Raw genomic sequence first — 288,358 nt, 5'->3', positions numbered from 1 at the left:
TACTGAAACTGCACTGAATCTGCAACTGGGCCATTCACCGTTCTCGGCCCAGCCACTCTCCCCTGCACTGCCTCCACGGCAACCCCTGCACTACGGAACTGTGTCTGTATCCATACAGCCCCCCTTCCCAGCACTTGTCTGCACTTACCTCGCACTTGCCACCAGCTGACCCTTGTTATTTATCCTGTATGCTGTATGCTAATAACCCTGTACTGCACTTTCCCCTCTCCCTTTCCCCCATGCACTTTTCCCTTCCCCTCTACCCTTGCACTTGCGCGATCTGAATGACACCTGGCCTAGTAAGATCGTTGTCTGTCTCCCCTTGTCCCCCCCCCCCGCCTCGTCACGCCTTGAAACACTTGTGTATAGGCGCGTTACAAATGCCTTATCATATCATATCATATCATATCATATCATATCATCTACTCAAATGAATTAAATGTGAAATGAATGTAAATAACCTGTATCTGTAACAGCGCCTCAATGCCTCCTGGCTGCTTGCAGGGGAGTTGCTAGGTCTGGAAAGGACCCTGGGCTACGCTGATGTCGGAACTGTCGGGACTGGGGGCTAGCTAGTCTTTTGGCTGTAGCTCGAGATTCTATCCGGGGCTACAACCAAAAGATCAGGGGCTATAGCCCCCTTGCCCCCCTCACCCCCAGAAACGCCCCTGGCTGATGGTGTGCTTTATAAATGAAAAAATATTGGCGAAGGGGCGTCGGAAGACTGGCCCTGCCAACTCTCAATATTGCGCTAACAGCATAGACATGCTTTACATTGAGGAGAGGAGGAGATTCATCGGGTCCTCCTCATTGTGGCGCAGGAGCATGTCTACGGTGCATGTGGGTACGCGTTTTTTTTTTTAAATGTAATGATTATGTTTGTGTGTATGTTGGTATTTGTTTTTTAAGAATGCATGCAAGGAGTTGTATGAATGATGTGTGAATGTGTGGGTGAAAGTGTTTGAGTGCATATGTGTTGTGTGTGTCATCCCCAACCCCTACATTTAGGGGTGGTAGCTTCTGGGGGCATGCCATACATTTTTGCTTTATCCTTGGTGTACTGAACCATGCATCCAGGGTAAAACAAAAATGGTAAATTAAGTATTATTAGGTGGCTAGACTGGAGGAGAGGGGTTGGCAACGTCTAGCGAGTCAGGTGGCGCGAGGGGCGACGTGATGGCCTAAGTGTTGAGGTGTCATTACCTGGCTAGACTGGCCTACACTGAATGTAGGTCAGTCTAGTCCGGTAATAACGCTTACTGTGTTTGCTTCGCCCTTGATGCCAAGAAATAAAATGTCATGCCACATAAAAAAAGGAAATGCAGACTGGCACTAATAAAGTAGGTCAATCTAGCCACGTTGTAACATGTATGTCTGCTTTTCCCTTGACGTCAAGCAAAACATGCCATGCCACATTACAAAAGTATATGCAGACTGCCAGTGTATTCCGGTATTAACATTAACATTCGCCAATATTCTGTCCTATGCAGAATTGGAGAAGGAACAGAATAGGCTAAAGCTTTTCAGATCAGTCAATATGATTGGTTAAATTAGATTCTGAATCAACCAATACATTTTCTTCGAGGCTCAGGCATGCATAATGTGGCCTCTGATGTCAGTATTCAGTACAACTTTGGTTATCTATTTAGATCAATATATGCTACAAAAAAGGTGAAAACGCTACCCAAGATAGGCTACAGTGAATAAGAAACCGTTTGTACAGTGAACACAGAACACATTACAGGAATAATTGATGACTTCAGACTTTTATCATAATGGACCTTAACTGTCACCAATAGCCAGGCTGCCCGATTAGTGCCAGAAGTAGACTATACACTATCATGACATGTGTTATTTATGTCTTGAAAAAATGGCGTGGGCGGTTGCAGTTCATGGTCAGTGTTGTAGGCCACAGGAGACGCCAGAGATGACAAGAGTTTTCAGAGAGAGGTAGAACGCTGAAATGGGATCAGGGTAAGGGTAGTAAGTTGAGTGATTGGTGAAAGTGTTTATTTTTGTAATTATTAGAAAGGAGGGATATCCAGTCGTCACCTTGGATGACATTCACATGGATGACATTTCTTGCGAGCGACTAAACCCCTAGACTTGTTTGAAGCAGGGCAAGAGATTAAAGTGTACACATGTGCCATCTTCTTATGTTTACTGGTACCACGGGGTGAGAGGCATGTCTTGTCAATAGCCAATAGGGAAGGGAACATTCCAGAATTATTTGGAGGCAGGCCGGAGATTGCAAACAGTGCTTGAAACTGAACGTGCCATCATTTTGTGCAATAATATCTTAAAGGAGGACAAAGGAAGCTTGTGACGCGGGCAACAACCACATTTTTTCAAGACATAAATAACACATGTCATGATAGTGTATAGTCTACTTCTGGCACTAATCGGGCAGCCTGGCTATTGGTGACAGTTAAGGTCCATTATGATAAAAGTCTGAAGTCATCAATTATTCCTGTAATGTGTTCTGTGTTCACTGTACAAACGGTTTCTTATTCACTGTAGCCTATCTTGGGTAGCGTTTTCACCTTTTTTGTAGAATATATTGATCTAAATAGATAACCAAAGTTGTACTGAATATTGATAGGTCAGGGTGCCACAATGGCTCAGAAGAAAGCTCAGTGTGTTAAGTGCTTGTAGCAAAGACATAGGATCATATGTCAGATCACTGTACCAGATCCTGGGCATGCAGACTCAGCCTTTTCCTTTCTTTGAGGTTGATGGTAGGAACACCTACTGTGTTGTAGAACAATGACCAGCATACCTGCTCCGGAAAGTGCTAGTTATAAATATGAACAGCATCAAGATAGTTAATGTTTAGAGCTCGGTTGTAAAGATTTAACATTCACCCGCCAAAGAAAAACATAATGCATTTGTGAAATGAATGATTAGTAGCCAAATTCTTCATAGTGGAACCAAAGTGTTGAGATACATATTCTGGCTTGGCCACCACACAACATAGCAATCCATTATATTATCTCACTTTATACTTCTGTCTTCGCTAACAATATTTGCCTTCTCACAATCTAGTGGCATTGTTTAGCCCATTGCCTTTTCTTTATTTTATTACGGGCTATTTAAATGGAAGGGTCCCCAGATAGGAGGCAAATGACCAAATTTCACTGGCCTAGGGAAAGCTTATTTTCAGGTTTGCTTATTTGTCCCAGAAAACAGACTGCTTTTTCTTCCATTTCAAATTATCTTCCTGACCTCACGAATAACAAACTACAAGTCTGTGTCAAATAATGTTGAAACTTAGTTGACCTTATCACACAGTTTTTTTGGGTGTTTTTAAATCTTTAAAATACAGTAGTAAACTTAGCTTCCTCATGACCTCTTATCTCATAACTCAAAAGGAATGGTTTGCATATGTACCTTCATTCTAATGTTTAATGTGAGCCGTGTATCTATGCTTAGATATGTGTACCTTTTTTAAATGGCTGCTGATAAGTTCCCTCCATCTATACTACTGTGCTCTAGCACCTGGAAGCGTCTCTTGTGCTAGATGGAATTACCAATACAGATCTCAGACCAAATAACCGGACATACTCAAGGAATATGGTGGGTATATAAAGCAGGGTACACTGACAACCATCAGGCAGATGTTTGTATCCTCGCACATACACTTGATTTCACAGGGGTCTTATACCCCAATGTGCGTCATCTATGATGTCATCCTCTGTGGCAAACCATAACATTTATTAGTGTGAGGGATTGGATTAGGGGAACATATACACTTATAGAATGCATATGGGTTAGTACTTCATTGGCTGTCTCTTATCTGGAAAACAACCCTCAAACTACCTCTAAATACATATAAACAAAATGTCAGTGGGTTGATCTATGCAACATTGTTTAGCAAATTGCCCCATAGACCCACTGATTAGTTGTTATTCTGACCCAACCTTGGACTTTCGACTAGGCTAGCAGCACGTAAGCAAAACGAAACCCAGATGTTTGGATTACGTTAGATTACCACAACGACTTCTGATTGTCTGGTCATTGCTGCTGCTTTGCACACAACCAATCCTTCAGCCTATCCTTCGGGAGTAAGCACTGTTCCTTTAATTTGTAGTTGAGCTCTTTCCCAGCATTCTCGTATTTCCTTCCCTTTCTTGTCCTTGCATTGTAGCCTCTTGTTTTCTTCAATCTTGATTCCTGCTCGATTTATTCCGGGCTGTTCGTATTTTATTTTCTGATGCAATGTTTCTGGCTTTTCTCTTGACTTTATATCTTGTACATAGTTGTCTTCTCTCTTAAATGTCACTTTTATCACCCACACTATGGATGATGTTCTGCCTTGGCACTGTCCTCTCTTTAGGCAAAGTGCAGGATGTGTCAGGCAATGTGCCTTCTTCACAGAAACATCTGTTGTTATGAATATTTTAGAAGTTCCCAAAGCATAAGGTATAAGGGAACACATGGAGCAGCTTTCATCTGACATTCTCCAACCCACCTTTTTAATGTACTGATACATAGATTATTCTTTAAATGAGCCGAATTGTCAAGGTACATATCTATACCTTCATGGTTTTCCCCAACTTCCCTTCTAAATTGAAATAAATGCCTAGTAAGATTATAAAAAAAACTGTTTGTGATTTTATCAGCGGCAACAGTAAATGTTTCATTGTCATCTACCATCTCTGTATTATTTCTTATAACTTGTCTGAATGTCATAATAATCAAGAGAAAAACACAGATCATAATGCAGAATGACACCAAAATTAGTTTTTCATGGAAACTCATCGATTTTTCTTGATGGTAATGAGCCTCTTATATTCTTAAACCTTCTCATGTATGCTCAAACTTTTTAATGTGTGACTCTGTAAGACTTTATGAATCAGACCTTTATATAAAAAAAATGCAACATAAATGCCACAATTATCATAAAAATAATATAGTTCTTGGGATTTCCACAAAACGTTACGACATTTACATATCTGCTTATTAGAGCTGGGGAAGACTGTAACATGTAGGAAAAAACAGCATACAAGAATGTGTGTAATATTACTGCACTAAGTAATATAAAGATGAAGTGTGCCTCTCTTCTTTCAGTTCCTTTACTTTAATGCATATTTCCTTCAGCTCATCTTTAAACAAAGTTCCAAGATAACTGCAAGTCTGTTTACTCCTTGTCAAATTTTAAAAGTTATCAGCCTTTAGTTCGCAGTGTTGCTGTAATCTTCACTTCCCTTGTCTTTACAGTTGGCCATAGAACAAGTCTGCATATACAGAACTTCCTCTCTTGCTTCACTGCGGCTAGCTGCAGGAGGGGTTGAGGTTTCTCCTTTACATGGCTTGATGTCATGCAAATGAAACCAGGATCTTCATCCTTTTAGCTTAGCTTCTGTAGGTGTGACTTCCCCCACCTCAAATGGGCCTTCAAAATGAGGAGTGCGCCAAGTGTGAACAAATTCTAGTACCAACACCTGGTCTCCTGGGTATAAGCTTGGCTGTTTTACCAAATCCTCTGCTTTAATGGGTTGATTGTCTTTGTCGCTTCTCTTTGACCCCTCCCTTTGATTCTTGACCTATTGAAACATGGAGGAAATACTTGCAGTCATTGTTGTTAGGTAATCATGCATCTCATCACCTAATGTCCTGCTACACTATGGGCATTTGTTTTTAAACTAGTTGGAGGTGCAAAGGGGGTTCTCATTCAGTGTCCAGTCACCAACTCATGAGGAGTTAGATGGTGATCTGACAGGGCTAATCTCTTAAAGCGTATAAGGCTAGGCGTAGGCAATGTAGCCATCCCTTCTTCAAAGTGATCTTTATATTTGTTATTCTTTCCTTCAATACTCCATTTACTCACTCACAGATGCCATTCAGCTGTGGGTGATAAGTGGAAGAAAACTTGTGCTTAATACCTAATAGAAGAACTATTTTTTTAAAACAGCACATTCACAAAATGCGGTCCATTATCAGACCGCAGAACCTCACACACAACCCATCTTGGGAACACTTTATACACAAGGAACTTGGCAGTGCACGTGGCATCAGGGTGTGTGCATGAACCTGCCTCGATCCATCTAGAAAAGGGACCTACCACAATCAGGACTTCAGTTACATTGTCACTCTTAAGTATTTTCATATCGTTTCAGCATAACTTTGTATATCTTCCTTATGACATCCTTTTGCCCACTTTAGATTTCACTCAGATTTCCATGATGTCCAATTGTGTGTGCTGCCATCCTTCCATACAGCATCCTTACACACTTTCAGTGCAAGAGTATATTTGGTATGGCTGTCTAAGTGCATATCTTCCCTCACACACTCGATGTGGTATAGGCATAACACATGGAGTCCCACATATAGCCCTTTTCCTACTGTTCTAGTATGATGGTGGTGAGGGGGCGGGAGCTAAGGAAAATGAGTCCACTGGCTCCTCTACACCATATCCCGTCGACCTTCCTTGTGTGTTCTGTATCCAGGGCTCAAGTCAAGGATACAACGTCCTCCAGGCTAGTTTAGAGGCCTTGTGTAAAGCCAGACACTTGGACTGTCTTTTCCAAAATTATGATTTTGAGCACTACCTGGGGATTCACAATGTGGTCAGGCATGTCACCACTCCACCATATAACCTGGGGAAAAATAACAAACAACTTAAGCTGATATGTCATGTTTCAAGACTATGCCTCCAGGGAAAACATTGGCATTGATTCTTTGGGTTTAAAACATGCACACGTGTTCAGACCCTACTAGAAGAAAATATGCTCTCTTGGTTTTTTTGTGTATGTATTTGCCCTGTACAATGTGTATGGTTATGCAAAGACAACTGAATGAAATGTGCATTTTTCACCTTGATTTACTAATTTCTGTTGATGTTACATCCCATTGCATATGTTAATGATTCCCCTCACTTTTTTATTTTAGGACTTGTCCCCTGCCTGTACCTATGCTAGAGCACAAACACTTTCACTATGGGCTGCTGATGTTGCACTTGAAACATCACTTGTTTATTATTCTTTTTCCGGCAAAGATGAAAAGGGTATGGGGACTTCATTCATAAATTACAGCCAGCGCAATATGTCAATCTATGGGTTGTCATTGCAACACAATGGAGGTGACAACCGATTATTGGATCCCTTCATGTTTTGATTTAGATGGGGGCTCTTTCACCTACCCTTTCACCAACTCATTCACTTCTTTATATATATGGCTTTCACAGATTGCACACTAGCAAGCATTTCTTCATTACACTATTGTATGGATATCTTCATATTACAGCCTAGTGTAACTATACCTATAAAACACTTTGGGTGCAATGTAACTTTCACTTACAAAATGCTGTACTGTCAGCATTGGGAAGTGTTCCCTATTCTATACAGTGGACACAGCAGAGTAAAAATAAACATGTATGTATTTATTTCACTGTAGTCTCCCTAAGCTTTAATTCAATGACAAATAAATGTAACTCACACTAGCAACTACAACATCCTATTATTTTCCTTGAATGATGATCCATCTGCCTCTGTTCTCTGTGTGCCGAAATGCAATGTATTCTCAATGTATTCTACAGTCAAATCTCCCTTATCATTGGATACAATGACAAGATGCTGTTGCATTTCACACAAAATATTAAGATATTCTATTTGTGGGAAGAAATTCTGTTCCCTAGTGGAAATGATGTCCGAATTGCCTTGCACCCCAGGGAAAAATAAGGACAATAACTCTAGAAGGGTTCATCAAATTATATTTGGGGAGTTTTGATACACACTTTGAAAAGTTCTTTTATGGCAATGTGTTTAAATGGACCCTCATAAGTTTTCAGTGAAGAACTGCCAGTGTGGCTCTCTTGCCTCCTAGAAAGGAAATCTGCTTCAGGAAATCCTTTCCTTAGGGATAAAGCCCAATTCTGCAGTCTATGTCCATGTTCTGAACTCATCTATTTGGAACAGGTGTTTTCCTTCCATGCAGCTTTTAATTCCAGAGTCTGAATTCCTTTCGCTGTCCATTTCTATTCTCATGCTTATGTCACACTATTTGATTGGTCAAACCTGTCCATTGATTTGCCTCAGTCAGATACTCCTCTAGAAGACACACCCCATCATTCTCATAGGTTGATTTTAATGTATTTAGAAAAGAAAAGAAAAGAAAAGAAAAGAAAAGAAAAGAAAAGAAAAGAAAAGAAAAGAAAAGAAATGAAAAGAAAAGGGTAGGGGCTCAATCTGTTTTTCATATTTTTTAATGCAAAATCATTTGTATTCCATAGTTCATGGTAGCAACCTGCCACTGCAATGAAAAATGGATTACTGTAGTCCTCTGGTCTAGCCACATTCCTGTATATGCAAGAAAATTATTTGTCATATTTATTCATAGCATTTTGAATATTTATCATTTTAATAATTCTAATTCTTAATTAACATAGAACATTCAAAGTATTACCAACTAGAAGAATGTGAATATCATGAGGATAGCCTACTCCTAAATCATAAGGCTTCAAAGTTATATGCCTGTTATAAATAAAAGATATTTGGAGTGAGCAAGTAAGTTACATAAGATTGTATTTAGTCTCTTTAATAATCAGATGACATTATGACATAGGCTCAATAGGAGCTATAGTAGAGCCCACTGGCTCCCAACACCCAAGCGACATAATTTCAACTGCCTGGACTGGAACCAACACTCACACCAACATTCTAGACACCCACTCAACATTCTCTCTATGACATCACTCAGTCAATGCATGCAAGAAGACGGGACATAACACATCTTCCTTCAATCACAAAGACAACACACGCATACCACAAGCAGTTACATTCACACAACCATGCACAATACTTCTACTGCAAACCACCACAAACAACCATCAGTGGCAAAGAGGGATCTCATACCTTTGAAGCGCAAATAACCAACCAGCAGAAGCACCCACACCAACATTCTACATTCACAGCCATCCGACCAAACACATATCACCTGATACCGAGGCTGCAAACTTTGGGTCTTAGGCCTGCCGCTCCTAAGCATAAACCAGCCCATTCGTGGGCCCACAACCTACATTCTGAACCAACTGTGAAAACCTAAAACTCTTTTGTTATCCACCAGTGCAACCTATGGATCCTAGGCCTGACACGCCTAAGCACTCACTGCCCCTCATTTTGGGCTGGCACGCACCCCTACTGCACAAACCAATGCGTACAAGCAACTGAAAAAACAATCACATGCTGGAAAGACATCAGTTTCCGAGCATCATCAGCACACGGCCACACATAAAACAAACACACAACACCTCAGAACACAGACACAGACCCCATTAACAGAAAAAGGTGGTACTTACTGCACAACATTGATTACCTACTGTGTTCTCCCTGGGAAGCAAAACTATACATTACATTGTTCCTAGCTTGTTGGCCAGACAGGCTAGAAATTCAATCAAGACAACACTCCAACCCAATAATGCAATTTGCAGAATCGCGGTTGTTGCCATGACAACACTTTGATGTTCTGTCAGCAGCCACCATTAGTATTTGTTATATTGCACAGTGGTGCTGTGGCACACAGTGGTGCTGAATGTAAACATATACATTTGTAATCATACTGGTTGGGCAGGGCTCCACCGCAAAACCAGTTGGTCTACACAGCACACATTTTCACTTCTTAAAACCAATGAGTCCCACCGATACCAAAGCACCAATAAATACTCCAGAAAGCAACTATGACTTTTCCCAATGATCATCTCTACATCAATCATGCCTAGAAATGAGCTACACCTAGCAAGCAACATTGCCTTTTACCACTGGATCAGCCTCTACATGTGCACCCAGCAAGGGCCAATGCCTTTTACCCTTGGGCTAACCTCTGCATCTAAACCCAGCAAGCAACAATGCCCTTTTACCACTGAATCATTCTCACAGAATTCCGAACTTTGCAGTCATCACCACACCAATCATAACAACAATATACACTTGCACTGCACTGCATCACTCTGCAATCGAGCACTAGCAATATGTAAACTCTTTACATACTTCTAAATGTTATCTCAACTAGTGTGCTCAATTTACATGCAATTGCACACACTACTCTTACATGTTAATGCACATTTTCATCACATGTCATGAACAAATTCATCCTAAAAGTCCATGTTGCGTCTCACAACTTAATCCTGAAAATCCCTGAATGCATTAAAACTAACATTCTTAACAAAAAGTCACTCATTCAAACCATCACAGCATTCACATAAACACAACATTTAGTTAACATGTACCTATTGCCTCAAAAGTCCAATCCACATAGCAGCACGTTTCCTAAGATCCTAAAATTCCTCACAATGTTAAACTAGCATATTGTACTTGAAAAATGTAACGAGGAGTCCATGCTGCATTGTAGCTATGAACGTACAAATCCACAATTAGTAAAAAGGAACAGGTTAACTTATTTATTCACCATCCATGTTAGATCCTCCAGAATAACATTGTAGTGTATAGATTCAACATAAAGTATGCCATTTAATCTCAAATAGAATCTCACCAGACACATAACCTATAACCTAACAATAATCACACAAGATAAAGGCAGCTCACAAGCACACCAATCTTTACAGCAACATGAAGGATAAAAGAAACAGTGCATTTAACACCACAATTCATTCTTACTCAGTTCACCATGAAGTGCCAGAACTTAACGACCTGACAATGCTCAACTTGGAGCATAGTTGGGAACTACAACGGCTCTCAGTACAATGATGTCTTCACTGTCGTCCACCATTCCACCACTGAAGCAGACATCTGGTACTAGTCTCATCATAGCTGTGGCTTCGTATCCTCTGGGCACTCTACATCTGACTGGATCACTCTTCCAGTTACATAAGCTTTTATTCAGTTTCTTCAGTAATCAAATGACATCAGGACATATGCTCAATGGGAGCTAGAGCAGAACCCACTGGCTCCCACCACCCGCTACATACATCTACCTGCCTGGGCTGGAACCAACACTCACACCACCATTACAGATACCCTCTCACCATTCTCTCAGACAATGCAAGCAAGAAGATGGAACAAAGCAAAGCCACATTCTTTTATTCATGTAAAACTATAATTGCAAATCATAGATGCATTTAAACTGTAAACAAGGTATGGTGCTTTCCATGATGACGTATGCAATTACTCTTCACAGACCTCTCTACAAAGCCATTAGTCAATGATTAGGTGGGCAGTATGGCAGGTCTCTTTATTCTCCTTTTGTTAGAAGTGGACCACATTTCTGCATTAATGGAAGTAAAGTTCAAAAGGTGTTACATTAATGCAAGGTTTTTCTTTTAAGGCTAGGATATACATGCAACCAGCTGGTCAATCCAGATTTTAATTTCTGTGAGGACCACATGTTACATTTTCTTGTTATTTTAGTTTGTATGTTGCAAGAATATCCTCCCCTCTCCCTGGATGGACTCACAACAGTTGGGGCTGCTTATTAACTTGGAAGGCCTTTTCAAAGGTCTTTATGAACTGATGATTTCATGGGTTTCTTTTTGGATGTAATGGATGAGCCCTCCTCTAGGGTAAAATGTCAGATGACAATCAGGTTTACATTAAACCTTAGGCTATTGTAGAGCCTTACCTGGCTGTTGTGTGTAGTAAGCTCCATCCAGGGGACCCAGGAAGAGATGAGATGTTTATTGGTACTCACAAAGCTGTACCCGACCCTTCTAGGGAGCTGCACCCATGCAACGATAAATGTGTGGGGGCAGCCCCCCCCAAGAAGCAGAGTTATATGTACTTTCTCCAACCTTTTCTGGCCTAGGCTTCTATTCGATCTGAGGACCCTGTGATGGCACAAATGAGTAATTAGCTTCCAACTTGAGATAGAACCACTCCTCCAAGTGCTACCCAAGACTGTCTGACTCTTCCCCTGTTATTCCCTTATGAACCCCACTCTGGGCATCAAAGGGAGCTCCAAGCAGCTAGGGTGCCAGGTTTTACTTCACTCTTGGCGTTCCAGAAATAAGTTGTAGGTGGTATGCAAGTCTTGGGGAAGGTATAGTTCCAAGCGGCCAGGCATTTGGGATTTGTAAGAAAGATTAATGCACTCGTAAGCCTATTCTTTGAGAGCCTGCATGGTTTCTTTAATTACTTTTTTCTGTTGTTTTCTTCCACAGACACGCAGGAGTGGCAAGTCACAGGCATGCAGGGGCAGCAGTTAGGGGGGACCATAAAGCGTATGGAACAACCCCCAGGGAAGCAGGTTTGTAGTAAGGTTCATACAAGAGAAAGCGGGTGGTGGCACTGTACACTCAAAGTTCCTTTTGTTCTTTCTTTTCCTTTGGACGCCAGGAGACGTGTCCAAGCCATGGAAGTCTTCGCCATAGTGCTGCTGTGGGGTGGCTGGTATGTTTTGCCATGCAGCCACGCCAAGCATGGGTGGGAGGTGGTTATGGCATTTATAGTATTGGTCCTAAAGATGGCCCTCAAGTTTTGCTGCTTCTCACATGATTCATTGGCTGGACATCAGGGGTTGCTGGGAGTTATAGTTTGCAACCTCTGCTGGTCCTTATTCTGGAACAGCCCTGGAATTGGTCCGTGGTGGTATATAGCGAAACCTGTTTGGGCCCATACAGAACGCTTGGAACTTCCGTTCATGCATATCAGACCTCTGTTTCTATGGACCTTGTCATTCCGTGTCATGCATGACATGTGTTTGTGCACCTTTGTTACCAGTGTCGCAGGTAAGTGGATCTCTTTGCCCTGCATATGTTAGCAAAGCCTGATATTTACTGGAAGTTCAAACCAGATATTTTATCAGTTAAATAAGTATTTAACATTGCCACATTGAACACGCTTGATTCCTCATAGTTTAAATATTAATGTATTACTTAAAGTGCACCACATTGCTATCGGTGTACAGTAATTTGACAGTTTGTTGGAAAGATACATAGAATGTTACATTAAAGAAACTTTGAGCAAAATGGTGGTTCATTTTGTCTTGCATAAATGTGCCATTCACAATACTTGACATGAACTTATCAATTGTCTCTTGTCATTTTAACACAAATATCCCTGTAGCACATGCTGCATCTTCACCATATTTCTGACCCACTTGGGCCTCTTAACATTTCCATGACTTGTAAGGACTTGTAAGGAATGAGCTTTCCGCCTGACCTGCTGTAGATTTAAAGTAATTTGGGTTACTTCACGTGTATGTATGAAACTCGGCACAGCCTTGTCATGGTAGCAAGAGACAGGTGAAAATAATTAATAATGAGATACATTTTTCTGGTGCCTCTCTCATTTAAACTTGAGACAGTTTCCTGTTCTCTTTTTCTCCCTATAATAAACCATCTGCCCCACACTTGAATGAAGCAGGGACATTTCTCAGCCTGCATTATCTTTAGTTTTGGGTTCCATTTATGGTGACAAAAGAGAGATTCATATTGGACCCACTGATGAAGTGGAATGATCAAATTCAAGACTCTCTGTATCACCCACAATGCTTTCTGGGGCTTGGGACCTCATTACATCCAACTATCTCATCCAACTATCTCTGCCTAAATACCTCCCTTCCAGCTCTAACTCTCTGCAAGTCAGACGCTTCTCCAAGCAGTCTGACTTCTCCAAGCAGAGAGTGGAGGTAGAGCCCTCTCTTTGGCAGCAGCCTCCCTCTGGAATGGCCTTCCTGCCCCTCTCCGTCTTGAGCCGGATCTCCTTAAATTCCAGAAGATTCTAAAACCTTCCTTTTCTCCTCCTCCTTCTCCCTCCCCTGCTAGTTTCACCTGCCTCTATCTCTGGTTGCCTCTATCCCTCATGAGTCTTATTGGGGCCAGGCCCTCCTCTGACCGGTCTCCCCCTCACCCACTACCAGCACTTGCCCTTGGACACCCTTCCCTGACTAGCCTACTGCGTGTGGTCCACCCCCCTCCTTTGCACTAGTTGACTCCTACCCCTTTTTCCCTTTGTCCTCTTGGGCCTCCCTTGCACTTGCCAAGCCGCCTGGCCCCCTCTCCCCTGCACTTTTCCCTCTTCCCATCTCCCTGCACTTCCTGTTATTGCACTTGCACAATCGAAATGTCACAAGGCCTAGTAGGCCATTAGTTTTATTTTCTCCTCTGTCCCCACCCCCCTTTGTCTTGTGGTGCCCGGAAACGCTTTTTGATGTAAAGGCACCATGCACATATTCTATAAATAAAATAAACATCAATTCCACATCTGTGATATCTCAGAAAATCCACATGTTGTAATTTAGATAAGGCTTTTACTGAATGTGTTACTGGGAGATATAGTCCTAACAATGAATCATGAACAGAAAGCACTGTTACCTAAAGCAATTATCAAAGCAGCACATGCCCAGACACAGCAAGCATAGTTACAACTACATTAGCAAGGAACAGCTGGTAAGATAGCTCAGTGGGTTGAGCTCTCGCTGCTGTGATCTCTGTGTGATCTGCAGGTTGCAAGTTCAGATCTTGGCAATACCAACTCCACCTTTCAACCTTCCGTGGTCGATAAATGAGTACCAACCTCGGTTGGGATGATGTATGTAAATGTGTTCTAAGTACAGCACTTAGGCGTAAGTGTTATATGACTAAATAAACAAACATAGCTTGCTAACCAATTTACTCTGCATGAGAAATCACTGCAGGGCCCCAAGAGTATACAGGGGGCTTTACATCAGGGAGTACTGTTTTAGGTACTCTGACGACTGAGGAATCAACATACAACTGGCAACCAGTTTGGAGGTTCCCTAATTTCTAAACAAGTGATGGTGTTTACTAACTTGGATCTAGACGACCATAGTCCTTAGTCCTTCCCTCTCTTTCAAGGTCAGAGTCATCACATTGTCTGGCTCAAACAGTCACTCAAAGCCCTGGGGTGTTTATAAAGTCCCTAGTACTTGGTTTGTGTCTTCCTTAGCTGGCAGAGGATTAGTCCGGATGTTGCGTTGGTCCTCCTGTACTCAGCTGCGAGGTATCACCACCCTGGACACCCAAGGTAATCAAACAGGGCTAGGCATCACACACTTTAGGAACAGTTGGTAACAAGAGTCAACTGTTCCCTCCTGTGATGACTCTGAAGAGGATCTTTCCAATGCAGGCAGCATTTAAGGTTGCAGCCCCTTACTTCTTATCACTGTTTGTCTGTTGTCTTTTGTTTGCCCTTTCTCCACCAAATTAGGGCAGTCTTTAGGCCCTTTTCTTAAAGAATTCTCCACTGTACCTCTTCCTCTCCGTGGTCACTTGCTTCTTTTCCATGCTCTGGTCTTTAGTTCTCTTCTTTAGTTCTCTTTCCTCCTCCTCCTCTGTCTCTCTCCCTATCTCTGCTCTCTCCATTCCCTCTCTTCTCGCTCACTCTCTTGTGGTGTTCTTTCTTTCTTCTCTACTTGCTATCTCTCTGTATGTTTCTTTGCCTTCTCCTCCTCTTCATCTTCTTTCTCTAGATTATCCTCCTCCTCCTCTTTCTCTTCCATGCACACCACTCCGTCCTCTCCATACTCTCTCAACTGCGTGTCTCTTTCTTCTTTCCATGTTCGTCAACACTCTCCTAACTCCCACATCCTGCTCTTGTTTAGCTCCTTTTTATAGCCCTTGTAGGAATGTGATTAAGGCTTCTAAGTGGGGGCTCGTGGCAGCTAGGTGATAATCACGAGCAATCCATCTGTTTTTCCAGGACATGAGTGAACTACATTTCCCTCATGTGTAGTCACTTTTGTCACAAACCAGGCAGTTCCTTGCGCGCCGGAGGGATATGGTGGCAGTCCAACATATTGGAGTCAGGTATGCCTTCCTCCATGGCCGCCTGATTCCAGTATGGTGCCACCAATATGTCCTCTTGTTAGGTTTCCACACATACGTACACCATATATGTGGCTCTATGACTTCCCAGGCCTGCCCTAAACTTTCTCAAGGATGCGTGGTGCTGCCTTGAAGTGCATCCTGCTAATGCATCTCTCACCCCTGCTACTCACTGGCAACTTGGATCTGTTGTCGGACATATTCAGCTCACAGAGGCCTGTGAACAAGGGCTTTTAAGACAGGTTTAATGGGCTCCCTATGCCTTGTTGTTATAACTGTATGTCACTGCCTGGGGACCATGAAGGCGCATTCTGGCAGCTCAGAGGAACAGCATATCACGCTAGGCGTGGGATGGGGGTAATCAAGTCTGGGCCAGGGACACGAAGGGGAGGTTCTCCCGATACCCACCCATAACCTCTCTGGTGTGACTTCAGCATAGTTCATAACACTGTTCTCTCTGCCCATGTGAGACATGTACTCAAGTGAACTAGTGATAGGAAACCTCCGCTCCTGGTATGTTTACCTTGAAACAAGTCTTTGTGCATGTCTACTCACAAAACCTCTGTCCCCTTACAGAGGCACAGTTCTTCAAAGTGCATGGAGACATTTTTAAGAACCCACGAGTAGGCGAATGTGCTCTCTGAGAATTCAGTCCATTGACAGGGCCCCCAAAACACACTTTCTGGCCTCAGCATTCAATTCGAAGGACTGACTGAGTAGTCTACACATGAAATGAGTGTCTTGCTTATTCTTAACCACTGTTGTGTAGTTAACTGCATTGTATCTGCTATCCTCACAGCACCTGAATCCAGTGAATGCGATTCTCCTGGAACCACTGGCAGTTCCCATGATCGTTCCACCACTCCAATATCTACTACTTGCGCTGCTGCTGCTGAGTCAACCACCTTCAACGTGAAAACTGCTACAACCACCACTGCCACACTGCTACCTTTGTGACAGGAAGCCTGCAACCACTCCCTCTTCCTCCTCCCCTGCTCCATTGCCACCACCTAAGACCCGGTCCACACTACTGCAGTGTCTGCCACTGCTGGGTGCAAGTGGGTCTGAAACAGGATCCCGTACAGGGGGCCAATTGCAGGAACATCCCCCAGCCTGCTGCTGAGGTGTGGTTGTGCAGGTGGGGAGGCTCGAGAAGAGAGCATCAGATACACATGTGACAGGAGGCACAGCTCTTCGAGGAGATGAAGACACACATGAACTGTGACGTCATTATCTGAAAGATGACCCTTCCACCGGCCCATCTGATGAGGATATTGAGGATCTAGTGAGTGATGCAGGAGGATATTTCATCCCCAATGATACCATCAGACCAATAGGGAATAGGGAAAGGGGACCACTGGTGGTAATGGTGAATTTCCTGGAAATGGGGCCACAGCAGGATGTCCTGGGGAGCACTGTAGAATGCAAATTATAGAGGCAGCTGGCTTCAAAGTTGAATTGACACTTAAACACGTGTCGAAAAAGATAGCTTCTCTGAAGAAAGCATACACAGGTCTATGTTAAATTGTGACTTTATCTGTCAATAGAACTCTAAAGGTGAAGAGGATGGGCACTGTACTCTGGAGGCTGCCTTACTTACAGTTAGACATAGTTGAGCAGCTTAGGAAAAGCATTTAGGAGCAAAGTGGGCAGAACCAAGAAAGGTAACATGTTATCAATTTCAATCAAAATCCTGTAAATGCAGAGGTATGGTGTAAACGTCATGGCCCCAGAACACAAAAACCACACCATCTAGTGATGGGGGCAAAGGGTCACTTGACTCACTTATGTCGCTTTGGGACCCATAAACACAGGGGCCTGGCTGGACTCAGTCCTGGTGCCCTTGGCACCAGGCTCATATAGAGATGTGAGCAGGAACACTTTATTTCAGTGCAGGTGTGTGTTTCCTTTATTTCAGTGCAGGAGCTGAAAGCCTTTATTCCAGAGAAAATGCTCATGTTCTGACTCATGTGTGTGGCTCCCTAGGCCTGGTCTTCATGTGCTGACTCATCGGGTGTGGCAGGGTGTGGCAGGCAGAATGAACCTGGTGGGCGTGGCTTCAGAAGCTCAGTTATATAAACTGCTCAATCCTTAAGGCCGGTGCTTCGCGTTACTGTACATTTGGACTTCACGTTACTGTGCTCGGTAGACATCCAATAGTTCGAAGAGCACGTCATTCATGAAAAATTGGAACGCTGCTGGTGCATTACATAGTCCAAAGGGCATAATCTGATATTCGTAAAGGCCATATTTCGCGCGAAAGGCCGTCTTCCACTCGTCTCCTTTACTCTTACTAGATGTAGGCCCCTCGTAAGAATAGTTTTGTATATATCTGAGCGTTTTTGACTTGATCCAAGAGCTCAGGGATAAGCGGTAACGGGTACCGTTTTTTACTGTGATCTGGTTAAGTGCTCTGTGGCCAATGCAAGTTCTCAGGATCCCCTCCTTTTTAGGCACAAAAAAGAGGGGCGAGGATGCAAGGGACTTGGACGGACAAATGAAACCATTTGCCAGATACTGATCGAGGTAGGTTTTTAGATGCTGGTTTTCCTGTTCTGTTAGGGCATAAATCTGGCTGCAGGGAACTTGAGCTCCAGGTATCATTTCAATTTGGCAGTCATACGGTCTGTGCGGAGGTAAGGTGTTTGCTTGCTCTTTTTGAAAGACATCTTGCTAATCCAGTCTTGGGAAAAGGTCAGAACTTGTTTACGCCAGACAATTCTGGGATTGTGGATCTCCAGCCAGGGCATTTCCAATATCATCTGGAACTGAGGAGCGCCGTTGAGATCGAAGGTGATGTCCTCTTGGTGACGGTCCTGACACAGAAGCGTGACCTTCTGGGTGTAATGCTCACTGGGCCGGATGATAGCTGAGATCCATCAACTGCAGTGACGTTTTCCGAAACCTGCTTCTGTCGGATAGGAAGGCCTATCCGGGTAGCCAGATCTTGGCCCATGTAATTTCCCACAGCCCCACTGTCAATGTATGCCTCGAAGGCATGTATTTTCGACAGTTGCTTGTGGTTTACCAAGAGCACAGGGATGACTAGATGTGAGGTCTGTATAGGTTCCTTTTCACTGCTCGACAAGTGGACCCCTATGCTTGCCAGGTGTAGGAGTTTCCCGAGTCCTGTTCTTCTTCTTCACCCATGTCAGTTGCTCCAACTGCTTTCCTGGGTGGTTTCACTGGACATTCTCTGAGATAGTGACCTGCCTTACTACAATACAAACAAAGCTGCTGCTGTCTCCTTTTCTCCCTTTCTGCCTTGGGGAGTGGACTCCGCAAGCCTCCGATTTGCATTGGCTCAGACTGATCGTGTGATTTGGTTTGATTCTCAAGGGGTCGCACGTAGACTGACTGCCCTTCGGCCTTGGCCCAATCCATCTTCCGATACTGCAATCTGTGATCGAGCTGCACTGTCAGGTCAATGTATTCAGCACATCTTTCCGGAGGATTTACTACTTGGCCTAATACGTCCTTAATTTTCCCTCTCAAGCCTCGGTAAAACAGCATAGTTATTTTCTCCTCTCGCCAGTTAGTTTGTGTTATCAGACGATTGAAGGAAGCGATATATGTTTATAGATCTTGATTACCCGGCTGTAGTGATAACAGTTCATTGTCCAGAGCCCGCCCTTGAGTATGCCGTGTAAATAGTTTCTCCATTTCACAAGGAAAACTCTGAGGTGTCGAAACAAAGGATCATCCTGGTTTACCAAGGGTATTGACCAGTCTGCTGCACTACCTCCCAAATATGAGAGTAAAAATGCCACTCTCGCTTGATCGTTGGGGAATGCCCAAGGTCTGCACAAGAAATGTAGGCAGCATTGATTCATAAAGATGGCATACTTTTTCGGATCGCCTGTGAAGCATTCTGGTGGGGCCAGGGGAACCCCCCCAGGAAGAACCACCTGTACTGGCGTGGGCTGTGGAGTTGTGGCAGGAGGGTCATACCCCGGGAGTGGGACCTGGCCTGCCTTTGGCTGGAGCATTTGCCTTGCTAGTTCATCTGCCCGCTCCCTGTTCACAATTAGATCCCTCCTTAGGGCATTGGTTTCCTGTCTTGAGGCATGAACATCAGCCCGTAACTCTCCCAGTAATTGGGCCACTGGTCCGTTTCAGAAGTTTCCATAATGCCCAGGCAGAGAGTCGAAGAGTCTTTGTGTTCTGTTACACTCACCTGGTCTCTGCACAGGCGTTGGGGGACGGTTGCAGCCCTCCCGGGGGTGAGGTTGCTTGGGTCCGACTTCGCCCTCTGCGCTTATGTTTTGACTGGTGGTAATAGATGATGCTGCTCGGGACTGCTCCTGCATATAGAATGGGGGTGTGAGTTAGCCAGCTTGTACGCCTGATCCCCTTCCAGACCCCTTATCTCAAACTGTGGTACTCATGGGATGCGCTGTCCCTGGAAAGCTCACCTGTTGATAAGTTTTGGCGAGCACTCCGTCTTGCTGTTTCTGGCAGGGGCGCTTGTATGATGTGGACCAAGTTCCTTCACTGGTCCCTTGCACGTGGTAGTCCAGTCCTGCTGTGACTAGGCCACTATACTTCAGGTAAGTGTTCCTGTTTGTCTTTCCTCGTCTGTTTTTGTTGTATTGTAAAGTTTGTTGTCTTGTATTGCTGTCCGTTCCATTTCTGATGTTTGCTCTTTTGCTTTCTTCCCTTGTAGGTGATGGTTGCCAGCCCAGCAGAAGCTGCGGAGCTTGAGGTACAATAGCTGGTAAATTGTTAACTAGGGGGCGCGCAGGGTTCAAATGCGGCACGGCCCTAGGACAGATGTTCTAACCTTGTCTTTCTTCTTCTTCACAGGGTCCGAGTTTGTGGATACGGAGTGCGGTGCTGCGGCGTCGGGATCAAGATCACTGGATGTCAGGAGATGAGTCTTCAGATGAAGCGATGAAGCACCGGTTTCCTGGAGGTGAGTATGCAGGAGAACGCCTTGTTTCAAAGGTAAGTAAACTGGTCCAAGCGGCGGTGAGCGTCACATTGCAGGCGAGTGCACAGTAAGGCGAAGCACCGGCCTTAAGGATGGAGCAGTTTATATAGCTGAGCTTTTGAAGCCACGCCCACAAGGTTCAGCCTGCCTGCCACACCCTGCTACAACTGATGAGTCAGCACATGAAGACCAGGCCTAGGGAGCCACACCCGATGAGTCAGCATATGAGGATGTTCTCTGGAATAAAGGCTTTCAGCTCCTGGAAAGTTCTTGTAAAATAAAAGCACTCCTGCACTGAAATAAAGTAAAAGCACTCCTGCACTGAAATAAAGTGTTCATGCTCACATTTTTATATGAGCCTGGCGCCAAAGGCACCAGGACTGAGTCCAGCCAGGGCCCCTGTGTTTATAGGTCCCAAAGGGACATAAGTGAGTCAAGTGACCCATTGGTTTTTGTTTTCTGGGGCCTGTGGCCATGACAGAAGCAGATAGAAGAAGCAGATGAGAGAAGGAGAATGAACATAAGAAGTAAATAGGAGATAGAGAAGGGGAAGAAGAAAGAAGGAGAAGAAGAAGCATATGGCAATAAGAGAATCAGATAGGAAAAGCAGAATAAGAAGGAGAAGTAGAAGGAGATGGGAGAAGGAGAATGAGCAGAAGCAGATACCTAAACATGTTTAAACCTTCAACACGCAAAGCTGTATACAAATGAAGTGTGTCTCTCAATACCCACTCCATTAAAGCAAACCTGAATCAGTTCATAATACTGCTCCCCAGGATTCCCGGGCTCTCCAGCACTGCGAAGGAAACTTGGTGGTGGAGCAATGTTTTACATGATGGCAAGGACTAATAAAAACTCTTGCATCCTTCTGAACGTGGTGTTGGTAACCCTTTATCCAGTCTGTGCAGATAATGGTGCATCACAGTTTCTTCACTCTTAAATTGTCCTCCACCCCCATATTAGTTAATATTCCAAAACACGTCATACACAATGTCCCCATCTACTGTCAACTTCGGAAATATTGTCATTTCCAGGGAAAATGTATACTCTGTTGCTGGGATGTCTGCTGATTATAACTGTGATAGCTAACCTCAGGAATAAAAGGCCTGAATCCTGGCGTCTGCTCTAGGAAATGTTATATATTCTCTGCATTCCTGGAATGTCCACTCCGAGCTTCTAATCAGAGCATCACAGATCCAAAATGCGAGGGCTCCCATCTGGAGGTCAGCCAAATATGGAACATCAATGTCCATCATTACGCTGATCTACAGCTGACACCATCTCAGAGACGAAGGCACTATTTTGTGTCTCACATAGTCCACGATGCATCTAGATGCTCATATTGCTCTCAGGGCAATGGGACAGAGTGAGATTTCTAACCCTAGGATCATAACAACGGGAGACCATGGGTGCCTGGTGAGACCAACTGCTATGTGATGATGACTATGAGATGGTATATGATGGTTCCCCTAAGTTATCTATGCTCTCCTTGGACTCGGTGCAAAAGTGAAGAAATACGGCCCAGAAGGAATCAAATATACACTTTTATTCACAAGTTCCTGGTTGTGCAGGCTCCTAGACATTAACTGCAGCCCTTGTAACTCTACCCCAACGTGTTTGTTAACTACAGAGTGGACTGTGGAGCAGCACATATGCCAAACCTCAAATACACTGTGGCTCTGGCCACAAACAGACAACATTATAGAGTTCAGAGAGACACACATGGCAGTGATGGGACCAGGTGAGAATCAGGTAGCTTTCATGACAGGGCCTCCTAACTCCACAATGGCACACCAGGCATGTATGCAGTTTGCAGATGGAGCTGTGGATGGGTTAGTTCCTGCTGTCATAAACCTGGTAACACCTGCGCTGGAAGCAGTGTCAACTGACACAGAAAACTCCCAGGACTCAAACTATAGGGCCACACTGGTCTAGATGTAAAGATGGCCAAACAATGGGGTCAGTGTTGGAGTTTGGAGTCAGTTGCTGAGAGGGAGGTTGAGCAGAGAGAGGATCAAGGAGCAGGAAGAGGAACAAATTTGATGAGGGAAAGTCCAGGGGGAAGGAGGAAAACAGAGGTTTGGAGGTGGAAGGCAAGCAAAGGGGAAACATCAAGAGGAGGAAGGAAGGTATGAGCAGTGAATTAGTACAAGGAGGTGGAGAATGGGCGAGAGGAGAAATTGGGAGGAGGAAGGCAAGGAGAAAGGAACCATCAATGGGAAGAGGACGCTATGAGCTGGTTGCTAAATGAATATGAAAAGCAGAAAAAAATAGGACAAAGGTGGGAGTACATCTGGACGGGGTGAGGAGGAGAAGGAGCAGAAAAAGAGAAAGTACAATCAGATGGTAGCAGGGTCCGACTGGCCTATAGGGAAATAGGTCCATGGCCGAACCAAAAACACACAATTCTGGTGTTGGCCAGTTTTTGACGTCAAAGTGGGCCACTATTTTGGCCAATGTGCACCAGTTTGATGAGTTAGTTCACTATGCAGCTAGTAGGTGTGACCAGTGTTGCTGAATACATATTTTAAAAATGCACAATTTGCATCACATTTTATCAAAAAACTCCCCCTTGGGTAATATTCAAACAGTATCAAAAAAGTAATGAATTTCCATTTGAAAGCTGTGGGCCACTTTTTCATTGGTACCCAAGACAATTTTATGGCCCAGTCTGAACCTGGATGGTAGAGAACAGGTGCTGGACAGAGAGTTGCAAAAAAACCTGATTCTGTTTTTTGTCAAGTCAAGAGAGCCAAGTTCTAGAGGCACAGTCAGGCAATGGAAGATGGAGTCTGTGATCCTGAGTTGGAGAATGGGCAGCATACCCGGGCTCAAGAAGCTGAGAGCCTTACTGACCATGAGCAAGCAACAACAGGGCCCAAAACTAAATATACCTAAATGATCATGCAGGAGAGGCATCCTTTTTGCTCTACACCAGACCTGATGAAATTGAAGAATTCATCAATGACACTAAAGAAACCTTGCAGAGGACAAAACCATTGAAATGGAGGTTGACAGAGAGAGTCGAATGCTGGTAGCTGAAGACCAGGTGTAGAGGAGCGAGCAAGTCCACCAATGACATTGAAGAACACTTCCCCAGTAGTCCACCCTCAAGAGCGTTTGGGGGGTGCTAGAAAGATGTTGGCCTAACAGTCCACTGAAGATAGGCAGGGAAATAGACAATCACCAGTGCATGTTCTTCTATGGTCTTAGAGAGTGAACCCTTGCATAAAGTCATACAGAACATATTTTGCTCACATGATCAAGACCCCAAAATGGAGAAAGGCCATGGACTCTTGAACCAAAACCATATGGGACACAAAATACTTTGTTTCATAACATAAGTGGCCATAAAACTGTATGTAAGAAACCACCAGGGACCTGGTTTTCACAAAGAAAAATAAATTGTCTTTAAACTGGCATTGATTTTCATGAACTCTTTTTTCAGGGTAACTTCCCATGACAAAATGCCTCTGAGCATTGTGAATATTGCCTGCATTCATCCTTTTTCTCCACGCAATGTATCTACAGGGATGTGTCCTACCTTGGTGTTAACTTTAGATCCTCGTCGGTCCACTCTCCTTCTCAAGTCTTTGCCCCAGTAACTTCTTCAATAGCCAGTGGCTCACCAGAAAACGTGATACCACCTTCGGTCGCACACCAATAGTGCTCCACTCACTTCTATTGGATTTCACACACTTTATACCTGCATGCCTCCTGCTATCCTTGGTCTTGGCAGTTGTTCACTTCCAGGACCCATTCACATGGCACACCTCGATGCACACCTCAAAGCTTGGGATTGCTCTGGTTATTTTAATGGGATAGTGCACAATCTGCTCTACACCTATAAGGTACCTCTTGATCTCTGTCTTAACAGTTGCATATCTCCTGGTCCTATGTGCACCTCACATAGCTGTTGTTGAACCTGCCACACCTCAGAGCTTGTAAAATATCAACTTGTAAGACTGCACACATGCGCGCATTGCCTGTGTGCCTGTAAAACTCCACTCGGACACTCCTCCTCACAAAGCTTTTCGATACTTAATAAAAAAGAGACCATGAAATCCAGATAAACTTTAGGGTGAACTTTATTGGAAAGATCATCCCTGCATTCTGCTTATTTGAGGTGTGACCTCCAACTGCCACAGGGGTTTTGAAAACCCACCATCCACCAGCTGATTATTATAAATAATTAGATGATTGGTCGCCTAATTTATAGATCACTGTAAAGCAGAGTCCATCATAAAGGTTCACCATAGCTGATGATAAAATAACATTCACATCCACCACTAAGATATGAGGTTTCATATAAAGTGATGGTGCCAAATTAAATAAAATACTTGCCTATCTTAGAAGAACTTTGAAGTCATGGAACTGTAGGGTGGTTGAATAATGATACAACCAAAATCAAAGGTGGAATTAACTGTTATACATATTTTTACGCTGGGGTTGGACATAGGAAAATTATCTAGAACAAATAGGTAGTGACTCTGTAGAACAGTATCAAGCATGGGAAAACACAAAATAGGGTTTGCAACATAGAATAGTGAACTAAGTTTGCATGTCTCTGTCACTTCACAGACTCCCTACTCCGTTAACCAAAGTCCAAAAAGGATAGCCAACATAAAAGTTCTAACTTATTCTTAAGTAATTCCTTTAGACTCCTGGATAATCCTATGCTATAAAAAAATCATTTTTCTAAAAGTTGGTGTTAGGCAAGATTGGATGCAGTACCCTGTGGGAGACTGCACCATCCTTGTCCTCTTGGCAATAGTTAACCCGACCTTTGGTATAAACATGTACTACATAAGTTGGTAAAGTGCCTGAGCAGCCATGCTTATCTTAAGAGGGGTCAATGTGAGCTGCAGGGTTACTAAACAGAGATTCACAGTGACAAGTATCCCAATAAACACTTACACTCAAGGTTTCTTGATTAAACAATATGTATTCATTTAACAGTCAGTTGAATAAGCCTTCCTAGAAGGGAGCAAAATATGTAACACAATCATATACTTCAGAAATACACACTCTCAGTTTCAATAAATCAGCAGATACCTATTTGGGATGGCCTCAGATACTTCCTACATCCTGAGGTGACGTAAATAAATAGGACACTGTGGACATTGATATATCACTGGCACATTTAGAGCAATACTGTAGTTAGTATCAAAAGGAAATGATGAGGGAATAAAACAATGGTTATTCACAAATATTTTTAAGCAGGTAAGTACTTTTTGACCCCTCCAACGCAAAGTAAATTAACCCTTTCCTGGATGGAAATGTAAAGCACAAAGTCAGAGGTATGAAGAGCCTTTTAGGGAGCCAGGACAGCCAATGTTAATTGAACAAAAGTCTAGGTGAGTTGAAGCATTTCTTGTAGGTAAGTAAAAAAGTCTTGCACAATGTTTCAGAAGTCTTTGTAGAAGATGAAATCACTGTAGGGCCACAAGCTGGGAGGCATGTGAGGGGCAAAGCTGCAAGCAACTCTGCCAAGGCAACCAAGACAAGTCTCAACTGAGAGCTAGCAAGGCTAAACAACAAGAGGTAAGCAACCCCTTAGTTTTACTATACCTTTGGTTAGAAGAAACTGGTCCCAGCTGGCTTCTGTTCCTGTGTAGGTCTTCAGATCCTGGTGTTCCTGGGCCTCAGTCGTGGGGACAAGAGGGAGGACGTCTGTGAACTCCTGCTCTAGGAATTGTAGGTCAGCGGCAGCAATGGGCAAACTTCAGATCAGCTGCACTTCACGGTTTCAGCTTCTCACACCTCTTGCAAATAGATCCACGTGGTTCTCGGATACCTTGATGGACTTTCCTTGCATGTGTGGTCGAGCACTATGTTGAGGTGGCTAAGGCTTGGTCAGACCTTCGTGGGAATGCAGAGGATCTTCCTGGAGCTCGGGTTCTACTTAAAACCGACACTATCGATTCTGCCGTTCCTCTCCCTGGCAATCAGTTCCTGCAGTAGCAGTGGAAGTACAGCCAGCTCAGAGAGGTTGTCCAGACGAGTTCGCTTTGGTGTTGATTGGTCTCACCAACCCCAGAGGAGAAGTCGTCTGTTGCAGGGCTTCTCTAGTCCAGGAGAATTCGGAGTTTCAGCAATGCAGAAGGGCTTCACCGAGTGACCAACCAATGGTCCAGGAGTTGCAGCAAGTGTCTCTTCCAAGTTGTTCTTTGGATTTCTTTGTCCAGTGGTCGGCTCTGCCTTCCAAGCAAAAAGCCTTGCCTTTTATGCAGGTTTCTCCCATTCATTCCCAGCCTAGCTGTTAACCACACAGCAGATTGGTTGCCCCCAAAGACAGCCAGCCTGCCAATCACCTTTGGGTGGATTCCTGTAACCAAGGGAATTAAGCACAGGGAGTTTCAGGCACCTCCCTACTTCCTGCCCTGCCAGAAAAGCTGGAGCCAGAGGCAGGCTTCACCCGTGAATTCTGCCAAAGACAAAATGAACACAGGGACCAAACCTGGTTCGGTGCGCAGAGTAAATCTCAAGAAGGACCTTTCCAACAAGAAATGGCAAAAAGAGAAGACCAGGGCCATTTTGACAAAATGGGCACCCATGGGTGCTTTACTGCAGCTGCAAATGCAGCCCACTGTAGAAACACACAATGGTAGGAAAAAGTAAACCACTGCCACCAACCATTAATTATAGAAAGGGTAACATATAAATGTTACATGAGAAACTAGACAATGGGGATACTAGGTAACCCCTCCAGCACCCTATTGTAAGATAGTGTGTGCTGGATCTAGTAAGTCACAAAATGTAAGTAAAGTCAATTTCACTTCACTGCTCTTGGAAACAGTAGTTTCACCAAAGGAAGGTATTTAAACCTTGGGGAAATCTAGAAGACTTCCCTGTGCCACTGCACTAATGGTGCTGTGTAACACAATGTAAAAAGATGATGCCTATCGAGTTTGTCAGACGCCAAAAACAAACACAGAAATCACATAGAATTAAAAGTCCTGAAGTCCCAAAGTTCAGCAAAAGAGCTGGGGGTCTTTAAGGTGGGAGGAATTTAGCACTAAACTGAATATTCTCCCTAACAGTTGGCCAACAAAAGAGTTCACAAACCCAAGTTGTCAACAGTACTCTGTAAACAAATAAACACAAGACGCTTTGTTGGGAAACCTCCTCCAGGGGATACTCACGATTCAGAAAACCCCAGCACTTCTCCTTTTTCTTCTTAGTTCCTTATTCTTTCAATTCTCTCCATGGCCTCTTGTTCACAGTCCACACATCTGTTAGATCTCCCCACTGTCTCTCCTGCACAGAAGTAGTTTTCTCATGCCTTCCTATGTCCTCTGTTTCTCAACACACAATTCTCTTCCTTCTCTTAGGCCTCTCCACGTCCTCATCTTTCTCAGTATATTTCTGTTATTTCTCATAGGTCTCACCATGTCCTCTGGATCACAACATTCAATTCTTAAAGGCCTGACCTTTGCCCCTGGTTCACTTTACTGCAATGAGTATCTGCCCCTATCTAACAAAAGACAAAGGGAGGGTTGCACTACTAGTCTAGATGAAACAGTACTTCAAATTAAATTATAGACCAAATATTCATTCCACTTAAGGTGCTCTGGAGTTAAATCTCGGACTCAGAGATTCTATATATGAAATAGAAACAAACTCATGAAATCCTAATGAGGAAACCAGGCACTCAAACCAGGAACACCCTACTGTTCTTTCACATTCAGTGTATGCATCTATGTCAAATTGTACATTCCTATATTGAAAATTGTATTTCACTCTTCACTTATTGTAATAAAGTACATTGAACAACTATATATACATATTTTTCAACACCCTTAGCATGTCTTCCCATGCGCAATGAATTTGTGCAAAGTACATTTGTATCATAAAAAATAAAATACAAATCCTGTGTTGCACGTGGTAACTCAACATGTGTAAAATTATAAGTAAGAGCCCGTTTCTTGCTTTAATGTAAGATAATTATATAATTTGTTGTATTTTACTGTATGGGTGTCTCAACTCGGTTTCTGTAACTGTTTTTGGGCCTCATCAGAAGTTGGGCGGCATTCCGACACTAAATCCGCCGGGATATCGCCCAACACAAATGGCGTTACTGCAACTCGGCCCGGTGCTATTAGCGCCGGATCCCAAGTTGTGGTAAGGCAGTTAGTGCCAATTTTTTAAGAGGCCATAGGACTCTATGGGGTATGTTGGGCGCTATTAACGCCTACACTAATAGCACCACAAATAGGCAGAAAGTAGCAAGATTTACCTCCAGCTGGAGGTAAATCTGCAACTTCCCCCCATACTCAGGATCGGGTGGAGCGGTAATGTGGCAGTAATAGCGTTACTGCCACACTTTTACCGCTCCGCCCAAACCGTAATGAGGCCCTTCGACTTTTATGGCACTTTGTGGCTTAAATAAATATTTTTTTTAAAAAAGTGAGAACCAGTTAATGGCTAGAAGGCAATTTGCTGTGTCCACTTATATTTTCACTGCATGTTTTGGGTATGTATCCATCATCAGGTGCTTGTGGTCTGTTTCCATACAAAAATAATTTGAAATAGAAAATAACTAAAGAATCGACAATAGGACTCACTACATTCAAGAAGATGCGATGTAACCAACCTGAAAACTCCTTTTCCTCATTATAACGATGCCAACTTAGACCCGGGTAGCTCTGTAAGCCGATTAGAGCCAGGTTTAATGATTTACCAAGAATCCATCACTTACTAGCATGTTCCTAGCATAAATAACAAACATGATGCAAGAGAAGATCACTCGACCTATATCCATATGTGTAAGCATAGGACTCCTACCATCAGAGCCCTGCTGACTGAATGAAAAAAAACATCTGAAATGTCAAACAAAAGGCTCTAAATGTCCATTCTATTCGTGTCCCACACAACTTGAGTTGTGAAGATTTGAAGAGGGCCTACGTTTACACCAAAATAATATAGCCTTATAGACTGATTGAAGAGTCGTCATCCTAAGTTTGATAGTTTATTTATATGTAGCGCCTATACGCAATGTGTTTCAAAGCGCTTCAAGGCAAGGGAGGGAACAAGGGAAAATACAATTCTTATAGCCCGTGAACAGTAAGGATGTGAAATTAACTATCGTACTTAGCCTGAAGACATTTCAGATAGTGCAAGAGCTAAGACATAGATAAGGAAGGGAGGGGGAGAGCAGGAAAGAAATGGAAACAGACAGGCGACTACCATACTAGGCCTGATGGCATTTCTGGTAGAGCCGGTGAAAAACAGAAGGTGAAGGAGAGGTGTGCAGAAAGAGAGGAGAGGAACAAAACAAGCGACTATCGTACTAGGCATGACGACATTTCAGATAGTGCTGAAAGGCGGGCGGGGGGAACAAGTAAGAGAAGGGGGGAGGAGACAGACGAGGTTGCTATCATACTAGGTTCAGGGACAATGCTGATAGAGTAAGTGCATAGAACAAAAGTAAGGGGAGGAGAGGAGGAGATAGGAAAAGGGAGAAAGGGAGAGGAGGAGAGAACAGAGAGCAAGCAGCCAGAAAGATTTTAGAAGCAAAAGGGGAGAGTGAATACAATTGCAGAAGTCAGTGGCCCTCATTACAACTCAGGCGTTAAGGGTTAACGCCACCGTTAACCCTTAACGCCTGATTCCCACCTTAACGCCTGCTTTTTGCAGGCGTTAAGTTCCATGGTGCTAAGGCACCTTGGTGCTAATTACGGCACCGTAATTTACGGTGCTGTAATTAGCGCCTTCCCCACTCCCATTATGCCCTATGGGGCAAAAATGGGAATGGGGAAGGGAAAATGGGAAATGGGGATTTACCGCCCCACTCACCTTGTAATGGGGCGGTAAATCTGCCATCCACCATGGTGTAAACGTAGTTTACACCATGGTGGTAAAGTTGGTGCACTTAGCACCTCAGTTGTAATGAGGGCCAGTAGTAACACATTGGGCCTCATTACAACCTTGGTGCTAAGTGCACCAACTTTACCACCATGGTGTAAACTCTGTTTACACCATGGTGGATGGCGGATTTACCGCCCCATTCCAAGGTGAGTGGGGCGGTAAATCCCCATTTCCCGTTTTCCCTTCCCCATTCCCATTTTTGCCCCATAGGGCATAATGGGAGTGGGGAAGGCGCTAATTACGCCGCCGTAAATTACGGCGCCGTAATTAGCACCATGGCAGGTTAGCGCCATGGATTTTAACGCCTGCTAAAAGCAGGCGTTAAAATCAGAATCAGGCGTTAAGGGTTAACGGTGGCGTTAACCCTTAACGCCTGAGTTGTAATGAGGCCCATAATGTTGCAAGCCAGGATACAAGATGAAGATGGGAACAGCATGATTCAGGGCCACCATGAGTACAAGATGCAAAGGAAGTCCTGCATGAGATTTGAGAAAGGGTGACGCACCGTGAATCAATGAAGTTCATAAATGTCAAATCCAGCATTGGCCACAAGACAGTGATGGTGAAACCAGAATGTATCAGGACAGGCTCCTGCAGAAGTAGGCTGGAGGGGGCAAGGGGAGCAGAGTAGAAGAATCAAGCCGAGCCACCACCAAGTTATGGCCTGAGCCAAAGCTGAGGGCCATCATTTGGGGAAGAGTCATTTTCCCTGGTGAGATTATTTCATTCTTCAACGTCCTTGCTGCATCGGACGAGGTCTGCACTGGGAGCCCTCATCCTCAGCCCCCGCTCCACCACGTGGCTGCTGGAACATCCCTGAGGTACTGCATAGTAACCAAGCCCACTTGGGCTTTTAGACTTATGTTTATGTATCACTGAAGGCCTGATGCATGAAAAGCATTTCATTATTTGCAGCTTATTTGTGCTAGTGGCATTGTGTGAGTGATTCATCTCTTTTGAGGCTGTGTGTTCTTGCCTCCTTCTACTTGAGCCTGTACCACTCCAAAATGGTGGACCACATATTTTCATCAGAGTGCCTTGGTCCCTCTAGCCTGGTCATGTGATTGATTGGCTGGAGCCTCCTATAAGGAGCCAATCACATAGCGGGCAGGCAAACACCGGCCCACAGCCCAAAGTCCCACTGCTACGGCCCCTGTCTGAGCATGTCCGGGCCGAGGAGCGTCTGGAGGTCCTTCTCCTGCATGCCCAAGCTCCTCAAACTATGATTTAGCCTCTAGATCTTCTGCCACCAATTGTACTTGGATACATGGCCCTCTACTTTGCCATAGAATCTACCAGTGAGTGATGGCTGAACTCTCCCACTGCCTCCTCAACTATCTGATCCTTTCACCTGATATGTTCTCTTCCTTCCTTCCCTCATCTTTCCTACCTCTCCTTCCTCTGCATTTTACAACTATTTTTGAAAATCACATTTAGGTGTGTGTGCCTTTACATCTGTGCACCTAATTTGCTCTGCATTGTACCACTATTTTTGAAAATCGAATTTAGGTGTGTGTGCCTTTACATCTGTGCAATTTATTTGCTCTGCATTGTACCATCTTGTTTCTTAAATTCAATTTACCCTTTTGATTAGTGTGTGCCTTTGTGACCACTAGACCACCTATTGAGTTAGCTAAGAACTGTGCTGTGCAGCCACTCCTCTATCGTTCCTCTACTCCAACGCTCCATGGCACTCTCCATTTCACCCATCTTCTCTAACTGCTACACCATCACCTATCCCCCGCTCTCACGAAGTCCGGAAGAAAGAAACACAAAAAAGAAATCCTTAGTGCAAACCCTGGCCTTCCCATCTCAGACACCTACTTCGGCGCTTCTTCCAAAGAGGTCTTCACTGATATCCTCCTTTCTGTCTCCTCTCCAGACCTATGGACCCCTATCTCATCTCTACTCTCTCTCCTTCAATATCCTCTCCCATTAACGGTGGAACCAAGTGGGAAGTCCTCTTCGCCGGCTTCTCTTCTTCACATTGCTTCATTAATGTCAATCACACAGCACCATCCAGTTCCAGGATTCTCAACCCAATCTCCTTCTCTTCGACCGGATCCTGCTTTCTCTCATTAACTTCCTTCACCTGCATCCCCCCCTACTACTCTCTCTCTCTCTCCCTCCTCTGACTGGTGTACCACACCCCTGTGCCCCATGGCATAAAACCTTCAAAGGCAGAGACCTCCTCCACCTTGTGACTCTTAACGCCCCCTCACCCAGAAAACACTGCCGGCATTTGCCTCCTTCTTGAAGACATTGACCTTGACATTATCGCTCTTACAGAGACATGGTTTAATGCCAGCTCAGTCACTGTCTTTGACTCCCTCCACCCCTATGGCTTCAAGATCTTATCCAAGCCTCGACTTCACCGTGCTGGTTGGTGGGCTTGCCTTAATCTTCCCTGAGTGGGTACCTTCTTCCATCTTAGCCACCCACTCCTACTCTTCCTTTGAGAGCCTGGTGTGCATGTTGGTCATCTCTCCCTCCTCCACCATGACCATTGCCACCATCTAATGGGCTCCAGTTTCTACCATCCTGTTCCTTTCTGAAAGTGCAGATTTCTGTTGTTCCTTACTTTCATCCACCTCCAATCTCCTCCTCTTGGGTGACTTCAACATTCAATTGGACTCCTCTGCCACAGCTTCCACTCTCTTCATTGACCTCTGTACCTCTCTATCCCTCTCCATTCTCCCCTCTGGTCCAACCCTCTCGGCTGGTCGCACTCCTGACGCCCTCATCCACTCTGACCTCCCTGTCTCTTCCCCACTGGTCACCCCTCTATCCTGGTCAGACCATTGTCTCCTTTCCTCCTACCTGTGCCCCAAGGGCATTCTGACTGCGCCCTAAAGCCCTGCCAACCTCATTCAGCAACATCTGCCGAATGAAACGAGTGTCAGTGGTTGCCCTCACCTCCACCTTCACCCGACTGCCCTCCCACCTCAGATTCTTCCACTGATTCTGCTCTCAACAACCTCCATGTGGCCCTCACCAATGCCCTCAACACCCTTGCCTCAGTCATGAGAATCCACCTGAAACCTGCCTCTAAGCGTAACACCTGGTATGACTCTGATCTAGCAGCCCTAAAACAAAAGTGCAGATTGGCAGAATGGAAGAGGCAAACCTTAGGCTCATCCTCTGACAACTGGCCTACCACCTGCTCCAAAGACAATACAGACTCTCCATCCGTGCCAAGAAAAGAAGAAAAGAACCCACATACAGGCACGGGTCTCGAGTGCATTCAAAAACACGAATTGCAGAGAACTAGACAACCTTTCTGCGACCTCCTCCTCCCCGTCTCCCCCCCAGTCCTTCTGTAACGCACTGGCCACACACTTTGCCACAAAAACTCAGGACCTCCTAAACTCCCTTGTCACTCACCTTCCCAACCCTTCCCACACCCCCATGCCTCCCTTGGCCCCTCACTCCTCCTTCGCCCATCTCCTCCTTCTCCCCCATCACTCCAGAAGATGTTACCAGAGTTGTCCACTCCATGAAGGTCTCTTCTAACAGGTTTCCCCTTGCTCATCCAGAACCATCAAGAACAACATTGGCTCTCTTGCCCCCTCATGCCCTGACTTCTGCAATCACTCTTTTGCCACTGTATGGTTCCCCTGCCCCCTCAAGCACTCCCTTGTGCGTCCCCTCCTGAAAAAACCTTCAGCCTACCCTACATGTCCTGACAATATTGCCCTATTTCCATCACCCCCTTCCTGGGGAAACTGCTGGAGAATATGGTCCTGCCCCAACTCAACTCTCTCACCAAACTTGTTGGGGGTCTCTACGACCGTCAATCTGGATTCTGAGCATCCAGAGGTAAAGTAACTGCTCTTCTGAACACCTGTGAAGAACTGCTTGCATCTGTAGACTCAAACTTCCCATCTGTCCTCATCCTACTCGATCTCTCCTCTGCATTTGACACTGTCAACCATTCCATCCTCATAAAAAGACTCCATGATACGCTTCGTATCGGGCACTGGACTGGCTGACATCCTATCTGAACGCTCATCTTAAGTCATCCTGGGCACCTTCTCCTCTCCAACTTCCTTATCCACCTGTGGCATGCCCCAAGGTTCTATACTCTCCCCTTGGCTTTTTAACATCTACCTTGTTCTGCTGGCACGCCTCATCTCCTCAATTTCCCCCAATTTCCAGTCTTATGCTGAAAAACACTCAACTCTTTCTAAACTTCTTGCTGACCCACTTGCACCTTCCATCATCCCTGACTGCCCATCAGCCATTCAGTCCTGGTGCAACTCTAAAGATTTCTGCCTCAACACCTGTAAAACTGAGATCCGTCCCATCTGGACCACTGCTCCCGCTTTCTTCCCTTCACTCTGGCCTTCTTCCATGGGCTCCCCCTACTCCTTCCTCTGGAGCCAGAAAGCTTGGATTCATCTTTGACTCCTCTCTCTCCTTCCTACCTCACACTCGGGACATTGCCAAGAAGTCCCACTTTCAGCTATACTTTCTCAAAGGAATTTTCCCTTATCTCACTTTTCCACAGAGGCTCTATGTTACCCATGCCCCAGTTCTTTCTAAGGTTGACTTTTGTAATGGCCTATTCCTGAATCTACCTTCTTCAACTCTGCGGCCTCTCCAACTAATCCAGAATATGGCAGCAAGACTTATTCTTGGCCTTAAACCCAGGGACAGCATCTCTCCTGCCCTAAAAAGTCTTTACTGGCTCCCGGTTGCTGCTTGGATTAAATTTAAATCCCTCTGCATCATCCACAAGGCTGTCTGGGCCCAGGAACCTCACTATCTTCATCTCTATCTCACTAAATACTCTCCCTCCAGACATCTGCGTTCCTCTGGCATCAACTCTTTGTGTGTAAAGCGATTTGCTAAACAGAGGGCAGGAGGTTGATCGCTTTCTCCAGCTGGCTCCCTACTTTGGAACAGACTCTGCCTCGCTCTGCGCCTTCAGCAGGACTTCCTCAAATTCCAAAAGCTCCTCAAGACTTTCCTCTTTACCTCCTCCTTCCCATCTTCTCTCCTCTGCTAATCTCACAGTAGCTGCATTGGTGCCTGGTCCCTTTTTCATCCAAAGGGCCCCTGATCTACCACACCCAATCGCACAGCTTCTGTCTACCCTCAGTACTTGCTTGGACACTCCCTCTGCCTTGGAGTCTCACACTTACACCAAACACGGCCCCAGGCCATGTAGCACTTACAACTCCATGCACTTCATCTGTTGCTCATTCACTGGCACGGACACTAAAACACCTTCCCCCTCTGCCCTCTTCCTTGTACTCAAAAGGCATAGTAGGTTTGTACTTTTTTCTCCTTTCCTCTACTCTGTTGTGTATTCAATTTGATCACTCCCTTGTTCCCTCCCTTGCCCTGTGGGCACTTTGAAACAGTATGCACTTGCTGTATAAGCGCCTAGCAAGCAAACAATAATAAGGATCACTCCTCGTGTCTATAAGTATATTACCACATGGTGATAGAGCAATACATGTTTTTGAGATGTATTGCTGAAATAAAAAATAGTGCTTTAAGAGTTAGTAAACAGACAAACTTAGTAAACTAAGGAGGTCATTACAACCCCGGCGTTAAGGGTTAACGACGGCGTTAACCCTTAACGCCGGATTCCCACTTTAACGCCTGCTTTTGGCAGGCGTTAAAGTCCATGGCGCTAACCCGCCATGGTGCTAATTACGCCGCCGTAATTTACGGCGGCGTAATTAGCGCCTTCCCCACTCCCATTATGCCCTATGGGGCAAAAATGGGAATGGGGAAGGGAAAATGGGAAATGGGGATTTACCGCCCCACTCACCTTGGAATGGGGCAGTAAATCCGCCATCCACCATGGTGTAAACATAGTTTACACCATGGTGGTAAAGTTGGTGCACTTAGCACCAAGGTTGTAATGACCTCCTAAGTGTGTTTTATGTTCAGTTATTTAAACAGCATGGTTGTCTTGAAATGAACCTTTTTACTAGCAACTTGGTTGAATGAGCCTGCATGAGGTGTCATGTAAAAATAAATGGTTTATTTAAAAAAAGTTTCAATATTTTCCAACGTTTTTCTCTTTATCGTGTATTAATTAGCATGTTTCAGCAACAGAAAAGGTCCTCCCAGAGAGGAAGTGTCTTGTTGAAGCAAAATCTTCCCTAGAAATTGCATTGTTGTTTCACTGTGGGCTTCTGAAAACAAACCAAATGTTCAGAATGCAGTCAATACCAGTAGTTATTGACTGCACTCTCAGCATTCTGATTGATTGAGATGGAGGTCGACAACTATTTCAATGAGCTAATATACTGTTGTTGGCATAATTAGAGTCACGGCTTGACAAAGAGATATGAGTTGATTAGTCTGCCTGCTTGGGAGATTTACGTTATTTTTGTGTTCAAACAGTAGAGCGCATGGATGATTGCCAACAAAACTGGCTGGGGAACTGGTTGAATGCACTCTGAGCTATTGCAAAATAAATCTAAAAAAAAAAAAATAGATATACAATAAAGGATGGATGAAGGGGATAGTAGGGGGAGACGAAATGACTACCCATAATGTATAATGGCCTTCTTTTAACCATTTGGGCTGTGCTCCAACTTTGAGGTGTGTATCCTTCTGACCTATTGTCTCATGCATAGTGTGGCTATCCTTCTTTTCAATGGGTGTTTTCTCTCTACAGGGGATCAAAGGCCAAGTCCCCATAACTCTTTTTGCATAGCAAATTTGGAGGACAAAAGGCCCATTATAGCAACTGGATCCAGTAAATCTTCCCAGCACCTTGCAATGCATAGTCATGATGGGAGAGTGCTCCCTCTGGTGCAGATATGGCAGGGGGAGATCAGCAAAGTGCAAAAGGGGAAGGAGACAAGTGGCAATTCTTTTCACAGTATCCACTTTGTGGTTGCAGATCTCCCTCCTCCTTCATGATAATCAAATCCATGATTTGGGTCCCTAGGCCAAAGGACATCTTACCCCACCCAAGGGCGAGAGCATTTTGTTTTATTTTGGCAGGTTATACTTGTTGATTACAGATTTTTACAATGTTTTTTCATGCTCACTCGTCTACTATTTTCTGCAATGAAAAGTGCTATAACCAGTTTTGTGATGATGCGCCCATTGGTAAGGTTCGGATCTTTCATATGTTCACAGTACTGTTTCAATTGAAGATGAGAAGCTTGCTATGGCCCTCCTGCGATCCTATTCTGTGTAAAGATGTGTTTTACCGTTTTATTTTTAGTACATCATAGCACACACTCATAGAGAGCCTTTTGTCGGCATGCTTTTCTGTTTTGTGTTGGGAAATTGTCATGCCAGTTAATGGTGTGTCCTGCACAATTGTGCAACTTCCAATGGGACCCATGTTTTAACTTCGCTCTTTGATGTCCTCAATACCGAGTTGAATTGATATTATGAAATAATTTAATGTAGATTGACGAAAAATGAATTTTATGGTTTTTAATATTTCTAGGATATCGATTTCAAGTAGGATTAAGTATTGTATTTTTTATTAGAACTATTATATTAGTGTATAATGTGTTAAAACGGAGTGTAACATGTTATCATTGTGTTTCTATGTGTCGTTATTTGTTATGTATTGTCCATTAACCTCTTTTTGTGTAAGTGTTCATTTCAGGGTAGGACTGGTCCATAACATTGAGACGCAATCATGAGACGCAGCCAGAGGCTTGCCGTCTGCAACATGCCCAGCCACAACCCCACAAACTGCAAAACAGTAAAAAGAGAATAAACACACGCCTGCAATTGTCTTTACAATACACACTACAGTATGGCCTCTTTTAATAAATTGATGTTACTGGCTGCAGGTGATGGGAGTTGTAGTAGCTCTTTGTGCAATTTGGTGTGCCAAATGCTTTGGACTAGAACTCACACAAGCCTTAGCCGGATTAGCCAATGAAAAGGGATCATGGGAATTGTAGACCGAAACATCAAAACATCTGGACAGCTGCAGGCTGAAGATGCCGACCTCATTTGCCTTAGTAGTGAGAGTGATTTCAGCATCACATCCACTAGGGGATCCTTTTGTCTATAGGTTGCCTAGTAGACTCTGAATGTTTATTCATGTCAAGTCACATGATTTGTATTGATTTTCCTCAGGTCTAACCCCTGATACTCGTGCTCACATGAAGACAGAGAGAAGAGACAAAGACAGAGAGAAGAGACAAAGACAGAGAGAAGAGACAGAGACAGAGAAGAGACAAACAGCGAGAGAAGAGGCGCCGGTAGAGCTGCTGGCGCCGTTAACCCTCTACCGTCTCATTACGAGATCTGTTCGCGGGTCCTGCTAAGGACGTATGGTAAAACCCTCCGTCAGTGGATAGGCTGCTGGTGCAGCTGAGATAACCCTGTGTCATCCCCGACTGCCAAATTATAGGAGCACGGGGATGTGTGCGTTGCAGACATTCCTTCATGGAGCCTTGAGGTCAAAGTGAGAAGAGTCAAATAGGACTGTGGTCACTGTGTGATTCTCTATGTCTGTTGTTTATTGAATATTTTCTGTGTATTCTGCGTTTTATCAGTCTCAGGTTTGCACCTGGCATGGCCTTGGTAAATTATGCTGGGCATCCCAGTCACTTTATGTGGATACAGATCTCGGTCCCTCCCCCCTATTGCATCAATGGTATGAAGATGTCGAGGTGAGTGATATTTGGGTGGCGGCTGAACCCCTATCTCCAGGGCCCTCTGCCCTCAAGTTTGTGTGGGGCTTTTGGAGTTGGCTGGCATGCATGCAGCCTGACTGGAAGGTTTGCCTCTGTTCCACCTTCTCTCCCCTGAAGTGGTGGCTTTAATTTACAGAGGTCACAGCTTGAGCTGGATAACATGAGAAAGCCTGTGGAGTTTCTCTTCCGTGCTGTTCGTTTCTGTGCTGTCCGGACTTTGTGAGTTCATTTTTCCACCTGTTACTATGTTCACGCTGCTATGCCAGCAGTTTAACTCAAAGTGATTGGTGAATCAAGAATCTTCCCAGGGAGCTCTGCAGTTTGAATGAAATTCTGGTGTAGGGTGTCCAATACTGTTTTTATGTTGCCTTTTCCTTCTTGTAGAGACCTGTTTTAGCAAAAAAAAAGATTGTCTGTTTCTGGCTTTGAATGTTTACGAAGGAAAAGGTTAATGTGATATGAGGATAAATGCGGAATACAGGTCTTGATTTCAGTTTCAACCGTTTGTACATTTCCCTTGGAAATGGCGGGAAATGTTCATGTACGTCATTATTCAGCATATTTCTTTGGTGGAAGCTCATAGCACAATGCTTGTTATTTTATTGGACTCTTAGCAGCAAGATGGGAATTTAGTTCCCTCAGAAGGATTAATCGTCGAATTGTGAATCTTACGTCTCTAAATTGACACAGCACCAAGAAGGTTGGCAGAGCAGTCTCCTATTGTTGCCCGTGTGCCTTGCTCCTCTGGGGTCACAGGTCTTGCAGTCTAGTTTGGGCAATTAGTGTGGTTCTGGGTCCCCAAATCCCAATGGTGTGGGTGGGTGTTGCTATTGTGCTGTGGTTTGATTTGGGTGAGCCCTGATAGCCCTTTGTGGAGTCCCTTGTACACCTGGCCCTGGGATGCGTGGTGCGTGCACGCCACATGATGCATTCACAGAATGTTGCAGGTATTGAATTCCTAGGTTTGTGTTTTTTCAGCTGTTATCCTGTGTAGGCTCTGGCTGGATTGTTGTCAGGTTACAGATGTGCCTCATTTCATTTTTGGCTGGGGAGCCCATGCAGGTTGGGTTCCAATATTATTATTGTGAGTTTCAGCAAGATGGATGGGGTGGACAGGAGTGCTCCCTGGGGGTTGCCTCCTGCCCTTATCCAGTTCCTGGCAATTGACGTAGGTGAATGAGGTTGTGCTCCCTCCTTCTCTGCTTTGGTGGTGACAGGTTTCAGGGGTACAGGTGGTCTCTTGTCTGGAGCAGATATGGTGTCTTCTGGTTGTAAGTGAAGTAAGCCCATGAGGTGTGATTTTGGCAGCCTTCTGAACTCAGCCCTACCAGCAAGTTGTTTGGTCCTGCCTGGTAGTGGTTCTGAGCAGGGTCACTGTTTCCAGGGCACATCTCTGGCCCTGGTCTTCCTACGTTCTGGGTCATCCTCAGGTTGGTTTATGCTACTCCCAGAGTTTCGGCAATATCTGAGGGCTAGAGCATTCTGCCTGTACCACATCAGCATCAGACCTTTGTGAGTCATGACTCGCTCTCTGACTCTGCTCAGGAGCCATAGAAGTGGCCTTGTCAAGGGGTGCTTAATGTAGAACGGCACTCATGTTGTCTAAGAGGGGTATAGGTGTCTGTGACGTATATAGTGGTGACCTATCGGGTTTGGAAAAGTCCTTGAGGATGAATGGAGCGTGTACAGGTCATCTGTTTGTAGTAGGCCTGTTAAAGATCTGGACATATGGTGTGGTCAGCCGGTTCTGTCCTGGGTAATTTTTTAACTATTATAGAGATCTAGTACTGTAGTAGGTGATGAGGAGGATCTGAGCTGCTTCTCCCCATGGTGAGGTAAAAGGGGTCTGCTGACTCTCTTTGTGTTCCTACTGTCTTCCTGCTGAAGGCATGTGGCCTGTACTTGTAGTGTGCTGGTGCCGTATGTTATGAACTTTTGAACATGGTGTAGTGGCTTCCACATGTCAGTCCACCAACACCATTCTGCTAGATGTTTGTGTGAGGTGCTCTCCCTCTGTGTATACTGAAGGGTTGTGCCCAGCATATTTTAGGTGGTTTAAGGGTGCATGTTCTCAGAATTAACCTATGTCCTTCTTGGCTTCCCACCTCAGATTTTTCAGGTACTGTGGCAGCAAGCAGGATCTGCTTGAGTGACATGGTATATGTTGCTGATAGGGAAATGAATCTGAGTACTTCTGCACCTGGTTCTTCCCGCTTTTTGTGTCTGATTATTCACCCCGCCAGAGATATGGCTTTAGGGGCTGAACACTGGGGGGCAGGATTACTTGTTGGCTATTTTTTAGGTGCCAAACTCAGGGTAGCAGGTCTTCAGTATGGACCCTTCCCTCTCTGGGTATTTTTCTCCCCAATGCACATTGTCCCTTTGACTCTTTAATAAGTGTCTGACCTGGTGCTCAGTTGGCATTCAAGAACCATTGTTGTTCCCTGAGCAGTCCAGCTCTTAGACTACTGCGGGCAAGCCGTCTGTTGGATAATCTCAGATAGGGGGTCCTCTGGAAGGCTGTTCCTGACCATCTGGCTCTGAGAGTAGAGTTGCAGCTGTTGCCCTTTAATGCTGTAGACGGACGGCCCCATCTGGCTCAGTTGATTCCTTGCTGGCTCTTTGACTTGAAAGCTGGCCTGGGTATAACGTCTTCCCTGGTCTTTTGCCTGGGACTTCTGTGATTCTCTGGCAGTCGCTGGGTCGAATTGTCCAGGGCTCTGAGATTCACAGGAGTGGCCCTGTTGAGCAGTCGGGATATGTGTGTATCCTCAGAGCCTGGGTGTTTTTCACCCCACATAGTTGGTTCCTATTAGGGATGTCCTCCACAATCCCCATTTCTTTCCATCGGGTTTGCCTGTGACCTTCTTTGGGATTCCCACTGCTCCATGTGTGCAGGGGAGGTGGGGGGGGACTCTTTCCTTTTAGGTCCAGGCTTATGCTGGTCCCATTGTGGGATCTTTAGTATACTTCATAGAGTAAGTGATGTCATGTGGAAGAGGGACGTGGGTGTAATGCTCTCATTACTTACATGCAAACTTCATTACCCCTATTCCTACTGTATTTACACCCTCCTCTCTCTCCCCGGTGGTAAGGTCGCCTGGCTCCTTTGGTATAGACAGGAAGATCATGGGGCAGGTCAGGTGCTATTTACCCAGGCTATCAGGAGCAGGGGCTGAAAATCATAATGTGAGGACTGTGACTACGAAGAGTGGGACCAGGAGCAATGAAGAACATATGTAAGTAATCAGAGCAGTAGTGTCCACTGTATACTGAGATAAATACCATTGGTGGTGTGAATATAACCCTGGTTCCCAGCTGTTTGAGAGATTCATGATTCATTGGAAGCAAGATGACACGGAGCAATACAGGTTCGATCCCCGGGTCTGCTCTTAAAATCCTCTGGGTATTAAGCGCGTTATAAATAACCTATCATATAAAATGAAATGCAGGGAAGCTCTCTGGCCCCTTGCCCTCTAACACTATGAGGTATGACCCGTGGCTGAAAGCCAGTATGACAGCAGCGTGCCCTCTTGTGCTATGGCTAGGGTATGCATAGATATGCGCTTGGACCCCTGTGATTGACACAATGACACCTAGGGCTGAAATGGTAGACAGCGTCCGGCAAGGCAGTACCAGCCATGCACAGGAGATACATTGGGGCCAAAATAGTGGCAAGATGTATTGGTGAGGTGGATGAAAAAGAGAGATACATACAGCTATTGCTCTTATACAAATGTCCCTATAAAGTACAGTGCATTCATGAGCTCATCAATGTATTCAGTCATGTAGAGCTTCCTTCCTCCTTGCGTCATTCACGCCTTCCTTCTTTCCTTTCTCCTTTAATTCCTCTATCTGTCATCAGGGTCGGATTGGCCCCTCGGCCTTTGAGCCTGTGGCCGGGCCGAAATCTGCCCTGGGCAGTGGGGGGCCGGTTTCTTGCCATGCCTGGGCCGGTTTGGAGAAAAGAAAATTGATTTTTTTTTTTTAAAATTTTAATTATTTTTATTTATTTTTTCAAAAATCCTTCTTACGTCGATAAATCAGTACCAACATAGGTTAGGTGATATTGTATGTATATTTGTTCTATAAAAAAGAGTGTAAGCGTAAGTGCTATACAATAACATTTTATCATTTGGCCTTGGACGTCTGCTTGGATTCACAGTAATTTAATGTACTTAGGTACAATGCTATTTGATGACACTTCCTGTTTTGTCATGGGGTGAAAGGTCATGTTTCATGCTTCCCGGGATGTCACTTTGGGGTGGGGTCAAATGAGATCACTTCCAGTGATGTCATCAGAGGTCAAGGGTCATGAGGCAAGGGGTGGTCCACCTTTTTTTGGGTGACCGGGCCTATTTCTTGTCCCAGTCCGACCCTGTCTGTCATCCTTCCTGTCAGCCTTGTTCAGGTCTCTACCATGGCGCCTTGAAAGAAAAGAAGCACTCTTGAACAGAGAGGCGTTTTCTGTAAAGTGGGTAGTAGAGAATGTTCGCTTCTGGGATGTGAGACGGTGGGGTGTGTAACCCAACGAGCCATCCTTGACCTGCGAACTAAGGACCACGTCTCCCTTAAACTGCTTTAATGTTGTTCATTTCTGGCATTCGTTCTGCCCCTGAGAGCCTGTCCGGCTGCATTTTCTCCAGCACCTCTGACGTCACTCACCTCTCTAGGCGTGGTGGGAGCACACGGTTCTGGTGAAGAACTGGGGACATTCCCAGACCCCAGTGACCGTGATAGTGCCTTTAGCGTCATGTCCTTTTCTAAGTCTAGGGAACCAGCTGCCCCGCATTCTGCGGGCCAGCAGAAGAATGCCAGGTGTTTAACCTTTTGGCTAAATTATCTTACATGCGAAGACATCATGTCCGGATGCTTCTGATTGGTTTGAAGGTAGTGACAGCCTAATCTGGATGTTAAATGTCATGTTTTGGTATGAATGCAGCACTTTGAAGCCACTTGTTTCCAGGGCTCACACCGGGCGGAGGTAAGTTCTTGTTCAGCATTGCACTTGTGTGCATAGCTTTTGCGTAGCCGCGCGCCTCTTTTAGTTGGAAGCTTGCCTTTTGCCACTTGCACCTGTTGCTAGTAATTAAGCTGTTATAGCGTATTGCTGCTCGGCTGCTTGGTTTATTGCTGATGGGCTGTATCATTTTTCACATTGTGTTTTTGGAATGGTTCTGTGAAAATGTGCATTTTATCAACATATCGTGCAGACAAACTAAAGCTCATGCTGAGGTAATCAATTGTGAATGAGGAGAGAAAGAGAGAGAGGGAGAGAGAGAGAGAGAATATGAATGCACGGTCGGTACGAGTAGATGGCAGATCACCAGGGCCATGGTGAAATGCATCTATAGAGATAGTGAGGTGGACTAGAAGATGGGCAGTGGGTAGCTGGTTACAATGATAGATTACAGTGATCGGCAAAAGATGAAAATAGATGAAAGAGAGATAGACTGAGGTAGTTGATTATGTAGATGGATCATTGGTTGGATGGACGGACCGGTGGTTTGTTGGTTGTGTGGGTGAAAGGGAGAAAGAATGGGTGCCGGAGTGAGCAGTTGGTTGCTAGGGGGTTTGCTTAATAGACTGATGGATAGGTGACAGTATCATAGGCCACAAAGCGTTCTGTATTTGTATTTATTGTTTTATATTTTAATTTAATTTAATTTATTTAACATTTATAAAGCGCTCACACAGCCCACAGGCATCGAGGCGCTGTTACAGGAATTGTTTGTTTTTCTTAGTTGTGTAATTGTGTTGTTTTTTTTTTTGTCTTAGTTACGTATTTATAACGCGCTTAAACTCCCAGAGGTTTCTAAGCGCGGACCCGGGGATCGAACCCGTTGTTGCTTCGTGTCGTCTTGCTTCCAAGACGCGCACGCTGCCGCTGAGCTATCCTCCCGGGACAATATAGCACCTTAATCCAAGGCGCTTTACATTGAACAACAAAATATACATTAAACATGGAACAGTAGAAGCAATAATGGTAAACATGAGTCAAACCAGAAAACCAGCATGTAGAACAATTTACATATGGGGTTTGCCATTATTAAACACTTCTATGAATTAGGCCCACAATTGGTTGTAACAGTGGATGGATGGGAGGTTCTCTGGATGAATGGAAGGATGAGTGGGTGGATGGACGAATAAGCTGGTGGATTAGTAATCGATGGTCTTGGTGAATGGATGGATGGATGGAAAGGCAGCAAGCTTTTAAGCAGACTTTCTGATTTATAACTTGCGGATGCGTGTACATATACAGTACCTTGATAACACAAAGGGGTCCACTCTTCTGTGTGATGTGACCTTTTAGTACATAAAGAGATGGACCAATGGAAAGTTTATTCTAAGGATTGATCAAAGCGCACATGGATCAATCAGTGGATGGTTTAGTTTACTGAGAGGTAGGCAGAATAGAGCTGCTGTGGTGAGAGCAAGATGTATTGTGGCTCTCGCTACTGACTGACCAATGAGCAGCCAGGCCAAACAGTATATCATCGAATGAATATTCGACAATCAGGAGTATACGTGTACACAAAAACTTTATTCAGGCTTTTTTCGTTGAAAGCACATACATTGGCATGTACGTGCAAATTGTCTCTTCAGTGCACATTTCTTTTTTTTTTAACACATTGCGCCTCAGTACGAACTGGGTGGTATTCCGGTGGTAAAGCCGCCGGAATTTTGCCCAACGGAAAGGACTTTTACCTCCACTTGGTCTGGCAGAATTACCGCTGCATTACAAGTGATGGAGTTACTCCCAATTTCTGTAGAGACCATTGGACTCTATAGGACATTTTTGGCAGAATTACCCCTGTGGTCATTTCTGCTGATTTTACTGATTTTTGGCAGAAAAGTGGGAGGATTTACCTCCAGCGTGATGCTGGAGGTAAATCCCCTACGTCAGGGTGATACTCGTAGTTTGGAGGTGTGGGAAAAGTGGCGGTAATTCCATTACCGATAATTTTTTTATGCACCAGCATATTTGTAATGAGGCCCATGGTACGAAACAAACGTGTAAAACAGGTAAAATGCCGGGGCCATGTTCTTTGTGGAGTAGCGTAAAAAGCATGCATAAAATGGAAGCATAAAATATGTACACCTGCCTTTTACTCTTCTGCATATTTTCCCTGATTTTTATGGCTGAGCTGCAGCAAGGAACAGAATCGCTGTTCACATCAACCCTCCCACTCTGCCATACAAATCAGCATGATATCTTCATACTGTTGAAAATCCATTGTAATCTTACGAAGTGCATTTGCTAAAATTGAACCCAAAGGACCTGTTTGCACATAAGTGCAAAAATAACTGGTCCCCTTCGCGGCGGTCGAAGTGTATGAAAAGAAGTAGTGGAACTATGTTCCCTGCTGGCCTGCCGCGCTCCCCACAAACCCCATTGTCACGCCCCCTGCCACACACAATACAAACCCCAAACAAATGCAAAAGGGAACGTTCAGTGCAATGCACTGAAGTGCAAGATTTAACTTATCCCTACCCTTTAATTGTAAAACAAAACCATTCCGGAACTTGTTCATTTTAAAATAAAAGTATAGGAACAGTAAACCTTAATTTAAAAAAAAGTAGGGGAGCACCGCTCGCAACCAAACCCGCCCACTTCGACCACTGCCCCTTTGTACAATTTTTAAAAAAATATGTGTTGGGGAAAATGTGTAAGCGCCTTGCACCATTAACGCTAGTGATAGCCTATTACAATGGATTGGAATGAAATCTGCCCGCTTTTACCATGTGTAAATAATAGTAGGATACCGAGAGAATCCATTGGTTCCTGAAAACACTTCCTCGCAGCAAGCACAACGTTTTTTTACAGGTGGAGCAGTAATTAAGGGGGAGGCATATACTGCTCCATGATGTCTCTCCACATGGAGAAATGAAGTCAATTGCTTGGGTCGGAGAGAAAGGTATTAAGTCAGCAAGTAATGTCTAACACTTGTCTTAAACCGGTTTTCTCTGATCCGGGGGGCTTTTTTAAAGTTGTAGACTGGACACTTGTTTCTGTCCCCCATAAAAGTGCGAAGAGCGGAAGTTTAAGGCAGCAATATATGAGTTGTGTTGGGTGACTGGGTCTTCTACGGGTGGGATGGCATCTAGTAATATGTTATGCATATATTATGATTTTTTTCCTTTGTCTGCATTTACGCTTCCTGAGTTTTGGTCAACATTTAGGCTTTGCATTTTCAAAATGTTTCTTGTAAATGTCCTTGTTAGCAGCTACTAGCGCAGTTGACAATAGTAAGTTGATATTTGTGTTCTCTGCTTTGAGAGATTGATAAAAACGCGGTTTCCAGTTAATATGTCGAATCCATAATGTCAAATGACAAAAATGTGGAAAAAAATTGGGCGAATTTGTTTTCTTCGAATGTAATTTTTTATTTACATGTTTTTTTTAGCTTTCGTGCATTAAACAAAGGGTAAAAAAAAGAGGGAGTGGGGGAACACCCCCGTTTCGAACAGAAAATAAAAAGAAAAAGACATTCAAATGTTTTTTTCGGCCATTTTTTTTCAACATTTTTGCATTCCACATTATGTAATTCGAAAATGTCACTATAAACCTAAAAACGCATTAATGATATTTAAATGTAAGCCACATACAGGGACATGACGCAAAACACATAGGATAGCAGAACATAAAATGCCATATACTGATAAACACAGAGGACATGCTTGATATCAGGGTCTGCCAGCTTACCAGAGAGATTTTTCATCTCGCAGTGGGGTCTGGTATGATAGCGTAACGCACCCACCTTTTGGAAATCAGGCCCGGTGTCGGCACGGAATGCCCCCACACATTTTGCAGTTTCGCAAATCTCTTAACACGTTACTTCTTCAATAGCACCTGACCAAGACTGATCCCAATGGACGCACAAACTGCAACTCACAGTACTGTGCTACTGTTATAAAATGCCAGCCCAAACGTTAGAAACCCACATACGGGTCAGTGCTCTGCTGTTCTGGAGTTATGTCTACACTTTAAACAATAAAAGAAATCAAATAAATTCAGATATTTTAGAAACTGGGGCTTATTTTCCCCAAAGTGGACATTTCATGGAGGGCACCCCTCTTTGTACTAATCATCATTTCTAAGATGCAGTGTTAAAAATGTGTAAAACCGGACAGTAAGTGGTTTTAAAACTTTTTTGACATTTTTTTAGAAAAATAGTAAATGTCTCCCACAATTGATGTTTGCGGGAACCTTTTACGATGGATTGAAATAGAATCCACCAGCTTCTTTGAGGTGGTAAAACAGGTACCTTCTATTCTAATCTATTGCTTTACTGCTAGCATGAATGGCTCATGCTCCCGGTAAAATGGAATGTGTTGGAAGGCGGATTGCAAAAGCTTGTGGACATGTTTAGCAGAAATCCGGCTGCCAAAATTGAAAATCCTGCTGATCAGAAAAAGTGGCAGTCATTGTTTACCGCCAAATTTACCATTGCTTTTTCCAATCCATGGGACCTAGAAAATGCCTGCTTTCAACTCAATAACAGCAGACATGCATGCAATCACACAATTCGCATGCGCATACACACACAATCTCAGAGTAAGGACATTCAAGAAAAAAACAATTGTCAATACTTCATTTGGCATGCCTGAGACCAATTCCTGATTTATAGAATTATTCTGCTCATGAAAGACTATGTAAGAATTTCGGTTTGTTCAACGGGGCTAACCTTTACCCTCCCTTCTGACTGAACTCGGTCCCACTAAAATCTTAATGCTGTAAACTTAAAGAAAGCCTTCAAATATTCTACTTTCATTGCTTGATGAAAATTGTGGCTAGCCAATGAAAATGACAAGCATCCTTGCTATCAGCCTTTAGAATGAGTGTTACTCTCAATGTATGGGGTAGAAACGTATTTAATAATATAATAAAAGGCCAGATGTTTGTTCGTCCGAAGCCATCATATGCCTGCTTTGCCTTTTACGACTGCTAGAGGGAGCTATTACCTTACTCATACAATAAGAAGACTTCAAGTTCATTTTACAGGCTAACAAAATGCGTATTTCCACAGAAATGTGTATTTCAACAAATAAATGTGTATTTCAATGTGTATTCCAACAACACAAATGTGTATTTCAACAGTGATAACATACAATTAGCTGCAAAAAAAGCCCAAGACAGGGATACCACTTTAACAGCATACTTCAAGTTGCATGAAGAGAATAATGCTGCACGTGAATTGTAGTACTCTGACAGCCCTCAACATTATGTATTTGAGTCCAAAACCTGTACGTGGAATTCAAGACAATGATGAGCAGATACAATAATTGGCCTTATATACTATGTTGAACTTTCAATGGATTCTGCAAGATTTTGTTTGAGGTTATTACTCCTCCACGTTAAAGGAGCAAGATCCTTTACAATTTTTGTTTTCTTTCTTTTAAGATAAATTAGGTGAAAATACACTACATAATATATGTACACTCTGAAAATGTCTTCGTTGACACACATTAGCCCGTGTACACTGGCTTTTCCACAGTTTGTATATACATTATTGCAGCACTATTACGTTATGTGTCAGAATAATTACAGCTAGTAGATTGCCTACCCAGTCATTTGTAGTCCGTAGCTACCATAGCTATGTCATTTGAGAGAATTACTCAAACCTTTCAATTTACTGTGTCAACATATCCCGTTGTTGTTTTCTTCTTTACTACAACAGTCGTTCAGCAACGTGTTGGTTCTTATGTGCCAATCATTGCATTACTGCCCAATATATGCCCTTTTCTGGGTGACCATTCTGGAGAAAGTGTTGTACAAATGGTGGTGTGTAGCTCCATTTCCTAATACAACTTGGTGGTCAATTAAATGGTGCATGGTGTTCAAATGCAAAAATGACCATGTCCATATTACAACTTGAGAATGCTGTGTGCTCCCAGATGGTATTCAGTCCAATGTCAACTCAGCTGCTGTGGGTATTAAGGCAGAATTTACCATAATTGCTGCATGGATGGTGGCCTTTATTCTCTGGCATTCGCATGTGGTTGCTGTAAGGGGCTGACACTTCCTACTATTCCAGAGATCTATTCTCACCACCACTTCAATTACTTTTTTTGAAGGTAAAACACATTTGTTTTTCCAGTTGGATTTTCTCACTGTTTTATATATATATATATATATATATATATATATATATATATATATATATATATATGCTTATTAATTTTCAAATTCATTTTCTGCCATACAGTGTGAAAAATTCTAGCAAAAGCCAGTCTCTTGATTTCTTTCTGAGCCCTCTCCCAAAGCTTATAATTTATTGATAGCTCATATTTTTGAATTTTGTATCAATACTTCTGAGTAGCTCCTCTGTGAACACTTCCCAGATTGTTTTGTGGTCTAAAGTTCCTAATCTGTACTTTTGGTAAAATATTGTCGGATGCGAAGGAATTGGCCCAATGTTTAATGTATTTCATACTTTTTGGGTGCCATCAGTCCCATCTCAACAAATCATTTTGATTTCTGGGTTTTGAAAACATGTTTGACTTTAGTAACCCCATTCCATAAAAAAAAATCATAGAACCTACAAAGTTAAGGATCTCTTTATCACTGGTTCAGGTAAGGTTCAAATGATGGTTCTGGGCATTAGTGTACTTGGTGAAATCTGCCACTGATTCATTAATGCCCTGCCAAATGATCGGGTTGCAATCTATAAATCGTTTCCACAGCATCATCTTATCTTTTGTAAGAGTTGAATATGATTGACATATTTATTGACCGCTTGAGGGATCACCATGGTAACAACGATGGTCCCCGTTTTCTGCTGTAACAGATTGACCTTAAATTGAAAAATGTTGTTCATCAAGTCTTTTCTAGGGCACCACAAAACAAAGTCTACTGAAATGAAGGTGGTGTACTCGTCAATTATTAATAGCCGCTACGGTCTCTGCTTGTGGAATCTTGGTGTGGGGAGATTCCATTTCCAATGTAATTAAATAAGATTTGTGTAGGTTTATGTTGCGTGCCTTCCACCATGTTGATGGCATGGATCATGTTCTTAAGGAAGGACTTCATCTAAGATGTCACACCGCAGATGAACACATGTGCATATTTTGACAATACCACAAGATCTGAGTCAATACAAGAGGCAATGGACCATCCTGGAGTCTCTGTTGTATTCTTGTGTACTTTGGGAATAGAATAAAAAATTGATACTCATGGACACTCCCGCTTTGTTAAATACACTACCAATTTGTAAATTCAGGGTTTCACTAGCATCTTGCTCTAATGGGGTATCAATCACAATATCCAATAGTAAATGTTTGAGCTCCTTTACCTAGTTAACACTAGATGCCCCTTGGTTGTTTGCTCTGCATTTTGTACTACACATACAGACTTGTGCCCACTGTGGCTCTAATCCTACAAGTCCTAAATATGCCCACACTGCTATTTTCCTCAACTGTGGTGACTGAGTCCTCGCAGTTGTTTGCTCTTGAATGTCTTCTACTAGTTACACCACTATGAGTTAACAGCATGCTGCCTTTTGCTAAGCATTCAAGCCCACTCCAGGGTGCTCCTCGTGTCTTCCTCACAATGGCCCCGTCCCGGGAAGTGCTACATCCAGGACGTCCGCACGGAGACACCAGTTAAGTTGCTCCAAATACCCATCAGGGTGTCCACGGATTGTTCCTCACAATAACCTGCTTATAGTCTACTGTCCAAATCAAAATATGCACACCTACTAAGTCAACCATATACAGCAATTGAACACCCACTCCCAAATCCCATTAAAACACCAGAATTCAATATATCTCCAACCAATTTCTATAACACAGTACCAAACAACGCATTAACACAAAACTGTGATTTCTATGACATGCAAAGGTTATTCAAACATCAACATTATTCTCACAGAACAGTCGATACCCCAGTATTTCTGCCACCACAAGTCAATTAAAACACTGGATGCAAATGGCCACAACTCTGCAGTGAGCCTACCTTCGGGATACACTAGCTCTTTCCAGAGCCACAGGTTGCACATATAAGGCTAATTCATACCAGTGTTTAATATGGCTTGCCTGTGCTATCTGATTGTAGAGGTCAAAGTCCAGGATAGTCAGACTGCCCTCCTCAAGCAGGAGCATGAGGGTGTCTCCCACCCTCTCTCACCAGCCTGCCATCCCAGATAGATCGAAGGAATATAGAACACAGCCTACTAAATAATGCATTAGGAGGTTTGATCAGGACATTAAGAAATATGTAGAGGATTTTGGGAAGGGCTACCAACCTAATAACAGAGATATGTGCAATGATGGATAACAGAAGTCTACCACATCTCTCTAACTTGATGTCTACCTCATTGATAGTTGCCAAATAGTTATCAGCGAACAGCACACACGTTAGTGGAGATGTATAACCAGATATCTGACCCTTTCTGGGCACCATCTGAACCCCCATTCCATCAGATACTGAGCCGGGGCAGGTGTATGCATGGACATTTCAGACTAGGCCCAATGTATCCTTAGTCCAGAGAAATCCTTGAACAACAGCCCACACAATGGGTGGAATATTGTCTGGAGGGTCAGAGACATAGAGCAGAAGGTCATCCTCATAGAGCGAGATCAAAACTCTCTGGATATAGAAGCCAAGGCCCCTATGAGTGTGTTCTGCACGTAGGACACAGGCCAAGCGCTAAAGAACCAGGGAAACAGCAACAGCAAGAGGGGACAGCCCTTCCATATGCCTCTGTGCAATTTCAACAGGGGGGGGACAACACCATTAATTATCCATTTGCCCGTGGGCTTAGTATACAGCAGCTTGATTGCAGAAAGCATACATGTGCCAATACCCATCCGGTCCAGGACCTCAAAGGGAAAGGATCAGCGGAGGGGGTCAAATACCTTCTCAGCATCAAATAGTGCTGCCACCGCTGCAACGCCTGCATCAATTAGGGAGAGAATCGCAAAAAGCCAACGAAGATTGAACTGGGAAGATTTACCTGATATGACGCCTCATTGGTCCAGAAGTACAAGTTTAGTCATCACAGGGGATAGGTTATTTGCCAGCAGCTTGCCAAGTATCTTGTTGTCTATATTCAGTAGGGACACAGGTCTGTACGATGCACATAATCGATCATCATTACCAGTTTTGGGAATTATAATAAGTGCATCTCTAACTGAGGAGTAACTCCATCTTTGTATTACTTTGGCCAGACAAAGAAAATGGTCTCTTGGGACAAAAAGCATAATTCCTTCTCGAACTGACACAGGACAAACACGCTTTCCTCCAGAACAAAATCTACAAAGAAACATTCACATACTACCTATTAACCTTAGTGTGAGACCTCCTCGATTTTTTCACTTACACAATGAAGTCCCCTCATTGCCACCCCACCATCATCTATTTATGATATTGTGCTCATCTGCTTGATAAATGCTATTTTTCACCTTTGTATACTTGGGATGGATTTTCTTAAACATCAGTCAGATGGAGGAATGGTAACTGCATAGATGGAGACCTGACCATGCCTCTCACCAGAATCAGGTGTCATCTGAAAGAGAGAACTTCATCTTCTTACTGTGACACTGGTTCACTGACAGACTGGGTACAAGGGTTCCCTCCCGCTTTTGGGGTGCGAAGGGGTTAGGGAAGTTAAACATACCATGCAAAGACCATTGTTGTCCATGCCAACAAAAGAAAGGTAGAGCATTCCAAAGCAAAAATCCATCAGGCAGTGTCTTTGTACACCTAGCCACCCTTTCAATAAACAAAGGGGATCAGTGAGTGGTAAAACTACAGGAAGGGATGGCTGCTGCGTTTCATTCCTGCACGATGATCTTTGCGGTTTTTCTCACCAAAAGAACTATACACCACTCACAGGCCCGATCCTAGGGAGTTTGAATAAAAGCAGTGACAACCATTCTTAAAAAAAGCAGGATATCCCTGGCGGCCCGTTCTACTTTCACAATTAGATGTTGAATCAGAAAACCATCTGTGCTGTAGACCAAGCATCACTTCTTGTTGTCTTTGGTGTTCCAATGGTGTCTCTATCATGAGAAGAATCTTCAAGATACAGGACTTCACTTTTTCTCAAAAACTATTCAGGATTTAGTCTGCAAGGCTTTCACCTTTTCATTTTGGTAGAGAACTGAACAGATTAAGACACAGGTGACGTTATTGATTGATTGATTTGCTATTTATTATGCGTCTATACACAGGTGTTTCAAGGGAAAAACAGAGCAAGGGAGGGGGAACAGACGGAGGACAAGACAACAATCTTACTTGATCTAGTGTCATTGAGATTGTGCAAGTGCGCAAACAAGAAGTGCAGGGGAGAGGGTAAAGGGAAAAGTTCTCCCAGAGCAGCAGGGCCCTGGGTTAAGTGCTGGGAGGCTGGGACTTTAAGGGGCAATCCCAGACCAGAAGTGCAAGGTTAGCCAGGAGACAGTGCAAGTAAAGCCAGGCAGCAAGTGCAGGGGGACTGGTCGGGTGGGGCCTGGTGTCCTGTAAGACTCAGAGGACAGCCAAGCAGCCAGTCAGCAGATGGAGCAGGAACAAGGGAATGTTAGCAGGGTAGAGGGAGAGAGAAAGAAGAGGAGAAAATGTAGGTCTTGAGGAGTTTCCAGAACTTAATGAGGTCCAGCTCAAGGCAGAAAGAGACAGGGAGGGCATTCCAGAGGGAGGCACCTGCAGAGAAGAGAGTTCTACCCCCCAATCTCTAGGAGGAAGGTACCTAGGAAGAGAGAATTGAAGGTAGTGAAGGCCACTGCCCCAAAAATCCTTGTTGATGATGCAAAGGGACTTCAACTTGATCCTTGCATCCATCGGGATACAGTGAAGGGATTTCAGGGCCAGAGAGATGCTGTCTCTGGGCTTGAGGCCAAGGGCAAAGTCTTGTAGTCCTGTTCTGGATGAGTTGAAGAGGGCGAAGAGTAGAGGTAGGCAGATTGAGAAAGAGGCTGTTGCAGTAGTCCAGCCTTGAGAGAACCAGAGCTCTGGAGATATGAGTTTCTGGGGGAAAGTGAGAAAAGGGAGAATACCTTTGATGAGGTACAGCTGGAAGTGGGGCTTCTTGGCAAGGTCTGTGATGTGTGGTGAGAAGAGAGTGTGGAGTTGAAGATCACTCCAATGTGTTTTACCTCACCAGAGGGTCAGGGCAGAGGGCCCAAGGAAGGCGACCAGAGTGAGAGAGGGAAAGTGGGAAAGTGGGAGCAGGGGTCCCAATGAGAAGGATCTCTGTATTGCTGCCGTTGAGGCAGAGCTCGTTAGAAGCACACCAAGACTGAAGAGTGAATAGACAGTCAGGGATGAGCGAGGAGGAGGAGGAGCCTGAGTGTAGCCTGAAAGAGAGCTACATGCCATCTGAATAAGACTGAAGGGTAGAGGTGAAGGTAGAGATTAGGAGGGCCGGCCAAAGGGGCCAAATAGATGTTGAACAGCCAGGGGGAGAGGATAGAGCCCTGGGGAACACATGTAGAGAGAGAGGTGGTGGAGAGTTAGGAACCAAGCTGGATCTGGCAGGGTCAGTGAAAGAGGAAGTTTAGCCAAGCGAGAGCCTGATCCGTGATGCCAGGGGTCTTGCAGATACGAGTAATCCGGATCTTTTAGTTGACCATGTCAAAAGCAGAGAAAAGGTTGAGGAGAATGAGAACAGAAGGAGAGCTAGATTCGAGATTTGGGAGCAGATCCTCAGGAGTGCCGTTTCCGTGCCTGTGGCTGCTCTGAGGCCAGACTGATAGTCATGGAGACAACCAACAGATTCAGTGTGGAGGGTTAGCTGGGAGAGAGCTGGGAGATAGTCAACTTCTGCAGGAATTTGCCAGAAAAGGCGTGATAGAGATCGGGCAATAGTTTGCTGGAATGGAGAAGTCGGCAAAAGGCTTTTTAGGAGGGGTGCACAATGGAGTGCTTGAGAAGCGAGGGGAACGTGCCAGTGGGGAAGGCTGGATACTGGAGATTTAAGCAGATTACTGCAGTGAGAGAACCACTGTTGTCCTTGATGGTTCTGGAGGAGCAGGAGGTCACCTGTTTAGATGAGACTTTCATCGCCCGGACTTGTCTGGAAAGATCTTCAGATGTTAACGGAGAGAAGGAGGAGAGAAGGAGAATAGGGGGGTGGCCAAAGCAGGCCCGAGAGGGGTGGAGGGAGAGAGAGAAGTGGTGAAGAGTGCGGACAGGATATCCTGGGTTTTAGTGATGAAATCAGAAGCCAGAGCTGTGGAGGGGACCTGGGTGGGTTTAGGGGAGGAGGACACTGCAGTAGGACTGGCCAGCTACTTGCAGATTTTGAAAAGTTTGGCCATGTTGTTAGAGGCAGCAGAGATGCAGGCTTGACTGTGGACTATCTTCTTGGAGAAGATGGGGAGTCTATATTTCCTTTGGAGCAGGCGACAGGCCAGTTTTTCAGAGGGTGCTCCCAAAGCTCCCCATTACGCACCCAAACTTTAATTTGGATGCTCCTATAGAAGATCCATATTAATATCCAAAAGAGAAGGATACTGTCAGTGATGACTCTGGAGCAAGGCAAAGAAAATAAAGGTAACTCATTCATTCCAGTTACAGCATCAATTTGGACATACACATATTATTAATGAAGAGAACCGCTCACTCTACTGTCGCAGCATGAACACTCATGTAACATTCTATAGACCATCAACATTCTACTGACACCAACACTAGGCAGGATATAACACATTCAGTCTTTACAAGGACAAAGGGAGGATGAAACACACCTCTTGCACACAAAAGAAAGATACACAAACAAATGAAACACAACTAATAAGTAACAAGATCTTGAATTATATTACAGCGCTTTACCTTAAATGACCTTGAAACCACAATGAAAAATCACATAAACCAACCCTGCAGTGAACCACTATGACACTAATGTAGGGCAGTACATCGCAACACACCATGCAAATCATAGCCAGGCATATTTCAGATGCCCTTACCAACCAGCAAAGCAATAAGTGTTATGTGATACACATTCCACTCCTGAGTGCTTTGCAGGGATAGGTTTGCATCCCCTCCTCGCTGCCAGTGTTACCTTTCAAAAGATGGTCTTGCTTGCAATAAAGACTCAAGCCAGGCATCGATAGGGAAATCTCTTCCATCAATGTACAGTATTTGTTTGGAAGTAAAATACTATGTATGCAAACACCCAAGAGGCACTTATGAGTGCTCTGCTGGACACCAAAGGAACCCATAACATACCATGCACCACATATCAATAATTTACTTGCAGGCACACTGGGCAAGACACAGCACTCCAGTTCTTACCAAACCTTTTTTTAAACAGATGCAGATAGATTAATAGGGCAACCGTTTATCCAGGAGAGACACTACGCAAATGGGCGGCGGGGGCAAGAATTCAACATGAGCATTGGAAGCAGGAACCAGAGGACAGCATCTCCCCAGAACAAACATTTGGCATCAGTGGATCAATAATTAATCTAGGGCAAACACAGGATAACAGTAGTACACCAGAGTATCGAGGGAAAACACCTGGTACAGTGGGGTGACAAATTATCTAGTGGAAATACTTGGTAAAGGGTGGAATAACATGCCAAGCCCTTAGTAAACATGGAGGCAACAATTCATCTAGAACAGTGGGGCAACAAATATTTAGTAACAGGGGAGCAACAAGAATTTAGGGCAAAAACCTGGTAAACGGCAAGGTAGAACGTTGGATAACAATTTACCTAGGGAAGATATGTGGTAACAGTGGAGCCACAATTAATGTAGGCAGGCATTTGATAAACGGAGGGACAACAATTCATCTAAAAAAAACTAGGGGGCATACATCGTGGGAACACAGTCACCAGGGCAGTAGTCTACAAGCGTTTGCTCTTCAGATGTTTTGAACAACAACACCCATCAGCCCTAGCCAGCAAAGTCAATGGGGAGGGATCATGGGATATGTAGTCCAAAACATCTGGAGAGCTGCAGGTTGGAGACCCCTGCTCTAGGACAAACCCTTGGTAACAGAAGTGTCATATTCCACAGGTTGAAAAGTTTTAGTAATGTTTGACAATATCTGAACTAAAACCCCTGCTAAAGGAAAGTGTTCTAGCAAACACACGGACCTGTAAAGTGGCAGTCAATGGGTGTCACCACAAGATGGCTACACTTCTCCCTATGTGGCGTCTAATATGTGCAGCTCAGGGCAGATATGAGTGACTCATAGAATAACCCAGAAAGGCTGGCCTGGAACAAATAAACAGAGACATAGGCAAAGACATAGGCAAAGAATTTAGAGGAAAAGTCCCAACTGCAGGGCCTAATATTGCCCATGATGAGACATAGGGCCTCATTATGAGTGTGCCAGTCGCGGGAACAACTGTGCCAGTAAGCTACCGGCACCATTGTTACTGGACTGGCACACTTCGAGTTCTGCGGGCAGATGCTGTCCCACCCGCCAGGTCTGACCTGGTGGGCGAAACGGCACCCACCCGCAGACTTTGACGGATGCAAAGGCACTGCTGCACACCGTGCCGGTGCATCCGCCCTCCCCATGCCCATTGAGTCCTATGGCACTCAAATGGAAATAGGGAGTGACTTCTTCCGATGCCTGGCTCCAGCGACCATCATTCCTTTAGGTTTATTGTCATAGGTATCACAGATGACTCAAGAAACACTCCAAGCCTCACAGTCGTTGGAGGGCTTATATTAATATTTCAATATGTTCTATGGCCGCCTCTCTCATTTAGAAAAGCAGCTTCTCCCTAGCCCAACTTCACCTTAATAAAAACCGATTAATGTCCCCAACTATCTAGGCACAGACTTCGGTTACAGATAAAGGCCTTAAAGGCAGGTTGCCTTTTCTGTCTAAACTGCATCAGGGACTTCCTAGGATGTCCTTGCATTAATCAGTGGTTAGTCATTCTAAAGGGGTATTTGTAAGTGCCTTACAGACACTGTGCCTGTTCCCTTTCTATCACGCCCATGTATTATTCTCTCTCACTATCAAAGATTTTTCTCTCAGTACTCTCCTCCATTCAACTCCACCTTTCATTTGTCACTCTCTGGATTGTTGTCCTTTGCCCTCCAAGGTCTCTCACACCTTTTAAGCATGTCTCCACCCTTTGTTGTTATTAGTCCCTATCTGATATTACTACTCCCTCCTCCACACTACTGCCCCCTCCTCCACACCAAAACTCCCTGCTCCACACTACAACTATCTCTTCTCCACTACACCTCTCTCATCCAAACTATTACTCACTCCTCCATGATGTAGTACCACTTGCAGTCACAAACCAAGGCCTCACCTGCTCCAGAGGTCAGCTCCACAACCCACTCCACTGTCCTGCTGGTCTCTTGGTCTGCCACCATCACCTCCTCTGATCTCACCTGAACAATCCTCCACTCCCTGTTTCTTACAGCTTCTTTAAACCCCCTCCCTTCTTCCTGATTCATCCTGGCCAATCTGACCCTGTGTTCCCAGTCTGGAAATTAGCAGCATTAGAGAATATTTTTAATGAGGGTTAACCCGGGCCTTTTCTCCAAGCGGGACCTCCATGCTGCAGCAAGGCGGTCCCGCTTTGCACAGTATTCATTTATTTTTGGGGACACTGAGGAGTAGTTCCCTGTGAGGTCAGTACATTCTGTTTGAGTGGCCACCACTCTGTCCAAATCCCTGTCGGTCCAGCCATCAACCGTTTTGCTTTGCTATAGTTACCCTGAGTGGGACAGGTATGCCCAGGAATGGGCCCGTGACTGCTGGGCCTACAGACCCAACCTATTCCTGATGATGCCCAACAAGGCCGAAACATGTTTGGGGATGCTTGTGGTCTCATGCAGAAGGGATGTGACTAAGCAGTTTGAGCTGGACTGATTTGAAAATGGTCTTTATCCTTTTTTTGTAATGGCTTGGCAGGTGAAAAACGATGGTCTGGATGGTTTCCTGGAGAAATACCAGAGGTTAAGATTAATTCTAAACCATGCAGCCATCACCCATTTTGTTCTGCTATGGTCTAGGGGTCTTAACCTGCACTCTCCCATGATTCTCTTGGGGCTGGCACTCAGTGCGCTGCTTAGGGGATTGCCATGTAGGCGCTTCACCACCTGTCCTTACTCTTCTTCTTAATATGGCACTGATGTAGTTGCGCCCGTTTTTGTCCGTGGATGTTAAGACCTGATGTCTTTCTCCAGAGGGGTTCTTTCTCCGCCAGAGCCTCCACAAGTCTATGTGTGGAGTGATGATGGTTCTCCTTCTTATGGTGTTCCCCTACCAACTTTTATATGTTTCTGAAACAAGAAAAGAAATCTCTGCCAACATTTTGGGTCGCAAGCCTGGGGTGATGCAATTTGGTACTGCACATGCAAAAGATGGCACGTGGGGAGGGGACACGATTTGGTATTTCTCTGTTAGGCCTACCGACCTAGATCTACTGACCATGTCACATCGGAAAAGTCGAGACAAATGCATGTGCACCGATAGGGTGGAATAAGGGCTGGTGACCCATTTGCTTAAACCTTCCACCCCTTACACACAAACACACATGAATGTCCACATAACACACACAGACGCAAGTCCCTAAATGCTCAATATTTAAACAAATTACAAAACAATACAAATTCTGCATCGGGTTCCTACACCGTAACAGATTGAAAGATGTCCAATGAAAATCAAAGCATTAAGGGAACTCCATTCTAGGTCAGAGAGGTGGGCACCCTGATGCAGGTTATACATTTACTGAAGAAATTAATACAACATCTAATATTCTTTTACTAATGGTGTCTGTCTTCAGCATGAAGCAGCTTAAACAGAAACATGCTGACCCTCTAGTACTTGTAAGAGGATTCAATTCAGCACTACAGCTAAGTTAACGCCTAGTCTAGAATACTGAATGAAAACCCTTATTGATATATCTTTATGTCCAGTTCATGCGTTCTGGATGACTACCCCTATATAACACCCCTCTCTTGGAATCCCCCTGACCCCACTGAGCCAAGAAGTAGTTCTGTTTTGCAAGTTAAAAGGTTTATTTGATAATTTAAAATATATATATATCACACTTTATAATAAATTAATAATTGAATATCACACTTAATCTGATATGATAAAGATTAACAACGGAGAATCTGGCACTAGCACACTTCTTTATAATCACTAATGAGTTGACATGAAATGGATGAGATAGCACACTGGTAAATAGGAACAAAAGAAGAATAATGTGATAGAGAATGCTTTATAGAGTTCAAATGGATGCAAGGTTGAATGAATGAAATGCAGTATAGAAATACTCAATATGATTTCAACAAAACAATGTAATCGCTTTTCTCTGGCAATCCCCTCCCCCCCTTGATGCAAGGCAAGGAAATGGAAGGAAAACACACAGTTCTCAGAAATGCAATCAATGTGATTCAGTTCACCCCAGCAAGCTTAGACTACAGAAGTTTGAAAACACAGGCCCAAATTGCTTTGATATGTGCTGGCAATGAATTAAAAAAATATGCTAAAATGCTTTTAATTCCCTTTCAGAGGTTCAGGGTGAGTGATATCTAGTTAATATTAGCTCAGGCTCACTCTTGCAATGATTCAGGGATAGTTTTTATGAGGCAAACGATTTTCTGGCAAATGGAAGGCAAGCAGCAGCTGATTTTACAAGTGGAGAAATTTGCAAATCGCGGTAAAATTCGCGGATGCGTGTTCCGCGATTGCGGTAAAAATATAGGGGGTAGGAATGCGGTTCTAGGTTCGTAGGAAAGCCACGATTCTAACCTTTCAGATGAAAGTTATTGCAAGTCTCTAGCACAAACGGTTGCGGAGATATGAGCGATTTTGTGAAGGTCGTTTTTCAGATTTGAAATTTTAAAAGCTCAAAATGACACGTGCAGCTTGCAACTAGAAAATGACAAGTGACAGCTTTGCAAATGGCAGGTGACAGTTAGGAGACAGTTCTACTTAGATTAAAATAGGATTGAATTATATTATTTTAACTAGGAGATTGGTTCTGCACAGTTTTCTAGGTACTCACACTATATTCTTGAGTGAAATGGGCCTCATCACGGATCTGGTCAGGGTTTTAGACTCGCCTCTGGTCTCTGCACTTCACAGTGATCTGGGTCTCTCTCTTTCTGGATCTCTGGTCTGGGTCTCTAGTTCTGGATAGATTGAAGTCTCTAGTTTGGCTCTCTGGAGGTTTGATGGAGGTAAAGTATGGATTTTTCCGGCAGAGCTTCCAGCGGCAGATGGATTTGAAGGTCCCTATCTGTCCTGTCTGTCTGCTTTTATGTGTTTAGAATGTGGGTGTGTTCTAGCATCACTGACCCTACCTCTCTCTCAGCTTCTAATTGGTCAAACTTCCATTTATCATTTGATTGGCGAATGAACTGTGAGTCAGAGGGATGTCATTTTATGGCTTGCAGATAGGACACTCCTCTGTCAGATTGCACACATTCTATATTTGATAATAAAAGACATATTTCACAGTTACACAGTTGCTTGAAATTACATATACATGGTGTGGCTGAATTTAGCCATGTCTCTGTCCAAATCTGCTGTTTCTAAGAGCTTGCATTCAGAAATGGCACATAATTGACTTTTTAACTGATTTTTCAATTTCTGACATTGACCCAACTTTACATACATGTGCGCAGGGAGTATGGACATTAACTGATGAAGTTTCAGATTTTTAACATGCATACATTTAGAGTAATATCCACTTTTCCGCTAAAACCCCCCTGAACATACCACCGGTTCTAAAAACCTCTTAAACTGTCGGCAGAAAAATCACAAGAATTATGGTATCATTTATAAAATTTTCACATGTCCGCACCATGAGTTATTCATCTTTTTCTAAACAATATTCTGGCTACAAAGGGGTGTGGTTTCCCAGGTCACATGGTGGAAATACTGGTTTATCCAGTTCTGCCAAGCCAGCTTGCTCTCACAGGCAGTGCTCCTCCCAGCTTCTGCCAAGAGGAAGCTACATTTTACGACTGCTGTAATAAAACCTTTGCCTGAGTCAGGAGAGGCTCATTGTTCAAGAGGAAGCCATTTATGATCCTCTCAATAAACCCTCTGCCTGGGTGAAGGGAGTTGCATTGTTCACTCTCCTGCAGAGCACAGGTAATTCAATTATCAGATAGATGGCATATCCTTAGTGTGAGCAGCAAAAGGGCAGCTAGGCCTGGGAACACAGCTGTGACTCAAGTTTCACTCCTGATGGGGGTAGTTGCCAGGCAGAATTCAGTTCCTTAAACCAGACTTTCAGCTAACTGTCATGTTTTTTGTTGCTTTTTAAATTAACTTGCAATTTTACACATGCAGCTAGAATGCTGATTCTAAGTTTAAACTATGACATTTAAACAATTGCAAAGGCATGTGACACCAAACATAGGTCACTCATTTAATCTAAACATTTTCGATTTTAGTGTCTTTAAATCCTGTGCAACTTAAACTGCTGCAATCCACAGCTCAGCCAGTCTTGTTATAAACCTTCAAGTCACTTCAGAATATCACTTTACATTGTATCCACCTCTCAGTAAGTCTTTCTTTAGCCTGCTTTGGGTTCATTCAGTTTTACACAAAAAAGTAAAATCTGGTGTGGTTTTAAAATGCCGGCTTTTGGATAGTGGTGAGTACTGGTACTGCACCCATTTTTGAGATTTAAGAAATGAATTCCCCACCATTCTAGGTTGCATTTGGCAATCAGCATTGCCATTCCCAATGGTTTCAGACTACTGTGCGGGTAGTCCAATGGTGGTTTTAAAGCGCTTTGAAGCTAACCGGCGCTACTGTTTTTCCTTTGGCAACCCATTTCCCTCATGGCAACCCGGCCTTTCGTTCTCGCACTGGTGGGTGGCAAGTGAGGCAACCATTTCGGTGTGCGCACAAACTGCGCAGCTTTCCTGGATTTCGGCGCACATGTGGGTTTTCCGCCATCTTGAATTTTCTAAGCCCACAGCACCAAATGTTGTGGCATGATAGCTTAAACGTGGGTCAGGACACCCAACATACTGCATTTGAGAGTGACCTTTGGACATATCACTCTTTTTTTTCACCTGAAAGAGCCATTTTACTGACACCTGGGCCCCACATTGGGTGATTTCATAGTGGCATGTGCAGTGGATTTGGGTACTGGGTAGTCATGGAGGGGGTATTGCCAGAAACAGGTAACAATAAACATCTGTCAGCAGTCAATAGCACCAACATACCCTTCTCGGGGTGAATGTACGCTCTACAAATACATCAGTTGTGTTATGTTATGTATAGTGGGTGGCAAAGTTAAGAACATTGTCAATGTGTGAACATAAGTAGAGTAGGAGGCCCACAAAGAGACTGGCATAGTAGTCTGCTTGACTAATTATTAGTGTAATTATATGTGAGGCAGTAGGCCACATTGTTCTTATATAAGAAGGTTAAAACTGGCCACAGAAGAGGTGGAAATGATAAAGTGATGAAGGTTGTAGTTGTAGTCATATAGGACCCCAACGATGGACACCTTCCTGAAGGGGAAAGCAAGTCAGATGGAAAAAAAGGTGGGTGATGGAAGGCAAGAGGGCACATGATGCAGGAAGGTAGATCACTTCACTCTTACAGGAGTTGAGCAGGAGACCACGAAGAGTCATCTTCTGATGACTGCAGAGAGAAAGACAGAAATACACATGGAGAGCTCAAGATTAAAAGAAAGGAACACAAAGAAGATGTGCACTTCCACAAAAAATGGTATGAGAATAAAAGGAGGAGCTCAGTTGATCTAGGGAGAAGATATAGAGTGTGAAAAGTAAAGGGTTAAGGATGGCGCCTTGGGGAATGCCAACAGTTTGGTGTTTGGTGTTTGACTCTGAGGTGGCGATGTTCCAGAAAATGGAGAATGACTGGTGTGAGAATGATGTTAGGCAACCCAGTCTAGAGTGGCATCCTGAATTCCAAAATACAAGGTTGGCCAGCATATAGAGAAGAGTGGGTGCCTCCAGGATTAGGATAGAAGATAGATTTCCATGTTCTACAAAAGTCTGAAAGTTGGAAAGGTGGGGAGGCCAGCTCTGATAGAGTCTCGGCTGTGTAATCCAGATTGTAGAGGGTTAGTCTTCAGGATGGGTGACAGTTCAGGGGGAGAGTTAGGGAGGACTGAGCTGAGGTGTTTGAGATATCTGTATAAGAAGACAACCATAGGAGGTAGAGGAGCGTGGTTAGTATTGGGCAAAGTCATTAGTGGCAAGGGAAGAAGAGATTCCAAGTGGGTCTGGTGAGGCCAACATGGACTGTGTGGAGGAGTGTTTCTGAGGATGAGAGCAGGGATTAGTAATTATACTGAGTTGAGGACCGGATGGAAGGAGAAAAGGGTGTTCTTGTAGGTGAGGAGCAGAGGGCAGGTACGATCCTTGCACCGCTGACGTAGGCGGCAGAGCATGTTTGACTTGATGAGGCCGATTTTCAGGGTGCTCCAAGGTTGGGGTGGGGATGAAAAAATTGGACATGAACAGAGGATAGTGGCGTCCAAAAGGGGCATGGGTCAAGTCCTAAAAAAAAGAAGTGGGGGGACTCATTAACATACCAATTGAATGTGGTGTCACCCGAAATTAGCATATCATGGTGCCCTCTTAAAAAAGTAGGGGACTTCTGAAAACAGTGGGGGACTCCGTCCATCCACGTGTACACTCGACTTGAGCCCTGAAAAGGGGAGTGGAGAGCTATGATTAAAACAGAGACGGCCTGTTTGATGGAATGCGTCTTTGGAGGAGCAAGAGAGAGAATGAATGACCTGATTTAAATATGGGGCCACAGAGTTGGGTATGAGTTTTCACTTAGAGAGGGAGGGACCAGGAGGAAGAGATATGACGGGGACAGTAACACTGAAGTGGAGGTGGTAGTTGGGAGGAAGTCAGAAATTTGCAGCCGGCATGAGGTAAGAGTCTTGCTGAATATTATGCTTACCATCCAACTATTTAGGAAGAGTGTGAGGTATGGGAGGAGGAAGATGACTCAGTGTGCGAGGCGGGAGGCATAACTGTTGGTGATAATCCATGTCTCAGTAATGCCCTCGGCTCTAAGAGGGAGGTTGTGAGAGTCAAAGTGATCAGTAGCAAAGGATTTTTGTACAGATAGATTTTGCATTCCACAGCCCAACTGTGACTGTGGTGGGAGAAGGGAGGCGGTTTCTGTGTTTAAGCCCTTTTTGGTTCCATGTTGTGTACATTGTTTGTTGAAACAGTGTGCTGTCACTTCTTGAGGGAGGCAGTTACTAGTGTGTATTTGCAGTTCTTCGAGGTAGGTGGACTCTGATGTTTTTTATTTCCTCATTGGAAGTTTTTGATCTAATTGGGTGGTTTTGAAATGAGTTGTTCGGGGGCAGTTGCAACCTAAGTCAGGACTTCTGCAGACTTAGTGGAGAGTTGCATGTTCCTGAGTTATGTTGCTTTTCCATGTGCCCAAGTGGATGGAATGTAAGTGGTGTTGTTCCTTGTCATGGATGTGGATGTTATGTCTTTGCATGATAGCCAGAATGGATGTGTAGCAGGGCTGATATCATCCTGGCAGGATTTTTCAGCCCTGTGAAAATGGTGACGGCATAATTTGTAACGGTTGTCACTTCTTATTCGTTTGAGTATTTTTAGTGGTCAGTGTCTGCTCATGTTGGTGCATTGTGGCTTTGAGTTTGTGTAGAATGACCTTCCCAGTAGTCATGTCCTGAGCTTCTACTGTATGGTGCAATCGAAGTGAAGGGATGTATATGAGTGGAGAACAGGTGGGCCCGAGACCCTATTCTGACAGGAACATGTTTCACACGTTGGGTGTCTCCTTACTTTGTCCCTCTTATTCCTTAAGGGCGAGATGTGTTAAAATGTGTAGTACATGTTTACATGGATGGTGCTGTGACATGCTCTTGTGATGTAATTGATGCTGTGCAGATAAGTAGAATGTTGGGAGTATCCAGTATACAAGCAGAGCTGAGAGTTGTAAGAGTGGCATTTCACACTGTCGATCATCCTACATTAATTTCAACTCTGTTGTCGCTTGGTTTTTGTTGTTGTGTCATAAATTGATTTCCTCCCAGCTCTCTAATCGCTCTTTCATGGTTTCTTGGAAGGGCTCTACATCTTATTTATTTCCCCTTTCTTATGGTGTCCCACAGGGACCAGTCTTTGGCCTGTAATATTTACCCTTTATACCTCTTCTCTTGCTTCTTTAATTTCAGGCTATGACTTTCAGGTTCATCTTTATGCCAATGACACCCAGATTCTACTGTCATTTCCCTCTTAATGATTCTATTCATCTTCATCTTTCTTATTTTCTCTCTGTGATTTCAGCTTGGATATCTTCTCACTTTCTTTGTCTTAACTCCAAAAAACTGAAATTGTAATTTTCCCAGCTTCCTCTAAGATTCCTCCTCCTTTTGCTTCTTTACACCACTCCAACTTCCCATTGCTCCCATGCATGAGATCTGGGAGTCATGTTTGACTCCTCTTTTTCATTCCAGACCCGAATTGCAACTGTGGTTCGCTCGTGTCGTTATCATCATTTCAATATTGAGAACATTGATCAGTTGCTTACTTATTCTTCAGCTAAAACTTTACTTCAATCGCTGGTTCTCTCTCATCTCTACTATTGCTGCTGATTGTATGTTGGTCTTCCATATTACAACTTTCTTGACTTATGTTCGATTTTATATTCTGCTGTTATGATTCCGTTCTATCTTCTTCTCATATGTCCTGCTATCTTGCTTGTCTAAATTGAATCCCACTTTCTTTGCTTAGTATTCAAAGGTGATCATTCTCTTGCTACAGCTTAACGTTGCCCTCTGATTTCTTTATACCACCCCACCCGCAATCTACGTCCTGCTTCTCAGTTTCCTGGCTCTGTACTTCATCCTCCTTGTGCTGCTTCTCGTGTTTTCTCCTTTCAACTCCTTGCTCCAAAACTCTGGGACTCTTTACCCTTTGATATCCATTTCTGTATTCTCTTACGCAGTTCAAAAAAATGCTTCAAATCTATTTGTTACAGACCTCTTTCCCTAAATTTGCCACTGGAACTTTGATTTCTATATGTTTTTTTTTTCTTTTTACACATTGTATAGTACTGTTACTTTATTCCTCCATGAAGTGCTTCGGATAAATCCGAAATATAGATCTTGCAAATAAATAAAAAAATAATCAAATTAATGCGTACACATTTGACAGGCAGAACCAGAACAGCAGGCAGTCAGGTAAAGTCTGCGGTGCCCCCCAAGACCACCTGACAAATACCATGGTATTATTTGTTACTGCCAATTTCATCATCATTTTTATCTGTTTGTGGGACACACAAAATAACCCAAAGTCATGTTTGTCAAGAATGTTTGCTGTTGGAATTCCATGGGTTACTTTAGATAGATAAAAATGGACTATGTAAGCGTACGATAAGGATTCTTCATGCCTAGCAGGGGCGTTGCTAGGGGGGTGCTAAGGGGGCTGTAGCCCCTGATCTTTTGGTTGTAGCCCCGGATAGAATCTCAGGAGCTACAGCCAAAAGACTAGCTAGCCCCCAGTCCCAACAGTTACAACATCAGCGTAGCCCCGGATCTTTTCCAGACCTAGCAACCCCCTGATGCCTAGACTAAATTAAATGTGCTTTATTGTTTGGGCCTTCACCGTATCCCCGGGCAGCATAACTTGTCTCACATCCGCATTAGTCACAGTGTGTCTGCTCTGCTAGGAGGGTCTTCCCACCCTCCCCCCACTCATGAAAGGATTGACGCCCAGACATCTATATCATTCTTTAACTGTTATGGGACGATTGTATACAATGGCCCTCATTACGACCCTGGCGGAAAGGGGTTTACGCCGGCGTAAACCATGGCGCCCCTTTCCGCCTGAGTACGAGTTCCCGTAGCGCCATGGTGATTTTTACGCCTGCTTTTTGCAGGCGGAAAAATCCATGGCGCTACGGGACTTGTTGTTAATTACGCCACTGTAATTTACGGTGGCGTAATTAACGCCTTCCCCACTCCCATTATACCCTATGGGGCAAAAATGGGAATGGGGAAGGGTAAATGGGGATTGGGGACTTACCGCCCCGCCAAGGTCGGAATGGGGCGGTAAGTCCGCCAACCACCATGGCGGAGTTGGCAGCTTAGCGCCATGGACCATGGTGCAAATTGCACCATGGTTCTCCGCCAGGGTCGTAATGAGGGCCAATAAGTTGTTTCTCCTCGATCACCAACACAAGTTCTGATTGTGCTGTTCAGAAGAGGGTATGGACAGAACAAGAATGTGTTAATGACTGCATTCTTTCATTCTGTGCTCCAATCCTTCCTGTGAAAAAGCAGACACCTGAGCATCGGAATACATGCTGTTACCCCCCTCAGACTTCTGACGAAGTATCGTCAAGGCACACTGAGCACGTTGCTGTTTAGCCTTGGGCTTTTTTTTCTGCCGCCGTTTCAACACTTCTTGGGCGTTACACGCATGCTTGTACCTCTGCACTTTACAGTGCCTGGGGCACGCTCTAATAACCGGTCTCTTTCTTCACAGTACTTAATGCAAACGACCTTTGTCAAAACAAATGATGTATTATTGTTTGTAACTGACGTGAGAACTTCTGAAAAAAATTCAACTCTCAGCAGTCCGAGGCTCTCAATTTCTTGACGGTATACATTGGACGTACGTGTATTACAGTTCACTGTGTACACCTTCCATTGTTTGGACAAGACAGTATGAAAAGAAGAAATGAAACGCCGGTGGAGTGCGATTAACATAAATATTGTGCACTTTTTAGTCAAAACTAGATGTAATGGAAATTATGAGCACATGTATGCATCAGTTTGTTTGTTTATTCATTTGTAAGGCGCACCAAACTCATAGGTAACTGGGCACAGTGAGTACAAGAATACTTAAAGCTTAGGTTACACAGTGAGATAAGGTTACATGGTGAAGCAGGAGGGCGTTAGAACATATACAATGGAAAAAACAGCAAAATTGTACAGTGGCACAATGCAAATAAGTACCACATATACATCCCGTTGGGGACAGTAGAGATCAGGCCGATTCATGGAATAAATGTGCGCCGGAATTTCCGGCGCAGAGGGGCCAATACGTGCGCTGCGCCGAAAATTAGCGAAAAGCGCAGGGAAACCAGCGCACGTCGATTCATGGAAGTCCGTGCGCAAGAAAAGCAGAGGACGTGCGCTGAAAAAGCGCGCAGCGCAGGCCGGCGCACAGGTCAACCAACGTCGTGCGCCACGGCCACTGCGCTATCACTCCGAGCGCAGCGCACAGCTCTAAAGTAGGCGGAACACAGGGCGGGACACTCGGAATGGGGAATAAAATGGGGCACAACACTCGGAATGGGGAAGAATGTGGGCGGCACGGGGAAAGTATAGGAGGCAAGTGCGCGGAACGCCCACACGCTCGCATACAACACGTATTCATGGAATAGAATAGGGCAAAAAAGCGCACGCTCAAAGCAGCGCACAGGCACAAACAGGCACAAACACGACCGCCACAAGAAAGCAGGCGGTAGCGTCTCTGCGCCTGCAAGAAATGTGCGCTAAAAGGTGCGCCAACAAATAGCACCTATATACAGACATGATCAATGTCCAATACTGTGGCCCTCCAGGACAAATGACGTACAAAGGGGTACCCACAAACACAGACACGCGCTGAGAGAAAAAATAAACGTGTGCGTGCATACCGGGGTGCGCGGGAAGTTGCACACGCGATATGGCCGGGTACGTGGATTACAGGGGTGCGCGGGAAGTTCCACACGCGATTAGTCAGGGTACGTGGATTGCAGGGGTGCGCGGGAAGTTCCACACGCGATATGGCCGGGTACGTGGATTGCAGGGGTGCGCGGGAAGTTCCACACGCGATTAGTCAGGGTACGTGGATTTCAGGGGTGCGCGGGAAGTACCACACGCGATATGGCAGGGTACGTGGATTTCAGGGGTGCGCGGGAAGTCCCACACGTGATATGGCCGGGTACGTTGATTTCAGGGGTGCGCGGGAAGTCCCACACGCGATATGGCCGGGTACGTGGATTTCAGGGGTGCGCGGGAAGTTCCACACGCGATATGGCCGTGTACGTGGATTTCAGGGGTGCGCGGGAAGTTCCACACGCGATATGGCCGGGTACGTGGATTTCAGGGGTGCGCGGGAAGTTCCACACGCGATATGGCCGTGTACGTGGATTTCAGGGGTGCGCGGGAAGTTCCACACGCGATATGGCCGGGTACGTGGATTGCAGGGGTGCGCGGGAAGTTCCACACGCGATTAGTCAGGGTACGTGGATTTCAGGGGTGCGCGGGAAGTACCACACGCGATATGGCCGTGTACGTGGATTTCAGGGGTGCGCGGGAAGTTCCACACGCGATATGGCCGGGTACGTGGATTTCAGGGGTGCGCGGGAAGTTCCACACGCGATATGGCCGTGTACGTGGATTTCAGGGGTGCGCGGGAAGTTCCACACGCGATATGGCCGGGTACGTGGATTGCAGGGGTGCGCGGGAAGTTCCACACGCGATATGGCCGGGTACGTGGATTTCAGGGGTGCGCGGGAAGTTCCACACGCGATATGGCCGGGTACGTGGATTTCAGGGGTGCGCGGGAAGTTCCACACGCGATATGGCCGGGTACGTGGATTGCAGGGGTGCGCGGGAAGTTCCACACGCGATATGGCCGGGTACGTGGATTGCAGGGGTGCGCGGGAAGTTCCACACGCGATTAGTCAGGGTACGTGGATTTCAGGGGTGCGCGGGAAGTACCACACGCGATATGGCCGTGTACGTGGATTTCAGGGGTGCGCGGGAAGTTCCACACGCGATATGGCCGGGTACGTGGATTGCAGGGGTGCGCGGGAAGTTCCACACGCGATATGGCCGGGTACGTGGATTGCAGGGGTGCGCGGGAAGTTCCACACGCGATTAGTCAGGGTACGTGGATTTCAGGGGTGCGCGGGAAGTACCACACGCGATATGGCAGGGTACGTGGATTTCAGGCGTGCGCGGGAAGTCCCACACGCGATATGGCCGGGTACGTTGATTTCAGGGGTGCGCGGGAAGTCCCACACGCGATATGGCCGGGTACGTGGATTTCAGGGGTGCGCGGGAAGTTCCACACGCGATATGGCCGTGTACGTGGATTTCAAGGGGTGCGCGGGAAGTTCCACACGCGATATGGCCGGGTACGTGGATTGCAGGGGTGCGCGGGAAGTTCCACACGCGATTAGTCAGGGTACGTGGATTTCAGGGGTGCGCGGGAAGTACCACACGCGATATGGCCGTGTACGTGGATTTCAGGGGTGCGCGGGAAGTTCCACACGCGATATGGCCGGGTACGTGGATTTCAGGGGTGCGCGGGAAGTTCCACACGCGATATGGCCGTGTACGTGGATTTCAGGGGTGCGCGGGAAGTTCCACACGCGATATGGCTGTGTGCTCCCAGGCATTACCTGTACACCCTCCACGGCCCCTGCAGGCAGCACACACCACAGGGAACTACCCTGCACACCTGCTCATGTCTCCCACCACCCCCCACCCCCCATCCACCAGGGACACCCTCCACCAGGCCCCCACCCATGTCTCCCACCACCCCCACCCCCCATCCACCAGGGACACCCTCCACCAGGCCCCCACCCATGTCTCCCACCACCCCCAGCACTGTGGGGAACCTGCCAGCAGGCCCCCACCCATGTCCAACCCATGTCTCCCACCACCCCCACCCCCCATCCACCAGGGACACCCTCCACCAGGCCCCCACCCATGTCTCCCACCACCCCCAGCACTGTGGGGAACCTGCCAGCAGGCCCCCACCCATGTCCAACCCATGTCTCCCACCACCCCCACCCCCAGCACTGTGGGGAACCTGCCAGCAGGCCCCCACCCATGTCCAACCCATGTCTCCCACCACCCCCACCCCCAGCACTGTGGGGAACCTGCCAGCAGGCCCCCACCCATGTCCAACCCATGTCTCCCACCACCCCCACCCCCAGCACTGTGGGGAACCTGCCAGCAGGCCCCCACCCATGTCCAACCCATGTCTCCCACCACCCCCACCCCCCATCCACCAGGGACACCCTCCACCAGGCCCCCACCCATGTCTCCCACCACCCCCAGCACTGTGGGGAACCTGCCAGCAGGCCCCCACCCATGTCCAACCCATGTCTCCCACCACCCCCACCCCCCATCCACCAGGGACACCCTCCACCAGGCCCCCACCCATGTCTCCCACCACCCCCAGCACTGTGGGGAACCTGCCAGCAGGCCCCCACCCATGTCCCCCTGGCCCCAGGTCCTGACGATACACAATCATGGCAGTAATGGCCAGCATACCCAGCACAAACACCCAGGCAAGGATTGCATGCACCCACATAGTGAATGCAATCACATGACACAACCCCAAAGGCAAGTATGCAAAAGAACACATGTCTGTCACACACACATAGACAATGGGTGCAAGTGAATGTCAAAACCCATATCATGACATGTAAGAAACCAAAGAGAAAATAACACAAGTGTAAGATAATATAAAAATGTATTAAAAACACAAATCAAGTAAACCAATAAAACATACAACTATGTGGCAAAGTAAATAAAAGGTCCATGTCCGAGAACAAAAATGATAAACCAAAAAACAAAGGATTAAAAAATCAATATAATTTGTCCAAAGCAAAACCATGTAGTAGGAAATCAAAGAAAAACCATTACGTCATGGTGTAAACAATAAAAAAATTAAAAAATGTATCTCCCAAAATATAACAATATATACAGGAATGTTCCAGGGTCCATGAGCCCAACAGCACAAATGAAACCTAATACTAACTAATAAAATAAATATGTACAAAAAAGTGGCCATTGTCCGAGCGGTCCAAAATAATAAAAATAAATAAAGGAAACCTAGCACTAACTAACTAAAAAACTATATACAAAGGCAGCGGGCTAGTCCTGCGGCTCACTTGGTGATGCTGGCCAGGGCATCCTCGAACTCCATGTCAATGTCCTGGAGGCGGGACTCTGTCCTGGCCCCGAGGTCTCGCAGGGACAACCCCATGTGCTCACCAAAATCCCTGCGAGCCTCCTCGAGGCACTCAGCCCGCCTCAATGCCCGATGCATGGAGATCTCCGCCCTGGCCATGGCGAGCCGCTCCTCTTCCGCCCGCTGCCGCTCCGCACCTATCCGCTGGCCAAACTCCTCCCACACGGAACACACCGCCATGCCAGGGTTGCCCTGCCCTCCGGCCGATGCCTGCCCCTCTGATCTTGATGGCCCTGAGCCATGATGCCTCCCACGTCGAGCCCGCTGCTGCCTCCGACGCCACTGCCTCTGCCAGCACGACGGCATCCAGGCTGATGGTAACCACCGACGCCGTCGTGCACGTGCCCTGCCCGATGATGCCGGCACATCTTCCATCTGCTGGGGTCCACTTGCTGTGTCGTCCACCCCTGCTGGACCTCCGACTCCCAACTGTGGCAGGGATGGGATCCCCACCGAGCTGGCTGCATTGGTCGGGGCAGGTCCACAGGGGGCCATGGTGGCATCTGGGCCGGAAGACGGCAAGGAGAACGACCGTTGGATAGCCTGCACAGAGGAGGAGAGGGCCGTCAGATTGGCCAACACATGCAGGAACCCCCCGAACATGGCCGATCCCAATTGGGCCACGTCGGCACGGTGCACTTCGTGATGACGTGCGTGCTCCTCCCGGGAAGCACGCACGTCATCACGAATCACAGCCGTGCGCATCGCGACCCCAATCAGGACCTGCTCCACGCGGCCAGGGGTTCCCACGGCCGCAGGTGGAGGGGAGTCAGTTGACATGGACATCCCCACTACCTGCGGACGGGCCTGGGACGGGGCATCCCTGCTGGTGCATGGTGGTGCACTCACAGGGTCAGGGACAGCGACATGCACAGGCACCTCCACGGTGACCTGTGCTGCCTCCTGCCCCTGGCCCTGGACTGCACCACTTGCACCAGCAGGGATGCTCCCACCAGGCCCCATGTGTGCACCAGTGTCGGCCTCCTCCTCCTCTGTGCAAACCACCAACCTGGATGGCTCCTCACCATCTCCCGCCGTAGCAGGCCCCTGTGGGGGCTCACCCACCCCTTCCGCTGCAGCCGTGGGGGCATCCCCGCCGCCTTGCTCCACAGCGCCGTCTCCGCCCTCTTCATCACTAGCCGCTGCGTAGAGGGAGACAAAGGACACAAGCATCAGGCTACTGTAAAATGGTCCCCTAGACAGGAAGCAATAGCAGATGAGCACCCCTGTCAAAGTACACTTCCATCATGTCCCTCCACAACACATGGGTCAGTCCAGGCAAAACACACACAGTAACAGGCATGGTGCATGCCATGCACATTTCCATGCATGTCCAATTGACTCTTGAAACATTCTATGATATGTGACTCACATGCATCATGGCTCATGCATATCACATGCACACACTTCACCTCAGTCACATCCATCTGGCCCCAAACACAACGAACACAGGCGAAACAAGGGTTAGTTGGGTGCGTCACAGAATCTGTGCATTGTCACACACATGTGTCATGCATCCATGGCATGCACAAGTCACAGACACGCAGGTCAGGCACACAGACATGGCTACCATATATGTACCTGGCATCAGCACCCATCCTTCACCCCCATCCATGTCCAGGTACAGAGACTGGCATGCTCTCATGTCCTAAATCTGCATAGGGCTCCCCATGCCACATTTCAACACATGCAACAACCATGTGGGTCACACATCACTGGTCGCACATGCATTACCATGATGTCCCTGCACACATACATGCATACATGGCCCATGGCACACATACAGGCAAGTATCATAGAACCAGCACACCGCAACATGCCCTGTCTCACACAGTAATGCTTGCACACTAACCGCTCAACTCCAGACGGGCCTCCCTCTCAAGGACCTGGGCGTGGAGCGCTGGGCGTTGCCACCCCCTCCGCGTTGATGGCAACCACACAGTCGGCCCAGATCCTCTCCCGTCCTTCCTTGCTGGCGTGGGACGATCCAAAGAGGGCATCATACTGCCCCAGGACATGCTCCACCAGGACACCAACTTCGGTGGCAGTGAAGCTGGTGCCCCTCTGCCCCTCTGGCCTGGGGTTGCCACTGGTGCCAGATGTCGAAGTGCCCGACATGGCAACCCCAGAGGCAGGTGTGGGTGGGCAACTGGGTCCTGGGGCTGGGCTGTGGAGCGATGTAATCCCAGTTGGGAGTCTTCAGTTCCAGCAGGGGTGGACACAGCAACTGGACCCCTGCAGATGGCTGATGTGCAGGCACCAAATGGCAGGGCACGGTGGCAGCAGGCAGGCAGGCAGCAGCAGATAGCACGTGGGAGGCTGCTCAGGGCACTGGGGGGGCAGTAACTCGGCCTTCTGGGCAGGAGCGTGGTGTTCCGTGTGTTTTCGGGTGGCCAGCTTGATACGGAGTGATTTGGCACGTGAAATTCCTGCACGTCAGCGTGAAATCCGAGGAAAGGGCCTTAGCGCGTAAGTGCATCAGCACGCATACGCGATTCTATTGGACCAGAGTCCCTCACCGCGTAAGCGCGTCTGACGTGATCCGCACGGGCGTTCCCCACTCAGCACGTGATGACGGAGCACACGTGGAAATACTGCACGTCCGAGTGTCATCGCGTGTAATTGGCCAAAAGTGCGCGTACACGCCATTGGCCAATGTACGTGTATTACATCGCGTGTAATTGGCCAAAAGTGCGCGTACACGCCATTGGCCTATGTACGTGTATTACAGGGGTGCGCGGGCACTTACACACGCAAGTACGTCAGCGCACCTGTATGCCTGCTGCGTGGGAATTTCCACACGCTATTGGAGTGGGAACTAGATTCCAGGGGTGCGAGGGTCACACGCTCGCCTAGAACACGCGCAAGGCATTAATTTGCGCACTTATCAATAAACAAGCCAGATGCCAGGATGAACATACCGTTCCTAGCAGCAGTGGCAGTGGGCTACCAAAGGAGGAGGAGGAGGAGAGTCAGGGCCAGAATATTCACACCCAGAACCAGCCTATTCGGGATGCCTGATGACCAGGTGTATGGGAGGTACAGGTTTCCAGCACACTTCATACTGGACCTGGTCAGTGAGTGGGAGGATGACCTCACATCACCCACCCTGTGCTCCCAAGCACTCAGCCCCCTGCAGAAGGTCCTGAATGTACTGCACTTCTTGGCCACTGGATCCTTTCAGCGGACAAGTGCCATAGTGGGTGGTGTGTCACAGGTCACGCAGTCACGCTGCCTACACCAGGTCTTGAACATCATCACTGCACGGCCATCAGTCCACAGGCACATATATCTCCCCAGGACTCATGCAGAAAGGCGGACGTGCATCCAGGAATTCTATGGTGTGGCTCAATTCCCCAAAGTGCTTGGTGCAATTGACTGCACACATGTGGCTCTACGTCCACCCAGGGCAACAGAGCACATCTATAGAAACCGCAAGCACTGGCATTCCATCAACGTGCAAGTTGTATGCAATGCCAAGGGATTCATCACATCAGTATATGCCAACTATCCCGGGTCCACCCACGACAGCTTCATCTACAGAATGTCTACACTATGCCGGGACCTGGAGGCTGGCCAGCATGGAGATACATGGCTGCTTGGTGAGCATGAATGCCACTGCACATGCATGCATGTCAGATACTGGGTCATGACACAACACCACTAATGATACCCATCACCACCTCCGCAGGGGACAGTGCCTACCCTATCAGCCCCCACATGATGACCCCAATCCGGAACCCCACCACGCCACCCGAGGTAAGGTACAACACAGCCCACATTGCAACACGGGGCATAGTGGAGCGCACATTCGGAGTGCTGAAGTCACGCTTTCGCTCCCTTGACCGTTCTGGCGGGCAGCTGTTATATGCTCCCCGAATAGTGTGCAGGATCATAGTGGCAGCATGTGTCCTGCACAACGTTGCAACACGCCGGGGCCTGCCCGTGGACATGGTGGTGCCCCCACATCCACAACCACATGCACGCCCGCTGCGCATGGGAGGGGAAAGGGCACGGGGGGTGGCAGCCCGTACGCAACTGGTGGCCAACTTCTTCACCTAGGAATCACAGTGCTGGCTAGTGCACACTGCTCTGGCACATACCATCTGACAATCAATGATGACACTACCTGACAATGTCACAAAATTACTTGACAATAAACTGTCAGATACACATCAGCCTGAGATTGTTAACATGGAAGTGTCACTATGTGTGCACCCCTACCTACACATACACTAGCAATGCATCACAATGAGAAGACACAACTCCATCAATCAAATATGCATTGCCACAGGCGATTCACTACATGACAACATTGCCATGTCACCCATTCCCTTCACAGTCCCGCCACTGAGGACACCATGTCATGGTATGTGAGAGCAAACAAACTGGCCATCACAACATGACACCGGTGTCACAAATAGCAGTGCCCCAAATGGAACATAGCCGCACATGAACAGCTAACCGCGCTGGAGCCACTACTACACACCTGTGTAAGAGTAATTTCAATCAAATTACACACCAACCCACCCTGAAGCCCACCCAAACAAGACACAATGCATGTAATCAATGGTAGTCTCATTACCTGATTCTGCTGGTATGTCCTCACCGTCCAGATGTACAGTGATGGCGCCACGCAAAAGTGTCAGTGCACATCTACCGACATGTAGTCTGACTCCAGAGAGTATGCCCGTGTGAAGAACTGTGTGAAATACCTGCAAAACATGAGCAACATATGTAAGTAGAGGCACATATCAAACCATCATGCATAGTTAGGTGCAACAACAATGTACACTATGAATGTCTACACAGTATTGACTATGGACTGGCCAACAGCTCATGGGAGTCCAATGTCACCGTGTAATTTGCTGTCACTTGGGCACACCCTTTGCAAGCCCATGGAAACGGAAGCAGGAGGGGTGTGGATGTCTGCTACCCAAGCATCTAAACCAAACTCAGGACAAGCCTGCATGTGCCCAGCCACAAAACAGTGTATGCCCAGGTACCCACACAAGGCAACACTCTTGGAAAAGAAAAAAGAAAATTGAGAAAAAATGGCCATGAAAGGGCCGGCGGGGGGGGGGGGGGCACCTATGAGGTCCGAGGACAGGATGCACGCCACAATCCACCTGTGTGGATCATGGGAAACTAAAACACCCCATAGGCTCGTGGCCCACACGGCTACTCTGTTGTGGGAGATGAGTCGCTATCGCTCTGGCCAGACCCTGCAGCTGACTCAGGAGGTGGGGGAGCTGCCTCAGAAGATGGTGTGACAATGGGAGGCAGCCCACGCAAAGCACGAGTTTGCTCTTCCATGGCTGCAAGCAGGCGGGTCTGGTAGTTCTGGTTCTGGGTTATAATCATGCGGAGGTCCCCATGCAGTAACTCCCGGGATGACCTGACCTCCGCACGAGTTGCCTGCATCTCGGCCGAGAGCGTCCGTGTCAGACGCTCCAGCTGCTCCTCTGTCCTTCTATGGGATGAAGCCTCAAGCTCTAACAGGGTCGACCTGAGGTGATGGAATTCTTCCCTCAGGCCTTCCCTGTGGCGCTGGGACTCCATGGAAAGTGATTCCCGCAGAGTCGCCAGTGCCGCCCGCCTGTCCTTGTTGGACGCCAACATATCCTCCCTGTGTGCCTGGCAGATGGACTCTGTAGCCTGCTCCAGTCGCTCCATCAGCCTTTCTGGGGGGACAATGGAAGTGGCCACCCTATCCATGGCCTGTGCAATCATCTCGGATGATGCTGCCTGTTGGTTGGCCATACCGTAGATGGATTGCTCCCAAGCGGTATTGCCAGGTGGCATACGGCCACCACGTTGACGGGCACCACACCTGCCTGGGGCAAGGCGGACTGCGCCTTGCTGTGCCGGCAAGGCCTCAGGCTGCAGGACTGCATTCCCTCTCTGATCTGCAGCCCCAGGAACAGGATCAGAGATTGTGTGGTGTGGCCCTGCATCCGTAACCACCGGAGGCTGAGCTGCCGACACTGACATCCCCATTGAGGGCAATGGCCCGGCTGCAGGTGGGTCGGACAGAGGAGATTCTCTCCCAAGAACACTCACCTGCGACTGCACATAGGTGTCATCCTCCGAGTCTACACCTGAATACTGCTCGGGGGAGGAACCCCCAGAGACACCCCTCGACAGCACGACCTGCAGCACTTGTGGGTTTTCACCCACAAACACACCACGTCCCTCACTTGTGGAAGGTCGGCCCGGGTTGCCCTCCTGGGACGGCTCAACCACCACATCCCCAGCATCAACAAGTGCTTCGTCCCCTGCAAAGACATGAAAGAGAAAAATGGAAACAGGTATTAGCACCATGGCATGCAACAAGGGCTGATGAACAACAGAGGCAGTAGTTCTACGACACATGTCCCACATGACTGGGAGACCTCCTATGCATTCACCATCACTGGGTCTGTAGGGGAGGCTCAGGGCATACAATGTACAGATTGGAGAGCAACGCCTGCTCACCATGCTGCCTAGCACTGCCATCACACATTGGCCGGTGATTGCCATGTCAAAGGCACATGCCATCACACACATGGCATGTGACATAGCCACCAAGTGAAGAGGGAGAGGAGGGCAACTTTTTAGGAATTCTACCACTCTGGTCCTGACATTGCATCATCACATCAATAAGTTGACATGTTGTACATGGATCTGCTAGTCCAAATTGGCCACGATGCACAGTGCCTTGTCTACATCAACTAAATGCAGTAAACAATGAGATTCCACCTCCCCATCACCTGTAAAGGAATCATATAGCATTCGTGAAGCACCGGTCCAGAAATGTATGAAGGTACAGCGGAGCACTGAGGGGTGGTGGGGCAGTAGGGGATGCCAGTCAACAATCCTACTGGTGCTGGTGTCATTCATGTCACGCAAGTGCAGGGGTGGGTGGCACAATGAAGTGCAAGGGGAAGTGGCGGCTGGGAGTGCTGTACAAGGTAAGTAGGACTTAACGTCAAGGGCAGATGGTGTTAGGCGCAGACAAGTGCTGGGGGGGGTGGCCTATAGGGGTACGGAGACAATCATGCAGTGCTGTGGGCTCGGAGGGGACAGGGGAGGTACACACTGCATCTGGCTCGGCAAGGTCCTTGCAGATTTCTATGTGTCCTGCAGAGTTGTCACATGCCGCAGATATGTGCCCTTGGATTGGGGATCTCATCTTGGTGAGAAGGGTGAGGCGCTATTGCCTTTGGAGCATGTGGCAGGCCAGTTTGCCAGAGGATGAGCATGATGCAGGACATTCCCTCTCTGCCACCCGGCACCTGTGGTCTGGGTTCACAAGATCCGAGTCATGCCAGGACTCTGCATTGGCATGGGGCTTCAGACAGGTGGTCATGACCGTGGCAAAGACATCCAGTGTACCTGACATAGAGTGGAGCATGGAGTGGGCCCTGTCAGGATGGGAGTGAGCCTAAGGGGGAGCTGGATGGGGGGGAGATTTTGGCAGCATGAGCCTCGACTGACACACACTTCATGGGTTGGAATACCAAGAAGGTGTGTGACAGTGGTGAGGGTGGCTTTGCCTGTGGTGTGGTGAGGGTGAGCTGGGAGGAGAGGAGAATGTGATCACTCCAGGAGAGAGGAGTGCAGAGATGGACGGAGAGGGGAAAGTCAGATGAGATCAGAGCATCAAGAGTGTGCCCTGCAGAATGAGTAGGGACAGACGGGAGTCTAGAGGGTGAGAGGGAGTTGCTGAGGTCACAGAAAGGTCACGTGGGGGGGTCAACAAGCATGCAGGTGGATGCGTACAGCAACAAGGAAGAGGATTTCTGTGTCTGGGGACATGAGTGAGGAGGAGAGGTGAGGACACTCAGAAAGGAAGTAGTACATTTGACCAGTTTTCCCAGACACAGTACGCACAGTTTGTGAATGTCAAGGTGTGGTAGAGAGAGACGTCACACAAGCCATTCCAGAGTGGAGTAGGTCTAAGTAGGAGTGACAGTGGCAGGAATACCCTCAGGGAAGCCAAGGGCACACCCCCCCTGCACAGTAGTGGCGGGCCAAGGAGAGGGTCTCCTGAACATCAGGTAGGAGTTTGTGAAGGATGCAGACAGAGCTGGCCGTCAGACATGTTTCCATGAGACCAAGGATGTCAAGGTGCATAACCTCATGTAAGTGACAGATATCGGAGGAATGCCTGATGCAGCCGCAGTGAAAGGAGTGTAATTGTGGAGGAGGTTGACAGCCTTGGAGGACTTACGGGGAGTGCTAGAGATCAGAGGTGCAGCATGTGTAGGAGTTGGAGTGGGAGGCGGAGAAGGATCATGGGAGGGTGCAGGGAGGCAGTGCAGGATTGATGAGGAGAGAGGAGGGGGGACAGCAGGAGAGGAAAGGAAGTTGATGAGATGTGGCTAGCATTTCTCAAGGAGAATGAGGTTGGCCTAAGGGCCTTGGACTGAGATGCTCCCATTACCATGCACATCAATTGTGGCCTCTGAGGATTGGAAGGAGGCCAGGAGTACACCCCAATGGGTCCCACCATTGATGGTGGAAGAGGAGCAAGGAGAGAGGACAGGGACCATGTGAAGGGTCTATGGGACAGGCAAAGGCATGTATGAGCAGATGTCAGTGAGAGTTGGCTTTGAGTAGGCTCAGATGCACTTGTCAGCAATAGGGTGGGTCGCATTGGAGGGCAGGGTGCCCTCATTTGACTGTTAGCAAGCAGGTGTCGTGAGTAGGGCACGATGGTCTGAACTGTAGAAGTCAGGGAAGATAGACCATGAAGAGCAGCATGGAGTGTGAGGGAATGGGGCTCAAAACCAGACGGTACCAAAGCACACAGGTAGGAGGTGGATGTCAAGGCAACATCCACAGTATGACAGCATGTTGGTTGGCATTTATATACAGAGGACGCATTAGCATGTGGTATCATTGCATGTCAGGCATGTGAAGATGAAACTTGATTGGCTGGGGGAAAGTATAGGAATGGTATGTAAGACATCAGATGAATAGACAGGGGAGTATGAGCAACAATGTAGTGACAAAATGACAATTCAAGGGCAACTTCCATGGTGTAGGGCCATATGTGCACTGTTGCCAGTTGGGATAGTGCTGTGGGCAGATGGTGTTGCACTGAACATACTGGATGAGGCACATGGGTGCCACTATCTACTCTGCCACACACCCCCTTCACAGGCACCCAACATGAATGCTTCACACACACACCATGCACATGGATAATACACACATGCATGTGCACTCACCGGATGATGCCTCGTAATCAGGGAGATCTCCCACACCTTGGAGTTGTCCCTCGGTGACGTAGGATCCAGCTACGGACTCGTGTGGTGTGAGTTCTATTTCCTGTGCTGGGGACCCACCTCCAGTCACCAAGGTTGCGGCATGACTTGAGGCCAGCTTATCCTTTGCCCTGCGCTTAAGGTCATTCCAGCGCTTCTGGCAATCACTAGCTGTGCGCCTCACTACTCCAAGGGCACTTATTCTGTCAGCAATGGTCTGCCAGTGTGCCTGGCGTCTGGCATGTGTGGTCTTGGACCCTGCAACGATGACCATTTCCCTATCATGATCTGACACATACTGAACAAGTGCATTCAGTTCGGCGTCTGTGAAGCTTGGCTTCCTTGATGGGCCGGACTGTGCAGCCGTGCCTGGGGAATCAGCCTGTGCCGGACGTGCACTCTTCCTCTTGCGCTTGGAAGGGGGTGGGGATCCAGAGTGTCCTACGCCGCTGTGGACACTAGGGGCAGGAGCCGTGGTGGACTCAGTACTGGGTGTGTGGGATTGCACACTCAGCATGGGAGTAGGTGCAGGCATTGGGGGTAGTGGGATGGGGTCAGGCCTGATCTGAGGTGCATGAACTAGGACCGACACAGTCTTGGCAGGGTGTATGAGAGGTGGGGTGGATGGAGCCACACCCTGGCTACGGGGGCCAGCAGATGACCTATCTGGCATAGATGCGCGTGCCCTGATGACACCAATGTGCACCGGTGCACGTGCAGTGGACCTGCTGACCTGGATGTCAGCGATGGGATCACCCTCGGACAGGTCTGCTGCCACAATGGGCTGGTCCAACAAGGGCTGATCAGGGTTGGTATCAGCCACATGACCCTCAACTGGGGGGGGGGGGGCATGGGTGTCCCTGACTGGTCCTCCAGACTGGGGGGGACAGGGGCACCCTGCAAGTCACAACCACGTCCCCTAGCGGATCCTCCACGGCCACCACGTGTGGCTCGGCCACCTTTGCCACCCTTACGGCTTGCACGCCTCCCAACCATGGCACTGATGTTATTGTGCGTATGGGAGTCGGTGTGCACAATTGTCCTGGGCAATTGGGTGTCAAAGGGGTTGGGTACCAGATGGTATTCGTACCCTAGTGCAGTGGCAAGGCTATATGACACCCCTGGGGAAAGATGACGGGTCACGCAACGCACAGGCACCCCAGAAAAGTTAAGGAACGTGCACAATACCCCTCCTAGACCACGTGTGCTGATGGAAAACCCTGCACTACGCTGTGGCATCCAGTAACACAATGAACGTATGCGTGTCACACGCAGCCTAGAATGACCTCTGAAGGGGTAGGCTACACACGGGGCAAGCACAGAAGTTAGATACGTGCGTGACTCACCGTCTGCCAGGTAAAAGAGCGTGAAAAATGAGCGCGTTTGGTTGGCAACACCCCCGCCAAAAGAAGATGTGTACGCTGTCTGAGGAGACAGGACAACAGTAGAAGGGGACACTGCTTGAGGGAACAGGCCCAGGTAAACCAGTACAAGAGGAAAAAGAGAAAAAGCTGTCAGAGGTAACAGGGAGTACGAACTGGAAACGCCGTGAAGTAAATCGCGTGTGAAACGACAAGAAGTACAGAATTCACCCACTCGCTCTCCACGAAAAGCACGTACAAGGAAATGGTGTTCAACACTACCTTATATACAGGCCCACACGTACAGCGTCACTTACGGCGTGTACGTGCTTGGCCCATGTTCACCAATCACACGCTTTGTCACTTCTGCGTGTGGATCCTTTTTCACCAATCACACGCTTTGACACTCCTGCGTGTAGCTCACTTTTCACCAATCACACGCTTTGTCACTCCTGCGTGTAGATCCATTTTCACCAATCACACGCTTTGTCACTCCTGCGTGTAGATCCATTTTCACCAATCACACGCTTTGACACTGCACGTGCAGGTAACTATAGACGCACATATGCTGGTGACGGGTTTTCGCGCGATTCGCTGAGTGTGGGGTTTTCACGTGCAAAATCACTCCCTATCAGGCTGTCCACGCGTTCAAACACGAAAGACCACGCTCCTGGCCAGGAGGCCAAATTACAGTCCCCCAGAGCCCTGAGCACGCTCCCACCTGCCATCTGCTGCTGCCTGACTGCCTGCTGGCCACGTGCCCCACAGTGCTGGTGGGTGGGGGGGGTGGGAGACATGGGTGGGGGCCTGGTGGAGGGTGCCCCTGGTGGATGGGGGGTGGGGGTGGTGGGAGACATGGGTGGGGGCCTGATGGCAGGTGCCCCTGCACTGCTGGGGGGTGGGGGTGGTGGGAGACATGGGTGGGGGCCTGGTGGAGGGTGCCCCTGGTGGATGGGGGTGCAGGGGGACATGATCAGGTGTGCAGGGTAGTCCCCTGTTTTGTGGGCTGCCTGCAGGGGCCGTGGAGGGTGTACAGGGTACACCTGTGAGGGCCCACCCAGCCTAATCGCGTGTGTAACTTCCCACGCACCCCTGTAATACACGTACCAAGCCAATTCGCGTGTGAGAATTCCCACGCACCCCTGAAATACACGTACCCTGCTGAAGTCGCGTGTAAAACTTCCCGCGCACCCCTGTAATACACGCGCCCAGCCTATTCGCGTGTGGAAATTCCCGCGCACCCCTGAAATACACGCGCCCAGGCTATTCGCGTGTGATAATTCCCGCGCACCCCTGAAATACACGCGCCCAGCCTATTCGCGTGTGGAAATCCCGCGCACCCCTGAAATACACGCGCCCAGGCTATTCGCGTGTGGAACTTCCCGCGCACCCCTGAAATACAAGTACCCTGCTGTAATCGCGTGTGGGACTTCCCGCGCACCCCTGAAATACACGCGGACAGGCTATTCGCGTGTGGAACTTCCCGCGCACCCCTGAAATACACGTACCCTGCTGTAATCGCGTGTGGGACTTCCCGCGCACCCCTGAAATACACGCGCCCAGGCTATTCGCGTGTGGGACTTCCCACGCACCCCTGAAATACACGCGGCCAGGCTATTCGCGTGTGGAACTTCCCGCGCACCCCTGAAATACACGTACCCTGCTGTAATCGCGTGTGGGACTTCCCGCGCACCCCTGAAATACACACGGACAGGCTATTCGCGTGTGGAACTTCCCGCGCACCCCTGAAATACAAGTACCCTGCTGTAATCGCGTGTGGGACTTCCCGCGCACCCCTGAAATACACGCGGACAGGCTATTCGCGTGTGGAACTTCCCGCGCACCCCTGAAATACACGTACCCTGCTGTAATCGCGTGTGGGACTTCCCGCGCACCCCTGAAATACACGCGCCCAGGCTATTCGCGTGTGGGACTTCCCGCGCACCCCTGCAATTCCCATAGCCTAGCTTTTCGCGTGTGAAACTTCCCGCGCACCCCTGAAATGGACGTAGCCTGGGATTTGACGTGTGAAACTTCCCGCGCACCCTTGAAAATCGCATGGGCCGCTTGCCGTGATGGTCCAGTGTTAGCGCAGCCCCTTGCGCTGGTTTGTGATTTTTATGAGATTTCCCAGCGCAAGGGGCGTTCCTGGGGGCGTAACTGGCGCTGCAGCGAGTCGCTGCGCCACTGTGCGCCACGGCTGCCTGGGGAAGCTAAAATCCATGAATACGCTGTGCGCCGGATTCGGTTTTGGCGCACGCGGCTGGCGCAGACTATCGCAGGCGCACGCTGTGCGCCAGCCGCGTGCGCTACTTGTGCGCTGGATTCTATGAATTACCCTGCATATGTCGTTGGAGCGCAGCCAGTTCAAGATATTGCGTCTAAAGGTGATTTCACTTATGGAAAACCAGCACTCTTTAGGCAAAAGTGCATTGCCACTAGGCACACCAATATTTTGGCCATTCAGGGGTCCAGAATGTGCCATTTGATCTGATTTGCAGGAATCCTGGACATTTCACCCAGTCAGAGAATGCAAAATATTCCAGCCTTTTGATTGGCCTAAATCAAATGTTCACAGGACCTGCCAAACCTCAGCTTCTCTGATTGGATGGATTCTGTCCAATTAGATACATTTTCAGCACTTTGGGAATTTCATACCACAGGTCGTGCATCTGTAGTTACGGGGAAATGATAATGCACTCAATGTTGAACAGGTGTGATGAAGCTAGACAAAAGGCACAGAGGACTGAGAAAGAGGTTGAAAAAAAGTAACCTGTTGGTTGGCTGGAAGGAGTCTAAGGAGCTGTTTTCCCGCTTAGTTGAGAGGTTGTCTCAGAGATATTATTATTATTATTATTATTATTATTATTGTATTCATTGAGCACAGGCCTAGCTTCGGGAAGCAACATAGAGCTTTAAAAGTCATAGGGGAAGTATGCAGTGAGGGAAGCAGAGAAACAAGTTAACAATGTGGGAGGGTGAGAGATTACATTACTGAAAGATCTTGCAGGTACTGTAGATGACAAAACAGACAAACAGTAAACTCTATGCCCAGCAGCAAAACGTCTCCTCATTCTACACTGAGTGCTACTCTTCTTTTTTTCTTCTTATCCTTGCCCCCAGCTGTCTCCCACTCACTCCTGCTCCTGCACTCAGCTAGTCTCCAGTTTCCTCTTTTTTTATTCATTCTCTGCCAGTTTACATTAGGTCCAATCATTCTGGCTGCACCTATTATGCACACTACTTTTTGGCTTCTGTAACATAAGCACCCACATAGTAGGCGGTAAGGGATTACCGGCACTGGTAAGGGCACCGGTGCCGGTAATCCCTTACCACCCTATTCCGAGGTCCCTTAGCGGGTCCCTTCCTTAATGTCTGGTTTTACCAGGCGTTATGGAAGGGACCCGTTAAGGGACTTCAGAGCTAATAACGGTACCGCAAATTGCTTATAGCGCCATGGCTACCGCCTACCGCGTAGTGAGGCCCATTGTCTTCTCATTCTTCATGAGTCGACATTCTGCAGCCGCCCAAAAATATACACTTAATTGTGATACAGCAATTCAAATGTCCATGCAAGCAAGGAAATTTACCCTGCAGGCGCAGCAGACTAAAGGTTGTGTATGAATCTATTTTACATTCAGACACAACCTTTTGTCTAATGCACCCGTAGGGCCCATTCCCTTGCTTATGTATACCTTTGGCTCTCTGACCTTTATAATACTCGTACTATAGCCTTACAGACCAAGGGTGGGGTCGTAAGTGCGGTGTAATGACCCGCCACCATTCCCATAAATTGGGGAAAAGTCATTATCCCAAGCGATAATGTCTCCTCCGAAGGTCTATAAGGCTATTAGCACATATTGGTAGTATCAATAAATGTTTTCGAGTTTTGTTGATAAAGTAAAAATGTTACTGTAATAGTAAGTACATTAAACAGACAAACTGAATTAAATTAAATGTGGTTTTATTTTGTAGTGTTTAAATGACAAGGTTCTCTTTATAAAATACATAATTTAATTGTGAACCTGGCGAAACTGAGGACGCATTCAGCATCATGTCAAGGAAAACGGTTTATCTATAAGAAAGTGAAAGCACGTTCCCATTTTTTAGCTTTCTTTCGGGTGTGTTAAAAAGAATATTGCAGTGGAAAGAAAAGTCCTCCTAGAGACGAAGTTTTATTTTCCTTCCTGCTTTTAGAGTCAGAATCTACAGGATGCTGTCAATACCTGTAGTTATTGAATCCACTCAGAACATTCTGATTGGTTGAGAGGAGGTCAATAACGATCTCCATGTGATAATACTACTGTAATAAAAATTCAAGTTCTGCGCAGTGAAAAGTTGTGCATGTATCAATTGCGAGGGTAGCTCTGTAAAAGGGGAGGGGACTCCTTTTGTTTGTTACACAAGTCAAGCCCAAAATAAAGGTATCTTACATGTAAAAGAAATGCAGGGGCACTGGTAAGTATAACCAAACTAAGAGGTAGGCTGAAAAGCGGTAAACAGGCCTCATTACACGCCTTTGCAGCAAACGTGTGTTAGCTTTTATTCATCTGCAACAAAGCCGCAATGACTGGTAGCACATTGCAGGTCCCACGAACCCAGGCTGGTATGGTAAGAAGCAAAACAATAGTTGTTTTTTTTTCTAGGTCACAGATGAGAACCCATGGGCCTGTGGACAGACACAGGGAGCATAACCATTTTAATAACTCAAAGTGATTTGCAAAACATGATTTTGAGATGGAGTCAGAAGAGCCACAGCGGTTTCAAAGTGCCCCTTAGTACGTTTCGCCTGGGTTGAAGGTCAAATAGTTCTTAATATGCAATGTTTGTATAGCAGTACATCAGTAGTTCAAGGCTCTGACAGTGTCATGGTAGGGAGCACTTCTCACAAGAACTTACATGAGATGACCTGGACATATAAATACAATTCTGCTGGTCATCTCAAATGCTTTAACGAATTGTCAATATGATGTGGGAAGTGGGGGTTGTGACGTTACATATTTTAACTGTGGGCGGTGTGGGAAGATTCGTGGACCCAATTACAGAACATAATCTATGTTTTTCTATAATATGCGAGCACCTATCAGCTTGGCGTGGGGAGATCTTTTCATGTTGTAAAGTTACTAATGTTATTAGCTCGATTATTATAAAAGTCTTATATGTAGGGGCGTTTCTTTGACAGCGCCTTTTCATGCAGTTCTGTTCTGTGATCTGTTTGAATATAGCTGTCCAAGCTGTGTCTCGGCCCTGAATAAACCTGCGTTACTTCTTACATGTGTACACTGGTTTTTGACTACATTTCTAATTTTCTTTTGGTGGGTCCCAATGCGACCCCCGACACACTACGTAGGAGAGCTTTGGACATGTGCTGCTTTTCAAACTCACTCGTCTCTGTCAGGGGAATTTAACAATTTGTTTTCATAAGGCTAGACCTATTTGGTTTTAATAACGGATTTAGGGCACGATTCATGGAAATCTTTGCTTGGTTCAAAGCGACTTTGCGAAGTCTATGCAAAGTAATTTTGTACTGAAGAAATTACTATGCACTGACTTTGCACAGACTGTGTACTGCAAAGATACACTGCATAGTTTCATGAATGAAGGTTTGTGCCTTGGGGGGATAGCTCAGAGGCAATGCACTCGTTTTGGAAGCAAGACAACAGACCAACACAGGTTCAATCCACAGGTCCTCTGGGTATTAAGCGAATTATAAATAACCAATTATTATAATTATATAAAAGTCACTTTTCCCCAGTTCAAAACCACTTTGAACCGTCCCAAAAATTCCATGGATCGGGCCCTTAAACTTTTACCCCAAATAATTCAGAACTTGGAAAATGTTAAAGTTGTATTCAAAGGTAATGAGTTTCACCTGTCTTTGACGTAAGCACAGATGCTGGTCACCATCACAAGCAAAAGTCTGATTAGGTCAGACTGATGTAAAGAAAACATTTTAATAGTAAACCGTTATATTTAAGGATGACTGGAGGCAGCAGGTAAGTTCGTCCAAGTTCCACTTTATTAAGTTGACATAGGCAGATAACATTGTAGAGGGGCTGGGCCCCAAAGGGGACCAGTTCCGCAGGTGAAAACCTCACTGGCACCCACCACCAAGGCTTATATCTTCAACTGTCAGAGATGGAACTAGTGGAACAGGTTTCACACATACACATTTCAACCACTCTCCAATTCTCTTGATGACCTCACACTCTCAAGCACACAGGGACATAGGATATAACACGTCTCCCTCTCTTACAAATATCAAACAGCTTGCCTCAAGAATGCAGAAGAAGAAATGACCAAATATAAACCACACAACTTACTGCACCAACTGGGAGAACAAAGCGCCTTCTCTCTGATCCTGCCACAATCAGACCTTGGGCCTGCCATGCCCAAGAATTACCCGCCACAGCAATGGGCTACACAACTCACCACAACATTGGGCTAATAAACCAACAAGCTCAACCGTCACAAGAAAACAATACTATTTTACCTGGTCTGCCACCCCAGGTCTCTAGTCTGCCACACCAGAGTACATAACTAGACATCAGGGGGGAAATACTCCGACATAACCAAACATCAGGGAGGGAATAACCTCCTCAATGAGCCATACTGGTATGGCAACAATGAACACAATCTCTACTGGAAAAACAGCATGGTGTGGAACTCATCTGCAAACCACTATCCTCCATGTTACACAAAGCAGATGGTAAAACCATTCACAACCAAGCATACCACTAACATCCACTCACACACACCTCCCCTTAATAATACTATGGAAGATGGGGAGAATCAACAAGTACAGGCGAGATCACTGATAACACAAATACCCAACCATAACCAAACTACACTCTATGCCAAGCCACTGGCCACGAAGCTCAGCCCCACACTGAAAAAGTCTCAAAAATGACTTTATTACAAATCTTCAAAGAAGGATGTGCACACCTTGTACTAATACTCATCCCTTGCTTGTTCACCACAGTGTGAAATTCCCATAGGTTGTCTCCACTCAAGGTTGCACACTAACCTTCTGAATGCCACTGGCAGTCGCCCAAAGCCGCACCAACAAAACTCTGGTCATTGTGGTATATCACAGACAAGGGAGAGTACAAAACAATGATGGGAAAAAACTGGTGGAGCCACACCCAAATACTAGACCATTAGACTACTAAGCTAAACACGGGAAGGTAACACAAACAAGGTTGATAAAAAGCACTTGTTTGGCACCCTTACTGCCTGTAGGCCACTTCACTTATAAGAAATAACTGACCGGAGAGAAGGACGAGAAAACAGGCAAAACACTCCTGTACACCTCATCTACAAAAAAAACACAGACCTAATAAGATGCACATGTCACATACAGTCGCAAACCAGATCCTAGAAAAATGCAGGTGCCAGAAATGTCAACAATAAGTTGCATGGGCAACATGCAAGAGTGCACACTTTATTATTGGCGCCTCATCTAGAGGGAATGTGTAATTTCAGTCAAAGTAGCCTTAAGTGAGTGAGGCTTCCCTAATCTCACTGAAACTAAACTTAACTTAATGGTACCTAAAACTCAACGGGCCTCATTATAACAGTGGCGGTACAGTGATAACGGCACCGGTAGTGCTGCCTGCAAAGTTATCACTGTACCACCACATTACGAGTTCTGCTTGGTCAGACTAGGCGTGCAGAGCGGCACCTGCGAGCAGAACTGGATGGTAGCAACGGTACCGTTATGAACGGTCCCGCTGCTATCATCCTCCCCATTCCCATTGAGCCCTCTGGGGGCTCAAATGGGAATGGGGACGCACCGGCTCCGGGTCCCGAAAAAGGGGATTTACCGGGCCCGCCGAGGTCGGAATGGCCTGGTAATTCCCCTTTCATGGGACCCGGAGCCGGACCCGGGTTTGGGGTTAGCCATGCCGGTAGAAACGGCATGGCTACCTCCAACCTTGTAATGAGGCTCAATGAGTACTTACACCCAGTCCCGCCTACTAACACTTAAGTAAACAATTCAAAAGTAAAAGAACACAAAGCCGCAGAAAAGGCACACATTGTATTCAAGCTGCACATTGAGCTTCCTTTACAGCCCAATTCATGCGTGAACTCTCATCTACTTAGAGCACAAAGCCAGCAATGGACAAATAGTGAGGCAACTCCTAAGTGCTCTAATTACATTGCTAATACACAATAAAATCAAAAGACAAATAAAAGGCCAGTAACATTTGCTTAAGTAGTATTTTAACTCATTATGTAGTTTTAGTCCACGCACCTGCAATTGCCAAAAGAGTTAAAACTGCAGTAAGAAAATTAATGATGCAGTCTTGAAAACACGTCATCTCAACTCATTCAGTCTTGTAATGTCACCAAGCACAAGTGGTGACGTAGATGACCTTTCCAACTACAGGCCGATCTCTGACATCCCCTACCCTGCAAAACATCTAGAAACCTACGTATATATACTTACCCAAGAGCACGTAGAAAAACACCACCTGCTGGACCAAGCTCAAATCGGTTTCAGACCAGCGAGAGGAACGGAAACAGCATTACTATCAATCTGGGACGATCTCAAAACTAATGCAGAATCAAACACTACCTCAGCCCTTATTCTGCTCGACCTCTCCACAGCCTTTGACACAGTTAGCCACGACACCCTGACCAAAAGAGTAGAAGACATAGGCATAACAGACACAGCACTACGCTGGACCAAATCATTCCTAGCAGACAGAACAGAAACCGTATGGATAAAACCTTTCAAATCCACTCCACGAGTTAACGACTGTGGAGTGCCACAAGGATCCTCACTATCTCCACTTTATTTCAAAATCTATCAGACTCCGGTCATCAGAATCTTCAAAAAATACAACATTACATGTTACAACTAAGCAGATGACCCTCAGATCATCTACAAAATCGAAGACACTGATGCCGACCACTCAACCCTAACCGACTTTCTAAAAGAAGTCTTCAACTGGATGGGTGCCAACAACCTGAAAATCAACCCAGGAAAGACAGAAATCATGATCGTATCCAAAGACCAAGAGAACGAAACCACCATCCCATGGACCACGGAAATGGAAAACGCACCAACACCATCGAAGGTAGTAAAAGATCTGGGAGTCCTAATGGACAACACCCTAACCCTGGAACCACAAATAAATACAACAGTGAAGAAATGCTTTTTCTTCCTCCACACGGCAAGAAGAATTCTACCTTTCCTCTCCTTCACGCACAAAACACTCACTATCGTCGCCCTAATCGACTATGCAAACAGCCTCTACCTTGGAATACCAGAATACCTCCTGAAGAAACTTCGGATCCAAAATGCAGCAGCAAGACTACTCCTCAAACTATCCAGAAGAGACCACATCACTCCAGCCCTAAAAACACTACACTGGCTCCCAGTAAAAACATTGCATCACCTTCAAAACAATGTGCATAACGCACAGGGCAATTGGCGGAAAAGTAGCAGAATTCCTACAAAAGAAAAGAACAGTCTACAAACCAACGAGACCCCTCCGATCAAGCAACGAAATCTGCCTGGAACTCAAACCATACCTTAAGAAAAAACTTGGAGGCACCTCCTTCTACCACTTAGCCGCAAAAACCTGGAACAACATCCCAAAAGAAATAAGAAACACTGAAGATCACCTAAAATTCAGGAAATCACTAAAAACCTGGCTCTTCAACACCACAGACTAAATCTGGAAACCAAAACCGGAAAAAGGATGACTAAACCGGAAAGGAGACAGACATCCCCGACCCGAGAGGGTAACTCCCACGGCACCTGGATGGGTGACACCGGATAGACTGGAACACAAGCGGCACGCACGGAGACTGAGTCAACTACCCCAGACAATCCCACCAACACTTTGCCCGCCCTTAGTTACCGCCAGGTACCACAGTGGTATGGAATTGTCGAGATATTGGCAATCAGCACACTACCTGAGAGGTTGACATTGGCAGGTGCACTAGCCACAGGAGTATGAAGGGAGGATAAGGGGAGCTATGAGAGAGCATGTTAGAGGTGGGGGCCAGAGGAGTAAGGAACCTTATATGCCAGTCGGACCCAGATCAGGACAGAGCCGCATCAGGGGAGACCATGCAAGCCGAGCGCCTCAATTCGGGATAGAGACGCAAACTAACCAACCCTACTAACAATTTCCCTTTCTGCATACACCTCTCAAACTCCAAACCAAACACAACCAAACCTACAGCACAACAAACCGCACAAACTTCACTACACTGCAACAACAAAACAAAAACACACATAGTCTTGCACAACAATACACAACGGCTACCGGCCGCAAACACCCCAGGCCCAGCCAACGGACCCATCGGGCTGAGGCCGCCAACAGCACATCACTGCTCTCTTGCACTTTTCCTGCTTCCTCCCACTAACTCAACCTCCCCTCCTCTTTCAGAACCGCCAGAGCGCCAGGGGACCACTCCGGTGGTGATAGTGCGCGGTACAAATGCCCTTTAACATTAACATTTAACATATCACCATGGCTCTGATGAGGCCCAGTGTGTTTTCTGCTTTTGAATTTTGTGCCCTTTATAGGTCATATTTCTCTTCCTGTTTGTTATGTCATCATCTTTGGTGGGATTAAGGCATGTGTCATGTTGTGATTGATCTCTGTCAATGTTGGTATCGTTTCTACACTATTAAGTCCCATACAAAAGTGTAGTGCAGTAAGCACACCTGTGTAATTCAATGCAGCAGACTCTTACAATACTGTATACGTAACCAGATCTTGTTGCATACTACAGAACATACTATCATTGTAAGTGGTACAGATTGTGTGTTTTTACTATTTTGGCAGATGTCACTTGAATTGTACTATGATCGTTTCTACTCTTGCTTGGTTGTCTGTATTCTATGCCTGGTATTCCTAAATTTGCAGAATGTAATATGTGCTTCAAATACCACATTTCAAGTGATCTATTTTTAAATTGGTAGTAAGTATCATTATAAAGTCAAATTCAAAGTCCATTGCCCATGTACTTCTTCATAGAGACTTTCATATTCGCCACGTAATTGGGCACCCTAGTGTTTCAGCCACATGCCATCTTGGCACTGCCTTCTGAGCCTGGGCCAGACTTTCATGTTTCCTTGACTGTGGTTTGGTAGTCTAATTGGATACAAAATTCCTTTGCCCTAACAGAACTTTAGGGAGCTCCATACCAGCAGATCATGTCCAATCAGGTTCGGTGGAGGTTAACACGAAGGCCCTTATTCACAGAGCGTTTTCCAATGGGGTTTGGTCATTATAAAACGCTTCTGCAAATTAGGCCCTTAGTACCTTCCTAGTCGCACATACCCCAAGTCTTCCTGGACTCAAGGAAGCCTCTCTTATCGAATAGAACTGTTACTTCTTACTCGTCGACTGAAGTTGAGCTTTTATTGTGTGCTGGTCTCTCAATTCGAACAACTCTACCTGGGTCTCTTGCCGTCCATCTTCAAAAATCATTGCGTCATTGCAAGCCATTTTGGGATGCCACAGTCATTGCATTTTGTGGCCTGGCCTCTCCAACACATGCACGCATAGAGGAGTGATAGGAAGTGAGGCTTGGCCAGCATTTTTCCATAGTATTAGAAAATGCCTTTACACAAAGAAAATTACTTTACAAACTGTTTAGGGAATAAAAGTGCACTGTTTGCACTCTAGTTCATTAACAAAACTTTATGTTATTAAACATATTATTTTTCTAAATTGTTGCTTTTTCATTAGTCTCTCAATGATACAAACAATCGGGAGCTATAAAAAAAAATACAATAGGGGAACTTTTCAGTTTCATTCTGAAGGGGGAAACAAGTAACTTCTGAATTCAGTTTAGCTGAAAATTACACTTGAACAAGATCAGTTAGTTTCATGCTCTAGGAGAGGTTGATGGCAGGGATGGGGGGGCTATCTTTCATGCAGGTAACACCCCAAATGGGGAACTGAATTCTTCTGTGTCTCTGGGTTGTTTCATTGCTAGACTTATTAAACAAGAGAAAAGTGGTTTATCTCTGTAACTTTTCACCAAACATGTGTTTTTCAGCTTCGTTTGCCACCCCGTCGCCCCGTTGAGAGTCGCGTGGGTGGTGTTTTGCTGAGGGACCGGGAGCCTTCCAATTCAGCGGTTCTTTGTATCTAACACAAGGCATTTACATCCTGCCCTGCTCGCTTCTTGCCATGCACCTGACTGTTCTTCCCGGAGTCGGTCCGTAAAATCTCCACTGCTCTTCCTCAAACACAGTGAGTACTAACTGCTCCAAAAGAAACCCGTGCACATACCCCTTACTAGGCAATTCTGCTTTAGAGTATTGTGTGATATTCCGCTCCAGTGTCAGCACCTTCCATTGAGTACACAAACAGCATCTTCACGTCAATCGAAATGGCTACGCCTAACCCTTTCAGCGCTATATGGAAGTCAAATACACGTCCTCATGGATATCCTTGGTGAATTTTGTCCCTTGGGTGCTTTTTTACTTCCAAACTCTCAAGTAGGGGATGTGATTTTTAATGTTTTATGGCCCTTCCATGCTCGGACTGGCCTATTGGGCAATAGGGAAATGCCGGAATCAAAAACACAAAATGCTAGTGTGGGCCACTTTTTTTTGGTGAAAGTGGGCCACTTTTTTGACCCATGTGGGCCAGTTTGATAAGTTACTTCACCATGTGACTGGTAGTTTTGGTCAATGTTACTGAATAAATATTCTTTAAAATGCACAACTTGCATCACATTTTATCAAAAACCTCGCCCTGGTGTACTACTCAAACAGTCTGTCACAAAAGGAATGAATTGCCATTTGCAACTGTGGCCCACTTTTTCATTGGTGCCCGAGACAATGTTATGCCCAGTCCGACCCTGGCCCCATAATGTAACAAGAATTGTGGCAGGAGTAATAGTCCTTGTTAGGTCCCTGGCACGCGAGCCCGCTTGGACCTGCAGAATTGAGAAGGCATATACTTCTCGAATGAACATTCTCCCTGGGCCAATTGATGAAGGTGAACACAGAAATCACACGTGATCTCAGGGGCCTCCTCCCAAGGTTAAGAACGGACAGGAGAAACAACAGGCCAAACTTTGACAAGTGATCATGTATTTTTCTAAATAGATATTCCATAAAAGGAAAGCTTGATAGCCTTACTATTTACATCCATGTTAGATGGGTAATTTACATATGATGAACACTATCCACTTCACCAAAAGGGAGCAAAAGTTGAAATTACTTATATTTCCCTGAACAACTGTTAGAGGATGGATGGCATGTTGACTGACACCTCAGTTTGGAAAGGGATAGTCAATGTATTTATTTTTTTATTTATTTATTGTCTGCTTGTTAGGTGCTTATACAATAAGAATATACTGTTTCAAAGTGTCCTCAGGGCATGGAGGGAGGGTGGGAAGTACATTACAACACAATATTTAAAAGCAGAGGGGGAAGATGGAGGGGGGTGAACCTAGTATGCCTTGTGAGTATTCAGAACGTGCAAGTGCAGAAAGGAAGAGGCAAGAAAGGGTCAGTGCTGGGGAGTCCGAGCTCGTGGGTGAGCCATGGGCAAAGTGCTAGAATGCTGAGTGCTACACAGACTGGTCCACGGGAGGTGTAAGTGTGAGTCAATTGGGTAGCCACACAGACAGGTGCCTTTCTTTTGAGTTTAGATGGAGTAGAGCATCGCGCACACAGCCCTTGCCATTGCGACATGTAGGTGGCCAGCGATTGTGCAGTGTTTTCACCACAGTTCGCAGGCAATCATGACGCAGCCTGAGCAATGGGGAGCTATTCTCACAAAAGCAGCGGTTTCCAAGAGTGCAGCTTCTTTCTGCAGCGCCACGTTCTCCACCACATGCATCAAAGTGGTACTGTGTAGCAGCTCCGACTAAATGTGTTTGGAAAGGGCTAGTTAATTGCTAAGGGACTTAAGAGCTGTGAAACCGCTACCATAATTATATACAGTAACACAACATTACATAACTGCCCGCTAAAAGCACTGTAACAGCACATGTGCTAACGTTATCAAATCCCCTTAGCTGGCTTCCCTACTCGAGATAGGACATACACAACAGTCTCTTACTGTAAGTGTTTACAAATGAAGGGCCTGATTCGTGCAATGTTTAGCCCACTGTAAAAATACACTTTCCACCACTCTGTAAATTTGTTGGCAGTGCCAAATCACTTTGCACCATGCTAAAAGTTCCATGAATCAGGCCCTTACTCTTTACCATGTTCCTCTTTTGCCTCCTGTCTTGCACACTAGTCAGTCGGGCACACTCTGGGAAAGTGTGTTGTGTGGTTGAAGTTTTTGATATATGCCACCTGTTTGCTGGTGCACAGTTCCGCCACAGAAAACCCCCGAGTCCCAGTGCTCTTACTCCTCAAAACTGAGCGCAAACTCGACATTGTGAAAAAGTGTCACAGTGCCGGAAGCCATGATGCTCCTTCACTGTAAGCATGCAAATGAAAAGTACAAAGCAACCGGCACTGTGCATTACATGTATATCGGTATCTGTTATGTAGTTGTGCCATTCACGCAGCCCCGATAATCTGTTTTCAAAGCAACTGCAATTACAAAACAAGCCCTTGGACAGACAATGCGAGTTTTTTTTCAAATTGCAGAAAACACCTTTATGTCATTGAAAGGCCCAGTGCCCAGATATACTTAAGGGTGACGGTTCAAAGACACGCTGTGTTGCTGTCATTGCAATCAGCAATTTTGTAATTTGAGCAATTTACATTTTTCTGTTACTGAACAGTTTACGGTTTGCACAGGGGTCATTTTGGAAAATTCAGAAATTGCACTGGACGGGACTGTGAACTTTGCAAAATACACCTCCTCCGTGCAATTTTCTTCATTTTCAAAACGGAGTGGCAATGTCAAGAGTAAAACACAATCAAATTCGCCTTTACTCTTCGTTTTTCCGTTCCCCGTTTGGGACAAGTGTAAAGGACTCGTGCAATTCACGATTGCAGGAGGCATTTACGATGAATACCTGTGCAATCCACCTCCTTTGAGGAGGCAGTGAACTCAGGCAGGTTCCAAAGAAATCCATTGCCATACCACCACTGTCAGATTTGCAACGCCTATCCGCAGTGCTCGAAGTGAGAGGAGCAATTGGGAGTGGTGCTCCTCTACTTTTTTAAATTAAGTTTTACTGTTCCTATACTTTTACAGTAAAAAGAAACTGCACTGGTATGATTTTGTTTTAAAATAAAAGTGTAGGAAGAAGTTGAAACTTGCACTTTCAATGCACTGCAATTAACGTTCCCTTAAGCACCAGGCACATGTATTTGGGGTTTGTATTGTGTGTGTTGAGGGGTGGCGATGGGTTTGTATGGGGCAGGGGCAGCCCACTACATAGTTCCACAACTTCCTTTCGTACACTTCGACCACTGCATATCAGTAAAGATGGCGAACATGTTACGACTTCCCTGCCTTACCAATCTGCTCTGCAAATCCACTCCAATCCCCGGCATCAGTGAGTGCCGGTATTAGTGGTGGTAACTGTTAGACAACGTTTGAATGCTGTACCCTCTGGGAACACTACAAACAGTTAGGACTACAGGTATAGTCAACGCAACCTTTGGTATAAGCCTCTACTACACAGTTTTGGTAGCGTTTTGAGCAGCCAGGCTTATCTCAAGAGGGGACATGTGAGTTGTAGTGGAGTTACACAAAGATTCACAGTTACAGGTATTCAAATAAACTCTTACACTCAAGGTTTCTTGCATAAACAATTAATACTTTTTTATCAGTCAGTTATAAAGCCTTCTTTAGAAGGGAGCAATAAAATAGTAACACACAAATATACTGCAGTATTTTACACTCTGAATTTCTGAATCAGACAAGACCGTTTTGGGATGGCCCACAGACACACCTACACCCAAAGGTGACGTCAGTAACAAGGGTGCTGGGGACATTAATATCTTACTGTTGGCATTCAGAATATTCTTAAAAAGTAAGTAAAAGGCAAAAGGTATTAGAATACAAGAATTTACAAATATTCATAGGAAGGGCAAATACTTTCAGATAGCACTTAGAAGAATCATTCAATTCAATAGCTAAGCCAAAGTCAATAGGCCAAAGTCTTTGTATAGGATGCATCACTTCAGGTAAGTAAATGGAAAAGTCTTTTCACAAGTTCTTGGAGTCTTTGAGAAAAAGAAGAACCGCATGTAGGACCAGACGCTGATTAGACTTGTGAGTTGTAGAAGTTACAAGCACTTCCACAGTAAGAGGTACGTTCTCTTAGGCTAGTTTTTACAGTACCTTAGTAAAGAAGAAAAAGATGCAGCTGAAGACCTCTGTTCCTGTGCAGCTCTGCAGATCTCACGGTTCCTGGGCCTCAGTCGTGGGAACAAGAGGGAGGACCTCGGGGGACTCCTGCACTGCACTGGCACTGTCAAATCTGGCAACCGGCAAACTTTACTTTCAGTGGCTGTTTCGCATTTCAGCTCCTTGCGGTACAGCAAATATCAACAAGCGCAGTTCCTGGCTGTCAAGGTGGACTTTCCTCACATCTGAGGTCCCGCACTCAACTGAGGGGTGTTAGGCTTGGTCAGTCCTGCTTCATGGGAGTCCGGAGGATCTTCCAAAAGCTTTAGGCCAGCTTACAAGCAACACACACAATCTGGTGTCCCTCTTCATGGCTCTACGGTTTCCTGCAGCAACTCTGAGGAAATTCAACCAGCTCCGAGATGGGTGTCCAGGTGGCTTACTTGGGAGTTGATTGGTCCCACCATTTCAACGGGAGAAGTAGTCCTTGCAGTGCTTCTCTGTCAATGCGAACTTGGCGATTCGGACCTGCAACAGGGCTTCACCGGGCAAACCAATGGTCTAGGCGTTGCAGCAGCCATCCTCTTCAAGTTCTTCTTCGGTTCCTCCATCCAGAGGTCGACTCTGCCTTCCAAGCCAAGAGACTCGCCTTTTATTCAGTTCTCTCCAATACATTCCAGCCTAGCTGTCACTCACCCAGCAGGGTGGCTGTCCTTGCCGGGCAGTCAGCCAGCCAATCACTACAGAGTGATTTTTGGGTCTCCTAGGAGACTAAGCACAGGGAGATTTGGGTACCTCCCTCATTTCCTGCCTACCGCAGACCCTCTGGAGCCAGAGGTGGGTTTCACTCCTGAAGCCCGCCAAAGGTGAATGAACAAAGAGACCAAACCTGGTTTGGCGCACAGAGAAAAACTCTAGAATGACCTTTCCACAAAGACTTGGCAAAAAAAGAAGACCATTTTAACAAGGATGGCTTGGCATCATTTTTGAAAAGATGGTTCCCTCGGTTAATGTTACTGGGTCCGCACACGGTCACGGTCAATGCAAACCTTGGTAGTTCAAAACAAAACCACTGCCACCAGCCAGTCAATTGAGGAAAGGGTAACATAAAAAATGTTACATGAGCATTTAGACACAGGGGATACTAAGTAACCCCTCCAGCACTCTATTGTAAGATAGGGTGTGCTGGGACTAGCAAGTACAATGCTAAGTAGAGTCAATTTCACTTCTACTGTTCTGGGAACAGTCGTTTAGCTCAGAGAAGGTATCTAAACCTTGGGAAATCTAAAAAACTTCCATGTGCCGATGCAGGGGACTAGAAAAAATGTGGTGCAAAGCCACTTTGCACCACAAAAGTACTCTTTGCACCATGAATTAGGCCCATTTAGCGAGGTGCAAACAGTAAATTTGCAGTGCAAAGGGACTTTGCACTGAAAAAATACACTTTGCATCGCTCTGTTAATCAGGGTGTTTGTTGGAAGTGCAAAGTCACCTTACTCCGCACAAATAATTCCATATATCAGGCCCTACTTGTTTTTACTGTTACCAGTATACATGGAATAATGAGGCCATGTGTAATTAAGGCTTGTCCTAAACACGAGGTCAAATCTTTGAGATGACCAAGTATTAAATAACAGTGTCAAAGCCGAAGATCCGATGGGAAACTGCATGTTTACTTCTATGTCGGGACAGGAGTGCACATATGATCAGTATGTGATCAATCTTTGTGTGAACTTCTTGGAAAAGCAATTCGATTATTTACTGGCTGGACCATTGAGTACTGTGCTGCCTTACTTTCGGCAGAATTGTGTGGTATATTGTCACGCTGTGGTACAATGGTACGCTGTGCCTCCTATTTTTAGCTGTCCACCAAAGACTATCAGATAACTGGTTCCTAGCAGCTAGATTTGAGTGGTTTCAAATCCAAATGGCTTGGGAGTATAGGGAATAATTCAAGTAAGAAGTTTTGGAACTGGCTTGAGACTACTGTTTCTATGATTTTCCCCGATTCCGACATCCAACCAAAACTCCAAAACACACATCCCATTTCAACTATTGCCGTCTTCTCCCTGATCCCCTCGCAACCTCCTCCTTTTCCTTCCGCAAGATCCGAGAGCCAAGGAGGTATGTCAAGTAAAGGGCAGAGGCCACACTACAACATATGCCGGAAATGCAAGTGACAGGGTTCCCTAATCCTTCTCGAGGTTGCGAGAGAATATAGCTGGAGCACCCTGAATTTAGAAGAAGATGTAGAATGAAGGAGGGTGGAGAGCACAAAGGGAGATATGTCAGGATGAGTAGGTGTGCAATTAAAAAATGGTGTTGAATCACCCCAACCAATTATATGTGTGCATAAAATGACTGCGTGGTTAAGTCAGTGGTTTGATCCCCTTCAAGTTAACCACCAACCACAAATCAATAAGCCATGCCTTTGTGTGGTTGCCTGTGGACTGCAGAAATGTGTCTCTTGCAAAGCTGTCGATATTCCTTAAGTGGGAGACAAATATTTTAAACCACATTTGTCCTTGTAAAGTAGTTAAACATAAAGAGAGGAATAACATATTAGGTGCTTTATAAAAGCATGTTGCTTCAAAGATATATATGGTATGAGGAAAGATGGAAGGAGGGGTGGGATGAATGGGAGAAACGGTCAGAGAAACAGAAGATCAAGGTTGTGAGGAATTCAACCATCTGCAGGGTGGGTGTATGCTCGCCTGAGCTTTTTTTAAATGTTTAATTAAATGGAATGATGGTAGACCAACTTTAGGAAAATGTTTGGTGCTAATCCACACATTTTCCTATGCTCACACCATGACAAATGCATAGACCAATGTCCTCTGTATGGACACAGCCTACAGGCATGGTCAACCATGTCATATTCAGTTGGAATGTGACAACCTGGAGTACACTATGTCCTCTCCAGGAAGGGACAGGACCAAGCTTCTCCCTGCCATGGCCAGCCTGATTAACTAATAGAGTCTTCATGGATCCGCCCTGCTCTTTTCGGGCCCTGCGGCTGTTGGCAACTATTAGCATACCAATGACATGGTACTTCAAACAGGCCCCTGGGGCCTGGGTGCAGAGTATAACAAAGGAGACGGGAAACTCCAACAACCTTTCATATGTAATTGTGTCAACCTGAAGCCAGCTTCCACCCTCAGTATCAATGACAGTGAGCTTTCATGTCTGGGACTGCATATTTACAGTAGGACACCCCGAAGGCGAACCCGATTCATAAGGTATGAGAATGCAGTTTGCAGAAGGCAGAGAGTCTGGTCTTGACACAACTTCAAGGAAGACCTGCCCCTTTAATCAGGAACCACAGAGAGATCCATTAACTAAAGAGACTCTTTGATCCACAACAGACAGGAGGATGGGTGGGACTTAGCATCACACGTTTTCACCCCTTTATCTTTCCTGTTGCAAAGCACTTTGTTTATGACCTCATGCATACAGGTGATTGTTGATGGGGACCTCAGGATATGTTCATTAGGGTAGGCTTAGCCCACACCAATCACTGTGGCCTATTTGGCTTTAAAAGAGTGCAGACCCCCTCTTTTGTCAGATCATCTGATGACTTTAACAGAAGTAACAAAGAAGAACTCAACCTTGGACCCCGGCGGAAGGTACAGTCTGCCTTACAGATTCTGCCAGTGAAGGAAGGCCAGGATTTCCAAAGAGGGAAGCAAGATCCCTCCCCATAACATCTCGCAGGTAACAGAGGGAGATAAAGAACTCAGAATACTCTCCAGCCACTGCAGAACCTTTACCCAGCCAGCACACAACATGCCCTGCTAAGCCCTACAGCGGGCTTCTTGGACATAAAGTGCCAGAAGGTCTCTGAACCTACAACAAAGCACAAGGCAGCTGCCTGCAACACACTCCATAGTTGTGGGCCATCTGCCTTAAAGGACGACACAAGCCCATTGAAGAAGCTGGGATAAGGGCCTCGGTGAGCATCTACCGATGTCTGCCATGAAGGGCATTTTCGAGCCAGTCGAGTTCCTCGAGCTGACAGTTGTCAACCCGCAGTAATTTAAAGGCATCCAAAATGCCTCGACCAGTGCTTCAGAACCACTGATCACACTGGGACAATGAATCTGGACCCTGAGTTGCTGTGTAGGCCAGTCTGGATCCGTTCGTCCAGCTTCGCTCACCAAACCGTCTTGCCTCCTGATACCTGCAGCTGACTCCCATCTTGAACTCTGTCACAGAAGCCTTCAAAGTGCCCTGAAACCGACTTGAACCCTGTTGAGCACCAAGAACACCTAGAGCACAAGGTACATTGTGGTTCTGTCCCCCTGGTCCTTACCAGAAGGCCCCTAGAGACATATTAAGACCCATTGCTCCCTTTGTGCCGAAGTCAAGTAGCCTTAAACGGTTGTAGTTATTAACCATATTGACTACACTCCTATCCGTATCCAAAGTGCATCGCTTTTCCTTCTTTGAAACTGTCTGCCCTCTGCATTCCTTTACAGGGTTGTTTGTATTTTTTTAGTTTTGCTAGAACTGTCTGTTGAGATATAAATAAAGTATATATTTTGACAAAACCTTGACTGGACAGTCCCATTTATTATTGGGAAATAATTGTATTTTCACTGTGTTGCAACTAACCAACAATCCACAACCTTTCAGAGATAAGACTGCCATTCTGTCCACGTTACCAAAATTGGACAAGGAGGTTTATAATTTGCTTGTTATTCCAATCTGTTAAGACCCCTTTTGGTGTACTAGCGCTGTGGGGCAGATTGAAGGTTTAGAAACTGATATTCACCTTAGGACCACTGGTGCCCCGGAATTTGATTCATCACAAAGGGGTGCCCACACCAAAGAGGCCCATGGTGCAGAGGCCCACCAGGAGAGATCCTTGTAGACCAGGCCACCACTGGGCAGGATACATCTATGTTTTAGAAGTATGTATTTAAAGAACAGGGGTGATGTGGCGCCCCAAGGGCGATAAAGTCGGTTGGTTGGATGCCAGTTACTGTTTTACATAATTTGCAATGAGTGGGATAACCTGAGATATGTGGTTCAGGGTGCCAGGATTTCATAAAGGGTCCCATTCTGTAAGTTCTTACTCCTCTCTTAACACCTTTACTCACGTGCTGGGACATTTTTGTGATCTTTGAAGGCAGTGGCCTGGGACAGCAGTTAAATGTAGGCCTCCCTTTCCCCTTTGCCTCCAAAAACCAGTTGGTTTTATGGCAGTAGGACATGTCCATGCTGGTGTAAAACCAATGGATTTCTATGTAATCCGCCTGCTTTTTACACCCGCAAAAAGCTGTTAGATTGCACAGAATTCCATTGCAAACGCTGCCTGCCAATTTAGACTGCGAAGTGCAAAAGGGATGTGCACAGGAGTTTTCCACTGCTTCTCACACCTGCCTTTTGCACTTCGTAGAGCAAAGGACAAAGATTACCTGTAAGGGACCTGCAAACGCAATCAGTTTCTCTGCTGAACGGACTCATTTTTCAAAACTGTGCTTTATATTTTATGTTGTGAGCAGGATGCCCTAAATAAATTGTGGGAGTCGATTGCTTGAGGGAGGGAGGAGAGCAGAGAGGTGGTTTGCACAGCCGATGGTTGTGCACAGGTAGCTGTCAGCATGTGGGTGTTGCCCAACGCTGAGTGGGGCTGAAAGCTAGGGCAAATAGAGCTTTGATATTGCTCTTATGATGGCGCTCAAAATATATTAGGAGAAAAGGGGGATCGAGAATAGAACACTCCTGTGCTGTGCTCGATATTAGGTCTGATGGTCTCGTATTGGTCTGTGCAAGGTCACAGGTGGGGAAAGGTGAACCCAACACCTTTTGTAATGAAGTAATCGGAATTCCTGGTTGCACTGCGGCAAGTTAGTTTCATTGAATCTTGTGACTACAAAGATTATCACGCTGAATGCAGAGTATGAAGGTGTGTTTCTTTTAATATTCATAGAGTAGACACATGGGGCCTCATTACGACCCAGGCGGAAAACCATGGTGCTAATGGCACCATGGTCCATGCCGGCAACTTACCAACTCCGCCATGGAGAAAGGGGGAATTACCACCCCATTACAAGGTTGGCGGGGTGGTAATTCCCCCTTCCTCCATGTCCCTCCCCATTCCCATTTTTGCCCCATAGGCCTCAATGGGAATGGGGAAAGCGCTAAGTACGGTACCGCAAATTGTGGTACCGTACTTAGCACCAAGGTTCCTTTGTGGGTCCCTACTTTAACGGCTGGTGTAGACCAGCCGTTAAGGTCGGGTCCCACAAAGGGACCTAGTAATCAGGCGCTAATGGGTTAACGGCGCCGCAGCCTTTTACAGCGCCGTTAACCCATTAGCGCCAGGGTCGTAATGAGGCCCATGGTCTAAAAAGTGGTCAGCTGACACGTGTTTCGAACCCGAAGGTTCCTTCTCAAGGCAATGAGGTAATGTAGATCATGGAGTATGGAAAGAAACTGGGATCCTCACTTGTTTGCTGCAATATTGGCGAACAACTGGCAACAGCCTTGAAATCCCATGAGGTCAACAATTGAACACCCTGCCACACGGCTCTTTATGATACCAGTTTCTTTCCATACTCCACGATCTACATTACCTCATTGCCTTGAGAAGGAACATTCGGGTTCGAAACACGCGCCAGGGATTTGCGTGTCATTCTGCCCGCAAATCCCCATTCGTCAAACAAGGATTTACGTGCAGAATGGCATGCAAATCCCCGTTTTACACGCAAATAATTCCATGAATCAGGGCCTATATGCACATGTGGTCAAACCAATTAACCGACTTAGACATAGGCAACATATTTCACAATATAAGCAAACAGAACCTAGCATACCACCTTCCCCATTGCACCTAACACCTGTGTGTTCTACTGGTACAATTTAAGACCAGTTTGCACTGTGTCTAATTTCTTGCTGCAGAGGGGTGATGTTGTGCTCCTCCTCGCCGGCGAGCCAGCATTTTCACTTTTCTCTCACCTATATGATCATTATTCATTCACTCCCACTCTCTCTTTCTCTCTGCACCCTTTGCTGCACTCTGTGCACAGTACACACATTCTCCACCTTCCAGTGCAATTATCACTTTATTTTATTGGTAAAGTGCCACACAACGAGTGCTTCAGTGTAGAGATGCTATGTTATTCCTAAGGTCCTTACTAACCACACGTTACCAACTTGTTATCATTCCCTGTCTTGTTAGACATGGGAAGTCATGTAATGTCCCCACTGGCCCCAAAGGTGGACATGTGGTGAGACCCGCAGCTAGAATAAAGTCGACAATTTATAATTGAGATTTAATTTTCTTCAATCTAATTAGTAAAGGCAAACAGTGGCGGGTACAAGAACAAAGGGAGGGGTAACTGTGATAATTAACATGAACAGTACCAAAGAAACTGACAAAATGGCCTTAGGTTTACCTTGAAGGACTAACACAAACTGAAGGTGTTTGTGAAGACTTTAAACCACATAGAGCATCAAAGACAAACACACCCCCGCCCGCCCATGACACAGCACATCTACTCAAGCATCTCTGTAAAACCTGCCCATCTTGACTTTTCATCCCCCAGGCTATTCACCTTAGTTTCTTACGTAAGTAGCTGAGTTTTCAGAAATTTCTTTGAGCTTTGAAGCCTTCAAAACAGTCTTGGCGCAGGCAGTGTTTGACAGTTAATTACCTCTGATGCAGGAAGTAAAGTTCCTTCCACAACAGATTTCAGTTTGCTGCTGAACTATTTTACATTTTTTGGGGGGCTCTACATAGGCGGTCGTGGGCTGGTTTGAATACTGGGCCTGGTCAACAATTAACAGGAGCCCATATCCACGACTCACACAATTTGTGACATTTCTAAATAAAACTGTTTTCCGTTGCCCCAGCGGACCGACTTTTTGCTCCATCTCGGTGAAATCTTGCATACTAAAGTGTGGTGGGCCCATAATACAGGTCAAAACTGCCATCTACACAGTGATACAATCTGTCGAGCATTGGCCCACATGACAGGCCCACATTGTCCAGTTGAGGCATCCGTTCGATCGTTGCTATAATCTCCCATAGACCATCCGAACCTTTCTAGAACTCTTCTAATGAACATAATAAGACAGGGGGACATATGTCAAGTAACATGATGTCAATACGATTGTATTCGCGTAATGAATGGCAACATATTAAGTGCTTATTTACAGGGCTCTGAAAAAAAAGAAATCAATTAAAATAGTGAACATACACACAAGGATAGCATAAAATACTAGATTCCCATTACAACAGAAACACACAATGGAGAAGAGTTAGAAATTGGAAATATCAAATCAGGTGAGTGCTGCTAAAGTGGTAGGAAGGTAGAATGGTGAGGGGCACAGGTACATCAGCCAGTTTACGATAGTCAAATGGCATATAGCAAACCCAATATTTATTTATTTTATTTATTATTACATTTGTATTGCACGCCTAACCCTCAGGCATCTGGGTGCATGTCTTAAGAAAATAAGTAATATGTAATGTAATGTAAGTGGTCTTGTATAGCACCTGTCTACCAGTATTGGTGGCCTGGATGCACTTGGCTCTGTGAGAAAAAAGGGTGGCGAGTTCATTAGTGGAACAGCCAGAAAGGCAGATGGGAAACCTGTGGTGTTGATGGGTGCAGGTCAGAAGTAACCGGTTCCTGAGTGCCAATCTGATTTCTATAGATTTGGTGGAGAAACCTGGAAGTATGTTATCCATAGGGAAGGACCCAACATCTGATAGACAACAGCGCGTTGGCTCTGGTTAGATGCTGATGTGGGGGAGTGTGACAGGGCTAAAGAGGAGAGCTTGGTCGTGGCTTGGTTAGTGTCGCTGTGCTCATGGTTAGGCCTGAGTTGGTGTGTGTAGTGTAAGGTAGTATGAAATCTTAGAGGGAAGATGCTTAGAGGAATGGAGGAGTAAGCCTAAAGGGCAATACAACCTCCAACTCTTCACTCCCACCACTGGCCTCTTGCATACAGGTCCAATTTCACTAGCTTACACTGCCCCCTCTCTTTCTCACTCTCTCTCGCTCCCTCTCTCTCTCTCTCTCTCAAACACATATCAATACATAGTATCCATGTGCAACAAAACAAGCATCTGCGAGTTGGCAGACGAGGATTAAGGGGCAGTCTGTAAACACCAGGCAATGCCAATAAACTGCAGCTATAAGTCATGCAAGGCAAGAACCTTTGGTTTAGAGAAAGGGCTACTTGAAATTTGGGCCTGTAGTCACCCACTTTGCCTTACTTAGCATGCTTTTGGCAGGCTGAGAGATGGCTCAAAGCGCGCAATACTACACTCAGGTGCTTTGCTCAGTGGCTTGCTGTGAATTGTGTCCATCTTGGGCAGGTCAAGAAGGTGTTTTTTTCAAACCTTACTTACGCATTGGTTGGGGCAGGGGCTATAATCCCTGCTCGTTTCACCCAGAGGTGAACCTTACTATCTCCCTCAAGCCCCAAGCTCTTCGTTCTCACACAGTCCAAAATCCACTACCACCAACAGACACAAACTCATCAGGCTTTTTATGTGGCGCCAGGCCTTTGCTAACAGAGTTATGCTACAACCATGAAGGGGATTCTTCATGATGAAACACAGAGCAGAAAAGATGGAGGGTGCAGTGTAGATTCCTCAAAAACGTGCTGCACCTTGGTGTAAATAAGGGAATAGGGAGGTGCATCACATTTCTGGGCCACTTGTTTTTGTTCAGTGACACATCTAGGGCAGGTGGTTTTGTTCACTGACCGAATGTTGAAAATGTGTTATATATCTAGACATTAACCATCTTGTATGTTCTTAAAGTACTTTCCTTTGGGTTTGTTCTCAGCTCAAGGTGCACATAAATGGGCAATAAGCAGGCCACAAACACACAATTCATTTATATACATGATGATGGAATGTAATGTTATGACATGTTCTGGCAATGCTGTTTCTTTCTTCCTTACTTTAGTTTCCCTGTATGTGCCTCTAATTTGTATCCATTGTGGGTATTCATATGTGTTGTTTGTACTAGCACAAGTATATACTAAATCTTAAATTATTAGCTATATATTCCATGCTTAACACTCTGATAAGCTAGCATTTATTATTTTACTATCCAAAATTACCAGATTAGAAATATTGTACTTCTCTGGTGCATGCTGCAGCCATTGCCTATCTGTATCTATAATGTTTTGTTTAGATGAGTACATTCTTTAATATACTAAGCAGTACATGATAGGTCTCCCGATCACCCCTGACATCTTGTTCCTAACATTATAAACACAACACCTTGTAGGGACTTTTCATCAAATTATTATAATATGGGATGTCATCAGTGATGTCATCAATGACATTGGTGATGTCATCTTTGATGTCCTGGGTGTTAGTCTTAGCAGTGCACAGTGGAGGCGGATGTTATGGTTACGTAGCATAGCTGGTGAATTTCTGGGGATTTATGGCATTTACCGTAATGTTCCTTTAACAAGTTTTTATTATTAAATTTAATAGGTTTTTATCAGTGCAAGTTAACAATCACATCCATTTAACAAAGCTTTTTCAGTGAATTTCATGGGTTTTTACAAGTGCACCCTAATTTGCTACAACTTCCTAATATCATAATTACCGCCACTATAGCAGCATTTTTGTCCAATTGAAAAAGTTTCACCTTAAAACTCTGCCATTCCCCAAGTTCTAGCATCATTTTTAACACTTCTATACACTTTTTCATTCGCAAATGCAACCGCACTTTGAGAACGGGTCTGTACTTAGTTAACTGTTCGGAAATGCATTTTTAGCTGCTCTAGGAACTTTGAAGCTCAAAATGTACCTTAGAAAAATGGCATCAGCTATTGCCATCCCTCCTCCTTAAGAGCCACCACCACCAGCTGGAGGACATACAGAACGAAAGACGCACAATACTTCAAAAGACAATAAAGAGGACCAGGAAGATGAGGTAAAAGTGCCTACCTCTATCACCCATAGATAATCATGGATGTGGCAGTTCTTTACCACTGTTGGGGATGTACCAAAGGCTAAAGCTACCAAAGTGAAATGCACTGAGTGTACTCAGTTGCCGAACACCTGGGCAGTAATCCTACGGGACCACCTGCATGCACCTCCAAATCCAAGCACTGCAATGTTCTCAGAAAGGCTGTACCTTTCTTAGAAAGTGGTAGGCTGTCTTCCTCAACCTCATATTCGCCAACAAATACTGCAACCACAAAGCCTACTTCTGTGGGACACAAAATCTCACCTGCTACCTTGCAAGCAATAAAAGAGGCTGTTGATCCATATCTTTCAAAGACAGGAGTACTCTGTATATAGCGCAACACGCCACTCTGCAGAGGGGAGCAATTTCAAAGTGATTTTGAAGCTCTAATCAATGAGCATGAGAAACAATGCCCCTACCCAGATTTAACACACACACATCTTCCCCTGCCCACCTGCCCCTTCATATCTGTGGTTGTTGCCCCTTCCCTAATTTCCCTCCCCGCCATAATTTCTGGTGTCTCCTGCAAAACATTTTTATCAAAAAAGGTTCCTTTAGGAACCACCTTTCACAGTAAAAAAAATAGAACTAAAAAATAAGCTTTTAGACTCCATCTACTTTACATTTTTCAGTGAGGTAGTTAGATCCAGTAAGATTCTCCAACATTCCCATTAACATTTTCTACTATCCTAATGAACTGTACACTAGAGAAAAAGAAAAAAGCACACAAACAATTTTATGTCTGGAAATCTTCTCTCTAGTATACAATAAAGAGGAAATGTACCAAAATGTCACCCTCATGTGTGTGCCCCCACAGTCACTGTGACTTTGGGGGTGCACAAAATACCAACTCCCATTACTGCACACACTCTCCTTGGGCACAGTAACAGGAGTTGGGGGTTGCCGGAGTGTCCCCCGCCTACCATTGTGGTAATCGGAGGACAAGAAAGTAAAAAAGAAAAGAAAAGCACCCTGTGGTGTCAGATCTGACCCACATTAGTGGGAGGAATTGACGCTGCACGCATGGCAGGGTGATGCCATAAAGGTAAGTGGGGTGAGGTGGTGGGGGGTTTGGAAGGGGATTGCGGGCAAAGAGTTACACTTCCAGGAATTGAAAGAAATTGTGAAAATAGATCAATCTGTTTTGATCAATGTATGCAGTTTAATTGGTTTCTTACTAATAGTGATATGTGAATTGCACCATGTGAACAACCTTCCCAGGTTCAACTGGGCCATTTTCTCTCCACCATCTCACTCTCCACCTACAGTCCCCCTCTGGGCACTATCCTCTCACCTTGGCTTTCCAACATCTACCTGGCCCCTCTAGCCCATTTGATCTCATATCTTCCATGTTATGCAGATGACACTCAGCTCTCCATCAAGCTTCCCTCCTCTGCCTCCTCCTCTTCCTCTCTCATTCCTGACTGTCTGTCTGCCTCCAGGCATGGTGCACTGCTAACAATCTCAGCCTTAATGCTAGTAAGACTGAGATCCTTCTCATTGGGACCCCTGCTCCCTCTTCCCCTCCCACACTCTGGCTGCCACCCGTGGGTCCCCTCCCCTCACCTTATTGTGAGGCAAAATACCTTGGTGTCATCTTCAACTCCACGCTCTCCTTCTCTCCGCACATCACAGACCTTGTCAATAAGGCCCACTTTCAGCTGCACATCTTCAGAGGCATTCTCCCTTTCCTCACCTTCCTCCAGAAACTCAATGTCTCCAGAGCTCTGGTCCTCTCTAGGCTGGACTACTGCAATAGCCTCTCCCTCAATCTGCCTCATTCCTACCTTCTCCCCCATCAACTAAATCCAGAACAGGACTGCAAGACTTATCCTTTGCCTCAAGCCCAGGGACTGCATCTCTCCAACCCTAAAATCTCTCCACTGGCTCCCAGTTGCTGTTCAGGTTCAAGGCCCTCTGCATCATTCACAAGGCTTTCTGGGGCCTAGGAACCATCTACATCCAACTCTCGCCCCTTAAATACCACCCTGGTAAAGCTCTTCAGTCAGCTAGCTCTAACTCCCTGCAGATCAGATGTTTTTCCATGCAGAGAGTGGGGCGTAGATCTCTCTCCTCCGCAGGTGCCTCCCTCTGGAATCGCCTCCCTGCCCCTCTCAGACTTAAGCTGGATCGCCTTAAGTTCTGGAAGCTTCTCAAGACCTTCTGTTTCTCTTCTTCCTTCCCTCTTAGTCTCACCTGCTAATGCCCTTGTCTGCCTTTTGATTGGCTGCATGGTTCCTTAAGAGTCTTACAGGGCAGCAGGACCCTCTAATCCAGTCTACCCCTGCACTTGGTTTCCCCTGCCCCCCCTCCCCTCAACCTCCACTTGCCCTTCCAGGCCCCTTCCCCTGCACTAGCCGGCTGGGCCTGCACCCTTGTAGCTCTTCCAACCCTTTAACTTGCACTTACCCCTTGGACCTTCCTTCCCCTGTAATCTCTGCTTTCCCTTGTCTATGTCCACCTGGCCTCCTATGGCACTTGGCCATTCTCACGGGCCCTTCCGCCCTGCCTGGCACTTCCTCCCACCCTCTCTCCTGTACTTCTCCACTGCACTTGCACAATCCGATTGTCACAAGGCCTAGTAGGATTGCTTTTTGTTTTGTCCACCCTGTTCCCCCACCCTCTTGTTGTTGTTGTGCCTTGAAACACATGGTTATAGGCGCATTAGAAAATTATAAATAATCAATAAAATAAAAATAAAATTAAAAAATGTAAAGCAGTCACAGGAGGTCAACAGGCTTACCTTTGTATCTTCTATTGTGAGCCATGGTGGTAATTCAGTCACCGTGTTTAGTGTGCGTCAATTCATTGTTTGATGCATCACAGAAGTTCTTTGTATATTATGAAATTTGCAAAACACACTCCTGTGTCACTTTAATTTCTCTGTAAAATGAATACATTCTGTGAGGTTTTTTTCCCCAAAGCCATCAGAAGGTGGATAGTATGTTTTCCAATGCCTTGAAAAAATCAGTCAGAAAAGCCATTGGGGCGCTGACCAGGACAAGCAGAAATGTTGGTGTTAAGATCATTTTGATAGATTTCAGCCCCCCCCCAACCACTAGCAAGTTAAAAACAGCAGGTCTATGTATTAATATGCGATTGATTTCTGCCATGGTAAATTCTGCAGTAGATGTCATGGTTCTTGCTGAGGTATTTGATGCCAACTGGTTTCCAAGGCAATTTGAGATACTGATAGATCCAGGGGAGCAGTTTTTTTCCCAGATGGCTTTGCATCCTGAGTTTGCACTATGCTCACCTATAAGTGACATCGAGACTGGGATTGATTTTTCAATGGGATTACAACACTTTCCAACTCCCACCCAAGCCAATAACCATATCAACAATTTAACATATTTCTCAAATTGGATAACTATAGTTTCATCTTCAACCTATTATGAAGTGGGTTAGATTGGGAGGACATGAACAATATTAATCACATTTCCTACAAACATGAGAGGAGGTGTCAAGAGACGGGGAAATGGGGACAAAGCAGACGAATTCAGGAGGAGAATCAATGAAAGGGAAGATATGGGGTAGGACAGGTACCACTTATATTTTAATGCCTATACAATTCACATGCCACAAGTACAGAACCACATTGCCCTAGGGCAACATCACTCATTGCTCTTGGAATGTGCCTTCCTATGTGATGTGCCGCAAGGTTCTCAGGGTGACTGGAAACCTCGATCCCCAGGTAGTTAAGGCTTCCCTTTGCACAACCTACCCACCCATCCGGTAGATATTTCCCGCTGACATGCCCTTGTGATTAGTAGGACATATGTTTTTGGAAATACATTTTTAGTAGGAAAATGATACAAAATGCTCAAATAGGCAAAGGAGTGTAGGGGTTGGAAAGCCTGGATTTGATATTAGCAGAAAGATATCATCTTCATACGCAATTACTTTATGCATCTTGAGGTGCCATCCTTTTGCCTGCTATAGCGGGATCCTGTCACAATGCAGCATAAAACAGGTATGTACAATACACCTTGAAATAACACTACTAACCCACCCCCAATCCCTATAATGTCCACAAACAGAAAAGTTCACAGAATACACCCCAGCACCTACATAACATTTATTCACCTATAAAAAGAGCTGAGATGAGAGTTTGCAGCACACACTTTTTGCTCACTGTACCTTTCACAGATGGGAAATATCCATTTGCATATCAGTCTTTGACCCGCGCAAATGGGCAGTCCAGCACCGAAATGCTATGGCGATTCCTCTCTGAACAAAAGTACCAACAGCAACCCCATACACGTGTTTCAGTTTTGTTGGGCCTCATCAGTGAGGTGAGTCCGGTGTCGTGCAATGGGGATTTACCAGTGTAGTCCGACCCTGGTGGGACCGGTAAGTCCCCATTGCACCAACCATTCCCCATTCGCATTTGAGCCCCCATAATGGCAGGCCCGTAATTAGCAGTCTGGTCCCCTAACGGGACCCGTAAGGGACGGCGGTCCGACCACACGTCCCTTGCGGTTCCCGTTATGGGACCTCAGAATCGGGCAGTAGGGGATTACCGGCACCGGTCTCCTTACCGGTGCCCGCTATCCCCTACCGCCCGACTTGTAATGACCCCCATGTTAAAAAAAAAATGCAACCTATATTGCATATCAGCGCCACAGACAAACTAGAAGTGTGCGGCATGACACTTCCTATGTATCAACAAGCAACAAAGCGACTTAATAGCTTAGAAAAATGTATTTCCAACACAGCCGAATTGGAGAAAATAATGACTTTGTGTCTAAACTGCAGAGTAATTCTAAAACGTAACCTTGACAAAGGTTTGGAAGCTACAGTTGTTAGCTTCCAAACATAGTCACATGACAACAACATTCAGTTTGTCAACATCCACTTTGACAAACATGCAGAAGTTAAAAAAAAATTGGCCAGACAATAGCAAGTTTCCTTTTTTCAAAGACATGTACGTACGTAGAGAGCAATTTTCCCTAATTCTTGCATATGCTGTTACTATTCACAAATCACAAGGTCTAACCCTAGATCAAGCATTGATTGACATTGGCAGCACAGTCTTTAAAGAATGTATGAGTTACGTATCACTTTCACTTAAAAGACAAGTAATACAAAGAGAAGCTATAGCAGATCTCCCAACAATACCGCTAAAAAACAACCAACTCCTTCTGCATCAAACAAAACAACCACAAAACTGTCTAGTACAAAGTCAACTGTGCATCCATCAGAAAAGAAAGACACAAATGTCTCTTCACCAGAAAGTTCTGCAGGCCCATCAAACGATCCACAAGCAGAACTCTCTGTCTTTTCCAAGTTGCTCATTCATGGCGCTGTCACCAAACTACTGTGCTGTCCACGGACAGCTATGAAACCTGCCCGACCTTTTTGAACATACAAAAATAACCCCATATCATATTTTTCAACTCCCCTACCCTACCCAGCCCCTCTTTCCACCACCAAATGACACAAAATGTGTTTTCCAGACTTTTTCCCCTAGCGCATTGTCCGCTGACAGCCACGACTGTCTGCGGATCCAACATGACGGGCATTTCCAAAAATATGACGCTCCTCATGCTCTTCACCATCCAATCTATGGGCGCATCCGATGTCTGCACACCTCATGTCGGCCTCTGGGCCAATCCGAGGCCTGTACGAGGACCGAACAGGGAAGTGAGTCCACGGACCGAACCCAGATATCACTAATCTTTTTTACCTACTTTTTGGTCATTTCAAAAAAAAATACTGGACATATTTACACCAAATTTACAAAAGCACACTTTTGGAAACAAGCCACCACTCCTCCACCCATGCCGGAAATTTGGTAAAAATCCATCCAGCGGTTTGGGCTGTAGGTGTGAGCAACATTTGTTTTCCATTGCCTCTATGGGAAAACCCACACATTTTGGGAGCCCCCCCATAATCTTGCCCCCCCTCTACAAAACCTCACCAAACTTTGCAGAATCAATCTGACGGCCATATATTTTTTTTGCAAAGTTTTGTGAGGATTCATCTATGAGGGCCAAAGTTATAAGCTGCCCAAAATGTGTTCTTCCTATGGGTTGAGCAACTTAACCATAATTACAGAGCCACTACCGCAGCCCCTCTAATATATAAAATATAGTGTTACAGTCACTGCACTATAATTAAGTTGAGTATCACGTTCCATAGGAAACCCGAAAATTGAATTACGAATAGCTTTTGACTTACATTGCAGGCCCTGTAATATATAAATTACAGTGTTGCAGTCGCTGCACTATTAATAAATTGAGTAACAAGCTCCATAGGAAACCCCAAAAATGTAATTGCTAATAAGTTTTGACTTACATGACGGATTTGGCTGATATTTTGTAAACAAAAGGTATGTTACCGGACCCCCAGAATGGAATGTTGGGAAGGATTTGAGATAAAATGAAAAAGTTATTAAGAAAACAAAAACGCTGTTTTCGGCCTACTGACATTCATTTCCCCATGGAGAAAAAGTCCACATTTCTGCGCAGAGCATAAACTGGTGGATGGAATTGGACCAGGTTCGTCCAGTAGATATTAAAATATTTTACAGAGAAAGGGGTACCGCCTTCTCCTAAAAGTATACCTATATCTCCCATGGTCCCTTATTACGGGAATAACCGGGGTTAGCTGAAAATGAAAAAGTGAAAAGAATCTATTTGAAGGAGGAAAAAAGAGGAAATGGCTTCAGGCTAGAGGTAGGGAGGGGGAAAGAGGACACCATGTGAAAATGGGGATTGGGTGGGGGACTGAGCTGGGGAGTTCAGAGCTTGAATGTTTTCACATAACTGGGATTATTTTCACATAACTGTGGTTATTTGTAGTCATTATTATTATTGGGGTTATGGCAAAACTTACATTTTTTTAAAAGAGAGAGTTAAAAAAATGAGATTAATACCAAAAACGTGGAATGTTACAGATACAGTGAGGCGTGGAGCAATATATGTGGCAAAAGACTATGGCTACTGGGTTACTTTAAGAAACCGAATGGTGAAATATGGAAAGTGGGCATGGCTGGTGGGCCTCAACCAAACCTAGTGAGGTAACATGTCAAGGGACCTCGGCGGAAGACCATGCTATTGAAGCAATATGTAGAGTGGCCACCGTCGTACGCTGTGGGCACTGGCCATGGGCCTAGGCCATGGCTTGTGGGACTGGAAGAAAGCTATTTGGGCAACATGTGAAGGTGCCAGGGCCGAAGGCCAAGGCCAATGGTCATGGGCAAAGGTCATGGCTAGTGAGCAGGAAAGAAATGTAGTGTTTTGAAAGATGCAGTGGGCACAGCCGAAGACTGTGCTAATTGGCCAGGGCTGACGGCTGATGACCCTAGCTAGTGGGCCTGAAAGAGATGTAGAGTGTCTGCGGCTGAAAGCCTTAGCCACCTACTGGGTCCAAAAGAAACATATTGGGGGAACGTGTACAGTGAACACAGCAGGAGCAGATAAGATGTTCAGATTTTACCCAGCAAAACATTTGAAATTCTTACAGATGTGGGAAGTCATGATGACCGTAACTCGGTGCATTCTAGTGAGGTCACCAAGGGGGGGCCAGGGCCCTCCCAGAGTTGGTGGACAATATCCCAGGTGTGGTGTGATGTTGATCCCCTGAACACCCTCACTTAGCCTCCATCACAAAGCAGGAGGGGCAGGAGAAAGCAACATGTTGCACAACAAATCTGCTGGTCATTTAAGGGACCCTTATGTTTGTGTGGGGCAGTGCAGTCCCCTCCTGTTTCCATTTGCAGCGATATTCAGGCCTTGACCATAACGAAACCTACAGTAACAACTCTGAAAAGCTCATCTTACTCATCATACTCACCTTGGGTCCTGCTGGAGATCTGACTTTGCTGTGGTACTAAATCCAGGTCGCCTGTGTGGACACACACAAACAAGGAATCCAAGATGGCTGACTGGATTTTTAAATTTGCAGTCTAACCATCGCCCGGATAATGTTCTATGACATTCACTATGTCACGATCCGGACCAATCCCAAGGCTCAAGGAAGAACCTGGGCCGAGAAACTAGCTGCCTGGCGCAGGCCCAGGCTGTTGCCTATGTAGCCCCTTCCAAAATGCCCACCGCGACTGGACCAGTCAACATGATTCAACATGGCTGCTAGAGGGCCATAATACATGTTTCCCTGGTGGTCTAGTGGTTCTGGGTGGGCCCAGGGCTATGTAAGCCCCGCCCTGGGCCACACCCAGTGCTTAGCATTTTCTCCGGCTGCCAGCGTGACGCTTGCCTGCCTCGGAGCTCCTTCGTGCTGCACTACGGGTCAAGATATCAAGAAACCAGCTCTGCACTATGGGTCAAGACATCGAGAAACCAGCTCTGCACTACATGTCAAGACCAGCTCAGCACTAACCAAGGCGACGCGAGGCAAGATCCATTGAAAACACTTACCAGGACGCGAGCAGACCGCAGACTTCTTCCGGGTCCGTTTCTTCATCATCCGCTGGATTCTTCTTGCACCTCTACTCCCCGCGCACTGCAGCGCCTGAAAAACTCACAAAGGGACACAAGGGTAAGCAAAGATTTGTTTCAACTGTTCTCATCCCACCCACCATCCGCGTATAACTTACCAGGACAGCTGGGCTTAGGAAAAGGCGTTGCAGACTCCATGCCGACCTTTTGACATACCGTGCCTTGGGGAGTAAAAGGCAGAAAGACATTAGAACTCTTGAACATTTACTTATACGGAAAGGTGGATAGAGGGTGTCGCAGCTGGCCTGGCCATCCACCTTGCCTCAGTGAAGGAACTGGGGTGAAATAGAACTAAACTGGTACAAGCCTCAGTGAAGGAACTGGGGTGAAATAGAACTAAACTGGTGCGAGCCTAGTGAGGAAACTGGGAAGCAACATCTATGAACCAGTGACTACAAACTGAAAAGACATTGGTAAAGACGCCCGGAGGCGCAACGCAAACAACGTTGTTCCAGAATCAAGTCTTCCAGATCATTCCTACCTCTCTGACCACTGGGTGTCTAAACCTGCAGTGAGTAGAGGGGAGGGAGAGTTTTGGGCAACATCAGGAGGTGTTCACAGACCGAACCAGCACTCGCCGACAGACCGGACCAGGCACTCCTGCAGGGCCCCAGAGGTAAGCGTTACACACTGCGCCTGATAGGGTAAAGCAATTCCACAGTAACCAGTCACAGGGCCACCACAATAAGAATGCACATGTGAAGGTCTGTGTAAAAATATTTGCCCCAGGGGAGGAGTTGCTAGACTTGAAAAGCGATATCCCAGGAGGGGAATGTTTTTGGAGTGAGTTGGTGCTTCAGGAACGAGACTTTGGAAGCAATATGAAGAGGCTGGACCAGGGATGTTGCTAGGTCTGGAAAAGATCTGGGACTGCGCTAATGTTGGGACTGTTGGGACTCAGGGTTAGCTAGCCTTTGTTTGTAGCCCCTGATCTTATATCGGGGTTACAACCAAAATACCCAGGGCTATAGCCCCCTACTCCCCCCTAGCAACGCATCTGGACACATGAGGGAAAGAAGAGATATCAGGAGGGGGAAGACCTGAGGGTTTTTCGGAGGACTGAGACATCGTGAGGCCGAAAGAGGGAGACATCAGGAGGTAGTAAGAAGAAGAAATTAGATGGCGGAAGGAAGAAGACACCAGCAGGAGGCAGGAGGAAGACATCAGGAGGTGCTTTGAAACCAGAATGATGTGCAAACGGCTAGTAAGGCCGTAGCTAGATAGGGGAAAGAAGATGTTAGAGGGCACTTTTAACCTAAGAAGGGGTATGGGTCTGGGTCACATCAGAAGGGGTTAAAGGCATGGTGCAGGTGTTCTTCTACCGTTTACAAGTATGTGGCATGCAGCTGTTCAGATAGCACAACAAGCTGAGTGCTTGTTTTGGACATCTGTGCGTAGCCTGCTGGCACTGGATCGAATAATGGCGCAGCCAACTGAGCCTTTCATCTGTCCGAGGTTGAAAAATAGAGTACCACACGGTGGGTAATGATATCAGCTGTTATTACAGTACGTTGATGCCCTCGGGTAAGCTAGCGCTATATAATTACTAGTATTACTATTATGGCAATGGAGGATTACGATCAAAGCAGGAGTGGAGGGTAGGCTCAGAGGAAAGAACTGCGGACACAAAGAAAAGGAGGTCATAAAACCCTCTGAACTTCTTCTGTGGAAATTTGGGTCAGGGAACCCCAGTTGGCTCTATCTGCAAGTTGCAGAGAAACTCCATCTGTATACGTGGCTCGTGGAGGAGGCACAGAGATGTCGACAGCACCTGCAGGAAGGATCAGAGGTGGTCATAACCCACCGTCAATGGGAGACAGATAAGAGGAATTTTGGAAAGAGCGCTCCAGATTCTTGTGAACTAAGTAAGGAGAACCCTGAATGGTGGAGCGTTTGACAAAATATTGTCCTGGCACTGAATGTTTGAGTTTGACCCTAAAGAGTTGTTTTTGTGTAAACTAAACCATGCTCGTCCCACAGAGTGGGCTTGGAATCCGTGTGGAGAAGCTTGCCTAGATGGCAGGTATAATGGTTCCCCATGTGAATTTAGACTGTACAGTCATAAGCTGGTCTTACCTTATTGGTGTTACTCCCCACTCTCGAGGTTCTTTAAGCAAATGTGCCATTATTGCACTGGTGTGGCGGAGGATGGAGGGGAGGTGCAGCATCTGCATGGCAATGACTCTTATGCAAATATGGCTCATAGCATTCAGCCAAATATAGTGATGTACACACTTCATTGACTTGTCATGCCTTCTTGTAGCAGTAGGCAGGAGTTTGTGTTTATGCTTACTCGAGTCACCATCAGGGGCTTCCATTAGCACAAGCTGATAACTATGGCTACAGACTCTTGGTATGGCACTACCATGTATATGTTGCCTTTGGTAACATCTTCAACCCCACCCCATATTTATGGCAGATGGAATCCAAGATTCAAGGTTAGACAAAGGTCAAACACAGAAAGGGAACATTTCTCTTTTATCTTTAAGGTCTATCATAAGGAAACTAACTCTTAGCAGGAAAAAAAAGCATTCCTCGCGCATTAGATATTTGTTAAACCATCCATGATTGTATGCTGAGCAACATTTCTCACATAATGTCACTGTATGCATTGTAGTCTACATGAAAGTAGGCTGACACAAATTGAGATGTTCACTGCATTTGTGCAGAGACTGCAAAGCAAAACCACAGTTGTCCCGCAATAACAATGGCCCTGTAAAGAAGTGAGCAGGCATGACGATGTTATCTTCGCACTCTCATCAGGTGCCCCCCCCCCTGCTCCTCCCCTCATGTGCCTCATTGTGTAGAAGACACACCCTCTTCTGGGTAAATTCCTGTGCGCCACACAATTAGTTCGCTTTTGAATTTAAACTTTATTGCTGTGTTCGACTGACAGCCTTATATTTTTCCCTAGGATCCTAAAGGACCCCCGAAGAGAGGGGGAAACACGATGGCTTCAACCAGCTGGAAAATCACGCAATGCAGATGGCTAATTGTTTGGATTTTGGGCAGTAAGTGAAGATACATGTTTGAAAGAATCTAATGTCTTATTTATTTATTGTTCACTTTTTTAAAATAATTGGTGTCTTGTCTGTGTGGTGTCTTACTTTTTTTTTTTTAAAGAATTGGTGTCTTGTATGTGTGTTATCATACCATTAACTTGAATTCCAATAGGGTCCCCATACCCTGTTCTAGTTACTTGTGTTCTTTGTTGCATAAGTGAGCACAGGCAGTAATGCTTTTAATCTGCACTAGGGGAACGTACGACCCTCACTTTTCATCTCTTGGCAGTGCAGCCCCCTGCAGCACCATTTTGGGGAGGTTTAAGGGTCCATTTCACTCTGTACTGTGTTCAAGGGATTTTTTATAAAGTTGACTGGGTAGACTGCTGAGGATCCCAAAGTCTGCGGGGAATCCTCAAGTGGGTCCTTGGAGATCAGTACTCCGATCCCAACAGAGCAGCAGGATTGAAGGCACTTGTTTAGAATTAAAAAGTGCAATGGCAACCTCCAGGCTCAGCATGGCAGCCACGCGGACACAGCCAGCGACTTCCACTTCTGATTCACTGCGTCTATGCAGTGGAAGGGTTGCCTTTGAAGAGCACAGAAGCAGTGCACCTTTACCCGTCTGTATCCGGTGTGGAGGGGGATAAAACCGTGAGTGAAAGTGCCTGAAAGTGCTGATGCCGTAGCAAAGGGGCTCTTTGCATGAACTCTGTAGGTCTCTGTAGAAGGAGCCTGGGAGTATTCTCACAGGGCACACTGCCTTACCTGTCATGCAGGGCCATTTCGAAACGGTGTCTTGCTCTTATTTTCTTCATAGAAAAGAGTATCCAGGTCAAGTGTTTGTTGCGCAACCGCAGCCCTACATGAGCAAACCGACATTGCCCTGAAGGAGCTCTCATGTGCTTAGTTATCACTGCCAATAATGATTACACGTTCTTGATTGTGGGTCTTTAAATGTGGCTATTTGAGGCATAACATGAACCCATTGAAGGTTAGTTGTGTGTTTTTTCTTTGTTTGGGAAGGGCAATGGGAGGTTTGGTCGCAGTAGAATTCATCAAATCTGTCCAATTCTTTTGGCCGAATTTGGCAGAAAATATATGTGAGGCAGTTGGGGGCAGGGGATAATCGTGATAATACATATGGGGGCACTCAGAGGGCCTCCCCCCATATATTTGAGGCCAAATTGATAAAACAAAATTACGAATTCGAATTCTACGAAAAAACCTCGACCAAATCAACTGGAAGCTTTGGGAGACTTTACCTTAGGCAGTGGCTGCATGTGCAGAACCAGGAGCATGGTTCTCTTACTTGCACCACTGGCGAAAAAAACATTGCCTGCCAAATGCAGAGCTAACGCCATCTGTCTTCTTTCTTTTCAGCTTGTCTGCTGACCTTACATCTGGCAGGTAAGAAAACCGATCACTGAAAGTTTTGCTTGCGTTTCAAAGTGTTTGTGTTTTATTAAAGGGTTTTGTTGCAGAGTAATACAGGCTGGGGGTGTGGGGTGGAGTCATAGCCATGAGCCATGAGCCATATATAGACAGGAACAGGTGTGCACCCAATGTCCAGAAGAACACTCCCTTCCCTTGATAAGACCTGGGTGGCCATCAGAGGACATTCTTCAACCAGACTCTGAGGTCAAGAAAGAAAGTAGTCGGCCGTTTCAAATCCTAGTCTGGGTAAACATGCATATCGACCCTGTAAAATCTGAGCTCATTCCAGGAAATTAGGGCTTCTGGATGGAGGGCAGAGAATATTTCAGGACATTAGGGCTTCTGGATGAAGGGCAGAGAATTTTCCAGGAAATGGGGGCTTCTGGATGGAGGGCAGAGACTTTTCCAGGACATTAGGGCTTCTGGATGGAGGGCAGAGAATTTTCCAGGAAATGAGGGCTTCTGGATGGAGGGCAGAGAATTTTACAAGACATTAGGGCTTCTGGATGGAGGGCAGAGAATTTTCCAGGAAATTAGGCCTTCTGGATGGAGGGCAGAGAATTTTACAGGACATTAGGGCTTCTGAATGGAGGGCAGAGAATTTTCCAGGACATTAGGGCTTCTGGATGGAGGGCAGAGAATTTTCCAGGACATTAGGGCTTCTGGATGGAGGGCAGAGAATCTTCCAGGAAATGAGGGCTTCTGGATGGAGGGCAGAGAATTTTCCAGGACATTACGGCTTCTGGATGGAGGGCAGAGAATTTTCCAGGAAATGAGGGCTTCTGGATGGAGGGCAGAGAATTTTCCAGGACATTAGGGCTTCTGGATGGAGGGCAGAGGATGTTCCAAGAAATTAGGCCTTCTGGATGGAGGGCAGAGAATTTTCCAGGACATTAGGGCTTCTGGATGGAGGGCAGAGAATTTTCCAGGAAATGGGGGCTTCTGGATGGAGGGCAGAGAATTGTCCAGGACATTAGGGCTTCTGGATGGAGGGCAGAGAATTTTCCAGGAAATGAGGGCTGCTGGATGGAGGGCAGAGAATTTACCAGGACGTTAGGGCTTCTGGATGGAGGGCAGAGAATTTTCCAGGAAATTAGGCCTTCTGGATGGAGGGCAGAGAATTTTCCAGGACGTTAGGGCTTCTGGATGGAGGGCAGAGAATTTTCCAGGACATTAGGGCTTCTGAATGGAGGGCAGAGAATTTTACAGGAAATTAGGGCTTCTGGATGGAGGGCAGAGAATTTTCCAGGACATTAGGGCTTCTGGATGGAGGGCAGAGAATTTTCCAGGAAATGAGGGCTTCTGGATGGAGGGCAGAGAATGTTCCAGGACATTAGGGCTTCTGGATGGAGGGCAGAGAATTGTCCAGGACATTAGGGCTTCTGGATGGAGGGCAGAGAATTTTCCAGGACATTAGGACTTCTGGATGGAGGGCAGAGAATTTTCCAGGAAATTAGGCATTCTGGATGGAGGGCAGAGACTTTTCCAGGACATTAGGCCTTCTGGATGGAGGGCAGAGACTTTTCCAGGACATTAGGGCTTCTGGATGGAGGGCAGAGAATTTTGTACATGCCTGTTGCAGCGGGTTGAAAGGATTCCCTTGGTCAGGGTGCGGCAGGCGGGGTCCTAGCTGCATGGCAGCATCACAGATCTAAGACTTGGTTGCTTCTCCCAGCAGTGATACAGCGGAAGCAGCGAAAAGCAAAAGCGGGGTAACGCCAAAGGAACTTGGCCTCGAGGATCATGCCTTTTCCATGTTCTGCTTCCGTCTGCACTCTGCTATGTTCTCTGTTTGGCTTCATTTACCCGCCCTCGGTTCCTTAAAGGAAAGACCCCCTGGGGCCATGTAGCAGAAAGTGATGCAGAACAGGCTTCACTCGCACAAGTGCAATTTCTGAAAGGCGTTTTCTTGCAGCGCTGGAGTCTGTGCGGGGACACCGGTTCCAACCCATTGTACTGAGCCAACCACACACGCTTTAAAACTTGCTTTCATGTCCACGCACTTATTATGACATCATTAGGGTGCCCTCTCAGTCTCACTTTTCAGGATGGAAAGACACTACGAATTCTGACTAAACTAACACAACGTCGCCTCTGTTGCCTGTTTGTGAACACCAACAACCTCTTCCCTTCTTATTACATGTTTCTCATTGCTGAAGCTTGTCACATCAGTGATGAATTGATTGGATTCTGGGGAGGGACATGCTACCATACCGGATTTGTCCTACTCCAGGACTGGGGGGCCTGAAACATGCTGGATTTTCAGGACACCCCTCATTAATATTCATGAGATAAATTTGCATACAAAGATTCTAAATGTATGCAAATGTGCTTGCATGAATATTAATGAGGGATATCCTGAAAGCCTATCCTGAAAGGCTTGGATATGGACAACCTTGCACTATACAGTCACCATAAGTGACCAGTCAGGCAGCATCACTATGCCTGCATCCCATGCTTTAGCATAACTTGGGGGTGCTGAGAAGGCCCCCATCAATGTCTAGCTGAGGAGGTAGATCCTCGAGCCCCCCTTGCTGAGTTTTCTTCATTGGATGTTTGTATGGGTAGGTGTCCAACTTGCCACGCCACTTCCAGCTGAAAATGTGCGTTATGCCATCAATAAGAGTACGCACAGAAAGAGCTACATGAATCACCTGTGGTTATTCCCTTTTTCATGCACCATTCCTTGAACCTCCATATGCTAAATATGAACCATGTTTACCGTCACCTGCACCAGACGCGTATTCATCCACAAGGACCCGCCCCAATCTATCCTCCGTCCGCGTCTTAGCCATGCACCTCACTTGCAAGCAGCCTTGTATCTGCGGCTGCTTGTTCTGATGCAATAACTTCTGTATTGCACTACTCTATGCTCTTCCTTTCTTTTAACCCTGGACTTTCTTCGTGGACCACAAGTTACTTGGGCTGGGAAGTGGAGTACGGTATTTACACCATCTATGAAAGGACTGGGGTGGTGGCATCCCTTGTGCAAAGCGTAATGCACTGCAGAGGACCTCAATGCCCACAGGTGCGTGAGAATGCACACTGGCACTTTCAGAACTGCGCCAGCGAACATGTGCACCCAGTGCATTTGATATCAACAAAGGAGCAAAAAGGAAGCTTCTGGAATATCAAAACTGCCCAGGGCACAAAACTGGTGCAAGATGCCAGTTTTGTCATTGTGTAGGACTTTGTGCAATTAATGCAATGGGAGCCAAAGAACACAATCACGTGATGCCATAATGGGCCTCAAATCCCCTTTTGGTCCTAGCAATATCCCAATGCAAACGTCGGTCTATCCTACTGCAATGTAGGCAGGAGGTAGGAGTGTGTAGAGAAGGCATTTGACGAATGACAATGTCATGTACATTACATACTGCACAGCTCTCTGTGAAATCTGGGGGTCAGAGTTACAGAAATGTGTCTGTTTCCTATTTGTTGTTTGAGGTATTTGTACTCCCTATTTTTCTTTTTCTGGAGTATTTGCTAGTTTTGAGGAGTGGCTGATACCCCCTTATCTGTAGGGCTGATGCTACTATTGCCAATGTAACAGGCTCTATTTGCAGTTCTACAAACTGTACCTCTATCGCCTCTTCTTTCTCTCTGCCCACTAACACCTCCCATTCCCCCTCCTCCCCTCCTTCTGCCTGTCTCCCATTTTTCTAACTGTTTCGTTATGTTTATTGGATCTGCCCACTTTAATTCAAAATAAAATGTACTTCAAACCTTTGTCTTACCCCCTTCACCCTCACCTCGATGTCTCTGTTGCACACATTCTAAATCCCACCCTCCTTGTCTGTAGCAATCCCGTGCTAAATGCCCAGCTCCAGATCTCCCTTGCCTTTCCCGCTCCTCACATTCCAATCCTCAACCACATTAAAACCTTATTTATGCGATGAGGATAAGTATAGAAGAAAGGAAATGTGTCAGTCATCACGCTATTTCCGGATATGCCATGTCTCAAAATGAATGTTTCTACTGTCTCATGGTTTAATGCAGCTTACCCTGGTTTAATTTTTTTATTTTACCTGTTATGTGGCACTCAAGGACCACCAATTACCCAAATCTATTGCATTGGCGTAAAGTTAGGAGGCAGATGATATGTCAAGAGGGACACAGCTTGTGGGTGTTGTTTGATTATGTACTGCCAGTGGCCATGGTAATCCCTAGGACCATTCCCACCCACTACCTGCCTCTCCTCAAACTAAACACATCCACCTGGGATCTCTTTGAGCTCAGTCTATCAAGCAGCGAGATCAAACTTTGACTTCACAGTGTTTTATCTAAGCAGTCTGCTGAAAGTTACTGGCTCAATTGCAGCTAAAAAAGCGCTACTGATGTAATAACTATGTCAGGTAACAATATCCCTATGTATATGGTCGCCATATATAACGTGTGGAACGTGGGTCCTAGAGTGGAGTTCACCTTGCTAAGATCTAGTATTGATAATCCTTTTAGTTGTGAGTGATATTGGTTGCAAGAACACAGGTAGGTTAGTGTTGAGACATAGCCCATACCTCATTTGTTTGTTGGAGAGAAGAGGTGGGGAGTGGGAGGGGGGAGTTAACCCGGATATCTTGCATTTAAAAGTTTCAAGAAATTGATTTTCCATGCAGCTTTACATATTTTCGTGCTGGTTGTGAAGGGGTTTCTTTATTTGATTTTTTGAAACGCCCTTTTTAGGTCCAGACGGGGCTCTCATGTCCCCATGTGGTCAGCCGACACGTGTTTCGACCCATAGGTCCTTCTCAAGGCTATGGATTGTGGTCCGGCGCCCCCTGTGGGGTCCTGGTCAATACTGGATGTGTCCTGTATATAATTGAGAAGGCACAATGTCTTACAACAGGTTTGCAAAAGTGAACACAATATAGCATAAACACAAAGTTGTCATTATCTCAAAACATGGAGGGTATCTCGTTCATAAATCTAAGAACTCAACCGTCATTTCACTGTTTGGTACTCTAATTATTTGACACCTCTGTGGACTCTCCAAAGGTTGTGGGCTTGACATGTTTCTGTTCATTTCTAACTAATAGCGAACATTCTTCGGGAGGTTTCTCCCAATTAGTTTTGTATTGCTGTAATAATATCAATTGTTCGACTCTCGTGGTTCTTGTAAGTGTACTTGGCCTGCACTTGTTCTGTGGGGGCGCACAACACTGAAGAAAGTTGTTGCGAGGACTTCACTGGGTCTTGTGCTTTCCTGCTGTTGGTAGGTTTTGCAGGTTATCCCTGCGGAGGCAGGTTCTCAAGGAGCATCAGGACTATTTCTGTAGTCTGGATAGGTAGATGGCAGCCTGGATCCTGTCTTTAGTTCCCTTCCAATGGCTTGAGGATGAGTAGAGCAAATCCCTTTTTATGATTGTAATGCGTGTAATTGTGTTGTTTCAACCCGCTTTCGGAACTACGGTGTGATCAGTTTATGGGTACTTCTGTCCTGACTCCATGCTTAATGTGATTTGGTCCTCGTTCACTGCGGCTCTCCAGGTCGCTGTGTACTGAGAGGCTTGGTAATCCAATAAATGCGTGCGGAACCTGTGCGTTCAGTGGTTCGGTTCTGCTTGCTGTATAGCGAGACGGCGGCATAGCTGCTCTTCCTGATGGTGATCACTTATGAGACACCATTGCAATGCACCCAAGGTAAGCACCCAGGCCCGCTACGATAGATTCACACTGCCAATAATGGTGATCACAGGTGTTCCTCGCGCTACTCACCACATTGGGGGGCAAAGTTTGGTTGGTCATGAAGCTAAGCGGAGCCCCTCGCTTTTCTTTGGCCTACCATGGCTCAGGCGAGCAGGCCGCTACTGCCAAAGCCTTTCCCCCCCAAGGCATTGGCTAATTCTAAAATCAATCATTCTGGTCCCGTAAAATATTGAAAGATAATGAAAGGTGAAAAAGCACATAATTTGTCCCCCTTTATACATAAAATGCACTATAGTCATTCTGACGAAATAAATGGAATTATATCTCAATGAAACCAAGAGATCCCCATTCCCCAGACAAGCTGCATGTACAATATGGGGCTGATTGTCCCAGGTGTTATAAAATAAAATAGGCCTGGACAGGCACTCTGCATATAAGCGACACTCCATTTTAATGTCATTTTCTTTACCGAGTTGAGGGAAGGAGCATAAAATCTGCTTTGCCTCTTACCCCAGATCCTCCCAGAATATAAACCAACATGTCCGCCCACATCTAATTGTGATGTGTTTGGAGAGGCTTGGTGAATCCCTATGGTTTCTGCTTGATTTTTACACCTGTACTTGTCCTTAGGGATTGATGGCAATGCCGGCCACCGTGCATGCATGCGGCAGCTGGCATTACTGCTTGTTTTAGAAGGGGGTGCAAAAAGACGTAGGAAAATTGAGAGAGGTCGGATTCTATCCCTATTTCACCTGCTAGCTAATACTACAGAGAACTGCACAAAAGGAGTTGCGGACATGCATATGCTAGCAGCAGTGCCTGCACAATGACATTTCACCTTTTTCACACCATGGCAAGCACCTTGTGACTATGACAAGCACATTTTATACATTTCCGTAAGAGGACATTTCAGATTGAAGATCATCTTCTGCCTTCTTGTCTTTGTTCTGTCGTGCACAGGCTTTCATTCATTTATTTGATAGCTTGTTTGACACCTCCCCCGCCCCCCCACACGCACCTTGCTTTATCTAGGATGCCACCATTGAATCAAGGCACATGCTGTTGCCGTGGGAAAAGCTCCTATTCACTAAGGCAGCCATATCCGTAACATTATGTTGCAGAAAGAGATCTCTAATCCAGCAAGCAATAGGTTAAAAGTGTTGTGAAGTCTGAGCAACTAAACATATAATTTCTCAAGATTGTTTCTCATTCCTTGTGATGTACTGTGTGATCGGAAAAGTGGACCAGCGATTAAAAAAAAAAGAAAAAAGGCACACCACTGAAACTTATTTTGCCCCCATATAAATCACTATTCCCTTTTCCACTGGCCGTTTGCGTTAGAAAACCACCAAATGAATGCACTTTTACAGGTGACTTTCACAGCTGAAGGTAAGGAGCCTGAAATTTAGAATTGTGCCTTTGTTCCTCTTTAGCTGCCCTGGTTAGTGGCCACGGTGTTCTCTGTGCAACTTGCCAACAAATACAATGGGACTATATGTACCTTGCTTTCATGGCCTTCCTTTCCCGTTCTGAATTGCATTGTTGTGATGTGAAGTGCATGCGGCTGCCATTGAACTGGCGCAACTGGACTAACTGTCCCTATCATTACAGCTTGGCATGCATCCCCATGCGATCCATATGCATACACTCTTTATTATTCCATCCATAGTTGCTGAGTCATCGGAGCCTCCCACATATTCATCAACCCTGGGACCAACAGTATCCTGGCAAACCACCCAATCACAAACAGACGGAGTGAACCATTCGACTGCTGCAGTTGTTTGGACGTCTGAAGCAGGTGAGTGGGACTGCTTAAATGGTACAACAAGGAATGTAAGTGGGTCTTTTGAGAGATTACTCCCAGGAATCAGAGCAACATGATGTTTCATTGGTCTCCGTATGCACTACACCAGTCAGAAGGTCGAACTGAGGGCTGTGAAGACCACTTGGCGTCTCTCTGAAAGAAAGCAATAACTCCTTCAGCCTGCTTTTAGGATACATCCCACACTACCCACTACTTGGGGGTTTATTCCCCAGCTCTACAGGAAGAGTGTTATGCAGCGCTTCTCCATGGACCCATCTACAACAGTCGTTGGGCCTGATTCATGGAATGTTTTGCATGGTGCAAGGTGACTTTGCATTGCCAGCAAACACTCTGCTTCACAGAGCTGTGCAAAGTCTTTTTTTGCCGCGCAAAGTGACTTCCTTATTCCAACCCTGCTGGTATCCTGGCGGTAGAGCCACCAGGATACCAGCAAATGTGGATACCGTTTCAGGCACCCGGTCCGACGGCATTGCCGTTGGATTACGGGTGCCGGTGGAGCAGTGTTGATCCCCATTCATGGAGTCGCATAGTACTCCATGAGGGGACTTGCCGTTGTTACCGCCACTGGCAATGCCACTTCAGTCTGCATTGCTTGGGCAGTTGCCCTCATTGCTAGTCTGGTTGGTCTTAAGCCAGTAGGGTGGCATCATGGGAGGCTCACTCTTATCTCCTCAAAACCGGTCTACAAAAAAGAAAGAGAAAACTTCTGCGAAGAATAAGTCTACAAAAACCAAACAGGTGAGAAAGGAATCTAATTCCTCAGATTCTGACATGGGTGATATAGCAAAGTTACGGTCTTCGACGCCTCCATGTTAGGCGTTACACTCTCTCGGACCTGGAGCTCTGGAGAGATGCGACCGCTCAGTGCAGAAGCCTAGACTTAGATAACTCAGGCTCATTGTGCATCAGAAACAAATAAGTACACATAAAAATGCAAACATTCCATTATTCTAAGTGATCCATAATGCTGATAATATCCCTGAGCACAGAGGACATTGAGGAGGACTTGTAAACATGAACACCTGGCAATGGCTCAAGAAGGGGGCTTTTATTTATATTATAGCTGCCAACCCAATGAGGGTAGGATGTTCGGATTCTATCAGCTATGGGATGACATCATCCCCTCTATTACCACATGATTGCATTAAGAAGGCGCAAAGATACCCTTACGCCTGACACAATGCTCTGATCGTCATCTGTTCATCTATTTTTAGTGAACTTGACACTGTTGATACTAATGTATGGGCCTTTGCTTCTTTATGTGCCCAATTGGAGCATCCTAAAACCTAGAGCTCTAAGCTATATATACATAGAGCGGAAGCCCTTCCATTGATTTCTGAATCAAGTAGGTGCCGACTGAGCCGGGGCTGTTTATATGGTAATCCAGCATGTAATTACCATGGATATACAATCCAGACCACTTATATAAACTTGCCTGCTCTCATGAAAAACACCAGATCCTATCCCTAGAAAATTATGGGAAAACGAGCTCAGGATAGGTATTTCCAACGATACGTGGACATTGATGATGTCTCACTCTTAGATGGTGTCAATGAATTACAGACACATTCCTACAGTATAAGTAGCTACTGCAATTGTATATTGCCCCATTAAAGATTGCTAAGTTTTCTCAGAATGCTACAGATCGTTGACTGAGATGTATGTTACTGAAGGTAGGATTTCTCCATGTTGCGTGGTAATGACTCCTAATTGTGACCTTTTGGGATGAAGTGTAGGATAAGGAATCGGACATCAACTGCTTGAATGTCCCATGATTCTTTCTCATAAGTATTCTTGGTTGACTTCACATGGTTGATAAATGACCAGGGAGGTTTGTGGGGCATGAGGAAGTCAGTGATGCCAGTGGAGGGAAGTGGGCCATTCAGCGAGGTGCAGTAGCCAAGAGGCTGGCTCAGAGACATAATGTGGGTGGCGAGATAAATTATGGTGGCTGGAGCGGCAACAGTGAGTACACAGTTTAAGGAGAATTATGGTGAGCTGAAATGCTGGCTCTATCAAGAAATAAACCTAAGAGTCTGCAAATGACAGAGTGTTACATCACCCCTGAAGGATTTAATTGTAAAGTTAATGTAATACTTACAGGTGTATGATTAGTATGAATTTTTACACATATTTAGAAGTCTGGAGATGAAATAGTAGCCACAAGTGCTGTTTGTGATATAGCGAGACATTGGGCCTCATTACGACCGTGGCGGTCCGGAAATAACGGTGGCGGTAAACCCGCCGCCACCGTTGTTTCCGGACCGCCTGATCCCGACCCCTGCAGGCGGGAGGTGATGTTCCCGCCAGGTCTGACCTGGCGGGTTTAACACCGCCCGCCTGCAGGCGGACGAGGAAACACCGGCAGCATTACAAGATGCTGCCGGTGTTTCCATGATCCCGATTCCCATTGAGTCCCATAGGACTCAATGGGAATGGGGATTTACACCATTCCGCCTCCGTGATTCCCGGTAAACCGAGGTTGTGATGCCCCGGTAATTCCGGGAATCACGGAGGCGGAATGGTAATACGAGTCCCGCGTTAACCAGGCGGTTTTACCGCCTCGGTTAACGCCGGACTCGTAATGAGGCCCATTAAATACATTCCTCTTGTGACCTCTTTATTTATTTCATTTATATTGTTCCTTTATAACGTGCTTAATACCAGAGAGTGGTTTCCAAATGTGGGATCTGGATTGGAACCTGTGTTACGCCACGTTGTCTTGCTTCCAAGACAAACATGTTGCCCCTGAGCTATCCTTCCTCTGTCCCTTCTGCTACTTACGGTAAAAGCAATATTCAGTCACAATTTCTGGTCACATAATGTGTCGCAATATCAATTGTCTTTCTTTGCTTCACTTGTTTTAATCTTTAATCTTATTTCAAGGATCGACAATTAGAAACTTGAACCATTAATGTGTTTTTCCTGTGATTAGTGTAAACTGTCCCAACGATTTGTGTATTATATTTTTTACAGGAAATGAAGCATTGATGCGCCAAAGCACAGCTGGAGTGACTACAAGAAAAGAATCCACAAACATCACAGACAGAGCCATGACAATGACAGAAATTACAAGTGCATCTCAAGAAAAGACATCTGCAAAAGTAGCTGAAAGCACTGCAGACCACAAATGGACAACTGTTATATCACAGGACAGCAGTGTTGTTACTGAAGGAACAACAGCAAAGGGACTTACACATGCTGCAGCCCGCACAATGACCTCTAGTGGAGCAATTGAAAGCACTCTAGCTGCAACCGGAACAAAAGCAGGGACAGTTGAAAGTACAAAAGGTCAGAAAGAGACAACACCCAACATAGCTGAAAGTACTGCATCTCAAGAAGAGACTTCTACAAAAGTAGCTGAAAGCACTGTAGACCACAAAGTGACAAATGTTATAACACCTGAAAGCAGTGTTGTCACTGAAGGAACAACAGCAAATGGATTTACACACACTGCAGCCCCCGAAATGAGCTCCAGAAGAGTAATTGAAAGCACTCTAGCTGTGACTGGTACAAAAGCATGGACAGTTGAAAGTACGAAAGGTCAGAAAGAGACAACACCCAGCATAGCTGAAAGTACTGCATCTCAAGAAGAGACATCTGCAAACGTAGCTGAAAGTACTGCAGACCACAAAGGGACAACTGTTATAGCACCTGAAAGCAGTGTTGTCACTGAAGGAACAACAGCAAAGGGACCTACACACACTTCAGCCCACGTAATGACCTCTAGAGGAGCAATTGGAAGCACCCCAGCTGCATCTGGAACAAACACAGGGACAGTTGAAAGTAACACAGATCAAAAAGAGACAACACAGAGGATAGCTGAAAGTACTGCATCTCAAGAAGAGGCATCTGCAAAAGTACCTGAAAGTACTGCAGACCACAAAGTGACAATTGTTACAACACCTGAAAGCAGTGTTGTCACTGAAGGAACAACAGCAAAGGGATTTACAATAACGACAGCCCACAAAATGACCTCTAAAGGAGTAATTGAAAGCACTCTAGCTGAAACTGGTACACAAGCAGGGACAGTTGAAAGTACAACAGGTCAAAAAGAGACAACACCCAGCATAGCTGAAAGTACTGCATCTCAAGAAGAGACATCTGCAAAAGTAGCTGAAAGTACTGCAGACCACAATGGGACAACTGTTATAACACCTGAAAGCAGTGTTGTCACTGAAGGAACAACAGCAAAGGGACTTACAATAACGACAGCCCACAAAATGACCTCTAAAGGAGTAATTGAAAGCACTCTAGCTGAAACTGGAACAAAAGAAGGGACAGTTGAAAATACACCAGTTCCGAAAGAGACAACACCTGGGATAGCTGAAAGTACTGCATCTCAAGAAGAGACTTCTACAAAAGTAGCTGAAAGCACTGCAGATCACAAAGTGACAACTGTTATATCACCTGAAAGCAGTGTTGACACTGAAGGAACAACAGCAAAGGAACTTACACACACCGCAGCCCATGAAATGACCTCTAGAAGAGCAATTGAAAGCACTTTAGCTGAAACTGGTACAAAAGCAAGGACAGTTGAAAGTACAACAGGTCAGAAAGAGACAACAACCAGGATAGCTGAAAGTACTACACCTCAACAAGAGACGTCTGCAACAGTAGCTGAAAGTACTGCAGACCACAAAGGGACAACTGTTATAACACCTGAAAGCAGTGTTGTCACTGAAGGAACAACAGCAAAGGGATTTACAAACACTGCAGCCCACAAAGTGACCTCTAGAGGAGCAATTGAAAGCACTCTAGCTGAAACTGTTACAAAAGCAGGGACAGTTGAAAGTACAGCAGGTCAGAAAGAGACAACACCCAGGATAGCTGAAAGTACTGCATCTCAAGAAGAGACATCCACAAAAGTAGCTGAAAGCACTGCAGGCCACGAAGTGACAACTGTTACAACAACTGCAAGCAATGTTGTCACTGAAGGAACAACAGCAAATGGACTTACAAACACTGCAGCCCACAAAGTGACCTCTAGAGGAGCAATTGAAAGCACTCTAGCTGAAACTGTTACAAAAGCAGGGACAGTTGAAAGTACAGCAGGTCAGAAAGAGACAACACCCGGCATAGCTGAAAGTACTGCATCTCAAGAAGAGACATCTGCAAAAGTAGCTGAAAGTACTGCAGACCACAAAGGGACAACTGTTATAACACCTGAAAGCAATGTTGTCACTGAAAGAACAACAGCAAAGGGACTTACAATAACGGCAGCCCATGAAATGACCTCTAGAGGAGCAATTGAAAGCACTCTACCTGCAACTGGAACAAAAGCAGCGACAGTTGAAAGTGCAACAGGTCAGATAGAGACAACACCCAGGATAGCTGAAAGTACTGCATCTCAAGAAGAGACATCTACAAAAGTATCTGAAAGCACTGCAGATCACAAAGTGACAACTGTTATAACGCCTGAAAGCAGTGTTGTCACTGAAGGAACAACAGAAAATGGACCTACACACACTGCAGTCCACAAAATGACCTCTAGGGGAGTAATTGTAAGCACTCTAGCTGAAACTGGTACAACAGCAGGGACAGTTGAAAGTACAACAGGTCAGATAGACACAACACCCAGGATAGCTGAAAGTACTGCATCTCAAGAAGAGACATCTACAAAAGTAGCTGAAAGCACTGCAGACCACAAAGTGACAACTGTTATAACATCTAAAATAAGTGTTGTCACTGAAGGAACAACAGAAAATGGACTTACACACAGTGCAGCCCCCAAACTGACCTCTAGAGGAGCAATTGAAAGCACTCCAGCTGAAACTGGAACAAAGGCAGGGACAGTTCAGAGTACAACAGGTCCAAAAGAAACAACACTGAGGATAGCTGAAAGTACTGCATCTCAAGAAGAGATTTCTACAAAAGCAGCTGAAAGCACTGTAGACCACAAAGTGACAACTGCTATAACACCTGAAAGCAGTGTTGCCACTGAAGGAACAACAGCAAAGGGACTTACAAACACTGCAGCCCATGAAATGACCTCTAGAGGAGCAATTGTAAGCACTCTAGCTGAAACTGGTACAAAAGCAAGGACAGTTGAAAGTACAACAGGTCAGAAAGAGACAACAACCAGGATAGCTGAAAGTACTACACCTCAAGAAGAGACGTCTGCAACAGTAGCTGAAAGTACTGCAGACCACAAAATGACAACTGTTATATCACCTGAAAGCGGTGTTGTCACTGAAGGAACAACAGCAGAGGGATTTACACACACTTCAGTCCACGAAATGACCTCTAGAAGAGTAATTGTAAGCACTCTAGCTGAAACTGTTACAAAAGCAGGGACAGTTGAAAGTACAACAGGTCAGATAGACACAACACCCAGGATAGCTGAAAGTACTGCATCTCAAGAAGAGACATCTACACAAGTAGCTGAAAGCACTGCAGACCACAAAGTGACAACTGTTATAACACCTGAAATAAGTGTTGTCACTGAAGGAACAACAGAAAATGGACTTACTCACAGTGCAGCCCCCAAAATGACCTCTAGAGGAGAAATTGAAAGCACTCCAGCTGAAACTGGAACAAAGGCAGGGACAGTTCAAAGAACAACAGGTCCAAAAGAAACAACACTGAGGATAGCTGAAAGTACTGCATCTCAAGAAGAGACTTCTACAAAAGCAGCTGAAAGCACTGTAGACCACAAAGTGACAACTGCTATAACACCTGAAAGCAGTGTTGCCACTGATGGAACAACAGCAAAGGGACTTACAAACACTGCAGCCCATGAAATGACCTCTAGAGGAGCAATTGTAAGCACTCTAGATGAAACTGGTACAAAAGCAAGGACAGTTGAAAGTACAACAGGTCAGAAAGAGACAACAACCAGGATAGCTGAAAGTACTACACCTCAAGAAGAGACGTCTGCAACAGTAGCTGAAAGTACTGCAGACCACAAAATGACAACTGTTATATCACCTGAAAGCGGTGTTGTCACTGAAGGAACAACAGCAGAGGGATTTACACACACTTCAGTCCACGAAATGACCTCTAGAAGAGTAATTGTAAGCACTCTAGCTGAAACTGTTACAAAAGCAGGGACAGTTGAAAGTACAACAGGTCAGATAGACACAACACCCAGGATAGCTGAAAGTACTGCATCTCAAGAAGAGACATCTACACAAGTAGCTGAAAGCACTGCAGACCACAAAGTGACAACTGTTATAACACCTGAAAGCAGTGTTGTCACTGAAGGAACAACAGAAAATGGACCTACACACACTGCAGCCCATAAAATGACCTCTAGGGGAGTAATTGTAAGTAATCTAGCTGAAACTGGTACAACAGCAGGGACAGTTGAAAGTACAACAGGTCAGATAGAGACAACACCCAGGATAGCTGAAAGTACTGCATCTCAAGAAGAGACATCTACAAAAGTAGCTGAAAGCACTGCAGATCACAAAGTGACAACTGTTATAACGCCTGAAAGCAGTGTTGTCACTGAAGGAACAACAGAAAATGGACCTACACACACTGCAGCCCACAAAATGACCTCTAGGGGAGTAATTGTAAGCACTCTAGCTGAAACTGGTACAACAGCAGGGACAGTTGAACGTACAACAGGTCAGATAGACACAACACCCAGGATAGCTGAAAGTACTGCATCTCAAGAAGAGACATCTACAAAAGTAGCTGAAAGCACTGCAGACCACAAAGTGACAACTGTTATAACACCTGAAATAAGTGTTGTCACTGAAGGAACAACAGAAAATGGACTTACTCACAGTGCAGCCCCCAAAATGACCTCTAGAGGAGAAATTGAAAGCACTCCAGCTGAAACTGGAACAAAGGCAGGGACAGTTCAAAGAACAACAGGTCCAAAAGAAACAACACTGAGGATAGCTGAAAGTACTGCATCTCAAGAAGAGACTTCTACAAAAGCAGCTGAAAGCACTGTAGACCACAAAGTGACAACTGCTATAACACCTGAAAGCAGTGTTGCCACTGATGGAACAACAGCAAAGGGACTTACAAACACTGCAGCCCATGAAATGACCTCTAGAGGAGCAATTGTAAGCACTCTAGATGAAACTGGTACAAAAGCAAGGACAGTTGAAAGTACAACAGGTCAGAAAGAGACAACAACCAGGATAGCTGAAAGTACTACACCTCAAGAAGAGACGTCTGCAACAGTAGCTGAAAGTACTGCAGACCACAAAATGACAACTGTTATATCACCTGAAAGCGGTGTTGTCACTGAAGGAACAACAGCAAAGGGATTTACAAACACTGCAGCCCACAAAGTGACCTCTAGAGGAGCAATTGAAAGCACTCTAGCTGAAACTGTTACAAAAGCAGGGACAGTTGAAAGTACAGCAGGTCAGAAAGAGACAACACCCAGGATAGCTGAAAGTACTGCATCCCAAGAAGAGACATCCACAACAGTAGCTGAAAGCACTGCAGGCCACAAAGTGACAACTGTTATAACAACTGCAAGCAGTGTTGTCACTGAAGGAACAACAGCAAAGGGACTTACACACACTGCAGCCCCCGAAATGAGCTCTAGAGGAGTAATTGAAAGTACTCTAGCTGAAACTGGTACAAAAGCAGGGACAGTTGAAAGTACAGCAGGTCAGAAAGAGACAACATCCAGCATAGATGAAAGTACTGCATCTCAAGAAGGGATATCTGCAAAAGTAGCTGGAAGTACTGCAGACCACAAAGGGACAACTGTTATAACACCTGAAAGCAGTGTTGCCACTGAAGGAACAACAGCAAAGGGACTTACACACACCGCAGCCCATGAAATGACCTCTAGAAGAGCAATTGAAAGCACTCTAGCTGAAACTGGTACAAAAGCAGGGACAGTTGAAAGTACAACAGGTCCGAAAGAGACAACACCCAGGATAGCTGAAAGTACTGCATCTCAAGAAGAGACGTCTGCAACAGTAGCTGAAAGTACTGCAGACCACAAAGGGACAACTGTTATATCACCTGAAAGCAGTGTTGTCACTGAAGGAACAACAGCAAATGGACTTACACACACTGCAGCCCCCGAAATGAGCTCTAGAGGAGTAATTGAAAGCACTCTAGCTGAAACTGGTACAAAAGCAGGGACAGTTGAAAGTACAACAGGTCAGAAAGAGACAACACCCAGCATAGCTGAAAGTACTGCATCTCAAGAAGAGACATCCACAAAAGTAGCTGAAAGCACTGCAGGCCACAAAGTGACAACTGTTATAACAACTGCAAGCAGTGTTGTCACTGAAGGAACAACAGAAAATGGACTTACACACAGTGCAGCCCCCAAAATGACCTCTAGAGGAGCAATTGAAAGCACTCCAGCTGAAACTGGAACAAAGGCAGGGACAGTTCAAAGTACAACAGGTCCAAAAGAAACAACACTGAGGATAGCTGAAAGTACTGCATCTCAAGAAGAGACTTCTACAAAAGCAGCTGAAAGCACTGTAGACCACAAAGTGACAACTGCTATAACACCTGAAAGCAGTGTTGCCACTGAAGGAACAACAGCAAAGGGACTTACACACAGTGCAGCCCCCAAAATGACCTCTAGAGGAGCAATTGAAAGCACTCCAACTGAAACTGGAACAAAGGCAGGGACAGTTCAAAGTACAACAGGTCCAAAAGAAACAACACTGAGGATAGCTGAAAGTACTGCATCTCAAGAAGAGACTTCTACAAAAGCAGCTGAAAGCACTGTAGACCACAAAGTGACAACTGCTATAACACCTGAAAGCAGTGTTGCCACTGAAGGAACAACAGCAAAGGGATTTACAAACACTGCAGCCCATGAAATGACCTCTAGAGGAGCAATTGTAAGCACTCTAGCTGAAACTGGTACAAAAGCAAGGACAGTTGAAAGTACAACAGGTCAGAAAGAGACAACAACCAGGATAGCTGAAAGTACTACACCTCAAGAAGAGACGTCTGCAACAGTAGCTGAAAGTACTGCAGACCACAAAATGACAACTGTTATATCACCTGAAAGCGGTGTTGTCACTGAAGGAACAACAGCAAAGGGATTTACAAACACTGCAGCCCACAAAGTGACCTCTAGAGGAGCAATTGAAAGCACTGTAGCTGAAACTGTTACAAAAGCAGGGACAGTTGAAAGTACAGCAGGTCAGAAAGAGACAACACCCAGGATAGCTGAAAGTACTGCATCTCAAGAAGAGACATCCACAAAAGTAGCTGAAAGCACTGCAGGCCACAAAGTGACAACTGTTATAACAACTGCAAGCAGTGTTGTCACTGAAGGAACAACAGCAAAGGGACTTACACACACTGCAGCCCCCGAAATGAGCTCTAGAGGAGCAATTGAAAGTACTCTAGCTGAAACTGGTACAAAAGCAGGGACAGTTGAAAGTACAACAGGTCAGAAAGAGACAACACCCAGCATAGCTGAAAGTACTGCATCTCAAGAAGAGACATCTGCAAAAGTAGCTGAAAGTACTGCAGACCATAAAGGGACAACTGTTGTAACACCTGAAAGCAGTGTTGTCACTGAAAGAACAACAGCAAAGGGACTTACAATAACGGCAGCCCACGAAACGACCTCTAGAGGAGCAATTGAAAGCACTATACCTGCAACTGGAACAAAAGCAGCGACAGTTGAAAGTACAACAGGTCAGAAAGAGACAACACCCAGCATAGCTGAAAGTACTGCATCCCAAGAAGAGACATCTGCAAAAGTAGCTGAAAGTACTGCAGACCACAAAGGGACAACTGTTGTAACACCTGAAAGCAGTGTTGTCACTGAAAGAACAACAGCAAAGGGACTTACAATAACGGCAGCCCACAAAGTGACCTCTAGAGGAGCAATTGAAAGCACTCTATCTGCAACTGGGACAAAAGCAGCGACAGTTGAAAGTACAACAGGTCAGAAAGAGACAACACCCAGCATAGCTGAAAGTACTGCATCTCAAGAAGAGACATCTGCAAAAGTAGATGAAAGCACTGCAGACCACAAAGGGACAACTGTTATATCACCTGAAAGCAGTGTTGTCACTGAAGGAACAACAGCAAAGGAACTTACACACACCACAGCCCATGAAATGACCTCTAGAAGAGCAATTGAAAGCACTGTAGCTGAAACTTTTACAAAAGCAGGGACAGTTGAAAGTACAGCAGGTCAGAAAGAGACAACCCCCAGGATAGCTGAGAGTACTGCATCTCAAGAAGAGACATCCACAAAAGTAGCTGAACGCACCACAGGCCACAAAGTGACAACTGTTATAACAACTGCAAGCAGTGTTGTCACTGAAGGAACAACAGCAAAGGGACTTACACACACTGCAGCCCCCGAAATGAGCTCTAGAGGAGTAATTGAAAGCACTCTAGCTGAAACTGATACAAAAGCAGGGACAGTTGAAAGTACAACAGATCAGAAAGAGACAACACCCAGCAAAGCTGAAAGTACTGCATCTCAAGAAGAGACATCTGCAAAAGTAGCTGAAAGTACTGCAGACCACAAAGGGACAACTGTTGCAACACCTGAAAGCAGTGTTGTCACTGAAAGAACAACAGCAAAGGGACTTACAATAACGGCAGCGCACGAAATGAGCTCTAGAGGAGTAATTGAAAGCACTCTAGCTGAAACTGGTACAAAAGCAGGGACAGTTGAACGTACAACAGGTCAGAAAGAGACAACACCCAGCATAGCTGAAAGTACTGCATCTCAAGAAGAGACATCTGCAAAAGTAGCTGAAAGTACTGCAGACCACGAAGGGACAACTGTTGTAACACCTGAAAGCAGTGTTGTCACTGAAAGAACAACAGCAAAGGGACTTACAATAACGGCAGCCCACGAAATGACCTCTAGAGGAGCAATTGAAAGCACTCTACCTGCAATTGGGACAAAAGCAGCGACAGTTGAAAGTACTACAGGCCAGAAAGAGACAACACCCAGCAAAGCTGAAAGTACTGCATATCAAGAAGAGACATCTGCAAAAGTAGCTGAAAGTACTGTAGACCACAAAGGGACAACTATTATAGCACCTGAAAGCTCTGTTGCCACTGAAGGAACAACAGGAGAGGGATTTACACACACTTCAGTCCACGAAATGACCTCTAGAGGAGTAATTGTAAGCACTCTAGCTGAAACTGTTACAAAAGCAGGGACAGTTGAAAGTACAACAGGTCCGAAAGAGACAACACCCAGGATAGCTGAAAGTACTGCATCTGAAGAAGAGACATCTACACAAGTAGCTGAAAGCACTGCAGACCACAAAGTGACAACTGTTATAACACCTGAAAGCAGTGTTGTCACTGAAGGAACAACAGAAAATGGACCTACACACACTGCAGCCCACAAAACGACCTCTAGGGGAGTAATTGTAAGCACTCTAGCTGAAACTGGTACAACAGCAGGGACAGTTGAAAGTACAACAGGTCAGATAGAGACAACACCCAGGATAGCTGAAAGTACTGCATCTCAAGAAGAGACATCTACAAAAGTAGCTGAAAGCACTGCAGATCACAAAGTGACAACTGTTATAACGCCTGAAAGCAGTGTTGTCACTGAAAGAACAACAGAAAATGGACCTACACACACTGCAGCCCACAAAATGACCTCTAGGGGAGTAATTGTAAGCACTCTAGCTGAAACTGGTACAACAGCAGGGACAGTTGAACGTACAACAGGTCAGATAGACACAACACCCAGGATAGCTGAAAGTACTGCATCTCAAGAAGAGACATCTACAAAAGTAACTGAAAGCACTGCAGACCACAAAGTGACAACTGTTATAACACCTGAAATAAGTGTTGTCACTGAAGGAACAACAGAAAATGGACTTCCACACAGTTCAGCCCCCAAACTGACCTCTAGAGGAGCAATTGAAAGCACTCCAGCTGAAACTGGAACAAAGGCAGGGACAGTTCAAAGTACAACAGGTCCAAAAGAAACAACACTGAGGATAGCTGAAAGTACTGCATCTCAAGAAGAGACTTCTACAAAAGCAGCTGAAAGCACTGTAGACCACAAAGTGACAACTGCTATAACACCTGAAAGCAGTGTTGCCACTGAAGGAACAACAGCAAAGGGACTTACACACAGTGCAGCCCCCAAAATGACCTCTAGAGGAGCAATTGAAAGCACTCCAACTGAAACTGGAACAAAGGCAGGGACAGTTCAAAGTACAACAGGTCCAAAAGAAACAACACTGAGGATAGCTGAAAGTACTGCATCTCAAGAAGAGACTTCTACAAAAGCAGCTGAAAGCACTGTAGACCACAAAGTGACAACTGCTATAACACCTGAAAGCAGTGTTGCCACTGAAGGAACAACAGCAAAGGGATTTACAAACACTGCAGCCCATGAAATGACCTCTAGAGGAGCAATTGTAAGCACTCTAGCTGAAACTGGTACAAAAGCAAGGACAGTTGAAAGTACAACAGGTCAGAAAGAGACAACAACCAGGATAGCTGAAAGTACTACACCTCAAGAAGAGACGTCTGCAACAGTAGCTGAAAGTACTGCAGACCACAAAATGACAACTGTTATATCACCTGAAAGCGGTGTTGTCACTGAAGGAACAACAGCAAAGGGATTTACAAACACTGCAGCCCACAAAGTAACCTCTAGAGGAGCAATTGAAAGCACTCTAGCTGAAACTATTACAAAAGCATGGACAGTTGAAAGTACATCAGGTCAGAAAGAGACAACACCCAGGATAGCTGAGAGTACTGCATCTCAAGAAGAGACATCTGCAAAAGTAGCTGAAAGTACTGTAGACCACAAAGGGACAACTGTTATATCACCTGAAAGCAGTGTTGTCACTGAAGGAACAACAGCAAATGGACTTACACACACTGCAGCCCCCGAAATGAGCTCTAGAGGAGTAATTGAAAGCACTCTAGCTGAAACTGGTACAAAAGCAGGGACAGTTGAAACTACAACAGGTCAGAAAGAGACAACACCCAGCATAGCTGAAAGTACTGCATCTCAAGAAGAGACATCCACAAAAGTAGCTGAAAGCAGTGCAGGCCACAAAGTGACAACTGTTATAACAACTGCAAGCAGTGTTGTCACTGAAGGAACAACAGCAAAGGGACTTACACACACTGCAGCCCCCGAAATGAGCTCTAGAGGAGTAATTGAAAGTACTCTAGCTGAAACTGGTACAAAAGCAGGGACAGTTGAAAGTACAGCAGGTCAGAAAGAGACAACATCCAGCATAGATGAAAGTACTACATTTCAAGAAGGGACATCTGCAAAAGTAGCTGGAAGTACTGCAGTCCACAAAGGGACAACTGTTATAACACCTGAAAGCAGTGTTGCCACTGAAGGAACAACAGCAAAGGGACTTACACACACCGCAGCCCATGAAATGACCTCTAGAAGAGCAATTGAAAGCACTCTAGCTGAGACTGGTACAAAAGCAGTGACAGTTGAAAGTACAACAGGTCCGAAAGAGACAACACCCAGGATAGCTGAAAGTACTGCATCTCAAGAAGAGACGTCTGCAACAGTAGCTGAAAGTACTGCAGACCACAAAGGGACAACTGTTATATCACCTGAAAGCAGTGTTGTCACTGAAGAAACAACAGCAAAGGGATTTACAAACACTGCAGCCCACAAAGTGACCTCTAGAGGAGCAATTGAAAGCACTATAGCTGAAACTGTTACAAAAGCAGGGACAGTTGAAAGTACAACAGGTCAGAAAGAGACAACACCCAGCATAGCTGAAAGTACTGCATCTCAAGAAGAGACATCTGCAAAAGTAGCTGAAAGTACTGCAGACCATAAAGGGACAACTGTTGTAACACCTGAAAGCAGTGTTGTCACTGAAAGAACAACAGTAAAGGGACTTACAATAACGGCAGACCACGAAACGACCTCTAGAGGAGCAATTGAAAGCACTATACCTGCAACTGGAACAAAAGCAGCGACAGTTGAAAGTACAACAGGTCAGAAAGAGACAACACCCAGCATAGCTGAAAGTACTGCATCCCAAGAAGAGACATCTGCAAAAGTAGCTGAAAGTACTGCATACCACAAAGGGACAACTGTTGTAACACCTGAAAGCAGTGTTGTCACTGAAAGAACAACAGCAAAGGGACTTACAATAACGGCAGCCCACATAATGACCTCTAGAGGAGCAATTGAAAGCACTCTATCTGCAACTGGGACAAAAGCAGTGACAGTTGAAAGTACAACAGGTCAGAAAGAGACAACACCCAGCATAGCTGAAAGTACTGCATCTCAAGAAGAGACATCTGCAAAAGTAGATGAAATCACTGCAGACCACAAAGGGACAACTGTTATATCACCTGAAAGCAGTGTTGTCACTGAAGGAACAACAGCAAAGGAACTTACACACACCACAGCCCATGAAATGACCTCTAGAAGAGCAATTGAAAGCACTGTAGCTGAAACTGTTACAAAAGCAGGGACAGTTGAAAGTACAGCAGGTCAGAAAGAGACAACCCCCAGGATAGCTGAGAGTACTGCATCTCAAGAAGAGACATCCACAAAAGTAGCTGAACGCACCACAGGCCACAAAGTGACAACTGTTATAACAACTGCAAGCAGTGTTGTCACTGAAGGAACAACAGCAAAGGGACTTACACACACTGCAGCCCCCGAAATGAGCTCTAGAGGAGTAATTGAAAGCACTCTAGCTGAAACTGATACAAAAGCAGGGACAGTTGAAAGTACAACAGATCAGAAAGAGACAACACCCAGCAAAGCTGAAAGTACTGCATCTCAAGAAGAGACATCTGCAAAAGTAGCTGAAAGTACTGCAGACCACAAAGGGACAACTGTTGCAACACCTGAAAGCAGTGTTGTCACTGAAAGAACAACAGCAAAGGGACTTACAATAACGGCAGCGCACGAAATGAGCTCTAGAGGAGTAATTGAAAGCACTCTAGCTGAAACTGGTACAAAAGCAGGGACAGTTGAACGTACAACAGGTCAGAAAGAGACAACACCCAGCATAGCTGAAAGTACTGCATCTCAAGAAGAGACATCTGCAAAAGTAGCTGAAAGTACTGCAGACCACAAAGGGACAACTGTTGTAACACCTGAAAGCAGTGTTGTCACTGAAAGAACAACAGCAAAGGGACTTACAATAACGGCAGCCCACGAAATGACCTCTAGAGGAGCAATTGAAAGCACTCTACCTGCAATTGGGACAAAAGCAGCGACAGTTGAAAGTACTACAGGCCAGAAAGAGACAACACCCAGCAAAGCTGAAAGTACTGCATCTCAAGAAGAGACATCTGCAAAAGTAGCTGAAAGTACTGTAGACCACAAAGGGACAACTATTATAGCACCTGCAAGCTCTGTTGTCACTGAAGGAACAACAGGAGAGGGATTTACACACACTTCAGTCCACGAAATGACCTCTAGAGGAGTAATTGTAAGCACTCTAGCTGAAACTGTTACAAAAGCAGGGACAGTTGAAAGTACAACAGGTCCGAAAGAGACAACACCCAGGATAGCTGAAAGTACTGCATCTCAAGAAGAGACATCTACACAAGTAGCTGAAAGCACTGCAGACCACAAAGTGACAACTGTTATAACACCTGAAAGCAGTGTTGTCACTGAAGGAACAACAGAAAATGGACCTACACACACTGCAGCCCACAAAACGACCTCTAGGGGAGTAATTGTAAGCACTCTAGCTGAAACTGGTACAACAGCAGGGACAGTTGAAAGTACAACAGGTCAGATAGAGACAACACCCAGGATAGCTGAAAGTACTGCATCTCAAGAAGAGACATCTACAAAAGTAGCTGAAAGCACTGCAGACCATAAAGGGACAACTGTTGTAACACCTGAAAGCAGTGTTGTCACTGAAAGAACAACAGTAAAGGGACTTACAATAACGGCAGCCCACGAAACGACCTCTAGAGGAGCAATTGAAAGCACTATACCTGCAACTGGAACAAAAGCAGCGACAGTTGAAAGTACAACAGGTCAGAAAGAGACAACACCCAGCATAGCTGAAAGTACTGCATCCCAAGAAGAGACATCTGCAAAAGTAGCTGAAAGTACTGCATACCACAAAGGGACAACTGTTGTAACACCTGAAAGCAGTGTTGTCACTGAAAGAACAACAGCAAAGGGACTTACAATAACGGCAGCCCACATAATGACCTCTAGAGGAGCAATTGAAAGCACTATATCTGCAACTGGGACAAAAGCAGTGACAGTTGAAAGTACAACAGGTCAGGAAGAGACAACACCCAGCATAGCTGAAAGTACTGCATCTCAAGAAGAGACATCTGCAAAAGTAGATGAAAGCACTGCAGATCACAAAGGGACAACTGTTATATCACCTGAAAGCAGTGTTGTCACTGAAGGAACAACAGCAAAGGAACTTACACACACCACAGCCCATGAAATGACCTCTAGAAGAGCAATTGAAAGCACTGTAGCTGAAACTGTTACAAAAGCAGGGACAGTTGAAAGTACAGCAGGTCAGAAAGAGACAACCCCCAGGATAGCTGAGAGTACTGCATCTCAAGAAGAGACATCCACAAAAGTAGCTGAACGCACCACAGGCCACAAAGTGACAACTGTTATAACAACTGCAAGCAGTGTTGTCACTGAAGGAACAACAGCAAAGGGACTTACACACACTGCAGCCCCCGAAATGAGCTCTAGAGGAGTAATTGAAAGCACTCTAGCTGAAACTGATACAAAAGCAGGGACAGTTGAAAGTACAACAGATCAGAAAGAGACAACACCCAGCAAAGCTGAAAGTACTGCATCTCAAGAAGAGACATCTGCAAAAGTAGCTGAAAGTACTGCAGACCACAAAGGGACAACTGTTGCAACACCTGAAAGCAGTGTTGTCACTGAAAGAACAACAGCAAAGGGACTTACAATAACGGCAGCGCACGAAATGAGCTCTAGAGGAGTAATTGAAAGCACTCTAGCTGAAACTGGTACAAAAGCAGGGACAGTTGAACGTACAACAGGTCAGAAAGAGACAACACCCAGCATAGCTGAAAGTACTGCATCTCAAGAAGAGACATCTGCAAAAGTAGCTGAAAGTACTGCAGACCACAAAGGGACAACTGTTGTAACACCTGAAAGCAGTGTTGTCACTGAAAGAACAACAGCAAAGGGACTTACAATAACGGCAGCCCACGAAATGACCTCTAGAGGAGCAATTGAAAGCACTCTACCTGCAATTGGGACAAAAGCAGCGACAGTTGAAAGTACTACAGGCCAGAAAGAGACAACACCCAGCAAAGCTGAAAGTACTGCATCTCAAGAAGAGACATCTGCAAAAGTATCTGAAAGTACTGTAGACCACAAAGGGACAACTATTATAGCACCTGCAAGCTCTGTTGTCACTGAAGGAACAACAGGAGAGGGATTTACACACACTTCAGTCCACGAAATGACCTCTAGAGGAGTAATTGTAAGCACTCTAGCTGAAACTGTTACAAAAGCAGGGACAGTTGAAAGTACAACAGGTCCGAAAGAGACAACACCCAGGATAGCTGAAAGTACTGCATCTCAAGAAGAGACATCTACACAAGTAGCTGAAAGCACTGCAGACCACAAAGTGACAACTGTTATAACACCTGAAAGCAGTGTTGTCACTGAAGGAACAACAGAAAATGGACCTACACACACTGCAGCCCACAAAACGACCTCTAGGGGAGTAATTGTAAGCACTCTAGCTGAAACTGGTACAACAGCAGGGACAGTTGAAAGTACAACAGGTCAGATAGAGACAACACCCAGGATAGCTGAAAGTACTGCATCTCAAGAAGAGACATCTACAAAAGTAGCTGAAAGCACTGCAGATCACAAAGTGACAACTGTTATAACGCCTGAAAGCAGTGTTGTCACTGAAAGAACAACAGAAAATGGACCTACACACACTGCAGCCCACAAAATGACCTCTAGGGGAGTAATTGTAAGCACTCTAGCTGAAACTGGTACAACAGCAGGGACAGTTGAACGTACAACAGGTCAGATAGACACAACACCCAGGATAGCTGAAAGAACTGCATCTCAAGAAGAGACATCTACAAAAGTAACTGAAAGCACTGCAGACCACAAAGTGACAACTGTTATAACACCTGAAATAAGTGTTGTCACTGAAGGAACAACAGAAAATGGACTTCCACACAGTGCAGCCCCCAAACTGACCTCTAGAGGAGCAATTGAAAGCACTCCAGCTGAAACTGGAACAAAGGTAGGGACAGTTCAAAGTACAACAGGTCCAAAAGAAACAACACTGAGGATAGCTGAAAGTACTGCATCTCAAGAAGAGATTTCTACAAAAGCAGCTGAAAGCACTGTAGACCACAAAGTGACAACTGCTATAACACCTGAAAGCAGTGTTGCCACTGAAGGAACAACAGCAAAGGGACTTACAAACACTGCAGCCCATGAAATGACCTCTAGAGGAGCGATTGTAAGCACTCTAGCTGAAACTGGTACAAAAGCAAGGACAGTTGAAAGTACAACAGGTCAGAAAGAGACAACAACCAGGATAGCTGAAAGTACTACACCTCAAGAAGAGACGTCTGCAACAGTAGCTGAAAGTACTGCAGACCACAAAGGGACAACTGTTATATCACCTGAAAGCAGTGTTGTCACTGAAGGAACAACAGCAAATGGACTTACACACACTGCAGCCCCCGAAATGAGCTCTAGAGGAGTAATTGAAAGCACTCTAGCTGAAACTGGTACAAAAGCAGGGACAGTTGAAAGTACAACAGGTCAGAAAGAGACAACACCCAGCATAGCTGAAAGTACTGCATCTCAAGAAGAGACATCCACAAAAGTAGCTGAAAGCACTGCAGGCCACAAAGTGACAACTGTTATAACAACTGCAAGCAGTGTTGTCACTGAAGGAACAACAGAAAATGGACTTACACACAGTGCAGCCCCCAAAATGACCTCTAGAGGAGTAATTGTAAGCACTCTAGCTGAAACTGTTACAAAAGCAGGGACAGTTGAAAGTACAACAGGTCCGAAAGAGACAACACCCAGGATAGCTGAAAGTACTTCATCTCAAGAAGAGACATCTACACAAGTAGCTGAAAGCACTGCAGACCACAACGTGACAACGGTTATAACACCTGAAAGCAGTGTTGTCACTGAAGGAACAACAGAAAACGGACCTACACACACTGCAGCCCACACAATGACCTCTAGGGGAGTAATTGTAAGCACTCTAGCTGAAACTGGTACAACAGCAGGGACAGTTGAACGTACAACAGGTCAGATAGACACAACACCCAGGATAGCTGAAAGTACTGCATCTCAAGAAGAGAAATCTACAAAAGTAGCTGAAAGCACTGCAGACCACAAAGTGACAACTGTTATAACACCTGAAATAAGTGTTGTCACTGAAGGAACAACAGAAAATGGACTTACACACAGTGCAGCCCCCAAAATGACCTCTAGAGGAGCAATTGAAAGCACTCCAGCTGAAACTGGAACAAAGGCAGGGACAGTTCAAAGTACAACAGGTCCAAAAGAAACAACACTGAGGATAGCTGAAAGTACTGTATCTCAAGAAGAGACTTCTACAAAAGCAGCTGAAAGCACTGTAGACCACAAAGTGACAACTGCTATAACACCTGAAAGCAGTGTTGCCACTGAAGGAACAACAGCAAAGGGACTTACACACAGTGCAGCCCCCAAAATGACCTCTAGAGGAGCAATTGAAAGCACTCCAACTGAAACTGGAACAAAGGCAGGGACAGTTCAAAGTACAACAGGTCCAAAAGAAACAACACTGAGGATAGCTGAAAGTACTGCATCTCAAGAAGAGACTTCTACAAAAGCAGCTGAAAGCACTGTAGACCACAAAGTGACAACTGCTATAACACCTGAAAGCAGTGTTGCCACTGAAGGAACAACAGCAAAGGGATTTACAAACACTGCAGCCCATGAAATGACCTCTAGAGGAGCAATTGTAAGCACTCTAGCTGAAACTGGTACAAAAGCAAGGACAGTTGAAAGTACAACAGGTCAGAAAGAGACAACAACCAGGATAGCTGAAAGTACTACACCTCAAGAAGAGACGTCTGCAACAGTAGCTGAAAGTACTGCAGACCACAAAATGACAACTGTTATATCACCTGAAAGCGGTGTTGTCACTGAAGGAACAACAGCAAAGGGATTTACAAACACTGCAGCCCACAAAGTGACCTCTAGAGGAGCAATTGAAAGCACTCTAGCTGAAACTGTTACAAAAGCAGGGACAGTTGAAAGTACAGCAGGTCAGAAAGAGACAACACCCAGGATAGCTGAAAGTACTGCATCTCAAGAAGAGACATCCACAAAAGTAGCTGAAAGCACTGCAGGCCACAAAGTGACAACTGTTATAACAACTGCAAGCAGTGTTGTCACTGAAGGAACAACAGCAAAGGGACTTACACACACCGCAGCCCATGAAATGACCTCTAGAAGAGCAATTGAAAGCACTCTAGCTGAAACTGGTACAAAAGCAGGGACAGTTGAAAGTACAACAGGTCCGAAAGAGACAACACCCAGGATAGCTGAAAGTACTGCATCTCAAGAAGAGACGTCTGCAACAGTAGCTGAAAGTACTGCAGACCACAAAGGGACAACTGTTATATCACCTGAAAGCAGTGTTGTCACTGAAGGAACAACAGCAAATGGACTTACGCACACTGCAGCCCCCGAAATGAGCTCTAGAGGAGTAATTGAAAGCACTCTAGCTGAAACTGGTACAAAAGCAGGGACAGTTGAAAGTACAACAGGTCAGAAAGAGACAACACACAGCATTACTGAAAGTACTGCATCCCAAGAAGAGACATCTGCAAAAGTAGCTGAAAGTACTGCAGACCACAAAGGGACAACTGTTGTAACACCTGAAAGCAGTGTTGTCACTGAAGGAACAACAGCAAAGGGATTTACAAACACTGCAGCCCACAAAGTGACCTCTAGAGGAGCAATTGAAAGCACTCTAGCTGAAACTGTTACAAAAGCAGGGACAGTTGAAAGTACAGCAGGTCAGAAAGAGACAACACCCAGGATAGCTGAAAGTACTGCATCTCAAGAAGGGACATCTGCAAAAGTAGCTGAAAGTACTGCAGACCACAAAGGGACAACTGTTATATCACCTGAAAGCAGTGTTGTCACTGAAGGAACAACAGCAAATGGACTTACACACACTGCAGCCCCCGAAATGAGCTCTAGAGGAGTAATTGAAAGCACTCTAGCTGAAACTAGTACAAAAGCAGGGACAGTTGAAAGTACAACAGGTCAGAAAGAGACAACACACAGCATAACTGAAAGTACTGCATCCCAAGAAGAGACATCTGCAAAAGTAGCTGAAAGTACTGCAGACCACAAAGGGACAACTGTTGTAACACCTGAAAGCAGTGTTTTCACTGAAAGAACAACTGCAAAGGGACTTACAATAACGGCAGCTCACGAAATGACCTCTAGAGGAGCAATTGAAAGCACGCTACCTCCAACTGGGACAAAAGCAGCGACAGTTGAAAGTACAACAGGTCAGAAAGAGACAACACCCAGCATAGCTGAAAGTACTGCCTCTCAAGAAGAGACTTCTGCAAAAGTAGCTGAAAGTACTGCAGACCACAAAGGGACAACTGTTATAGCACCTGAAAACAGTGTTGTCACTGAAGGAACAACAGAAGAGGGATTTACACACACTTCAGCCCACAAAATGACCTCCAGAGGAGTAATTGTAAGCACTCGAGCTGAAACTGGTACAAAAGCAGGGACAGTTGAAAGTACAACAGGTCCAAAAGAGACAACACCCAGGATAGCTGAAAGTACTGCATCTCAAGAAGAGACGTCTGCAACAGTAGCTGAAAGTACTGCAGACCACAAAGGGACAACTGTTATATCACCTGAAAGCAGTGTTGTCACTGAACGAACAACAGCAAATGGACTTACACACACTGCAGCCCCCGAAATGAGCTCTAGAGGAGTAATTGAAAGCACTCTAGCTGAAACTGGTACAAAAGCAGGGACAGTTGAAAGTACAACAGGTCAGAAAGAGACAACACACAGGATAGCTGAAAGTACTGCATCTCAAGAAGAGACATCCACAAAGGTAGCTGAAAGCACTGCAGACCACAAAGTGACAACTGTTATAACAATTGCAAGCAGTGTTGTCACTGAAGGAACAACAGCAAAGGGTCTTACACACACTGCAGCCCCCGAAATGAGCTCTACAGGAGTAATTGAAAGCACTCTAGCTGAAACTGGTACAAAAGCAGGGACAGTTGAACGTACAACAGGTCAGAAAGAGACAACACCCAGCATAGCTGAAAGTACTGCATCTCAAGAACAGACATCTGCAAAAGTAGCTGAAAGTACTGCAGACCACAAAGGGACAACTGTTGTAACACCTGAAAGAAGTGTTGTCACTGAAAGAACAACAGCAAAGGGATTTACAATAACGGCAGCCCACGAATTGACCTCTAGAGGAGCAATTGAAAGCACTCTACCTGCAACTGGGACAAAAGCAGCGACAGTTGAAAGTACTACAGGTCAGAAAGAGACAACACCCAGCATAGCTGAAAGTACTGCATCTCAAGAGGAGACATCTGCAAAAGTAGCTGAAAGTACTGTAGACCACAAAGGGACAACTGTTATAGCACCTGAAAGCACTGTTGTCACTGAAGGAACAACAGCAGAGGGACTTACACACACTTTAGCCCAAACAATAACCTCTAGAGGAGTAATTGTAAGCACTCTAGCTGAAACTGGTACAAAAGCAGGGACAGTTGAAAGTACAACAGGTCCGAAAGAGACAACACCCAGGATAGCTGAAAGTACTGCATCTCAAGAAGAGACTTCCACAAAAGTAGCTGAAAGCACTGCAGACCACGAAGTGACAACAGTTATAAAACCTGAAAGCAGTGTTGTCACTGAAGGAACAACAGAAAAGGGACTTACACACACTGCAGCCAACAAAATGACCTCTAGAGGAGAAATTGAAAGCACTCCAGCTGAAACTGTTACAAAAACAGGGACAGTTGAAAGTACATCAGGTCAGATAGAGACAACACCCAGGAGAGCTGACAGTACTGCATCTCAAGAAGAGACATCTACAAAAGTAGCTGAAAGCACTGCAGACCACAAAGTGACAACTGTTATAACATCTGAAAGCAGTGTTGTCACTGAAGTAACAACAGCAGAGAGACTTACACACACTTCAGCCCATGAAATGACCTCTAGAGGAGCAATTGAAAGCACTCTAGCTGAAACTGGTACAAAAGCAGGGACAGTTGAACGTACAACAGGTCAGAAAGAGACAACACCCAGCATAGCTGAAAGTACTGCATCTCGAGAAGAGACATCTGCAAAAGTAGCTGAAAGTACTGCAGACCACAAAGGGACAACTGTTGTAACACCTGAAAGCAGTGTTGTCACTGAAAGAACAACAGCAAAGGGACTTACAATAACGGCAGCCCACGAAATGACCTCTAGAGGAGCAATTGAAAGCACTCTACCTGCAACTGGGACAAAAGCAGCGACAGTTGAAAGTACAACAGGTCAGAAAGAGACAACACCCAGCATAGCTGAAAGTACTGCATCTAAAGAAGAGACATCTGCAAAAGTAGCTGAAAGTACTGCAGACCACAAAGGGACAACTGTTATAGCACCTGAAAGCAGTGTTGTCACTGAAGGAACAACAGCAGAGGGACTTACACACACTTCAGCCCATGAAATGACCTCTAGAGGAGCAACTGAAAGAACTCTAGCTGAAACTGGTACAAAAGCAGGGACAGTTGAACGTACAACAGGTCAGAAAGAGACAACACCCAGCATAGCTGAAAGTACTTCATCTCAAGAAGAGACATCTGCAAAAGTCGCTGAAAGTACTGCAGACCACAAAGGGACAACTGTTGTAACACCTGAAAGCAGTGTTGTCACTGAAAGAACAACAGCAAAGGGACTTACACACACTTCAGCCCACAAAATGACCTCTAGAGGAGTAATTGTAAGCACTCTAGCTGAAACTGGTACAAAAGCAGGGACAGTTGAAAGTACAACAGGTCCGAAAGAGACAACACACATGATAGCTGAAAGTACTGCATCTCAAGAAGAGACATCCACAAAGGTAACTGAAAACACTGCAAGCCACAAAGTGACAACTGGTATTACAACTGCAAGCAGTGTTGTCACTGAAGGAACAACAGCAAAGGGTCTTACACACACTGCAGCCCCCGAAATGAGCTCTAGAGGAGTAATTGAAAGCACTCTAGCTGAAACTGGTACAAAAGCAGGGACAGTTGAACGTACAACAGGTCCGAAAGAGACAACACCCAGGATAGCTGAAAGTACTGCATCTCAAGAAGAGACATCCACAAAGGTAACTGAAAACACTGCAAGCCACAAAGTGACAACTGTTATTACAACTGCAAGCAGTGTTGTCACTGAAGGAACAACAGCAAAGGGTCTTACACACACTGCAGCCCAGGAAATGAGCTCTAGAGGAGTAATTGAAAGCACTCTAGATGAAACTGGTACAAAAGCAGGGACAGTTGAACGTACAACAGGTCAGAAAGAGACAACACCCAGCATAGCTGAAAGTACTGCATCTCAAGAAGAGACATCTGCAAAAGTAGGTGAAAGTACTGCAGACCACAAAGGGACAACTGTTGTAACACCTGAAAGCAGTGTTGTCACTGAAAGAACAACAGCAAAGGGACTTACAATAACGGCAGCCCACGAAATGACCTCTAGAGGAGTAATTGTAAGCACTCTATCTGAAACTGTTACAAAAGCAGGGATAGTTGAAAGTACAACAGGTCCGAAAGAGACAACACCCAGGATAGCTGAAAGTACTGCATCTCAAGAAGAGACATCTACAAAAGTAGCTGAAAGCACTGCAGACCACAAAGTGACAACTGTTATAAAACCTGAAATCAGTGTTGTCACCGAAGGAACAACAGAAAATGGACCTACACACACTGCAGCCCACAAAATGACCTCTAGGGGAGTAATTGTAAGCACTCTAGCTGAAACTGGTACAACAGCAGGGACAGTTGAACGCACAACAGGTCAGATAGAGACAACACCCAGGATAGCTGAAAGTACTGCATCTCAAGAAGAGACATCTACAAAAGTAGCTGAAAGCACTGCAGACCACAAAGTGACAACTGTTATAACACCTGAAAGCAGTGTTGTCACTGAAGGAACAACAGAAGATGGACTTACACACACTGCAGCCAACAAAATGACCTCTAGAGGAGAAATTGAAAGCACTCCAGCTGAAACTATTACAAAAGCAGGGACAGTTGAAAGTACATCAGGTCAGAAAGAGACAACACCCAGGATAGCTGAGAGTACTGAATCTCAAGAAGAGACATCCAAAAAAGTAGCTGAAAGCACTGCAGGCCACAAAGTGACAACTGTTATAACAACTGCAAGCAGTGTTGTCACTGAAGGAACAACAGCAAAGGGACTTACACACACTGCAGCCCCTGAAATGAGCTCTAGAGGAGTAATTGAAAGCACGCTAGCTGAAACTGGTACAAAAGCAGTGACAGTTGAAAGTACAACAGGTCAGAAAGAGGAAACACTCAGCATAGCTGAAAGTACTGCATCTCAAGAAGAGACATCTGCAAAAGTAGATGAAAGTACTGCAGACCACAAAGTGACAACTGTTGTAACACCTAAAAGCAGTGTTGTCACTGAAAGAACAACAGCAAAGGGACTTACAATAACGGGAGCCCACGAAATTACCTCTAGGGGAGTAATTGTAAGCACTCTAGCTGAAACTGGTACAACAGCAGGGACAGTTGAAAGTACGATAGGTCAGAAAGAGACAACACCCAGGGTAGCTGAAAGTACTGCATCTCAAGAAGAGACATCTACAAAAGTAGCTGAAAGCACTGCAGACCACAAAGTGACAACTGTTACAACGCCTGAAAGCAGTGTTGTCACTGAAGGAACAACAGAAAATGGACCTACACACACTGCAGCCCACAAAATGACCTCTAGGGGATTAATTGTAAGCACTCTAGCTGAAACTGGTACAACAGCAGGGACAGTTGAACGTACAACAGGTCAGATAGACAAAACACCCAGTATAGCTGAAAGTACTGCATCTCAAGAAGAGACATCTACAAAAGTAGCTGAAAGCACTGCAGACCACAAAGTGACAACTGTTATAACACCTGAAAGCAGTGTTGTCACTGAAGGAACAACAGAAAATGGACTTACACACAGTGCAGCACCCAAAATGACCTCTAGAGGAGCAATTAAAAGCACCCCAGCTGAAACTGGAACAAAGGCAGGGACAGTTCAAAGTACAACAGGTCCAAAAGAAACAACACTGAGGATAGCTGAAAGTACTGAATCTCAAGAAGAGACTTCTACAAAAGCAGCTGCAAGTACTGCAGACCACAAAATAACAACTGTCATAACACCTGAAAGCAGTGTTGTCACTGAAGGAACAACAGAAGATGGACTTACACACAGTGCAGCCCCCAAAATGACCTCTAGAGGAGCAATTGAAAGCACTTTAGCTGAAACTGGAACAAAAGCAGGGACAGTTGAAAGTACACCAGTTCCGAAAGAGACAACACCCAGGATAGCTGAGAGTACTGCATCTCAAGAAGAGACATCCACAAAAGTAGCTGAAAGCACTGCAGGCCACAAAGTGACAACTGTTATAACAACTGCAAGCAGTGTTGTCACTGAAGGAACAACAGCAAAGGGACTTACACACACTGCAGCCCCCGAAATGAGCTCTAGAGGAGTCATTGAAAGCACGCTAGCTGAAACTGGTACAAAAGCAGGGACAGTTGAAAGTACAACAGGTCAGAAAGAGAAAACACCCAGCATAGCTGAAAGTACTGCATCTCAAGAAGAGACATCTGCAAAAGTAGCTGAAAGTACTGCAGACCACAAAGGGACAACTGTTGTAACACCTAAAAGCAGTGTTGTCACTGAAAGAACAACAGTAAAGGGACTTACAATAACGACAGCCCACGAAATGACCTCTAGAGGAGCAATTGAAAGCACTCTACCTGCAACTGGGACAAAAGCAGCGACAGTTGAAAGTACTACAGGTCAGAAAGAGACAACACCCAGCATAGCTGAAAGTACTGCATCTCAAGAAGAGACATCTGCAAAAGTAGCTGAAAGTACTGTAGACCACAAAGGGACAACTGTTATAGCACCTGAAAGCACTGTTGTCACTGAAGGAACAACAGCAGAGGGACTTACACACACTTTAGCCCAAACAATGACCTCTAGAGCAGTAATTGTAAGCACTCTAGCTGAAACTGGTACAAAAGCAGGGACAGTTGAAAGTACAACCAGTCCGAAAGAGACAACACCCAGGATAGCTGAAAGTACTGCATCTCAAGAAGAGACATCTACAAAAGTAGTTGAAAGCACTGCAGACCACAAAGTGACAACTGTTATAGCACCTGAAAGCAGTGTTGTCACTGAAGGAACAACAGAAGATGGACTTACACACAGTGCAGCCCCAAAAATGACCTCTAGAGGAGCAATTGAAAGCACTTTAGCTGAAACTGGAACAAAAGCAGGGACAGTTGAAAGTACACCAGTTCCGAAAGAGACAACACCCGGGATAGCTGAAAGTACTGCATCTCAAGAAGAGACTTCCACAAAAGTAGCTGAAAGCACTGCAGACCACAAAGTGACAACAGTTATGAAACCTGAAAGCAGTGTTGTCACTGAAGGAACAACAGAAAAGGGACTTACACACACTGCAGCCAACAAAATGACCTCTAGAGGAGAAATTGAAAGCACTCCAGCTGAAACTGTTACAAAAACAGGGACAGTTGAAAGTACATCAGGTCAGATAGAGACAACACCCAGGAGAGCTGAAAGTACTGCATCTCAAGAAGAGACATCTACAAAAGTAGCTGAAAGCACTGCAGACCACAAAGTGACAACTGTTATGACACCTGAAAGCAGTGTTGTCACTGAAGGAACAACAGCAGAGAGACTTACACACACTTCAGCCCATGAAATGACCTCTAGAGGAGCAATTGAAAGCACTCTAGCTGAAACTGGTACAAAAGCAGGGACAGTTGAACGTACAACAGGTCAGAAAGAGACAACACCCAGCATAGCTGAAAGTACTGCATCTCAAGAAGAGACATCTGCAAAAGTAGCTGAAAGTACTGCAGACCACAAAGGGACAACTGTTGTAACACCTAAAAGCAGTGTTGTCACCGAAAGAACAACAGCAAAAGGACTTACAATAACGGCAGCCCACGAAATGACCTCTAGAGGAGCAATTGAAAGCACTCTACCTGCAACTGGGACAAAAGCAGCGACAGTTGAAAGTACAACAGGTCAGAAAGAGACAACACCCAGCATAGCTGAAAGTACTGCATCTCAAGAAGAGACATCTGCAAAAGTACCTGAAAGTACTGCAGACCACAAAGGGACAACTGTTATAGCACCTGAAAGCAGTGTTGTCACTGAAGGAACAACAGCAGAGGGACTTACACACACTTCAGCCCACAAAATGACCTCTAGAGGAGTAATTGTAAGCACTCTAGCTGAAACTGGTACAAAAGCAGGGACAGTTGAAAGTACAACAGGTCCGAAAGAGACAACACCCAGGATAGCTGAAAGTACTGCATCTCAAGAAGAGACATCCACAAAGGTAACTGAAAACACTGCAAGCCACAAAGTGACAACTGTTATAACACCTGAAAGCAGTGTTGTCACTGAAGGAACAACAGAAGATGGACTTACACACAGTGCAGCCCCCAAAATGACCTCTAGAGGAGCGATTGAAAGCACTTTAGCTGAAACTGGAACAAAAGCAGGGACAGTTGAAAGTACACCAGTTCCGAAAGAGACAACACCCGGGATAGCTGAAAGTACTGCATCTCAAGAAGAGACTTCCACAAAAGTAGCTGAAAGCACTGCAGACCACAAAGTGACAACAGTTATAAAACCTGAAAGCAGTGTTGTCACTGAAGGAACAACAGAAAAGGGACTTACACACACTGCAGCCAACAAAATGACCTCTAGAGGAGAAATTGAAAGCACTCCAGCTGAAACTGTTACAAAAACAGGGACAGTTGAAAGTACATCAGGTCAGATAGAGACAACACCCAGGAGAGCTGAAAGTACTGCATCTCAAGAAGAGACATCTACAGAAGTAGCTGAAAGCACTGCAGACCACAAAGTGACAACTGTTATGACACCTGAAAGCAGTGTTGTCACTGAAGGAACAACAGCAGAGAGACTTACACACACTTCAGCCCATGAAATGACCTCTAGAGGAGCAATTGAAAGCACTCTAGCTGAAACTGGTACAAAAGCAGGGACAGTTGAACGTACAACAGGTCAGAAAGAGACAACACCCAGCATAGCTGAAAGTACTGCATCTCAAGAAGAGACATCTGCAAAAGTAGCTGAAAGTACTGCAGACCACAAAGGGACAACTGTTGTAACACCTAAAAGCAGTGTTGTCACTGAAAGAACAACAGCAAAAGGACTTACAATAACGGCAGCCCACGAAATGACCTCTAGAGGAGCAATTGAAAGCACTCTACCTGCAACTGGGACAAAAGCAGCGACAGTTGAAAGTACAACAGGTCAGAAAGAGACAACACCCAGCATAGCTGAAAGTACTGCATCTCAAGAAGAGACATCTGCAAAAGTAGCTGAAAGTACTGCAGACCACAAAGGGACAACTGTTATAGCACCTGAAAGCACTGTTGTCACTGAAGGAACAACAGCAGAGGGACTTACACACACTTCAGCCCACAAAATGACCTCTAGAGGAGTAATTGTAAGCACTCTAGCTGAAACTGGTACAAAAGCAGGGACAGTTGAAAGTACAACAGGTCCGAAAGAGACAACACCCAGGATAGCTGAAAGTACTGCATCTCAAGAAGAGACATCCACAAAGGTAACTGAAAACACTGCAAGCCACAAAGTGACAACTGTTATAACACCTGAAAGCAGTGTTGTCACTGAAGGAACAACAGAAGATGGACTTACACACACTGCAGCCAACAAAATGACCTCTAGAGGAGAAATTGAAAGCACTCCAGCTGAAACTATTACAAAAGCAGGGACAGTTGAAAGTACATCAGGTCAGAAAGAGACAACACCCAGGATAGCTGAGAGTACTGCATCTCAAGAAGAGACATCTGCAAAAGTAGCTGAAAGTACTGTAGACCACAAAGGGACAACTGTTATAGCACCTGAAAGCACTGTTGTCACTGAAGGAACAACAGCAGAGGGACTTACACACACTTCAGTCCACGAAATGACCTCTAGAGGAGTAATTGTAAGCACTCTATCTGAAACTGTTACAAAAGCAGGGACAGTTGAAAGTACAACAGGTCTGAAAGAGACAACACCCAGGATAGCTGAAAGTACTGCATCTCAAGAAGAGACATCTACAAAAGTAGCTGAAAGCACTGCAGACCACAAAGTGACAACTGTTATAACACCTGAAAGCAGTGTTGTCACTGAAGGAACAACAGAAAATGGACCTACACACACTGCAGCCCACAAAATGACGTCTAGGGGAGTAATTGTAAGAACTCTAGCTGAAACTGGTACAACAGCAGGGACAGTTGAACGCACAACAGGTCAGATAGAGACAACACCCAGGATAGCTAAAAGTACTGCATCTCAAGAAGAGACATCTACAAAAGTAGCTGAAAGCACTGCAGACCACAAAGTGACAACTGTTATAACACCTGAAAGCAGTGTTGTCACTGAAGGAACAACAGAAGATGGACTTACACACACTGCAGCCAACAAAATGACCTCTAGAGGAGAAATTGAAAGCACTCCAGCTGAAACTATTACAAAAGCAGGGACAGTTGAAAGTACATCAGGTCAGAAAGAGACAACACCCAGGATAGCTGAGAGTACTACACCACAAGAAGAGACGTCTGCAACAGTAGCTGAAAGTACTGCAGACCACAAAATGACAACTGTTATATCACCTGAAAGCGGTGTTGTCACTGAAGGAACAACAGCAAAGAGATTTACAAACACTGCAGCCCACAAAGTGACCTCTAGAGGAGCAATTGAAAGCACGCTAGCTGAAACTGGTACAAAAGCAGGGACAGTTGAAAGTACAACAGGTCAGAAAGAGACAACACCCAGGATAGCTGAAAGTACTGCATCTCAAGAAGAGACATCTGCAAAAGTAGCTGAAAGTACTGCAGACCACAAAGTGACATCTGTTATAACACCTGAAAGCAGTGTTAGCACTGAAGGAACAACAGAAAAGGGACTTACACACACTGCAGCCCAGGAAAGGACCTCTAGAGCAATGGAAAGCACTCTAGCTGAAACTTTTACAAAAGCAGGGACAATTGAAAGTACAACAGGTCAGAAAGAGACAACGCCAAGGATAGCTGAAAGTACTGCATCTCAAGAAGCGACATCTGCAAAAGTAGCTGAAAGTACTGCAGACCACAAAGTAACCTCTGGAATCACATTTGAAAGCACTCTAGCAGAAACAGAAACAACAGCACAGATATTAGAAAGCACAGCAAGTCAGGTGGTGACAACATCCAGAATAGATGAAAATACAGCATCCCAAACCTCAAGGGACATTGCAAGCACTGCTGCCGAAAGCACTGTGTACCATAAAGAATCAACGATCACAGTTAATACTGGAAGCACCGGAGGCAGAAATGTGACAACAATAAATGTAGTTGGAAGCAATGCAACCTCAAAAGTCAGCACTGCAAGTTCTGTTCACAGCACTGCTTCCCAAACAGAAGCAACAACGTCAGTGTATACTGAAAGTTCAGCATCCCTCAAAGAATCTACTGCAAAGTCATTTGAAAGAACCACAGATCAAGAAGTGACAAGTTCATTGTCAGCTGAACACACTTCTGTCAGTAATGGGACAACAGCAAGGGGCTTTACAAACACTGCATCCCAACAAGTGACCACTAACAGGGGGCTTGAAAGCACTCAAGCTGTTAAAATGACACCAGCACGAAATAGTAACACCACTGCAACTCAAGAAGTGAAGACAACAGTATCTCAAAACAACACCACCCAAACAGAACTCCCAGAAGATTTAACGCACAGAAGTGTCACACTCAGTGGCAGCACAGCAGGAATAGTTACAGAATCATCTACAAGAAGACAGACAATTGGAAGAACCTTAAGGTCAACAGCTTTCTCATCAAAAGCAAACAGCATTGCAAGCACATCAAAAGCAGGTAGTTTACTTTCCAAATACACACTTATGTCTTTACATGCTATGTTTAAACGATGATTTATCATGCCACGTTCACATGATCTGTGTTGATTGTACAGGAATACTTTGATACCTTTTATTGTACTAATTGCAAGTATGATGATGCAATGGTACAATACATTAGCTTTCAAAGTCCTGTATATATCTTCCTCAGCTGGTTGTCCCAGAGTTAATGAGCTCAACAGAAGTCCACAATGGACAATTCTTTCTCAAAGAGAAAAAAAGTCAACTAAAATTACTTTTCACTTCATTGGGTGAAACAAGAGTGTGCATGTATTTCGGGCCAGAGATGGCCCGCATTATCTAAGGAGGCATACATCAGCCAACAAAGCATGGTTCACATTGAATTCGATTAATAATTCTAGCGTTAAGCATTTCTTTAATAGGAGCTCCAATTGTTTTTTCACTTCTTTCATTTGAGTTCTTAGACTCTCTTTCCATTGGCATATGCAGTGCTTAAATATACTCTTAATGGAAATTCCCTTCTTGCTTTCTGAGCAAAGTTCTGTTTTAGCCCCCTTCACTCCCTCTGAGTCTTTTATTTGTGCGTACAAACAATGCAGCCACCTGTGTCAATTGTGTTACAAATGGAATGTATCATCATTTTTCAGCTGCCCTGCAGCAAACGGCCTTTGTAGTGCATTCTGTGCCTTTGTATGAGCAATTGACCTCATCCTGCTTGAGTGTGCCCGGAGAAGTGAAAGCACCTCTTCATATGTAAAAGTTTGAACTGTACTCTAGCTCTGTTTGTCTTCCTCTCTGTCTTCCTCTCTGCCTTGCCCAGAATCACTGGCCTCGGCATCCCCCTTTTCTAGAAAGGGCCACCCACTACAAGTTGGCACTTTTGCCCTCACAACTTCAAATCGTTCTTAATCTTGAATAATGACATCACTACTGTGTATCTTGAACCAGGTTTACCACGTGCAGGTGTATCACAAACAAATCTGCTAAAGTACCACCAGAAGCTTTGGGGAGCAACAAAAAAGGTACATTATAAAACATATGGGTCCATTAGATTGGTCAAACTTACAAGCTGCATGAGGGACTTGGCACGCCCGGCCAATAAAACGGCCCACCCCTCATATTGGATCTACATATATTGCCCTCTTGTTTTGCCCAATGGGCAAGTCCGAGCATGATCGTTAGCTTCCAGTTGTATGAACTATAGCAATAGCTATTTTTTTGGTAACATTTAATTCGGTAGCATTTTGTTCGGTAAAATCACATGAAACCCAATTGTTTTGTTCTTTCTTCTCCTTCTTGCATGCGCAGAAGGAAGAGCTGTTTTGTTATATGGAGACCGTTGGCCGTCATGCTCTTGACACCTTCTTGACTTTCCACCTGACCAATCACGAGATCGTCCTGCACGTCCCCTTTGCACTCGTGCTTGCTGGTGTATCCAGCAAGAAGGCATCCTCATACTATTGCCTACGGCCCTTCCAATACCTGCTCTTTCCTTTCCACTGCTAAAGCCAGATCTCTCACCAAACACATGTTTTCTTTGTGTTTGGGGACACCCACCCCCATGCTCTGTCAAACCTTAAAGCTTCCAGTAATCTTAAATGGAATGCATGACCCTCATAAACAGATGCCTCCCAATCCACCTCTGTCCCCTCCTTCCATACATCAGAGATACTGTGGTTATCAATTCGGCTCCTTTGCCTTCACCATTTGCTCCTTCCGTACCCTACAATGAATGCCCAGTGAAACGTAATATATCATTTATTTCCTACTAATTTAATAATCTGTATGGTCTCTGCTGCCCTACTTAACCTACATTTTGGTAACTACTGTCTATTCTACCTCTATTGTTAGCCACCACCGGTCAACTAACAGATCACCAAGAAAACTGTCACTCCCACTGACCATTTGTCACTCCGAGTACCACACTCCTAGTCCCCCATTGCAACATTCTCCTACTTATCGTACTTCTCTTCCTCGCTGATCTCTTTCTCCAGCTCTCAAAAGGTCTTTTCAACGCACTTTCTCTATCCAACCACTCACCTGCAACGCCTTGCATGCTTTTCGGAAACTCCACCCAACCGCAAAATGAGATCCTAGATGTTCTTCCCCCTCATGCTCTGCCTACTTCAACCTCCTTTATTCTGCGTGCCTTCCTTCTACCACTACCCCACCTACCCTTTTAACTACTTTCTCCACTACTGACCTCATTGAGGTTCATCCCCCGAAAACTCCCGGAGATGGTTGTCACTGAAACCTGGATCACACCACGTGACACTGCAATTGAGTTTGCAATCCGCACAGCCATCTTTTCTCACTCCCCTGGCTCCCTAAAAATTGTAGTGATATTGGCCTAATTCCTAATGGCCTAATGGCCCGATTCCCTGTTCCTCGCACTTACCCGATTAGAATGACACAAGGCCTAGTAAGATCATTATTTAATCCGCCCTTTGTTTCCCCTCCTTGTCTTGTCGCGCCTAGAAATGCTTGTGTACAGGCGCGTTATAAATGCCACATAACACCATATCAGTAGCGACACACCATCATTCACCACTCCCTTTAACTTTGCCGTCTCTTACTTTGAACAATCATTGATCAACTCTTCTGTAGCGCATCCCTCATTATCCACCTCATATACTTCATCCATTTTTTCATTTTATTAGATTTATAGCGTGCTTTTTGCCAAAAGCGATGAACAATATTCACAACAAAGCAGTACAATTACATGATAGTACAATGTCAGATAAAAACAAGAGAAGGGAGACAAAGCAGCATTAAGTGGAAAGTGAAGACAAGAGATGAGCTTTCAAATGAGATGTAAAATGAGTAGAGAGGTAGAAGAGCGGACAGAGAGAGGAAGAGAATTCCAGTATTTAGAGGCTAGAAGAGCAATTGAACGGAAATGGGATGAAGCACAAGGGGGTTTAGGAACATTGAAAAGGAATAGATTCTGTGATTGAAGAGACCGAGATGGAAAGTAGAATGACACTAAGGAAGAAACATCGGGGGAGCCTGACAATGGATACATTTAAAAACAATTGAGAGGAAATGATAAAGAAGGTGTGATTCGAAAGGAAGCAATGAAATGGAGAGTAAAGAGCAACATTACTGCCTCCTTATGCTCCATTCCATTGCTTCCTTTTGAATTGGAACAAGGAACGAGGGGGTAAAGAAAGAAGGAGCTGAACCGAGGAATTATTAACCGAGCGGAGAGGAGGAAGATGTGAGGAAGGGGCACCAAGCAGAAGAATGAACAGTAGTCAGTGCGTGAAAAAAAACAGGGAAAAAAGAAGAAGTTTAGCAGCATGCAAAAAGTGGTAAAGGGGAGCACGACAAATGTTGAAAGGGCATTGCAAAAGGAATGGGCAGCAGAAGATGTATTGTTGTGATCCAAGGGAGGTTGATTGTTAGTAACCCCACTAGCAGACTGTTCACCCTTGTAATAACGTGTCAGCTGAACAGTAGACCGCAGACAGTAAACCTTTTACCCAAGAGCACAGCTTGCAGGGTAATAAAATACTGACAGGCCAGGGGCTTGAGTAATAAGTCAGGAGCAGCAACAGAGCTAAGGAAGGAAACAAACAAAGATCGGTTCACTGAAGTATAGTACAAAGGCAAGTAACCCCGCCGCACCGCCATCTTTCTCCCACTCATACCTGCGGCGTATGTAGATAAAGCAATAGACCTAACTGGAGTGCTGGAAACAGGTGTTAGTGTCCAGTGAACAAGTCTCAATGTTCCAAGCAGAAAATGTCCCATACAGCTAACCCGAACGGAACGAGGGCGCAACTACTGTCCAGAGAATTGTGCAATCCACACCAGATGAGTCCCAAGGAAATCCTCTTGAAAGCAGCAGAGCGTCCAAAGAAAGAGCAATCCAACTAAATGTGTCCAAAATAAACCCCCTGTGCAGCATACCGTCCAAATTGAAATCCTTTGTTGTAGTGATAAGAAGTGACCAGCAGCAGAGCGTCCCAAAGTCACTCAAAGAAAAAAGGAATAGTTGCTATGGTTCCCAGGAAACAATACGCGGTGGCCGTATACCAAAAAACAGAAAAATGTGAGTATACCAGCCTGCGGCATCAGAATCAGAAAGGGGTAAACAACCAAGTCGTGCTGAGCAGAAGCAAGGTCAGAGTAAAGCGAGCGGTTTGGTAACCAGGAAAGAAATTCGGGAAGGAGCCAGGCGTCAGAGTCAGGTAAGGGTAATCCGTGAGCTTAATCAAGAATGCGGTCCGGGTTCAAAATACCAGAATAACAAAGTGAAATACTGGATGCGACTCAACGTGCTACAAGACAACAGTCAAGGAGCACCAGAGTCGCGCACTTCCATCGTACTTATAGGTATATTACGCGGCATACCAAGAATAATAAAAAGCGTGTCACATGACCTTTACTTGTGCCGAGGATGCCGGGAATTGTAGTCTGGTAAACGGCTGCAATGTAATAGCCGCCATGGCAGTCGCCATGGTATCCTGTAAACAAGCCGTTTTGCAGGAAAAGTGATACGGGCATGACATGTATGGAGTGAGAAAGAGAGCAAAGGATCAAAAATAACACCCAAGTTACACGCAGGTGAGGAAAAAGGCAATGAAGATGGAAGAAAGGAGAAGTAAGGTGGAGGAACAGTAGGAGGAAGAGTTAAAGCAGGGTTGAGGTGAAGAAAACTGGAAGATATCCAGTTCTGAACAGCAGAAAGTCGGTACAACACAGTAGAGGGATGCATAGACTCAAAAGAAGAAAAGGAGGAAAGATTTGAGTGTCATCTGAATATAGATGAAAGGATAGATGAAATGAGAGCCGACAGGGGGCAGTATGAAGGGAACAAAGGAGAGGACCAAGTACAGAGCCTTGAGGGACACCATAGAGGAGAGGAAATGGAGAAGCAGTGTGTCCATCCCAGGTGACAGATAAGGACCGCTGAGAAAGATAAAAGTGAAACCATTGAAGAATAGAGCCAGAGATGCCCAGACTGGAAAGAGAAGAGATAAGAACAGAGTGATCAACAGTATCAAATGCCGCAGAAAGATAATGAATAAGGATAGATGAAAGCTTGGAATAACAAGCAGACAGAGGAGACTTAGAGACAAGCAAGAGTGCAGTCCCTGTAGAAGGAGAAGGACGAAAACCAGATTGAAGAGGTGGGTGAAGAGTATGAAGATTTAGATAGCTAGCAACTTGAGCATGAGCAACCCACTGAAAGGATTTTAGAGAGGAAAGGAACAAGGGAGATGGGGTGAAAATTGGCAGAAATAGAGGGATAGAGAGTAGGTTTCTTGAGAATTGGGAGAATAGGTGCATTCTTGATAGAAGTATGAAAGCAGAAATTTGAGAAAGAAGACTAAATAAGGGAAATAAGAAAAGGAGGAAGATGAGGTTAAACCTGGGAAATAGGAGAAGAAGGAAGAGAATCAGAAGTGGGAGGCAGTAGGGTGAGCACGAGCAAGAAGAGCAGAGGTATTAGAGTCAGCAAGAGCAGAGAACAAGGAAAGAGAGTTTGGAGAAAGCTAGGGAAGGAGTACCAGGGGGAGTAAAGGCAGAGCGAAGATTAGCTACTTTAGAAGTAAAGCAGTTGGCAAAGTCAGGGGACTTAGGGATGAAAGAGTGGATGGGTCAGGAGATTTGGGAGAAAGGATATGGTGGAGAAATTGAAAGAGACGATGAGGGTGATGGGAGAGGGAAACTGTGAGTTCCGAAAATTATGATTTTTTTGCAGCAAGTAAAACAGAGTCAAAAGAGGAACACAGAGATGAAAGCACAATGAGGTCTGAGGGAGACCAAGATTTTTTTTCCAGTGCCGCTGAGCTTTACGCAGACTGCAGCAGAGAGAGATAAGGTCTGGAGAAAGACAAGGCTAGGAAATGTTTTGAGTTGGAGGAAAGGACTGCAGAGGACAGGCAGAATCAAGTACAGCCAACAACGTAGAATGCAAAGTGTTAGTAGCCGCATCAGGAGAGAGTGAATAAAAGGTGGAAATGTAAGAGATGAATATAAAGAAGAAAGAAAAGTGGCTGTCAAAAGAGCTAAGATTAGGGTGAGTGAAGGTAGGCAGAGAGGATGAGGAAGTAGGCAGAGTAGGAGGAGAGAGAGAAAAGGAAAGTAATCGATGGTCAGATGCATAGAAGAGACACGAAGGCACCTGTAGAGAGGACATAAGTGAAGAGAAAAGTACATCAAGACAGCAATCAGACTGATGAGAGGGGAGATGGAGAAAAATGCAAATAATAAGAGTCAGTAAGTGAAACAAGCAAAGGGTAGGATGGAGGGTTATTGAATCCCAAAGAAGAAAAAGAGGTGTGAAGAGGGAAGAAGAGAGGATAGAAGATCAAGATGTTCAAGAAAGTCAGCAGCTGGGCCAGGAGGACGATAAATAACAAGGAGCAAGACCAAGAAAGGATTGGAAAGGGAGGGAAAATGGTATTCAAAGGAGGGAAAGGAAGGGAGACCAAACGGGGAAAATAAAAGAGTCCAAGAAGATCTATAGAGAACCCCAGTGCCTATGCCATTTTGAGACAGCCAAGGACTGTGGGAAAATGAAGTAGCAACAGTATGGAAATAGGCTGTTATAAAAGAGTTATAAGGAGTAATTCAGGTTTCAGTTAGAAAAGATATTGTCCACCAAGTTTGGACTAGACCTGTTTATTGAGTAGTTACCAGCTGATGTCCCCTTTCTTATAAAGCATTATGTCAACCACCACGAAGCGCCAACAACTTCAGCTTGAATGAATTCTCTCTAATTACTCTCTAATCAGCCTACATTACTTTTTGACTCACACCCATTGGAACTCACTTGATTTCATCTCCTTAAACCTTGCCCTCCACCCACCGCTCTTCTTCCTATTCTACCAATTACTATCCTTCTGACCACTATCTCTTTCACTTCACCATTGCTGTCTTCTCCACTCACGTTCACCCCTCTTTCGTCAATCGCCAAGAGGAAGTTTAAACTTTTCTCCATGGCACCATACTTGGAACAAATCATGCCCTCCCTCAAATCTCTCCCTACTCTGTTTTCCCATACCATTTGATTTGCCTTCATCAACCTTCGAAAGCACAATTGAAACCTCCTTTGACTTTCACTTTCCTCCTCAATCCTTCAACTCCTCTCCCCCAAGCTCTCAATCTTGGATCACCCCAGACATTCAACAACAGAAGACAGCCATGTGTCTCCCCTATGCCGCTGGCCTGGAGATCACTCCCCTCTGTTCTTAATGCCTAGAAATACACTCACATTTCCTCAATACTGCTCTTGATGTCTTATTATACTGACCATATGTCATATCTCTGTTCTTAGCCATGCAAGCTCTCTGTGACACTCAGGCTATGCTTCCCCCCAAAAGAACAGTTGCCTATCCTACTTTTTCCTCAGCTGATTACTTTGCCTGCTGCTTCTCGAAAATAACCAGAACACATAACATCTTAGAAAGCACCTTTATCCCTCACTCCTTCTCGCATCCTCCTATTACCCTTAATGTCCATTGACCATCCCATATCACTCTCACATCGCCCGCTGAACTCCCAGCTAACTCATGATTTGCTGCTATCGACCCCTTTGCACCACAAAACATTAATGATCCTGCACCGTTCATCTCCTCTCACCTTTCTACTCTCCTCAACCTCTCTCAGTAATTGAGCACCTCCTGCCCACTAGTAGGTAGCCAGAAACCTACTGCTGACAATGACAGCTCTTCGTTCTGCAGACGGTCTATGTTCATTCATCTCAATTTTCTTCTGCTGTTTATTTTTGCCAAATAAATGCATCAAAGATGTTCTTTGTTTTATTTGGGGGGGTTCACACACCTGCCCTATTATATATTCCCTATACCCCACCCTAACCCTTATATGGCCTTACCCCACCCTCCATATTGTTCAATGTTTTTTTCTGCAAAATATTTGTGACAAAAATTCTAGTGAAAAAAACGGCCAATGGATGAATGTCTTACCTTACGGACGTTTCTCTCTCCTGTCCCACCACAGCTAATCTATTAGCTTGTCGTCTTTAGCGGTTGCCAGTGATAGGGTCGAAAACAAAAGGATCTTATGGGGGGGGGTTCCACCCCAGCCCCCCGTTTTCTATATTAAATACATTTTTTACCAACCCAAACTAAAAAATATATATAAATAAATGTTAAAAAAAATTTGACCCTTTTTTTTCGATCCTTTTGCATTCGAGCAAAAGGTCATTCGATCCTTTTTTTTCAATCGTTTGACTGGACACCGTCTTTAGCTGCATGTTCAGCTACCTTAAGAACCCCTCACTCTGCAATTCCCTCCAAACAGTCTTCAAGAGCAAACACTCCACCAAAACTGCTCCCATCTATGTGACCACCGTTCTAACCGCTGCTACATCTCTGAACTCTCCTTTATTCCTACCTTACTCTATCCCACCACAGCCTTTGAGACTGTCAAAGCCGTTCCTGCCTTCGCTCCAAGGGCACTGCACTCTAATGGGTGGCCGATATGCTCTCTTAGCACCCCTTCACCTTGCCATGAAACTCAAGCGAATCCTCCCACAAGGATTCCAAATGGAGCCCTCCCCCAAGGCTCTGTCCGTGGCTAGCTCCTATTCATACGCTGCACCATCTCTGTAGAAACAATTCGATTTATGTTGTTTTTCACTTCACCACTTCGCCAACAACGCCAATCTTACTCTTTGGACTGCCTCACAGCCTTCCACCAGCAGCTAGCACTGTGTTGCCGGATGGGTCATTTCTCCTTAAAATGGAAATCAACATGCTCCTGGTCTCCAATGTGAATCCCATTCTCCCGTTGCTTACCTCCTTCCCCAGACAGAGTCTTACTTCTTCACCCAAGGCTTGGAAACTGTGGGTCTGCTTGCTTAGTAGCCTTAGGGCCCAGCCGTTCATTGGGGCTATTGCCCTAGCTGCAGGAGTTAACCTTCTCAACTTCAGGAATATCCGCCACCACCTCACCTATCACTTGGCCAACATGCTCATCTCTACCCTTGCACTCACCAAACTTGTTTACTGTTCAAGTCTACTCCTTGGCCTCCGCCGCTACTCTTCCTTGCCCCTTAAAAAAGTCTTCAACTTCGCCACACACACCCTCCACAAATGACCTCAAATCTCCCCACCTCTACGGGCTGTCACCACGCTGGAGAGTTCTCCATGCAAAAGCACTCTCTCTCTCTCTCTCTTTCTCTCTCTTTCTCTCTCTTAAAATGTCTAATCCTTATCTAAACTTCTATTCACTGTCTTGCCATCATACCTTCCTGAATGCATCCCCTTGTACTCTTTTTCTCTTCAAAACTTCATTCTCCGCCCTGTAGCCTCTTCCTGCGTGTGCCCCTTCTCTCTACGTGTGCCACTCCAATGAAATACCTGTATCCCCGAACATCAGTGCCAGGCCATCTGTGCAGCAGTTTAAGACAAGACTTAAGCAAAACCCATTGAACAGTGAAGGGACATTTCTGGCATCCCTTTAATTCTGAAACCATCACTCCTCCCTATTCCTTCTCTCTAGGCCCCATAAGCAATGTCCTCATGTAAATAGTTACCCTATGCTGCAGCACTGGAGCCATACTGTCCGTGTTGTTTATGCCTGTTCTCATTTTTGCTGTCCCAAGTCTATGTTCCACCATACAGCCCCCTTCATCCTCCCTATTGCTCCCACTCACATATGCAGAGACTTTATAAAGGCACCATACATAGGGACTGACTCTTTCACCTGTATTGCTTCATATGTGCATGATTTCTGCTCGAAATGACACACCAATATTCAATACGTATAAATAGAAATGCAACTTTTCTGTAGTGGACCAGCTTGAAGTGTCCATTTTTATAAATCATCAATATTATTTTTAGGGTCAGCATGACGCATTTATAAAGTGAAACATATGTCACAAGTGGCTTGTTAGAACTAAATATTGAACAGCATTATAGGGTCTCATCACCTGCGCTATTAGCGCCGCCGCTAATAGCCCTACCGCCAAACCCCCCAGCGCTATTAGCGCCGGATCACGGGTTTGGTGGAAGGGTTATTGCCCATTCCCCATTGGGCCCCTTCGGGAATTCCTCATTCCCCATTGGGCCCAATGGGGAAAATTTGCGCTATTACCGCCGTCAGATTTCCCGCTGGCGGTAATCGCGCCGAAAATCGGCAATTTTGCAGCGGATTTCCCCCTCAGAGCTGGGGGGAAATCCGCCAAAGCCATGATCTGGCGAACCTTAAATATGGCGGTAATAGCACTACCGCCGCTTTTAAGGGTTACCACCAGACTCGTGATGAGGCCCTAGTCTGTTAAAACATGCATACGTAGGACAGTTTCCGTAGAACAGTCTGAACTGAAATATTACTGGGCGGCTCCGAAATGGAAAATAAGACCCAGTGAGGTAAGGTATTTTCCCTGGGGCAAGCAGTGTGGTGCATTATGACTTTACTATTTAGTCAGAAGACTGCGTCATCCTCGTCCCTTCTCACAGCGGCAAAAAGCACAACTGACGATGCAGATTTTTTGACGTCATTCGAAGACATTATGAGGAGGACAACGCATATATTCTGCTCTCCAGTCTATGATGTCAAATGCAAGGAAAGGAAAACCCAAGGACCTCCTTCTGACTATGCCTCATATTCAGCCTCATTACGACCCTGGCGCTAATGGGTTAATGGCGCCGTAAAAGGCTGTGGCGCCGTTAACCCATTAGCGCCTTACTACGAGGTCCCTTTGCGGGACCCGACCTGAACGGATGGTCTAGACCAGCCGTTAAAGTAGGGACCCGCAAAGGGACCTTGGTGCTAAGTACGGTCCTGCAATTTGCGGTACCGTACTTAGCACCTTCCCCAGTCCCATTGAGCCCTATGGGGCAAAAATGGGAACGAGGAAGGGCCAATGTTCAACGGGGAATTACCGCCCCGCCAACCTTGGAATGGGGTGGTAATTCCCCATTGAACATTGGCAGACTCGTTACGATACCAGCACCAACCATGGTGCTAATAGCGCCAGTAACGTAATGAGGGCCATTAAAACACCTAATTAAGACAGGATATTTGCACCATGGGGTACATAGAAAGAACTGCGTTCGTACATTTGGTTATTTTCCACATATGTACATTTCTGTACGACTCATGAGGTAAACGCCCCGTGCGTTCTTAATTTCATACACAGCTGGGAGTTGGAAGATGTTTAAGCCTTGTAATGTCGCATGTCATTTGTTTTCTTTCTTGACATGTAAAAAAATGCCTTTGTTTTCCCTGAATGCTGTGACAGAGGCCTGCGGAGAGAACACCTGCACAGATGCGGAGTATTGTGGCCAACACAACGGAAACCGGGGATGTCTTTGCAAACGGGATTATGATCGACAGCCTGCATCCTCTCTGGGTAACTTCATTATTCCAATTATTTCACATGGACGTTTCAGTTCATCGCATTCTGCAATGCTTTTACAGGATTTGATCAGTGGAGTTTCTAGAAATGGTCAGGAGGAGGTGCACAAGGGGGCATACATAGAACTGGGGGCGGGGACAAACAAAGAAAGACCAACAGGTTAAGCTGACTTAAGTAAGCAAATGTTTTACCACGCTGTTTCTGTTTTTAAAAAAAAATACATTCAGAGTCTCAGACATGAAATTTAATACACAACATAGCGAGCTAAGTTACTGTCAATTGTTTCAAAGAATCCATCAAAAACTTTGAAAGGCATTTGTTCTTACACGGATTTTAATGTGCATATTCATTGTACCACATGTGTGGCCAGTATTTTTTGCTGCAGCTATGAAAAGAATAAATACACAATTCAAAATCACAATCTATTAGATGGAAAGTATGCTTATACTAGGCTTATCTTTGCTTTGAAATAATCTGACTATCATGCAATTGCTCTGCAATCAGTTTACTATCTCCTGATGGAGCAAGGGGCCGTCTTCATGCTTGACTAAATCCCAGGGAACACTGGGCCCAGAGCCCCAGACACGAGGAAACTACAACCCTGAACAATATGTCAGATCTTTCATGGAAGGAAAACCCAATATTGCATCTCTCTGTGCTGAACCCCATGCGCTTCTGTTGCAGGAAAGGAGGGACCTTTGCAATAGGGCTTCCTGTCCTGCTCTGAACATTGGGGCTCATTACAAGTATGGCAGTGTGGGGAATAAATTGGCGGTAACGTCACGTTACCTGCACCACCATAATTCCAGTATGGCCCGGAGTAAAACCTCCCACTTTCTGCTGAAAATCGGCAGAATTAACGCAGTGGTAATTCCACCAAAAATGCCTCATAGAATCCAATGGGCTCTCACAAAATGGGGATTAACTCCGCCACTTGTAATCTGGTGGTAATTCCACCGGACCAAGTGGCGGTGATGGTAATTCTGCTGGGCGGTATTCCAGCAGATTTATAACCACAATACCGTCCAACTCGTAATGAGGCTTTTGCCTCTCATGTTCTCCTCCACCCGGTATTGCCTTAAATGAGTCCAGATGTGGGCAGTGTTTAAATTAATTTCATATGTAATTCTGGGCGAACATACTTGCCCTTAGCACTTTAAGGGGTTTGAGCCCACTCTGTATTCATATACACACGTGCAATATTGCACAGTGATTGGAATAACATATGTGTAGTTACTTGGGCTAGTGTGTAGGGGTCAACTAGGCTGCCAGATTAATACATGCTACAGGACATATCTTTTCCAGTCCTCAGCTTTTCTTTTATAAATAAATCATATCAAGAGTTTGTCGAAAGTGCCAATAGCAAATAACAAAGACTACAACTCCAAAAATGTACTTGTTTGTTGAAAGAAAGCAAGGCACTAGAATAGTGATGTCCTAGTGGCATGGTGTCATCTGGTCACACTGGACTGGATATAAACACTCTGCATTCAACTAGGCAACAATATAGCAACATTTGCCTACCACTGTTTTCAGTGAACTTAAAAAATAGAGATGATACACGCAGGGAAGCATTCCTTACCATGTTATCTGAAGTGAAGCCACTCCCATGTGTAAAGGAAACAAAGCAATGCCCAGCATTAAGTGACCATGAAGCAGGCAAGGTCACTTGCACACTAGCAGTTCTGGAATACTCATCATGTGACTTATGGTGACATTATGGTGCTATGAGTGAGCAAAGGGACGGTTAGGCCATGAGGTGCACTACATACATGATCACATGATATGTATTATTTTTTTAGCCACATTCTACTCCATTACACCGTGTAATCCCTCCAAGTTGATCGAAAAGCTGGCAACCAATGAACAATACGTCTGTTTAGTAGAATGATTCGTGCAGGATCACACATTGTTTACATGAGGAAACTAGGCTTTGACGTCAAGCTGCCCATCTATCCAAGGCGTCTTTAGTTTTGCAACAACCTGCAATGTTACCTGCATAGATCTCTGTGAAAGCTAAGCTATTATTATGTGAGTGGGTTTAGCCATTGATATTTTGATTATGGTAGAGGAAGCGCAGTCTATATATATCATATGGAAGTGGTGACCAGACCCACAATGACAGGTTGGGCACGAGACAGGTCGTGGAGTAGAGAGGGTCCCTCAGTTTACTACTGCTGCTTATTAATACTTAACGTTAGTCAGAAACAAAGTCATTTGGTATTGTTGTACAGCACTTCTCACACTCACATTCACATAGGCCTATTTGAGATGCATATAATCGTCCTCCTGGGTTATAAATTGACTGTCACCTGCTCGTAGTCATTTTTAAATGGAGACAGGCAGCCTGTTATGTATGGGGTTCATAAAAGCAAGATGCAGCACACCTTTAATAAGAAGATAGACCGCTCACAGCTCAACCACATAATAGTATGTACTCATCTGGAGACAAAATACTAAATTACAAGAGACATCACGTATTCCAGCTTAAAATAAAATGTAGTCAGAGACAGTGTTTACTAGAAGAGACATTACTCACACAGCAGCTTCAAATTGCATTACCAGACACCTCGTTTACAACCATAGATATCACCCAAAGCTCAGATAACTACTACAAGCACAATACAATACAAGCATTGCATTTCAAATAAGCAGTTGGACCAGCCAAACACATCTTCAGCCATGTAATCTTGGATACGATGTGGACATCAATGTGGGATATTTGTGAGAGCATTGCCAAACACTAAAAACACATTGGAGGAAAATAACTGGTGGCTTTAAGAAAACATGTTCACTTTGGAACTGCCTTTTTTATTTTAAATGGTAAACCTGCACATTCTGGGTGCATTCTGGGTGCAAGTTCTGTTAAGATCATATCGCCCACCATATACTGCTTATTATGACCCATATCCTTCTGTGGTATCTGCTGTAGACCACAGGAAAGTGCAGCCTAATTTAAACCAAGGATCTGTGAACATATGATCGTCAGCTGGTTGGAGGTTCACCTTTTACAGCCACCGTAAAGTGGTCTTTGTCGGGGGGGGGCAGTGCAGCAATTATGGAGGTGCCATTTTTCACCCTTGCCTGCCCTGGGATGCCTATGGACATGACCTGAGCACTGACACGTGTGTCCTTTTGTGCATTTTGGGTAATGTTTATGCAAGCGTTTGGGAAACTAGTAAGAGCATTGTTCACCGCTATCCCCTGCATTCAATTTACACAACTTGCATAATCGGTTGGCAATGTCTTCCTAGATGCAACATTAGGGGGCTCTGTATATGATTTGAATCTACAAGCATGACTATTAGTATGGTCTTGATTATTGTAACATGTCTGATCAGGAAACTTCAGGAGTCGGATACAATTAACGTGGGGACTACAATAGCCCAGATTTGCAGGGCTTTGATACCAATCTTCGAATCCCTGCAGACAGACATGGAAATCAACTCCATTAATATCGAACTCATATATAACACCCTGCGGGAAGCTATTTCCGCCCATGCATTATATTATTATGAAGCCCCACAATCACTCCACAGACAGAGTAATGAATGCGGGAACATTAAAAAATTATGAATTATGCCGTATCGGCAAATAAAACTGATTCCCGCAAAACTATCCAAGCAATATATGCCAAATATAAGAAACGAATTAAATCAAAAAAAGAAAGGAAGATAGATAATAAGTTACTCTTATTTAGGCTTCTGTGTCTAACGATAGTAAACTATTCTGGAAAACATTATCAAGTGGTACGAGCCCCCCCACCCCCCAACAGTTTGTCATTTTTTCCGAGTATACAACCCGGGGATGGCTAGCAGATTTTTCAACGCTATATGCGGCCGAAAGCTCCACACGGGACCTCGCCCAGCCAACTTTAGTACCTAACTTGTTCCCGCCTTTAATCGTTAGATAAAAAGTCGTAAATATGCCTTTGCTATCCACCAGCAGAGGGAAGCCTTCTGGACTGGATAAGCCCTTAGCTGATATTCTCATCTCTGAACCAGCAAAATCTGCTTCCCTGCTTCCCTGTTTTGACTGCCTTCTCATACACCATGAATATTAAAAAAAGATATTACAGAAAGCTGGTGAAATGCAGAAAATATACCAATATTTAAAAAAGGGGACAAGTCATTACCTAGCAATTATCAGTCAATCTCGCTGACAGATTCATTGGCCGAAATCGACGGTAAAGTCATTCTTGAGAGACTTGAGAATTGGGCTAATGATAACGAGGCGAATTCTGTGTTTCAGGGAGGTTTCTATAGATACCATGGACAATCCAGCACGTTTTTATTTTGGCCACGTTACACCAAAAGTGTGTGTTCACCAAAGAAATTCCCTTGTATTTTGTATTTAACGATTTTAAAACTGCCTTTGACAGTGCTCACAGATCTAGCCTATGGGCAGTATGGCATAAACTAGGAATTCTCCCTGATTTGATCAGTGCGGATGTTTCCTCTACCGCACCCTTTCCCCTCCCTAACAACTGCGCGCCTAGCCCTAGCAAGAACCGAAGCTGCCTCCCTCTCCCCCTCTGACCCCCCACGCCCTCTCTCTCACACCAGTCGCAGCAAAGAAACTAAAGAGGAAACGTTCCTGGTCCCCCTCAACCTCTCTGCTCTCCTCGCCTCCCTTGTCTCGACCCACCACCTCTCTCCCACAATCTCCCCCCTCCCCCGTGGCCTCTCCCTTCCTGAAACCCCTCTCCCTCGATTTCTCCTCAACTGAAACTGAAACTCCCAACCGCCCACTCCCCATCCGCAAATCCCCCACCCCAAACCCAATCATCCCATCACATGCAGCCACCCAACCCCGCCCGAAGCCGGCAAAACTTTTGGCTTGCCCACTTTTCCCTAGCATCACCAACCCTAGCCCTCTCCCTCCACTATCTCCCCCTCCGCCCAATCCCGCTCCAGCATCAAAACCAACCTTCCCTGCCGATGTGATCTGTATCCTATTTAACGCCCGTTCTGTAGCAAAAAACAGACATTGCATCTTTGACCTCCTCGCCTCTGTCAAACCAGACCTAGTTTTCATCACTGAAACCTGGTTCTCTGATGACGCAGCGAATGAGTATGCTGAACGGAGCAGTATGCTGAATGGATGAGTACGTGGAGCTGAGGAAAAGTATGTTGAGGGTATCAGTGGGATGACCGGATGAGGGTGTAGAGCAGATAAGTGTGTTGATCAAACGAGCACACTGAACGGATGTTTATACAGAGAGGTTGAGTATACAGAGCAGATGAGCGCGTAGACAAACAAAAGTACAAGCGCGGGGTAGACTGGAGTGCATCTGCAAGAAGGACAGGAGTGCATACGTATGGAACACATGAAGAACATACGTGAAGCACACTGGAAAATGAAGGACAGACTTGAGCACGCAAGGTGAACTAGAGTACATGAATATGTATGACAACCTTGAACACCTGAAATAAAAATGCATAGAACGGACCTGCCCGCACGAAACTGCGTGACATACATAATCTGTTTTGGAATGCAGGGAACACCTGAAAAACATACATCAAACCACACTCCACGCTTACTCTCTCCCTTACACCACAACTCAACTAGAACACAGAGATACTATGACACCATTCGGTATAACTGTTCTCATATCTACATCTCCCGCTCACTCCACATCACTCTAAGTAAACATTGCTGTTTTCACACCACCCAGCCAGGCGTTCTCCTCAGGCCGAACGCAGCCACACTTGTTCTGGATAAAGCCGGCCAGAGCGAACACATACTCCTGATCTCTCAACCACCACACCTACCGCTAAGAAGCAGCTACCACTTGAATTCCCCACCAGCTGCACACCTACCTGGTGCGCACACGCACTTTTTGGACTCTCTCTACTCTCTCTACTGACCCGAACTTTCGGTTCCCAAGGGCGTTCAACCCACCAGCGCCTTCAGACCATACCAATGGTATATTAGACGCTATATAAATGCAAAATAAAATAACATAAAATAACATATAGTAAGAATGTGGCAAAGGTGTGGTATGCGCAGAAGGGGGAGTGTTCAGCAGGGGTGTTGCTAGGTCCGGAAAAGACCTGGGGCTACGCTAATGTCGGAACTGTTGGGACTGGGGGCTAGCAAACCTTTTGGCTGTAGCTCCTGAGATTATATCCGGGGCTACAACCAAAAGACCAGGGGCTATAGCCCCCCCTAGCGACACCTCTGGTGTTCAGATAGCTTTGAAGTAGGGGGTGGAGTGAGGCAAGGCGGCGTCCTTGCACTGTTACTCTTGTCCCTCTACATCAACAGATTGCCCAAGCTGATTGATCACTTGGACTGCAATGCTCTGCTTATTGGATGCAAGAAGTTCCTATTGCTTCTTTATGCGGACGATATAGTAGCAAAGACCACACATGACACGAAGAATCAATTGGAAAAACCTGAGCAATGTTGTACCAAGTCCTCCCGAAATACTGGAGAAACGGTGTCAATGATTTGCAATTCTTCCAAAATTTTAAAATGTAATTTTGATCTCAATAATGACACAATCCATCAAGTACTCTTTTTTGATTATTTGGGCATCAGAATAAATCAGAATACTTCCTAGTACCAGTATATGGAGTGATGTAAACTATCATTTACACAAAGAATAGGCGCATTGACTGCATTCTCAACAAGATTTAATAGAGCGGTTCCGCCTGTACAAGGTCTCAGGCACGAGCCACAGCCCTACATGGAGCCGAGCTCTGAGGGCATCGTGGAAGTGAGCCTCTGGATATTTTGGAAACAAGCTTGCTCAAAAGATTGTTATTCTTACCCAAAAATGCACTGACACTTCCGATTTATCTGAAACTTGGGCTTTGCCCATTATACTATGAAGCACAGCTAAGAGCAATTATCTTATGGCTCTGTATTCATAGTGTAAATGAATTGACAGTATTCAGAAACATCGATTGGGATATGAAATAAAATCAAGAAGTCCATTTGTGGGATTGGCTGCACCATATCAAATGGGCCAGATTCCAGGATTGGAGGTAGTCATGGCGCTATTTGCACCGGTCTTGTTCCTTGCGGATTTACCAGTGTAGTCCAACCTTTGCGGGACTGGTAAGTCCCCATTGAAAAAAACATTCCCCATTCCCATTTGAGCCCCCATAGGGCTCAATGGGAAGGGGGAAGTAGCTAATAACGGTACCGCAATTTGCAATTTGCGGTACCGTTATTGGCTCTGATTTCCCTTAACGGGTCTCGTCCATAACGCCTGGTCAGACCAGGTGTTAAAGGTGTTAAAGGAGGGACCCACTAAGGGAACTCGTAGTAGGGTGGTAAGGGATTACCGGCACTGGTCTCTTTACCGGTGCCCGGTATCTCTTACCGACCCACTCGGAATGAGGCCCAATGTATCCTCCGTATACTGGGATACAAACACCTTTGGCATAATACTGCTAAGCCATCCTGTTAAGACATTTCTAGCATTCAAAACACATATCAAGTATGGTCAGTAGGCCATTTTATGTCAAAAGCACCTTTTGCGCTTGGCACAATATATTATCTTTCCGTGAAGGATCACAGTACATTCCAATATTATTATCATTTATTTGTTTGTTTTGATTCACTTAAGAACCTTTACAAAATTAATCAGGCAAAATTCATAATTTGCCATTAAAGATTCATACACATATTTAAAAATATTATCTAAATGGGGTAAGGCACCCATGTGCTTTAGTCACTTCAGACTAAACCTATTCCAAATGGCATTGCATTCATGCAAATGGAATCCATGACACAGCACTAGCTGCCCTATTTGTTTGACCTCAGTGAATCTGAAGCACATTTTATATTATTCTATATTATTCTGCCCAAGCCTGGTCGAAGTGGAGCCTTGCCCCCTTGAGAATTGCGCGTATAAAAAACACTTTTGAGGCTCTGAAATGTAAAAATAAAAAAATAAATAAAAAAAAAGTCAGATACCCTGTTTAGGGTGATAGCTATTGCTGACTTTGTATTTTCTGCATGGTTCTGCAGGCATAAATATGTGAAGGAACTGTAATCTGATTAATGCATTTGAATTATATGAGCTGCTTTGGTTGTATATGCGTAATAAATGTCATATCATATTCATACAATGAGCTTTTAGATTGTGTTAACATTTTACAATTAATCTAAATGTTTTATAATTTTTGTGTGGTTTCGATGTAATATCATGTTGAATGTATTTTCTTTGTTTTTGTTTTATTTGTAGTGCTAATTTTATGGCAATATTTGCAGAATTAAGTTAACTGAAACGGATTGTTTGGATCTTTTTTGTGTCACTGTTCTTTAAGTTTCAATTTTCTTTTATCTGATTCAGGAGCAAGGGCCTTGATAGGTTTGGGTATCTTCTGCTCTGCCCCCTACTCATCCTCCTCCATACACGTCACACACTGCCCTCTCCTCCCACTGGTGCGTACCTCTGCAATTCGGCTCCGCTGCTGGCCGCACAGCTTGCAACATCATGTCCTTCATGCAAAGGGAGAAAAGACAACTACTGGTCCGCTTCTCCTTTGCAGGGGCGACCGCGTTCTCCTGTATTCCATATGTAACTTAAGACAAGGCTGCTGGGCGATTTCTCTGCTTAAATAATGCATTGCACTGCATTGCAAGAGGCTAATACCTAGACCACAGGTACATGCTGGCTTTACTGGCTGGTAATGGTCCTTAGAAGGTAGTTAAACTCGGTTTCCGTGCCATTACCTGCAGCTAATGCCCACGTCTGTAGTTAGTATTGCTTAATTATGTGTGAGTGTTCCATATAATTTCAAGCCTGCAGCTGGACCTGAAGATGCTTATCTTGTCACTCATTTCCATCATTTATACTTACTTCCATTCCTCCCCAAACTCCTGGCAAGATCTAGAGCTTTTCCAGTACATGTTCTGCTTTTCAATACGTAGAGTCTTATGGGATATCCTTTCTTTTCTCTGCTCAGTAACCTGCCCTATTCTCAGTCCGGCTCACTGTGCCAACTTCTGATACATGTGCTAAATGAGTCATTTATTAGGTTGTAAAAGCTCATATTAAGACAAAGGGAAAGATCCCCCTGTTCTATGTTATGGAGTTCCAGAGGTTTCCGTTCTTAATACTAATTTTTTTCTTTTATACTGTGTCAATAAAACCCAAGGCGGCGGGCCAATACCGCCCCAGGTAAGGTATTGGCTCGCCACCTAGGGTCTTATTGCTATTAGTACCCCAGCCCGTTAGACCAGGTTACTAATGGCATTTTATTCTGTTTAGAAATGCTGCCGAGTTTCAAAACAGAAAAAAATGGCCGCCGGGAAAGGGAAGACGTAGTCCGTTTTCCCTTTCCATGGCGGTCATCGGGAGCGGACGTGCTGGGAACAAAAGTGTTTCCAGCGCGTTCGCACCCAAGAAAAGAAGAAAATAGAAGGTAAGTGGGGTTGGGAGGGGGAAGGGAAAAAAAAAAGAAAAAAGTACCGCGGCTCCGCGGGGGACGATGGAAGCCACCAGCCGTGTGGAGGCTCGGAGCGGAGATGTCCCTACTCTCTACACACCTGGAGGCTTCCATCGTCCTCCACCGGAGACCAAGGGATAGAAGGTAAGTGGGGTGGGGAGGGCAGGAGGTCGGAGGAGGGAGGGAAAAATAAAAAAGTCTTACCCGAGTTCCCGGCGGGGGACAAAAGCAGCCTCCAGCCATGGGGAAGCTCGGAGCGGGGATTGCCCCGTTTTGAGCCTCCTCATTGGCTGAGGGGCTGCCACGCCCCTCGCCAAGAACAGAGAACCCAGCACGCACGGCGTACATGGGAATACCGTGTGGTATGGCTCGGAAAAGAACCAATCAACACGTTTGGATCCCGGTGCGCCGCGCGTGCCGAGTTCTAATAATCCATTAACTTTCTTTCTTTTTTGTTCTCCTTTTTTGGTACATCTTTCAAAGAAACACTCTTCGAATCGTCTTTCTTCCCCCCGAAAGGGTATATTCTCTCTACCTCAATGCTTCATTTATTTCTAAAAGTATTTTTCTATTTTTGGTCTTTGCCTCTCCTGTCTCCTCTATGTCCTAATTCTTTTTTTCTTGAACACTCTGCCCATAAATTGGCTTAAACCTTTCCTCTTCCTTGACCATACTTGTGTTGCCTCTTTAAATTGCTTAATAAAATGTTTGAAAAAATGAAATTGCTTCTTTATTCTGAACTTCATGCCAGAATCTGGCTTCCAAGTTCAAGACCGGGTATCAATCCCATGCCGCCCAGTGCTGTCTTATTTCCAAGACACGCACGTTTTCTTTGAGCTACCCTGCCAGGCCTTTTGCCTCCACCTATTCTTTATCTCCCCCCCTATAACGCCTTTTAAACTGTGATATCCGCTTTATGGTCAGCTTCCTGCCACTGTAATCATTCCCCCCTCGTGTTTCTACTAAACATTGGCATCCCATTACCTTTTTAGAGCTTCATGCTCAACTCTCTATCATGTAAGGGCCGGACCCATGCATTCTTGTTGCTCTTCTCTCTGTGCCTGTTCTCAATCCCACTTTCGATGTTTGCACTGACCTTTTCAAGACTGCCCAGTACCCTCCTAATTGCTATTGCTTCCTGGTACTTATTTATGTACAGTAATCAATCATAAGTGCCATTTGATCAAAATCAAAATGATGGAAGGCTGAGTCGGCCCACGGGTCAAATCTATAAATGAACATCTCTGAGCAGGAACTCATCCTACTGAGATGGGTATATAAATCCATTGCTCATGCAATCCTTTTGTGGAAACTATGTAAAGCTGTTTGGCATGTAGGTCACAAAAGCACTTCATATCTGCATGCGTAGTTTAGGTTCTTCAATGACATAATGTTACCAAGTGACAAGAGTGCAGCAATAACACGCCCTGTGGATGAAATCTATGAGGCTACATTGCCTGGTAATGGGGCTGTCCAGTAAATGACATCACAATAGGACTAAATACTCATGCAAACATCAACAAATCAAATGCTGTTCTTGGCTCCTTATTGTTACCCATTGCAGTGGAGCTGTTTCTCTCAGTTGGGTAGCCACTTCACCCTTGTTGCAGAGTACATTCGTTACACTGGAAAGCCCATTTATATTCAGAATGACTAATGATATGGAAACTGTCAATGTGTGCGTTGTAACTCTTGAACTATCTTTTCTTTTAGGTCTGGAGTTATCTTGCAATGGCAGAAGCAGCTCTGCCTCCATTGCAAGATGTTTGATGTTTGCCTCCTCCATCTCCTTAAATTCCTTGCACCTCGCAGATCCTGCATGCACTGGGAACTTGGTCGGAGGAAGACTTGTGTTCCCGTTTGGAAATCTCCCCCACACTTGTGGCAGTCAGCTGCGGGTGAGTTGTAGAACATTGCTAGTACTCCTTTCTAAAAAGTTATTAATCATAAAACATAATATTCCTAGAGTTGATACAGTGGTGTCCTGCCCAACATTTACAATATCCAATGAGGAAAGCTCACAATGCTAACCTGACCTTCACTTTACTTGTACACATGCATTTGGTGGTTGGAAGAGAGATAGATAAAAAGAGAGAGAACGTGCGTGCGTGTGTGAGAGAGAGAGAGCGAGAGGGAGGGAGAGAGAAACATTGCAAATGCCTTAAGGTTTAACATATTAATAAACACTAACCATAAGATAAATCAACACTGCTAAAACCTTAACTCACTCTCTTATTTGTGTTGTTGTTAATGCATGGCGCTTTGTGCTTAGTTCATATACTGAAGTTGTATATTTGTGTATACTTTGCTACGGGATGATATTTATATGTTAAACTGCATGGTGTTCTTAGCTGGTTATTCTAGTAATTACAGGTGTATGTTTTGAGGTCATTTTATAGAAGGTTCTATTTATTTAAAAGTTCTATTTTTGTTTTTATTATGGGTTGTATGTTTGCTACATATGTTGCTCTGTTGTTGGTGTACACTCTAAAGATATACCGAGTGTTGATGTTACATGTTTACTTGTAATTTGTGTGGAGGTAACATTCCAACAATTTTGAATTTAATGCAGGTTTTATTTTAGTGTGTGATAGTACATGAAACCTTAACATTGACATTGCAAACATTTATAGATTTTACCTTTTTATAGATCGTAACCTTAACTTGTTTTTTAGATTTGTTTTTTCACACTGATTTCTTTGATTGTGTAAGAGAGTACTGTGTGATTTGTATGTGAGTTATGCTGACTGAGTTCTATTGAATGCAGAGAATCATTTGGTATGTTTTATAGAATATTTCATGTTACACAGAATGTTTTTCATTTCATTTTGTTTTTCCTACCTTTCCTTGGATATTGGTGGGCCCTATTGTGTGTTGGCAAATTAAGTTTTTCCTGCGAGTTTCACAGAATACTGAATGCCTTAATCATCCATTTGAGTCAAATTAACTTTCTATTTCCAGCTATATGAAATATCTGCATAGCACCAAACAGGGATTTCCCATTATCCCCATTTTGGAAGAGGTACAATATTGACAAAAATAGAATGTTCCCAACTGGAGTATAGTTCTAAATCCTACTATGGTTAAACCTCACTAGCATCTGGTATACTGGATTGCCAAAAAACAGAATCTTTTAATTAAAAATTGGGTACAAGTATTTATATATATATATATATATCAAAGGTCAATTCACTACATAGATTTACATTCTATATATCAGTTCTTAGACAAATTTCTCCCCATTCCTAATCAATTTATCGATATCTATTCCCACTCTTTCGTACATATACATGTACGATATTTACAATATTGAATATTTATATTTTGTAACGCTCACCTGACTCCCACGGAGGCGCTGGCCTGGTTCGCGCTGCTGTGACCTCTTCTAAGGTGATGCGCAGGGTTCGGAAGACGGACTGGACCGGGCCCCCAAATCTGGCTTGATTGGCTCGCAGAAGTATCCTTCTGTAGGTGAAAATAGGGGATTAACTGTCTGCGGGGTAATGCAATCAGCCTCCCACTTTCCCCTCTCACCCTCCTCGAAACCCTTCTGTGATTCCTCGTAGCGTCTCACCTTAGGGTCTGGAAGGACGAGCTCTCCATCCTGCTTCTGATGCAGGGGCGCGTTGGTATCCAGTTACTTCACTGGATTTTCGGATTGGTGAGAACCAAACTTGCTTGGCTTCCAGGTAAGTTTTTTGATAAGAGGTTCCCCTTTTGTCCATGCATTAATGTACTAATGCTAGTGTCTTTTTCCCCATAGGGGCCGGGGTACGGAATGCCGGGGAACAGGCACCGACCCGAGATGAGACGTGAAATCCTTGTAGAAATCAGGTAAGTCTTTAATGAGCGTTTTTTTGGTAATGTCTTTTCATTCGCTCATTAACGCTGATGTCTCTTTTTCCCCTTAGGGGCCGGGGCCCGGAAATGCCAGGATGCGGCGCGGACCCGAAATGAAGAGGGAATGAATCAACAGGTAAGTCTTAACATGGCGATTTAGCTTTCCTTATTCCCTTCTCTCTCTCACCTTTTGTTCTGGTCTTTTTCTCCCTAGGCGCTGGGGCGTGACTGCGAATCCGGATGATCGCCGCTGAACATGGAGGCGCCCAGTAAAGGTGAGTGGAATGCGGCGCTGCAGCGATCGAAGCAATGAGCTTTTAAATAAAAGTCTTCCTTTTCAGGATTGTCGGCGAGATGTCTCCGGGATGCGGATTTAGCAGGTAAGGACTTTTCCTTCTTCTGTTCTCTTCTTCTCTTCCTTTGCAGGTGATCCAGGATGCTGGCAGGCGTGGCAGAAGTCAGGATGCAGGAGCAGACACGGTGAGCGTCCAGCTGCTAGATGCAGAACAACGCGAAGCACATGTGGCTGTTCGGGTGGGGTTTAAATAGCCTTGGAAGAAGTTCCAGGTATGTATCCTTCCTCCAATCAGGTATGTATCCTTCCCCGACCACGCCCGGATAGTAAATTAGTCCCACAGGTAAAGTAGTTCCTTTCAGGCCTCAAGGAGGCCGGGATCCTGCAGCATGGTCTGCATCAGGTAAGTGCACCCAAGCACATCCATAATGAGCCTGGCGCCTATGGCGCCAGGACTGATGTCTTTTATGAGCCTGGCGCCATAGGCGCCAGGACACTGTCCAAAGGGCCCCTATATGGGGTTGCTGGGTCCTTCCTTGGGGACTGGATGTCCGCTTTCGGGGACGCAGGGCTTGAACCGGCTCCCCGGGAGCGGGCATCATGACAGCACTCCCCCCCAAGGCCCCTCCCAAGGTTGTTCCCTCTGGGGGTTTTGGTTTGTCTGGGAAGAGTCGGTGGAATTTCCTGACTAATCGAGGTGCATGCACATGGTCGCTGGGTTCCCACGACCTCTCCTGAGGTCCGTACCCCTTCCAATCAATTAGGTAGAACAGTTTTGACCTAAACATTTTTGAGTCTAAAATGTTCTTGACTTCGAATTCGGGCTCCCCATCTATTAGAATAGGTTCTGGAGGTTTGAGTAGTCGAATTCCGGGTACCACTGGTTTCAGAAGTGACACATGAAAAACAAGGTGAATTTGCATACTAGCTGGTAAATCAAGTTTAACAGCCACTGGGTTAATTATTGCCGTAATAGAATAAGGTCCCAGATATTTTGGGTTAAAAGTTCGAGGCCCTTTGAGTGGTAAATGTCTGGTAGCTAACCACACTTGATCCCCAATCTGATACGGAGGTGCTTCACTCCGATGTAGATCAGCATTCTCCTTGTATTTTCTCTTGGCTTGTTGTAAATGCGTAGTTGCCTCTTTGAAGGCTTGGGTAATAGTAGAATGCAGATGTTCTACTGCAGGCATTCCGAGGTTCTGAGGTGAGTCAAGGTTTGAGGTTCGAGGGTGATGCCCAAACAAAGTATAAAAAGGACTGTGGCCAGTTCCAGAGTGTACCGAATTATTATATGCGTATTCGGCTATCCAAAGAATGTCTTTCCAGTTGCTCTCAGATTGCTGTAACATACACCGTAAGTATTGCTCAAGGGTCTGATTTGTCCTCTCGGTCTGACCATCGGTCTGAGGGTGGTGACTGGTCGATAATCTTACGTCGATCTGCGCCATTTGGCAACATTTGCGGCAGAAGTGGGAAATGAATTGGCTTCCCCAGTCAGAGATTAGTATAGATGGAAATCCATGTAGCCGAACAATATTTTCGAGGAATTCTTTGGCTAGGACAGAAGCTGAAGGTAAACCTTTCAAAGGAATAAAGTGGGCCATTTTGGAAAGCAAATCCACAATTACCAGAATAGTATTGTACCCCGAACAAGGAGGCAGGTCCGTAATAAAATCCATTGATAGGGTGTGCCAGGGTGCTGGCGGTATGTCTAGAGGTTGAAGGAGACCGGCTGGTCTTTTCTTTTGACTTTTATTTTGGGCACAAACACCACAGGACATCACAAAAGATTTAACATCTTTTCGCCAAGAGGGCCACCAAAATTGTCGTTTCACCTTTTCCTCTGTCTTGGCAATACCGGGGTGTCCCTCTATTAATGCATCATGATAACCGGAAATAACTAGTTTGTGTAATTCCTTATGTGGCAGGAATAAGCGTCCTTGAAAATAAGGTAAACCATGATGGCCATTTGAGGATGGCATCCACTTTTCTTGAGTCCATTTGGACTCCTTTGGGTGTCAGGATGAAACCTAGAAACTCGATTTCTGTGGTATGGAAAACACATTTCTCCAATTTAGCAAATAGTTTGTGTTGGTGCAGTTTTTCAAGTACTGCCCTGACGTGTTTTCTGTGATCAGATTCCGAAGAGGAGTACACCAGAATGTCATCGATATATACGACAACACAAAAATCGATGAGTTCCCGAAGGACATCATTCATGAAGTATTGGAAGGCAGCCGGCGCGTTACACAATCCGAAAGGCATCACCTGGTACTCGAATAATCCGTATTTAGTACAGAAGGCAGTTTTCCATTCGTCGCCTTCTTTAACTCATACCAGATGATAAGCCCCCCAGAGATCTAACTTGGTGTATATGCAAGCGTCCTTCACCTGGTCAAGGAGTTCAGGGATCAGAGGCAGAGGATAACGGTTTTTAACCGTTATCTGGTTCAATGCGCGGTAATCGATACAAGGTCTAAGGTCGCCTTCTTTTTTGGGCATGAAGAACAAAGCCGAGGATGCCGGGGACTTTGACGGGCGAATAAAACCATTAGCTATGTATTGATCCAAATATTGTCTCAAATGCAGATTCTCAGGTTCGGTAAGGGCATAAATCCTGCTACAAGGGGGTTGTGCACCGGGCACCAGATCGATTTGGCAATCGTACGATCTGTGAGGAGGTAACGTGTTGGCCTGTTCCTTTTGGAAGACGTCCTGAAAGTCTTGGTATTCCGGAGGTAGTTGCATGGAGGCAGAGGTTACAGATGCTAGATTAATCTTCAGGTTTTCTGGGTAGCAGGTTTGTGTACAATCCGGGAAGGTTATTCTCTTAGCTCGCCAATCAATTCGAGGATTATGTGTCTCTAACCAAGGGATTCCAAGAATAACCTGAAACTGTGGAGCCTTGATTACATCAAACACAACACCCTCCTGATGGCCGTCGGGACCAATAAGAGTCACCTCAGTAGTGGAATGTGTTACCGGTCCAGAGGCAATTTTAGTTCCATCGACTGTGGTGATGACATCTTTGCTGGTTTTAGGACGGAGAGGGAGGTTAATCCTAGAGACCAATTCACGATCCACATAGTTTCCAATAGCCCCACTATCGATGTATGCCTTTATTGCATGCAACCGCTTAGGCTGTTCTGGATCTACGAGAACCATTGGCACAATGAAATGTGAGGTCTGAGAGTTAGTTTTCAAGCTCGGCAAGCGGACCCCTACACTTGTCGGGCGGAGTCGTTTCCCGAAACAGAGTCTTCATGGTTTTTATCAGCGGCTCCTAACGCCTTTCGGGGCAGTTTTGCTGGGCAATCTCGTAGAAAGTGTCCAGAATTCCCACAATAAAGACATAATTTTAACTGCCGCCTCCTTTCACGTTCCTTTTGAGTTAACGGTGCTTTAACCCCTCCAATTTGCATAGGCTCAAAGACATCAACTCCCTTGGGATTAGCATGGGTCTTGACCAACACCCGGGTCCCAAACCTGGACCGATCTGCTTTTCTGTTTTGAAGTCTGTGATCCAATTGGACCACTAAGTCTATATACTCTGTGCATTCTTGGGGCGGATTTACAACTTGGGCCAAGACATCTTTAAGTTCTCCGCGTAGGCCTCGATAAAACAACATGACTCTTTTATCCTCTGGCCATCCCGTTTCCACAATTAGTCTATTAAAGGTTGCAATATAGGATAGGAGGTCCTGATTGCCCTGTCGCAGGGATAGAAGTTCGTCATCCAGAGCCTGCCCCTGAGAGTGTCGAGCAAATAACCTTTCCATGCTTGCTTGAAACCTTTGAAAATCAAGGAGAATCGGGTCATCTTGAGTAACCAGTGGAACTGACCAATTGGCAGCGCAGCCGCTAAGATATGACAATACAAAGGCTACCTTGGTCTGATCATTAGGGAAGGCCCCAGGTCTGCATAGGAAGTGCAAACGACACTGATTCATGAATACGGTGAATCGTTTGGGGTCCCCAGCAAAGCGTTCGGGTGGGGCCAGCGGCACGTTTCCAGGTAGATTAATCTGCACAGGGTTACTGGAAACCACAGGAGCGGGGTTCCCTCCGGAACCGGGTAGAGGAGTTTGCCCAGCTTGACCTTGCAAAAGCTGTCTGGCCAGGTCATCAGTTCTTTCCTTCGATATTATTAATTCCCTCCTGAGGGCATTAGTCTCTTGACGAGCGGCATGTACTTCGGCCTGTAATTCCCCCAGTAATTGGGCCAACTGATCAGTCTCAGAACTTTCCATAGCGCATGGGTGGGAATTTGTAGGAAGGCTTTGCGTTCTGTAACGCTCACCTGACTCCCACGGAGGCGCTGGCCTGGTTCGCGCTGCTGTGACCTCTTCTAAGGTGATGCGCAGGGTTCGGAAGACGGACTGGACGGGGCCCCCAAATCTGGCTTGTCTGGCTCACAGAAGTATCCTTCTGTAGGTGAAAATAGGGGATTAACTGTCTGCGGGGTAATGCAATCAGCCTCCCACTTTCCCCTCTACCCTCCTCGAAACCCTTCTGTGATTCCTCGTAGCGTCTCACCTTAGGGTCTGGAAGGACGAGCTCTCCATCCTGCTTCTGATGCAGGGGCGCGTTGGTATCCAGTTACTTCACTGGATTTTCGGATTGGTGAGAACCAAACTTGCTTGGCTTCCAGGTAAGTTTTTTGATAAGAGGTTCCCCTTGTGTCCATGCATTAATGTACTAATGCTAGTGTCTTTTTCCCCATAGGGGCCGGGGTACGGAATGCCGGGGAACAGGCACCGACCCGAGATGAGAGGTGAAATCCTTGTAGAAATCAGGTAAGTCTTTAATGAGCGTTTTTTTGGTAATGTGTTTTAATTCGCTCATTAACGCTGATGTCTCTTTTTCCTCTTAGGGGCTGTGGTCCGGAAATGCCAGGATGCGGCGCGGACCCGAAATGAAGAGGGAATGAATCAACAGGTGTGTCTTAACATGGAGATTTAGCTTTCCTTATTCCCTTCTCTCTCTCACCTTTTGTTCTGGTCTTTTTCTCCCTAGGCGCTGGGGCGTGACTGCGAATCCGGATGATCGCTGCTGAACATGGAGGCGCCCAGTAAAGGTGAGTGGAATTCGGCGCTGCAGCGATCGACGCGAAGAGCTTTTAAATAAAAGTCTTCCTTTTCAGGATTGTCGGCGAGATGTCTCCGGGATGCGGATTTAGCAGGTAAGGACTTTTCCTTCTTCTGTTCTCTTCTTCTCTTCCTTTGCAGGTGATCCAGGATGCTGGCAGGCGTGGCAGAAGTCAGGATGCAGGAGCAGACACGGTGAGCGTCCAGCTGCTAGATGCAGAACAACACGAAGCACGTGTGGCTTTTCGGGTGGGGTTTAAATAGCCTTGGAATAAGTTCCAGGTATGTATCCTTCCTCCAATCAAGTATGTATCCTTCCCCGACCAAGCCCGGATGGTAAATTAGTCCCACAGGTAAAGTAATTCCTTTCAGGCCTCAAGGAGGCCGGGATCCTGCAGCATGGCCTGCATCAGGTAAGTGCACCCAAGCACATCCATAATGAGCCTGGCACCTATGGCGCCAGGACTGATGTCTTTTATGAGCCTGGCGCCATAGGCGCCAGGACACTGACCAAAGGGCCCCTATATGGGGTTGCTGGGTCCTTCCTTGGGGACTGGATGTCCGCTTTCGGGGACGCAGGGCTTGAACCGGCTCCCCGGGAGCGGGCATCATGACATATTTTTATCAATTAGACCATGTTTGTTTGTTTCTTTCCTTACTTTTTTACTCTTTACTTTCAATCTTGTTTCCTGTTGTATGGGCACACTCTCATACACATGAACCTCTGGTCAATAAACAGCATGTTTCAGTGTTGGTTGCCTTATTATTGTCCGCATCTTCTTCAGGACAATGAAATATCCACCTGGTCTGATGCAGCATACATTTAACATTCATCTATCTGATGTATACTAATGGCAGGAAGAGAAGAGGTTTTTGATAACTTCCTAATGATTTTACATTTGAGTTAACCCTGCATGAACATTCACACCTTCATGTGTGTATTAATTTCTATAAAGACATATTTGATTGCATCTAAAACTATAGGGCCCTATGGTGTATTTTACGCATAGTGATGTCCATTGAATTTGCACCTGTCTAGTGGTTTTATGATGTTGAATATGGTAGTATTTTGTATTTTGATTCATGGCTTAATTTCTAGTTTATAACTTTTCATGCACTGATTTTATGCCTATGGTTAAAAAATCATCACCACTAATACACCATGTCAGCATCTGGTATCCTTTCAACATTCTCCATTAGTTACTGATGAAGTATTTTTAATATAATTTGAAAACAATAATTGGTGCTTTTTCTACTTCTTTTTCTCGCTGAACTTCACAGTGAACAATACAGTACATATTTGCCCTAGATTCTCTTTTATCAGGCATTAGAAAGTAAACTCCACATCCTGGAGAATTTAGACTGAGTTTCCTCTTAACATTATTTATAGCTCGCATTCATTTCAAAATGGAAATTCTGCTAAAGCTTAATCAACATATTTCTACACATATGTTATTCCAATCAATGTGTAATATTGCAAGGGTGTATATAAATACAGAGTGGGCTGAAACCCCTTAAACTGCTAAGTGATGTCATCAATGATGCCATTTGTGATGTCATATTTGATGTCCTGGGTGTTAGTCTTAGCAGTGCATGGTGGTGGCGCGAGCTATGGTTGCATAGCTTAACAACATAACTGGCAAATGTATTTGTTTTTTTTTATTTTACCTTGCAACCATAAAGTGCCTATAACATGTTTTTTTTCTCATGGAATTTCAAAGGCTTTTATTAGTGCAAGTTAAACATAATGTCCCTTTAACAAAGTTTTCAGTGAATTTCAATTGTTTTTATAAGTGAAAATGGTTCATGATGTTACAGCATTGTATATAATGTCTTAATAATTCCTCTTTTAACATGTATGGAAGAACTAAAAAAATCCTTTAACAAAGATATTTTTTGAAGGCACACTGATGTGTGTCATTTTCAGCAGTGCATGCTGGGGATTCAAGTCATGGTTGAATTGCCTAGGGCATGAAGCTCAACCATGACCCCTGCCCCACCAAACCACCCCCTGTATCCACTGTACCGAGCCTGTATCCTGGTCCATGTCCACTATAGCCGTGTAATGTGACCAATAGCCAAGGCTCATGGCTTGCAGCCATGGGCAGTCTCCACAATCCATGGGGTGTGGGCTTCGGCCATGCTGCATGACCCAATAAGAGAATCAGAGTAGGCATTCGTCCTTGCGGAGGTCCAGGCCCACTGCCCAAGCTGCAAGGTTGTATTACTATTTTTGTACATACATTTTGACACTTTTGAAAAAACTAAAACAGAACATATTTGCAAAAGCATCCTTTCAGGTCCTTGCTGAAGCTCCTTGTTCAAGTTTGCTGCAATCCCGTACTTCGGGCTATGAGCAGAATGCTTTTTCCTTTTCAAGCCTATCCCGATTTTGAAAAATGTAACCACAGATCCCGTCCCTGGTGGCCATGCCCACTTTAACCCCAGTGTCAGTACCTTTTGGCCATGGCCAGTGGTAGATTGTCTGGGGCATTGCAGGGCTATACCTCACACACCAAAGGCATATCTCCTTTTTTGTACCTATGGGGCATGAGGTTGGACCATGACCCCAGCCCCACCAAACCACCCCTGTTATCCACTGCACCTTGCCTGCATCCTGGTGCAGTGTCCACCATGTCCCCATAATGTGACCAATGACAAGAAAATATTGATATAGCTTAACACCCACTAGACAAAATCTATTCAAACTTTGCACAAACATTCAAAGTTGGGTCTATAATCTTTTTGCAAACCATTGTGCAGATTTGTCAAATAGCACCAAAGTTATAAGCCATCCAAAAATGTTGGGATCCCCCTCTAATTGTGCCCCTCTTGACAAAATCCCACCAAACTTTGCTAAACCGTTCAAAGTTGGGTTTAAAATCGTTTTCAAAACTTGTACACAGATACATCAAATGGCACCAAATGTATCAGCTATTCAAAAATTTTGGGACCCCCTCTCTAATTTTGCCCTTTCTTGGCAAAATGACAAAAAACACTCTTCATCGCAGATGTCCTCAAGTTCGTGAACATCACAGAAATGTCCCCCAATATCCGAAGAAGAGAAAACACCAGATTTTGGACTTTTTCTGGACATATCCCATTCCATCCTCTTGACTCCTCACCTCCCCAGAGATTGATTCATTTGTTTGACAAGTGTAATGTTGTGTTTTTTTATTTTATTTTAATTTCTTTTTATTTATAAAACTTCAGTTCAATACATGTACCAAACTTTTGTTACATTGAGATATCCCAAAATTTAACTTTTCTGCTCCACTCAAAGTTAAATGAAGATGCACTACTCCCTGATGCTTATCATTGATGTTTTTTTCCAGTTTTTCAGACAGAGTCTACTTCTTGTGTTACTGATTTAAATTAAGTCTGTAGTCAGGATCGCATGAAGGAAGTTTATTATACTGCATGTTAGCATGATGTTTTTCCCGGCTGAGACAGTTTCCCACCATTCATCGGCATCATAGCATATAGGTTTGAAGATACAGAGGTGTAGCGACTCAACTTCGCCTGTATTACAGAACCTGCATTTGTCAGAGACTGTTTCTTTTGATGGCCGCAGCCATGCATTTCTCTGTTATTCAATGCGTTCAGTCTAAATCTCAGAAATTGATTCCTGTGATAACGTGAAGGACACATTGTTAGATACTTAGGTTTAGAGTGTAGTTTCAACATGCTCAGAGAACCAGGAAGGGTGGATTTAAGAGTTGCTCGATGGTCGTACGTGTGAATCCATCCCACGTTTCAAGTTTTTCTTTCACATGCTGGGGTCGATCAAGCAGCTCATCAACGGAAATGTTTGCGGCTTCCTTGATCGTTTTTATTTTTGACTTCCATAAGCAAAGTAAACTCGATTGTGCATGTTCGTTTCCATTTGTGAATATTTCGTATGCCGGAATTTGAGCTCCAAGTAGCATTTTCATCAAGGACAATTGAGATTTCCATATTATCGTCATATAGAGCGAGTTCAAGGTCAGTTCATATCTCAATGCTACCATTGAGATGTGTTTAGGGATCCCCAATGCTCGCTTCTAAAACCTGCCTTCCAGTTGCTGCCAGAGACGATGGTCAAGATTCCAGCCTGTTTCTCCTCCAAAACTTATTGTTGGTATGAACTTCTGCAGGTATAAAGTTATTATTGGAGCCAATGAGAATTTCCCAAAATCCTTGTTAATTTTGGCTCCTTGTAGACCTAATTTATTTGTTCTTTCAATTAAGTCGTTTGTCCAAGCAGATTCACAGATCGAGTCGTTGACCATTATTCCTAAGTATTGTATAGATTTGACAATACTTAAAGGAGCTTTTTCAATTGCCCATCTAAAGTTTTTATCCTTCCTCGATAAACTTTTTCCGATGCACATGATCTTAGTTTTTCTTGTGCTTAAGTGTAAATCATTGGCTTTTAAGTACTCGTTTAAACTGAGCAGTAGATATTGCAGACCTATCTGAGTTAGGTCGATCAGCACAATGTTGTCTGCATACAAGAGGCTTTCATCGCCGTCCACGGGTTTAACATTCGCCGGTGTTGGAGAGTTTTTTTTCGTGTCTGAGGGCCTTCAGCTGACAAAGTCATCTGCGCGCGCAGCAGTCCAGACACACCGAAGCTCGAGCGGGCAGACTCGGAGGCAGAGTCGGCGCAGCGTTCCGCGCAGCAAAAATGCTTTTAAAGGAAAAGTCAATGAAGATAGAAGCCAAATAATGCCACAATCCGCCAAAGTAGATACTTTAGCAAGCTTATCTCAGCAGGCTCTATCAGTATCAATATCAGAGCTCAGTACCAATATCAGGGCTCAGGATCAAAGGGAATAAATCCCCGCAGACACCTGGTTGCTACTGCCGATATATCTCAGTTTCCAACATCTCGGAAACTGATTGAAGTGGATGGAGTGTATTGTTGTTACTGATAAGGGGCTCAGTCACCCTGCACTACACAAAGAGCAGAGGTAACGGTGGAAACAATACCAAAGTTACTAGCACGCCAGAGCCTGTGAGTAAGTGAAGCTAGGGAAGCATGTTATCATTGCAAATGTAGAACTCAGCCTGCGCTATGCTTAATGTAGTGGGGTCCTTGACAGTACCAGGTTATGGGGAGCTCACCGGAGATTGGATGTACCCACAGCTCCTGGATTTCTCAAATTGCATAGTCTGGCCACCAGAAACTGCGACCACAACCTCTGAGGCAACCGCGACTATGCGCTTCGCACACAGTAGCAGTAGTGCTCCTTGCTCCCCGCTCCCGACTCGGAGCTCTGGCAACTCAGGGCTCGCCGCAATCAGAGGAAAGGACCCTCACTCCTCATTCCTCACGTACACGTATTGACGTGTCAAGCCGCACCTCAGCTCGCCAACAATGCGCCAACTTTTTTAAATATGTATTTACTGTGATGTTTGCAGAATACTGGCTTAGTTTGCAAATCCAACATGGTGTCTGTTCAAAACTTTTGACACACCTCATGTTTTGAATTGATCAGACAGAGGGCACGTATGGTGTCTGTGACTGTTACGCAACCGCCTGATTGGCTCAGACACTTCCTCTGACCCCTAACCAGAAAGTAGTCTGTGGACCAGATATCACACATTTCTTTGACTTTCATTTAGGCCATTTTTAAAATGTATTCTGGACGGATTAATGCCAAATTTGCAAAAGCACACTTTTGGGACCAGACTGCCGTTCCTCACGCAAGTTTAGTGCAAATCCTTCCACTGGTTTGGGCTGCAGCTGCAAGCACAATTTCTTTCCTTTCATGTCTATCCGGATTTCAAATGTTTTGCAATGCCCTATAACTGTTCTCCGCTTGATGAAATCACACAAAACTTTGCACAAGAATTCGGGGATGGCTTTATACTTTTTTGCAATGTTTCATGAGGATTCGTCGAACTGCCCCAAATGTATAAGCTGCCCAAAAACTGGTTTTCCTACGGGTTGCGCAACCTAACCATAACTACAGGGTCGCTACCACAGACCATGTCATATAGTTGAGCTAAATATGATATATATATTCTGAATGCTGTAAAGTTTTTTTGATAGATTTGTCATACAGATCATAAAACACAACATACAAAACATTTGACTCACATAATATATGAATCATATTAATATACAAACCCCTTGGATATTGGATTTTACAAAATAATATATACAATAAAAACTAAACATTACTGCAGTAATGTAGTAAGCAAATCACAATAAATAATATTGTAGCATTTTAGATTTCATTAACAGTACATTAATGTCTATGTATGTATGTTGACAAGTATTGTTATTACACTTGCATTGCTAACATTATTTTTTTCCATTTTCTGTTTCTTTTGTACCACATACACTTAACATTAGGCAAAATGCACTTAACTATACATTAATAAACTAAAAAAACTTCAATATAAGTACAATTGATAGTGCAATTACACAATAAACACAAAAGAACCCTTACACAAATAGAAAAAATAACAATATGTGTCAATGGCATAACTTCAAAAAACAATGCAAATTACCACAGTCCTAAAAAAGAAAAAAGGAAAAAGCAGAACCTCCTCCCACTAAAAATGAGTACCCGACGAAGAATGCATGTATTTTAGGCATTTATATTTGCTTAACAAAGAGATAAGACATACAAAGTTGTATGCTTCATAGCTTTGAGACAAAACGAATTAATTCAATAATGGAAAGAACTAATGTACACAGAGGAATAAATCATTCGTTCTAAAATGGGCAAGCTGTGGTAGCCAAAACATTTGCAATTGTAGAGAAAATTTTCAAATTCACTGTTGATGTTAAAAATGTCAAAACCATGTTCTTTTTATTCAGAGATCACTTAACAAGTGGTAAGATTTGTGGTAGATGACTTTTTAAGAAATATGCCAAGCAAATGGATACATACATCCTCCACGGACTACTTTGCAAAAGAGATTTTCAAATTTAGACTAAAATAGTTTACACTTTCACTGATAAAGTTTCTGTTTTTGAATTGGCAGAATGGCCATATTCATGACTGTTTTCTAGCAGGGTTGAAAAAAAGAGACTGAAAACAGAAGTGAACAAAAATAGTTATTTCAAAGAGAAATAAAACAACGGACATAACTCCAAATCTTTAATATTAAAGATAAAACATTGAAAACATTCTAAAGTATGGTGAACAAGCATTTCACATGATAAAGGGGAAAATGCACCTTTTGCAGAAAATAGATCCATGTTTTGTACACCAATATATCAAATCAAAAGGATATCACATTTCATGTTGCAGTACTCATTGTAAAATCAGTTTTTTATCATCTTGAATATTGGCTCCCCAAACACAGTTGTATGGCATATGTTATGGAAAATATATGTAACCAAAATGAAACTGAAATGTTACAAGAAATACAATCCATAATGATACAGGGAACAACTGAGGAAATAAATTACAGTTTCATTGGCATCGAGAAGCAAGACATTGTTAATGTTGGGATGACTTCCAAATGTACAAATAAAATGGATATTGCCAGATGACTATGTACAATATGGAAGTAGTATCTTTATTAAATCGGATTTCTCCATTAACATCACATGATATACACAATATTATAAATGTGACATTAAAGAAATGATATCTGGAAATAACAATAAAATACACACTAGGATAATAGCATAAGATTATAATGCGTGTCGTAAATTCAAATAAATTTGGTCTGATATAACGATGCTTCTCTTGCATAATTGGACAGGCTAAAAATAAAATACATAGTATTACAATTCAGTATTGTAAACAGTCCTTCTGTATAAAACCAAATCAATACATGTTTTACTAATCAATAAAAAATTACCCAAATCTTCAGGCACTCCCATTTCAGAGGGACCACTTGGAGACATGGACCTGCCAGCCCGTTGACTTCGGGCATTTAGAGGGAGCATATTAAGTCTAGTCCTCAGAATCACTCACCTACATCACCTACCTACATTCATGGTAGTTTAATTTCACGTACCTCAGCGCTTGCCCCCAAGTTCAACTGCCTGGTATTATGAATTACAAGCGAAGATAGGTTACCCACCTTTCTACTTTCCACGTCCTTATCATGTAGGAGTTGTGTTAAAACATGTTTAGACTTTTTATATTCATAAAGCTGCAATTCGCTCACTTGTTGAAGGTGTCGCTCTGTGTGCACCCCTTATTGTACCATGTATATCTCTTTTCAGCCTCAGAGTTTTCTATTTTGTCCAGGGCATTATATGGGGTCGATCATGGAGGAAACGTGCGCCGAAAATCCCAGCGCAAGCAGGCGCAAGGTAGCACAAGCGTGAGAAACGCAGCGCAAGCGCACACTGTGCGCCAGCCACGTGCGCCACTTGTGTGCTGAATTCTATGAATTACCCCCTAAATGTTTTGATTTTTTAAACCACCTGTATGGGTCTTCCAAAAGAAAGCACTGCATTTCAGATGTGCCAGTGTGGTTACGTTGGGAACCAATTCCAATCGAGTGGCACTATTTGGTGTACCGGGTGGAAACCATCCAATTCATGATCAACAAGTTACCAGATACAACCATGAGATTGAACAATGCCCTAATCATGTACATGAACATTGTAGGCACATGTGTTTATGAAAAGCAAGGGAAACTCATTGCGGCTGAACAAGAAAATAAGAGTTCACAATTATAAACTTTGGCTTGGTCTCATTGTACACATATTCCATGAAGAAGGCATACGGCATGATCATTATTTAAAGATGTGTTTGCATTGTTGTAACAAATTAGATGAAAACAAATTAGCAACTAGATCTATTGCAAATACTATGAGGATATAAACAGTTCCCAATGCACTTTCAAGTGTAAATCTACGCAAGAGCCTATTAGCAATAGAATGAGTCTGGCCATTTGAAACAACGTTTCATCTTCATTCAAAGTATATAACGCGACCAGCAAATGAGTTATTAAAAGTGCTTGAAGGAAAATGTGTTTTTAAATGGTCCTGATGATGTGGAAACCTTACCAGTACTCATGGGTAAGTAGATGGGCATGGCATTCAGCCATGCCCCAGACTCAGTGAAAGTATGCAGTAGGCATGTCCTGTGAATTTGAATAGATTTGTTAGTTTTTTAGGTCCACACACTGATAACAACTCTGTCCAGAAACCCTTCCACATCAGAAACAAACAAAATCCAATCAGAACGGCTTCCTCCCTTTTAGGCTATAAGTCTGTCTATGGTATCTGATAGATACATACACACCCTACCCTTTCAAAATTTAGGTAGGCACACAAATTTATTCAAAAAAATATACATATTCTAATGTCTATCAATTCATAAAACACCATTATAAAAATCAGAGTACATGTAAAAAACCTTACTGGCAGATACCATAGGCAAACTTATAGCCTAAAAGGGAGGAAGCCATTCTGATGGGATTTTATTTGTTTCTGACATAGTGTAGGCCTCACCCATACGGCCCCTAAAAAGAGGACAATACAGCTCTGTTAGCTGACAGAAACCCTTCCAGACATATCTAAAGGTGTTGTAGATGTAATAGTTCTGTCTATGTGGGCTAATGTGACATGCCACCCAACATTACCTTTTCCTATAATTGAATTGTATTTTATTTAGTTATTTATATAGCGCTCTTTCGCCATTTGTATGGCCTCAATGTGCTTTTTCCTGGTTGGAACGCCCTCACTGACCGTAGTCAATATGTCAAGGAAAGTTCTAGAAGTTTTCATTTTAGGAGATGCGTGTGTGCCTTTTTGCCAGTCATGGGCTTGGGTGGCTGGCTAGGCTCGACTAAGCAGCCCAATTGTCCAGGCACGTGGACGGGCGATGTTGGTGGTTGCGATAGAGAGCTATTGTTGAGAGATTTGATGTGTGGTCAGCGATATCAATTTTTTTTTTGTTGGTATTCGCTGTATGCTAGTGGCAGAGGTGTCGAGGTACGTCTGCTGTTTCAGTGTGTACGGTTATGTGTGCTGCTAGACTGGAAAGACTGGAAAGCATAGCTGTAGCTGCATTCTATGGTGCCTCGGTGCTTGGTCGTGCCTGCGGCCTCTGTCCTCTGATGCGGTGTAGGTATACGTACCAGAGGTCTTCAGGAGATATACATACAGTGGTCTTCAGAGTTGTTAGGCCGGTGCTATCTCTGGTCTGAGCCGACAAGGTGGTCTCATCATTCATGGTCTCTCCGGTGAAAAGGGTCCCAGGATGCGCCTGTCGTGGGTGGGTATATTGCGTTTTGCATTAGTGATGGGTGTGGGCAACCCTGGGTTATTTATCTCATTGTTTGTGGTCTCTCTTGGGGACGGGTCTGGTGGGCAGGGGCGCAGTGAGAATATTACGGGAGTGCCACAGTGGAGGCTGCTGGCATACCTGGAGTACTTGTCGGGTGGGAGTGTTGTTGTGGGTGGGGTGATAGTGTTTCAGGTGTGCCACAACGAAGGCTGCTGGCATACCTGGAGTACTAGTCGGGTGGGAGTGTTGTAGTCCATGTGGTGGGGGTGTGTCAGGAGAAACTGCTGCAAGAGCTGCTGGTCCCTGTGTTGTGATCGATGCAGGGAGTTTGTTTAGTGGTGTAGTCTAAGGGTGCATTGGATCAGGTGGGTATTGGGAAAAGCCAGGTTTTAAGGACCTTCCTGAATTTCTAATGGCCAGTCATTCTTTTGGCTCTCCCTTGGGTCCACTGACCTGCTGCAATGTGCTCGAACCCCAATGCCAAATGTAATAGTCAACGCCTCTGGGGCATAAACTTGAAATCCGTCTATTTGTCAATTTCAATGTTTCTCACAGATCAAGATCTAAATCCAAGATGGCAGCTGAGTACATATTTTTCAACCTGATTTCAGCCAATTAAGAACTCTGCAGGAGAGTTTGAATATGAAATGCAACATTTAGGATCCTGTGTGTAACTTTGGGTAGATGGTCACAAAACCTTCTAAAGAAATATAGAGTGAAATGCATATTTTGTTTTAAATAATTCATGCAGTTCGTTGAATGATCCACATGTTATTGGCATGTCAAAAAATGCCCTTTCTATTTAGGATTCAATGCCAATATAACTACAAAATCACTGTCGCAGATTCTGTAATGTTCACGTTCTGTCAGTAAGTCAATTCTAATTCTTTGTCTACTTCAGGAATTGTTTTTGCTTTGTATAACGACTGCATTTTCTTTCATTGCAGGTAAATTCCACCCATATTATCTATTCAAATTCAATAAGAGGGCATTATAAGGAGCAGAAGGGCAATGTGATTCTTCGCGAGGGTTATATAAATATGCAATTCTCCTGTGCATATCCTCTGCATGCTGACCTTGACTTCCTATGGGCCATGCATATCATCCCCAAGTAAGTCAGCTTCTGAGCTAATATGCTGTGTAATATGTGCCATTATTTTTCAGTCTTTGGATGAAACATGCATTGTAGCAATATATGTGCTTACAAAATTAAATAATAAATCTGGTATTCAATATTTTAATGTCCCATCAAAGACAAAGGGCTTTTGTACTGCTGCTTGTTTTTTTACCACTTATGTTTATGGGGCAAATAAAATTGACCATATGCAGTATGTCAATACCGCATGCAATAAATACCGGATGGTTATCCAATTGGATTTAACAACAAATGTCCACCAATTTTAACCTCCAGTGGAGTCCCTAAATAGTTGAAACACTTTTTTTCACATATGCAAGGAGACCACTGAGTTTGTGAACATGTGAGAAGCATAGATGCTCACCCTCTCAGTCCTTCACAATGTCTAGGTGGACAGATCTTGAGTTAAATGTTTGTGTCGGGCAACAGGCCCCATACACAACACAAGCTTGAATCCACCGGCAGAGCAGACTCAGCCCTACAAGCAACTGAGGTCTATAAATGAAGCAGGTTTGCTTCTTTTAAGACATTCCTAAATGCAGAATGCAAGTTCTAACTCCGGCTGGTAGCTTGCATTCCCGGCTTCTCCTTTGTTTTGCTGTTTCCAGCTCTCTAGCCAATCAGCACGCTTTGAATGAAGGCTTTAACTCCCAGCTTTGAATGATGGCTGCGATTGCCTCTAAAGGCCGCATTCCAAGATTCATTTATGATATGTACACACTGGACACTGTGTAAGGAAATAGTTGAGGAGTCCCTTTTTTTCTACTGTACACGTTCTAAGAACATTAGAACCCTTACAATTGGACACCATTATGAGCTGTGACTTTTGCCTTTTGTACTAACAAAACAAGATTACAACACTTTCAAATGCAGGAATCTGGCATGAATTAATGTAATGCCAAGGCGCGTCAAATCCATCTCTATTCCCCAAACAGCGATGGGCATTTTTTTTGGGGACGTACTGCACCCAAAGTTTACATGAAGATTTTTTTTAAAATACTGCTTGCCGTATTTCTGGATGTTTTCCTATTTTACTGCCAGTAGGACGGTAAAGTTACGAGTATATGGAGATCCTAAGATTTCCACATGCAGTAATAATGATTTACCACATGTGGAAATCAGATCTAAAGATCTGCCAAATTCTTAATGGGTCCCATAGTATTTTGATCACGGTATAGGTTGATTGTACAGCGAGCCTTGCTAAATGTCCTTACATGTGGAGTACATCTTTGCAATATGTTTGTCACCTCTAAACCTTCATATCGGAATTATTTTCATCAAAAATTGGCATACATTCTAGAGGTTGTTGTCTATGATCTAAAGCAAGTCCAGGATTGTATGTGGTTTTCAGAGGATCAATTTCTTACCTCTAAACAGTGCAGCACTTTTATCCCGAAACAAAGATACATAAGTACCCAGGGGAGTGGTGCCAGCAACAAGGCTTTACATGCCAGGATGAGCTTGTGTTCTATCGCTTCCTCCTGCGACATTCCCGGGTGACCATCTTTCCTTTGCGGTTTCCCTGGGCCCCTCATGTCTATGTCCCTGCTACTCTCCCCCACTATTTCCGTTCCACCCACCCCACACCTCACCCACACACCTGACCTCTGGTGTCATTCCCCACTTACTGGCTGTGTGTCCTCGTGATTGAAATAGAAAAGGGACTTCTTTCTGTTTCCTGCTTCTCTGGCAGTTATTTTTTTGTACTTTAAAAAAAAAGTAAATAGGGCATATTCTGTGAATAATTCCTTTAAAACATTATAAGTATCCCGGACAAAGAGCACAAGGTGCTAATGGCAATAATGACGTTACAGACAGGATGTCCTACCTGGTAAGAGCATTACTGTGTGACCCTTGCTTTGGTTGGGCAGTTACCTCGAGTCAAGAGGCACCATGTAGGACACCTGTCTGAAATGGCATTCTTGCCATACTCCATCCATGGTTCATGTAATGTAGAATGGAATTGAAAGGGTCATGGAATGTGTTCCCACTACTATACATCTCCACCCTAAGGGTGTTTGGGTATTTACATTTCATGCATACATAGTTTTTCTGCACTGGTGGCCTCTTCCTGAGTCATGGCGATTTATGTGTTCATTCACAAGTCCTAGAATGAATGTGACCTCTTCTCTTTCGATAGGCAATGTCCTCATCTCCCGAGAATCCATCAGTCCCCTTCCAACCCCTTGCAGAGGCAGTCAGAGCTTCTGATGTCCCAAAGTCTGCATGCACGTATGCCAAGATTCGGCCTTATTGAGAATGACACAACAATGGGGGTCATTACGACCTGGGCGCAAATGGATACCGGGCACCGGTAATGACACCGGTGCCGGTAATCCCTTTGTGCCCTATTCCGAGGTCCCTTTGCGGGTCCCTCCCTTATGGACGGGACCCGCAAAGGGATACCGGGGTCAATAACGGTACAGCAATTTGCGGTACCGTTATTGCCACCTTGCCCCTTCCCATTGAGCCCTATGGGGGCTCAAATGGAATGGGGAATGGCTCTGGTGAATGGCGAATTACTGATCCCGCCAACCTCGGACTGGACCGGTAATTACTCCCTTCACCAGACCGGAGTTGGACCAATTTTGGAGGCAGCCATGGCGCTAATAGCGCCATGGCTGCCTCCAAACTTGGAATGAGGGCCAATGTCTCTTATTAATACGGTGCCGGTAATACTGGCTGTTTTTTGCCGGTGTGGTGCCTGACTTACATCCATGTCTTGGCTGGAGGTAAATCAAGTCCCCCCACTGGCAAACTTGGAGTATGCTGGTGCGGTAATGTGCCAGTAAACGGAATTATCGGCACGTTATCACCGCACTGCATACTCCTAATGTGTGTTTATTTTAAAAATCCGCTATAGAGTATAAAGCCTCTATTTTCACTGCCAACATGTGATCCACTTCCCAGCGTGGCTCTCTTTCTTTCCTGCCCACTGTAATTCATTTAACAATTTCACTGATGCAGGATTTAAATTAGGTCCAGACCCCATTCTAATCAAGGCAGTTGCAGAGCAAGCCTCCAATTTTTGGAGGCATCGTAAGAGCTGTTTTAAAAAGTGGGTCGTGAGTGATCATGCAATGCTCCTCCGAATGCTAGCACATCCAACACTAAAAAGCTGATTCATGGATTATTTGCACCAAAAAAGCGGGATTTGTGCACCATTCTGCCCGCAAATCCCTTTTTAACAAATTGGTATTTGCGGGTAGAATTGCGCACAAATCCTGTTTTTTTCGGCGCAAATAATCCATGAATCATGGCGTAAATGTTTGATACAAAGCATTTCTCACGCGTAACACCAGTTGTTTTCTTCCTTTATAACGTATTCCTCAATTCATACTTTCTCCAGTAACAGTATATTTTTTCTGTTTCTTTTGAAGTAACGTTATCAGCTTGCCTCAGCCAAACGACAATCGAACGTACCTGACGAGTCTGATGCTTCACAGTGATGCTGCGTACACCCAGCTGCCCATCGATTCTCCACTGATATTGAATCTCAATAGCAAGGCTTACGTTTCAATCACCGTTTCTGGCCTCAACACCAGTAATTATGCCCTCACCCTGGAGGCCTGCTGGGCGACGGCTGTTGCTGACCCCTCAGCCAGTGAAAGATGGGACCTCATCAGGAACCAGTAAGTTCCACGCTTGTCGATACATCCTCCTTGGCAATAATGGCAAAATGGCGGCTGTCATCTGTCGCTCCTTATATTTATACATGTTTGTGATACCTCAAGGCAGGGTGTCTATATCAAGTTGCATTCGACCGACCAACTAATAGTGCAAATAGATCTGATTTATTTAAGAATTACTACAAATCCACAAAGAGCAGATCAAGTGTCCATCAAGGCATGGTAAAATTGCAACAAACGTCCAGATGCTTCAGTGGGCTCAGCCGTCGATGGGCAAAAGTCCCAGCAGGCCACTGAGCACAAGAGCATGTAAGAGTAAGCTTTGAGGCATCCTGTAGCTTGCTTATCAACACACTTAGAAAGGGGTCATGGGTGACTGTGGTTCTTAAATTTCAAGCTGCCCTTCCACTGAACCCTAAGTTCTTGCCTCCCATAAGCCTTAGCAGGTCATGGTAATGTCTGCGTTTCCACACCAGCCCTTTCCCTCATCTGCCAACTCGCAGATGCTTGTTTGGTTCATCATGGGGGTACAATCCATCTTTTTGAGACAGGGTCAGAAACAGATACTGAGCGACAGAGAGAAAGAGAGAGAGGATGAGAGAGAGAAAGACAGAGAGAGACAGAGAGAGTGTGAGAGAGAGGGTGGGTGAGAGAGAGAGAGAGAGAGCTGGCATTGGGAATTGGGACCTAGAGAAATGGGACGTGCGCACAAATGGTCAGGGGTAGGAGTCCAGGATTGCAGGTTGTTTTTCCTAATACGGGCTACTTCTAACTTCCCCATACGAACTGACTACCCTCTGAGCTCTACCACCATACATTTCTACCACCTTACACTACACATGCAAACCTCCCACAGAAGGCTACCAAGGACTAACTGTTAACACATCAACACCAACCGGGCCACGACGAAGATCTCCTCTTTAACCCTGTCAGACTCTCCCACATCAGTGTCCAACCAGACACAAAGCACTGTAGTTTATCAGATCTTGGGCTCTTCCCCGTGGATAACAGACTCTAAGGTCTCCTCTGCCAAACCCATAGAAAGCAGATTGGCACTCGGAAACTAGGTACTTCCAACCTGCACCCATCAACACCACAGGTTTTGCATCTACCATTCCCACTGTCGCACTAAGGTATCCCACCACCCTTTTGTCTTACAGAGTCAAGTGTGATGAGGCCACCAATAGTCGCAGTCAAGCACTATAAAAGACCACTTAAATGATGTTAGACTATATCAAAACAATAGGCATTTGAGGATGTGGCCAAAACGTTACTGATATCGTCAGAAAAAAGCAGATAATGTTCCTCATTTCAGAAAAGGAAACCTACAGAACATTTGTGTTAAGAGTGTAACAAAATGACTTCTTCTCTGCATGAATGTAAGGATGAGTTGTGGCTAAACTGTCTCCTCATCCCCCACACTCTGCAAGCCAACAGTATTCACAGTCATAAAGGTAAAACAGACTTGGGTAAGAGGTATACCTCCTTTGCATTCGAGGGATGGCTATACTCCCAAAACTGGAGAGAATGTGATCCAGTGGTGGACCCAAAGAGCAAAGTACAACAGTCCAAAATAAAAGGAATCCCCAATCAAGTTTCTGTAAAAAATATATGTACTTTCATTAAACACACCAATGTAAAAATAACTTTAAAAAACACTGTGAAAACCAACCCCTGTAAAGGAAAGACAATGAGATGGCGAATGTAATGGTTCAGCACTCTGGGTCTTCAGCAGAGAGAAAAAGCAAGCAGAATATGCCTAAAGTAATTCAAAAGGCTATGTCTTTCAGTAGGAAAAGGTGCAAAAGGGACTTAGCCATTCTCTAGGGCATCAAACAGTGGACCTGGGGGGCATGGTCAGTTCAAGGTACCTTAATCCACTGTTTGGCAGTTCAACAGTGTTGAGCCAGGCTTTCTGCAGTTGTGCTTGTGGGCTGAACCATTTTCAGAGGTCGTGAATCGCATTGATTCCAGGTGGCGAGACGGCATCAAGTCAGGCTTGAGCGGGTGCTCCCTGTGGCTTGAGGTGGCATCAAGCGATGGAGGTCAAATTGGTCACCAGGAGCACTATGAACAAGCATACATGTTTTGAAATGATGAGTACTGCTGGTTCAGGTCGATAAGTGATTCAAGTCCAGCTGCTCTGCAAAGTACTGGTGGTCAATGCTTGAGTTGATGCAGATGTTTAAAGTCATCTGCATGCAGTGCTGGTGCTGAAGCCAGACAGGCGATGCACTGCAGGTGTGTTATAACATTGAGTTGGTTCAATGATCTGAGCACAGTGGTTCGAAGAGCAGTTGAGTGCCAAAGTTGTTTTGAATGCTGCAAACATGGCTTGATCTGTTAGATGTGCTAAAAACAGGGATCTTAGCTGTTCTGGCCCTCATATTGCTGTGAGCACCAGGGCAGTATGTTGAAGACAGGATGGACCCTTTAAGGTTCTGCGCTATGAGCCAAGGGAGGTTTGTTGCAGTTTGGCAGATCCTGGTCCTCAGCAAGATACACCATCAAAGTGCCCTGGCAGTGGGTAGGGAGCCAAGCTTGCTTCTTCCTCTGAATCCTCCTTCTTCACCTCAATGTCTGAGGGCTTTGGAAAGTTCAGCTTTTCCAAAAGAGGTCCAAATGAATTCTTCCTGAAGTCTTGGAGGGTCCAAAAATAAAGCAAAGAAGGAGTAGGAGACTGCCACGTTTGTGGGCAAAAGTCCACAGGTCACTGGACAAAAGTGAGTCTGCTTAAGGGCTCCATCCCAGTTCTTGTAACAAGTGGGTCATGTCTCCTTGCATCATGTCCAAAGTGCTTTGTGCAAAAAGGAAGTGTAGGAGATAGGAAGAAAAGAAGTACATAGAGGATCAAAATTGCGGTAACCATCCCCACTTGTGAGCTTCCTGAGGCTACACTAACCTCGCCCCTTCTCAGATTCATAGCATGAAAGGACCTTTGGTATGCACCTTTCTGATATGAGGCCAGTTCTTTTGTGTATGATGTACCCTTTGATTTATGTTTCCCAGGACAGCTCCTGCTGAGGCCCTATATTGGTGGAGGGAGGTGTTACCTGACCTCACAAAGGATCAAATGAGAGGCAACTCCAAATGGCTCAGTTCCTGCTGGGTGCAGCAGACACAGCCAGTCTGGGGCTAATACCCACAGCCTGCCCATGGCTGGCAAGTGCTCAGAGTGTTGACACGTGCATGATACAGAATCAGGTGTGGCTTTAATAATCATATGAAATGCAAGCACTATATCCCAAACTCAGGTATGGCTTATATTTAAATATTATAACTGCCCCCAGGATGGTACCTTCTTTTAATGATGTACTTTGGGAAGGGAAGTACGTATCTCAAATGCAGCCTATAAGCTGAATGACTTGGCTGTCACTGCAGCTGTTAAGATGGCACCTGTGACTGCTGAACGTGCACTCCGCCACTAGAGAGTAGGCACTGCAGATATGATACTAATGCAGCAGGGCAAAAGTGTATAGTATGTGTTTGCCATTGAATTTGCTGAAAGGTGGAATCGTTAGCAGGCGACCCTTTCTGGGATAGAATGATCTCCATCATTTTATTATCAATAAAAGTAAAAATTCAGGGCTTCTGCACCCCGGCCAGACACCAAATCTTCATGGAAAAAAAAATGCAGCACATTGTTATGTGCAAGATAAAAGGGTATTTTTTTCCGTGCTCAGTGAATTCAGACTTCAGCTATACACACTGCCCATCTTATCCAGAAAGAGCAATTATGTGTCAAAGTCTAAATACTAAACTTTGCTGGGTATAACTGAAAGCAAAATGGGTTTTTGCAGTGGTTTGCAAAAGGGTTGGAAGAGTAGGGGTGGAGAAGTGGAGCCAAGACAGGTAGGTGTGGGAGCGAGCAGGGTTGCGTGTGATTCTCGTTGGGGTAAGGAGACTGAGCAGATTTGCCGGATAAAGGAAGGGCCACAGCAGAAAAGATTGGTGCTATGGACACAATCACCACGTTGTGGTGCAGCACACAAGAGGGGAGAGAGGGCTGGTGATAGGCAGGGGCTGCACGCGTGCATGGTCCTTATCTGAACCTCATAAATGTAAATTGAGCTCAAAGAAAATATAAACGCCTACTAACAAGCCCACTCTCCTCTAAATGTCTGGAGATGGCACTGGCAATAGGACTTGCAGTGGCATAGATGCAAACATACATTCTGGCATTTCAGGTATTTGAGCCCAGAGAAGGTGTTGTAGCTTTTAGTATTAAATGCACTAATTGAACCAAATAGTAATCTTTGCCCGGAATCAAAGTGGGAACATTGGTTTGAAGATATACCAAAGTGCTACTTCAAATTTAAATAAAAATGTGATTTAATTGTAAGTGCACTATCAACCTACCTGCACTTCATTTCATACATATTTTAATCCATGAACTTGCTTCTTGCATCATCAATGTCACGCTACTTTCCATGTCCCTTCCCTTTAGAACAGGAGTCTGCAACCTTTGCTTCTCCATAGATTTTAGACTACAACTCCCATCTGCCCTAGCCAACATAGTCAATGATTAGGGATCATGGGAGTCATAGTCCAAAACATATGTACAGCTGCATTTTGCAGGCCTATTCTACAGGTGATGTAATTAAATATTTGACATGAAAAGAAGTTGATTGACTCTCTTACTATCAAATCAATCTCTATGGGATGAAGACAATTTGTATATGCAGAGCCTCAATTCTCTTCCCCAAGTTCTATGTAGAAAGTTGCTGGAGACTTGAAAGAGAGAGAGAGAGAGAGAGAGAGAGAGAGGTAGAGAGAGAGAGAGAGAGAGAGAGAGAGAGAGAGAGAGAAATTGAGAGAGAGAGAGGGAGGCCTTATTTTTCCATGATTAGCGTCATCTTGACAAGCTCCTTGAGATGCTGTTGTGCAAGGCTTTTCTACCAAACATTTAAAAAGCATGTCTTTAGGCACCTATACATTTTCGATGTTTGGTTTGTTTGTTTGTGTATTATTTGTAATGCGACGGAATACCCTAGGGTAACAGGGCGCAGCAGATACAAGAATTTGCGAAACTTAGTTACAGACAATAAAATATAAACATGGCATATACATGGCATATACACAATAATAAAGAAGGAAAGCAAGGAATATATACATATATACAGTTAACAGATGTGCGTCCGGTATGTCCAAGTGGCAAAAGGGAGAGGCGGAGCCTGGCCCAGTGTGTTTTAGACAGAGGCTGTCTTCAGCCAAGAAATCATCTTGGAACAGAAGTTTTGGTAGGGTAAGTCCATTCTGAGAGTGGGTAGTAAGGAGTTCCACAGTTTAGCTGCTTTTACTGGGAAACTATTACCTCCTATGGTGGAGCGTTTGAAGTTAGGGACAGAGAGGTAATCTCTGTATGCTGTCCTTGTCGGTCTCAAGGATGTCAGTCTGTGAAATCTGTCGATCAGGTAGATGGGGGCCGCGTTATTGAGGGACTTATGGGTTAGTGAAGCAGTTTTTAGGGAGATTTTGTCTAAGATAGGGGTCCAGTTGTTCTGCTGGCTGTGTGCTGTGATGTGGTCTCTTCTTGAGATGCCCAGGGCCGCTCTGAGTCATTGTTCTAGAGCGTTTGTAGCTTGCTAGTAGTGGCTTTAGAGGACCCAAGATAAAGGGCGTTACAGTAGTCTAAGCGGGATAGTATGAGGGCTCTGGCCAGGGTCAGGCAGCTGGTGACGGATAGAAAAGGTTTGGCTGTACGGATCAATTTACACGTGTAGGCCGTGGAGGAGGCTATTGAATTCACCTGTCTGTTAAAGGAGAAGTTGGAGTCCAGGTAGAAGCCTAATGTTTTGACTTCATGTCCCACTCTGATGGTGTTGCCAACAATTATGAAGGATGAGTAAGCTGGACTTAGTTTCTTTAGGCTGGCAGTGGTACCCAAGGTGATGAGTTCAGTTTTATCATCATTCAGGCATAGACCGTGAGTGGCCATCCATGCCTGGATGATGATGTAAACCCTATTCACCAAGGCCAAATCCTTTCCATAATCTCCAGAAAGCGGAAGGAGGATCTGGGTATCATCTGCATAGTTAGTGTAGGTGATACCGAGATGATCCAGATCATCGAAAAGGGGCTTGGTAAATATGTTGTACAGTGTAGGGGACACACAAGAGCCCTGAGGTACACCACAGGTGATGGGTATTGGTCTGCAGCATCTGTAGGTGAAAAAACCCTCATGGTTCTGCCATCGAGGAAAGATCTAATCCATGTAATGGCCTCGGGGGAGAAGTAGGCGGCCGTGTGTAGGTGAGTACAAAGGACCGAGTGGTCGACCAGGTCAAATGCTGCAGAGAGGTCGAGGAGGAGGAGTAATGCTGCTTGGCCATTGTCTCTAAGCAGGTCGATCTGTGTTTTAAGGTCGATGAGAGCTGTCTCAGTCCCATGTTGGGGTCGGAAGCCTGATTGTCTGGCTCCTAACAGGTGGTGTTCTTCCAGGTGCTTCTGTATTTGAACATAGGCGACCTTGTCCAGGATTTTCAGGAGGAATGGTACCGTTCTTATGGGTCCGTAATTAGTGGGGGTAGCTGGGTCCAGAGTAGGTTTTTTTAGTAAAGGTAATACCCAAGATTGTTTTAGGTTGGTAGGGATGGACCCAGTGGAGAAGGAGGCATTGATTAGCTTTGTGATAAATGGGGAGAGGTCACGGGCAGCGTCTTTTATGAGCTGTGCTGGACATAAGTCTCCCTGGCAGTTAGAGGGCTTCAATGACAAGATGATTTTTTCAACTTCGGGTGTGGTCACTTTGTTAAAATTGAATCGTGGTCTGCTTCTCAGGTGGCTTGGACAAGGCAGGTTGTTTAAGGATGCTTTTTTACAGGATATTTTGTTTTGTAATGTGGCGATTCTGTTGGCTAAGGCATTTTGGATGTCGGTGCACCAGTTCTTGTCTTTAATGCAGGTGTCTGGTGGTGCTATGGGGGTTTCTATTTCTTTCAGAATAGAGAATAGTTCCTTTGTGTTTGAACTGGCTTGGGTGATACAGGAGTCAAAGGAGGTACGTTTTGCTAGTATAATTTCTTTTTTATACAGGGCCGCTAGTTTGGTGAATTTGATTTTATTGGCTACTGATGGGACTCTTTTCCAGATAGTTTCACAATTTCTTTTTTGCTGTCTTAGGTTTTTGAGGAATGGTGTATACCAATTATTCAGGTGTGTTTTGGGCTTACTTGGCCTGAGTTTGAGAGGGGCGATTAGGTCCAGGGAGGTGGACATGTTTTTATTATATTCCTCAACCAAGGTCTCAGGATCCAGGTTGTCAGGGAGTGAGTTGAGCGGGGAGTAGATTGGGGATAAGTCTCTCCACCGTGATGCTCTTTTTCTTTCTCGTGAGTGTAGGTGGGGCCCTAATGGACTGTGTAGGAGGAGGTCTGGTGGTGGACAGAAAGAACGATACCAGGTGGTGGTCAGTCCAGGCTAGTGGTGAGATGTCAGTGATGTTAGGCAGTTGTGGTCAGCCACCCAGTCAAGTATTCTGCCCTTGTCATGGGGGGGGAGAATTCCAAGCAAGGCTACTAAAGAATTATAAGCTCGATTAGCACCTGTGGAAGAGGGTCCAATCAATCAGTTACCCTAAGCCCTAAGGGGTGTTGCTAGGTCCGGAAAAGATCTTGGGCTCTGCTAATGTCGGAACTTTTGGGACTGGGGGCTAGCTAGCCTTTTGGCTGTAGCTCCTGAGATTCTATCCAGGGCTACAACCAAAAGACCAGGCGCTATAGCCCCCTTAGTCCCCCCTAGAAATGCCTCTGGCCCTCACCCTTCACCAACCAACTCCCATTACCCTCACACCCTCACGCCCTTCAGTCACAGCAGCTGCCATGGACATAGAAAAGGAGCTCCATTTATATGTCCCAGGCAGCTCTCTTTGTTTCTAGTTTATTTACAGGGCGGCGATCAGCATGAATCCGAAGTCCCTTACAATAGAAATAACTGGTAGCACCTCGGCTCAATTGTCAGGGATGCTAATAGCACCAAATAACCCACGTGGGGTGCATTACCAGCTGGGAACAGCCCATGGCCGGCCCAAGGTCCCTTACCAGTCGGTAAACCCCCTCCTCACTGTATATTGCTGAATTTTAGACCAGATGTGTATGAAATAGTAGCCTGGCCCATAGCTGTACTTGTATAATCTGTCCAGTAATATCCATGATGAATTCCCTTTCTTGAATTACAGGTGCCCAGTACCTCAAGATGGGACACTGGTGATTCAGGAAGATGGGGTCTCCAACAGAGCAAGGTTTTATGTTGCTCTTCTGGGCATAAACAGTAGCACTAGTAATCTGTTCCTGCACTGCCAGGTTGGTTTATGTGACATCCAGGAGGGTCCATGCACTTCGGTAAGTATCAAAGGATGTGCTTTTAAATAAGGAGTGATGTAATACGGAACTATGACCTGATCCCATTATGTCATCTTGTCTGTTTGAAAGAAAGTGAAACTGATATCAATAATTTGCATCAAATAGTTGTCTGTAACAACAAGAGTGGGGTTGTACTTCTATGCACAGTAACTGAAGTTGGACTCTTCCCTCCCTATGATTGGTTGTTTTGTTTTTTACTTTCCTTCACTTCAAATCTCATTACCCTGCAGCAGAGGGCAAATACATTTTCCAGCACCTTTTCGGGGATGCATTTGAGCTATCAACACTTGTTTGCACGTCAGTAAATAAGCCGATAGTGAAGTTCTCTGATTGTTGTCAAAAGCCAGGATATATTGGTTCCAAGGACATTATTACATTGAACCTTTTTCTTTCTTCAAGGCAACCGGGGTCCCCCCTGCAGCCCCCACTCCTCTCTATCCCATATACATAGTCACCATATATGATGTCAACATGACCTTGTCCCGGTGACATTATGTATGGCTTCCATATGTACGGGGATAATATTACCTGATACCGATATATTTCCCTTTTGCTGCACTTGCATTCACTCCCTCTGAATAATCAAAAGCCCCTGCAGTGGACTGCATGGGTTCCTATCCAGTCTGGTTGACTGCAAGGACAAGAGATGGTGGCACATACGTGTGGATGCCTGATGTCCCTGGAGTGATGTGGGCCCATACATGATCAAAACAACCTTCCTCTGCAGTTTCTCCCAGTCCATCTACTGCTGAACTATCAAGTCCCAGATTTCCTAGGTAGAATAATTTTGGTTGCACTATGCAAAAGTTTTTTTGATCAACATTATTACATTAAGATTACAGATGTCTCCCCCCACCCTTTGGTTTCACCCCTCTTTTGCAAAGCGTTGTTGTTTCCTGCCTGCTCAGTATTATTTGACACTCATGGCTAATTTGACACCTGGGTTTGTGTTTCCACAGGGATGTTCACCAAAGCCTATAGTAACACAAAATGTAGACAAATCCCGGGTTGTGAGTGGTGGCCCTATTGTCATAAAAACTGAAAGCACAAGTAAGTCAATAAAAGTACTGTTGTTTGAAACTGTTCATTCTGTGAATACCAGTCATGTGCACTACAATGTATTTTATGATTGAATGCAGTGCTGGCATTAGGCCAGATCTTTCCGGACAGGGATTCAGCAAAGCATTTCTCCCTGGATCCATCTCCCAAATCCAGGGAAAGCCATTTGCACACTACATTTATTTTAGAATGTTTGCATTGCTTCAAACTATGACACATTGCTGGGATTCGAACCATCGTAGTTAGAATAAGGAGTGTTAAAATGGATTTCTAGAATATCACCTGATGGGCAGATTCTAGGAGGCTGCCCTTGTTATGGTGAATGGGGAAACTTTGAGAGGTTAGCCAAAGCCAATCAAAGTTGTGATGGAGAGGAGTCAAGGTATTTCTAAGGAGAGTGAGAGTCCACAATGAGTACACACAGTGAAGTACACAATAATTGAATCTAGACAGCTAAATACAAAAACACCATACATATTCTAGGCCCTAACATACTGTGAAATGAAACAATCAGATCCTAATGTCACACAACACTCAGACATATATATATATATACATTCACCTTCTTAATAATGCATTTAATGACTTAATCTGTAAAAGAATGATGCAGCAAGATGGAATAAAATCGCAAGAAATATGCCCTAGCTTCAGAGGTCCAATCCCTAAGAAGAGTGGGGCCTTGTGCTCAAAAGTCACAAACCTTCTTCCCAGGATGTGTCAGGAGCAGGTGAATAAATGACCCTGTTGACGCACACTACAGAGTAAATACAACCCTCTAGATAAATAAGCCAGGAGATAGCTGGCAAGGATAACAAGGTTTTAATAGTACAGAAAAAAAAATATCAGCAAAGGACTCTGCTGCTCGAGAACGTTCTGACACCAGAAGACATGACAGTGTGTTATAAGGGATCAAATTGTTACAGATGACATCACGTATAGGGTCTAGACTACCACATTTCATTGGGTGGACAGTATACATAATTCTGCTCCATGTGGGATGCCATCCTACAATTGGTTGGTTCTTCCGCCATCTGTCATGCTCCACATGGGTCAGCTGGGCTCATCTTTTTGTCTAGTGAAGGTCAGGTCACTCATGAAATACATTTTAGATCTAAACTAGCGCACTAAGCCTACTACTATATCACTGTGGCATGCACCTGGGCGGCTCGGGTTTGGTGCCAGGGGGAAGGCAGGATGAAAAGAGTCACACTGACCCACACATTCTGGGCTTCCTTGATACCGCTCTTCTTACACCCAAGGTCTCCACCCGGGGTTTGATCTATAATGTATCCCTCCCTGTACCTTGTGTTATAAAGGACGTATTTCATGCTGAGGGTTGAAACAGTCACGTATGCTTAGATCTTTTATATACACTTGATTTGTGCTAGGACAGGAGGGTCGCTAGCTTATCATGGAATGCAGGGGTGGTGTGGGGATCAGGTCAGTGGTGTGGGGTTGGCTTTGGGCTGGCTGGGTGGGGGTTAGAAGCCTGCTGGCAGCTTAGTGGTGATGAATGGACACTGCATGGAGCCTGGTGTTATCTCACGCTCTTGCAGGGTGCATTCCTCTAAAATATACTAAATGTTTGTAACAGTGAAGGGAGATGGGGGAAGTGGACTTCCGGGAGAACTGGCGGTGCAGGTTCATTCTGCCTTTATGATGTTGGGCCTAGTGAAGTCTTACCATGGAGCTTGGTTGGTGTAGGGTAGTCATGCAAGCCTGTGCTTTCATCATAACTACAAAATGGCATTTCTTTCTATGTGTCTCCTAATGCCATTCATCTGCGTTCTCGTTATATTACTTTTGCATCGAGTTTCATAGTGCGGTTCTCTCCCCCTTTATACACTACACTGTCTCATAGGGGATTCACCTCACTTGAAAGCGCTTAGGGTGGTGGAAAGTACTCATTTCATGTTCAAGAAAAGATATGCAGCAAAGTTACTGGTATGTAAAAATGTGTTTCCCTCTTTCAGGTACAGATGCTTTTAGTAGAGATTATCAAAAAGCGATGGAATGGAAGGAACCTCAGGTTTATTGTAAGGTTTATCAAAGGGAAGAGCGGGTCTGTTGAATGCTTTGCAAGTACTCACCCCCCCACCCGGTGGGTTGCTGAAGGTCGGTATCCCCTCCGTTTGTTCCGGCACAGGATTCTTACGGGATGCAGGTCCTCTGACTTCTCTGGTCGGCTGCTGATGCATGATGCAAACCCTGGTGAAAATGAAATGCAAGATTCACCACTTGAGCCTCTTCTGTACACCTCATAGGACACAGAAAAGTGATGTACAGTCATGGTACCGTACAATGACAACAGCAGGTGTCTATCCAGTCATGGATCCCTGAATGCGGGGATTCTGAAATTCACAGAGGAGGCGACTTGCGAGAGGAGCTGGTGAAAACGCCGAACAGTGACCATTCTGGCAAGGTAGCCAATTGGAGAGTAGGTCAGTCCACCGGGTGGTCCAGGTAAACTTCCGAAGGCTCACGATGGCTAGATCCTTGAGAACACAACCAGACTGGTTGGCCACACCAGTTCAAGGGTTGAAGCACACACAGGGCCTTTGCAGAACAGGTTTTCCAGCTTCACCAGGCCAAATGCAAGAAGGGATGCCAGGCCTCTTTAGGAGTCTACCATTGGTCATCAGTTGGCTACTCATCTACACAGGATATTTGGCTACAACACTGATCTGAAAAAATGGCTGCAGGAGCCCTCCTCTTTTCCAAAATTCAGGCTGGAGAAGGCCCCAGTCCACCAATGGCAAGGATCTGCACCCATTTAAACAATCAACAGTGGCCCAATGAGGGACCACTGTTGGTTTCCCTTATGCCCCACATCTAGACTCTCTGGCACCCCAGATGTGAAGTGGGACCAGACAGTCCCACCCACATCCTGGGTCCACAGACATCAGGCTATTGGCAGCCCACAAAAGCAGCAGCTTTCTCGGGTGAATGCATGACCTTATAAGGGATTTCCTGACCTGGAAAGGCAGGAAGAAGGCCAAGCAACAATATGGCTGAAGAACAAGAGAACAATCTCGTGGCACTGCCATTTTAGGGCACTAGCCACATCCAATAGCCAAACGCAGTAAACGCAAATGTATACATTAAAAGGATTACAAAAATAGTAAAAATGCAACAGCTGTCACAATCTTGTTTTTAGACACATAAAAAGTAACAAAAAATGACAAGTGTAAAAAGCTAGGGTGATACAAAAATATCCCCAATGCACTGCATTGTAAGGTGCAATGTGCAATGATAAAAAGTAACAGAAATGCAAAAGACAAAAAGCAAACCTAGTTTCCCAGTACTGATAGTCTGAAGGACTGATCGGTTTTCCATAACAAAATGAGCAAAAGGCACAGGGAGTTAAGCTAAAGGCTTTATCCTTGTAAAAAGCCAGGACCGATTCAAAAACAAAAGCAAACGGTTTGGGGTCCAATAGTGCAGCATTTCTGTAATAAGAATAGCAAATCTTTTTTTTGTTAATTTATAGGTAAAAAGCTTTGTCTGTTGTAGAGATAAATACAACTTAGATTAAGTATCATTTCCCTTCAAATTAGTTTTTCTCCACTTAAAACCCCCAAAATGCAGCTAGCAGTCAACTAATTCCAATTGACAATAAAATAATGATTAACCAGGGTTTCTTCCATTGGCTGCCCCTGTGTATTATACTTTGTTGTGACAGGCAAAGTTAAGGAAAGACAGAGTGTGCATTAACTAATTCAAAGTTTATTTGATAGTTGTACAGTAACATAGGGGGAAGATGAAGGCTAGCTCGGTAGAATGGCCATTTGCTCGCTCGTTGCATTTCTCTGAATTTAGTTACAGTATGGCCCTCGGCATGGTAGGGTGCATTGGGATGAGATGGGTTGATTTTGAAATGGTATCATGGTATAGGTTTCCATGTTTTCTGTGGCATTTGCACAAATCACGGTGGAGATTTCCCCTCATAAAGTCGAGAAAGGCAAGCACTTTGGAGAGATACATGACGGTGAAGAAGAGACAAGGAATAACAGAGGATAGGCATGTTCCTCAGGCAAGGCTGGTGGTTCTGGTGGAGTTTCTAAGATTATAAGTCATCAAAAAGTATAACTAAATGTCCCAAGCCCTTAAGGTCAAGAAAAAGATGCAAACTACTGTTGGACAAGAGAGTGAGAAGTTTTGTTGGTTGAACAGTAAAGGAAGAGCAACTATATTGGGCTTAAGTATCTGGACATTCTAATTTTCCTGAAAAAGGAGAGACATGAGGACAGTAGGCTCTGCCACTTAAGAGCATTTGGCTTACAGGAAGGAGTGTATGGTTGTGGACCAGGAAGTACATTGTTAAGCTACCAAAGTCTGCTTTTCTGGGTTTAGGAGTAATCGGATGTTGATCATGTGAGAAAGCAAAATAATATGGTCAGGTTTGTTTAACCAGCCAAAACACAGCGACTGGGGAAGCATGAGGAAGTAAATCCTCTACTTAAGAGTAAGTGAAGTAGGTATTTCAAAGGGTGTAAAATATGCATATAAACATTTTTTGATTATTAAAAAACCTTGGTTTTTTTAGGAGGGTATTTACTGATCAGCCCTGGCCTGGTTGACCTCCTTTCTCACCGACCGACCCTCTCAGATCCAACTGGGGCCTTTCCTCTCTTCTATCTCTCTCTCTACTTGTGGTGTTCCCCAGGGGTCTAACTTCTCTCCCTGGCTCTTCAACCATTACCTGACACCTCTTGCCCACCACATCGCTACTTTCTGCTCCAATTTTCAATGTAATGCGGATGACAATTAGCTTTCTTTCAGGCTCCCGTCATCCACCTCTGCTCCTTCTACCATACTAGACTCTCCGGCCACAATTTAGTAATCGTGTGCCACCAATTATCTCTTTCTTAATACCAGTAAAACCTAGATCCTCCTCAATGGGACAGCCCATCCCCCCCTTCTTCTCTCTCTGGCTGCCCACTCTCGGCTCTCTTCCTGCTCCTTCCTGTGAGGCTAAGAACCTTGGTGTCATCTTCGACTCCACACTCTCCTTCTCTCTTCCCATCTCTGACATATCTAAGAAGTCAAACTATCAGCTGCACCTCCGCAGAGGTATTCATTCTTTTCTCACTTTCCCCCAGAAGCTTGCTGTCTCCAGAACTCTGGTCCTCTCTATTCTGAACTATTGCAACAGGCTATTTCTAAATATTCCTGCCTCTACTCTTTGACCTTTACGACTTATCCAGAACAGGACTGCGAAACTTGTCCTTGGCCTGAAGCCCAGGAATCGTACTCTCCAGTTCTGAAAGCTCTTCACTGGCTCCCCGTGGCTGCAAGTATCAATCTCAAGACCTTCTGCATTGTCCACAAGGCTTTCTGGGGCCTGGGACCTCTCTACCTCCAACTTTCACTTCCAAAATCATCTTCCTTTTGGATCTCTCTGCTCATGAACCTCCAACTCTCTGAGAGTCAGACGCTTCTCCAAGCAGAGAGTTGGGGGCACGTCTACTGCCTCAGCTGGGGCCTCCCTCTGGAACAGCCTCCCTGCCTCTCTCAAACTTGAGCAGAACCACCTATGGTTCCGGAAGCAACCCAAGACCTTCCTTTTCACGTCTGCTTTCTCTCTTCCTCTCCCCTGCTGATGCACATGACTACTCCGCACAGTGGTCACCCTCTGAACTCGGGCCCAGGCTCCTGCATGTCCAGTTGCCCTTGCACTGCCTCTGGGCTCCGCAGCACATAAGGGTCAGTACCTGCAGCCCTACACTCGCTTCTCTCTGCACTTATGAGCCACCAGCTGGATGCACTTGTGTGTTAACTGCACTTCCCCCTTCCTCGCCCCCTGGCACTTCTTCCCTTCCTTCTTCCCCACACTTGCACAACCTGAATGAAACAAAGCCTATATAGATTCTTATTTTGTCCTCCCTTTGTTTGCCTGTCCTTGTCTGGTTGCACCTAGAAACACTTGTGCATAGGCGCGTTATAACTCCCTCATCATATCTATCATATCATATCAGGAGACAGAAGTGGTAGAGCTTAAGAGATTTGTAGATTTATAAAGGAATGCAGCATAGAGGCACACAGGGGGTTACTCTGGCAGTTGTGAAAAGAAAGGGTTGTTGGATTTGGTGAAGAGGAGTAGGGTATGGAGGGTAGGGAGCAGAACAGAGAAGACCAGCATTTGATGATTTGGAAGTGTAAAATACTGAAAAGGGGGCAAGTAGAGATGATGAGAACATTGACCATTTAGAAGATTGGAAATTATAAGAAGTTGCGTAGAGAGGTGATTATATTGCATTTTAGTGTAATGAAAAGTGCGTTGCGGATGGCTTATCTGACAGTACATATAAGTAAACATAAAGTAGCTGTGTTACAGTCATCAGAGATGCATTTGACCAGTGAGCAGAACAGGCCGTTTTGGATTGTAGGTGTGAGTGAATTAGAGGTCCGTTGTGTGAATGACCATGTGATACAGGTACCCATACTGAAACAAGGTCTTCACACAAAAGGGTAGCTAGGAAGGAAAACCATGTTAGGTTATTGACTCTTATGTTATTATTATATAGCTAGGGCAGTAGAAGGTATATGATAACATTCCCATTCCATTGCCTCCCATGGCCTCCCACCCTCGTTCCTCCTCTCTCTCCTCCTTCCCCTCTGTCACATCTGATGAGGTCACCACAGTTGTCCACTCCATGAAGGTTCCCCCTGCTCCTCCAGCACCATTAAGGACAACATTGGCTCTCTTGGCCCTGCACTTGCTGATTTCTGCAACCACTTCTTTGCCACTGGATCTTTCCTCTGCTCCCTCAGGCACTACCTTGTGCACCCTCTTCTTAAAAAACCTCCAGAAGCCCCCACCTGCCCAGCCCCCTACCTCCCTATCTCTATCGCCCCCTTCTTTGAGAAACTCCTGGAGAATCTGGCCTTCCACCAACGTACTTGTCATACCTAACTCTCCACGACAATCAATCTGGATTCCGAGCATCCAGAGGAACGGAAACTGCTCTTCTGAACATCCATGAAGAACTGCTTGCATCTCTGGACTCTAACTCTCCTGCTGTCCTCATTCTACTTGATCTCTCCTCTACTTTTGACACAGTGAACCATTCCATCCACATAAAACGGGTCAATGATACCCTGGGTATCTCAGAGCGGACACTGGACCGGCTTACCTCCTTCCTAAGTGACCATCCATCCTAGGTTATTCTGGGAACCTTCACCTCACCCACCTCTTTCTCCACCTGTGGTGTCCCCCAGGGCTCCAACCTCTCCTCTTGGATCATTAACAATGACTGTGTTCCAATGGCACTCCTCATTTCCACCTTCTCTCCTGTGCTATGCAGATGACACACAACGTTTCTTCAAACTCCCCGCTGACACTCTTACTTCTTCCATCATCCCGGAGTGCCTATCTGCCATCCAGTCTTGGTGCACTTCCAATGATCTATGCTTCAATTCCAGCAAGACTAAGATCCTTATTATAGGGACCCCTGCTCCCTCTTTCTTCTCACTCTGGCCATCCTCTATGGGCTCTCCCCCCGCTCCTTCATTTGAAGCCAAAAACTTGGAGTCATCTTCGACGCCTCTCCTTCTTTCCTCACATTCAGGACATCGCCAAGAAGTTCCACTTTCAACTCTTTCTTCTCAAAGGAGTTCTCCCTTTTCTCACTTTCCACCAGAAGCTCAATGCTACCCGAGCTCTGGGTCTCTCTAGGCTTGACTACTGCAATAGTCTTCTCTTGAATGCACCCTCTTCCTCTCTTCGACCCCTCCACCTAATCCAGAATAGGACAGCAAGAATTATCCTTGGCCTCAAGCCCAGGGACTGAATGTGCCCTCTCATAAAACCTCTTCAATGGCTCCCGGTTACTGCACGGATTAAATTCAAATCCCTCTTTATCATCCATAAAGCTATCTGGGGCCGGGGACCACGCTATCTGCAACTTGCTCCATACTAACTATCTAAATACTCTCCCTCCAGACCTCTACATTTGTCTGGTACCAACTCGCTGTTTGTAAAGCGTTTTTCTCAACAGAGTGCCAGAGGCCAATCTCTTTCTTCAGCTGGCTCCCTCTTATGGAACAGCCTCCCCCTTCCTCTTCATCTTGATCTTGCGCCGAACCTCCTTAAACTCTGGAAGCTCCTCAAGACTTTCCTTTTCACCTCCTCCTTCCCCTCTACCCTTCTCTGCTAATCCTACAGTTTCTGTTATAGGTGACCAGGGCCCTTATTGTCCTTTGGGGCCCTGGCCTCCCCGCACTCAATTGCCTCAGCCTCTCCCTACAGATAGCATGTGCCTTGGTACCCACTGGCCCATGCCATTGTAGGCCTGCACTTACCTGCTTATTGCATCTCAACGCTTCCTAGCACTTACTACACTGAGCACTTACACTGGTCACCCACAGCACAGTCACTCCAGCACGTACCCTCCATTCCCTCTTCCCTCTTCTTTCTTTGCACTTGCACGCTCTGAATGCTCACAAGGCCTAGTAGGTGAGTCTTTATCGTCCAGTGTATAAATAGTTTTCAGTCCCTTGTTCACGCCATATGGGCACTTTGAAACAAAATATACTAGTTGTATAAGCACCTAACTAATGCACAATAAATAAAAATTATCTTTATATGTCCCAGCATGATGAAGGCGCTTAAGTGAAGTCCATTTAAAACTTGAAACCTTCCCAGTTCCATGATGATCATGAGGGTACTTTAATGTAATATGATATGAAAATATGGTGGGATTATCCATAATAGCACAGGGTTATATACATAATTTTAAATGAACATAGACTGATTTTAACTGATCAGATTATGCATGATTTAAATGTGGAAGTTAATTGGAGAGTTAAATACAAAGGCAGAGTGAGTTTTCATTTTTATTGGAAACAACATCAAATCAATTCAAGAGTAGAATTATTGTTAGTTTCACACGGGGTGCTGGAAACCTGTTCAATGAAATACATTTGTTTATTAATGGTTGATTTAGGGAAAGAGACATATCTCAGTATTGTTGTGAAGAGATGGATATTTGGTAGGGATTATTGGAGGACCCAGAGTTTGTTAAGAGAATTAGAGTGTGCATGGCACACTACCAGATGAATATCAGAGATTGTTATTTAATTGTGGTAAATATTTAAGGAATTTTTCAGAAGTTATATTAGCCAAAAACAAGAGGGTGATTAAACCCAAAGATTCAAAGAATGGTTTTGGTTTTAGATGTGAAGAATGTATTGAAAAGAAAATATAAAGATGTTGTTGGCAGACAGGTGGAAAAGGACACATGGGGTCAACTGGCAGAGAGCATCTATAAATTTGGAACTGAAATAGAAGTGATTTTGGAAAATGCATTTCAAGAAGCGACAACCCTCAGAAATAAGTACAGTTATTGGGAAAGTTGGTACATTGTACTGGAAGTGAAGGAAAACATCTGAACAAGATATATTGACAGAAAGTTGGCTATTATTACAAGGAGCATTCACACACAGAGTAAAGATATTGAAGGGATGTGCAAGGTAGTGGATTAACATGTATGTGCATTTGCATTTGTGTCAATTGGGATGTGAAAGATCAGATATTGGGCCTATAGTCTCAAGGGGACCTTCATGAACAGGTGATTAGGGAATTCCAAACAGAAGAATTAAAGGCACTGGTAAAGAATTTGTCAAAGGAAAACTCAGCAGGAATTAGGGAGCACCTGGGTAGGTGCGTACAATATTTAGTGACCATTTGTTATGTATGCTGCTAAGTCGTATTTTGATATGTCAAAGAGAAGAACAAGAACCTACAATTGTGGCGCCAATCAATAATTATTTTAGGTAACGAGGTGAGTATTCCAAAAAGACCAAATGTGTAACACCCAGTATCCCTGCTAAAGTGTGTGCAGTGCAAAGAGGTTACAAGAATGTATACCCCAATTGGATAGAAGAGATTTATTTCAGTAAACATTCACACTGAGGACATGTATTGATTGATCAATTAGTGCAGAAATGATACCACCACTACCTGTCATTATTGTTTGTCAATCGAGATACAGCCTAATAGTATCATGTGAGGATTTTTGGTGGGGTGCTTCAAGGCTTCCTTTCTCCAGGTCTCATGATTAGTTTTCTAAAAACTATACCTAAGGCATCTGTGGGTTAAACATCTCAAGGGGCACTAGGCAGTATTGCCCCTTTTCCTGACACTTCTCTATCCTTCAAATGCACCCTTGGTAGAGTTTGTCAGAATGGATGGAGGGATTCTGAGGTTTGAGTATGTGAAATGCAAGAAAGGATGTATGGAGACACCCTTATATTCCCTTATAAAATTCAGAGCAGGGAAAATAATTCATGAGATAATAGATACATATCCAGAGGTTATAATCATGATGAAACAAAAATGTGTCTTGGAACTGCAGCATCTCAGAGCCATTGAAAATCAGTGAAGGGACAACATTATCAAGTTTAATATGGGGAAGGAAAGGTGAAGGTAAGGAATGATGTGCAAAATCGGTCCAAACTTATATTTAGTCGATTTGGTGAAATAGCATCAGTACATACACTGATATTTCCAAGTCCATTTTTTTCAAGTTTCAGAAATATGCTTTGTTAAGTTGCAATCATTATCAACTTTCATTAGTAGAATGTCACATGTGCCATAATTTTGTGCATATGTGGACAAGAGAGGGAGAAAGGTGTATGGGCGCTGGACATCTTTAAATTATAATATTGAACTGCTGCCCTTAAGTCAATTCTTTAGCTCAGGGATTGCAAATTCTATTTGGGGCAAGCAGACACATTTCATTCACATTCAATTAACCAGTGTGCTTTAAAGAATGGATTCAAGGAGTAATGTCAAGATTTATTCTTACATTATGAAAATTGTGTGATTAGATCGGCTCACATTTTGGACTATTCTTAGAGTTAAAAATGGGTTGTAAGCACTGGTTTAGGAAACCTTGGTTTATTGACATTTGCTAGAATAATCCATCTAGTAGAATAAAAAAGGAGTGAGCATTCTTGAGGATTTATAGAAAAATGGGCAGTTGATTGCACTTGTGCCAAGTCATCAGAAACTGGTACTCTTGAAAACCTAGAAATTAACAGAGTTTTTGGATGGTGACAAACAAACTGGTGGAAGACTTGGATAGATTTGGTAAGGACATAAGGGGCAGACTATAGAAGGGTACGTTTCTGGGATGTTCAAGCTTCAACCATATTGGACACATTTACGGATGTTTCACTTTTGGATCGGAGGCAGGGGTGGATTTGTATTTGGATTTATCCAAAGGGTTATTAGAATTACCCATGAGTAATTAACATCTGCATGTTCTTTAAATTTGCAATATTTTATTCAGGCAGGCTACACTGTACCTCCAGCATAATACGTAGGTTGCCTTGGATGGGAGATGTCGCTAGGTTTTATTCTGCATAAAATAAGACATCCATCCAACACCTCTTGACAGTGTGAAATATATGTTCATTATGAACATTAATTTGGTTAAGTTCTTTGGAAAGTAGCAGGTCTTGTAATCTAACGTTTAATATGTGTTCACAGGTGGCATTATGGAGATTACACATGCTTGGCAGATACTTGTTCCAGTGATAGGGGAATGTATTTATTGATATTAATTCATATAAGTTATTACCCCCTTCAATTTCTTTTAATTCTGAAAGGAATATTATCAGTCAGTCAGGTCAGTGAGTCAAATACTTTATTCAGATAAAATATCCATCAAAATGAAAATGCATACACAGTATCAATACAGTTTGCTTAGTATAGATAAAAACGAATTTCATTGAAACCATAAAATATTATAAATACAATAATTAAATAGACAATCATACCCTAAGTCCATTACTGAAATTTTCTTAAATTACATTATAATATTTTCTGAAGAATTAGTTATATAACATTTCATCAGAATGAATATACTATAAAAGCCTGAAAATGCAATGTTTATCAAGTTTGTTAAAGTATATCTCAATGGTAGCACAGATCTCAAGTAGGTCAGCAAACTCCCAGCTACTTAAGGAGAATCAGCAGGCAATAAATATCCTAAAGCAGGGTTGCATTGGCTAAATTCTACATTATGAAAATGCTGGATGAACATAGACCTTCTTATGATTGCATCTGCTGGAAAAAAGAAAATGACATGCAAAAAATCCTCAGAAACAGCATTACAAATCATTGCTGTGTGTATCCTTCTACTAGTGATTTATCTTACTTGGATCAAATTGAATCTTGTTCTAGTAATAAGCAATATTAAATGTTTATATCTATACCACATGTGATACTCTGGCATAGACATGCTAGATAGTAACTTGTGCAGTTGATTAGATTGTTTAGATAGTTCTCTAGCTTCCGTTTACATTAGAAGAGATTGCCTCAATTTTTCAATAATCATATTAGTAGAGTGATTTACAGACATACGGTCTGAACAACAATACCCTCATTAATTATGTACATTTTCTATTTGTCAAAAAATAAACAGGAGGTTGAGAGGCAGCTCAATTCAGATGCACACATATGACAAAGTACAAGATGGGGAAAAGTTGCTTTCTCAATCACAATTGGATACTACAATGTACTTACTTTAAAAGGATGTAGCTGAGAAAAGGACTGAGGGGCTCAGCTCAGACTCTTTACATATCTGAATGGCAGGTCTAGTTTCTTCAGGCCTTGGATTAGCTAGGCTATGGACTCCCACCTGCCTTTTGGACATGGGATCAGTTTCTGGCATTTGAGTTATCTCTTTTTTCTGTAATCTAGAATGTAGGTCTTCATTAATGTCATCTCCTCTCAAGACCTCTGATCTTGATTTCTCCTCTCACTTTTATCCTCTTGTGTAAGGACTTAAATAGCACAGTGACCCATTCAAACTCAAAGTGTCTCTGACTTGGAATACTTCTATTGGTGAACAGCCTCGCATACCTCAATTATTGGTAGTCTTAACTGTAATTGGTTATTTCACTCTGTGGAATATTTTAAAATCCAACCTCAGAACCCTCATTGGCTTTAACTGTTGGATGCCACACAGTAGACATATTCCTATTTTAGAAATTAAATTCAAAGGAAGTCCCACTTAAAGGCACATCACATGTAATAAGTGACATATTGTGATACTAAGTTAATTAGAAATAGTGTTTTGAATTACACCTTCTCATAAAAAACATCCTAAACATGCCATACCTTCATAGACGTCCAATACATCTATCTAGTGCCATTTCCACGTTAAAGTAATAGCAGATCAGCAATGTATCAAAACAAGCCAATTTCAATCAAAATGACTAACATCCTATAGCATATAATGGGCTCTGGTGTTTATTAAACAGTCCACATAACATTTTAAGTTTTCCCTATGGCAATTAAAGTAATGATGTTTGCTTATAGCCTGTCCTCTAGCATCATGGATCATCAACTTGTACATTGACTCAAGTACTTAAGTTTTGGATAGTGAGCATCTATGAGTAGGTGTCCCAGCCTTCCTCAGGACAAAAAGCTTTTTTCTTTAACAGTATGTCTTATTGGAAACTGTTGGTAGGCATTTCCCTCCTTTATGAAGTACGAGTTGCAAAACAGATCATGCAAACTAGATTTGACATCCCTATATTGTCTGCATCAAGGCCATTACAAACATCTTGATATGTGAAGATGGAGTACATATTAATCAAAAACAAGGTTCAATGTTTGTAGGATTATCAGCTCCTTCAGGTCCTGTGTATCAGAGCTATCGAGAGTGGTCCTGAAAATACTGAAGATCATATTCCTATTTCAGACTTCCCTCATGTCCTGGGAGATTCTTGACATGGTCATCTTTCTCTACGTATTGAAAAATCTAATTTGTTTTACATCATAGGTACGTGTTTACTACTAACTTGGAATTAATTAATGAAGGCATACACATATTCCACAATTCACCATATGACAGCATAGCACTTGTTTTTCAGTGCTACTTAAAATGCAATGATCCAGATGTGTGTGAGATACACAAGCCAATATATCACATCTTCCCTTGTAGGCATAAGTCTGATATGCTTTAAATACAAAATACATGTGATTGTGGTTCTTGCCGTTCCTTCCATAACTGTCTTTGCCATTCAATAGTAACTAGCTAAGGGGGATTGAATCCTCTTTTTAGATCATAAGTCATCTTTACCACTTCTACATACAAGTGTTAATAAAAGTATTTAACGTCAAGGTAGGGAAAATGATATTTTCAGGGCCCATTGCTCGTCTCTGTAGATTTTGCTACAATAACAGGACTGACAGAGTTTAGTGATATCAGCCATAAATAGACAATATCATTTTATAGGGACTGCTTACATTTTTGATTTTGTTGTATTTTCAGGGAACCGTGACTACATGTATGGAGCATCTTTTACAGCCACAGTACACACACCTCTCCTTATGTCACCTAAACTGGAAATTGTTTTCTAATGCACAGTTCAAGTTGCTTTTCTAGTATTGCAGTTACAGTTGCCCAGTTGTTTTTGAGACTTTAAATCTTAATGAGAAAAACGACCTGTTTTTGATTCTCATTGCATTTTCAGGTTTGTAGACCACACTTACACATAGACACATTGTTTTATACACACTGCTGCAGTAATACAGACGCACATAGAATGCTTACTATTCATTTATACAAATATATCTCTACTTTGCTCTTATAAAGTAACTTAACTTATTATAGTTTTCATGTGAATATATTATGCCTAACTGCCAAATTGTATCAATGAATGTAAATATAATTGAAAAATCAACTAATTCCAGAAGCGAGTGGCATAAACCTATGATCCGTTGAGTAACACAAAGAAGGGGGGGCAGAAATAGAGGAAGCAAGGAAGCACTTAGAATGATTGCAGAAAGGAACTGCAATACATGCACCCAGTTCCATGGACACTCTTTGCAGAACTTTGTAGCTAAATCAGGCGGATCCAAAGACTTGCAAGTGTTCTGATGCTTGCAATGTATCCTGCTTTATGGCATTGTGGCAGCAGGGTAGGCTTATTTTTTAACTCAAATATTTGCTTTCCAGAGAGGCAACAAAACCACAAACACCTGTGTATTTGAGCAATGTCAGTGTTTTAAGTTCCTGGGTGACAGCTAAGATGTCTATTCCTAGCTTTGTAGTGCTCTAACACTATACAGTCTGGACTACAAAACTGGGAATTCATATTTGGACTCCGAAGCTAGGGATTGCAGAACTCTCCTACATCATTGATCCTTCCAATATTAGCACTTTAAAGAAGACTTGCTGAGGAAAGAGGGATTTATGAACAAATTGCAGAATTAAATTGTATTGTCGGAACCAGAGTGTATCAAATATGCCTGAGCCTCACTAAAGCTCTTTCAATACAACAAATATATTAATGTCAAAGGCCAGGATTCGATTAATCGGTGCACAGAAGTGCTCATTTGCTTCAGAAAAAGTCTAACCTGCTTACAACTATTTTTATTTTACTCTAGGTGGTGCTTCTGGAAGCCGGGCAAAGAGGAAAGCGGATACTCTCTCGGGATCCTGGGACATCCCATCAGATGATTCTGGGTCTTCCTCAGGTATTTTGTTCAATGATGGTTAAAGGATACAGAGTAGATGAAGCATGATAGTGTAAGAGCAGGTGGGAGGCGGGGGTGAGATTGTGATAATTAGGCAGCAGGCAGCCAATATCTCTTTGAAATGTGCAGTCTGCAAGAATAGCAATCATCTCCTTAAAATAAGTGAAAATATACTGATTAATTTAAATCAAGGTAGGACATTTCAAAATAATGTCTCAGTGGTGCAAAATTTGGATCCTAACAGCACAAGGGTTTCCATACTTGAACTAATCATCTCTGACCTGGAAACGGATATTCATTACTGCTTTATTTAACAGGAACTCATTTCTGAACAGGAAGTGTCAGCTACATAACTCAACACTGAAAAATAATGATAGTGTTCTAAGCTCCAGGGACGGTTGAGACCTCAGTAGAAGTACATCAGGAACTAGTTACTGCTGAAGTGTCGTTCATTCTTAAGAGTCCCCGTAAGGTGAATCCCACAGCAGACACAGCCTTCAATGTAAGGGACAAAATGGGACAAAATGGGACAAAATGGAGAAAGAAAGCAAAAACAATAAAGTCTTCAATATAAATGAAATTAAGAAGCTCACAGATGCTCGATTGAATGAATGAGTTGTACGTACTGGGAGCAATGATATGGTTAAAACTGAGATGTGCCTGGAAGACCTTAAAAGAAGTAAATTAAGATCTACAAGCTTAATAAGCAAAGAGGAACTACATCATTGGGCCTTGCAGTTAGTACATTGTAGAAAGGCCAAACGAGGATAGCAATTCTATTGGTAACGTTAGGTAGGTGACTGGAACTGATGTTCACGATATGGTAAAATGTTTCTCAAGGTTAGATTTAGGGGTATCTAACACCTATATATCAACAGAGAATGGGACTGATTATATCACTACAAAGGTGTCTGTGCCAGTAACACACACAAAAAAGAATGTGTTTTGATGAGTAAGGTTGTAAGAAAGATCATTTTAATAACAAATGTATTCTCTGATGCGAATTTGTGCCATTAAATTGATCAGCAACCGTAAGTCTTTACATCTTAAACTGTCCTTACGGGCTTGGACAGCAAGGCTATTGACTATGTTACATTTCCAAGGGATACAGATTCCATATAGGTTTAATACATTTTTATAACAGCGTATTCTCTGAATACCTGCAAACTATTACATCACACCTCATCACAATGACAATCTCCCACTAGCTCTAAATACGTTTTCTTCTTTACACATTGGGATATACAGGTGAACTATGTTAGAACAAAATAAAGTAAAAATGGTAGAGGGTAGGATTATATCTAAAAAGATGTTCAATATTAAAACAAAGGAGGGTCGGCGACCTACATGGGTGGTCTGTAAAGGTGAGCAGGGAATATAAATTGGATCAGAATCTGGGCTGGAAGTGGTTACCAAAAGTATTATAACCCAAAATGATTCCTTGACCCGGATAATAATTGTAACATAATTATATTGCGCTCTTTGAATACTAGGAGGAATGGTCATTTTGCCCATTCAGTAGATTATTTTTTCTACTCATGATACATTTTGCCTAAAGGAAACATGTTCCTTTGGAGAGTTTCTTGTAGATGAATATGTTACTATACAATGATTTGCTGTTCAAAGAGGGTTTATCGATTGGTGCCAAACATGATTTAACTATTAACAAAATACCGCTGGTGAAACCCTTCAAAGAATTTCGTTGCTGCATAGATTAGATATGTTTGTCTACTGGAATGGGTATATCCAAACGCCTTCTCTTGAATGTTTATGATCCCACTGGTTTGAATACAATCTTTGGAGATGACAGACATCATTATGGATATGGTGACTGAGTGGGTTCTCAGTCATTTAAAACGTCAGACTACTCTAGTGGGTAAATGTAAAGCTATATGTGAATCACAGATGGAATGGGAGGGTGAAGACAACAAATGACTATATGACTTAGTTTAGCTTAGGTTTTATGTTGCACATACCTGATGAGACGAACTCACAGGAAACCTGTATCTGGGAACAAATGAAAATACAAATGACTCCAGGAGAAAGACTCATTTAAAAATAAAAGTTTTTAATTGCGTTCTTAAGATTATAAGGGAATCTATGTTGTAGAGGTGTAGCGGAAGCAGGTTTCAAAGCTTTGGGCCTCCAGCTGCAAAATCGCCTATCACATGGCGAATTGAATCAAGAATGTGGCACCACCAAAAGGTTCTTGTCTTCAGATCGAAGAGACTGTGTCTGATATTATTGAAATATGTTCTTGCATAGATATGGAGAAGCAAGACTATGCAAGCACTTGAACATAAGGCAAAACAGTTTAAAATGTATCATCTGCTGGACAGGCAGTCAATAAAGTTGCCAACGATAAGTAGAATCCTTAGCAAACTTGGGACGTTTAAACATTACACTCACAGTAGCTTTTTGAACGGTTTGCATCTTGTTTAACAAGTTCATAGTGATACTTGCATAATGAATGTTAGCATAGTCAAGGTAGGGTTTCATAAGCACCCCCGCCACTTGAGCATGTAACTGTGGGACACATTGGAGAGTCTTTCTAAGTAGAGACAGATTAGCATCCCACAAAAAAAAAAGATGTTTAACTTTGCTCGAGGACATCCAAAAGGCTTGTAGGGGAGGACATCTCTCTGGGTCTTTAAGAAGGTAGGAATGGTCTTGCACCATATCCTCCATTTTAGATTGATTAATTTTGAGACCATTAATAGTTATCCATTGTCATATGGCTCTTAAACACTCATCAAGGGCCCCAAAAGAATCAGAAGAAGAATCAGCTTTCACATAAAGCTGCGTATTATCTGTGTACAAATGACCTTTCATTAAAAAAAAATACAGAGGATAGCCATCAAAGGTTGCAGGTAGACATTAAACTGCAGTGTTGAGATGGGGAACCTTGTGGCAACCCGCAATCAGTAGATAAGAATCCAGATGTACACAACCCCAACTTCACCAATTGCTGTCTCCCTGAGAGAGAATATTTAAACCATGCTAGCACAGGACCTTGCATATAAGTCAGGGCTTTCAGCCGTGATAGTAAAATGGCATGTTCCACGATATCAAACGGACAGACTAAGCATTACCAACAGAGTCAAATGATCAGCATCAGCTGTGCACAAAATATCGTCCCATACCTGTCCTGGGTGGACCTGGTGCCATGCTTAGGACGGAAGCCCAATTGTAGTTAATCTAAGATGACATAATGCTCAATTAAATCTTCTTTGAAATCACCTTTTTCATGTTTTCTTACTTCTTTTTTAATAATGGTTGGTTAGGAGAGTACCAGGGTTTGGATTTCCTTTCATGATCTACATGTTTTTGGGGAGAAAAGTGATCAAGTTCTTGCAAGAGGTTCACAAGGCATTGATGTAGATAAGTAACGCAGTTGGTCGCCCCTGCAGGACTAGGAAGCACCACCTGAAAAGATTGCAGTGGAATGTTAAGTAATTTACAATACCAAATCCACTTATGTGGTATTGTTTCTACCATTCTTCTAAACAAGATTGGTAACAAGAAAGTTAAAATCTAGCATCAAGCCATGGTGTTTTTACAGCTGGGGCTGATTAATGGGCAAGGCCTTTGGCCTATCCAAACAATCCAGCATAATTTAGTTGATAATTGATTATATTTTCGTGTTGGGTTATGATTTATAATTAGCGAAAAAAATAATTGTAAAATATCAGGATGAATGTAATCCTTGCTCCCATTCCATGAGTTCACAACTGCAAGCAGGGGCATTGCTAAGTCTGGAAAAGATCCCGGGCTACACTAATGTCGGGATTGTCGAGACTCAGGGATAGCTAGCCTTTTGGTTGTAGACCCTGAGATTCTATCTGGGGCTACCACCAAAAGGTCCCAGGGCTATAGCCCCTTAAGGCCCACCCTAGTAACGCCTCAGACTGCAAGATCGTGTGACCACCCCCAAGAGATATGGGTTTACTGCTGACAACGTAATTATGAATAGCTCCATAATATGGGCAGGTCATTTATTTGCTAAATCAGCAAATATCATTCCCAATCGACTAAATAATACAAACGATTATGCTGCCATTAAAAGGGGCTAAGACAGAATGAGTGGTTTAGGGAATGGTTGCTAGCTATTCAACTATGTGCTCTAAGATTGGTCAACTGTTGGATGGTTTCATACATTCTGCTAATGAGACCATCTATACAGGGAAGCAGCCGATATATTACCCAGAGTGAGTGAAGATTTGGCCCAACATAGGGTTGGACTCAGGCACACTGCCAGGGCAGAGCAGGTATCCTGGGTGGAATATCATAGGTGTATTACCAAGTTCAGGGCTGGTTATTGTAACTAGATCCAACAGTGAAAACAAAGTGCTCTGGAACCATTATGCCAAAATATGCATAAAGTGATCTCTTCTAATGATGTTCGCATGTTTTGGTTAATAGTTATTGTGCTACACCAGAATAACAATGTCAAACAGGAAAATGTAATAGCGGCCTGAGAATGTAAGCAATAGTTCAATCAAAATGTTGGTACCACACGGACATCTGCTCTTGCACATGAGAATTATCCTAAGTCGGGCAAAGGACTAAACCTCTGATTTAAGGACATATTGATAATTATTGAACATGAAACATTTGAGGGCACTGGGACCTAATCACCTATACAATGCTCTGCTTAAAATGAATCCCCACGTTTGGTACAAATGTTTATGTTGCCTATGTATTTATATACCATTTATACATGGCAATCCATACACCAGGCTCTATTCCTATTTCCTGGACTTGAGGTATGCTCATTTTTATATTCAGAAAAGGCAAGAGAACTGATCTGGGTAACTACAGGCTTTTAGTGTCGTTAGCCTCATATCATCAAAAATATTTGCATAATGATTTCTTACAAAATGTAACATTTGGTTGAAAAAGCCTAACATTATATCCATGGGATCAACGGGTTTTAGGGTAGGTATGTCTTCTGCAACTAAAATATTAATATTAATGTTTATTGCAAAAATGTCCAAAAAGTTAAAGCAATGGCCCTTTTTGCTGCTTTTATCATTTTTAATGTAGCATTTGTTCGAGTTGATCACACTAAATTATGGGCTAAACTGGTGAAATAGCATATTGACACCACATTACATTTTCTAATTTTCTATTGGGACTTTACATGGGCCTGCTATGCACCAGCTACATTTGAATTACAGGGAGTCAGTTACTAATAAGATACCAATGTATGTGGACTACAACCAGGATGCATGACCATCACTCTGGCTTCACAGAACCCAGAGGCCCTGAAATTGCTCTCCTGAACACCCGTGAAGATCTGCTCACTAACCTCGACACAAGCCTTCCCTCTGTCCTCTTCCTTCTTGATCTTTCCTCTGCTTTCAACACAGTCAATCATGCCATCCTGATCAATCGTCTCTGTGAGTACCTGGGCATCACGGATCAGGCCCTAGCTTGGCTGACCTCCTTCCTTCTGGACCAACCCTCCTATGTCCAACTTGGGTCCTTTCTCTCCACCACCTCTCTCTCCACATGAGGCATTCCACAGGTCTCTAACCTCTCACCCTGGCTTTTCAACATCTACTTGGCCCCAATGGCCCACCTCATCTCTACCTTCTCCTCTAATTTTCAGTGTTATGCAGATGACACTCAGCTCTCGTGCAGGATCCCTTTAGCCTGCTCTCCTATCTCACTCATTCCTGACTGTCTATCTGCAATTCAGGAGTGGTGTGCCTCCAACGATCTCTGCCGTAATGCCAGTAAAATGAGATTATTCTCATTGGGACCCCTGCTCCCGCTTTCCCTCTTTCTTTCTGGCTGCCCTCCTTAGGCCCACTCCCTGTGCCTTCCTGTAAGGCAAAAAACCTTGCTGTCATCTTCCACTCCACGCACTCCTTCTCCCCTCACATCATGGACCTCTCCAAGAAGGCCCACTACCGGCTGCACCTCCTCAAAGGTATTCTTCCTTTCCTCACTTTCCCCCAGATGTTCACTGTCTCCAGAGCCCTGCTTATCTCTAGGCTGGACTATTTCAACAGCCTCTTTCTCAATCTGCCTTTCTCTACTCTCCGCCCTCTGCAACTAATCCAGAACAGGACTCTGAGACTTGTCCTTGGCCTCAAGCCCAGGGATCATATTTCTCCATCCCTGAAATCTCTCCACTAGCTCCTGGTGGCTGCAAGGCTCAGGTTGAAGCCCCCCTGTATCATCCACAAGACTTTCTGGGGCCCGTGCCCACATTACATCCAACTCTCTCTTCCTAATCATCTCCCTTCTGGAACCCTTCCCTCAGCCACCACCAACTCTCTGATGGTCAGATGCTTCTCCAGGCAGAATTTGGGGGTAGATGTCTCACCTCTGCAGGTGCCTCCCTCTGGAATGGCCTCCCTGCCCCTCTCAAACTTCAGCAGGACCACCTGAGGTTCCAGAAGCAGCTCAAGACCTTCCTTTTAGTTTCTGCTTTCTCTCTCTCCTGCTGACCTACCCGTCAGCTGCGACTGGTTGCTTGGCTACCCTCTGAAACTTACTGGGAGCAGGCTCCTCCATGACCAGTAGCCCTGCAATGCCTCCCGGCCTAGTTTGCACTTAAGAGCTGTATCTCTAACCATACAGTCCCCTGGCTCCTTGCACTTACCCAGAGTTGTCTGCCCTGGCTGCACTTACTTAGAGCACTACTCCCCTGCTTGAACACCCCCCATGGGACTACTTCTGCCCTTCCTCTCGCCCCCGCACCTTCACAATCTGAATGACACAAGATCTAGTAAGATCGCTTGTTTTTGTCCTCCCTCTGTCTTCCATACCTTGTCTTGTCGCGCCTAGAAACACTTGTGTACAGTCGTGTTATAAATGACTCATCATATCATCATATTATATGTCTCATAACATATAACATTGTTTAACTTTTATCCAGGTGACTCACCTGAATATTCTGCATTGGTTAAAAGTTTGCCAACAGAGTTTGATGGAAACTTCATTACGTGGCTTGCATGCAAATATGCACTTATCCTGTTGGATTCAAGAGAGATTGGCCTACAGTTATTATAGATGGCAGTGCTAACATTTTTGACTCAGAACAATTCAGAAATAATTAGGCGACAACAGTCAGTGTCAGTCAGTTTACACATCAAGACAAGATGACAAATTTTATCTGGTTCCTCGGGAAACAAATAATTGAAGTAGTATCTCAATCTCACTAGCTTGGCCTCCAGACTCTTTATATGATAGGTTATTTATAAAGCGCTTAATACCCAGAGGTTTCTAAGCACGACCCAGGCATCGAACCTGTGGTGCTCCGTGTCGTCTTGCTTCCAAGGCAAGCACGTTGCCCCTGAGCTATCCTCCCGAGCAACATAAAAATGGGATGGTCCCAGCCACATACTAACACATTACATGAACGGGTGAACCATGTCATCCATGTTTGCCAGAGGCACAAACAGACACCTGCTTCTGGTTTTACTACCAGACACTTTTTGGAAACACTGACAAGAGGTGCTGTTAGACTAAAGCCCTGGAAGGGGAGTCAATGCCTCTATCAGATATCCAACTGTCCTACCCATTTTGAAAAAACCCTCTGGAGCCCTTGGCAAATGTTCCCTCCTTTCCCACTATTCCAATGTCATTGAGTGAGAGAACATCATGCAGATTATCAAGTGCTTTGAAGATAATGGCCTTGTGGATCTAGTTCAACCTAGCTCTTGTAGTACATGCTCCACAAAGACTACACTTCTGCATGTCTCCAACAGTCACTCCTTTAAAATCTCCTGCAACTCAGCATCTCCCAAGAATCAGTTCTTGCACTTCTCCTCTTCACCATGTATAAGTCTGCTGTTGGAATACCTTGTTTTTTGTAGCACCCGTTTGCTGACAACGTTCACATCTTTTTCTCCTTTACCTCCTTCACACCAGCCACGTCAGAACAGATTATCAGCTGTCTCACTGCTCTCCATCATACTCCCTGGCTCATGATGACCTCTTAAAAAACCCAGAAACAGAAGTCATCTTTCTCCTGGATTACAATGAATTCCTCCCCTCCTCTCTCATATCTCCTTCCTGCTTGACCTTCTTGCTTCCTCAACCAAGACTCTCAAGCTTGGCATCCTGTATGATATCCACCCCTTACTGCAACAATTCATCACTAACACCAGGTCTGCTGCTCACATTAACCTTCTCAATATTCTGAAAATGTGTCAATTTCTTACAACAAAAACTAATCTTGTGCTCAGCAAACGAGAGTAGTCCCTGTGCCTACTCCTTGGCTCTCTACTTCTTCATTCATCTAGACAAAGTCCTCAACTTCACTACTCCTACTATCCACAACCTACGCAGATCATCATTAACTTATACCTACCAACATCATACTATGTGGCTCTCTTTGCACAACTACTCCCTTTTCAAGTTCCTTCTCCTAGTTTATAAAGCTAGTAATGGCCTCACACCTAAGAACTTGGCTGATTGCAACTCTTTCTACTCACCACAGTTGTCCTTCCACTCATAATCTACTTGTATCCCCACTCCCCGATGACCCACCTGTGCATCCATTCACTTCCTCTCTTCCTCCCTTCTCATGCCTCTCCAGAGGAACCTGCTGCTCATCACAATCAAAGCCAACCTGAGTGTGGATCTCTTCAAAGCTTGACTTAATTTTCACATACCTACCTAAGAGGAAGCTCTCTCTGTTATCTTCCCATCCTTCCCACCTGACACAACTACTTCATCCAGTGCTGCAAAGTAATGTACCTTTGTATATCTGTAAAGTATGTCTGTTTAGTTAGAAATACTTCCCGCCCGATGTTAATGTTTACTTTGTGATTCACCTATTTATTAGTTTATTTTGTTATATCCCTGGACTTTGTCCCACTTTATTCACACCATCATTAACTGTCTAACCCTTTGTTCCCATGTATGTGCTATTGTAGAGGCACCCTGCACCATCTGTAAATGAAGTATTGTAAGTCATTTCCGATGGAAGTTGACATCCATGTACTTCAAATAATTACAGATACAAATCTGGATATGTGATAATTTTAACTGTTAAAAGTCATCAACGTCACTCTAAGCTTAAGGGTTTTCAAACATGTAACGCAATTCGAGCCTTTAGTAAAGAATATGAAGGCATTCTGTGCTCTCACTGTTAAAAATCATCCATATGGTTCTTTACAATGCTGAAATATGTGCCGATGGTAACACAAGTTGGCTACCTACAGTTGAAGGTGCAATTTAATGAAGGGTATTGTGAATGTCCAAAAGAACTCCAATCAGGGGCTTAACAGAGAACTGGGCATGACTACTTGGATTTCGGTAACACAAGTCCTCACAATTTTTAATAAAATTGAAATTGGAGAGGATAAGACAATTCATGGATTACTATTAAAAGGGTCAAACATAAATATATGTTTTACTGTGAAATTGGTTAATTCAGTGATTTGTACTAAAATAAGTAGAAGAGTCCAAGGTTTCGAAGAAAAAAGATTGCTATGGAGATCAACCACCCAGACAGGCTAACATTAGAAATACAAAGCAGAAAAGCCATTGTAAATATAGTGGTGGTCAAAGGGTAGGTTGGCGTTAAGTGGGGAGAGGGAAGTTACCCTTAAGGGGAATGGAGATGATGGAGTTATGGTCAGTAAGGATGGTGAAGAAGTAAAGAGTGTTGGTGAGCATTTGAAGAGTGTTGGTATTGGTGAGAGAAGAACGGTGAGTGGAAGGGTTAAAAAATTACCCAGTAGGTTAAAGGATTGGATTGTCTTTGTGTTTAATTTCAGTTTACATGGTTTTATCAATCTTCACCTACAGAAACAGTTTTAATCAATTTCAGTAATGAATTTCTCTAATATCATTGTTCGATGTTTGATTCTTTGTGATTGTATTAATTTGTTATTTCCTTGTTGAGGGGAAAGATGTGTTGTGTACTATTAAACGTGTTCCAGAACCACAGGTGGTTCTGGAACACAAGTACAGTTGAACGGGAGCTTGGCAGAGGTGCCTGCTGCTCTTTGCGTTTTCCACAAATAAATACCAGATGTTCATACCTTGTGTGTGTTACTAGCACGATCCTTTCAGAGCGCTCCTATCAATTTGCACTCCAGGATGGAATATGAGAGCTTAAAAGCAAAAAGTAAAACAATAGGGTTCAAAGTAGTGTTGAATAGGGCAATGGACAGGATGTGCCCTACTGTGTGCACAATGCTGCTGTCTGTGTTATGCAGAGCATAATAATGTGGATGTAGGATAGAAACAGTGACGTGATTTGTCACCGCGTGCATGTTTCTCATACAAAGAAGAAAAACTAATAAGTTTCAAGTTTGATTAGAAAGAAGTATATCAGGACCATTTCGTCATTGTGCAATAAAAAGTCCCACAAAAGGATGGATTTAACAATGAAATACATTTCTCTGCTAATGATTTGACTGTTTATTTAGCTAACATTTAAACTTGCTTTAATTTATTCAAACCGGCAGCTTGTTATTCAGAAATAGTTGTTAGTTTTCAAAAACTGATAATAATTCTAAATTGTGTGGGTTTCAATGACATCTAATCGAAACCTACAAAACAGCGAATGAGCATTTCTGGGACACAAAAAGCTCAATTAGGGCAATATTTAGTACATTGTCATCAATCTGGATTAAGCACAGACCGTCATCTCACATCAAATATTCTGGTTGGACGTTACGCATTTGTACATGCCTGTCCTTGATTTCTGCGCCCATAGTTTTAGTAGAAGCTGAACATGCTCTTACCAGTTTAATTGGACAGCTTCACGGGTCTTATGATTGGTATTGGTCTTAAACGTGAAATTCATGTTTAATGGATCAAAGTGCTGGGCACATTGATATTATTTGAGTCACCAGAATTTTGAACATTAGCCTGTGTGGCATCTAGATAGGATTGATTGAAGGACAGCATGCCCGCGCCTAGATGAAACTTGAATTTTAGCATGTGCCACACTTCGAATTGTGAACACCAGCCTGCGTAGCATCCAGATAAAATTGTGAATGTTAGCATGCCCAGACCTAGACAGATTTCTAAACACTAGCCTGCACTGAATCTAGATAAGACTGTGAATGTTAGCATGCCCAGACCTAGACAGATTTCTAAACACTAGCCTGCACTGAATCTAGATAAGACTGTGAATGTTAGCATGCCCAGACCTAGACAGATTTCTAAACACTAGCCTGCACTGAATCTAGATAAGACTGTGAATGTTAGAATGCCCACACCTAGACAGATTTCTAAACACTAGCCTGCACTGAATCTAGATAAGACTGTGAATGTTAGCATGCCCACACCTAGATAGAATTCTAAACATTAGCCTGCACTGAATCTAGATAAGACTGTGAATGTTAGCATGCCCAGACCTAGACAGATTTCTAAACACTAGCCTGCACTGAATCTAGATAAGACTGTGAATGTTAGCATGCCCACACCTAGATAGAATTCTAAACATTAGCCTGAGCCACATCTAGATAGGATTGTGAAGGCCAACAAGTGCCACACTTAGACAAAACTGTGAATGTTAGCATGCTAAAGGTCAGGTAACCCACTAACCAATAAAAGCTCAAACTCTGCATACTTATCTCACTCAAAAAACTCACACAACCATCTCTCGCATGCACTTCACAACACTGCAACAACACATAAGCCGGAGCAACAGCACATGCGACTGACACCGATCCAATACCCGCACCAAAGCTCAGCACCCGGTGTATACTGAGTTGAAGCTGCCAACAGAACACCACTCCTCTCACTATCCTACTTCCTCTTCACCTTACAAACCCATCCCACCTTATTGTTTACAGATCTGCCAGAACGCCTGGGGACCAATTCCGTTGGTGACGGTGCGCGGTACAAATACCTTTAACATTTAACATTTAACCAGGCAGGAAGGCCCGATGGCTACCCTTTCGATTGGTCTGCTCATGCAACCTCTTGACATATCAAAGGCTGTCTGTTTAATACAAAACAGTGTTAAATTGTCTGTTTTATCAGCTAGAACCTGTGTTATGCTGTGTTAGGACTTGCATGGAAACCATGTCAGACACCTCATCACCAAGTGCCTGATACCGTAAACGATGCCATATTCCCATTCATATCAGGCCTTAGTAAAGTTGCCTGTCACATTGTGCTGTTATGCAATGCTGCAGTGACTTGACTAGCCCTGAGCAGTGACCAGCGATTGCTGTATGGTGTGATCGCAGCGACCTATGCAGCAGTAAGCAGGATATGCCTCTTTAATCCGTGACTAACATCTAATTGTCAACCGCCTACTCTTGCAAACAACCAGACCACTCTGTGTAACATTCATCTGACATATTCAGCACTCACTACATCGCGACAACTGTTATCGACTCTTCCCACTGAAACCCAAAGTTTTCATGCATGCAATACGTTCTGGCCTGCTAAACACAAACACCCAGAATGAACTCGAACACACAAAGCACATGCACAACAAAACATAAGTACAGTGAGTAATACCTCTCTGCCTGACTTGTCCAGCCAATGTAAGCGCAACCTAGGCTCTGATGCCCCTTTCGACTTGCAGCACGGCAAGTGCCACAAGGAGACACAAATAGCAAAAGCCCTGCTGTAACAAGGCCCAGTAAAATAGCATGTTTGCAAACACAACCAATATTATAATCAGCCTCTTTTTCTAGCTGCTGTGTAAACCTTACACTGATGGTGGGATAAACGTTTTTCCAAATATCCATTTCCTTCATACTACTATTGTCAGGTTATGATTGAGTCAATAAATAGTTGTATTTAGCTGGATGTGTTGACATAGGAAAGCATCAAAAATCGGTTTTACAAATGTGCTGTTCTTAAATGATGGGGCCTGGCCACCACTGTAGGCCTTATGAAGATAATAGAGCCACCCCTTCAAAACGCAAAGATGATTGAATCCATATGTCTTCAATTCAATCGGCACATGCATTAAACCAGAGAGCGAGGCCATTCTGAGAATTGGAAGGGGGATCTGTCATTTCTGAGAGCTGGATTTGGAGTCATGTGCTTTGACCCCACATGTTTCACAAGGGTAACTTCTGCAAGTGGTGGTAAGTAGGCATTATAACGTTTGGTGATGTAATCCCAACAAACTCATCCGTTTGAACGAGTGTTCCCTAGTCCACAAATAGCCGAGGCTTTGAGCTCCTGGTTTTTGAACCAGTGACAATGTACTTGGTTAGAGGCCATGTGAGGTCTCAAATCCCCACTGGGTCTAGAATCTTGGCTGCTTTGAATAACCTGCTGCCCATGACCTTGTGTACATTGTCTATAACTCTTTTCATTTGCATGCATGCTAAATTCATGCAGAAAGAGTTGTCACCACCAGGGTTACTAGGAATTGTCCAGATAACTGATGCATGAACTGCCCACAGGCTTCCCCCCCTATGAGTATGAGTGTGGTTTGAGCAATATATCATCTACATGTGCGTATTTTTGCACACTTTATGTTAACTTCCTGGCCTAGATTTTGTTGTGTTACTATATTGTGTGGCTTGTTCATTTCTTTGTTAATAAATAGATTCAAATAAAAAAAAAACAGGGCCCTAGCTCTATAGCAATGCAGAGCTATACAGCGCGTGGGAGCCAGCATTTGGGCTGGCGTCTTTTCTCAGCAGCGCTGCAATGTGAGTTGCAGTCTGTGTGTCAGTCTGTGCATCTATCGGGATTAGTCCTTGGTCCGGTATTGTTGAAAAAGTTAAATGTAGAGCACTTTGTGGAGTTGGAGTATTGTGAGGCATTCCCAGCCGATGCCATGATGATAAGTTCCAGAGGGTGGGCGGGGGGGAGGGTATGACAAAAGAAAGATAGTTTCCGGGTCTTCTCTTTGTGGTTGCATTGTGATTCAAGCCAGTTGACCGATTTTTTGTGCGAGGAGTGCATGCCATCAGATATGTGGAGCTTAGCTGCCACATAGGCTGGTGAGCTACTAGTGGCTGCTTTGTAGATGATACATGCAGTGGGGAACAGAATAATGACCGGGAGAGGAAGCCAGTAATAGGCCCTCATTACGACCCAGGCGTTGGACCATGGTGTTCCCCCACCCACTGCTCATGCCCCGTGTAACTTACCGACTCCACCATGTCGGAATGGGGAATTACTGCCCCATTCCGAGGTTGGCGGGGCGGTAATTCCCCATGCCGCCATGGCCCTTCCCCATTCCCATTTTTGCCCCATAGGGCTCAATGGGACTGGGGAAGGCGCTAATTACGGCACCGTAAATTACGGTGCCGTAATTAGCTCCTAGGTCCCTTTGCGGGTTGGTTTTTTAACGCCTGCTAAAAGCAGGGGTTGAAGTGCCACCCGCAAAGGGACCTCGTAATCAGGCGTTAAGGGTTTAACGGCGCCGCCACCTTTTAGCCGCCGTTAACCCCTTAACGCCTGGGTTGTAATGAGGGCCATAGATAGAGAGTTGCATTAGCATTTCAGGCTATTCTTGATTTAAAGAAACACTTGTACTATTAGAGAAACACTTGGTAGAGAACTCGTGTGCTATTCATTAATAATGGACTTTATAGGTTTGTCGTTATATACATTACATATTGTATTGGAATTACATCACGCATGTCAGATCCCAGGTAATGCCAAAGAGAGAAAATGGGAAAAGGGTAGTTTTAGGCACACAGAGTTGTCCCAATTGCAATATTTGCATCATACATGTGTACAATAAAATATTCTAATTCCACCTTCTTTTCTATTTGGTCCGTAGCCTCCCGCGTTGATCGTGTGATGTTTGCCAGCGGATCCTTCCGGCTGTCCAGCATGCCTGCCTCTGGATTGTTTCTTCTCGCCTGCCTTATGGCGGTCCTGCACTGAGGCATGGGTCCTAGGCCTGCTGTTAGAAGAGGAGGCAGAGGCGGCCTGCTGCCATGCACCGGCTGGGAAACAGTGATCCTTCTGTTTTGCATGTGATAGGAAGTGATGTTAATTTGTTGCTCCAAACAGAATCAATGTCCCTACTAGTCAACAGTAATAACACGAACACTCATTTTGTTTTGTGACAACAAATTCAGACAGCAGCACTTTGATCATATTTATACGTTGAAAAAAATCAGGTAATATTTTCACCACTAATATCAGGCTCTTCGCACTTGCAACACTGATTTAGGAACCTTTAAGGGTTAGAAAGAGTACCGGTGAAGAGCAGTGGAATTTATCAAGCTCTCATGACGGTATTTTAAGTAAAATGCCAATTTTTGCTAGCCCAAGTGTCAGTGCCCCTCAAGGCACCTTCTTGAGCAATATCACCTTTGTAAAGATGAAGGAGGCAACAAAGTCGGTCCTGGACTCTCACGACATGCCCCCATATTTTGGGGCATTCCTAGGGTACTTTGACACAATTCATCTCTTGCACAATGTGGCGGGGGCTATAGATTTCTTTTAAAACATTTTGGTAGTGAGCACTTTATATGAAAATATATAATATGTATGAATACATAGTCTATTGTATATATTAAAGTACGAATTAAAGAAGCATTAACAAAAAAACATAATTGCACATGTTTTCATTAACTTTACCGTAAAATGTCAGTATTTGCTTCAACATCTCGACGAATAATTGTTGCAAAGCTTTGCGAAAGCATTTGCCATGTTTGTAATATCATCAAACAAGGCCTCCGACTACTCTTAAGATATGCATATTAATTAAGAATGCATGGAAGTACAAACAATTCTATTAAGACCAGTGGTCGAAGTGGGCGGGAGCGGCCGGAGCTGTGCTCCTCTACTTCTTTTAATTAAGTTTTACCGTTCCTATACTTTTATTTTAAAAAGAAACCGTTCCAGGATAGTTTCGTTTTAAAATAAAAGTGTAGGAAGCAGTTGAAACTTGCACTTTCAGTGCACTGCACTGAACGTTCCCTTCAACAGCAGGCACATGTGTTTTGGGGTTTGTATTGTGCGTGGGAGGGGGCGTGGCGATGGGGTTTGTGGGGAGTGGGGCAGACCAGCAGGGAACATAGTTCTACTACTTCTTTTGGCACACTTCGACCACTGATTAAGACAGCTGCCACTTAAAATGGATTAAGGCACATTCAGAAAAAGTAAGTCTGCTTTGAACAGTGCAAAGCAATGGTGGAGCTATGGAGCAAAGCTGACATTTGGAAGCAGTGTGTAATAAATTATTGGAGCTGTTAGCAAGATTTCCAGTTGGGAGACCAGTGCTTGTCCCTGGGATCCGGAAGATGCAAAAAGGATCCCAAGTTGAGAGCTTAAATACCTCTACAGCCAACCCAGATGTGATACAAAACCAAATTGTATTTTACAACTTCATTTGAAGGCATGGGAGTTATTGGCTGCAGAGGAAGAACCCCATTGTTAAAAAATGGCCTTTCATCATGAATCAAGCCAGAGCCTTCTAACCATAAATGATTAATCTTTGTGTATAAGACACTGCTACTGTCCTGTCATATGATAAGTGGGAGGCACAAATAGACCAGATATGTGGGATGACTTTAAACAAGACTATGTTCACAGAAAGATCAAGAAATACATTTGGGAAATAGAACATAAAACGAAGGTCATGATAAAATACTCTGTTGGGATATAGTTTAATCTTGCTGTGGGTTTCCAGGGGTTTCCAAACCCTGTGTGACTTCTCAGTCTTTGTCCGGGCTTTATGGGTTGCCTGCACCCTTCTCCGCCAGGTCACTCCATCAGGTACATATTCAAGTTCTCATAGCTTGTCTTTCTTTTATTCTCAATCCACCTTCTCTGGCCTTTCTGGTCCCTGCCTATTCCCCTTCCTGCCTCTCCGGATGGCTTTCCACAATCTAGTCTTTACCTTCAATCACGCTTCAGTCTCCTTCGTTTGATGTTTTCTTCCACTAACCAAACATCTCTTTCCAACCTCGTCCTGATGTGCTCGAACCTCCCCCTTCTGATGCTCTCCTCCACCAGCCTCCTCTCACTTGCCAACCTCCTGCCCCTGATGTTCTCATTTACCAAGCCCCAGCTGTTCTTCTACCACTGCCTCGTCCTCTGGTCTCCAACCTCTCTCTCCCAACATCCTCCTGATGTTCACAAACAACCTCCTCCTGCTGATGCTCTCCTCCACCAAACTCCTGTCACTTTCAGACGTCAGATTCAAAATAAAGGGGTGTACCTGCACTAAATCCCTGGTCCTTCACGTAAGCTATATAAGGTTCAGAACAAAAGAGTGGACCAGTGGAAAAGGGATGACACGGGTAATTCAAAAATATTACACATTTTAATCAATAAACATATAATACATCATTGTATGTATTGTTTTAAAATCATAAATTCAGTTCATCACCATATATTCCATATATTTGACTTCCATACTCAATCCCATACTCACTCATTCGTATATGCAACTTCTTTTAAAACAGCAAATTTAACAATTTGTACATAATGTATTGGTCTACTAATACAGATGTTTCCAAATAGTAATTATCACAATTCTTTACGACCCGGTCCATATTTTCAAGTGTCATGTTTTATCTGATTTAATAATTGACCAGAATATTCACATAAATCGTCGACACGTGTTTCGGTCCACATACAACAGAACTGACTGCCTTTGGTTTTTCCAGACCTTCTTCAGGACGTAGGGCAAGAGTTAATAGATCTGCCCTTGTATTTGAAATGGTATAAGCCAATTTCAGATCTAAAAAACATACATAAAACACTACAGTATCCCATGTCATCCATATTACTTTATTAGTGACTAATATTGTCACATGTGCATTATATAGATAAACACATCAACCTACTCACCCCTATGTATAAATTCAAGGGATGGTGAGTAGATAGTTGGAATGAATCCTCCAAGGTATTTCTAGCTTTTTTGAGACCCTGTGAATCAACAGAGATAATACTAAATTCTCTGTATCTATTCATTCTGAAATCTAAAACATATTCTCATATATGGCCAAATGGACTTACAGTTTTTTCTTGTTCTTGACCGCCAGGTATTATTTTCCAATTTTCCTAGATGTCCCCAAACTACCTCAGGCTCCAGACATCTACAAGAACCAGAACAGTATAATGTGTCTTTTTTCTGTGTTATTTACCCCTCCTGTAAACCATGACTAGTACAATTAGAATCGGTGTGATCACTCACCCAAATTCCTTTTCGCACTCTTTGAATCGGGTTGTGGTGTTCTCTTAGCCCAATCGCAGGAATCCACCATCAATGATTATACACGGAGGACAATCCTACCGGGAAGCAACAATTCACTTGTCACTATCATGTAGTTCTTTTAACCGATTCACCCATCTATAGTTCTGTCATGAATTACATCTATGAGTCATATCACTCTGCGAGCATATTATTTTTCTTTTTCAATTAGCCCCAGATGGTGGGTGTTTTGATGGCATATGCTTTTCTCTACACATACCCTTTTTCCACCACATTGCGAAGAAAGGGCAGTGAGTCCATCTCTACACTGATGCAAAACCTCCCCTGCTCTTATTCAAAGCCCGGTTGTATTGGCCATTTTCGTAAGAAACTAGAAGATAGCGACACTGAGTTCCCTACTCTCCAGTACTGAATAGAGTTCTTGTCATTGTGTCAATTCTACAGGAAAATGATTTATTCGTGGGGTATAGCTGCGTTCTAAAAACTGTTGAGTTGTTCATGGAGGTGTGTAGGTATGTGTGCAGCTAGGCTGAAATTGTGTGTTGGTGTAGAGGAGAGAGTGAGCATATGGGTATGTGTGAGTGTCTGTGCAGATGGGTGGGAGAACCCTATTTCAGATTACCTTCCAGTGCCCACTGAGCTGATCGTACCTATTCTAGAGGTTCGGAGTACTGGTTCACTGGGAGAGATTCTCAGTCTAGCGAAGAGTTTGTTCTGATTACCAGGATTGAGTTTGTCTTTCCCTGTTTAGCAGTGTCATCAGTGTTGAGTTGCCCTATTCCTAATTTGTATTGGGTTAAGCGAATTGCAGGTCTATGGCCATCCCTTGTCTCGTTGACTCTGCCATTGTTTAAATCAGTCTAGCTGCACACATAATTTCATACACAAGCTCCACCATGGCCAGAATGCAAACTCTGAGGTCAAAGGCCTTGCTGCACACATTCTACTGACCTCACACAACCAACACACAACACCTAGAATTAGAATACAGCTACACACCACGTAAACCACACTGGCTGCACACATACTGAGTACACAAAAGCACTGTTTACTACCCTACTCTCTCCACTGACCTGGACTACGGTCCCGAGGGCGTTCAACCCACAGCGCTTTGAGATCATACCAATGGTATATAAGAAATTATACAAATGCACAATAACATAACATAACATTGTCTTTATTGCTGGAATTACAGGACACACTGAAAGACATGTTTGCCTCTAACCTGCTTTATAGTCTTTTAAGAATTCACAAAATGTTTATGTAAATGACCATCTTGTACAGAGTATGCTTTTGATAGGTCATTTTACCCAGAGAAAAAACATTCCTTCAGTATCATTGGAAAACTTCTGTCGTGTCTACGACAAGCCCACATTAGCATATCTTGCATCCACAATTTTCTCTGACAAACAAAACTGACATGCTAATTTTAGTCTTGGCTGGATACAACTATGGCAGTGTTCAACTTCTGCCAAGAACATCTTCCATGCATCAATGTCTAATCCTTATCTGATTGCTGGGATCTTGCCAAGTTAGTTTAGTGCTTAACACCCTTAGAACAGATATAACCTCTATCTTATGGCTGCCAAAATAATAAAGCTGGTCTCTCAGAATAGTTTGTGTGACACACGTTGGGCCCTCTTCTGTAAGAACATAAATACATGTATCTAAGCCTCTATTACTGGCTTGGCTTTTATCAGAATCGTATCTGCTTTCTTTGCCAATTTCCATATTTAACCTAACAAACCTAATTATCTCACTGTGAGATGCTGCCAAAGACTCTCTCCAAATGCATCAGCCTCTCGTGCTTTTCTGAAAACTCTTGGCATGGTTCATAGTCCTTCACAACTGGCTTAGGATTGGAAACCATTTTGAACTTGAGTATCCATTTTGAAATATCTTTTTGTCTGACACTGTATTTTTCTTCAGGGAGCTATTATTTATTTAATTAAGCATCTCTTACTTTGTATCCTTTGTTCATAATATATACTTATACACTTTTGCTATGTGTGTGATATTTAAAGCACACTTCATTTCTTGGGCCATCCTAACCCAAATATGTGCAGTGCCATGTGCACTTTTTACTTTTAATAAAGGCAATCTAATCCTGATTTCTACAATGATGGAACTATTTCATCTGCCTATCATGTTGTCTATATTCAGTTGAGGGGGGAGGAGTTGGCACACACTATGCATAGTGAATCAAGGTGACTACGGAGTAAATATTTTGTAATCGCGGTAACTACAGAGTAATTTTGTTTTGGCATCCAAACATAAAGTACAATCTTGCCTCAATCAAATGAGGAATCCATGAGAAAATCTGTAGAAGTGGGTTCAAAGGTGTGGATTTGTATAGCCGGACAAACATACACACACACATACATACATTCAGCTTTATAGATAAGATTGTGAAAGGAAAATGTAGATACCATTTGTGCATTCTTTTTATGCTTAACTTCATTTTATGGCTGTCCTGAGGCGTAGGAGGGCAGTAAAGCCCACTACTTCGATGTCCTCCTCTGTCTCTGGAGAGCATTTGATTTTACACCTGCATGACATTTTCAGGCAGGCGTAAAACAAATGGATTCTAATGGAATATGCCTCTCATTGGTATCTGCTGAGTGGTGGATTCCATTAGAATCCATTACAAAATGCTAGCTGCAAAAGGTAAAGTAAAGGTGATTTCGCCTTCAGTCACTCCCCTTCTCACCTTTCACTGGCACAGCCAGAGTCAACCTCCAAAAGTGTAAGTGAAAAGAATGTTTTTCACTGTACCTATATTTATGTAATTTCTTTTAGTGCTGGAAGGCACTAGAAATTTGAACGGGAGACTTCGGAGGCCAGGGGTCTCTGAGACATGCAGGAGTACCACCTCATAGGGACAGCTGCCACAGAGTACTGTTGTTAGTGCAAGGTCGAAGGGCATCTACAGAGCCACAGACAAGTCAGAGCACATGAAAGTAGGGCTTGTGGTACAGTCAGAACACCGGTCAAAGAGGTACAGGTGCAGGGTCGAAGCTGTTTTGACATAAAGCACTGTGCAGGGTCGTAAGCTTGTACTGCGGTCGGGTCGACAGGGACAGGAGGAATAAGATAGATGACGGATGCCAGTCCACTGACCAGGCGGGAAGCGGAGACAAAGGAGGTAATTGAACAATTTTTGAAGAAAAAGATGGGAATATGTATTTGGTCGAATATTGTCAAACCTCTGAGAACTGTGGAGGATTTCATTAATGAATTGCTGTTCACCACATGCAAAAAGTATTATTGTAAGAACAAGATCCATGTCATTGTGACATGTCTGTGGAAAATGTATTGTATAACAAAAGGGGAGAATAACGAGGTTGCATGGAAGAATTCACTACTTTGCGACATGAGAAATGAGCTCATGTACACACGGCAAATGGCAAATACTCATTGTATGCAGATGTCATCCACTATTGTGCTAAAAGCACAAGAATGTGAGGCCATTAGACAACATCTTGCTGACTGTCAGGAGGAGCTAGGGTTGTATACTAATTGACCTTTTTACAATTGACCTCGGGAGAATCGACCTTGGGAGAATTGACCTAATTTAGAAGGTCAATTAGGACATAAATGTGGGGGGAAACCTCCCCGCAACCCCCAGCCAATCCAAAAACTCCTGCAGCCTCCTAACCAATCCCCTTATATTATTTATAATCCAAAACCAACCCAATACATGTATAAAATAACTAAAATAATATAAAGGTCAATTGTGCAGAAGGTCAATTAGGACCAATATAATTAGGTCAATTGTGCAAAGGGTAAATTGTAAAAGGTCAATTTGGGTAATACCGGAGCTAGAAATGCACAAAAATGCATTTGAGGTGTACAGACAGCAGGACCCAGACACAGATGATTGGGCGTATCCGGTGCTGCCTGTGAAAGCTGTGCAATAGGAAGAATATATACGCCAGCCACGTTATAACAAGGCAGTCAATGTGGCACCAATCACACTACAGACAATGGGAGTTTTACAAAAACCAAAGTAGACAGTACACCCACGGTGGATGAATTGAAAGTAGAGTTTGATTTAGATAATATAAATTATAACTCTCTGACAAATGATATATGGGCAAAGATAAAGGAGGCTATGGAAAAATGGGATGTGGTTCATAACATTGCCCGAAAAGATAGGGAACTATGTATACAGTTTGAACATGAGCTAAGAGAGGGTGGACAGCAAGGAGCATGGGATTCTACACAAGGTAGACCGCAGGATATGATGAAAATGGTGGCCCTCCTAAAAGAGATGCCCCGATATGGGGCGGTCTGCCCAATGGAGCGCTGTGCAGCGCTACACTCCACGTACAAGACGTTAGATGCACACCAATTGGACAGGGTACAAGTTATTATAATCTTGAAAGCAGTTTGCAACCCATCAAGGTTGATAATTCTGGGGTTTTCTGATATAGAGGACAATGACTTAGTGGAAGATAGGGCTAAGGGGAAGGGAAGTAGATGGAGGGTGCGCTTAGATTCCTTTATGGCATTAATGAAGAAACATCACAGCATACTGGCACTTACAAAACTGATGCAAGTAATAAACATCGGACGGGACTAGAGCCCATCCGACATGTTAACACAAACACTCATGAGGGACCCAGTGGTGGAGGAGAAGGTGACAATATGGCAATGACTATCTGATGAAATTACAAGGGTATTGGAAGAAAAGGTGGATGTGGAGGAAAAACTCAAAACAATCCCAGTATGGCCATACATTCTAAATGCAGACAATGATACATGGTTGGCAGTAAGGAAGGTTATACCAGTGAGGGAATACAAAGAGTGGAAAGATGGCAAATACATGGAGGAGCAGGGCTGGGAACCATTGTCGCCAATGAGAAATGTCACATATGAGGCAGAAAGATACAGCAAGGTGTTGTATGTCATAAAGACAGCTGTCAAATTGTACCAGAACGCAGGGGGGACATACAGCCTTGGGGCACATACTGGGAGCAGCAACACAAGCTCAATGACATAAAGGAAAAGGCTAAGAAATTGAGTGAACAAGTTACCAGTACTGCGGCCACGCCAGTAGCTGCTGTAACAAGCTCCACTGAATGCTAGGACTGGGACAAACCGGCAGAGTTGGTTGCCACAGTGATACCCCAGGCCAAGATAGATGGGGCCACATGAAGGCAGAAGGTTATTTTTCAACTGGTGGAGTCACACACATTGCGACCATATTGGCGGATAGTGGGGCGGCACTAACTCTGACAAAGGCAAAGTTTACAGACACCAAACTTTCAAAAATGACAACCATGCCTGGGCTATGGGGGCCCATAATAACCTCCCTGATAAAGGAACGATCCATTAACTTAAATGGTGTAAACAGGGGCAAAGAGCCATGTGCAACAGGGGGGGAGGAGGACATTCTTGGATTGACACCATGCTGAAAAGGGGGGCAGTTATTCACCAAGCAAATCAGTGCCTCTGCCTCCAAAGTACACGTTATACCGATGGCAGTTGTCACAGCAACAACAAAGGGCGAAACACATATCCTCACACACACAAATAGGACCATAATAGAATGAAAGATTGGAGAGATTTCCAGACATATGGGCAAAACAAAGGCTGGATTTGGGGAAGACACAGGATAAGGTGCTATTGAAACTGACTAGCATTCCATGATATGAAAAACCATATGGGATACCCCCGAGGCGGCAGAACAAATAACTGATATATTGAAGGCCCTACAATAGAGGGGGGCCATAGCAGAACATTCAGGGTGGGTAGCATTTGTATCACCGGTATGGGCAGTGAAGAATCCGGACAACTCATTCTGCCTAACAATTGACTACCGCATAATTAACCAACACTTACAATCCAGACCACAGTTCATTCCCAGAAACTATGGCAAAAATACAACCAGGGATGAGGGTGTTCAGTGTCCCAGATATATCCAATGGGTTCTACTCTCTCCCGTTGCATGATGATTCACGTGAGCTAACAGCGTTCGCTGTAGAAGGGGTGGTGCATGCATGGAATGTTTTGCCACAGGGGCTCAGGGACAGCCCCACCATCTTCCACGCTGCAATGAAACGTATACTGTAGGGCATAACATGTACAAAGAATGTTATTCAATATGTGGATGACATATTGATATGCAACGAATCAGAGCAGTTACATGAAGAGCACCTAGGAGAAGTGTTAATGGCATTACATGAGTGTGGACTCAAGTTGAATGTTGGGAAAGCACAGATTTGCATGACTAAGGTGCAATTCCTAGGAGTGACCATATCAAGAAAGGGAAAAGGCATATGCAGAGATAGACTGCAGTTAATTAACTCGTTACCACTCCTAACTGACCACACAACGTTACACAGGGCCATAGGGATTTTGGGTTTCTCAAGGAATTTCACACCCCCATTTGCAGAACATACCAAAATACTGTACGAATTATTGAGGACAGATAGATTTGACTGGACTGAGGTGCACACTGAGGCTTTTCAGAAGTTGAAGAATGTATTAAATGGGGCACCATCATTAGTGAGCCCAAACCCGGATATGCCCTTTTACATATGGCCAATGATATTGGAAAATACACAAACCGCAATACTGACACAAAGATATGGGGATACTCATCACTTAGTGGCCTGTAAGTAATTAAACTACAAAATGGCTGAATTAAAATACTCCAGATGTCAAAGACAGCTAAGCACAATGTACTGGGCAATAAACAAGTTCCAATACATAACTGGGCGGGCTATATGCATTATCAAAACAAACCACAAACCCCAACAGATGCTATTATCCTCTAAAATGTATCAGGGCAATGTTAGTACACAGAGGATAGGGAAATGGATTGCATTACTCACAACAATTACACTACACTTCGAGGAAGGAGGACAGAAATGCATACCGGTAGATGGCATATGGCTAGATGAGCCACATGAATGCAGGGCAGAAACAGTGAACACCCTAAACGACATACTTAGGGCTTGTCCACCTGATGAAGATATTGATGGTCCCCCATTCGTTTGCGATGCTAGCTCAACATATGTGAATAACAAATTACATGCAGCAGTAGTGTACAGGAAAAACAATCTGTGGCAGTACGACTCTATGTTGTTTGAAGGGAAAAGTGCACAGTACGGCGAGCTCCAAGCGATAGTGCTGTCACTTGGAAGAATGCAGAAAATGCCACCTGAACAGTAGTAGTGGACTCAGACTATGGGGGTCATTCCGACCCTGGCGGAAGGGGGTTAACGGGGCCAGTAGAGCTGCCAGCCCAGTTAACCCCCTACCGCCTCATTACGAGTTCCGCTCGCGGGACCCGCTAAGGATGCCTGGTTTTACCATTGAATGGGAATGGGGTTGGGTTCCTGGAATGGGGAAATACCGGGCCCTTCAAGGTCGGAATGGCCCGGTATTTCCCCATTCCATGAACCCGGACCCAGTACCCGGAATGGGGGTAGCCATGCCGCAAATAGCGGCATGGCTACCTCCAAGGTCGTAATGACCTCCTATGTGTTTAAAGAGCTCACCATATACTTGCAATGGTGGAGAGACCAACACTGCCAGGGGAATGATGGGTCAGTAATAAAGTTTGAAGAAGATTGGAAGCACATCGATGAATTATCAGGACAGCGCAGTAGAATATCAGTTATTAAAACAAAAGCTCAAAAAACAAAGGGAAGATGGACCAAAGGAAACAACAGGGCAGATGCCGCAGCAAACCTGGCAATAAAAGAATACTAACACACACCTGTGCCCCCCATGGTGCTCCAACAGGGAGGGGACAAGGGTCAAACAACCAAGCAAGGGGAAGTACTGGAAGAAGAATGGCCATTGACACCCCCGCCAAAAATACAGACAGAGGAAAATGAAGATTGGTATGTGGCAGACAGAGAGGGGGCAATGAAAATAACACTGCGAAGAGGGAAGACAAAGGAACAAGGAGGTAGGGAGAGGCTCCTATCGGAATTATAGTAAGAATACCACATGCTGATGCAGTACATACTCGAAACAAGTGTGTGATGTCATCCAACAGAAGGACAGTACGTGGTGATACAAATCACACGGACAATGGGTAATAATACTACCTACAGTATTAAGGAAAGATGTCCTGATATAGACACACGGCTACTGGACGCATGAGAGAGAAGAGAATGGGTTCTGACGCCTGACAGCAATGGCCTGGTGGCCAACGATATTGGAAGTTTGGCAAACACATGTGTCCAATTGTGTAACGTGCTGGAAGTGAGACCGGAGAGGAAAAGAGAAGATGATCCTACTCCAACACGAGCAACGAAGCACAGAAGCATGGCAACATATCCATTTAGATCATGTGGCTCCACTGCCAAGAACAGCAAAAGGGCATGGATACATATCATTGATAAAATCAGAAGATGGCCAGAGGCATTCCCAACCAGAAACTGCTTGGCAAAAATGACTAGACATTTTATTACAGGACATAATAGCAAGGTTTGGCATTCCATCAAAAATGACATCAGACAATGGTGGTCATTTTTCATCTGAGCTAACACGAACACTGTGTGTCAAACTACGAATTGAACAGCGATTCCAGATCCCATATCACTCCGAGTCTGCCAGGATGGTGGAGAGATTGAACCTGGTGATCAAAAAAGAACTATGTAAGATAATGAATGAAGAAGGATCACAGTGGGACTTACTCCTTCCATTTGTACTGCACGGGCTGCGATCCAGACAACACCCAGCATCCAGGTACTTGCCTTAGGAAGTACTGTTCAGAAGAAATATGCCTAGCACTGAGAAGTTATTGCGCCACTGACAATGGGGGCACCCAAAGATTACGAAGTTTTAGATACAGATTACAGATCATCTTTGGTGAACAGACTACCGGGCAATCCTAAAATGACAATCCCTAAGAAACACAGGCACAAACTGACATTCATACAGTGAGAAAACACAACAAAACAAGTAGGGCATGTGTACTACACATAGGTGACACAGTGATACTACATAATGAGGCTTGAACCGCGAAAGGCCAACCTAAATGGAAAGGACCCTATGTGGTAACAGACAGAATAAGTAACATAGTATACTGCATTGACCAATGGGACGGTGAAGGTCTGGTTATGAGGCACCTCAGCCAACTGAAGCAAGTAAAAAAGGGAAGGTAATATGTAGAAAGCAATGAGTACGACAGGGGTAGGAAGGAGGGCAGAGAAAACAGGAAAAAAGCAAGGAGCGAAAAATGTACAGCAAAGGGGTCTGGATAAATGTATGTGTTTTTTGTCTTCCAGATGTGCCTGTGCATATGGCCAATGTTCGCAATACTGTCGATTGCCACAGCGAAAAGGCGCATATGAATGGAATTATCAGCGTAACACATGCGGTGGCCGACACGTTCAACATATCTAATTGTAGGTTATGTTTACAGTTCCCTACGCATGCACAACAAGGAACACCATTAGTGGCCGAGCCATTTACTATGGAAAAGTGGGTGAGGGGTGTAAGGGCAGGGACCAGAAAGGATGAAACTGGACTGGCGGTACCCTCATTTACGTTCCAAGAATCACTTTTGCACCCTTCTGCATTAACTCTGGGGGAGGGGTGAAGGAGTGTGACCACAAGATTATGCAGCAGGGAAATATGGGCCCTGTGCCATGACAATCATGATAGACACAAGAGAAAGCTACATCTATGGATTCAAGATGGTAATATGTACCTGTTATGATGAAGAAGGGCACAGGGAACAAAATGTAACTAGGTACGACATACAGAGGGAAATAATGGATGCAAGAGGACGCATAGTACACCCAGATGACTGTAGATGTAAGGACCCAGTGGGTAGGAATGAAACAAGCTACTTTGTGTGTTTGGCAATATACAAGTTACTGTTTAATGGGAATAGCTACCAAATACACCTGTACACCCAATGGGTGTTTTGGCTCTTTGGAGGGCGGGCCTACAAAACGTTGCCCAGACAGTGGGAGGTTGTCTGCACAGTAGGACATCTACAACCAGACCTGACCATTATGGGACTAAATAAATGTTCACATAGGAATAAAAGGGATAGCAGCAAAAACCCACTCGTAATCCAGAACACAGGATTCCACCAATTTGTCAGAATATGGATCCCCACACTAGGGATATATGAACCAGAAAGGGCTATAGAGAACATATCCGCTTCATTAGAGATATTTGCTAATGCTACAGCAGATGCATTAGGGCACATGAAAAGGGAGATACATAGCATAAGTGCCACTGCTATGCAAAATAGAATGGCTCTCGATTTACTGCTGGCTCACAAAGGTGGAGTTTGCACAACTTTTAATAGTTCTTGCGCCATATATTTGGAAGAAGATGGCCTTATAACTAAAGCCATTGCAGAAATACAACGACAAACAAAAGTCTACCAACAGATTACTATGGATGGCAGTGGAACAATTGATTGGTGGACATGGCTAACAGGGCCTATGGGAGAACTAGGACACAAAGTTGCAGCAGGTATCATGGTCCTTTTCGTGCTATTGCTATGTATATACTGCATTATTGCTCTTGTAAAATGTATAGGGCGAAAAGGCATAGAAACTGTAGAAATGTGAAATATTAGACAACGCTTGTAGAGGGAGAAAAAGAAAAGTGGGTGAATGTTACGAGATCTAACTTTGTGTTTAACTGTGTTCTTGAGGCCCTGCGCAAGGAAGAGGTTGGGCTGGAGCCAGCAAGGTCACAATGCCTGTGGAATGCGTGACGGACACGCCTCAGGCGGTGGGAAACCATCTCTGCAAGAAGTACACGCTGTTTGTGGCTAACAAACTGTAACCAGACCCCAAGGCTAAACTGCTACGTGCGCAGGAAGACATATATTCTAAGAACGTGGACACTTTTATTACTTGTCCCCTGATTGCCCTTACATGCCTTACATGGGCCCGGACACAGCCCGCATGCAACACTGTGACATGAGTGATGAGGACTGGAGTAGCCACCTTGTATGTATATAAGGATGCACCTGGCCTGAGGAGGCAGAGCAGTCCACCCAGGCATTTGGTTCTTGCTTTCAATATATACTAAACCTTTCTACTCCTGGACTCACATGTGGTTATTTTGGTGTGTTGCAGAGTGTGCTGTGTGAAGGGCATTTGCGGTGTGGAGCAGGACAGACGTTCGTAACACACTCAGCTTTGTGAGTATTTAAAATTGCATCAGGAGGCCAGCAACACATAAGTGTAAGCATTGGTGCTCCTATGAATGACACCCAAAATAGTTATATTATTTATTTTAAAAAGCCTTATGCGAGGCAGAGCTATGGGTGCTCCATAAAATATGCACCTTCCCTGAACTTCGGCTGATACTTGACTCTAGGAGCCACTGACCGCTTCAGATGATAAAGAAGATTTGCATTTTTGGCCTGTGCGATGAGAAATCAATCATAGGGCTCAATGGGAATGGGGAGCATGCTCACAACTGGCCCGTTGTTAGCATGCTAGTTCCCTCGCGGGACCCGCAAAGGACGTCTGGTCTGACCAGACGTCCAGAGCGAGTCCCGCGAGGGATCCTTGTAATAGGGCGGAATGGGTTTAACGGCACCGGCACTTTTACCGGTGCCGTTAAACCCATTCCCCCAGGGTCGTAATGAGGCCTACAGTGATGAGTGTCCAGTTAATAAAAATAAAAACTGGTCCAGCACTTTAGTTTGTTTTCTGGAAACATTGGGCCTCATTACGGCCTGTGTGGAATGGGTTAACGCGTCCCCCTAATGGGTGCGGACCCGTTAAAACCATTCCACATGATTACAAGCTCCTCTCGCGGGAACCGGTAAGGAACGCCTGGTCAAACCAGGCGTCGTTACCGGGTCCCGCAAGGGGAAGAGGGAGCAAACAACGGCCTGCTCGTAATCTGCCCGTTGTTTGCTCCCTCTCCCATTCCCATTGAGCCCTATGGGGGATCAGAAGGGAATGGGGAAGGTCCGGGCCAGGGTTCCCAGAGGGAGAAATTACCGGGCCCTCCGTACTCGGAATGGACCGGTAATTCCTCATTCTGGGAACCCAGTAAAGGAGCCCGGTTTGCCGGCAGCCATGGAGCTAATAGCTCCATGGCTACTGCCAAACTTGTAATGAGGCCCCTTGTCTCCATATGCTCACACGCTCACACGCCAATAAAACTGAGAACAGATGGAGTACTTAAGTAAGTCCTTCTCAGAGTATGTTGAAATCAGCTCTCTTACTGAGGACTGTCTGACCAAAGTACTGTACCCTAATCTGCTTGATCTTGCCTCTTGCAAACCACATGGCTTCAATTGCAGTTATACTTTTTTTTTAGATTACTTAGACAATTGTGCTAGATAGTGAAGAATTTCATTCAACACTGCTAAAGACATGGGGTATGTGTGGTCAGACAGTTTCTTGAATCAGTTTTTTCGCTAGATGATCATTTTCCTCATTACTTTTCTGGTCAAAGTATTTTAGCAGCACCTCAAAATTGTGCATTAGTGCATTCATTGCAAAATGTCTCAGTAACCACCTCACTTCATTGAGGGATAGAAATGACTAAGCATCACAATCAAAGATTGGTGCCAATTCTTCTAATTCTTATTTTCTCAAAAGAGATTTACAGAATATAGAATAAATGGTTTATACCAAGGTTTATATGCCCTTTATCATTGGGACCTTCGTCCAGGCACCCCGAAGGTGATGTATTCATGTTGGGCTAGACACCGCATTATGGATGCACTATCTGATGTAACATTTTTAGCAGATTCAGAGAATTGGCAGAGTACAATCAGTTGTAGCTGAAGTGAAAGGGTCAGTGTTGCAAGAAGTTAACTTGACAATTCCACCAATCACAATTTTGTACATTGCATGTGGTGGTGCTAATACGCTGCACAGCAGAACTTAGACCTCTTATGGATTGGACCTTTGTCGTTCAACCACTGGCAATCTTTTAACTCTCTCAGTAGCAGTTTGAGCTAGCATACTAGACAATCCAAACTCCAACTTCCTTCAGAATACCTATGGCTGAGATCCTGTACATCAGAACCATGGACTTTGTCATGTAAATGGTGTTTAATTTAGTCCAATTTCCACTCTTAGGCCCATTTCTGTCCTGTAGAAAATTCACCAGTAATAGCAGGATTGTACTCAAAAATCTATCTTGACAATTTAACTTAACCAATCCTCTTTGAGAGCAGCACACCATGGGCCTCATTACGAGTATGGAGGTAGCCATGCCCTTAATAAGGACATGCTGCCTCCAAACTCGGGTCCGGGTCTGTGGTCCCTGAATGGGGAAATACCGGGCCATTCTGATCTCGGAGGGCCCGGTATTTCCCCAATCAGGGAACCTGGACCAGGACAATCCCCATTCCCATACGAGCCCCCATAGGGCTCAATCGGAATGGGGAGCATGCTAACAACGGGCCCGTTAATGACAGGCCCGTTGTTAGCATGCTGGTCCCCTCACGGGACCCGCAAAGGATGTCTGGTTTGACCAGACGTCCAAAGCAGGTCCCGGGAGGAAACCTCGTAATGAGGCAGTATGGGTTTAACGGCGCCAGCAACTTTACCGGCGCAGTTAAACCCATACCGCCAGGGTCGTAAGAAGCCCCATTTCTTTATTGCTCATCCCTCAAATCTAAAAACACCCCTTGATTATTTGCCTGTATTTTAAAACACATGCATAGACAAAGGTCACAAACTTTATGTCGTGAAGGTCCTGGCTTTTAGCTCATGTCATTTTGTATACTTGAAATGTTCTTGCAACAGCATTTTTCCATTGTAGAGAAGCAGACAACCAAACCTGCACTTGTTGCCAGTACTACCACTAGACAGGTCATGGCAAGTGTTAATTCACTCTTAGCAATTAAGGCATGGTTTGTTTATGTGCACATGGACAATAGACATTGAGGCTAGGGGCAGGTGATGTCTATGTCAGGCTATTAGCTTGCACATTGAGATTTATACCCTAAAATGTTGGAGTATGAGAGGCAGAATGAATTGCTGGGGTGAGCTAAAATGTCATGAGTGGATGAACAGCTTTCACGTCAGTTGGAGACCTATGATACCTTTCCTTTTGCAAAGATTTACAGATGCACACCAAAGGAGCCTGGGGTATATTTGTCATTGTCACTTAGTTACCCACTGCATTAGGTCATTGATAATTTTGATTATGAATGATAAGATTAAATCTCTGCAATTCCCTTCTACCTTGGTTAGCATAACAGGATGGAGACCCTCCTCCTCTAAACACAGTAGTGGACAGGATACTTCACCCACACCTGCCTTGACTAGATAGAGATTTTACCTCGGTCAGACTTCTAAATTCTTTCACCAGAAGAAAGCAGGATGTGGTGGAGGCGTACGCTTGCACTGCTGAAAAAATGCTGGAAAAGCAAATGAGAGTGTGGCTACTATCTTGAAATGCCCATCTGTACACTGAAGCACTAGCCCCAGCGCCCAAACAAGCATGCAGCCAACATTCTCTGAGCCATGTATGTCAACAATGATCTATCTGAACACCTATAATGTCACAGTGGCATACATGACCCCGCCAGCTTTTGATACTCAAGGCGAGGGCATTATCATGGGGAAGATTGCATTCCAAGAATTTGCTAAACATGAATTGGTCAAATATAGAATTGTGCCAATGACATGAATTGAAATTACATGTAGGTGCTTTGTTGGTAACACTAAAGTCTATAAAGCCATATGTAGGCTTTTTTAAATAGCATATACTGTGAAGTGACTTACTGAAACAAAGTCATTTAATTCATTTATATTTCTTTCCATGTGCCTCATCTTTACTCTTTTGCTTAGTCTAGCAAAACAGGTCGTACCCAGCACTCAAAATTGTTATTCCATATTTTGGTCCTGAACTTTGTCCGTTTGCCTCACTTTTCTGAGACTTGGAAATCCTCATGGCATAGTACTTCAAAACGCAAGCCAGATTCTCAAAAAGCGTGCTAGCGTATCCTTTACAGCCTCAGATAACCCCCACAGCTGCTTGATGTGCTGAATGTGATGAAACATCATTCATTGTAGGACTTGTTCCCTATACCTAGATCCCACTCCTAATTTAAGTTAAGAGCTGGTTATGGTGGATGGGTCAATGCATTTCCTTGACTTTGATAACAATTAAAATGGTGTACACAGATCAAAAATGGCAGATGCATTTTTATTAATTCCACACTGTTTCTGGAACACTGTAAAGAGAAAACTCAAGCTACATATTTAAAATTGTGCTTGCTGAGTCAGATGAATATGTGTGGGTCTACACAGCTGTAAAAATGACAAAGTTATGAATCAGCAACGTTCATCCACTTGCCACACTGACTCCTTTAGGAGTACGTCGGGTTTATGATGCAGATGTTACACATCAAATCTATCATATGCAACCCGTATAGCATGGCCATGCACTGATCCACCCCTAAGCGGCAGACCACTGCATACAAATACTCATACTGCTCTCCTGAATATTAACACTTAGTGCCCATTGCCCACTGAGTCAGAGCAAGGGAACCCACACCAGTCAGCTCCTTCATTTTCCAATTTTATATTATGACGGTCAGACTGAACGCTGGGCAAACATTTGTCTTTTGTTCAGCCCAATACCTGATTGGGCACACAAACAACAAATCACCACTGAATCTGCTAGGTACGTATACCACACCACTCCGGTGGACACTGGTCGCAGGCATGGCAACCCGCACACATCAGAATACAGCAATGTCTCTGACAAACTGCGGTTGTGCTGTTCACATAATTCTCTGCCTACTTACACCAGACTAAGCTTATACACCTCTGACATCAGAATGTGTCGAAGACCTATGACAAATTTGGGCACACTGCACTTATAGCAAGTCTCTAGCACTCATGCCAACACCTGACTCCTCTCAGCACCCATTCACATGCCTGACCGCATGGGTTGCTCCCTTCTGGAGCCTGGCCAGCCCTGCCAAGCCTTATTTGTTCAAAGGCACACATGCATTCTAATCTTACTCCATGACCTCCAACACTCTGGACTTTGGACCAACGAGGGCGTTCCACTACCAGCACATTGAGACTATAATAATGTTAAAAGGCGCTATATAAATAATACAATTCATCTCCTGTGCACCTCAAGGCACTATCATTATGAGCAACCTATTCTCTCAAATCAGATACTAACCATGTTATGTGATCAAGTGTGGGGCTTGAAAACAGCAGGCATATGGCATCAGAAGGAGCAGATTCGAAGGTCCTGCCCTGCCGACAGAGCAAGAGTTTCAATGCCGGTCGTGCTGTGCCTTGCCCTAATGAGTTGTCTCCATTGGCTGCTGAAGAGCAGCACATTCATTTGCTACAACTCATCATTCGAAAAACATTCTGCTTACAGCAGAGACCCCGATTTCCTGCACATAACAAGCTGAAGAAGGGATACACGTCGACATTTTTTCCAATGCTGGGCAGAAATGCATATAACAATTATACCACACTGTGGAAAAAACATGGTACATAGTCTACCATGTGTGCAAATAGAAATGCACAGGTCTCAGGGTCTTCTATAAAGACAGAAATGAAAATCAGCCAAGTTGTATCTCCTTTAATGGTTTGGACAGTATTGGCAAGCAATGTTGAGAAATCTTCTAGCCCCAGTCACAGCGTACTCAATGAGTCTCTGAATAAACCCTGCCCAAAAACTCTTATAAAACATGCAGTTCTGTTAACAACAGAATGATGGCGCTCAGCCACATGTTTTGGAATGTCATTCCCACCTGCTAATGCTTTTAGTCATTGCTATCAGTTCCAATACATAAATGATCATGGTGTACCTCCTCCACCCAAAGGATAGCTATTAGCATCACTATGCCACACACACACCAGCTGCAATTGTACAATACAAGCTGAAATGATTGATCTTCTTCTCCATATGTACATAGACATTTCACTTAAACCCAAGAGACGCTATACATTGATCATGATAAAAGGAAAATGGTGTGCACAGATCGGAAAACTTGAATGTATTTTAAACTCTTTTGGGAGCCAGAGTAGGCATGACTTCTCGGAAACACAGTTTTCACAGCTCTTTCCAGGTCTGCCAGCACAGAAGGAATGGGACTATTCAGGGCCTGAACCACTGTAAACGTGACAGCCATAAATCAGTGACCATCATCAACTTTGTTCTACTGACCAGAAGAAACTCTCGGTGTGTACCATTTTCGTTTGTACATGTGCACAGATAACAACTCAAGGACAGGCCCCTGCATACATTCAGGATCCTTAGTTTTACTCAATAGACACATAAAGCATCAGTGCTGGATTAAGCCCTGTGGAAGCCCCTAGGCAGTCGAAATGTCTCCCCCCTTCACAAATTGTCTCCTAATACATTTTTCATTTTCTGCACCGCTTTATTTTGATCCATTGTTGCGGGGCCCCTAAAAGGAGTGGGACCCATAGGCCAGTGCCTACTTGGCCTAATGGATAATCCGGCACTGCGAAGCAGCAACATAGTCAGGCCATGCTAGTTAGTCACACCGCAAGAATAAACACATAATCTCCCTCATTTTCTGATTTCACACTGGCCTTAATCTTTTGCTTGATCTCTGTCAGGTCTCTAGAAAAAGCTGCTGAAGTTTCTCACATCACGGGGACAGATAAGATCCGTGGCTGATCACTGAGGCCTGCCCTGCATATCCTGAGCGAGATTTGACTCCAGGCCTGCCACACCCAATTAAAGACAGTCATTTTCATTAGCTGTAGTGGGACAATACGTGCAATCATGCGCTGCTACAGCCAATCATTCTAAAACGTTCATGAGCATAGCCTCTGATTGGCTGCCACATGAATGTGAGGACTCTGAGCACACTGGCTTGCACAGTGATTTAGACTTCATGCGCTAATTGACAATCAGAAATTCCCGGGTGCACAGCAGTGCTTCTTACAGGGAACATTGGTCCCAGGGCCAGATATAGCTGGGACTGGGTGTTACTAATATATCTGGGAAGTGGCAGTTCCTGGACTACCAGCCTTTTTCCTGGAAAGTGCCCTGGTCTCATTACAGAAACATGGGTAAGATTAGGAGCCAACTGGTTGCTATGACCTCTCCAGCCTATCAAGCTGCAAAGTCATAGAAAGCCTCAGGTCAGGGATGCTGACAGGAAATAGAATATGATCGCAGTGATGGCCTGTAGACACAACGCTGCAAAGAACAGAATTGTTTAAGGGTAATTACAGTTGTGTCTGAATGGCTAAAACGCCTTCCAAAGATGTACTTTTTTTGCTTGAACTCGTTCTAAAACCAGTAATGCGTCCTTGCCGATGGAAAGGTCATGGTCAGTAGGTTTGGAGCATGGTGTAGCCATGAATTGGTCGCCCTCGGTTCTGCATAGGTTTGAACACCTCTGAAAGCTTATGGCCGGCTGCACAAGATCATGGAAGTGAAGAAACATTTTCATGTTTTATAAATAGTGTTTGATGAAGGAAAATACGCTTTCCCAGGTCAGGTCCCATTATGCCACGCAAGGCACACTTTCAGATGTTACATGTATAGTAACTAAAAGCATTGAAAAGAACACGGTTGCAGGTGCACTTGCAGGCCTAACACCTTTCTCTGTCTTTTAGCTGTATGTGTAGAGGGGATAGAAGTAGTAAAATATCTATGCCGGCCGACCACCCATAACGCTAGGCGCAAAGTTGTTCTATTTTCATAATAGAATAGACGAATAAATATATAATACAAAGGGTGAAATTGAGAAAGAAATGAACACCCTGATGAGGACTGATCTTTAGCTTGCACTGAAGGGATTAATAAAGGTCAGTCCGCGTAGATCTGGTTCCCATGAGACCCTTATCTTATGTAACCAGGCGAGGGACAGAGACAAATGTTATGCTTCACTTTAGTGCAAAAGGAGGAAATCGGGGAACAGACCTATTTGAACTATTTGTGTGCATTTATCATGTGCTTAAATTAATTCACATTATGCAAATGTGGTCTTGTGAACTCCCAACCAACATTCTTCATTGCAGCTGATTACGCGGGCTTTCCTAACCATGGTGGTGTCCATTCTATTTGTTTCATAACAATTCTGTTTATTGTGTGCAATTGGGTCTTGAAACTGCGGAATGTGCATTGATATCTGCAAGGTACTCATGTGTGTCATGCGGTATGAACTGTTGTGGACTCTAAACCCCGGGAACGGATCATATGGAAGAATACAGGAATATGTGGCAGAAGGCAGTGTTACTAATCTTTCCAGAAGGACCTTGTCATGTGACTGGTGTAGTAGATCGGCGCTGAGGTACTGCACTGAGGGTTGTGTGGTTCCTTGTATTGTGTGGGCCTAGATTTTTCTGTTTCTCAAAATTGTTTCTGAGTTTCATCCATAGTCATAAGTTGGTGACCTATAAACGTAGAGGTCGGGTTGGTAGATCAGGTTGTTTTGGTTTTTCCGGTACATAGAACATGTCTCTCGGTTAGCTTGTCTTGCAAGACAATAAAGCTGTCACTGTCTCTTTCTTTCCTGTAATCCCAAAATGATTGCGTGAGCCTGGTTTCTGCAACATTGGTCTACCTATTACATTTTAATTAATTAATTAATATTTTATAACAGTCTCTAAGTGCAGAACTGGGACTCAAACTTGTGTTGCGTTGCATTATCTTGCTTCCAAGACAAATGTGTTGCCCCTTAGCTGCCTGCCCAGATTTACTGTATATTCTATGATAATATTGTATTGTGTTATATTGAATGATTTTTTCTACACAATAAATGAATGATGATGATAATTATGATGAAAGAAGTAACAAGTAAGAGGAAAACTCAAAAACAGAGACAGCCAAAGAGGCACATATGGAAGGGATAAGAAGAAAAGATAGATGAGACAATACATTGGGACACTGGAGAGGGAGGCTGTGTCTGTGACTGATTGAAAAACTGTGGCAAGACAGTTCAACTTGGAGGAATGACTACTACAAAAGAAGCAGACTGGGAAAAGGAGAAGTAATATGGTGAAGGAGAAAAACCAGGATGAGGTTCTGTGATGAATGAGAAGGACTGTGACAAAGGCGGTGCTGAAGGAGAAGGACTGTTATGAAGGACTGCGATTAAGGAGGACAGTGCTAAAAGAGAAGGACTGTGGCAAAGTATGGTGCCTATGGACAGGAAATGTCACTAATGAGATGGACTGATGACGGATTCTGATGAAGAAGAAGGACTATAATGAAGGACCGTGAAAAAGGAGCAACACTGTAAAGGATTGTGATGATAGACTGTGATGAAGGAGAATAAATATTGCTGAAGAGAAGTATGACAAAGGAAACCGAGTAAGGAGAAGGACTCTGACAAATGTAATTGACTTCTTACAAAGGAGAATGACTCTGATGAAAGAAATGGACTTTGACAAAAAGAAGGATTGTGAGGAATGAACACTGTGATGAAGAAAAGGCCTGTGATGAAGGAGAAGGATTGTGACAAAGAATGACTGTCATGAAGGAGAGTGACTGTGATGAAAGACAAGGACTGTGACAAAGGAGAAAGACTGATGAAGTACAGATAAAAGAGAAGGAATTTGATACATGACTGCCAAAGGAGAATGACTGTTGAAGGACACATATTTTGATAAATAGGAATAACCGTGATGAAGGACTATAATGAAAGAGAAGGTATTTGACAAAGTACTATGACAAAGGAGAAAGACTATGACAAAGGACTATGATGATGAAGGACTGTAGTGATGGATATGTACAAAGAATTAGAAAGACTGTGATAAAGGAGTATGAGGGAGGGGTTTGTGATGACGGACAATGGCTGTGAAGATATAGAAAGGCTATGACAAAGGAGAAGGACTATGATGATGGAGAAAAGCTATAACAAAAAAGAAGTACTATGGCAGAAGCCAAGGACTATCCTGCAGTATAATGACTGTGATGCAAAAGAAGGACTGTGGTGATAGATTGTGATGAAAGAAAAGGACTGTGTTGGAAAGAAAAGGAAGGGGGTGATGGAGGACTGTGATGAAGAAGGACTATGATTAAGGAGGACTGTGACATAGGACTGTGAGAAAGGACTTTGATGAAGGGTAAGGCCTCCCAATAAAGGAGAAGGACTATGATGAAGGAGAAGGGCTAGAATGGAAAAGGTAGATCAAGGAAGAAGGAGAACAACTATGAAGAAGCAATGGGGTTGTAATGAAGTTCTGTGACAAAGGAACATGTTTGCCTGTCAGATACATGTATTGATAGTTTAGATTTTTATGTTGAGGGTAGTGTTGTCTGGTTTGCAAATCATTCATTAATCATCATTTGTTCGAGTTTTTGAGTTTTTTCATTCGTTCAAATATTAGGCATTTGTTTTGAGTCATAATTTTAAATTGAATTGCTGTATCAATATAATTTGCAAAATGCTGTATTGATTTTTATTGCAAATGTTCTACATATGGATTTTATATTAATACATTGTTGAGTTTTGAGAATGTTAGTGATTGGAGGAGAACTGAATTCTTTCTCATCCATATATCATAATATTGGTGGATGCATCGATCTCAAAGTGTCCCCTACTTAGATGCACTTTACCCCGGTCTTTCTTTTGTGATGTTTGATGGCCTGTCAGATAGAGTCAAATGGACAGTAAAACTTTAAGCCTGAAAACCCTGCAAGAATAATTAGATAAACTCCTTAGCAGGGGTTTCAGGTTAAATGTTGTGAGCAATGTTGAACAGCTCTTTACCCAGCAGAAAAGGAAGATTAAAAAGAAGCGATAAGTCGAGAACACTTCCAAATAACCCAGTACTCACACTTCTGCCAACAACCGCCATACCAAAGAAGGAGCCGCTGTTGTCTGATGACATAGGCAGCAGTCCATCATTGTAAAGAATGAAGTCCAGAAACCAGACAAACAATCCAATGCCTTAGTGTCAATAGCTATGTGGTGACCATTCAGAAACAGTCTGCAAAATACCTATCCCATGGCAAACGAGGATGAAGACTAAGATAAAATCTAGTCTAGGGCAGGGAAAGTAGTGCAGGTTGAATTCCATTCAGATCTCAATCAGTACACAAGGACAATCCTGCCCAGGTCATGGACAGACTTGCAGATCCTAGTCAGTATGCAATGACAATCCAAGCCAAGTCAGGGACAGAAATGCAGGTCAGGTTCCATCCAGATTCTAATCAGTAGCCAGGTCTACAAACCATGAAAATGCACAGGATGATGCTGACTATAGAACACAGCCCAGAAACTCCTGGTGGGCAAGAAAATGATTTCAGAAGCACTGCAGATTCAGCTAACCAAAGGTTATAGTCACATATGTGGACATCCACAGAGACTCTGCCTGTGCTGACTTCACTGCATGGAGCATAGTGACGTGGCAGCGTTATATGCAATGTTGCCCTCAAAATTCAGACCATGCAAAGTGGAGATAGCATTACCTCAATATCCATAGCAAATGTCAGCCTTCACATGACTGCGATCAGAGAGAAACGTTGCCCCAGACCTGTTTCGTAAGTGTACCTACTTGCAAACCCAGCCAAACAAGTGGGTTCTCTGGGTGAAGATCATGAAATTGACTAAGCAATGAGGATGAAAGTTTTTGATAAGTTCTTAAATGCAGTGTTCAGGGCCATATGCTCTTCAGTAAACTAGATAATGCATTCAACTATACTTGAGTTTAGAATCTAGGAAAGCTCAAAATTCATGTTGCTCAGAGCCATGGAGTTTTATAGAAGCGGGTGTATTGGAAGATGAGTAGCAGCATGGCATGGTTTGATGAGGGAAAGGTGTCTAACAGGATGTATTTGCTATATCACAAGTAGGCGTATTTTAATAGCTACCATATTGATGATCCGTGTAACCTCCTATGGGCCCACAAAATGAAGAGTTCATTTCTGAACTCTGATGCACCAGTATGTGGAGGTGATGCAACCAGACAACCAGGTGGAAAACCAGACCTTATCATCAAGATGGTATTCCGGGCTGTCGATGTTTGTCTGCATACATTTTTTCATTATTGTGAGCTGTTTGAAGTGTTGCTTCACAGAGGCGTGGACCTCTTTAAAACCCTAATGAGGAGTGTACTGAGTGGTTATATACAAATTCGACAGGACCTAAAAGGGTTTCCCAGGAAGCATGATGCTGCAGGCGGAAACAGCACAAGCTTTGTTATTGGGGGGATTTTGGTCTTTAAGTTTGCCCATCAGTCTAAGGGTGATAGGCAGACAAGTAAGAAGCATCAATCCTCTTCATAGTGGTCAAGGCACGCCAGAAATGGGAGTTGAATTGCGTTCCTCGATGTAACATAATGATAGTGCACCTTGGCATGGTATAAAAGCAACCATCTCAGAAAACATATCAACCACAACCCAAATGACAGTCTTCCCATCGATGCAAGGGAGATCAGCTATGAAGTCCATGGAGACCATATACCACGGCTGATGGGGTACAGGCATAGGTTGTAGTAAAGTGATGGTCTTTCCTGTAGAGTTGTGATATTGAGCAGAGAGTGAGCAGTCTAATATATAAAAGGTTACATCCCTGTGCCACTGTGGCCACCAACATCATTGATTTAGGAGTTCTAAGGTTTTACATCGGCCAGAAGTGGCTGCTATTTTTTAGGTGTGGTGCCAACACAAGGCTTGCTAAGTTTTGAACATATGGGAGCCTTTTTAGAGGGGTCGAATTGCAACCATCCAGCTTTTCTTGGTCCTTATGCGACCAGTAGCATATTTCCTCTAGCACTGACTGTGACAGGGTATACATGCTCACTACATGATTAGAACCAACAAAAAGATCCTTCGTTATTTGGATCCCCCGCTGCACTCGATATTGCAGCAGCCTTACTGTTGTAAATCCCAGGGCAGTATACAACCAGAAAGTTGAACATGAAGGAAAAGTGGTGCCATCTGGCCTGATGGGCTACATCATTTAGCTGATATACTCGTCTGGAGATTAGGATGTTCGGCATACACAAAGATGGGATGTTTTGTCCCCAAGAGATGGTGTCGCCATTCTTAAAGGTGGCTTTCATCACAAACAATTCCTATTCAGTAATAGGACAATAGCTTCCACTGGAATGAGCTTTCTGGAGTAAAATGCTATTGGGTGTAAGTGCCATGTGTTTGGGCATCACCAGGACTAGGCCACTTTCAGTGAAATTGCTGAGGCATTAGCTTCAACGCTAAAGGGTGTCTGCAGATTCAGGCATTGAAGCACTTGGGAAGCAGTGAATGCTTGCCTAAGAGAGTTCAATGTTCTTTAAGTCTCATCGGACCACAAAAAAGGAGCCGTGTTGAGAGTTAACGTAGTCAAGGGGGCCACAATCATGGAGAATGTGTGCATCAAGCATTAATAAAAAATGTCAAATCCTATAAAGGATGGCAGCATTTTCCACATCCTTGAACAGGACCAGTCCAAGGCTGCTTTAACTTTGGTGGCACTCATCTTGACCCGCTTGGGAGTGAGTATGAATCCTACATATTCCACTTCTATGCTGTTAAAAAGGCTATCAAGTCATATCATTGGTGAAAAAACCTCTATTCTAAAAATAGAGTCAAAGAATATTGTTTTTAAACATTTGGTTTTGAAAAACATCAAAATGTACTGATAAGCAATGATAATATGACTGGATACCATTCTAAAGCAAAGGTGTTGGGTGTTGGGGTTTGGAGGAATGGAATGGGAAGTAAGGAGGGCTCCTGGTTGTGTAATGGTGTCGGATGGGAGGGGAGTTTGGAGAGGAAACGGGCAGTAGCTGGGTTTAGGCTTCCCCTGCATGAATTATCAAAAATGTGTGATACATTAGATAACTTTTTAAAAAATACATTTTTCTATTGTTTTATGGTTAAAACAACATTAACCCTTAACAAAAAAAAGTGATATGAGAGGAAACAACGTTAAGCTAAAAAAGTATCAAACGCATACCTAACAAGAATAAGAATCAAAAGACATACTAAAAATATCATAACTAAAACAGGCATAAGAGCTTGCAGTAACATAAACGAAGTGAAACTAAATAAGCATCAAATGCGTATTTGAAGAAGAAAACAGAAAAGAACAATCATCAAGTACATAGTAATTATGTCATGACTAAAAGGGAATAAAACCTTCAATGCAGCCTGTAAACAAAAATAAAATAACTGCTCTAGTCAACCTCAAGCACAAGAGCCTTCAGAAAAGTGATGACTGCTATTAATGTAGAGGTTGCATGACCCAATAAACAGGAAGACCAAACAACCTCAGGGTCTCCCATATCAAACGAGGATGCAAACTTTTTTTATACTTCAATCTGAGCTCATGTAATGCCAGACAGGCTATGAACACATGTTTAAGAGTTTACAGCTCCAACCCAACCTTACAAAAGCGGTAACCTGTCTGCTCAGCGGTACTTAGCCCATTCTCATCAAAACTTGTCGTGTTGAAAACAAATTCCAACAGAATCTCCAAAACATGCTATGCATCCTCTTTGATGATACAGCACCAAATACGGGGCTAAAGTTGCACATTCCTTGTGATCGCCTCTGAGATGCACAAGGGATGGATAATTATGCATTCTCTTCATGGTACCTATCCAGTTTAGCTCGTATAGGAGTTTCTTGACCCGCTGTGGATTTGCACTTAACTCACTCAATGAGCTACTCACTTTTATTAAAAAGGAGCAGGAGTAGCCATATATCTTGTTCACGCATGTACTACTTCTTGCCTCAAGGATCATTTTGAAGTCTTCAAATAGTGAGCCTCCAACTGGGAAAATATTTTTTCTCAATAATGACAAAACCTTCAACGTGCGCTTGCTAAGATGGAAGTGATCTGATCCCCAACTCATAGCAAATGGCGTCTATGGGGACAGCATTGGGCACCCACAGCACAGGCCACCAGACCAAGGCTTCAAGCCTGGGTAGCAGACCCAACAACGATGTTGTCCATACCATACATCATTTTGGGAACCAATTTCCCTTAATAGTATTTTAGGGGTGGTTTGGTTTCAGAGTGTACTTAAGCAAAACAAAAAGGTGATGGCTGGAAGGTCTTGAATTAATCATAACCACGGGCAGAGATCTGGCCAACCCTCCAGACCACCATTTTTCAGCCTGTCAAGACATTACTGAAGGGGAAAGACCATATGCAACTCAGGCTTGGTCCCACACCAAAATGGGCAGTCCAGCCTGAACTGCTAGTCCACATCCGTTATGCACGAGACCACAAGCATCCCCAAACATGTTTCAGCCTTGTTGGGCTTCATCAGTGAGGAGTAGCTTAGGTCTCTAGGCACAGCAAGCTCAGGACCCAAATCTGGGCATACCTGTCCCACTCTGGGTGACTTAAGCAGAACAAAGAGGTGATGGCTAGAAGGTTTTGAATTCATTATAACCATGGGCACTGCTCTGGGTAACCCTCCAGACCCTATGTGAGAAAGGGTATGCCCAGACGTGGGTCCCTTGCTCGCTGCGCCATAGGGAACCAAGCTACAACTCACTGAGAAGGCCCAACAAGGCCGAAACATGTCTGGGGTTGCTTGTGTTTCCCTGCAGAGGGGACCTGGCCTAGTATTTCGGGCAGGGCTGTTCCCATTTGTGGCAGTACCTGACTGATTTGCATATGGCTGGATCCTTTTTGCAATGGCACAGATGGGCTAAAAAACGATGGTGTGGAAGTGTAAATGATTTCAATCCGGCACACACCCAAGTCAAGGACTAGCATGTATTGCACAACTGAAATCCTTATTTATTTCTGTCTTAAAGTTCTTTATTCTGAAAGATATACCACTCATATAACGCCCTTCTCCTGGAACCCACCCGGTCACACTGAACCAGGAACCAGGCTGGTTTACAAAGGTGAATATTTATTTATGAATTTAAAATGTAATCACAATATGTTTTAATAGGTACACAACAATCACCAATGGGGTGATGTAACACTGAATGATCTCTTTAATACACAAGGAGTAAATAGTGAGCAAAATAATTCAGCACAGAAAATAATACTTTTTTGTTGGTTAAGATCAAATAGCACTCTGGTTAGAGGTTCCCCCTGCACACCCCTCAACCCCCAATAGGTAATGTAAAGAGATAGGAGGAGAGAGCAGGCATTCAGGAATGGCAGAATTCAAACAGAATATCAATACCACTTCCCCCTTTCAAAGACAAGAGAAACGAAATTGACTGTCAAGCTGTCAGAATGGCTTCTAAAGTTATCTTCAGAATGGACTGGGCAAAAACACCAAACATGGTCAAAATTGCTGAAACGATTGTACATTCTTATGGGAGCCGCTTTGGATTGTTTCACGCAAACACACGTAATGATTTAATCCCAAGAAAACATTTGAAATCTTACAATTCAAGTCGGAAGCAATTAAAAGCTGTTTTACACGTGTAACAATTTCCCCCAAAAAATGTTGCGGCAAACTTTTCACTGCGCAATATTCACGATAACGGGAGGATCGCATGGATTTGGAATGTGGTTTTAGGTGCAATTGATAGATATGGATGTTAGCTAATTTTGTAGAAACTGTTTTTTGAAATAGGCGCAAGTAGGGAAAACAGGGATGCACTTTTATAATTGATGAATGGATTTCTTACACTACAGGATGACTATGAATAAAACAAATACCACAATTGAACACAGTCACTTGATGAGGATGACTGCCTGCTAAGGAAATTCGCTTTCTTCAGATGAGAAAAGGATCAGCGCAAAGATAGTTTTAACAATACTAGCTATGGAGGAAAGATAGGATGGTTTGGAGAGAGGATTCAGACAATGCAAAGATACTCCTAACAATACAGGTTCTGAATACAAGATAGGATGGGTCTACGATAGGAATAAGACTATGCAAAGTACATATGCTAGTGACACAATTCTTCCTATTTATACTCACTGAATATGTTTTTAAATGGAACCATCAATTCTGGTCATGGGATTGGATCTGGTTTAGGACAGATGGCTGGGCACATCAGACTGGGCAGGGTCAGCAAGGCGCTCTGGTCACAGCATGGCACAGGACTGGACAAGATCAGCAAGGTGCCCTGGTCACAGCACGGCACAGGACTGGACTGGATCTGCCCTTTTTGGTTCTGAGGTTATTTTTATTCAGCAGGCAAGCAGTAACAGCACAGCCCAGCTGTATTATGATGCATCCCCTTAGGCTTGTGGGGTTCTGTTCTGGAAGTTGAGGCCTAGCTGAGAATGGTTCAGCTATGCAATAGACCTTTTTTTGTGCCAGGTTTCTGGAATCTGGAGCAAGGAATATGTAGAGTTCAGCAGCAGGGTGCTCCGCCAGCATCAGGATAGTGAGTGAATCTGTCTGTCTTTATGTGTGGTGAGCTGTCTCTATTTATGCTATGAAATGACATCATAAAGGGGGTGTGTGGGCCGGTTTAGCCTAAGCTTGCCCCTTTGAAAGGTGATTGGGTCAGAGTCTACTCTCTGCCTTGATAGGAGGAGAGAAACGGAGTGTCATCTTTATGGTGCAATTTTAAGAGACTGAGAATCCACCCCTAATCCCTGGAACACAAAATCTACGTTTTGCAAAATAAATATTTACACATGTGCAACCTCTATAAAAATCACATATACAGATTGCATATTTTCCATAGCAGCTATTCCTCAAAACCCCGTAGCTGTGGGATCTTGTCTCCGCTTTTCACATAATTTTGCCCTTTTCACTAGTTACACAATGTCCAATTTTTAAGCAAAGTTCTACAAGTGTGTGTGTTTAACATGGGAATAAGTGTATAAAGTTTCACAATTCTAGCGGAAATACATTTTGCATAAAATCACGTTTCTTGCCATTGCTGTCCAGAACAGGTCACACTGTTCTGGCGCCTCTTCACCCGTGCAGTCAGAAATTAAATTAACAACTCTGTTATTTTTATATTTTTCACAATTTTCAATAGTACGTTATCAGTCTTTTTAAAATGTGTTATTTGTCCATGTTAAGCAACAAATGGTTGTTTGGCTTCACCCCTTGGTCTCTCCCTGGAAGCCCAGGAGCCACCCCCCCATGTTTGTTCCTCACAGAGGCCATTTACGACTGTCTTCACACTTTGAATTTCCTGAGCTGCAGCTTGTCATTGTTCCGTCTGCCTCTGTAGACCTTTCCTACCCTGTAATTAACACTTCTCCTTGATGTCCTGCTGGAGGGAAAGACCTTCCCTCTGTGAGAAAACCCTGTTATTCAAGTTCTACAGCTTCAGCCAGGTTTAAATTAATTGTTAACTCCGTTGACTTCTCCTTAGCACAAAACAAACTTGTTGTATCAAATACAGCTAGAATTCTCATTCAAGATTTTAAACCATGGGATCAAACAATTGCAATATGGTTTACTATCAGTAACAGGCCTCTTAGATTGCATACATTTGATTTTCAGTTTATACATGTTAAAGTTTAATTAGGCAGGCCCTGACAGCTGTCATCACAGCAGCCCTCTTCTGCACAGAGATTTTTGATGGATCCACAGGCAGGCCACTTTTGCTGTGAAAATCTCTCTATGCTTTCAGCCTTTCAGGACCTTGTAAGTGCACAATGATTTCATAACTAAGTGAATTGTAGCACCCAGGAAGAATTTTGAATTTTTTGAAAGGTGTTTTGTTCCGGCATTCTGAAATTTCAGCAACAAAGAAAAAGAGATTTAAAGCAATCTTGGAGTTTCATTAAGCAAAGCACTGCTTTTCCCTCCTGCACTCCACTTTCAATTGTTGTGGAGCCCAGTGACACATTTCAGTATTGAGAGCTCTGTTCCACCACCGACAACATGCATGGCAGATTGGGCAGCCATCTTTTTGTGCGTGGAAAAGCATGATTTTCAGGAGTTCTGGCATGCACAAGGGTTTTGCAACCATTTTGCTGTTTCTGGCACCATCGTAACAGAGTGATGCAGCATAGCAGTGCAAAAGTGGGTCAATACATCCCACAGAGACCCCCTTACGACTTGAGTTTGACTGCCCATCAAGGGGAAGTCGGGAGATTGGGATGTTCTTTTTTTTGGTCCAGGTGGAGAAAGTTGTCTGCTTCTCCATTCAGTTCTGGATGGACACGCTCTCCTCGCTGGTTCTGGTTGAGAATATGGAACAGCACTCTGGGCTCCTTGGGTCTTTCCTCCCGGTCCCCGAGTGGTCCTCCTTGGTAATTAGAATTTCTTAGTTCCAATGCTAGGAGACAGAACATAGCATGGTTATGGACATTTACCCACTAAGGATGTAGTGGGGCAGATGCATACATTGAATACAATTTACAATATTCCCCGCCTGTATTTACTAATGGTTTTAACAGGTGGATTCTTCTAGGGATCAGGAATTTCCCCCTCTGGGTTTCCGGTTGGCTCCTCTATTTGCAGCAAAGTATGCCTGGGATGGCAATTCTTCAGCTGGTTTATGTGGACCCACTTATCTTCCCCCTCTGCCAAACTGCCCTTGGGGATGCGGATTCTGTAGGCGACTGGTGAGATTCTGTCCACAATTTCAAAAGGACCCCACCAACTTGGGAGGAATTTGTGCTCTTTGGCTTGGTTCCTTTGGAAATTGTACAAGTAGACCCGGTCTCCTACTTGATATTCTTTTTTAGTTGTCTTAAGATCATAGTGGGTCTTCGTACTGTCTGCAGATCTTTCGCTCAGCATAGGCAAAAGAATGTTGAAGGTGTTTTCTCAGATTATCAACATACTCATGAGTTGTGGAGGCATTTATCAAGGTCTGCTCTTCGGTTCTGTAGAGCAGATGCTGGGGTAGCACCATCCTTCGTCCAGTCATCAGCTCAAATGTAGACATTTTTGTTGCAGAAGAAGGGATAGATCTGATGGCCATCAGAACAAGGGGTAATCGAATGTCCCAACTTGGCACAGAATCTGCACAAACTTTTTTAATATGCTCGCAATAGTTTTGTTGTATCTCTCAACTCCACCACTAGAGGATCGCCGGTAGGCAATGTGTAGTTTCCTTTTGACCCCAAGTATCTCCCACATCTTTGTCATCACTTCGCTAGTGAAGTGACTACCTCGATCTGACTCATTCCTTTGGGGTAGTCCAAAACGTGAGAAGATGTGATTGATCATCAGGGCAGCTGCTGTTTCTGCCTTGCAATTTGGGGGCGGGAGACATTCCACCCATTTAGTGAACAAGCATGTTACGGTCAACATATACTTATTACCCCTAGAGGAGCGAATCAAGGGCCCGATAAAATCGACTTGTAAATCTGACCAAGGCAGTGTCATCCCCCTCTTTTGGAGGGGAGCACGGTGTGTGAGTGAGGTTGGCTGAAATTGTGCACACACAAGACACCCCTTCAAGTATTGGTCGAGGTCCTGCCCCATGTGTGGCCAGTATTCAACCTCTTGCAAGATTTCTAATGGCGTATGAAACCCCCGATGACCGGCTGTGGCCGCATCATGGGCGTGATTTAGAATCAGGCTTCGGAATGAGGTAGGGACCACCTACTGCTCATGGCCAGATAAGGATTTACTCACCAACAAACCGTCTTGGATTCAGAACATTTTTGGACATTTCATCAACAATCTGAGGTCCTCTTTCCCAATGTAATCGGTATCTGTCAGAGGAAAATTCTCAGGGTCCTCAATGTGTTGATAAAACTTACCAATTATTGGATCCCCCTTTTGAGCCTTAATCAAATCAGCAGCTGGGGTCTCCTTACTCCATTGTGCAGTTGAGAGTTCATTGTGAGCATTTGTCTGGGACCTTGTGATAGCAGTTACCTGGATTTTCCCCAACAGGGACTCAATCTGAAGTAGATCCCCTTGGATGGCTCCGGTTTTGGCCTGCTGATCAGCTAGGTAATTTCCAGTTTTGTCTGGTCCCTCTACTTTAGAATGACCCTTGATCTTTTTCCAGTAGATGGTCATCCCATTTGAGGTGACCAGAACATCAATGTTTTATATTAATTTCCCATGTTTCAAAGTTTTATTATTAGCACATAGCATGCCTCTGGTTTTCCAGTTAACCAGGTGCTCCACAAACCCGTTCCGTACATAATCTGAATCAGTGATTATGACCAGTTCATGGAGTTGATGTTGGACAGCAGTGAGGATGGCTTGATGCACAGCCATCAGCTCTGCCACTTGACTACTTTGGGGACCGATTTTGTACCCAGCGGAGGGTTCTGGGGCATCATTCACCCATGCATTCCCTACGCCGGCCACAAGTTCCTTTTCCCCGTTGTTGTCAACATGGTAGGAGCACCCATCCACATAGTGGGCATTCCCTCACACTGGTCTTCTTCATAGACGCTGTGTGGGGAATTAAGGTAGGCCTCCATGTTGTCCTTGATTTTAAGACTTTCGTCCTCGAGACAGTTTTCTCTGGCACAATCATGCAAGTCAGGCAGACCTTGCGCGAGGGGACTCTTATTGTTTTGGCCATATCTGACCTTCACAGGAAAGCCTTGCATTGACAGATCCAGGAAGTAATTTGGGAATTACTCACATTTCCGGCCCGGAGTCTGGCACTTTGAAGATATTGCAAAGGTTGGTGTGGAGTCTCCACTATGATGAGTTCCACCTGGGTAAACAGGCGGTAGTTCTTTAATGCCCACACCGTTGCCAGGAGTGCCTTCTCACAATCGTTGAATTTTTCCTCCACAGAGGATAAAGTCTTACTCGCATAGGAGATTACTTTATTAACCTTGTCATACTTTTGATATAATACTGCAGCCAAGCATGTATTTGAGAACCCTGTCTCCAAGAAGAACTCCTTGTTGTTGACAGGGTAAGTTAGGCAGGGAGCTTGTTAGAGGCTTCTTTTGAGTTATTTTACTGCCTCGGCTTGTTTTGGACCCCACTCCCACTTGACCCCCCTTCAAAAGATGGATCAGGGGTCGTGTGATCTCTGCGTAATTCTCAATGAACTTTCTGCTATAATTAGTTAGTCCAAGGAGGCTCCTTATTTCCCGCAGAGTTGTGGGGTCTTTTATTTTCTGGAGGGCTTCTACTTTATTTTCCTGGGGACAGAGACCCTGAGGAGTAATCTCATGCCCCAAGAAATTGACAGGGGTTCTGCACCACTGTACCTTTTGAAAAGAGAGTTTTGCTCCGGCAGCCCTCAACTGTGTCAGGACATAACAGATTTCCGCTATGGTTTCCTCCACAGTTGAGCTTTTGACTAGCACATCATCTACATAGGCCAGGTTACCCCTTTCACCCAAGTCGGGCATGGCCTTATGTAGAAAGATGTTAAATTCATTGCTGGAGTTTATGTAACCGAAGGGAGTCAGGGTGCAAGTGTACTGCTGCCCCCCAAAGGTAAAGGCCAGCTTGTATTGGTCTTCCCTACTGACAGGCACAGTCCAGTACCCAATGGTCAGGTCAATTGCAGTGAATACCTGTGACCCTTCGATCTGGGTGAGCCCTTGGTCAATGTAGGGAAGAGGCCATCGGGAAGTATGGCCAATTTGTTGAGATCCCTTAGGTCAGCACAGAGTCTCCACTAGCCGTTAGGTTTCAAAATCTCCAGCACCGGATTATTGAAGGTGCTGTGGACTGGACAAATTATCCCACGGGACTCAAGGTTCTTAATAATTTCAGGAAAGGACTCCATTGATGCGAGGGGCAAGCGATATTGCTTGTTACACTTCAGGCTTCCCCGTGGGCCTCCATGCAGGGTACGACTTCTTTACAAGCTCCTCTATGGACCGGATACAGGCTACCATGGCGTCTGTACAAACTTCGACGGACTCTGGGTCAGCTGACTCTTGTACGTGGAAGACGTATGGCAAGACACGCCCCTCTTACGACTATAAAACCACCATCTTCCAAGGGGCTCGTTGCTGCTAATTAGCGTTACAAGCTACTCGCGGTTTCGTCCGTTTCCTCTTCGTGTCTTCCTACACGATTCCTCATCTGAACTCCTGGTTTTGACCTTTTTCCTCACTACTGGATTGCCTCGTCTCCTCCTTTATTCCTGTCGTGCTCGTCTGGTTGTTTGACTCGGAACGTTACTGGATCCGGCTCCCTTCTGCGGTACTTCATTCCTGGTTGCCGCCTCTGCACTCGGAACCAAATTGCTGTCTACTATCTGGATCTTATCTACAGCTACTCGGGATACATGTGTGCTCAGGTACTGACTTAATTGGCTATCCCCATCTCCGCAACTGTTTATCTCCACAACTTGTCTGGATATTTGTCTTCTGTTGGATTCTGGGATATTGAGTGACTTTCATGTGAGATTGCCCTTAAGTGCATATAAACGCTCTCCTGAAACTGCACCAACCCGGCACTAGTGCGACCCTCGTGCCGTCCGGGGCTACTTCCCTATACTAAAATCCCTGTTTATTATTTTCTCCTGTCGTTGTCTTCTATTTCCTGGATTTCTTTCCTCAATATATCCTTATTCAGGTTAGTTGTTATCGATTCTATATATAGTTGGGACCGATATTGAATTACACCATTTCCACTCATTTTGTGTTATTCCTTGTAGATCCAACCCGTGGAAGCTCCACTCCAATATCTATCTAGGTAGTTGCCCATTTATTTCAACTGTTCTAATCACTTGCTAACACTGTCTAATATCTTTGTATTCCTTCGCAGCATTGGCATTGGCGGTGTGTGTTCTCCCCGCTCTTTTATTCAATTGACACCTCTGTCTGTCCCAACTGAAACAGCAGAGAGGTACATTGTGGAAAAGAGCCCCTTTTTGAGGAAGCCTGAGTCTTGTACTCAGGGGGGCTGGGATGGAAGGCTGAATATCGATTCTTGTACCACCATCATCTCCAGGGTCACTTCTCTGCATCTTCGGCCTATTTCGGAGTGGTGAGTAACATTGCTTCACAAACACTGGAGTCATGCCAGGGTCCGTGGGAATTGTTGTTGTGTGGATGTCGGTGCGACCACAGTCATGAGTCCACCGCAAAGAGATCTTGAAAATCTAAGAAAACTTGTTTCAATTTTTGCTTTTGCTCCCGAGTCTCGCAGGCATCAGCTAGGTTGACTCTCCCTTCAACCATCTGCCTGAAGCCTGGAAAGACTTCTGGTTTGGCTCTCTCATCAGATTCCTCCAGCTCGGTGGAGAAGTCCCTGGTCAGGGTATTGACTTGGACTAATGGCTTCAGGTGGGGAAGGCAGGCCTTGTGGACTTGACAGATCACCTCATCC

General features: G+C 44.5%; 1 protein-coding gene across 1 annotated transcript; it reads left to right on the top strand.

Annotated features, from left to right (window-relative positions):
• The first annotated feature begins 123,295 nt into the window (after positions 1-123,295).
• LOC138452295 (mucin-19-like) lies at positions 123,296-250,740 on the top strand. The gene is made up of 12 exons (XM_069604962.1): positions 123,296-123,392; positions 124,767-124,793; positions 132,136-132,264; positions 135,268-165,408; positions 176,635-176,745; positions 187,875-188,059; positions 206,533-206,696; positions 210,101-210,352; positions 218,526-218,688; positions 219,669-219,759; positions 235,178-235,267; positions 249,957-250,740. Exons 1-12 carry the CDS (start codon positions 123,332-123,334, stop codon positions 250,061-250,063), a joined length of 31,521 nt encoding a protein of 10,506 aa, XP_069461063.1. The 5' UTR covers positions 123,296-123,331; the 3' UTR covers positions 250,064-250,740.
• The last annotated feature ends 37,618 nt before the right edge of the window (positions 250,741-288,358 follow it).

Source organism: Ambystoma mexicanum, chromosome 1p (assembly GCF_040938575.1).
Source record: "Ambystoma mexicanum isolate Mex_15411 chromosome 1p, UKY_AmexF1_1, whole genome shotgun sequence".
NCBI classification, from domain to species: Eukaryota; Metazoa; Chordata; class Amphibia; order Caudata; family Ambystomatidae; genus Ambystoma; species Ambystoma mexicanum.
Note: the sequence above shows the minus strand (reverse complement) of the source record. Positions and strands in the feature narration are given on the sequence as shown.

Bases quoted from the DNA above. Each gene is read 5' to 3' on its own strand.
- LOC138452295 (XM_069604962.1), top strand. From the start codon at position 123,332: ATGGCTTCAACCAGCTGGAAAATCACGCAATGCAGATGGCTAATTGTT. The intron at 124,794-132,135 runs GTAAGAAAACCG...TTCCATCCATAG, and splicing joins GCTGACCTTACATCTGGCAG to TTGCTGAGTCATCGGAGCCT. The intron at 218,689-219,668 runs GTAAGTATCAAA...GTGTTTCCACAG, and splicing joins AGGAGGGTCCATGCACTTCG to GGATGTTCACCAAAGCCTAT.